This window comes from Zootoca vivipara, chromosome 12 (assembly GCF_965207765.1).
Source record: "Zootoca vivipara chromosome 12, rZooViv2.hap1.1, whole genome shotgun sequence".
In the NCBI taxonomy this organism is placed as follows: Eukaryota; Metazoa; Chordata; class Lepidosauria; order Squamata; family Lacertidae; genus Zootoca; species Zootoca vivipara.
The window spans coordinates 37,595,577-37,871,673 of NC_142595.1; the positions used below are offsets into that span (position 1 = coordinate 37,595,577).

Genomic DNA, 276,097 nt, shown 5'->3' on the forward strand with positions numbered 1-276,097 from the left:
ATGCCATGGACCCCTGAGTGGGTTACATGGACCCCCTGGGGGGTCTGCAGACCACCATTTGGGAACCACTGTGAAGCTCTCCACACACCTCACTGAGGTTATTCAACAGCACATTTTTCCTCTTGTTCCTCCAGTGGGGGTTTTCATAGAGAACTCCACACTAACAAAATGCTAAGTTCACCAAATATGAAGGAAATCCCTTTTCTGAACCAGGCACCTGTGTTTCTCTCCCACTTCCTTTGCTTTCTATTGCACATTTTTTCCACTTTCCAGAGAGTAGAACCACAGCTTCAAGATAACTTTATCCAATGCTGTGGCAAGGGTATTTCAACGGACAACTTCTCCATGTCGCTGACATACATTTATTCCATCATGGAGCCCAAGGCAAAGTACATGTGGTTCTCAGGTAGTCAGCCATCCAGGCACAGACCAGACCCACACCTCCTTAGCTTCAGTAAAGTAGTGCCTTCCTGCATTTTTTCAGCCACACCCTGGGGCTGATGTTTCTATGCCAAATTCTACTGTGACATTTAGTGTACATTTCACAATAATTCTCTCATCCTCACACCAAAACTGAGGGCATCCCATTAATTTTACAAATTGGTAACAAACTGACTCCCAGATAATATACAGCTGAGGATTTGAATCAGTTGCCAACATCCAACTCTTCATACCTTGTTCCAAGCCAGGAATATCCTAATTAGCCACAAATTCACACATTTTTGCAGCAATTATACAAATATGAAAAATTAAAACCACACATTGCTGAGTTTCATTCAAAATGCTTTAATTTAAATCCTCTTAGTAAATTTTTAATTTTTTTACATTTTCCTTTTTAATTTTATTTTTAACACAGAGGAAAAAAACTGGGTGATAAATTACAGGCACAGTGGAAACAGTCCATTAATTACACTGAATAAAGAGGAGACATCCCAAAGGAGCAGAGAACAAACAAAATTCTTGCTCGCACATACGGTGGCAGCTTGAAGCCACAGAGGTGTTGGAGCACACACACAGTCTCTGTCTCAGGAAGCAAAAAAGGAAGTGCAAATGGCTTGCCACCAAACACAGCCCAGCTTCAGAACCTGGAACAGGAAAACATGAAAGAGGGCAGGTGGTGTCCATGGAGGTAAAGAGATGCAAGGAAACCCTGGGATGTGGGAATTTCTTTGGGAGACTATAGGGGATTATTCAGAGGCAGCCAAATGCTGCAGTTCATTCCTCCAGGCTAAGGACTGTTGCAGCAAAAAGGCAACAGGAAGAGAAAAGCTTAAGGTGGTGCCAGTAGCATTTGATGTAAAAAAAAGCAGAAAGGAAGTGGCCAAGAAGCAAGACCACTGCAGCCTGTTCAGCAATCGCCCTCCAGTTCTAGTCTTGCTTCACAGCAAGCTGGAAAGGGGAGTGGAGCAGTGAGATGGCACATGAGGTGGGTAAATCCATTGTCTACACCAGGCACCCCCAAACTGCGGCCCTCCAGATGTTTTGGCCTACAACTCCCATGACCCCTAGCTAACAGGACCAGTGGCCAGGGATGATGGGAATTGTAGTCCAAAACATCTGGAGGGCCAAAGTTTGGGGATGCCTGGCCTACACTAACTTCTTAAGGAGGCAGGCATTGAGGAGACTTCTTGAGCATCCCTGCCCCAAGTTCTAGAGCTGTTAAAACAAGCTTGCAAACACACACACATACCTATGGCAAACACAACTGGCCTCCGAGCAACAAGGCAGGGAAATTTCTGCCAATGTTTATTCAGCCCTTTGGGGCTGCTGACGTGCCACAAATAAGCAGTATGCAGGGGAGTGTTGTGTAAGAAAAATGTGTCACCTAGTAGCTTATTTGCAAGGCTGCAGACACCGTCTCTGATGAGTGCCTTGGCGATCCTATAGGTGTTACTGTACCTGCACAGACAGTCTGAAGCAACATATCCACCACAGCACTTTACCTATGCATGGGGTGTACTCTGTCCCGCTAACCTGCTCCCGCGCTACTCCCACTGGGCAGTCATTTTGCCAGTTCTTAAGATGGAAGCAAATGGAGTGAATTTAATCCAGTTCATCTCTCAGTAGCCTTTAATCAACTGACATATAAACGGGAGCACCTGGTCAGATGATGCTTCCCAAAGAGACGGTGTGCCCAGATAAAAGCATCCCACTTGCCTTACAAAGGCAGAGCTTGCCTTCAGCACTAGAAACTGCGGGAAAGGGTGAAGGGGGCTGACAAGGAAGGCAGAAGAGCCCCAAGGGAGCACAGCAGGAGCTTCCTCAATAACTAGACAGAAATAAGAGACTGGAGGGCTGTCAAAGTGGGTTCAGGCAAAGCCAGGAGGGGGAATCATCGCTTGAAGCAGTCAGCAATGGGCGGAGGGGGCTTGGGTGGGGTAGTGGGCGAGGGTAAGGAATTGCTGGCCACCGCGCCGGGGGCGTCCGTTTTCCGCTTGAAGCGGTAGGTGATGGGCAGGAGGAGTTTGCTTTTCTTGAGCGCCTGGACCTTCTTGAGAGTCTCGTCATCCAGAGCCATGAAGCATCGGCGGGAATACTCCAGCAGGCGCTCCTTGGACGAGTCAAATTCGCCCACCTCCGCCACCTTTTCAGGGGCCACAATGAGGAGCTCAGCGATGGGCGTGGTCAAGGCCACAGTGTTACGGTCCACACGGTGGTGCTCAAAGGCCCGGCTCATGCTTTGCAGCTTCTGGAAAGTGTACAGGATCTTCTTGTAGCGGCACAGCACCCCATCCACATCTTTGACTGCACGGGGGTAGGGGGGTTCAAAGGAGATAGCCCCATAGACAGGAGCGTGGGGGGGGGAGAACAAGAAAAAGGGTTGAGGAGCAGAAAAGGGGAAGCATGGCCACTCGTGTAAACACCCGAGAGTTGCAAGAGGCAGAAATCACAGGAAATGGGAAGGACCGACAGAATAAGGCAGCGATCCAATGGAAGCAAAAATTTGGGGAGGAGAAATTAAAGGTGGGATAAATTAGAGTCAAATATACCAGCACAGGGGAAGGGGGAAAGATAGGGAACAGCCCAGGGACCAAGCAAAACAAAAAAACAAAAAAACCAGTAAGTAAAACAAGCAGGTAACGCAGGTGTTGAACATTCAGGAGCAGCATCCATAGATAAGAAAAGGAGAATATGCAGAGAGAAAGGATGGAAGGTGAGAGAAAGAAGAGGTGGAGGAGAAAAATGGAAGCAAGCGATCACGCGTGGCAGGCCAGCCGGTTGGTTTGCAACAGCAAGTGGGGGGGGGGAGTGGTGGAGGGTTAGGACAACGGGAGAGGAGAGTGGAGAAATGTGAGAATTGAACAAGAAATGAAGAAAAAGAAGGAGATAACATATTATTGCAGCAATTTATCAAGACTTGATGTTTTTGTGAGGGAAAACCTAGAGGGGTGGGTGAGTCACAGGCCAGCATTTCAAGAGGCATTCCTGTTTCTCCAAGGGTCAGGATTCCTCTCCTTACCTCCCTTGGGCTGCCAGAGGAAAAAGATGGGTCAGAAGGCATGGCAGGCCCAGCCAGGCGACTAGTCCATGCAGAACTGCTCCCAGGAGGATCAGCTGGGCCTGGGAGCGGGGACCTAACGCACACTGCCGTTTCCTCGATTTGAAACACAGGGCCTCCCTATTTCTGCCATAGAAGGGGGCGGGGACCCTCCGCCTTCAGCTCTGTAGGCTTTGGAGGCTGAAACGGTGGTCCCTTGCTTTGACAACCCCCCCCCTTGCCACTCACCTCTCTGCCTCTCGCGAACTTTGGGCTTGGCAAAGCGCCGCCTGTTGACCCCTCCTTTCTGCTTCTTGTGCTCCCCGGAGCCTCCTTCCTCGGGGCCGGCACTCATCCAGGAGCCCATACTGTCGTCGTCTGTCACATCCCCGTTCCGGCTGTCGGACACCTCGGATCGCCGTGGGAGCTGTTTGCTGCGGCAGTGCTCATCTAGGGCAGAGGGGAAAGAGGAGGACGCATCAGACAAAGAGGGAGACAGAGGCCTGCCATAGCACAGCCAGAGTCAAGCTCTTCAAATCAGAGAACCCCAAAAAGACACAGCCCTTGACTCTCTAACATAGGGACCTCTGACCAGGGCTTTTTTTAAAAAAAAAACCGTGGAGCTCACCAGAACTCAGCTTAGGCACCTCTCAGGGAGATGCCACTGTCATAGGAATTCATTCATATTTCCCCCCCCCCAAAAAAATATAGTCCGGCCCCCTACAAGGTCTGAGGGACAGTGGACCGGCCCCCTGCTGAAAAAGTTTGCTGCCCCTGTTCTAAGAGAACCAGGGAGGGGTTCATGGTGAATTCCGGCACCTCTTTTTCTAGAAAAATAGCGCTGCCTCCTACCAAGGTGCCGTGGCTGACATTCCCCTGGCCCTTCCTCCTGAGAGAATCCGAAAGGCCTCCCTCCCAGCAAAGCACCAGCCACCCACCCACTCAGCCTCCAGAGAACTCCAGAGTCCTCCAGTTACCAGCATCCAGACGGGCGCAGGAGATGAATTTGTCTAACTGGCAGCGCAGGAAGTCGCGTTCTTCCTCCAGGTCCTCGATTCGCTTCTGCAGCCAGGAGTTCCTCTCCAGGGCCATGTGCAGCTGAGTCCTCATGCTGGTCACCAGGGTCAACGAGGGAGCTGGCATCTCCGGTGTCTCTGAGGTTCAGCCCGGAGGGCAGCACAGTTACGTCACAGCGGAAGTTCGATTTGCTCACAATTACTTGCTTCCCCACTTCTCTTCAAATACTCAAAAGTCCCACACCCAGCTCTGCCCAGAAACCCTTCTCACCCTTCATGTGAGAAGCAAATGAGGGAAGGGAGATTTGCACCTGCCTTATTGAAGCCATAGCCTTCTTTGCATCTAATACTTTCATTTTCAGCAGGAGCAAATTAACACATAATTGATTTTTCTCCCCACCCCAATCATTCTCCTCTAGTCCCATTTAAGCTTCACCTTCTTTAAGAAATTCAAAATGTTTGATTGTAGAAGACAACCGCTGCTGAGCTCCACAATGGGAACTGGGATGCAAGCAAGCGTGTCTATAATAATAATAATAATAATAATAATAATAATAATAATAATAATAATAATTATACCCCGCCCATCTGGCTGGGTTTCCTGCACACACCTACACGCCACAAACACCACTTTTTCTGCTGTGATTTCTGAAATGGCGGCGTCACTTTCTAGAAGTGCCATGATTGTGGAAGTGACAGCAGGTGCATATTTACCCGAGAAATGACAAAAAAACCAGGGTTCTTCGAAATCTAGCACATAGTTAATGGGTATTCGTTCATATATTACTGACAGCAAGCGGGGGTATTTTTTCTCACCATCAAAATTCTGAGGAGGGCTCAGACCATAATACAACTGTTGCTGAGTTTGAGTCTGTGATTCCATTTGGTGCGGCTCGTCCAAAGGTATGGCTATTTTATAAGCTTCATTGTCTTCCTTCACTGTAAATAACAGCAGGGGAATTGCGGGGGGAGGCAAGGAAACAAATGCAAGAGCCTAAGAATTACCCCCCCTTTTTTTTTGTAAGATCAACAGTCTCAAGGCAGACAAAAATATTACCGGACGTGACTTTTAGCTAAGTTCCCATTGAAATCAATGGCACACATGTTCTCACCAACTGAGCTATCCAGGCTGGAACCTAAATCCAATCAATTTGGCCCACTACTAGGAGGGGAGCAGTTTTACCCCCCTCCCACCCTCAGGGCCCTTGGAAGCCACCCACCTCCCATCAGACATACACTGACCTTGCTTTGCTCCCAATCCACGACGTCCCCTAGTAGCCCGTTGGTGATGGTGGTTACTTTCAGTCATTGTCGTCCTCCCTCCCCAGGTGGGACGGATGCTGCTAACCTAGAGAGCAGGACAGGTGATCTAACTGGATCTAACTGCCTTATATTCTATCTCCCCTCGATTTTCCCAATGAGTGAACTCCAAAGCAGCCTTCCCTTGTGCCCTGACAAGAATCCCCAGCCAAGGAGTTCCCTTTTTTGAAAATTTGTGCTCTTTTCTGAGAACATTGAATTACTGTCTTTCAGGTATGTCCTTCCATTCTATAAATGTATAATACCAATAATGCACATTAGCAGCAGGATTTGGGTTGGGGGTTGGGGATAAGGTGTAGCTCTTCCTAAAAATAGCTGGGAATTGCATATTTGAATACCCAGTGCTTTTTTTTCTTAAAAAAATGTTTAGGGGTACTCTCATTTTGACTCAAGAAAACCACCACTTTATAGTCCAAATCAGGGGAAATAAATACAGTGAATGGATGAAAGTATAAAGATTCACAAAAAAGTTTAGGGGCATGTGTACCCCTGCATCCCCCCAGAAAAAAGCACTGTGAATACCTGACAACAAACTAGGGTCTATGTTATGATGGGCAGGTGAAGGTTCCCATCCTGCTGGGTGCTGCCTTACCAAACCCCTCCAGAAGCAGCCCCACACCACACCACACCACAGGCCCATTTTGATAGGTTACTTAGCACGGTAATGACATCAGATGACTGACAGATGGGTGGCCCTGCCCACCTGTCAAAGCTGGCCTATAGGTTGCAGGGATATAAAGATCTGACTTGCCAGGTCAAAAAAGTTCCCAGGTACCCCGTATCTCACACTGTTTCCAAGAGGATATCTACCTGAGCCAGGGTAACACTCGGGGATGCAAGGTCTTCCACACAGCTACCAGCCCACTTAGGAAATAGCTCCAAACACCTGGACAGAGGCAAGACAGGGAAATTAATAGGTTAGGCCAGGAGATCCCACAGCAACAAAAGCAGGCAGGGCCACTGCAGTGGAGCGATGCCCACTATGAAATAGGAGGTGATCTCCAAAGCAGTTACTTCCAGCAGAAAAGGCACAGGGGTTGTAAGGCCAGCTCTCTTGCTCAGATAAACTCAGAGTCCTCTGGTCCAAATGCATTGCTCAGATCCATAGCTACGGGGGGGGGGGGGCAGGGAGGTAGCTAGCTGGGTTTTTTTTGCCCCGGACAAAGCCTCCAGAGGAGCTCCATTGAGGCTCCCAGCCTGTGTGTTTGTGTGTGTTTACGCAAATGCACAGGTGGGTGTTTTTTGGGTTTGTTTGTTTTTTTGCCACTGTGGGTCATCAATCCAGGTGGATAAAGCCTAGTTTCACCCCTGCATTGCTACTTGCAGGCTCCAGTTCTCTATTTCTTGGCTTGGTCACTCCCTTCTTGTCATGCAGACTCTAACATGCTTACCTAAAACCCAAAAAAGCTCAGCTTCTGGAAACCAAAATCTGAAGCAAAAGCCAAGTGACAAGTAACTCAACCAGCGGAGAGAAGGGAAGTCACAATATTCTTTGGGGTGCCAGGGAAGCAACAGTGCAACCAGGGTGTTGTGTCCCTCCTAGCTTCCTCTGAGACATTGCAATGCATTTACCGGTAGGGGCACACCTCTTGAGATTCTGAGGTGCAGCTGTCTTGGGCCACAAACTATTTTGGTCTGAGCCACCTCTTGGAGTCCTCCAGGTGACTATCTCCAGCCCCCACAGTTAACATCAGCATGGTATTTGCCTTCCTTCCCCGCCAGTCATTGACCTTTGCCCACCTACCCATTTCCTCATTGTCATTACTTGGTCCTTCAATGATGCCCAGATTGCTCATCTTCTATCCGAACTCCAAACCAACTGACCACAGCAAGGCCTCTCTCTCCTCTTCCTCCCGTTTCCCTGCATCCTACTAGAATCTCGCTAGTAACCAGATACAAGCTTCTCCCACGCAAACTCCCTGCAGCAGGCCGGCTGGAGACGACGTCAAGGAACTGCCTAGGATGGAGGGGGGGGGTCTGTAACCCTCCCGCTCCGCCCCACCCGCTATCCCCCATCAAATCGGGCCTTTGGCAAAGAAAACCAGAGCCCACCACCACCACTCCAAAATGGCCCCGGCTGCTGCCCTGTGATGAAGGATTCCTCCCTCGCCGTCCCCAAATGTCGGTGGTGGTGACGCCCGCGCCAAGACTTTGGAGACACCAACGGACCCCCGCCCCGTGCGTCCTCGGCGCTGCGCCCCTAGACTTGGAGTGCATTACGCACGGGATGCTTGGGGGTCCAATCTCCAGAGAACCAGCAGCGGGGGTAGCGAAGGGCAAGGATCAAGTCAAGGTGTAGGCAGGGGACCGAGACTGTCTCTCACACCCCCCTGCTCCTGCCAGGACACGCAGCTCTTACCTTACTCTTGCAACCGCATCAACGCCGGAGCGTCCCAAACAACAGCTCCGGGCTGCAGCTGAGCAGGGGAGCGTCTGTAAAGTGCAGCGAGAGGAGGTGGCGAGGAAAAGGGAGGAGGAGGAGCGAGACAGCTTTGAAGTGGGAAGTGGGAAGGGGGGGGGGGGAATCTGGGCAAGGGACGGGCACGTTGCCGGCTGGAGGCAAAAGAAAAATCGAATAATTCAGCTCAATCCCTTCGTTCCTGGAGGGCAGGTTTGAACGTCTAAGTGAGCTATCACGGATCTAGCAGCACAGATGCACGCCGCGGATGTCTCCTAACAAGCGCAATGCTTTGCACGGGAATCTGTTCGAGCTGCTCAGCTTGCCGGAAATCAAGTGAAGCACGTGCACCTGTGAAACATCCTCCGGGATAAAATATTGAGGCTAAGTAGAGGGAATTGTCTCCACAAGGCCCTCCCAACTCTTCTGGCCCTCTAACCAGCAATCTAACACGCAAATCACAATTGGCCTCGCTTGCAAACCCAGTATATATATATTTTTATCTACCACGTGTAGTACTTTCTGTAAGCTTCAGAGGTTGCTCAGTCTCCCATGCTGCCACGGTCCAGCCTTGGAACCAAGGATGACAGGACCTCTAAGCATGTGCCAAGAGCCTTCCCCACACCACAGTCACTGTTACACATGGGTGTAGCCAGGATCTATGTTGGGGGGGACAGGGTTTGTGTTGGGGGGGGCAGAACCTTAGTTACTTAAGGATTTTTATTTATTTACTTGATTTAGGGGAGCAGCTGCCCCTTGCTGTTAGGTAAAGGTAATGAGCCAGATTTTCAGGGAAGAAAGATGTGACTTGCGGGTAGTGCAGCTTGTCCTAAAATTCAGGTCCTGTGACAGGAAGCGGAGCCAGAGAACTAAAGAGTGATGCCTGGCAAATCAGGGGCCTGGTGGGAAAGTACCTAATGGTACTTGGGTGACATCTAAGGCTGCCAGGGCAGAGCCTGCTGAGGCATGAAATTGCTAGAGAGATGTAACATTAAAGTGTTTTACTATATACTCAATTAAAAGTTTTTTTCCGGCGAGTTCTGGGTCATGAGATCACCATCTCTGCTGTAGGTGATACCCCTTCAAATTTCCTGGAGCATTCCCTCCTTCCCTGTCCTTCTATAGTGACCTGTTTGCCACCTGTCTCTTCCTGAATTGAAGCAGGTCTGAGGCCACCTTGAGGTCCACACTAATGCCTCTGAATATCAGCTGCTGGAGGAAATAAACCACAGGTGGAAAGAGTTGCTCTTGTGCTCAGGTCCTGCTCGTGAGCTTCCCCCAGGCATCTGGTTGGCCACTGTGAGAACAGGATGCTAGGCTAGATGGGCCATTGGCGTGATCCATCAGTGCCCTTCTTATGCTCTTTCAAGATATAAAAGGACTAAATAATATTCATAACCTGTGTCTAGCACCTCCTTCCCTCTGATCTATTGATAAAATACAGATCCAGTGCTTGCTAGTACCACAAAAACATTCAGTCAAGGCACAATTCCTCATGATTTTTCCACGTGACTATAAATAACAGAACACATATGTGGTTACAGAGGTGACCTGTGATTTGGTGGTGCTTTTGAGGGGAAATCTCTTGTAAAAAAGTCAAATAAATAAAGATGAAGGTCCATAGCAGTCCTGGAAGGCAGTGAATCTATAGTGGTCATGGTTCAGTCAATGAGGAGAGATATGAACTTTGATTCGATGGTGAGTTGTGGGAGGGTGGAAGGGATCTGTGAGGGGGGGAAATGCAATTTCAGTACCGTAGGAATTGTTTTGCTGGATCCATCTTCTCTCTCTCTCTCTCTCTCTCTCTCCAGGAAAATGAAGTGACTAAGTTTCCATTCACATTTTCTTTCCTTCCACTGTCAGCCCCCTCTCTTCTCCCACCTTCTGTGATGCTCCATTTTCCTCCCCCCCCCCTTCCTGCTTTCTGCTCAGCTGCCAATATGAGTCCTTGAAAAACACATGGAGGTGGAACAAGGAAACAGCATCCCTCTTCCAATTTCCTCCTTCACCTCTATGTGCTTTTAAATTTGGGGGGGGGGAGGAGCAGGGAAGGAAACCACCCCATTACAAAGGGGCCGGTGAGAAGGAGGCACAAAGGCTTTGTGGGCTTCGTGTTGCCAACCCCAGATGGAACTATCACTTATTTATTATTTATTAAATTTGCATACCGCCCTTTGTCCGAAAGTCTCGGGGTGGTTCACAGCATAAAAAAATATAGAATACGCAATAAAAACAAGAACAAAAATAAAATCTACTTAAAGAAACAAAACAAAAATTTACCCCCCCCCCGAAACTCAGTTAAAAGGATGTAAGAACATATTTCTTGACTGATCATGAAATGTGGGCCAGTGTCTCCACTGTCACAAGTTAATTGTCACCAAAATCAAGACCAGCGGTTAGACTTTGAGCATAACTATAATTCATCCACTCTCCCCCACAAAAGAAACCATTCAAGTCACAATTGTACCTCTCAGCATCTAGGTAGTTGGGTGGGCTGAGTACTTTAGCCCATAAAAGGGGTTTTCTAAGCTGGCCTGACCCAATAAAGAGAAATTTGTGAGCAGGAGGATGAAGATGTTGGATGGTTGGCATCTGTCTGCCTCAAGAGACATTGGAGTGCACATCAAGGGGTGAAGTCAAAAGTGACCTCCCTGGGGAACAAGCTGGGCAGTGTGTATGGAGGTCCTGGGTTGCCCAGAGGACAAGATCCTCACCTCAGCCTTGCTGATGTGGTCCAAAGGAAAGCAGGGCAATACATTTGGCATCAGCTTGGCTGCAGGAGTTGCTGGAAGGAGCCATACAAGGTGCCATCTAATTGTCTTAGGGACTCCACTCCGGATTTGTGTAGGGTTTACTCCTTCGACTTTTGTTCTCCTGAAGATATCCTGCAAAGCAGCAGGGGAAGAGGGGACATGTCATAAAGATGGCTGTGGAAGGATGTTGGGGAGTCTGGAGTGAGGGAGAATGCTGCAACATGCCAGAACAGAGCCTAGAATGTGCAGGGACAGGCATGATTTTAACACCAAAACCCATAATTAAGATTAAAAATAGGATCCCAATGCCTGGTCATTATCCTAGTGGGTGGGAGAAGTCATGTGGCAGAGAAAAGCCTCACCCTAAAATACCACTTTATCATCCACCTACTGTCTTGTCTTTGTGTGGAAGTGTGTTGGGGGAGAGTAGCTGTGTACAGTATTTGTTTTACACCAGCGTGTTTCCCTCTACATCTATGCATTTTTGTCAGGGCTATCAGAATAGATGTTTATGTGTAGAATTCACATGAAATTTCTGCAGTTGAACAGTTAGTACAAGCCAACTTTCCCCTGAGTGGTGATCCAGATCTGTTGATGTCCTAACCTGATCTACCAATTTGTGATGCACTTACTTTATGAATATAATTTTATTGTTGATTCTATGCTGTTTGCTGCCATATTTTTTCTTAATGCTGGTCATCTATAAGAAGGATGGAATCAGCCAACATGTCACAAAGTGTGGCAAGATTTTGAGTTCTCCAGAACTCTTTAACAGGCAAGATTTATACAGTACAAAGCAGGGGGTGAGTGAGTTGAGGAAAAAAACCCCGAAATGCAAAAGTTAAGCTGATGGTGTAGCCATGAGGTCAGCAGAATTTTTTGTACTTTGGGGTTTTTAATAAGGTATATTTTTTACTTATTGCATCTATATCCCACTTTTATTTGCTCAAGGAGCAGCCTCAGGGTGGCATATATGATACTCCCCCCCCTCAGTTAACCCCTACAACATTCCTGTGAGGTAGGCTAGGTTGAGAGGTAGTGATTGGCCTAAAGTCACCCAGTGAGCTTCATGGCGGAGTGGTGATTTGAATGGTGATCTCCTAGTGACTATTCCGACACTCTACGTAGCTGATGAAGAGTTCAAGATGATTAGTCTCAATCTTTATTGACCAAAATATCACAAAATGCAGCAAGCTTTCAAGAATCGCTAAATGTGGATTTTGGAGTTTGGTGTGCAATCTCCACCTTGGAATTTTAGTCTACAAACTAATCTGATTTCTGCAACATCCAACTTAATTTCTGTACTTTTCCTTTTCCTAGACCACCCCAATCTCACCTCTGCTTTATGTAATATTTTGCCTAGTGAAGAACTCAAGAACAGTGCTTGCTAGTATTTCTCGACATTTTGGTCAGCTTGAATAAACTTACTGCCCAGTTTCGTCACAATTGTGATGTGCTCCTTCTCCTCCCTGAAGGGGGATGAGATTGGCAGTGTCGGGTTCCTTTCTCAGTGGCCGCTCCAAAACTGTGGAATGATTTACCAACTGAGCTACTTCTTGCCTTAATGTTAAACTCTTTTAGGAGGACAGTGAAGATGTACTTCATGTACACCATGAATAAAGAGGCAGTGATGGGAATGGCTTTCCTTGAGGAATTTCATCATTCCCCATCACACCTTCTCCATTCTCGGAGAAGTTTCACCTGTCGCATCTATGTAAAATCACTGTTCCTCAGCCGCTAGGCTTGACATTTCACCAGGGCAGAAAACACAAAGGAGAAAGCATGTAAGTGGAGAGGACCTAGATAACCCGAAGCAAGTGTACGGGTAGCAGAGACTTTGGGGATCCAGTGGGTTTTAGCAGAAGCTAAACCTATCACTCCTGGGTTCAGTGTGGGGTGGGAGAAGGCAGAGCTGGGGCTAAGACTGGGTGGTGAAGGACCTGGAGGAGAGCAGAAAGAACAGGATTCCGGGGTTCGCTGGACGGGGCTGGCTTAACTTCTTGCAGTCCCTTACTCGCGTCTGTTTTCATGGGAACTGAGCCCCGCTGAAGTCCGTGGATTTAACTTCGTCCCAGCAAAAGCATGCGAAGGGGTTCAGTATAAGCATGGCGTCCTCGGGGAGGACAATCTTCTCCCTTCGCGCCCTGCAGTGCTCTAAGGCTCGCGTGTAGCTGGGGGTCCTGCATACAAGATACATAAATCATACGTATATTTACATATGCATACATTAATTACACCGCTTCCTGCAATGCTTCCCAAATGCTGAGCGCAGATTCAGAGGCTGCAGCAAGTTCTGGAGAGGAGGCGGTGGAGGGAAGGGAGGCGAGGCAGGGTCTCAGTGGGTCGCGGAGGCAAGCGCCCTCGTCTGGGGGGCGGGCAGGATCCCCCTTGGCTCTCCAGAAGGTGCGCGAGAAGCCACCTCCGCGACCCGCTCCCCCTGTGCGCGAGAGGACGAACGTTGATCTGGGAACCTCTTCGGCGTGAGCCGGTGGGAGAAGCCGCCGCGTTTCCGTCAGGACACTTTTCGCTGCGACACTCCTCCTCCTCCTCCTCCTCCTCCTCCTCCCCCACCACCTCCAACCTCCCCCCAGGAAGAGCGAGGTACAAGCCCCCCTCGCTCAGCCCCACCCTGACAGAGACCCTTCCCCCTCCTCAGGGCACCCCCGGGGTCTCCCCCCCCCCGTCCTCAGTTTCCCCTTCTCTCCCCTGAGGAGCCTGGGCTGCTGGTGAGCAGCTGCAGGGGGAGGCAGAGGGGCAAGAAGGCACCTGGCTCTGGATGCCCACGGCTTTGCTTTCTGGGGGGGGGGGGAGCGGAGGGGCACCTGGGGAGGCTTACCTCCCTCTTACCCTAATATCCCTCTCTGCTATCAAGCGGGGCGGCGGGTTGGTGGGTGGAGGCTGTTGCTGCTGCTGTTGCTAAACTGACGTTTGGAACCGGATGCCAACTCCCCGAAACCTGAAGGCTTGGATCCTTTTACCTTTGCCAGAACGTGCGTGCCTGCTGGATAGGTGCCACCGATCCCATATATCGCTTCCTCTGCATCATTGCTGCCGGGCAACTTTGCTGCTTCTTGGGTTGCTACTTCTAGATCCGCCTGCTGTGCCAAGGTGGCATTGCTCAATCCCTTCCTCTTTCTTCATGGTAACTTTGGACCTGGGCCACGTTCTGTTGCCGGCTACGATCCAACATGTGCCCCGTATTGGTGCCGCTAACTGTTTCGCTCGGATCCGTGCCATTCACTGCCAGCTAATACTGCCGCCTTGGATCAGAGACTGGAAGACCCCTCTGTTCTCCACCTGGACATTACAGCTTACTTCGCTCCAGGATGGAAGCAAAGGGCATATTCTGGTGCCTGCCTCACCTTGGCATGAGGTTTTGGTGCAGAAATGAGAGTTGAGATTGAGACTTTGGAACGCCACCCAAGCAGGGTAAGTTTGGATCCAGTTCTGCATATGGAGGAAGGGGGGCTAACTCAGAGAGAAAGTAACCTGGCTGTCTGCAAAGAAAAGCCTTTTGGAATTTTGATGCCAGCCCTTAGGCTGTGTGTAAGTCTGCAAGACTAGGAGTTTAGGAAAGCTGTTGCATAACAGGTGGCCTATATTAGCATGTTGATGGAAGAGCCCCAGAGTTGGGGCTGGAGGCAGCTGATGCCTATAAAAAGTGGAGGTGTTCCAAGTCCCACCCACCCCACCAAAGCTCTCCCACCATATCTTCCCTCACCTCTACCCACCAAAGCCATTCCCATTTATTCCACCCCAGCTTTGACCATAGCTGCCAAGTTATCCCTTTTTTACAGGGATTTTCCCTTATGCTGAATAGGCTTCCTCGCGAGAAAAGTGAAAACTTGGCAGCTATGGCTTTGACCATATGAATGACTATGATGGCTAATTTGATCTTCAGTATCAGTATGCCTCTAAACACCCTGCTTTGTAAGCTTCCCAGAAGCATTTGGCAGAATGTTGGACAAAACCAGAAATGGACGACAGTCAGAGGAGATGTGTGAACCCCAACCCCACCTCTGACCACACATTCCCACTGCAGGACGAATTGCTTGCAATATTTTGGTATAGCTGAGGTGTAATAATATCAGGACTTTCCCCCCAACAGCCTCAGGTCATGGATTCTCACAAATGTCTAGGTGTTAGTGAAGAGGTGTATAGATACTACCGTATAGACGTAGATTCTGGCACTACATTTCCACGTTTACTAAGTTATTTCCATTTTTAGTGGTTCCTTCCCCATGTAACCCATGGGTAGGCAAAGTAAGGCCCGGGAGCCGGATCTGACCCAATCACCTTCTAATCGGGCCCACGCATGGTCCAGGAATCGGCGTGTTTTTACATGAGTAGAATGTGTCCTTTTATTTAAAATGCATCTCTGGGTTACTTGTGGGGCATAGGAATTGGTTCATTTTCCCCCCCCAATATTGTCCAGCCCCCCACAAGGTCTGAGGGACAGTGGACTGGCCCCCTGCTGAAAAAGTTTGCTGACCCCTGATGTAACCTCTCCTCCCTCCTTGCCTGAGTCGAGGATGAAATCTTATCACATCTTCCTACTGTGGCATTTCTTTAGATCAGGCATAGGCAAACTCGGCCCTCCAGATGTTTTGGGACTACAACTCCCTTCATCCCTAGCTAACAGGACCAGTGGTCAGGGATGATGGGAGTTGTAGTCCCAAAACATCTGCCTATGCCTGCTTTAGATAGATCCTCTGTCATCTAACTCTGCTGTAATGGTTGATGGTATTATATCTCCGAAAATATGCCATACTCCGAAAATAAGCCATACTCCGAAAATAAGCCATACCCCGAAAATAAGTCATAGTGATAGGCAGTACCATACTTAATTTTAAAAAATAAGACATCTCCTGAAAATAAGACACCGTGTTTTTCTGGGAGGAAAAATGAATATAAGACATTGTCTTATTTTTGGAGAAACACGGTATATACAGCACCTGCTATAGATGGGGTAGGCAGGGTTTTTCCCCCCTGTTGAGGACCACATTCCTTCAGGAGTCATCTTTCAGGGTGGCCAAATGTTAGCAGTAGATGGAGCCAGAATTGATGGGAAGAGCCACAGACATATTTGTTCTGGCTTAACTAATCTGGAATAAACATCACTCTGCTTCTATTTTCACCACTTTTACTTCAGATTAAACTACCAGCTCTATTCAGGTCTACTCAGAAACAAGCATCACTGGGTTTGATCGGGTTATTCTCAAATTAGTATACAAATGCTTTTTTAAAAAAAAGTACAGTACTGTACAACAAACCAATACAATTAATGTTCTGGAGTGGAAAGCACACCCCTACTAATTTGTTTTCAGTCAACTGGGCGGGAGGGTGGACTCCATTTCCGCAAACTGGACACTGAATACTGTTCCTGTCATACTAGAACATTGGATAAAAGTATGCTTTTAATTGCAATTACTTTTAGAATGTTTTAATCTGTTTCTACTTTGTTTTTGTTTTTAAATTGTATATCTGTTTGCTGCCCTGGGCTCATTCGGGAGGAAGGGTGGGATATACGGTAAATTCAGGAAGTGATTATGATGGTGATGATGATGATGGGACAGCCAGAAAAAAAAAATCAGTTTATATGTATCATTCAAAATCTTTCCCCTTTTAGTTGTTCAGAAACTACATAGAAAGGGGAGGAGGGAGAGAGAGAGGGAGAGAGACAAAAGATGGAAAAAATAAGGAAGAAGCCAACAGGAAGGAGGAACTCAGGGTGGGGGGGGGATGGAAGTATGAGGCAGGTTCAGGGGGAGCTGGAAGCCCCATAAAACCATGTTGGGAGCTTTAGAATCACCCGCTTGTAGCCTACAGCTCAGTAAGATCTGGTTCTTTCCCCAGATGGAAAAAAAACAAAGGTTGCATTCACATGCTACTTTGTATGTATCTTTAGGAGGTTTTGCTAGGAAGCTTCCTTGGAACTCAACATGTGTGAAATTTCCAAATCTAGGGAAGGTGCAGCCCAGGCAAGTGTGAAGTCAGACCCGCAATGCCCAATAGGAACGATACTTAATTAAATGTGTGTAGGATTGCAGGGTTAGTAGCTTTATCTGCTGGAGCTGTAAGCTTCATAAATGAACCAGCTAAAATTTTGCAGTCCAGTCCTGTGCTTGTTTGCCAAATTCAAGTAGATTTACTGCCAAATAAGTGTGCTTAGGATTGCAGCCTTAGACTCGAGCAGCATCGAACAAAGTCTTGTTTCCATGTAAGCATGTGTGGGATTGGGCTGTCCATTGAGTAATCAGTAGACACCAAAGTTGTTGGGTAGTGTTGTACAATAAGGACGCAGTGACTAATTATGTGCAGGTATTGTGGTTCTGATATTGGTGTACCAAGTGTGAATAAGAAAACATTCAAAATGCCTCTTATTCTAAACAATGAGCAGTAGCTGTTTATTACACTGCTAGCTATATTTGGCTTCTCTAAAGGGCTATATTAGTCTCTCTAAAAGGCATCTATATTGAGGGTTGGTTATATGCTAATTTTATTTACATTTATTAATGGAATTGTTTCTTTAAAAAAAGGCAAGTGGGTGATAAATCAATTGCACTACAGCTCTTTTAATTGGCTGGTAGCTAGGGCTGGGCGATACATTGATGTATCATCCAAAACCGGTTGAAGTCCATATCATGATAACTGTTTCATAATTTTTGATCCGGCAATATATCACAAATCCTGTGTGTGCGCGCGCTATGCAAAAATCACGATGCGGGGAAAACCGTTATGCCAGCCAGTGCCTCTACATAGCTCCATCCTTATTTCAGACATCGTAATATATCAGTATATTTTGTGCTGTTTAGCTGGTGATATATCATGATGTTGAAAATCGGATATCACCCAGCCCTACCGGCAGCCCTACATAACTGCAGCTCTAAAAGTTGTGTGACCCATATGATTCCCCCCTCACACTTTTCCCAATTAATGTGCTTTCTTTCTTATTGCAGACTTGGCATTCCAACCCAAGGGAATACACATAAGGAGATACTTAATGGAGCTGGAGAGACATTCCAAGTCTATAGGAGACCCCCAAAGACCACCAGAAACCTTGGAACCCCTCAATTCACAAGAGCCTCCAAGCCATGTGGGACAACCCATCAAGCTGGAGCTGGGGGGTGAGGGAGGGGGTGTCCAAACATTGCCTCCTAAACTCTCTCGCCCGCCATTGCCTTCTCCTGGTAGCGCCCTCCTTCAGGGATTGAATGGGCTGCCAGGAGCAGGGAGGCGGGCACTTGTTCCTGGAGGGACAGGAGGCACAGAACAAGGGGAACCCTCTCGATTGGGGCGCTACTTGCTGATTGACAGCCAGGGGCTGCCATACACAGTGCTGGTGGAAGAGGGGGTGGGAGCGGCAGGGGACCCGGAAGGGGGCGGGAGTGGAGGGTCCTTGCGCAAGGTGTACAGCTGCCCCGTGTGCTCACGGACATTTGAGTACCTGTCTTACCTGCAGCGCCACAGCATCACCCACTCGGAGAGCAAGCCCCATGTCTGCCGGGCATGCGGCAAGGCCTTCAAGCGCACATCCCACTTGGAGCGCCACAAGTACACCCACTCGGGCCGGAAGCCCCACCAGTGCCCCATCTGCCAGCGCAGCTTCCGTGACTCGGGGGAGCTCTCGCACCACCAGCGGGTGCACACGGGGGAGCGGCCCTACCAGTGCGAGGCCTGCCACATGCGCTTTGGGGAGCGCAACACCCTCCAGAGGCACATCCGCCGGAAGCACCGCCTGCAGCTCCTCCCGACGCCGTAAAGGCCGGCCTTTTCGAGACTGAAGTTGTGCCACGAGAGGATCGGCACGAGAACCTCGCTGCCCACCCAGGCCTTAGACATCTACCACCTGGGCACATCTAGGACCTACCCATGCTATGGCATCCCTGGCCTGCAAATGCCTCCCTGTGTCTTTACGGACCTTATACTTCTCCATTTGCTAGCCCAATGACTAGCTGTTGTGTGGGGGAAATGAGAATGGAGAACCTCGCCCACCTATGCCACAAACTATCCGGCATGCGGATAGCCAGCTTGCAAAATCCCAGCTTAGGTCCCTCCTGCCTTCTCATGCCGCAAGGACTTGGTATGGACACACTGGCCTACCTACCACCTTTTGTAGAACCTTGTCTAGGCTGTCCGTCTGTGTTCCTTGCAACCTGGCAGGGGAACTCTTTGCCTCCTGCTTTCTCTCCCCCCCCCCCGAGTTCCCACTGCCCCCGTAGGTCACTCACATCCAGCATGGATTCACGGGCCGAGCTCTGCAACACAGAGCATTGCCTGCTAGCATCTTTCTGCCACAGTGTCGTAGGGAGAAGTTCTTGTGGCATATTGGGGATACGTGGAGGGAGGAATCCAGCAGACCCTGCCTAGAACCTGCATTATGGCACAGACACTGTCCCCTCTGCATACGCCTGAAGGGTATGCTATCATGCAGAATGGTAATGCATGCCTGTTTAAAAAAAACCCTCATCTGCAGACTTGGCCTTCGAATCTACTAGGGGCTAGCCCTCTCATGTATGCATTGCGACCCACAGACACAGTACAGAGACCTCAGGAAAACTAGTGCATGCCTATTTTAGGAAGATGTGCTTTGCTTTCATGCAGAATTTGGTTCCAGATTAAGAGCAGATGGTGGGCAGCCATGAAGAGAGCTCTCCTTACTCTACAATAGCCATGCAGGGCTTCAAATTGAATATAGTGACAGGTTCAAATCAAATCTGGCTAATTTTGGTTTTTTATTTTGAGTCCCCTGCAAGTGTCTCATACAGCTGCATGGCTACTCGATGTACGATGGAGGCTGTGGCCTTGAATCCTGACATTCCACCTCAAGAACGCTTGGGCCCAAATTTCTCCCCCTCCTTCCCTTACAATAAAGAGCCTATTGAAGGAGCATAAGCAAGAGGCTAGAGAAGGCTGAGTGGAACATCAGCTGAATTCCATGTGCAGGAAGAAAGTCACTTTTTCTTTAAGGCAGTGCCCAAATTACAGGGGAGCCAGAGAGGGCCTGGCACCCTTTACCTGTTGCAGCAGCGCCCTTAGCTACTGCTTTTTGAAGGCTACAGGGGACCGTAATTTGGCTAAAATTGGAAGGAGTCTGGGGTTGGGTTTTTTTTTTGCATTTCCTTAAGGCTCCTCCTAACCTGCCCTTCCATCTATAAAGCACTGCTTTAATGAATTCTGGCTCTGAATTATTATTTTATTTTAAAAATGGGGAGTATGGGTGTTGAAGGATGGAATATGGGACATTCCCCAACTTGCCAGCCTTAACAGTCTCTTATTTCCAAACCCTCCAGATTTTTCCAGGGAAACAGAGTTGGTGATTCTACATTCCTTCCAGCGGCTGCTGCTGCTGCTACTGGTAGTCCAGCCTCCAGATCAGATCCATGTGTGGACCCATCAACTCTGGTCAGGCCTTGTTTTCTTCTGCTCCCTAATTAGAACCATTTCAACCAGCTTCCCAAATAGTTGCAGGCCACTGTCTATATACTTATGGGGTGGGTGGGTTTCAACCCCAGGTATGCGGCAACAGAAAATGTTGGTCTTCATCCCAGACTTACTGCCTGTGGGATGTATGTGATAAGACTGCTGTGGTTTCCTACAATAATTAACAAACATAGAATCTCTGTTTCCTCGACAGGGAGAAACAATCAGGAGACATCGATATACAGGCATGTGTTCCAAGGTATCGGCTAGCCTGGTACCTCCAAAGCTTGCCAGGGAGATTCTTGGATCATGTTTCCTCTGCTTCATATTTAGTGTGGAATTTTTAAACTGTGTGTGTCCTCCTCCTTTTTTTTTTAATTAAAAACGTTCCTCTGGGGTTTTGGTTCATCTTTGTGTGCTAAACGAATAAAGTTATGCTGTGTTACTTCCATCTTGTTGAGAGGATGTAGATCCGTTGGCAATAATTTAGCCCTTTGCTGTGATTGAGAAGAGTGCCTTTGGGCTGTGTAACTTCTAGACATTTGCAAAAGGTCTTTTCTCAAGATGTGGAGAGTCAGTTGATTTCCTTGAACATATAAAGGGGAGTGGGTGCTATAGCTCAGGGGTAGAGCAGCTGCTCTCCATTGCAGATGGTCCTAGGTTCAATCCCTGAGGTCTCCAGGTAGGACTTAGAACAGGCATCCCCAAACTGCGGCCCTCCAGATGTTTTGGCCTACAACTCCCATGAGGACCAGTGGTCAGGGATGATGGGAATTGTAGTCCAAAAATCTGGAGGGCCGAAGTTTGGGGATGCCTGACTTAGAGAAACTCCACTCTGAAACCATGGATTGCTGCTGCCTGGCATTGTGGAGTGGACAAAACAGATGGCTCAGTGGTCTGCCTCGGCTTTCTCTAAAGAGGTTTTGTTGAAGGAGGAAGTGTGGGATGCACACTGAACGTAGCATCCTTTTATAAACTCTTTTTTTAAAAAAAACCAAATATGCGTCAATAATCTGCCAGCTGAGTACTCAAAATATGTAAATCAATAAAATGTAAGTATATCACTTGATTTGCATAAGCTTTCTCAGCAACTTGCTTTATTATGATCCCAACATTTGCATTTCCAGAGAATTTTGAATGCTTATTATTTTAGTTTTAAAAGCTGGGTATGTTAGCCTACCAGGATAAAGCGGTACAGGAACATGAGCACAGAGGTCAAATAAGGAATAGAGTAAATGCTCGTTTTCCCAGCTTGACCCATACATTGGCCACACAGTCCAGAACCTTGCTTTGGGGGAGGGGAGGTGGAATGAAAGCAGGTGTGCTTGGAAATGCAAATTCTGCTTTGAAAAACTGCATACAGAATTGTTCAAAGCAAACTGACATCAGTGCAGAATATGTTTTAGGGTGTACATACTGGTTCGATGACATCCTGCTCCCCAGTCTAGAGAGAAAAGATAAAAGTTGTTACAGCTGAGATTCTGGTATGATAGTATATGTTAGAAATATATTTCTAAACCTGCTTTTTGATGAGGAAGTTGTATGGGATTGTGTGTGTGGTGGGGGAAGTGGACAGGGAGGAAAAACCTCTCAGGGCCATCCTGAGAATGTTAGAAGATTCCAGAAAGGCAAACGTGCCTGGTTCAACTGTGGAATTTGCTCCCACAGTATGAAGTGCTAGCCACCAACCCAGACAGACAAATTCATGGAGGATGAGACTACAGATAGCTACTGATCTCAATGGCTGTGTTCTACTTCTGCAGTGTGCCTCTGAATACCAGTCACAAAAGGGGAGAGGGCTGTTTCATTCATGCCTTGCTTGTGGTCTTCCCTTTGGCATCTGGTTCACCACTGAAATAACAGGATATGGACTAGGTGGGAGGGTCTTCTTATGCTCTCGTGAAGATGCAAACGCGATTTTCAACTGCAACACGAGCACTTGGAACCACAAAAAGTGCTTTGCAGCACAGAACCCTAATCTAAAAGAAGTGTGCATGCACACGAAAGCTCATACCAAAATAAAAACTTAGTTGGTCTTTAAGTTGGTACTGAAATAATTTTCCAATTCATCCTGGTTTATTACACCGCGGATAAAGCATATTTGAACTAAGCTAAATTACAGAACCACCCTCTGATTCTCCCCACTTTGCAAGCGGGGCGGCTGTGTCTTTAAACCAGGGGAAGGAGGTGGGGCGGGCGAAAAGAGTGGTCATGTATTGCTTGTATTTCTGACTGCAGACAAAAAGCGAGGGCCATCTCACAGTTCCCTTTAATTTCCTTTTTGGTTGCATTTAAAGGGGAGGTGCGCATTCGGGATGGGGAGGAGGGAAAAGGGGGAGGGGAGTTTTCCCAACTGTTTCTTCCCCCTGAAGGAGGCGGAAAGTTGCACAGGGACGGCGGCGGCGCTGCAGAATCTCCCCGGTACCAGCCTGGATGGAGCAGGTACAGGTGAGGGATTCCTTTCTGGAGGAGGAGGAGGGGATACCAGCGGCCAGGAGCGGCTGCCGGGTGCAATGCCAAGGATGAGTAGGGGACTCGCGTGCCAATGGGGGGGCAGGCGGAGGTGGGGGGAGAGGGAGTAACAAAGGGACCCCGAAGTCAACCCAGAGGCGCGGGGCGGAGGGCTTGCAGCACGAACAGCGTCGATGGCGCTCCCCGCGGCCCCCTGCAGCCTGGCCAGCAGCGGGTCCCCTGCCCTCCACCTCTGGCCATGCTCTCCCAGCTCCGGGCTATTGTTCTTTCGCCTCGGGTTCCGCCAAGAAGCCGGACTCGTTCAGGGAGGAGGACGAGCGGGATCTGTTGGGAGATCGCAGCTAGACGGGGTTGGGACGCTTTTGGCTGGCAGCCAGGATGCCCGGGAGGGAGGGGGCCGGTGAAATTTGGAGGGCAGGCGGCTGGGTGCCAGGCTTGGAGGGAGTGGGGCTGGTAAAGAGCCCGGGAGGGGAACTCGGGAGCCGGGACGCTGGGCTGGGCTTTTTGATTGGTTCAGAGGCTCCATCGAAAGGGGCCTAGGAGGTAAGAAAGCAAGATTTGGGGCAGGTGGGGGGTGCTAGGGTAAAGGATGGCATTTTCTGGGCCAGGCCGACGCCGAAAGCTCATCCAGCCAGAGGCGCTCACAAGCAGGGCTGGGTAAAGATGATGGTGGCCCTCCCGTTTCTTGTTTACTTCCCACCCACCCCCCACCCGCATCTCTGATTCAGAGGTAAACAGCCTTTTCACATGGAGTTTCCCTGCAGTGATCCTGGGTTGTCTGGGAAGGGAGCAGCAGACTTGGAGTTGGGATGCCTCGGATGAGCATTGAAAACATTGAAGTCCTGCCAGTCACCTTGGTGGTCAGGACGCCTGGGTGGGCGAGGGGTCTTTTGCGGGATGGGGTCTCTGAAGGAGAAGTTTCCTTGGAGAAATGGTGGGGGGCTGGGAACAGACAATCTAAACCAGGGAAAGATTTGGGTTAGAGCTAAGAGCTGAACAAGTTATCTGGGAAATTCAGGACACACTGGATGTGGGGGAGACGCCTGCATTCTTGGGTCTGATTTAAGTTTGGGTTACCAGACACACTTGTTTATTCATTTAAAGCAGGCACCCCCAAACTGCGGCCCTCCAGATGTTTTGGCCTACAACTCCCATGATTCCTATCTAAGAGGACCAGTGGTCAGGGATGATGGGAATTGTAGTCCAAAACATCTGGAGGGCCGAAGTCTGGGGATGTCTGATTTAAAGTATTTGTACCCAACTCAAGCACATTCAAGCACATTGTAAAGGCTTCCTAGTAAGTTCTGCTTCTAGCTGAAATTCAATGGGAACTACCGGTATGCTAGAGAATTCTGGGAGATGATACATACAGAATTTTAAAAGATCCTTAAGATAACCTTTCCCAAAAGACCTGAGGCCTTTCAATTAGGATATCCCGAAAAAGGCACTCAATCTCTTTTTAAACTCAACCACCACAGCTAAAGTGGTATATGCGAAAAAATGGAAAGAAAAAGAGATACCCACGAAAGAAATATGGCAGAATAAATTGATAGAATACACAGAATTAGTAACTATGACTGTGAAACTAGGAAATAAGGATGAGTCACGGATAAGAGATGAGTGGAAGTGTTTTGAAAAGTATCTTAGAGGGTATAATAGTCAGTTTAACCTACAAGTAGGAATGAACATAAGTACAACAGATAACATAAATTTGAGATTTGAGACATAAATGGGTGGAATAATAGATTATGCAGTCGACAAAAGACTACCTAGAACACCATGGAGAGTTAGACTGGGAAGTCCAAGGATAAGAAATAATGATGAATATTTTATGGTTTATATGTACCGTAAGTGGTAAAAACGCATAAACAAACAAACAAAGAAATTCAATGGGATCACACAAGAGTGAATCTTTCTGTGGACACATGGAGTCTGGGGAATTGTCTGCCCAAGGAGACCCTTCTGGTGTTTCCTCTGATATTTTTTTGCCATCAGTTTTAAGACAGGTCAATTCCAGCTGACATTTGTTTAATTGGAGGATTTTTATTTCCTTCACTATTTTGACTGCTGCTGTCTTGTTTTCATATTGTTCTCAACTGACCAGCTTAATTTGGTTACATTGATGTTGCTTTTATATTTTGCTTTTAATCTCATTGGGCATTCTTAGGTAGAAAGGTTGAGTAGAAATTTACTTGAATGAAACCAGCATGTGTGCTTGGGTTAGGGAAGGGAGGTGAATTACATTCACAACCCCCCATTCCCTGATTCCTTCAAGATTTAGCCAAATCATCTCATTCCTCTTCAGCCTTCTAAAAGCAATAGGTAAGGAAACCAGGCCTCTACTGCTCCCTGTGTAATTCAAGCTCTGGCTATTTGATCTGCCCACCCTACCCACTCTGTTTACATCTCTGCCTTTCCTGCTATTTCCAGGGGAAGATGCTGTGAAGCAGGCATTCTGCTGGTGTGGACTCGCTAATGGAAATCCAGCTGGTTAGAGTGAAAGAAGAGGCAACTCCAGGATTGCCCCCCGTCTGCCCGCTGTGCCAGGAGGAGCTGCCGAGTCTTGCTGGGCCCAAAGGGCAGGCTCCACAATGCCAGGGCTGCAAAAGTCTCTTGATCGAGCCCCGGGCATGGTTGCCTGGCAACCAAGAGGCCCTGTCCTTCCCTGCCGAGAGGCCGTACAGCTGCTCCTTCTGCCCCAAGCGCTTCAAGAGGGCCTCAGACCGACGCGACCATGAGCGGGTGCATACAGGCGAAAGGCCGTATGGCTGTGGCATCTGTGGCAAGCGTTTTACTCAGAGCTCGGTGCTCTCTGGCCACATGCGCATTCATACCGGTGAGCGGCCCTTCCGCTGCGGCATCTGCTTTAAGTCGTTCAACAACGGCTCCAACTTCCGCAAGCACCAGCGCATCCACGGGCAGCCGTTTGGCTACGGCGACAAGGCAGGCGATGGGAAGGACTGTGTCTTCCTACCTGAGAAGAAGTTGAGCCAGCTGGCGGAAAGGCAAGGTGGCTACAGTATAAGCCCTGGCCTGCCACCCAGACAAAATGGCTGCCAGGTCGTCAAAGAACTGAGGGAAGTCGAGAACAAGAGAGGCCATGACCCAAACAGCCCTTATGTGAACAGCTTTAGCCAGGATAACAGCCTGAGGCAACCTGGTGATGATCTGGACCATTTCAAGCGAATGAGACTAAGGGAAGATAATGCTAGTTGTGGCCCTAACCGTGAACTGAGGCAAAGTAGCCATTCTAAGGCTTTAAGGCAGGCAAGCGATAGCAAAGGTGGATTGGGGGGAAATGGTGTCACGGGCCAGGGACCGATGCAAAATGGCCACAGTTTCAGACGCCAAAAGTACATTGGTGGTGAAAATCCCACTATAGGCCTGAGGCAAAATAGAGCAGAGGGAAGCCACACTCAGGGAGAACAGAAGCATAATGTCGGCAGCCACAATGGCAAGCTACAGTTAGGCAACAGCAGTTGTGGGAAAGGCCTTTTGGAAGCTGGTAGCCACAAACTGAGTCAAGAGAGTGGAGTTGTGGGCTGTTTAGTAAGGAGAACAAATGAAGACTACCTCAAGGGCCCAAAGCATAGTAGTGGGGAGAGCATTGGTGCCCACATAAAGCAGAATGGCAGAGGGGAATGCCCTGTCAGCGCACTGAATCCAAGCAGGCGCCTCAGCACCTCAGCGCCAAGACAAAATGGCCACCATGGAATCGCTGCCCATGACCTCAGACAAAATGGTGCTGGCCACTTCAGATTGCTGAGGCAAGATGGCAGCAGCAACAAGCAGAAAGAGGTGGCATTTCAAGCCCCAGGGAAGATGAATGCTCTCACAGCAGCAAAAGTGTCTGTCTGGTCCTGTCCTGATTGGGAAGAGACCGATTTGGAGACAAGAAGCGAAAGGGGGGGATTTGAAGGATGCTCTCCCTTAGACATGCCTGCTGGTGTATCTCCCTGGGAACTGGAGAGCCCTGAGCCATGTTCTCTGCCTTACGATATTTCCACATCTCCTGGTCATGGCTCCTTACAAGAGGAGTTTAGAATCACCGCTCAGCACTGGGAAGAGGGGGGCTCTGCACCTTGCTTTCCTTTCCAAGATCCCGAGCCTTATGATCAGCCCTCCCAGTCAGCATTCGATTCCAAGCCTTTCCTCTGCTTTGCATGCCCCAAGCAGTTCCGCCGTGCCACAGATCTGAAGGAGCACCTGAGGGTGCACACGGGCGAACGGCCCTTTGGGTGTGCTGTCTGTGGCAAGAGATTCACACAGAGCTCAGCCCTGGCCACTCACCGGAGACTGCACACTGGGGAGAAGCCCTTTGAATGTGCCGTGTGCTGCCGGCGCTTCAATAACTCTTCCAATTTTGCCAAGCATCGCCGGCTTCATGGGCAGGAGGGTGCTGGGCCTGGTGGTAAAGGGGTGCCGAAAGACCAATGGAGTGCCAAGTCACAGTGACTCTTGAGGAAGAAGTTCTCCATGGGGAGATGGCACACTAGTCGTTGGCAGAGCTATGCGTACTTCTGCACCATTGAAATCAGTGGGTGCTGATTTCAGCGTCTTTGAGAATCTCATTTTTAACTTTGCAGAAAACAGCAAGCTTCTAGCCCTACAGGTGTGTTTTGGATAGAATGCCAAACTATGGTTATACGTTTCATGAGCAAGCCTTGGGTGCGAGTTACTTACCCCCTCTTCTTGTTCTTTCTGGTTCTTGGCAATTAAGAGATTTCCTGCAAACTAGACCTAGAGATTATAATCAAACCATGGTTTCTCATTCTGGCTTGCAAGTAAAATATGGTTGTTTTAATCCAAGTTAACAAAGAACAAAGTACAGGAGGAAATTGGAGCAAGGGGGAGGGGAAGGAGGGAGCAGTCAGTAGTGCAGTTACTCAGGAAAGGGTATTTTATGCAGCAACACTCTCTATGTGGAACTCTCCCCCATGGGATATTTGTTTGGTCCCTACAGGAGAAATCTTTTAACATAAATTGAAAATACTTTTATTTACCCAGGCTTTGGGGTCAAACTTGAGTTTTTGCAATTCACAAGGTAGTATGCTGCTGCTGCTGCTGCTGGCAGCAATATTTGTTTTATTTGCAGCTTTAGGCCACCCTGTGCTCCTATTGGTGTATTAATAAGTCTAAAGGCTTACGATTATGTAAAGCGTGGTTTGGCATTCCATCTTAATGTAGCCATAGGCTTGAGGGCTAGGATCTTGCAGCTCTTTTTGTTTGTTTGTTTGCAATTACCTCTGAACCAAATCTTACTACTTTTCTTGGTTTGGGCATTACATCTGAACCAAACTAATGAAGAGAGAGGCCTGAAGTGTATGGCTAATGGTTGGTCACATTTCTGAAATTGGGGCAAGTAGTAGCTGAGCACTTCTAGAAACCAGTGCCTTGTACAGGTGTCTGCCTCTGTCTTCCCACTGCTAGCAGAAGAAAAATGGTATTATATGAAATAAGCAAGTTATCATTTACTTAATTTGTGTACACAATTCCTGGAGTGCAGATGGTTTGGGCTGCAGTCCTATAGCAATTTTCTTGGAAGAAAGCCCAATGAACTCATTAGACTTACTTCCGAGTAGACATAGGACTGTACTATTAGATACCAACACTAGGTATACTGATGCAGTATTGAGTTGTCGCTTTTTTAAAAAAACAGATGCATGGTCCTGCTCATAACGATCATAACCCACAATTTCTAATGTGTGCTTTTACCCTCAGGAGGGCAAATCTGAAACGATTTTTAAAAATGCATTTGAAAAGAGCTGTAAGTAAATAAAGAAGATGAAAACCAAGATTTGTTCATGTTACAAGAAGTTGGGGGAAAGGTCTTTAGAAGAAAGGTCCCCGTGTCTTGTAAAAATTGTAAGCAAAAATCCAAAGGTAGAAATAAAATATTCTGAAAAGTTGTTTTAGCCACGTTTGAACCAAATTATTCTTGACATTTTGCTTTGCAAGCACTACCCAGTTAAAAATATTTTGTTAAACATAATTGAATTTTCATATAAACCTAATGAAAAAATTTAGGTAGAAAAATTTGTTGAACCAACCTCTCAGGCTACTTGCTGTTACCAAAGATAGTTCCACCAAACAGCTATCTTAAATATCCATTCCAAATATTATCATCAATTTAGACCTCTCAGTCGCAGATCAAACACTTTATGAACTCTTGTTTTCTAGCTTTTCCCTGAGACTAGGCACTCTCAGTTCTGCATTTCTCATTGCGGATCTTGCAGCGTAAACATTTAAAGTTTACGTGGTCGTCTCCAAGGGTGGGTTTTGACAGCCATTTCCTATATGCAGCACTCTTGCTTCATTGGCTGAGGTGGGTGCATTGTGCCAATCTCACAAGAGAAAAAAATTCCATGTTGAAAGTATTACTTACCTCCAGTTTAAATTGTCAATGTTTTCCATAGTGCTTAGACTCCATTTGTGACATAGCAGATATATTTTAAGTATCTCCTTCAAAATGGAACACCACAGAAATGTGTCACACAAGATCATGTGTTAATCCAGGTTCCTCCCACATACATAATAGGAAAAGAAAAAAGGAAGCAAGAGCCAAACAGTCTTCTGTGCCAGATGCTCTCCAGCTTTTCCAACTTGCCCATTCTCTTAGGGATGTGCCAAAATTGAACCTAGCTCAAGTGGTAGAGCAGAGACTTTGCACAGAGGTCCCAGGTTCAGTTACTGACATCTTAATGTAAAAGGATTGGATAGCAAGTGAGGAAAGTCTTTTCGCCTGAGGGTTCTAGAAAACCGCTGCTAGTTAAAGGAGACAACACAGGCTACATCAGGGTGGTCAAATGCACAACCGTCAATACCTTTTTTGGCGGCCCTCAGCAACATTTGATGCCCGCCCACCATATATTGCACTGCCTTCTCAAAGTTTGTGGCCCATGGGTTCCGTGTCCAAGTACTCCTGTGGCCTACTTGGCTTGAAAAGTTGGGCCGCCCTGGGCTACATGAACAAACACCTTGATCTAGCATTAGGCAGTTCCCCTGTGAAGTTAAGAAGGAAGGAGGAAAGGTTTTTCAAAAACAAAGTTTAACATTCTGATTTAAATTCACCCTGTTCCTAGATACTATCGGAATGCTCTGTTCCTGAAGTGCAAAAAGAGGGAGAAAACTTGGTATGCAGATACTTGTTAATGCCTTAGGACTTAACAATTTCAATAGCAACATTTGAATGTGTGTAAAATTGCAATGTTGAAATTTTCCTGCATTTTTTGAATGCCAGCAAGTTTGCTTCCAAGGATCACCCGAGCCTTCTCCATCTCCAGTAGCCTATATGAAACTGGCAGAGAAGAGAGTTGGAAGTGCTGGTACTCAACAGTTTGCTTCCGAATGTTCAATTTCTAGGGATGACCTCAACATTATTTTTAAATGTCAGTGAGATTCCACCTCCTCTAGCTTGCCCACTTCTTCATACCAGCTTGTTGGAGAGCTGTGGCTCATGTAGCTGAGGCACTTCACTTAGAATAAGAAAGCCCTACCCACTGCCCTGATTGGCTGAAGGAGGAAAGGTGGGACCCCAGGAGGGCAGAAAACAACCTTCCAGTAGAAGGCTGTGCAAGATTTCTGGCAAACCCACCTTGATCTTCCTCCTGTGGCTGGGTATAGGATTCTGCCTTACCGTACACACAGCCCAGCTTGTCTCAAAAGTTTCAAGCTCTGATAACCTGATACTAGCCACTGTGGGTATCAATCTCCTTTTTTGCTGCAGTTCTTAGGGATCTACAAGCACTCGTGTTCTTCTGCCCTTTACATGGCCCCAACACTTCAGGAAGCCCTGTCCAGTGGTCTGGCTACTTGGGATTCTTAAAGTGAAGCTCCCTCCACACCAACAGTTGGCAAAACAAGCAAATCTGGAGCCCTCTCAATGCATGGGACATATGCTTTCCAATTCTTATTTTTTTAATGTTTGTTTAGTCTGTACATCGTAAATCAGACACTTTTAAAACAATAGCTTGGTTTAAAACACAAACACACGCTCCCATTCCCCTAACCCCGACTGAGAAAAACACACGCTGTACAGTTCCCAAAGGGGCACCACCAAGGAGGACGGGACAGGTTATATCGGTCCAGGCCCATCAGCTGCATGGACAACGAGGGGGTCCTATACATATTGTATTTTAGTACACGTTATCATAAGGGACTTGAATCTTGGCACCAAAAGTACTGCACTTCCTATGGCCAATGGGAGAAAGGGGTTGTTAGAAAAAGAAGTATTTATATATAAACGTATGTAATTATAGATCTGTATTAATATAAAAAGACATCTTGCTAACATGATTGCAATGGGTTGGATCCTATCTGTGGCACGACTCTTTCAGTCACTGCTCTGGGAATGTTCGAGTCCTGTCTCAAAAATGTCCATCTCCCAGTTTGGGGTGAGTGGGGAGCGTGGGAAAACATCGCCCGCTGTCAGAACCAGAGAATCCATGTTCCCCAATAAACTGGAGGGTTGATGGAAGTTCAGATGATTGTGTGTCTTGCGGCATCTTAAAATGTCAGGTCCGATGCTAGGAAAAGACAGGAGGATCTTCACAATTCCCGTTCACAGCAGGCAAGGCATCAGGGGTGATGAGAATCTGTAGGACAGCCAGCATCCTAGTGATGCACACACTTTAGAGCTAAGAATCCATTTGGATATAGTTATATAATAGGCAGAGCAGTGAAGCGGGAAGGTTAGTTGGCAAGTCTTGATCGCATACTCCAACTGGGTCTTCAAAAGTATCCCATTGCCCAACCAGAATTAAAACCTGGAACACCTGTCTTTGACCTTAGTCCCTACAGAACTTTCCCACGGAATTCAAGCCAAAGAATGCCGTCTTCTGGGCGCCTTACTCTCCAATCCTCTGACCCCTCTACTTTATAGAGGAAAGTTGGAAGTGCTGTTCAGCTCTTTTTTTAATAGCATCTTTCACATGAGAGGCATGGCAATTTCACATCGCACCAACTATCCAAACCAAACTACAACGGAGAACAGGGAAACATACTTGGAAAAATCAAACCACTCCTAGAATGAAGTGTGGGCACAACCTTCATTTCTTAAGCAAACCTGATCTTACAAGTGACAGCAGGCAGATAAGCAGAGTGCCTGTTCTCTGGCATTAGAATTTCGGTTGGAAACAAAGATAGCCATTTTGCCCTCAGCTCCCTCTCTTCACCTGTAAATAAAAGAATTAAAAGGGTGAGTGGGGAGGCGAACTCTCTCTTGCCACTTTCTAACACTGTGAACACAGGAGGTGATTAAGGGGTGTTAAGATGGAGTAATTGCTCTTGTAAGGTCAGAAAACGTTAAAACCTTTTTTTCTTTTCTTTTTTAAAGAAGAAAACTTTTTAAAACTTAGGATGAAAGTCAAGACTACATTTTGTCAACTGTAGGAAACAACACGATTCTCATAGACAAGGCCTGGATGAATATATTAGCGTACTTTTTGTGATTGAAACAGGAATTCCATAGTTTTATGGAAATTTGTCTTCTATATTTTAGGCCTGTAAATTATTCTGAAGGGGGAATAAATCCATTGGAATCCTGTTATGTGTGAGCCAATGTTATGCTGTAGTTTCGAAACATAGTATTTTTGTCTTGGGTCACCTGGGAATGCATAAGACTTGCTTCTCCCTGTCATGTTCCATCGTCCATTTGAGAACCTACACTTAAAACAATTTGTCAGACAAATCATCTACTAGATTAGTTGTTGTGAACTCGCTTGTTATTCCTGGGTAATAAAGTGGATGGTATAAACAACAGCCTTTAGTATGAGAACATGTCATCAGTTTAGGGGTTACCACGTCTTTCCGTGGGGTTTCCGTGGAAACCATGCTCAACTCAATGCAGAAGCAGCTCTTCCTATGAAGCAGGTATGGTACAAACAAGATACACTTGTATTCATAAGGAGGGAGGAGAATCTAATATTAAACTCAGCTCTATTGGCAAATTACAAAGTCAGGGAGGGAAAATTCTATATGGAAAGTTTCCATGTAAGGCAGGGAGAGGTATATCCACCACCATAGGGAGAATCCACTGAATTTCAGCTACAAGTTCAGGCCTTAAAACTTTAGTATAAAGATAAAACAAGAAAGAGAACATCCAGTATCAGCTACTTTTGGAGGCAGGACATTAGTCAGTAGTATTTCAGTCTGTCAGAGACATTAAGATAACTGGGCCTGACTCAACATGGACAAAGAGTTTTCCCCTGGAGTTGACCCAACATGGGAAATGTGGAACCGAGGCTGGAAAATAACAGGCTGAACCCTCTTCCCATCTCCTTTTTGTTCTTCACACTCTTCGTCAGATAGACACTGGGTCACCAAATGCTGCGAGGTTTCCTTTAAGGAACGCCCCCGCCCCCCAGCCGAGTCCATTTCTATCATAATTCTCTATCCCCAGGCAACTCTGCAACTTTGGCAACATCCCCCCTTTCCCTCTTCTTCCAGGCACTGGGCAACCACACTGGAATAATAAAAGCATCTTTGGGTCCTCATATCCTTGGAACTGTCCATCTCGCCAAAGTAGGAACTGTGGATGCAGATGCAGGGATGTAGACCAGAAATGGCAAGGAGGCACCTTTGGTACTGCCACCTGAAAAAAAGAGTCTTCATGCTCTGAACGCTCCAGCATGGAAAAGCAATAACGTTTCCCCATCACAACTGTCTTATTAGATGTGGAAGGTCAACTTGGATCACGAGGGAGAGGGAAAGGCGAAACCACCTGGTGTCCACCGTCCACAAGGGGGCGTGCTCTTAGAACTCTTTGGTTGCATGTAGTAAGTCAGCTTCCTCTTCTGCCTGTTCAGAACCAGAGGGTGGTGAGTGGCACAGAGAGAGGGAGCTGGGGAGCCACGCCAGGGAGCTAGAGAGTTTGGAAGAGTCTTTTTGACCATACCTGACCAATATTCCTGTTTGGGTGGGGGGAAAGAAGGTCCATGATTTAAGACTGAAGATGAAAATTCCCCGTGGGGTACTCCAGCCACAAACTAGTTAAGTCTGCCATTTATCTGATGTGAGGGCAGCAAAAGTGTTGCCAAGAAGAGGGTGGGATTATGGGAGTGGAAGAACGGTGGGTGAAGCACTGGATGTGCTGGGCAAACCAAGGCAACATCTCTCACTGTGGTCTGGGATGCAGAGCCACCAGGTACGTTTGCTTTCCTCTCTCTCGGCTTCATACGCAACCACAACCATTTGAGGTTCTGGTAGGAGGGGAAGGCAGCAAACACTAGCTAACTGGTGTGTCAATTTGAAAATTCTGAAAAAGACCACATGGTACAGTCTTTCTGGGCCTACACCACTTCATACATAGGGGGGAAATGACAAATCTGAATGCTCTTTCATATTCAATACTGTACTCTCTGCATGTGGAAAGCTAGCTATCAGGGAGAAGGCTAGGCGAGAACCCTCCCTCCAGACTCATTTGTTTCCTATGAGTGTTTTGTTTTTAATGTGAGGGAGCATGCAGGTTTATAATCCTCCAGCTGCATCATGAAGTGGTAACTGTCCTGGAGGTGGGAGGACAGGTAGATTTTTTTATGGTGTGGCAGCATCTAGATAATATTGTACGATATGCAAAGTTCAAAGTTCAAGCAAGCTCCTCTAATTTCCTACACAGGTAAATTTGGGGGGGGACAGACTATCTTCTGTTTGCAACCAGGTCCCATGGGCAACTAAGGTATTTGAAAGAGGACAAGCAGCCCATTGTCAGAGGTAAAGCACCCAGATCAATGTCTTTCCTCCAGAAAGGAAGCAAGACCTACACGGCATAGATCAGGTGGCTGGGTTAACAGTAAAATTTGGCAAGCGCTCCTGAAGGACTGTACCATGTCCTGCCCTTCACTGAAATTTATGAATTGGCTCTTAAAGGGAGGAAAGGAAGCTGCAAATGGGAACCTAGACTGGTTTCTTCTCTCGTTCAGTATCTAGGCTTATTGTTCCATAAGAACACCATTCCTCTGCTCCCACTTCCTGGAAAAGGTAATAAATGTCCATCCATTCTTGGTAAGAAAGGGTAATTTCTACAACAGCCACCCTCTCCTATCATGTTTAGACTAGGAAATCCAGGATGGACAGGGCAACAGCTATTTGTTTGGGGAAAACCAAGATCCAGGGCGGCTACCTACTACATAAACCAATCCTGCGTTCCATCCCTGGTTCTCCATGGATTGCTCCATGCAATTGTGACTTGAGGACTCTCCCATATCCTTCCCCAAACATAGCATCTTACTACAGGGAAAAGCCTGCCCTTGTGGCTTGCAACAGACAGGAACTAGCTTCATCTTCCCACCCTCAAGTACCAGGATAAAGGACTGCCCATGTTTTCTTCCCCTGCCCCCAGCGCTAGGCTTGCTCCTTGTGGCCTCCCATGGCAGCAAAGCGCTCCATCTTGTGGATGTGGCGGTGTTTCTTGAGGCCGTAGGTGTTGGAGAAGGCTTCTCCGCAGGTGCTGCACTTGAATGGCCGCCCTCCCTGGTGGGCCTGGAGGTGTTTGCTGAAGTACTTGGGGTCTTTGAAGAGCTTGAGGCAGGCCCCACATCGCAGCTCGCGCTTGGCATCGTGGGAGCGCTGGTGGCGCAGGATAGAGGACAGGTAGAAGAAGCTCTTGGAGCAGCGGTCGCAGCGGTAGACTTTCTCACCCAGGTGTACCCGCTGGTGCTCCAGAAGGTTGCTGCGGTAGCGGAAGGTCTTGCCGCAGGTGGGGCAGCGCTGGGGCCGAGCCACCACGTGGAGGCGCTGATGCTCGGCCAGGCTGGACGACTGGGCAAAGCGCTTGTTGCAGAGGGCACACTTGTAGGCCCGCTCGCCGGTGTGCACCACTTTGTGCTGGCGCAGGTACCACGAGCGCAGGAAGCCGCGCCCGCAGACCGTGCAGCGGTAAGGGCGCTCCTCGGTGTGGCAGCGCTGATGGCGCATCAGGAGGGCGGCCTCCCAGAACCGTTTGCCGCACACCGGGCAGGAGAAGTGCCGCTTCTGCAGGTGGGTGCGGCGGTGCAGCAGCAGGTCGTAGGCCCCCGCAAAGCTCTGCCCGCAGACTGAACAGGCCAGCGTGCGCCGCACCAGGTGAACGTACTTGTGGGTCACGAGGCCCAGGAAATGCTTGAAGGTCTGGCCACAGATGGAGCAGGAGAAGCGCTCCCCGCTGGGCAAGGTGGGGTGGTGGTCTTCAAATGACGTCATGTTGTCGCCGCTGGCCAACCCATTCTCCAGAGGCGCCACCGCCGCTGCCGTCTCGTCCGGTGGCAGGAGCCGCTCGGGGGCAGCCTGGTGGACCAGCTTGTGCCACATGAGATTCTCAATGAAGCCAAAGCACTTGCCACAGACATCGCACGGGTACGGCTTCTCGGCCACGTGAACCTCCTTGTGGCTCATGACGTGGAAGAGATCGGGGAAGCGCTCTCCGCAGTCGGAGCAGCCGTAGGTCAGCCCTTCGGGAGGCGGCGGCAGCGAAGGACCCATGGGTGCCAGCGAGGGCCCCATGGGTGGCAAAGAGCAAGGCAGCTGCAGCCGGTGGATCTGCTTGTGGCGGGTCAAGCTCTGCGGGTAGCCAAACACCTTCCCGCAGATCTCGCACTTGTAGGGCCTCTCCCGCGTGTGCACCACGTGGTGTTTGCTGAGGTGGAACGACTCGCGGAAGCGCTTCCCGCACACGGCACACTGGTGAGGCTTCTCCCCGGTGTGGATCCGCTCGTGGCGCTTCAGTGTCTCCCGGCGCCCGAAGCCGCGGCCGCAGATCCCGCAGCAGAAGTTCTTGCCCGCTGCCGTCCCCACCAGCAGCGGGTGACCCAAGAGCCCATAGGATGTGGGCTTGGTGTCACCGTCAGAACCGGTAGCCTGCGGGTCTTGTGGGAGGAGATAAGCTCCTGGCGGCAGGTAGGACAGGGCATTGGTGCCATCCTTGGGCAGCTGGGCTCCCCCGTGCTGCAGCTGCCGATGGCGCAGGAGGTTCTGGGGAGCCACATAGCCCTTGCCACAGATGTCGCACTTGTACTCGGGGCGTGGCGGCAAGGTTCCGGGTGGCGCGTGGGTAGCCTGATGCTTCAGAAGGTAGGAAGCATCCCGGAACTCCTTGCCGCAAACCCCACACTGCACTCGCAGGAGATCCGAATGGGTCCGCACATGTCGCTTCAGGCTCTCGCGTCGGTTGAAGCTCTTCTGGCAGACGGAGCATGAGAACGGCTTCTCGCCCGTGTGGATGATCTGGTGCTGGTGCAGGTGGCTTGGCTTCTTGAACACCTTCCAGCAGAGAGAGCAGGTGAACGGGCCTTCCGCCTGAGCTATGGCAGCACTGAGGGCGGACGCGGCTGCCGTCCCAGCAGATGCGGGAACCACCTGAGGGTTGCCGCTCTGAGTAGGTGGCTGAGCTACTCCCTCGGCACCAGAAGCAGCTGTTGTGTTGGTGGCAACGGCTGCAGCAGCAGCAGCAGCTGCGGCAGCGTTGGCAGCCGCTGCGTTGGCAGCCGCCGTGGCATCCTCGGTGTCCTTGTGGCAGCGGCGGTGCCGGATGAGGCTGGAAATGTGGTTGTAGGTGCGACCACAGGTGGTGCACTCGTAGGGCCGCTCGCCTGTATGTACCAACATGTGTTGCACAAGGTGGGACGACTGCTTGAAGGATTTCTGGCACACGCCGCACGGGAAACGACGGTCGATGAAATATTTTAAGCGCCGGAAGTAGTTCTTGTCGTCTTTGCCCACCTGGCTGTCAGTGGCAACAGTGGCTGTAGCTGGGGGAGGGGCCTGCCCACGTTTCAGGCTGCTGAAGAGGTGCTGGTGGCCAGAAAGGTCCACAATGCCCCACTGAGGAGTGTTGTAGGCAGCAGCAGCGGCTGCAGCCGCAGCTGTACTATCGAAGAGAGGCTGGCCTGTCGCTGGCACCACTGCTGGACCAGTATAAGGTGGTTGCTGCTGCTGCTGCTGCGGTTGCTGCTGCGGTTGCTGCTGTGGTGGTGCAGGAGCCCCCGGTTCAGCTTTCTTGACTTGAACGTTGGCAGAAGAGGCAGCTGAGGAAGAGGAGGATGGGCCTTCGGCTTTGGGCTTGGAGGTGCCAACGGCGGTGGGGACACGGTCAAAGTGGGCAGGTGGGGCAGCAGCGGGCGGCTGGGTGTAGTCGTACTGTGGCTGCGGGCAGGGAAGGGCGGCGACTGCTTTGGCGTGCTCGTGGTTGTAGGCCTCCATAGGTTCAAAGCGTTGGTGGTTCAGGAATTCCAAGAAGTCGAAGGGGTAGCTCTGGAAATGCACACCCTCGTCGCTTGCTGCATTGGCTTCCATCTCCACCCGGGAGGGGGCACTGCCTAGACAAAGGAGAGAAACGGGATACCAATGTAGACACACACCAGACATATCCAGGACACTGGCACTCTGCTGTGGTGGCCCCATGGTTGTTAGAACCATGGTGCTGCCTTATATTCATTTAACTTGTTCACCAAACCCAATATTGTCTACTTTTGACTGGCTATGTCTCTCCAGGGTCTTAGGTATAAGAACAAGAACCTCGCTGCATCAGATTAAAGGCCAAATAGTCCAGCATATAGTCTCTGTGGTGGCTGTTCAGAAACATCTGTGGAGCTCACAAACAGGACCTGAAGGCAATACCTGTCTCCCCTGCTGTTGTCCATCAGAGACTGGCATACAGAGGCATGCCGTCTCCGATCCCAGAAGTAGTATAATAGTATATAGCCATCATGACAACTACCCACGGAGAGCTTTATTCTCTGTGAATTTGTCTTAATCTAATTTTAAAGTCACCTTAATCGGTGGCCATCACTACGGTAAGTAAATCCCATAGAAAACGTGGGGTGAAGGAGAACTTCCTTTTGTCTGTCCTAAATCTCCTACCCTTCTGTTTCATTTGAAGACCCTGGGTTATAGTATTATGCTGGCATCGTTCTATACACCTCAATTGTGTCCTTAATTGCTTTCAAACGGGCCCAAACATTGTAACTTTTCTTCATAGGGTGTTTCTCTAGCCCCATGAACCTTTTTTGGATGGCATTTACCTGTTCTAACATTATTAAAATAAACCAGGATGTCTCAAACTATCTGTGCTGCCTCTAAGCTTTAGTTCCTCCTCTCAGCGAGGGCGCATGTGACTCACTCTACTAAGCTTGACAATCCCCCAGTTTTTGAGTGGAAAGCAGGGTTTATATCCATTCAGTACTAGTTGGCTCCAATGCAGCTAAAGCATTATTTCTTTGAATATTTATGGAGTCCTGGTATTAAGCAGAGGTTAAAAAACAAAACTCTCAGAGGTCACAGGTACAAATCATTCCAAGGCCAGGCTCGCTTTGGGGAGTTCAGAAGCCCATGCTTGTCCCTGTAGTTTGGGGTTTGCGTATTTAAAATAAACTCATCTGCAAAGTGTCATTCCTTGTTTGAACATGCTAGGCTCTGACAATGTAGGTTAGCGTAGATTACCAGGGCTAAAAGCTAGTGTGGAAAGTTTGAACATGGAAAACTCCATCTTCCCACTCAGCTAAAAAGGTTTCTCATGCCGCCTGAAACCAGCCACTCTTAATTCTGCCTGACCTACCTCACGGGATTGTTATAGAATACATGCCCCTCTGGGCATCCATACATACATGGGGCTGTCACATTTTATAACAGGCATGGGGGGAACTCCACCCAGCCCTTGGAATTCTACCCAAGCCACATCCCGTTCCCTGGGACCACACCCTTTCCCCCAGCCCTTATTTGCATCTTCCTCAAGGGTTTTTGCTTGGCTGAAAGGTGTTCTGCAATAATAATAATAATAATAATAATAATAATAATTATTATTATTATTTATACCCTCCCATCTGGCTGGGTTTCCCCAGCCACTCTGGGCAGCTTCCAACAGAAGTATTAAAATACAATAATTTATTAAACATTAAAAGCTTCCCTAAACAGGGCTGCCTTCAGATGTCCTCTAAAAGTCTGGTAGTTGTTTTTCTCTTTGACATCTGGTGGGAGGGCGTTCCACAGGGCGGGTGCCACTACCGAGAAGGCCCTCTGCCTGGTTCCCTGTAACTTGGCTTCTTGCCACTGTGGTAATGTCTCAATTGCCTAGATGCAGAGATGGGTGGATGTGCATAGAAACCTCTGGCTTTTGCATGGCTGGTATATAGCCAATTGTTTGAAGATAAGAGGCACACCTATGGCACTTTTACCTGCCCCCCCCCTTGAGGGAGCATGACTCTTAAGCTGAAGAGAGTTCTCCCACCTGTTTTATGGCAACCCAGTAAAATAAGGTAGGCTGAGGGGGCGTGACAGTATACAAACGTGACTAAAATGTGTATAGGGTTGAAGCGTCCAAGATTCTACCTCAAGGAAGTGGGCTTCTCATCCCTTCTGGCTGAATGCTTTCCTACTTGCCCATCTTAGCTAGAACAGTGTGTGCCTTAATAATAAAATATAAACTATTCTGCATTCAAGATCCTCCCGTATTCTGCACCCAAAACTGCAGAATTCTGCAACCTGTGTGGCTTATGGAAATTCATCCAATTGTGCATATTTTATATTTCATAACGGCAATCTGTTTCTGATAAGACAAGGGGAAGGTAAGTAAATGTAAGTACAGTGGTATCTCAGTTTTCGTGGCTTCTGTATTGAGTTTTCTGTATTGGGTTTTCAGTTTTCGAACGTTTTCGAACTCGAACTGTCTTCCGGAATGGATTACGTTTGAAAACCGAGGTACTACTGTAAAAGGTCCATTTGAATATCCATATGCAACATCTTATTTGTCTATCTCTGGCTATCGCGTGTCTCTCCAAACAGAAAAGCCTTGCACTGCTGTCAATATTGGCTCCAGTTTGGTATCTGGTAACTTTACAAAGGAAGGGAGTTCCATAAAGGTGCAGTTTGATGACAGGACTCTACAGGACTCTTTGGGGAAGCCATATGCTTTAAATGTATGGCATGGATGTTACCATCCTCTTCCAATGCTGGGGAGCACAGTGGGATACAGAAAACCAGGTAGCCTCTGGAGGATATAGGGGCCAAGCCACGTAGGGCTTTAGAGCACTGCATTGGCTGACTTACTCTTGGGGGGAGGGCATCTCAAGGACTGCCTTGCACATTAGGCTGGAAGACACTTCTGTTTAGGAAGCAGGAAACCTGATGTAAATCATCACATATGATGATCACATACGCATGTGTTTTGTTTTGTACAGACACAGCAGGAAACCATAGCCTCCAGTATAATGATCACATATATATGCATCTCTGTGTACACACCCTGGAATGCTATGGCCTTCGAGTGTGTGTACAACCAACAATTAATGTGATATGCAAGATCACCACATCTGATTATACGCACACAAGTTTCACGGTTTCTCTTCCGAATATGCACTTTCCACAAAGGAATAGTCAAATGTGAGACCCCTGCAAGAAAAAAGGGGGAGGGGTGGGGAGTCAGCCACTTCAGAAAGGAAAAAATAAAAACCTTCTTGTGGGTTCTTCAATTTGCCTCATTTTTAGTCGTTACTTTCAATGCCTCTTCCATTTACCAACTTTCTGCATATATACTTACACACAGAGAGAAAACTTTCACAGTTTCAAAGTATCAGGAAATACTTAGATAAGAATCCCAAATACGCACCCTTTCTCCACCTCCCTTAATTCCATGCAAGACAAAGATAAGAAGTTGTGTAGTACACAGCTCTGCTATCATCACCCATTTCCAGCCCAACCCCCTCCATTAACAAACTGCCCTAGATTCAAAAGAAAACTGGTCTAATTCAGCAAATGGCAATGTGGTGGGCTATAACGCAACAGATGCAAGATTTAGAAGCCAGGGGTTGGAGGCAGACTATGTTAGCTGAACCTCCTTAGGTCTCACTGAGATCAATGGGAGAAGACAGTCATGGTTAATTCCCTCTGAAAACAATGGAACTTAAGTTCAACTAACTTTGGCTGGATCCAACCTCAGGTCTCCACGTTTCTCATACATGAGTGGAATGCACTGCAACAAGAAACGATGGAAGCCAAGTTCTCTGAAAGGAGGCAGAATATTCTACTACAGCCCCTTTTATTTAATGCCAACCACGTGCCTGGAGCTGTACTGAATACAGGCATATCCCAATGCCTATCGCTGAGGTGATATTAAAAAATACAGATATTAGTAACAGTGCAGTGTCTGCCTTATTTGCATCTACCTTAGATGGGACAATGAAGCAGAGGTCTGGGAACAATGGAATACCAAGGACGAGGTAAAGAAAAGGAGGCAGCAATGGAGGCATTGATAAAGTGAGACCAGGATCATCTAGGAGAGGGCTGCGAAATCCTTGGTGGATTTCAGCGGTGTGGATTGGGCTGAAAGAATGACAACAATGGAGGAATATAGCAGCAGGACAAGAAACCAAGGAGATTGAGGGTGGAGGGCTGTGAACTAGGGCTCCTCTGTCCCTGAGAAAGCAAATGGGAGTCCTGTGCATCAATTTAAGCCTACAGCACTAGGAGGCAGAACTCCTGGGTTATGTGACTAAGCTTGCTAAGATACTTGGTAGCCAAGTTCCATTATACATCTGGAAATGTCAGGGATCTACCTCTTTTTTTGGGGGGGGCGTCCCATTAAACCCCACATGTAGAAGGCATTTTAAAGATACACCATAACTCCAAGAAAGCCCCCTCCCATTTTTATCCCCCTCCCCTGAACACTTTCCAAGTCAGGAATTGCCTGTTAATTCTCCACAAAGGGTCAATTCAAACACACATAACTGAGGCAAAGCAGTTGTGCTGCAGGGACAGAGACACCTGAAAGTTTTGCAAGTGGTGGCACAGGGAAAAGAATGAATGAGGAATATTTCAATTAGCTACATTCCCAGGTGATAATTGTACCCACCCTGTATGAAAAACATACAAATCAGGGAGGAGGCAGATGTAGTTAAGATGTTTGGGCTACACCCAGTGACATAACCAGAGAGAGAGAAATAGAGGATCAAGCAAAAATTTCAATATCAAGCCTGCAATGTTTTGTATAGATCCTTATCACTCCTCATCACTAGCAGAACAGATAAGTCATAAAAAGATGCACAGATAAGGAATTTTGCTTAATCCCTATGGGGCACAAGCTAGAACTCCTTGTGCAGCAATTTTTTTGGTGTGTGTGTGTGTGTGTGTGTGTGCAAAATACATCATCTCCCATTACAGAAGGATCTGGTTAAGCAGACCTGAGAATGACCTTTTATTCATAACCTGAAGAGCTTCTGCCAGTTTACAATTTAGGGCAGCAAAGTACTGCATAACCCTGGGCATGGAATGGGTGGGAGGCAGCAGAGAGGGCTCTAACTGAAACTGTGGAAGTCCAGTCATTCCTCACACTGATGAGGAAGGGTACGAGATGCATCTGGGCCTGCATTGGGGCGGGAGAATTATATAACATATTTACCAATCAGTGGTGGGTAAGAATAGTGTGTTGAGGTTCAAGAGTAGCACTGGGAGGGTTACGTATACCTCTGCAATCTGTGGATACAGCCAAAAATAAATCTGTTTGGGAAGGTGGCTATCACTCAGGTTTCAGTAACATCATTTTTTTAAAAACAGCATCCGAAGAGGTCATGGCTCAGACACAGAAAACATACTTTGCATCGCAAGGGTTGGACAAGATGACCCTTGAGGTCCCTTCCAACTCTACAATTCTATGAAAAAGTCCCAGGATCAACGTATTCCATATTCAGGTAGGTCTGGAAAAGACCCATCTGAATCCCTGAGCAGTTGCAGCAAACCACTACTGTGACCTAAATGGACTAAGAGTCTGAAATGGTCCTAGGCATTAATAAAACAGCATGGGGGAGAAGCAGGACAAGAAAAAAGTGTGAGGGAAGGTGCTTGCAACAGGCAGCAGGGTTGCAAGCCTGCAATAAGTAGAAGAGCTCAGCTTTAGAATACATCTATATTGGGGTTGATCTACATTACTAATGTCGAGTTGACCACCAAGGTAAAATGCAGGATGAGGTGGGGATCTGACTACAGCTACGGGGAAAGCAGCGGATACACTAGAGGCTCGAAGACAACAGAAATCCGTGCGAGGTTTACAAGGTTAAAGATAAAAGTCAGTACATATGGGATGACAATTCGAGCTTGAGGTTGGATGTGCATGAATTGGCGGGGAGGGGAGAGAAGGGAGAAAAGTGACATAACGCAAGTTTCTGGTTGGGGGCCAGATGTTAGGATACTGGATGCAGGAGAAGAGGGAGGGGGCGGATCGCGCAGGGGAGGGGGCGGGAGGGGGGCGAACCGAGTTCGCAGTGTGGCCGGTCGGGCGGAGGGCCGCTAATCAAGGGACGGGGCGGAAATTAATCCAAGCGAGGGAGCGGGGATGGGCTGGCGGGGAGGCCCTGGGGCCCAACCTATGCGGCCGAGGGGGGGGGGCGGCGAGCAGGGCTGGCTCCAGGACGGCGCACTCACCGGTGTGTGGCGCTGCCCCAGCCTCCTCCGCGCCCCCGGCAGGGGCTGTTCCTTGTGCGGCAGGATTGGTGCTGGGGGGAAGCCCCCTGGCCCGCGCCTTGCCCCCAGCGGACACGGGGGGCGTTTCTGGTCCCACTGGGGTGGGGGGGTAGAGGGGGCACTGCCAGGCTGCAACTCACACAGGCCCGGCCGGAACCGGAAACCTCCCTCCCCAAGGAAGAAGGCCGTTTCCTGCCCTCCTCTCGTACCCACAATCCTCTCCGCATTCTGACCTCCCCTCCCTCCGTTCCGTGTCCCAGCGGCCTTTGCGCGCGAGCTGGCTTCGGCTCCCTGCTCCCTGTTCCCTCCCTCCTCCGCTGCCGCTACTGCGGCAGCGTCGTATCCTGCCGCCTCCCCGCTCGTGTCCCTTTGCTGCTGCAATTCAATGCCATGCAGAAATAGTGCCGCGTAAGGCGCTTCTCAGCGCGTGGCACGACCCCGCAGTAGCTGTTTGCAGCCCGGTTGGGGTTGCCAGCTTGCGTGTTGGTGTGCGAGTTTTCTGGCATAGCCTCGCCGCCTTTAGCAGGTTGCTTGACAGGCAGAAAACATCAGTAGGAAAAAGCTTTTCCAGACATGGAGGTGAAGCGCTGAGAAGCCGCGTATTTGCCATATATCTATCTGCCTGCCAGGCAACCGGCAAATGGCACAGGAATTGGGGTGAGCGACAGGAAGGATGGATAATGGGGTTGCAGTTTTAATTTGCTGTTGTCTTGCTGAGTTATATTATTATGTTTATTTCTTGGAGTTTTTTAATTGTATGTTGCCCGTGAATTAGTTTTATTCACACTGCTGGACACCATCCTGCAATTTTTTTGATTTAGCTACAGATATTTTAAGTAAATGAATATTGTGGGGCATGACTGGCTCTAAAGTAAATGTCTGTGTATGGCATGTTACTTTCTAAATAGAAACTTATCAGGCGGTAAGCCCCATTGGATTCAATCTGACTGACTTCTGAGAACACGTGGTTAGGAAGGTGTTGCAAATTACTAAGAGCACTTAATGGAAAACAACAGCAAAAGGACCTGTGGCACCCTAAGAGCTTTTCCGACAACAAATGACGTGAAATAACATTTCAACAGGCACACAATGAACCAGTGTGATACATCCAGCAGATTTTTCATTCTGAAACATCAACTCCACTTCAGTTTGATGAGTACTGCCAAGTGTGGACTGTAAATGTGCACAGAGCAGGACCAAGGAGGAGCAGACTGTTTCCCCACCCTCAGAAAAGCAGACTTAATCACATAGAACAGCAAATTTCATTCTACTTTACTCTCCTCACCTTAAGAGGTGCCACTGTGTGCTAGAATGGGAGAAGGGCTCACAATGCTAAACGTTTTGAAGTTTTGGCCCTTAAAGTTGTTAAATAGATTTCCATTGGAGACCCCACAAAGGTTTGTAAAGTTCCAGAAACTTACACTTCACATTTATGTATGATACAGATATAGCCCACCTTATCAGTTAGCCTCAAGCTGGGTAATCTCTGTCACTGTATCCTCTGAACTATTCCCTGAATTGTGTCCATTATCTCGGGTTAGGAGAGATGCCCAATTTTCTGCTCAAAAATACTGGCACTACTGATAGCACTTGGAGCATGTGGAAATTGTAAGGAGGTGCTTTTAAAAAATGCATTGATGCTTGTGAGGGGAAGCATCCCTTCTCTGAAAGATAACTATCTAAAAAAGTAGCAGGGAGATAAAACCCCGAAGAAAAATTATAGTTATATAGCCTACTCTTACATAATTTTGGCCCAGTGAAATTCTGTCTGCTTGTAAACCATCTGCAGGCATGGCATCCAGCAAAGAGCCCTGACCCCACTATTTTTAGATTAAATATGTGTATTACCAACACTCAGTCTTCCATATCCAGAAACACAGGAAACCTGAGGGGAAATTTATTTAGTCTGTTTATTTAAGGGTTATTTTTTTTTTATCCCACCGTTCAGTCCCCAAACTGGGCCCCCAAGGCAGCTTACATAATTTCATAAATAAAAATACAGTTATAAATACAATAAATGTATAAGAAGGGACAGAACAGAACCTTTAGGTTTTAAAGACCTCTAATTTGAATGGTTCTCTTTGGATTTTGTTGTGCGTGTGGTTGGAGGAGGGGCACAGAGAGAGTAAAAAAGGTACAGATAACCTCACCTACAGCTCTTAAGACTCTTTTCTCTTTAAGGCGTGGTTGACACATGTCAATATTTATCATTTGAGCACTGGAGCATCAACTCTGCATGTGTGTGAATCAGTGAGCCAAACCACCACAGACAGAACTTCCATATCACTTTACCTCAAACACAGCGCCATTAAATAAGATAGTAGGCTGGGGTGTTTGTGAACAAACCTCCTCCCAAGCAGCCCCGCCAGCCTGCCATTTTGAGCAACAATGTTGTATGGATAAATGTCCTCGTGGTGTCAGTTCCATCCTCACAGGGAACACTGGAGGGCCATTTGTCTATCTTTTAAATGTGGCATTAGCTTCCCAAAACAAAAAACCCCAAAGAATCCAAACCAGCACCAACCATGTGGCGTGGACTGGACCAGTGGTTTAACAGATATCTCGGGCTATCTCCCATGGGGGAGGAAAACCCAGCTGGCGTAAACATAACACTGACATGGCGTATTACACTGAGAGAATCCCAAATCCCGTCTTCCATAATTTTGTTTCTCTTTTTTAAGAGCTTCATATCCCTGTGGCTAAAAAGGAAAACAGGGATGCGATAGTGTGTTTCCATTTAATCCTTCTGCAGACAGCCAAGGCCTTGAGGCCCTTCTTAACAAAGATTCTGCTTGTAACAACCCAACTGTGCGCTCAAGGTGGTCTCCATGGCAACAAAGATAACTTGGAGGCCTGGGCATACAAGACAGCCCTGGAGGTAGTTCAAGGCAAAAGCTTGGCTCCATTCCTCCAGCTCACATGCAGTTTGGGGAGGGAGGGAGAGGGAGAGCCTTTGATGGGAAGAGAGGCAATCTTGTTGGATGGGCAGCAAGGCCTCCACGAAACGGCGCCATATTTTACAATGCTAGTCAGGTTTCAGACCTAGAACACACTGTCTTCATCTCTGGTGGTGCTAGAGGGAGGAAATTAGCTGTGGGAAAGGGCTTTAAGTGGGTGGGCTCTCATATGTTTCAGGGGGCAAAATGGAAAACAAAGTTTGCTTGATTATCCACCAGCTGCAATTTTGAGTGGCCTCATCAGTGGAAGGGAGGACGAGATTATTATTATTGTCAGGGCGGGTGTTTGCACATTCTTCCCCCGTCTCTTGTAGTGTTGTCTATAGAAAATAGAAACGACCTTGATAACAGCACAGCTAGCATGAGCAAGATTTTAAATATTGGCTTCCCTTTTTAAAGCTTAAAAAGGCGTGACTAATAGAGTAGGGATGGTCACATTGCTAGTTTTAATTTGCCATTCTGCTGAAAAAAGGAACTCTCACACATACATGCACCATCTCTTCCACTCATTTCATAGAATTATAGAATTGTAGGGCTGGAAGGGACCACAAGGACCATCTAGTCCAACCCCCTGCAATGCAGGAATCTTTTGCCCAACATGGAGCTCGAACCCATGACCCTGAGATTATCTACTGATTGAGTTATCCCAGCTTCTGTCTTCTCTCTCTCTCTCTCTCTGACACACACACACACACACACACACAAACACTTGTAATGAAGCCTTCTCTGCTCCCTGTTTGGCTTTTGATACAGGAAATTAGGCTGCAAGAGAAATTCTGGAGGTGCAAGCAGTGGTATCTATAAAAATGAATTTCTGAGTGCTCTCGTATCTCCTTATCTCATGCAGACTGTTCAACCCATGTCACCTCTTATCATCTGCAATTTAGAAAGGTGGGGGTCCAAATCATTTTCAGAAGCATGGAGCGACTACAACCAACCCTGGTTTCTCCAACTGCCATGAGGATGTTCATAAAGTTCTCATTTAGAATCAGCTTGGACAGACACCTTATTAGACACACCACTTGAAACTGAATCCGTAAGGGAATTGCTTTATGTCATTAACAGTGAGCAGTGGCTCACCTTGCAGACTGGACCTCCACTCTTGTTTTCTCTCTGAGCTGCTGTAAACCACTGGTGGGAATATTTTGCAGTGCCATGAAGAAAACCACTTGATAGTGGCAGATCCATATGGGGAGCCACTGTGCATTCATAGGTTGTGACTTAGCAGCCAACAATTTCTCCACACTGCTGCTCCCACACTGCTTGTTACTTGTGTAATAAGAACTTTGCTTAGGAAAGGGATTGCAAGAAAGCAGCATGTTCAAGGCAAGGCCATAAATGAAATGGGAGACCCAATCTGCAGTTATGATTGTGAGAAAGGAAAAAAGGGAATGTTAGCTATTTTCATATTGACGTAACACAGAGTACGAGGATGTGACCTTGTAAGCAGGTCATTGAATGCTTGTGCAATCACGCACCTGGGCAAATCTCAGTTCAGATCAAGTGCAACAGCATAAAGACAGGAGAAGATATCCAACCCTCATTGGCATGATGTATCCCATGTCAAATATATGCAAAATAATTATAAAACTCTGGGTCACAGTAATATTACAGTGTGGTCTCAATTCTGCACATTGTGGTCTCAATTCTGCACATTGCCGCTTTTTGGATTCTAACCATTTCTTGTATCAAAAGCCTACACCTTTTAACAGAAATAATGGAGAATCACCGTGCTGATTTCTCTCTATCTGCAGCATGCTCTCTCACACTCTTCCTCCTATGTGTTCTGCCCTGTAAGGGATGCCTTGTGTTTGGTTAGGGAAGTTACCTTCAAAATGTAAGACAGACATTGCCAAAGCTCAAATTCCCCCTTTGCTTCCCTCCAAATATATCCTGATTGGGACACTGTCCAACCCAAGGCAATTTGCTGCCAGAGGTGAAGGACAAGATGGCGCCTCCTCTCATTCCATGTGCAGAAACTAAGAGGACTGGCAACTAACGGGACAGCAGCCTCCACAATGCTAGAGGTCAGCAGGCTAGTTTAGAAGGTGCAGAGCAGGTTGTATGCCACACACAGATGTGACCTCCAACACTTCACTGCCACTCCATCCCCCCATAATCTGCTGCTGCACTCTGCCTAATGGTAGGGCTAGCTCCGTTTGAGACCTTTTAAAACAGCCAGTGGCGACTGTTGCACCCTGGAACTGGTGCAGCAGAAAGCAGAGAGCCCAAAAGTAGATGGAGCCAGAGCCAATGAGAGACAGAGCCAAATAATTCTAATTTAGTCCCTATTCCTTTCCCCTGGTGAGTTCTACAAGGGGCAACACAGAGACTAAGGAGGAGGAAGCTCCTATAGGCACAGCCACCCCAGGCTGCTTGTATGTAAGAAGGCAGGCAGCTGGCAGCTGGTTGGAAGTAAACTAAGGTTGGTGGGGCCTCTGCTGAAAGATGCCATGTTCTTTCCTAAAGAGAACATTGTGAGTTTATGTAATCTTGCTGCCTCCCGCTTCTTTTAATTTGCTAGGGGGGAAATTGTAGATGAGAAGCTGACTCTATTGCTCTGATGACCACACCATTGCTTGTTTGGCTTTGAGAACCCTTTGGTTATTGGGAAGCCTTTTGCTAGAGACAAAAAACCAGATTAATTCACATGGCTCAACTACAAGTAGTGGGAAATGTAGTTCTGTGAAGGGGTTTGAGATTCCTCACAGAATTTTCAGCACTTTTCACAAAACATTGATGTTTCAAGACTTTATCCAGAGAAAGCACGAGTTAACTTTTGTGGTACAGTGGTAAGCACCGGCACATATGCCCTGCTCATTCTTTGTCAAGATCTTGCTTCATGTGGCACTCTGGACCAGATGGTGGCCTAACACCTCAGCCCTAAACACATTTATTTAAAAGTAATTCTGGCTGATTTGAATGCAATTTACTTGTAAGTATATGTGCTTAGGACTGAGGTATTAAGCGCACATCATCTCTGGATGTTGAGAGGGAGAAACAGGAGAGAAAGCTGCACAGTGTAGAAGGGAGGGATTGGTGCCTGTTGTCCTTCCCCTTGTCCTTCCTTTCAGTCCTTCACTTCCAGACACGTATTCAAATTGGATCTCTGCCTACACATTAGGATTTTGCCTCACACCTATTGAGAAGTGCACACACATATACACAAAGACATAGAACTCCACATGTACCCAGATTTTCCCATTCCCTCAAACTCTAGACTCAAGCACGCACATTATGGGCTGAGGGAGAGATCTCCAAACCTTAGATCACACTTTTCAGAAAGATTGGGGCAGGGGAAGAAAGGGGAAGGGTGGGAAAGGAGACAACTGCTCTTTTGCATATGTTAATTCATTGAAGAGTTTGCAAACTTGAAAATGCCCCACTGCATGGAGGAGCCAAGAAAGCAACTCAGAATGGGGGCAAATAATCTTACAGAGGACCAACGTGTATTGGCATTTTGTTTGGTACAACCGGGAGAGGAGCACACATCACCTAGTGGCCATTCCTCTGGGAAACAACAAGAAACAGCAAATCCCCCAGTTTCATTTGCTCTACTCTGCTACAGAGTTTAACACATAACACTGTTTCTCCAATCCCTCAACAGCTCCAGATGTCATGATAGGAGGGGACAGTCATGTTTCCCTGCCCACCAGTAGCATTCTCCAGTCTTTGGTGATGCCCACCCATTGATACTTCAAAGGCCATCATATTATAGGAAACGGTCCTATCCTCAGTCTCATGCCCTCGCTTGAGGGGGCGGGAAAAGTCTCAATGCAGTTACAGAGGTTTAAATCCTTTTAGACAGTTGCAGGACAGAGTTCATGTCCCAGTCCCTGGTGCCCCCAAGTCTTTGCATATTTATGGGGGCTGGATCCCAGGCTTGTCTTTGTCCTTGCTGTGTTCTGTCTCTGGTATCTGTGACATAGCTACCGGAGTGCTTCCTGCCCCACCTTCTGCAGCTTCTCCCCAGTGGCTCCCATCCCCGACCCAGTCCTCCACCGATTCATTGGTCCAGCCACTCCCAAGTTCCTCCGGCCCCCAGTCACTGCTTCCTGCCACCACTTCCGATTCCCAGTCTCCTGCCGTCGTCCAGCTGCCGCCTCCCTCCTCGACGGAGCGCTGGTAGTAGGTCTCACGGGCATGCTTGCGCTTGGCATGTCGGCGGAGGGTGTTACGCTCCGTGAAGCGCAACCGGCAGATCTGGCACTGGTACGGCTTCTCCCCGGTGTGGACTCGCTGGTGGCGCAGGAGCTCCCCGGATTCCCGGAAGCCCTTGCGGCAGACTGGGCAACTGAAGGGCCGTTCGCCAGTGTGTATGTGCTTATGCCTCTGAAGGTGCGAGGAGCGCTTGAAAGCCTTGCCGCACTCGCGGCACACGTACGGCTTGCTCTCTGAGTGGGTGATGCTGTGGCGCTCCAGGTCCGACTGGTACAGGAACGTCCGTAGGCAAATGGGGCAGAAGTACAGCTGCCGGGGTGGAGGGGCGGAGGCCAACAGCTCGGGCTCAGAGGATTGCATCTGTCCAGCCTGCTCCACCTCTTGGCGTGACACAGTGTGAGGCACCCCTTCAGCATCAATCAAGACCATGGACCCTTCGTCTGCGGCGTCTCCCTCTCCTGGTGGATCCAGATGCTTGGAGACCGGAGGGGAGGCCTGTGCATTGGACCGCCCCCCTCTGTGCTTGGTCAGCGCCGAATGCAGTTTGGGCCCCCACAGGGCAATGCTGTAGATCTCAGGATGAGAAGGCCTGTCCTCTAAGGCCATGTGGTTCTGGGGGCCGTCATTGCTGAGTGGGGTCTGCATATAGTGAGCCCAAGGAACTGGGGGGCAGGTTTCTATCACCTGGTTTTCAAGCCCGACGCTGCCATGGTTTTCCGCTCTTGGCCAATTACTCCCGCCTGGCACCAGCACCCGAGCCTTTGCCTGCAGCTCCGCTGGATGCCCATCACCCCTGTCGACATGCCACCTGTGAGATGGCTCCATTGGGCACCAGGAACAAGAGCGCGTTCAGCTACAGGGACATCGCTGCAGAGACGGGAGAACAGTGAGAACCACAGAGAAGCCCACCAGGAAGACCCCGCCACCCCAGCAATGCATTTGGTCTTCTGCAAAAGTATAAGCGCCATTACCATCTTTGCATTTCAGACCCCGAGAATACATCCAAGTATTCATTCCGAAAGACATGGGGTGATAGCCAACTGAGCCACACTCAGCGTAGCCCACTGATTTCTGTGGGTCTACTCGGAGTATGACTTCGTTGGCTAGTACCCTAGGCGCCTTAAATTATAGTGGCAAAAAGCACTGGGGCACCTTGGAGATCAAGAGTGCAACATTTACAGAAGTAATTCTTTTTGAACTCAGCAGGGTTAACCCTCAAGTTAACATGCACAGGCTAGGGCTGCAAATGGTGTCTTACATAAACTATGAATGAGATTCCAATTCCCCAGCCTCCTCACCAGTTAATGCCTCCTCCAAAGTGCGCTGAAATTTAGAGCATTTAAAAGAAACCGTAAGTGTATATGTGCACTCTGTGCACACTTACCTGAATCTCTAACTGTGTGTACGGTTCTTTAAAAATATACACTGAATTATGGGTGTGACTACGCACTCGAGCATGGATATAATGGTGCACAGTGTCTGCACATGTACACAGTCTAAATTGGTCTTAAGAGAGTCTTGCAGATAATATCTTCCCTTGTGGATGGGAATGCAAACGTGCATATGTCTACAAGGTATCTGTGAGCAAAAATATATACACAAAGACATGCATTTTACATCTGTGAATAACTGTGTGTACAGTTATTCCCTGTACATTAATGACATTTGCATGCGAGTGCACCCTAACTTCATATATGAACATGCACTGCATCAGCAAGAGGGTCTGCGCTACTCATGCTTAAGATCTGTTAACACCAATAATCTAATTTTAACTATCCTGCCATACCCAGAACCCAGGACTGATCAAGCGAGCAGTTTTCCTCCAGCTTTCAATATGCACTCATGAGTGAAGTGGGAATTCTAAACTGAATTAGCCATTCCAAGGATGCAGATTGGGTAGCTATTCCAGATAATTGAGAAGAAACAAAGTTTGATCATGCATAGGAGGTGGGGGCTTTGTCTCTCAGGCAAGGATAGAAAGAAGGAGATTGCAATTGTATATGTGACCCTTGCCTTATATCCCTTATTGCAATTCTGCAATGTGCATCACACTTTTGCAAGTAGAGCAGACTGGTTTACAGATGTTACGGAGGAACGCTTAGGACATTTGAATATGTACCCTAAACATAGTTCGCACAAACTATGCAATTCCCAGGGCTCCTTGGGGGTTGTCATCTATCCCCAAGATACAGTAGATGTCAGCTGCAAAAACTCACTTGCTTATCTGCTGGGAATGAACTCTTGCCATTATTTAGATGTAGATCTGTATTACCAGGAGACAAACCTAGCAGGTATCTCTTGGCACAGCTATAATGCAGGACTCAGAGTTGAGTCTGTTCTGCTCTGGAACCCATTTCCAAACAGCCCTAGAAAACAGCCTAAGCAGAATATTAATACATTTTAAACTGGTATCTGCTGATAAAGAACAGTCTCCCAGCCTCTCTGCAAATACTTTCTCCAGATGCTGCTCGTCCAGTTCTACAGAAATATGTTGAAATACAAAATAGAACCGACTAGAACGGCAATTACATTTTGCACAGATCTGAAGCTTGGCAATGTTTCAGTGGATTGTGTTTGAATTCTGACCATTTTCTAACCCTACTTTCAAAATTTAACTTTGAGAAATACTTTTAAAAAACAACCCTGGTTGATTCATTTTAAAGCTATCATGCTATGCATCAAGTTGCCAAACCCAGCTCTTTTGCACTTTTCTAAACAAACAAACAAATGCTAAAGTCCAACAGCATCCACTACTGGAAATGTTAAGGGGGGAAAGAAAAGATGAATAGGGAGAGTATAAATTCACCATGTTGCTGTCAATTTGAATTAGGAAAAGAGATTTCCCCATCAGCAACATCCAATTCATTTCATTTCCACAATCCACCAATCCTACAGATTGTTAACACTGGATAAAAGGGAGTCATGCACAATCTTTCAGCTAAATTCCTGTGACCAAGTCCCTGTAACAGCCATAACATAAGAACCAGCTTCGTTGCTTAATCTGAACTGAGACTTTGGCAGCCTTGGGCCAATGAATCTTCCAGAATCTAGCGACAGATTCTAGAACGATCCTGAGTGCCCCCCTCTTTTGTGTTTTGTTTTTGGGCTGATTTTGCTCGACTATAGGGAAGAGGGCACCTCTGGGCATGTGCTGAGTGCCCTTCCCTCACTCCCATCACGAGCCAGCCCGAAGGCATTTGGGATTCTAAAAGAAGACAGGCGTTTTTTAAAAAACAAAATAATAATAAATAAACAGAAGGGGCTTCTAGGGGAGCTGGATTCCCTTTGGATAGGGGACGGTAAGAGGGGGAGGAATGCATTAGAAGAACCATTTGCGTTAAAATCATCATCATCACAATAATCCCCGGCTCGACCCCGATCCCTTAAACGCAAACAAGTCTCGCTTAAAGGGAGCAGACCCGTTGCAATGCAAACCATCTCTCGTCCACCTCGCAGATCGAGGGTCTTGCTCCCTCCCTTCCTCCTTGCGCCCCCAGCCTGCAGAGAAGCGCCCGGAGCTGCAAAGCTTTCCCCGCCCGCCCCATCTGTGATCTAGGCTGGGCAGGAAGGGGGAGCGGGGGGCGAGTGAAAGAGCTACCCACCCAAACCAGGAGGCACAGGCAGCGGCTATTACCTGTTTTGCATTGTGATCTGCGGCAACTGAAGGTTTCAATGGGCCGGCGGTGGGTGGGGAGATGAGCGTCCGGTGGGAAACCTCTCGCCGCCCGGCCGCTGCAGAACAAAAGAGCCGAGCTGGTCGGAGCCGGGCATCCGGGAGGCGCACGGACCCAGCAGATGGACCCGGCGCAGAAGGCGAGCGCGCCAGTCGGAAGCGTCTCCTGGGTCCCAGCGCCGACACGCGAGTGCAAAGAACCCCCCCGGGAAGGTTGGAAAGACTCGGGAGAGCCCAAACCAGGGTTGCCTGCTCAGTGCAGGGGGGGTGTTGAGTCGTCGTCGTCATCCTGTTCCTTTAAGAGTTGCAGAGAACTGAGATTCCCCCCCCTCCCCGACGTGGCTTTTCCCACCACGGCGCTGCAGTGCTGGGAGAAACAGCGTCTGACAGAATGCTCCCTTCTATGCAACTCTTTTAAAGGGACAGGGGATGCGTGCTTGCCAATTCCAGTTTGACGCCTCTTTGGGAGGAGGATTCACGCATCGGAGGAGCTGTGGTCTTCTTTCATGACAGATAGCGCCACACTAAAGCAGCTGGTCTTTATGGTGTCAAGGGACTCTTTGTCGTGGAAATCCAAGACTTCCTGTTTCTCCTCGTCGCTTGGCCGCCTGCGCTGATGATGTTAATGGCAGATTCCCCTTTTCTACGCTGGGAAAAGCTTTGCTTGGAACTCTGTTTAGAGTTCTGGTCTCCACAACTCAGACAAGATGTTGTAGAGCTTGAAAAGTCCCGCCCCCCCCCAAAAAAGTGCTTTGAGCTTCTTGGTAAGATGAAAGGGCATTTGGTGCGGGGAGCATGGTAGAAATATATAAACATATGCATCTTGCGAACCAGGACAGCGATAAGTTTGTCTCCCGATCTCAAACAGTAGGTCCATGTGAAGCTGGAAGATTCGGGGCAAACAAAAGGCTAGCTCAGTTAGTAGAGCCTGAGGTTCTTAATCTTAGGGTTGTGGGTCCCAGCCCCGCATTGGGGAAGAGACTCCTGCATCACAGGGGCTTACACAAGATGACCCTCGGGGTCCCTTGCAACTCTAGGATTCTATGATACTTCTGGAACAAAGCATAAAAAAGGGGCCCCTGACCATCAGGTCCAGTCGTGTCCGACTCTGGGGTTGCGGCGCTCATCTCGCTCTATAGGCCGAGGGAGCCGGCGTTTGTCCGCAGACAGCTTCCGGGTCATGTGGCCAGCATGACAAAGCTGCTTCTGGCGAACCAGAGCAGCACACGGAAACGCCGTTTACCTTCCCGCCGGAGCGGTCCCTATTTATCTACTTGCACTTTGATGTGCTTTCGAACTGCTAGGTTGGCAGGAGCTGGGACCGAGCAACGGGCGCTCACCCCGTTGCAGGGATTTGAACCGCCGACCTTCTGATCAGCAAGCCCTAGACTCTGTGCTTTAACCCACAGCGCCACCTGGGTCCCTTGACCCTGGGCATTCACTCCCACAGGAGAACACCAAACTGGATGGCTTTAAAAGTGAGTCGGACAAATCCATGGAGGAGCATGCTATTAGTGGCTAATGTTCTACGGGCTCTGCTTCCCTGCTTCCCACAGGCATCTGGTTGGCCACTGCGAGTACAGGATGCTGGGTTGCCATATATCCTCTTTTTCCAGGACAGGTCCTCTTTTTCATGATGAGAGCCACCATAAAGATCCATAGTTAAAAGTAGAAGCTAGCAAATGTGTCCTCTTTTTTTGCTCTTCAGAGTATGGCAATCCAAAGACTCTGGCTCAGTCCATAAGCAGGGCTCATCTTTATGGTCTCTCGAAATATCAGTTGCCAGGGAGCAGAAATGGGGAGAGGGCCTTTGTGCTTATGTTCTATATAGGCATCTGGTTGGCCACTGTGGGAACAGGAGGCTGGATTAAATGGCCCTTTAGTCTGATCCAGCAGGGCTTCTTCTTCATTCTGTCTGTTGGGCAGTTGTTACAAGAACAAAGACACGTCTCTGTTAAAAAAGAAAGAAAAACGTGGCACCTTAGCCTGTTGTTTGCTACAGGAAACATTTGTTGGGAGGAATTAAAATAGCTTTTCAAATTATTCAGTACTGAAATATCAACACTTCCCAGTGGGGTAGCAGAATAGGTAAAGGGACCCTGGACCATTAAGGTCCAGTCATGAAGACTCTGGGGTTGCGGCGCTCATCTCGTGTTATTGGCCGAGGGAGCCGGCGTACAGCTTCCTGGTCATGTGGCCAGCATGACAAAGCTGCTTCTGGCGAACCAGAGCAGCACACAGAAACGCCGTTTACCTTCCCGCTGGAGCGGTACCTATTTATCTATTTGCACTTCATGCTTTCAAACTGCTAGGTTGGCAGGAGCTGGGACCGAGCAACAGGAGCTCACCCCGTCGTGGGGATTCGAACCACCGACCTTCTGATCGGCAAGCCCTAGGGCTCTGTGGTTTAACCCACAGCGCCACCTGCATCCCAGGGGTAGCAGAATATGTTGCTGCAAAACAACAGAGTCTTGTGGTACTTGGAAAACCAATACATTTATTGTGGCATAAGCTTTCATGGACTAGGACCCACTTCATCAGATGTATGACATGTAAACCTCACTTAAACTTCACACACCCACACACACGTAAGTGGTGGTGGGGAGAGAAAGAGTTATAAGCAGTGGAGTTAAAGGGAATTCTACAATTCTATGACTTCACTCAGAGGACTCATGCAATGCTGAAACGAAGCGAGGAAGAAGACAGAGCCTCACAAAACATGCATTGTGGGCCTCAGCAGAAAGTTCTTCCAGCACCAGCTTCTGGGAAACAGTCTTTCAGCAGGTAGGATGAGAATGACTGTAGCTAAGTTGCTTCAGTTCCCATCCTGAACAGCTAGGCTAGAGAAAGCTACTGTGGTTGTGATTCTGAAATCTGCAGAGAGGCTTAAGAAAACTGACTGGATCACACTTGTCTGCATGTCTTCTCTCAGTGCTGGTCATTCAGCAGGGTGATCAAGGTGTTTTCAGCATGGAACCTAGTATTGAACCCATATTAAAATGGATCTAGATCGGGACAGCAAACCCACAACCTGCCTAAATATTTTATTTTAGTTCCCTCCCTCAATTTAAAAAATAAATATTACTGCCTGCTTCCTTGCTTTGATACTGCGAGACCAAACATTTTTTCTGGCACTCCAAACACCCCCATTTGTCTATTAATTTTAAAAACTTAATAATGTTTTCTTCCACCTTACTGCTTCACTGAGATGCCAAACATTTTCTGAGGCCCCCTAATTTGTCCATTTTAAAAATGCTTTTAATTTATTTTTAGATGTATATTTTTAAACTGACTACTCCTGCATTCCCCTCGATACTATTGTTATGTGAAAATGTTTTTGTGGTCCCCAAGTGTTTGTGCCCTCTTAAAAAAAGAAAAGATGATTTAGATAATCAGTCCAATCGAAAAATGTATGGAGTAGTACAGCTGCCTACCCCTTCAGCACTTTCTCTCCCCTTGAGTCTTGTGCTGTGATCCTCACCACTCTGTTGCCCTTTTTTGCTGCCTGTTACAAAAGGGAAAGAGGAAAAATAGGGATGGGAATGTTAAGTCATCTGCAAACACCTGCCACTTGCCACTGCCTCCTCCTCCTCCTCTCTCATCTTTTGTGGTGGCAGCAGCAGCGTCATGGACTCATGTTGTGGGTGGGTGTTGTGCAAACACACACATCCCATTCCAGACATTTCTTCCAATAAAAATACCATATTGGACCAGCAGTGTCTCCAGCCCTCTTTCCCAAGATGCCTAGTGCAACCAAGCTCATTAGTGCAAATGGGGCACAGCTCTACCACCCCGATTCTGTCCTTAAGCAGCCCCCACCTGCCTGCCTACCTGCAGACCCTCCAAGTGTCCCTATTTTCCAGGGGCATCCCTAATTTAGAGAAGCCGTTCTGGTTTCTGATTTGATTCCAGAATCTCCTGCTTTTCCTTTGGATGTCCCTATTTTCACTGGAGAAATGTTGGAGGATATGGAGTGATCAGTTATCCAACCCCCAAGCTGTCTGAAGGCAATCCTATAGGGAAGTTTTTAAATGTTTAACGTTTTATTATGTTTTTATACAGTATATGTTGGAAGCTGCCCAGAGTGCTGGGGCAACCCAATAAGATGTGTGGGGTATAAATAGTCAAATTATCATTATGGAATGGGGCATCCCTATTTCCATCAGAGAAATGTTGGAGGGTATGTACTTGCTTAAAATCCAGGCCAGGCAGGTTGCAGCAACTTCCTGATAGTGTCCTTCCCTCCCCCCATGTTGCTTCATAGCTGCAAACCTATTGGGGTCAGGGACAGGTCATTTTCTTATTTATTATGTGTCGGCACACAGATAATAAAATTGGAAAGGGCCTCAAAGGTCTCTAGTCAAACCCCCTGCCGATGCAGGTCGGAGGCACACTCCATTGTCTGTTGAGACAGACAGATGCCAACCAGTATTACAGTGCCTGTGCCAGAGTCAACCCATTAATTACAGCACGCATACCTAATATATGAAAAGGTAAAGGCCCATAGGGGTTTCTTGAACCATATATTGTTAAAAAAATCATTATACAAGGTGTGGACCAAATATAAATGGATGTTAGAACCAAAGATTCCCCTTTGGACCTCTCCAACGGAAGCTCTGGCGGTAAAAAAGAAAAACATGCAAAGCGACTGGGCTGAATATAGGATTTTATTAGAAGAAGAAAATAATAATGTTAAACTCAAGGAATACAATCAAATAAGTAAACATCTATCAGGCTGGCTGCAATACTTTCAAGTAAATAAGAGGTTAAAATTAGATTTAAAAAGAGGCTATAGCTAAGAAAACCTCAAAATTCGAAAAAGAAATAATACAAGCCAAAGGAAAATACATCTCGAAAATATATAACACACTACTGGAATGGGAGGTAAAGGAGGAAACAGTAAAGGGTGCGATGAGAAAATGGGCCCAGGACCTAGGATATAACATCTATTTAGAGCAGTGGGAAAGGTTGTGGAAAGAAGATATAAAATTCACAGCTTGTTGTAATTTAAGAGAGAATATAATGAAGATGCAATATAGGTGGCACCTCACCCCGGAAAAAAACTAGCAAAAATGTATAAAAATCAATCACCCGAGTGCTGGAGGTGTAAAAGCGGAAGAGGATCCTATATACATATGTGGTGGGAATGCCAGGTAATAAAGGAATACTAGGATAAGATATATGACGAATTAAAAAAACTATTTAGACTCTCATTTAAGAAAAACCAGAAATTTTTCTTTTAGGAATATTACCCTTAGAAATCAGAAAAGAGATTAGACCATTATTCATGTATGCAACTGTTGCAGCCAAAATCCTGACTGCAAGGAATTGGAAGAGCAACATTATCCCAACTATAAAGAATTGGCAGGCCTTACTAATAGAGTATTTATAAATGGCAGTATTGACAGGGAGAATTAGAGGTTATTCCAACCAAAAGGTGCAAAAAGAGTGGAAAATATTTCAGGAATATTTAGAGCAACATTATAAAATTAAACATCCCCTGGTAGAAATAATGTGAATCTTGCAAAACAGAGAAAAAATATTTTTAAAATTGGATGAAAATAATGATTACAACTCAGAAAGTTGATCCGTGTGTTATAAAAAGAAAAACAAGGACACAAAGGGCATATGCGGAAGTTGATTGTGTTTATTTTAAGTTATGTCTTTTGTTAGTTGGTTAGTTTATTTATTTATTCTTGCTATCTTTATTTTTTTTAATCAACTTTTCTTCTGTATTATTTCCTTTGGCATCTTCTATTTTCTTTTGCGGTCTTTATGATGAACTGTGGTCTTCTGAGAAAATGGGAAATGAGAAAAGGTAAAATACAAATATGTTTGTATTTAGATATTGTTGTTGTTTAGTCGTTTAGTCGTGTCCGACTCTTCATGACCCCATGGACCAGAGCACGCCAGGCACTCCTGTCTTCCACTGCCTCCCGCAGTTTGGTCAAACTCATGTTTGTAGCTTCGAGAACACTGTCCAGCAATCTCGTCCTCTGTCGTCCCTTTCTCCTTGTGTCCTCCATCTTTCCCAACATCAGGGTCTTTTCCAGGCAGTCTTCTCTTCTCATGAGGTGGCCAAAGTATTGGAGCCTCAGCTTCAGGATCTGTCCTTCCAGTGAGCACTCCGGGCTGATTTCCTTCAGAATGGATAGGCTTGATCTTCTTGCAGTCCATGGGACTCTCAAGAGTCTCCTCCAGCACCATAATTCAAAAGCATAAATTCTTCGGCGATCAGCCTTGTTTATGGTCCAGCTCTCACTTCCATACATCACTACTGGGAATTTAGATATTATATATATATACACATTTCATACAGGTATACAGTGGAACCTCGGTTTATGAACACCTCGGTTTACGAATTTTCGGTTTATGAACGAAGCCTACCCATCTGGAACGGATTAATTCACTTTCCATTACTTTCAATGGGAAAGTTCGCTTCAGTTTATGAACGCTTCAGTTTATGAACAGACTTCCGGAACCAATTACACCCATGCTTCGGGTTAAGTACGCTTCAGGTTGAGTACTCCGCGGACCCGTCTGGAACGGATTAATCCACTTTCCATTACTTTCAATGGGAAAGTTCGCTTCAGTTTATGAACGCTTCAGTTTAAGTACTCCGCAGACTGTCTGGAACAGATTAATCCACTTTCCATTACTTTCAATGGGAAAGTTCGCTTCAGTTTATGAACGCTTCAGTTTATGAACAGACTTCCGGAACCAATTGTGTTCATAAACCGAGGTACCACTGTACTTAATTTCAGGAAATCAGGAAGTATCCAAATTGAAAGTAGAAGTGCCTTTTTTGTTATCAATATGGATACTAATATTGTTATTGTTGTTACTATTGTAAATATTATATGTATTCTTTCTTTTTTTATGTACTCTTTATGTTTTGTGTAAATATGGAAATATGAATAAAGGTTTTTTTAAAAAAATTTTTAAAAAATTATAATAATAATAATACAACACTCAGGTGGGAACATAAAGACATAGCTCAGTGGTAAGGCAACTGCTTCACAAGTACCTGTAGAAGGTCCCAAGTTCAATCCCTGGTTCTCCAGCTAGAGTTGAAAGAAAGGCCCTCTGTTTAAGGAGAAGGGCAAAGGGCCTTATCTTACACATCCTGGCTTGTTCGCCTCCAGTCTCATGTCTAGCCTATTTTTTTCCACCAATGAAGCAAGACTGCAGCACTATTGGTTTCTGTTCTTCGACTTGCAAGCTGAGAAATGAAACTTTTAACTTCTGCAGAATAAAATGCATGTGGACTAAGTTTACCTTTACAGCAGTTTGCTTTAACACTAGAGAAATGAGAAACTAAGTTCTGTGAGGGTCTTGGGCTTGTCCTATTTAATTTGCATAGCCCACATGCATAGTCCTCAAAAAACACCAATCGTGATGCTTCCCCCCTGTAAATTTGGTATTTCCTGATACCATGGGTGTAGCCAGACCTTTTGTTTGGGGGGGGGCAGGTCTCTTGTGGGGGGGGGAGAGGCAGAACCTGTTACCTATGTATTTTTATTGATTTTTTATTTATTTAGGGGGGGCAGCTGCCCCTCCCTGCCCCCCCTGCTATGCCCAGGCCTGATATGGTGATTATTTGGTATTTTGGGGGAACATCAAGGCTCCTAAGCACTCCACTCAGGGTCTGTGAACCAATTGTCGTTTTCTTCTTCTCTCTTTTCCATTCCTACGCACTCCTCAAAGCTTTCATTTCTGTTTTGGCTGTGCTTCTAAAAATTTCTGATGTGCTCAGGAAGGGAGGAATATCCCCCACTTTTTATCTCTCCTGATTTGCTCAAAACCAGGGAACTGCGAATTCACAATTGCCAAACTGTGTGCTTTTGCACACTTCTTGGTGGGGAGGGGTTGTTAAAAACAAAACAAAACACCAAGTTGCAGGCACAGCAATCTGCACCTGTCTGTACTTAATAGCCATAACAGAACCAACAGATTAGAAGGCAGAGACTAAAGGAAAGATCAAAGTTGCTTCTCATATGACAGCCATTTTGAATTACCTTAAGGGCTGTCACGCGGAAGATGGAGCAAGCTTGTTTTCTCCTGCTCTGGAGGGTAGAACTCAAACCAATGGCTTCAAGTTACAAGAAAGGAGATTCCGACTAAATATCAGGAAGAACCTTCTGACAGTAAGAGCTGTTCAACAGTGGAACAGTCTCCCTCGAGAGGTTGTGGACTCTCCTTCCTTGGAGTTTTTAAAGCAGAAGTTGGGTGGCCCTCTGTCATGAATGCTTTAGTTGAGATTCCTGCATTGCCAGGGGTTGGATTCAATGACCCTTGGGGTTTAAGTGTGCTGGGAATTGTAGTTCGTAAGGGGTAAGCAACAATTCCCAGTATTCTTGGAGAGGGAATGTGCTTTAAATGAATGGTTCCACACCAAATTTTAAGGACTGCTTGCTTGTACTACTTTCAAATCATCTTTATTGATTTTCAGATGTGCACCCAGTCATCTCCATTGATTTTCAGACATGCATCCAAACATCTATCGACCAACTCAAATGGCACAACAGAAATAAACAAGTGAATTACAGATCCAAACAGAAAAGGCATCAGTACGCCTCATATTATCTGTTGTGATTTTTTGTTGTTGTTTAGTCGTTTAGTGGTGTCTGACTCTTCGTCACCCCATAGACCAGAGCACGCCAGGGACTCCTGTATTCCACTGCCTCCCGCAGTTTGGTCAAACTCATGTTGGTGGCTTCAAGAACACTGCCAACCATCTTGTCCTCTGTTGTCCCCTTCTTGTGCCCTCAATTTTTCCCAACATCAGGGTCTTTTCCAGGGAGTCTTCTCTTCTCATGAGGTGGCCAAAGTATTGGAGCCTCAGCTTCAGGATCTGTCCTTCCAGTGAGCACTCAGGGCTGATTTCCTTCAGAATGGATAGGCTTGATCTTCTTGCAGTCCATGGGACTCTCAAGAGCAGGGGTCAGCAAACTTTTTCAGCAGGGGGCCAGTCCACTGTCCCTCAGACCTTGTGGGGGGCCGGACTATATTTTGGGGAAAAAATATGAACGAATTCCTATGTCCCACAAATAACCCAGAGATGCATTTTAAATAAAAGGACACATTCTACTCATGTAAAAACACCAGGCAGGCCCCACAAATAACCCAGAGATGCATTTTAAATACTGTAAAAGGACACATTCTACTCAGCGGGCAAGATTTAGAAGGGCCTTAGTTTGGGGACCCCTGCTCAAGAGTCTCCTCCAGCACCATAATTCAAAAGCATAAATTCTTTGAAGATCAGCCTTCTTTATGGTCCAGCTCTCACTTCCATACAGCACTACTGGGAAAACCCATGTTGTTGTTGTTTAGCCGTTTAGTCATGTCCGACTCTTCGTGACCCCATGGACCATAGCACGCCAGGCACTCCTGTCTTCCACGGGAAAACCCATAGCTTTAACTATACAGTACGGACCTTTGCCAGACAGGTGATGTCTCTGTCACGGTCGAGTCAGAGGGATGTAGCAGCCCTGACTAAGGATGTCAGGACTGGGGGCAAGATGGTGGTGTGGAAGCAGGAACGAGAATCCAGGTGGCGCGGGGGCTGAGGGTCAAGCAGCAGGGAGTCGCGAAGTCAAGGAACCGAAGGTCGGGAAGCAGGGTGTCACGAAGGTGAGGGTCCGAGCAGGGCAGGCTCTAGGTATAGTCCCGGTGGCGCGGGGCGCCAGGGCGGTAGGTGGGGTGTTGCGCAGCAAAGCCGCGTGGAAGCCATGCTGCGCACTGCGAGGACGGGGGCGCAGGAGCAATCTCCGCACCTCAGCGCCAGGGCGCCCGACCTGCTCAAGACTGCCCTGGGTCTGAGGGTCGAGACAAGGCGTCACAAAGGTGAGGGTCGAGGAGCAAGGAGCAAGAGGCCAGACACAACAAGGCAAGGGTTGCATTGCTGTGGCAAAGAGCCGAAGGGAAATGCTGAGCTTATCCCTCCCCGGCTCTTGCCACCAGGTGCAGTGAGTTACCAAGTGGCCTCACCTGAGCAGCCATACCTTGCTTCTCCAGAAGAAGTTGCGGAGGGCCCCAGTCTTGCAAAGCCATACAGGTCCCAGGGCCTGACTCCTACCCATACTCCTGATAGTCTAAATTTTTAAGATGCTGTCTAGGTTTGTCATTGCTCTTCTTCCAAGAAGCATGTATCTTTTAATTTTGTGACTGCTGTCACCATCTGCAGTGATCATGGAACCCAGGAAAGTAAAATCTCTCACTGCTATGATAGCGAGGATCAAACCCAATGGGTTGGTTGTGCTTCTTTGGAAAAGAACAGGAGTACGTGAGAATCAGTACTGTATTAAGAGTTGGTAGGGACCTCAAAGTCCACCCTACTGCAGACAGCTTTACACCACTTTTAATAGTTATTGCGTCCCCTAATCCTGGGAACTATATTCTTCCTCTTTCAGAGCTACAATGTCCAGCACCTCTTACACACTATGGTTCCCAGGATTCTTTGTGGGGGAAGGCATATGATTTCAATGCACCATATGTGCCAAAGTAACCCACAGGCTTGGGCTACAATCCTAACACCACCTTGTCTGGCAGTAAGCTCTGTTGAATTCAGTGGGACTTCCTTGTGAGAGCTGCTGCTATAGTTACTATGCAATTTCACTGGGGCAGCAGGGGGAAGGGCATTTCCATATCTGGAGCTAGCCGTAACTTAGGGATCTTAGATACCGGTAATAGGGATCATAGAATTGAAGAGTTGGAAGGGATCCCCAAGGGTCATCTAGTCCAACCCCTGCAAGACAGGAATCCTGCCAACTACAGCTGTCTCTGGGTGGGCTCGATCTTGGCCACTCCTGTCTATAGTGTATCAGATACCGACTGTTTCACCTCTCCGCCTTTGTGACTGAATGCCCACCGTCTTTGCCCCACATCCCCCTCTAAAAGTGCCCGCCCCACTCCTCAGCTCCGAGACATTCCCCGCCTCTTTCCCAAACGGAGCGAAATCGCTTTCGATTTCCATTTCGCCGGAATCGAAAGTGACTGGCGTCTTTAAAGCGCAGCAGCCGCGGCTTCCCCCGTCATCCGCCTTAAGGTGTGGTAGGGCGGCGGACCTTTTTTGCGCTTTAGTCATCGTGGGCCGGGAAGCTGCGCGGGGATCTTCGCACCTGCATCTTCCAAGAGACGCGGTGAGTAATAACGGACCGCAGGTGATGGAGACCGATTCAGCAGGACTCCTGGGTTCTTTGGGAGGGGTAACGGGGTTTAAACGGGCTTAGAAAAAGTACGAGCGTCTCTGGAAACAGAGCGAAATGCTCCGGTCCTAAACAAATTTGCTTAGTTAATACTGTACAGACCTCCAAGGAATGCAAGGTGCCTCGTTCGCATTTTATCCTCCCAACAGCCCTGGGAAGTGGCTTAGCCGCCCCTGAGCCATCGCTTTTGAGGTTTCCCTCACCTAGCAATTTTCCCGCAAGTAAAAAGCTAATACCTCAGCCGGGGAAAAAAATAGCTCAGCCTTGTTCCTATCGCGCTAATTTCTACTTGCAGGGAACCTGCCTTTTCTTTTTATAAAACTTGGAGGGGAAGTTAAAACGCGTTCCCTGCCTTGTCGACTAAAACGGTGCAGTTCTGGGCTCTTAGACCTTATTCTCCTAGTGTAGACTTGGCTTATAGTGTGACTGCAGTAGAAGTACAGTACAAATATGGCTATATTCTAAATTGTACTGCGTGAAATAATTTTTCATCCTGGAGAACCTCCTGTGTCTAGTGGCCTGGCTGATAGGCATGCAAAAGGCGAAACTTTCCCTACTGTCTGGATGCAGTGATAATGGGGAAAGGCTTTGTTACTTGAATGAATTTTGTTTCCCTGCATATAGCAATTAAAAGAAAGGCTGAAGAATGTGAGGTGGCAAGTGAGCAGCCCCACTGTTCTGGTACCCAAGCAATTCCTATAAAACTGCAGTTGGGAACCTACAAATGTACCCCCCCTTGCTTTCTGTCCAGTCCATGACACTCACCCCAGACACCATCCGGGCTCTGCATCCTCCTCCATTGTTTTTGGCTGGCTTGGAACGTGTCCTTGAACATTTTTTTATAATGCCTTTTGTTTGCATAGATAAAGAAGTTTGTGTCCATCTAGAAACCTAGCTTGGCATTTGCTGGGATATTCCCTTATTGATTAAGGTAAGAGGCACACTCATTTCACTGTCCCCTTTTTCCTTCTTGCCATGCCCACCACAGGCATGTGATGCCCAGAATGTGGTCTTTGGGCTGAAAAAAAGGCTTGTCGGAGCACACCCCCTCTTATCAACCCTTGGTAGAAAACACAAACATTTCTCCAGAAATAATGATTCTGCCAGTTTTAACAGATCATGTGCTTCTGTTGTGTTCTGGCTCTGCAAATGTGTTGTTTGTTGTGTTTGGCTGCCTCGATGGCCGAAAAGGAGTGAACCAAATAACCTCAGTGGCCTGTGATGACCAGGGGATGTGTCACTTCCCCTTATGTGTTTGTGAGCCATTCTTCCAAAGTGCTCCCTTCAAAGTTTGCAGTTGGGTCTGTAGTTTGAAATGATGCAGGGATATTTGATAAATTATTAGTAGGGTCCACTCTACTAGGTTATGCAAAATGCAGCTGGACTGAGAAACACGAGAAAAGACAGGAATATTAGGAGGTGAACAGTGGAAAGCATTGGGAGGAAAGTTCCCATACAATAATAGGTAAAGGTAAAGGGGCCCCTGACCATCAGGTCCAATTGTGTCCGACTCTGGGGCTGCGGCGCTCATCTCGCTCTATAGGCCAAGGGAGCCGGCGTTTGTCTGCAGACAGCTTCCGGGTCATGTGGCCATGACAAAGCTGCTTCTGGCGAACCAGAGCAGCGCACAGAAATGCCGTTTACCTTCCTGCCGGAGCGGTCCCTATTTATCTACTTGCACTTTTTGATGTGCTAGGTGGGCAGGAGCTGGGACCGAGCAACGGGAACTCACCCCATTGCAGGGATTCGAACCGCCGACCTTCTGATCAGCAAGCCCTAGACTCTGTGGTTTAACCCACAGCGCCATCTGGGTCCCTCATACAATAATACTTCAGCACAATTTAGGGAAACATCACTTTAAAATATGTAGAAGTGATATTTAACACCTTTAAGGTGGTAACAATTTATAAAAAATATTCTTAAAAGTTTTGTTGGAGGGGCTGTTGGGTAGTTGGATCTTATATGTGATGCGATTGTAAGTATGTTGTCAAATTTTGGGAAAAGATTTTTAATGAAACCTCAGCAGTAATTGTTGGGGGGGGGGGTCCCCAAAACACCTGAAATGGATCTGATATTACAGGGGGAAATAAGAACAGCTTACATAAACAAGTTCTTGGTGGGGCTGCAAGAATCTCAGTGGCAAGATTTGGGAGGGGCACTTATAAGAGTTAATCACAGCAAAATAGTACAACACAACATGGGAAATAATGTTAATTGACACGAGAGTTTTAAAAAAGAGACATTTTTGGTGGCCTTTTATTACATACACAAGAAAGGCGGTGTGAAACCTATGCCATTGGTCTTTAGAAATATCTGGATTATGTAACTTTTATTTGTTCAGAGGCAACATACTCTCAGGTGTGATTCTTTGTTTATTGTTGGTTTATTTTATTTTGTAATCTTTGGACCGTTTTTGGTGTCAAAGGTTTTAATTTAATAAACAAAACCTGTAATAAATAGTAAAAAGGTTGTATGCCTGCAGAAGAAAATGAATAAAAAATGAACTGACACAGGACAAGAACTGGGAGTTGTCAAGAGTTCAAGGAACTTGATAAAGGTGCTGAGAGTTGTTAGGACACCCCTGTTCCCTTCACAGAGCTACAAATTTCAAGAGTGATTTAACAATAAATCCCTCTTCCCAGGGAACTCTGGCATTGTCTTCCTGTGAGGGGAATTAGAGGTTCCTAACAAACCTCAGCACCCTTAACAAACTACAGTTTCCAGGAAACTTTGGGGGAAGCCATGACTGTTAAAATGGTATAATAGTGGTTTAAATAAATATCAGCCACCTTTCCTGTCTACCTCATGGAATTGTTGCACATTCTGTTGGCTACAGAAGCACATTCCATATTACAGTTAATCTTAAGTAAGCTTACTCTAAAGTGAGTTGGCGCCAATGATTTAAAAGGACTTAATTTTAAAATGTGTTTGGGGGGGTTATTGGGTTGTTTTTGTTTTTTGTTTTGATTGTGTATTTTGTGTTTTTATATTGTGATTTTATCCTATGAACTGCCCTGAGACCTGTAGGTATAGAGCGGCATACAAATTTAATAATTTACAGTAATAATAATTTAGTAAACGTGTTTTAGGTCGGAAGCAGATGACAGAGAAAGATGCCACACTGCTTGTGGCAGGCTTGGACTGTTTGCTTTTGCCTTTTGTAACAGAAGTCACATCCTTACCATACATTTAAAGCACCTGGTTTTCCCCAAAGAATCATTGGAACTGTAGTTTCTTCCTCACAGAAGCTACAGCTTCCAGCACACATAACAAACGGCAGCCTGGCAGGATTTTCTATTGTTCCAAAATCCATTTGATGAGAGATTATTGGTTGTGTGTGGGGGGGAGTGTTTGTAACATCATATGGTGATTCCTCTTGTCTGTTTTGTTAAAAAATGTCCATTTACAGAAAGAAAAATAGTTTATGAGGTTTTTTTTTGTTCAGTGAGGACCAATGTGCAAATCGTATTGGTGAGATTATACACTCATCTTTCCCATTTTCTCTTAACTTTTGCAGGTATCAACATGTCTCAGGTGCAGAAGAAGAGGTGAGAAATGCTGTGCGTGTGTATCCATGGGATTTCTCATGGACAAAAAAATGCCAGTGAGACTGTGTTAGATGTGCTGATCATAGAACTGTAGAGTTGAAAGGGACCTAAAGGGGCATCTAGTCCAACCCCCTGCCATGCAGGGATCTCAGCTAAGGCATCCATGACAGGTGGCCATCCAACCTCTGATTAAAAACCTTCAAGGAAGGAGAGTCCACCACCTCCCAAGGGAGACTGTTCCAATGTCAAACAGCTCTTAACACCAGAAAGTTCTTCCTGATGTTTACTCAGAACCAAAACTATATGGGATCTGATAACACCTCTCTCAAGCCTCCCTCGATCTGTTGCTAGCTGACTCTTCCTCCAAGGAGCTCAGAGTTAGACCGAGTGTGTGAAGAACTGGCCCAAGGTCACCCAGTGAACTCTGTGGCTCTGAGGGTTGGGCGGTGGGCAGCAGACTGTGGTGAGAGCTTGTAGTGAGAACCAAAAGTTAAATGAGGAGGCAGGATGAAGAAGCAAGTTGGGAACAAAAGGCTACAGACCTCTGGGTATAGGGTAGTATATAAATTCAGTTAACAACAACAAAAAACAACAATGCTAGAGACGTCAGGGAGACAAGGCTTGAGCAAGTCTTATCTGGAACAAGAAGTTCACTTACAGTTTTTCCTGGCCAGTAGGATCCAATAGCCAAGCTGGGTCAGTAGTGGCAGCCCAGGGTCCTTTGAATACTACCATAAATTGTCCAGGCAGATACCACAACAATACAATGAATTGGCTTGTCACTCAGGAGGGAAACCTGCACACAGACCCAACAGCAGAGTGAGGATTTAAACTAGGAGTTAGGAACCTTTGAACCAGGGGTAGGCAACCTATCGCCTTCTCAATCCGGCCCATGGATGGTCTGGGAATCAGCATGTTTTTACACGAGTATAAATAAATAAATAACGTGTCCTTTTATTTAAAATGCACCTCTGGGTTATTTGTGGGGCATAGGAATTTGTTCATCCTGCCCCCCAAGTATAGCCTGGCACACCACATGGTCTGAGGGACGGTGGACCGGCCCACGGCTGAAAAAGGTTGCTGACTCCTGCGTATAGTGTTCCTCATCCCTGCTAAATTAGGGTTGCAAAGGCCTTCTGTTGTAGCCAATAGTAAGCTTTTCCCCAAGCTCAATTGGGTTGTGTTGTTTTTAGGGTGGTGAGTTTGCAGTTGGGTCCAGAAGCATGATTAACCCTTGTCTCTCCCCACTTGCAAACCCTCCACAGAGGGATGATCTTCTGGGAGAGTGCAGTTTGAGATTCCAGGAAGCTCTGTCTGTCTGTCTGTCTGTCTCTCTTTCTCCTGGCAGTTAAGCTTGCTAAAAGTTAGAAGGCTTTTTTCAACCCCCGTTGCTGTGCATGTTAATACATCTCTCTGTCTGTCTCTCTCTCTATATGCATGTACACCTGTGTATGCTTGTAATATTGTGCATTTGGTGGCCACACATACTACTGGGAATGTGGCTCTCTCACAGAGGTGGAGCTAGCTGCTCTGGCACCAGGAGCTTGCACACATGCTGTGCATTCGGAGGCGGGGCAAACGTCCCAGGGGGGCACTGCCCACACTGAGCATCCCAGGGGGCGAGACGCCCAGGGGGGGCGGAGCAAGCCACCCATGGCGGGCTGCTTTCTGGGTGTGGGGGGGAGGGAGCCATGCCGCTTTGCCCAGCAGCCTTCCTCCCTTCCCTCTTCCTTTTGACAGCTCAGGAGAGGCTCCCCGCCCCCAGGAAGCAGCCCAGGAAGGGGGGGAACGGCGCACCTCCCACCCACGTCTCTCAAGCCTCCCTCGATCTGTCAAAATGAAGGGGGAAGGGGGGAAGACCTCCGGCAAGGCGGCGCAGCTCTGCCCTTTCCGACGGCTTGGGGGTAGGCTTGGGAGTTGCGGGCAGGCTGTGTGCCGAACATCAACCCCCTCAGTGATGACACCCAGGGTGGACCGCCCCTACCAGACGCCCTTCCTCCGCCCCTGGGCTCTCAGGCCAAAAAAGGTTCCCTACTTCAGACCGAAATCTAGGAGTGACTGGTGTGGACAACCCCTCTTGCTACACGATTGCTACAGTTTACTTGGGCAGTGCAAGGCTTGGGCAGGTTGGCAGTGAGGTCAAGGTTGCCCAGGTGCACCACCCCAGCCCACAGCCTGGTCCTGTTTAGATTGAAGTATCTCTGTTTCTATTAATATAGTCTAACTACTATAACCGCCTGGCTTTCTTTCAGGAAGGGCTTTCGACAAAAGTCACCTCCTGTCCTCAAATACTTGCAGGGTATCCTCCGCAAGTACCCAGATGGGGGTCAGATCTTAAAAGTAAGTTTTTAAGGATTGGGCCAGGGCTTTTTGCATTTGCAGTTTTTGAGCGTGAAGCCATTTCACATGGATTGCATTTTAAGTAGGGCTTGAACAATTTGCATGTTCACAGAGAGGAGGCAGCCAAACACCCGGATTTGGGGGGAAGAGAAGTAAGACTGCAAGTTTAAAGCAGGAAGTGCAAGCCCAAAGAACGGCTTGTGGGAGTGGTTGGGTGCAGGAGTACCAAAGAAGGATGTCAAAAACATCAGAATGGCCAGTTCTAGTGCATTATTAAAGAATGTGCAGATTTGTAGCAAAGAAGCCTGCCAGGTCTCCCAGCCTTTACAGAAGTGGGACAGACACAGCAGCAAGGAGATGGCTTGCCCTCACTTTTCTAAATAGGTGAAGTTTGAAAGGGGTGATATTGACGACCCCTGTATATGTCTAGCAGTTTATGGAATGTGGGACTGGCTTCCATGTAGCAATTTACGCAGTCTGTTTGTGTTGACCCCTGGCATTTATTCCTACTCTTTCTTTTCTTCTTCCTGAAGGAGCTGATCCAAAATGCAGATGATGCGGGGGCTGAAGAGGTGATCTTGCTCTACGATACACGGAGTTTTGGAACACAGAGCCTTTTCTCAGAGGGGCTGGCAAGCACCCAAGGTATGGATTAGACACCTCTCAATGGTGGGTGCTCTGGGGGGCCCAGCAGAGAAATCGCAATGTCTCCTATAGGCAGGAAGTTGGCTGGATGAAATTCATAATCATTTTTCAGGGATGCTTTCAAGGGTCAAAGGCTTCCTTTTTAGCAGTGAGTAACCAAGGCTTCTTTGAGTTCTCCTTATATTGACGCCAGAATGATTCTTTGTGCCTGGGAAAGCAGCAGTGAACTTCCTCTACTTTGGGGCCATTTCGTCCCACAATGCATCCAAGGAAAGTTGGCATGATGCAGTGTCCTTCCGGGTAACTTGTGGGAGGGAAATACGGCTGGCCCGCTGTACAGTAGTTTCCCACGTTCTCATTTCTGTACTACAATATCCATTTGGGGATAAATGGAAAACACTGGCCATATATGCTTTCACAGTGACTGTTAAAGTCGTATAAAGTGCTTTAGACAAATAGTGTGGGTGCCTGAGAGTGCGCCTCCAGTATTCCAGTATCACATCATGGTTTGCAGAAATCTTAATCTAAAAAAGGTATTGGGGGGGGGAGCTGTGGCTCTCCAGATATAGTTGAACTCCAACTCCCATCAGTCCCAGTGACTATAGCCAATGGTCAGCGATGGTGGCAGAGCTCTCCAGCCCTTGTTTATAGGACCTGGTCTGCTTCTGATAGCAATCAGGTTTATTAGCTTGCTCCCATCGCTCTGGTGCCGCAGCCTCTGGAGGTGGCTGTTACCATGGTTTACTAAATTAGACAGGATCTTGTGCCACAAAACGTTCACTCATGATTTGTTTTGGTTTGCTGGCTGATCACAAACCATAGTTTGCAATTCAGACATTGTGCCATGTCAAATTTGGCTTGGGAGTGATACCTGAATCGAACCATCATCAAGGCACCTGGGTAAAAATTGCATGACCACATTTCTCTCTTTCAGGCCCTGCGCTTCTTGCCTACAACAACGGTCTATTCTCTGAGGCTGACTGGGAAGGGATCCAGAGTCCAGGCATCAGTCACAAGGAGGATGACCCTTCTACAGTTGGACGCTTTGGCTTGGGCTTCAATTCAGTTTACCATATCACAGGTGAGAAGTTATGCCTGGCTCATAACTTGAAAACCAGATGTCTTTGGAAGGAAAAAGGCCTAGAAGACAGCTCAGGACCCCAATAGCTCAGGGACCACTTCTCTCTCCTCACACTGGCATACCTGGACCCTGCAATCATCCTCAGAGGCCTTTCTCTGTGTACTTCTTCTGACGGGTGGGGGGTGGGAACGGGAGAATGGGCTTTCTCAACAGTGGCTCCCCATTTGTAGAATGCTGTCCCCAGCGAAATATGGCTAATGCCATCATTGAGATGGGGGAAATTGAGAGAGATAAAGATGAATTGAAATAGGAGCATGAAGGGGGAAAAGGAACCAAGACTGGGCCACCCACATTTTAATGGCTGAATTCCTTCCCTTCGCTCTGTTTAGATTTCCCATCTATACTTTCTGATGAATGTTTGGGGGTGCTGGACCCACAGCTGATGGCATTACACGACGGGGGTCAGCTCTGGGAGGTGAGTGAATGGGAAGAGGCATCCGACCAGTTCCAACCATTCTGGGCAGCACTGAAGTCTCTGGGCCAGCCTTGCCCAACTGCGGAGGGCCGCTTTCCAGGCACCCTGTTTCGCTTCCCGCTACGACAGAGTCCCTCAAAGATATCAGAAAATCTCTACAGTCCAGAACGGGTGCAGAAACTGCTGCTTTCGTTCGTGAATGATGCCCCCATTAGTTTGCTGTTCCTCAGGAATATCAAGAAACTGACATTGGGTCTCATTGGGTCCGATGGTGCTATCCGTGAGCTGTTGAAGGCAGAGGCCACCACTCACCCATTTAATGGGTTGGGCATGAGCCAGGGTGTGCTGGAAGTTGCAGTATGCAGTAGTGGAAAGGGAAACCTTGTTGATGCTATGGGCACTAAACTGGACATGAGTGCCCACATCAAAACACTTGCCCTATTTGGCACTGGGATTGGACAGGCCAGCAAGTGCAACTGGCTTGTGTTGTCTGCTGAAGCGAAAAAGGATGCCTTCCCAGAGCTCTGGGATCTCGCAGTGAAGGTCAGCTCTAAGCCTGTGTTGTCCTTGGCTTACTGTTTGCAAGACAAGTGTATGGGGCGCCTCAGCTGCGTCTTGCCACTCCCGGCCACAGAGGAAAACGCCACTGGATTGCCACTGCACATCAGTGCCCCTTTCCAGCTGACAGATGACCGAAGACACGTGCAGTGGTCTGAAGAGGGGTCCCAGGCGAGGGGAGCCGACGGTCGTTGGAACCACTTGCTTATGGAGGAGATGCTGCCTATTGCTTATTGCCAAATGGTACTGCTGGCATCTACCTGTCCTGACAACCCATACGGGGCGTGGCCAGACCCAGACCAAAGCCAACAACTCCGATACAAGGCCTTAGTGGTTCAGATATGCCAGACACTGATGGACATGAAACTCTTGGTACGAGTCGGGGATGGGGAACCTCGTCTGCTCCATCCCCGTGAAGCCGTGATCTTGCCAGAGGTAGTGAGTGGTAAACCAGTAGGTCAGGCCCTGGAGAAGACCCTCATTTTGGCAGGATCACCGCTTGCAGCTGCTCCTCTCCATGTGCGCCGAGCTTTGGTGTGGGGTGCCAAAGGCAGGGCAGCGGTGCAAGAGGCCACACCAAAGTTTGTCAGGGAGACCCTGCGACGGACTACCAATGTTTGGCATGGGATATCCTTGACAGAGAAACAGTTGCTGTTGGAGTACTTGGTTGGAGATGGGTGTTACCAGGAGCTGAAGAATCTGCCGCTGCTGCCAACAGCCAATGGAAACTTTACCTGCTTTGGAGATTCTGGAGAGACAGTCTTTCTCGAGAACCACAACTTCCCCAGGTGAGCAGTCTCACCACATATGATCCCCAGGGTAAAACCTGTATTGTCCTTTTCACCCTACCACAGTTAAATGTCCTCTCCCTATTAGATGTTCCAGTTAATGGACTTGCATAACGGTGAGCACACGCATGTGCACATGCACACATATGCACCTTGCAAGGCAGTTCACAAATGTCTTCACTATGGCTTATTTCAGACATTGCACCAAACCAAGAGACAGGGGTTCTTACACACTTTTTTCAATTGCATAGTTCGGTTCAGTGTGTCCCCTAGCACCATGTGTATCCCTAGAAATACTGCCTTACAGTATACAGAGGTCCATGCTGCATTTCTTTGATCCCCTAAAATGGTTAGCCCCATAAATAAACCAGCGGCATTAACTGGGTGCTTGTCCCATAGTGATCCCCATTTCACTGTCACCCTGCCTTTGTCCTTCCTAACTGACTTGTGGTTTCTTTCTGCTGATTTTGCAGGATCCTGTTGCCTGGCCTGGCTCACCAGTTCTTGCCCAAGGATCTAAACCCTGAGCTGCTGAAGCATCTGCAAACAATTGCAGAAAAGGGTGAGATGTTCCTGGGTGCACCATGATCAGCTTCTGGTGTTTTATGGGTTCTTCGCCCTGGTGTCCTTGAGATGCTGTTAGACTACAACTCCCATTGTCACTGGCCATGCTAGACTCTGTCTTCCTTCAGCGTCAGCCAGCATGGCCAATGATCAGCGATTATGGGGATGGTAAACCACAGCATCCGCAGGGCACCAGGCTGGCTGCCGCTAGTGTAAATGTTCTAATCTACCATGTACATACATGCTTTTTACACACAGGCACCATTTTCTCCTCCCAGCAACACTGTGAAATAGATTAGGTGGAAAGATAGCGAGCATGACACCAAAATAGCAGTAGAGTGGCTGTCTCCAAGTAAACAAATTAACTTCCCAGCTAGTTTGGGAATTCGAACCCTTAAGCACAGGGTTGGGGAGTATTTTTCCCTAGCCATCAGTCAAAGGTGATTGCTTGCTGTGGATTCCCCCACCCTTCCATCTTTCTCTACTGGGTCCTCCTCCACCACCTGCATGAAATTAGAGCAAGGGCTGATGGTTGTCCCCCTTTGCCTTAGTCTGATTTTCTAATCCAGGGGCAGGCGACATTTGGCCCTCCTGGTGTTGACGAACTACAACTTTCTCCAGCTCCCTTAATCATGGTCAATGGCCTGGGATGATGGGAGTTGTAGTTCAGCAACATCTGATGGGCCACAGTTTGCATCTGCCTGCTGTAATCGCTACACCATGTTGGTTCTCGGTACGCTGATCAGTATCAGGCTCACTTTGCTTCAGCAATGCTGCAGCGCATCATTGTGATACCAAATCATTCACAGACCTATACAGATTGGAGTTCAGTTGCATCCAAAGTAGTCTTCAGTTCTGGGCATAGCAGTAGTGTATACATAACCACTTTGCTCCCAACAGGAAATACAAATGCACACAAATGGTGGTTGCTGATTTCTCTCTCTCTCTCTCTCTCTCTCACTCACTCACTCACTCACTCTTGCATTTTCAGGGTTATTCAGGAACTTTGTCTCCTTGGATCAAAATGTCATTGAGCAGAACGTTCGTAGATCTCTTCCTAAGGACTGGGTCAGCAGCAATTCTGCTCCTGTATCTTGGTGCCCAAAGGAGTACCCAAAACAGCCCCCTCTTGAGTGGCTTTCTGCTTTCTGGAGTTTCCTGAGTCTCCACGCTCCCTCCCTGGCACCCTTCAAGGATTGCCCCCTGATACCGCTGACTCCTCTACAGAACTCCCACAGTGGAATCCAATTGGCACGGCTGCTGCCTCAGCCTACTCTGCTGTTCCAGAGCCACGAGGGGCATTGTCTGCCGGATGAAGTGGCTGGCATTCTGGAGAGACTGGGATGCACTGTGGTCCGGAGCTGGCAGCCAGAATGGTGCCACCGCCAGCTGAGAGAGTATGTCCTAGAACCCACACCTGGGAGTGTCTTGCAGGTCTTTGCCCATTTAGGGGTGGCATCGGTAGCTGGCCAAGTTGCATCTCTGCTCACCTGCCAGATCAAGAGCCTGAGTGCTTTTTTCTCCACGGCTGCGTCACTTTCCTCCAAAGAAGCCAAAGTCCTGACTGAGTTGCCGCTCTTCTTCAAGATGCCCTCCGTCCTTCCACCCACCAGGTCTGGTTTGGTGCCAGCCCAGCACCACCTGGCTTTAGAGAAGAACCTGGTCCCACCAGTGCCCTCGGATCTTCTAACTCCAGAGCCTGTGCTGTTGTGTCATAATGAAGCTGAACGCCACCTGCTCTTGCTAATCGGGCAGAAGCTCCTGGGGACACCTGATCTGTGCCTTCTGTGCATCAAGGCAATGAAGAAGGGGGCATATGCCAGTTGGGCACAGGAAGCCAAGCAGCTCATGCTGTGGGTGCTGCACAATGGGGACTCCCTCTTCAGCCAAAGCCGAGAGCTGCAAACTTTGTGTTGTGAGCTGCCATTCTTGGATTGCGGATCAGGAAGGTTGGGCAGGCCCAGTGACCTCTATGATCCAGAGAACCGCACTTTGCAGGACTTATTAAGACCTTGCCACTTCCCCAAGGGGCCCTTCCGGGAGCCAGCAGCATTGCGAACCCTTCGTGTTCTGGGCCTGAAATCTGATCTCAGTGCTGTCTGTCCAGCAGATGCATTGATGGCTGCGGAGGAAGTTGGTCAACTGCAAGAGGCTGCAGATGGCAGCGCCAAATCACGGGCACTCATCCGGGTCTGCAATGAGACTCCTCTACTCTCACGCTTCTCCTCACAGGAGCTGAAGCGGCTGCGGTCCCTGCCTTGGGTGCCTGCCACCAACGCTTCCACATTGGCGGCAGCTGGAGATTTCTTGGCACCTGAATTGCTTCGCTCGGAGAGGCACGCTGCTCTTGTCGGGCTGGTCATGGGACTGACTAATGCTTTTCGGCCAGAAGCTGCAGAAAAACTGGGTCTGGAGAACTCTCCTCCACCAGAGAAAGTGATGGAGAATCTAGCTGTCTTGGCACAGGGATGTCACCCTGAGGAGACCTTTGTGTTAACTACAAAGCTGCACAGCATCTATCGGCACATGCAACAGCACCTGAGGGACTTCCAGAAGCCACCTGTGGGACCTGTGGTGTGGAATGGGACTGGCTTCTCATTGGCTGCAGATGTGGTGCTGGCCTACCCTGATGGCTTAGACCTTACAGCCCTGATGTCACGAGTGCCTCTGGACTTCCAAGGTTACAGCCAGCTGTTTGAAGCATGGGGGGTCCGTAAGTTACCAAAAGAGGAGGAAGTGTGCCAAGCAGTGCAGAAGTTGGCAGATCAAATCAATGCCCGACCGCAAGGTGGCATGCATGCTGAACTGCTCCTCGTGATAGCTGTCCTGGACTGGCTGTGCACTCGTGGCTACCATGGAGAAAGCGAAATGCCAGTGCCTGTGCGGATTCAAGGACTGTCTGGTTTTGTTCTATGCCCTACCAGTTCAGTGCTGTACTGTGACATGGATCGGGCCCACCTTGCTGAGCTGGATGGCGACCCACCTACTTTGGTGCATGAATCTGTTTCCTCTGCCACCGCTACCTTCCATGGTGTGGAAATGCTGAGCACACGGTTTTCAGGCTTGGAACTGTTGGAAGCTCAGGCATGGGGTCCTTCGGAGCCAATCACCCTCCGGATCCGTAACATCCTTCGTGAATACAGCCAGGATGCAGATGTGTTCCTGGAACTGCTGCAGAATGCTGAGGATGCTGGTGCCCAAACTTGTCGCTTCCTAGTCGATCTCCGTGAACATAATGGTACCACTGAAGGACTCCTGGACCCTGGCATGGCTGCCTGCCAGGGCCCCGCGCTTTGGGCCCAGAACGATGCATTCTTCACCGAGACAGATTTCTCCAACATCATCCGTCTAGGTGCAGCTACCAAGGAACGGCAGGATGACAAGATTGGTCGCTTTGGGCTGGGCTTCTGCACTGTCTACCACATCACTGATGTGCCCTCTCTTCTCAGTGGCCACACCATGCTCATCTTTGACCCAAACATCACCCACCTTCGGAAGCATATCCGTAACTCAGGCCAACCAGGCATGCGTCTCAAATTGAACCGAAAAGTCGCTGCTGGATTTCCTGAACAATTTCGATCGTTCAGAGGAATCTTTGGCTGTCAACCTGGAGATGATTACCAAGGCACGCTCCTCCGCCTGCCCTTCCGCACTGAGGAGGAGGCACAGGACTCTCAGATCTGCTGTGATCCGTTTGGACCCAGTCGAATCAAATCCTTGCAAACTGGTTTCCGGGAGATGTACAAGTACCTTCTTATCTTCCTGGGAAAAGTGCAGGAGGTGTCACTAACCCACCTTCCTCGTGGTTCCAGTTCCCCAGAAGCCACCCAGCCATTAGCCACAGTGAGCAGGAAAGCACTTGTCAGGATGGGTACGTCCACTATCGTGCAGTTGACCGCAACATGGAAGTCAAGTGTGGTCACCAGCCATTACCTACTACACTCATGCTCCGCTCAAGGAGAAGCCCTTCAGTTCTTCAAACAGGGAAAAGAAAAGGGTGTCCATTTCTCACCTCCTGTTGCTAGCGTTGCTTTGCCCCTCTGTCCCGCCACTGATGCTGGAAAATGGGTTCCAGATGTAGATGGTTTTAAGGGCCGTGCCTTCTGCTTTCTACCTCTTCCTATTGAAACTGGACTCCCGTTGCATCTCACGGCAGTCTTTGCTGTGCAGAGTAATCGCAAAGGACTCTGGGAAGCTACTGAGAAGGGGAAATGGAACAAGGCGCTCTTACGGGATTCCGTGTTGGGTGCCTGGCTTGGAGCACTGTCCCTGCTCCGGGACATGTATGAGGAAGGATTGCTGGAGGACTATGAGTACCATGCTTTCTGGCCTGACGTGCGCAGTGCCAAGCACCCATTCAGTGAAACAGTCAAGGCCTTCTACCAAGCCTTAGTCAATGGTGTTGATGGGGAACAGCCAGTTCTCTTTTCTGATGGACAGCGATGGTGCCCAGCCCGGGATGCCTGTATCCTCAATTCTGACATTATCTGTCAGGAGCATCTAGAACCTATAGCTTTCAGGGTCTTCTCTTTACTTTTGCCAGAGCCAAAGATGGCAGTGTCAGTTCCAGATTGGGTGAAGATGAACTTCAGAGCTTGCATCCAGGGGGACGTCCTGTTGCCAAACACCTACAATTGGGCACGATTCCTCTGTGAGCTTGTTTTGCCCAATCTTGCTCAGCTGGCAGAGCCTGATCGTGATGTCCTTATTCTTCATGCTCTGGATATGAATGATGCTGGCGTGAATAAGATCCTGACATCCCGGCCTTGCATTCCGACTGTCCCCAATAATCTGCTGAGAAACATTAAAGAACTTGTACACCCAAGCGGCTGCGCTGCACCTCTCTACGCTCCTGAAGATGGCCGTTTCCCCACGGGCACAGGGTTTCTGGAACCAGAGAGGCTGTTGCGCTTGGAGTGTCTTGGCATGGCCAAAGATTGTGTGGAAATGGAGGAACTGATAGCCCGAGCCAGAACTGTGGCAGCCTTGTGGCGTCATGACCCAGTCAAGGCCTGCCAGCGTGCCCGCTGCATCCTAGAGCTCCTTGAGGAGCACCTGCAGGAAAGCTACAGCAACACTACCCAGGTTACTTTCAGAGACATTCCCTTCTTGCCGGCAGTACTACCTGCTAACCAACACAAACTCTGCTGCCCCAAAGAGGTTTACTACCATAAGCTGCACCCCCTGGTAGGCTTGACTGAGCCTGTCCTGGACAAGACAGCCCTTGGTAAAGGCTTGAAGCTCTCCATGGAGCTAAAGGAATTCCTAGGACTGAATCGCCAGCCACCAATTTCTACGGTGCTGAAGCAACTGGAGGAAGCATCACGTGGTTCCAACGCCCTGTCCAGAACAAAGCTGGAAAACATGGCACAAATCTGCTATGCCTTCCTGAATGAAATGGTGCAGAAGAATCCTCTGTCCAAGGTAGAGGTGTCCCAAAGGGCAAGGACATTCCCCTTTGTTTTCATGGGTTCTGGCTTTGTGTCAGTGTGCAGTGTGGCCCATTGCCTGTTCTTTGATGCTGCTCCATACCTCTTCCAGCTGCCTCAGGAGTACCAGAAGCACAAGATGCTGTGGGAGTGTGTTGGGTTGCCTGAGACTTTTAAAGTGAATGACTACGCCACTGTGTTGCAGACTTTGGCCAAGAAGGGAGCTGGACAGTCTCTTTCCAAAGGGCATCTGGCCCTAGTTGTCCGGTTGATCACTGTAGGGCTGGCTGAGGCCCTGCCAGAGGGTCAACAGTTGGGTCCTTATGAAGCCCAGAGTGTATTTTTCCCAGACAAACACAAAGTCCTTCGTCCATTGCCCAAACTCCTCTTTGATGACACGCCATGGCTTCAGCATGATAAAGGGACCCTGCTCTGCAATGCCATGATTCCGCGGGAAATTGCTATGCGCTGTGGTATTCAGACCACAAAAGGTCGTGTCTTGTCACGCCAGAGGATTCAGGGTCTCTCTTCCTGGGCTACAGATTTTGGAGCCAAGGAAGACATCTGTACACGGCTGGCCAACATCCTCCGTGACTACTCCTCTTCACAGGATGTGCTAAAGGAGCTTCTGCAGAATGCAGACGATGCTGGTGCAAATCTTGTCCACTTTGTCTGGGATCGGCGACAGCACCCGACAGATCGCGTCTTCAGCAAGGAGTGGAATGAACTTCAAGGCCCAGCGCTTTGCATCTACAATGACCGGACCTTCCAGATGAGCGACATAGAAGGGATCCAGCGCTTGGGCTCTGGTGGCAAAGGTGGGAGGAAAGATGCTACCGGCAAATATGGACTAGGTTTCAATACAGTTTATCACTTGACTGACTGCCCTGCTTTTGTGACGGGGGACAGTGCTCTCTGTGTCTTTGACCCCATGTTGCACTACCTCCCTGATTCTGATGAGATCTCACCTGGTGGAATGTACAACCTTGCTAAAGAAGTCAAAGACACCATCCGTGATGTTTATAATACCTTTTTACCTGATGTGTTTAACTTGGAACAAGGCACGGTTTTCCGGTTACCCTTACGTACTCCTGGTGGTGCGGCCTCATCTCGTATCTGCCAGAGCTCTGTGTCCGAGGAAGACATGAGGAAAATTGTGGTGGCTCTCATTAAAGAAGCCGACAGCCTTGTGATGTTCCTCAACCACGTTCGCTGCGTGGTCTTCTCCATAATAAGTGAGAAGGGAGGGACACCAAAGGAGGTGCTGCGGGTAGAGGCTGAAGGTGGTGAGCCTGAAAGACAGGAATACCAGAAGCGCCTCCAACAGGCTGCTGCAGCAGGTGGAATGGATGATGGCGAGCCAATGAGAGTCTTCTACAGAATGAAGGTGAAGAATAGTATCTCCAAGGCTTCCAGCAACTGGCTGATAGGTAGGCAGATTGGGCTTGAGAATGACAATACCGTGCAAGGCATGGACTTGGCATGTGGGGGTGTGGCAGCTTGTTTTGACGGACCACCACCTGGTAGGGCCTTCTGCACACTGCCACTTCTGGAAGAAACAGGCCTTCCCATCCACGTCAATGGGAACTTTGTTGTGGACTCGGCTCGCCGTGGCTTGCGAAAGAATGATGGTGAAGGCGGTGCCAATATGTCCTGGAATAACTTGCTGCTGCAGTGTCTCGTTGCCCCATTGTACTGTCACTTGCTTTATGAGCTGTGCCGAGCGCTGAGTGATACACCACTGCAGTTCCACTCCCTGACTGCATGCCAGAGGTGGCTGGAATCAAACTATTTGCAGTATTTCCCATTTGTGACAAGCGATGTCCCCCCAGCATGGCAACAGCTGATTACCCGTGTGTATGAACTGGCATACATGGAGCAGCTTCCCTTGATCCCTGTGTACCAGAAGAAGATTAATTTCAAGCATGAATTTAAGTGGGAAGAAGTGAGTGTGCACTGGAGTGCACCCAGACTGGGCCACCCAACCAGTGATCCCTATTTCCTGCAGTCTGAGATAAGTGAGGTTCTTGAGCTTACTCTCCAGAGTCTGGGCATGAAGTTTGTCCCTGCCTTCCAACATCTTCAGCTGGTACGTGACCATTTTGTCAAGGCAGGAGTTGATATCCTAACCCTCGATTCTCCTTCTCTCTGCTGCTTCCTCAAGAACCTGCCCAACTTTCGCCTGCCCTGCCCACTTTCTCTGACACCTGTGAAGAATAGCTGTTACTGTTCTGCTCTCCTTGAGTTCTGCCTCAGTAAGCTTCTTCCTGATGACAAAAGCTGCCTGGAAGGTCTCCCTTTGCTGGTGACCCAGGATAACATGCTGAGGTGCTTCACTCAGCAGCGTCCTCCATACCATAGCCATGTGCACAATCTTTTCCCACACCATCAGGAATGTTTCTTTGCCTGCATAATTGATGGAAAGGCCAGGCAGCTGTTAGTAAAGATGGGGTTCCTAAAGGATTTTACACTTTCTGATTCTGTGGCCTTCATTAAGGAGATGCTGTCTTTGGAAAACAGGGTCAGTACTGATAAAGGCCAGAAATGGCTCAGTGAATTGTGGGCTTTCTTTGAGAACCAAATCTGCAAGACTGCAAATTCAGACACAATGAAAAAGATGTTTGCAGAGCTAGTTTCCCTCTTCAAAGGTTGTGCCGTGCTCCCTGTGTGTCGTGGCTGCACTAAGTTCTTGGTTCCCCTTGAGTCCCTCAACACGATTATGCCTGGTCAAGCAGACACAGTTTCTAAAATTCTCCGCAAACTGGGCTTTGCCAAGTTGGACTCTTCTCTCTTGCCTCCAAACCTCACCGCACGTTGCATTCTGCCATGTGTGTTGCAGACCGAGAATCCTACAGTAGTGCTGGAGCAACTGGCAACTCATCATGACCTGTGTTGGGATGAGCTCGAAGAGTGGGAGTTTGAAGCGCTGTTGCGGTTCCTAAGCAGCCAACTGGAGACGTTGAAGAATGACCATGGATTGCTAAGCAAGTTGAAATCCTTGCCCGTGTTTAAAACACACCAAGGGAAGCATGTTTCATTGGCTTCATACAGGAATATCTACCTCTTGGAGTCCAAGATTCCAAAGGAGACTAAGAACTTCCAGGAGCTTTACGAGGTAGATGAGAAGACTGTCCTGCTGAGCGATAGCTTGCTGAACCGACGTCTCAGTAAGAGCTTGAGTATTGGTGTAATGAACGATTTGCAGCAGTTTGTACAGCAACTTTTGCCTCAGCTGTCCCATCTCCCTGAAGCCCATGTACTGGAGGCTGTGAAGTTACTCCTCATCATCAAGAGGCATTATCTTACAGAATATCAGGCTGTGAAAGAGACAGTGGTGACAACATTCCAGTCTTTCGCCTTCATCCGGGACAAGCAAGGTGTGATGCGTCCTGTGTCCTACTTTTATGAGGAGAAAATGTGTTTCAAGGAGTTGAGAATGGATTCTCTGTTTGTGCCACACAAATTCTATGACTCAGTGCGGCCAGAGAATATATGGGAGTTGAAAGAGTTCTTACTTGATGTGGGCTTGCGGCAAGAGATCTCTGAGGAATGCTTTCTAGTGTTGGCTACCCAAATTGCAAAAGAAGCATTGAGGGCTGGAGAACTGAAGGATGGTGCCCATGATCTTGGTAAAAGGAGGAGAGCACTCTGGAGCTACTTGCTTTCCAGTGAAACCTTCTCAGAGGCCTTCCTGGAAAAAGTGTCCAAGATCCGTTTTCTATTGCCAAAGAAGATCTCTGAAGATCTGTGTTGCCTTCACTCGCCATATGTGCAATGTAATATTCCTGTGGCACCCCAAGGTTCCTTATTAACTATGAAAGCAGACCTGGTGTGGACTTCAGTGGTCATTCTGCCTTCTGTTGCATGTGTTGGGGAAAATGAAGAAACCATCCTAAAACAACTGGGAGTGCTGCGCACCTTGCCAGCCCACTTAGTCTTGGAGAATCTAAGAAACGTATGCCAGGCACCATGTGACACTCTGAAAGCTAGGAAAACTCGAGAGGATGTGCTAAAGTCAGCTTATGGCTATTTGTCGCAACAGCAAAAGTTAGAGACTGGCTACTTAAAGGGATTCCCTGTGGTACTAGTGGAAGACAGTGAGGTAGCAGAGGCCCAAAATGTGGTGGTCTCATTAAAATGCCCAAAGGACTTCCGGCCGTATCTTTACAAACTACCACCAAAGCTAGCTGTCTATATGGATGTCCTGGAGAAATTGGGAGTTGAAGATGAGGCAAGCATCCATCACTATGCCAGTGTTCTAGCCAGAATTCATGCAGAGACTGTAAGTCAGGCTAAACTGCATCCCAACCTCACCAAAACAGTGCTCAGGGCCACTCAGTTCCTCTTCCAGCTCTTGGATGAAGCAGAGGATCAAATGGATTTCTCAGAGCTGAAAGAACTGCATCTGCCTTGTGCTGATGGGAAGCTATATCCATCAAACAGCCTAATCTTTAGTTTTTACAAGACTGGCCAGGAACCCCAGGGCTTGCAGTGCAAATTTCGCTTTCTGATAGATCTCTCAATATGTGAGCTACCTTACGACAAGTATAAGCAGCAGAGGCTTCTGCATCGGCTGCCTGAAACCTTGCGCCCCAAGAACTTGTCAGATATCACTGAAGAGCAGCTGGAAGAGTCCTCTCTGAAACTCTGTACCTATGGGGAACACTGTGAGTTCCAGAACTGGCTACAAGAACTACTCATGTCTTGCGAGTTCCAGCATGCTCTGGTTGCACTGTTTAAATGGCAGGGTGGGACAAAAGTAGAGGAGGTGGAATGCATGTTTGAAGGATGCTTCTCAGCGGAGCGGCTAGAAGTGGTTTGTTGTGAAAAAATGTGCACAACCATGGTGCACAATTCACAGAGTGTGGAAGGAACCCAGTGTGCCAGGACAGTGTATGTTTCAACAATGCCAGATGGCAAACTGCAGATTTACCTTGCACACCGGGAGAGCAAAGATGCACATTGGGGTGTGGAGTTCTCTTGCAATTTAGCCACAGAACTGAATAGGCTTTTAGGACAAAGATTTAGCCTGCCTTCCCTGACGGTCCTTGCACAGATTTTGGTTTGCCAAAGGCCTAAGGAAATTGCTGAGGTGCTAGAGAAAAACAAAGTGCCCTCGCAGCTGCCCGCAAACCTAAATGCCTATATCCTGCCGCCTCCTGGAGAGGACATCCCTGAGGAATGGTATGACAGCCTGGAAATGAGCATCCTCCACACCTTTCTGCCAGAAGATTACGTGGGTTACCTGGATTCTTCCAAGCCCAGAGAGCATTACCTCTACGCTGTGGTCCTTGAAGCCCTTGGGCCACGGCAGAGCGGTACTGGCCAAGTACACACATACCTTGTTGACCTGGGAGGAGGGCAGCATGCAGAAGTCAGTGCCTATGACCTTTACCATTTCCGGAGGAATAACACTGCATCTGATCTGAGTAAAGCTGTGGTCTTGGCAGAAGGCTCCCCTGGTGCTAGCAGTACTGCCAGACCACTTACAAGTGGCAATTGGTATGAGAGGCCACTGAGTGAGATAAAGAAAGAAGTGGATGCCTGCTTGGCTGAAATTTGGAGCTTGTCAGAGGATGAGAGGAGGAAGGCTTTAAGAAGACTCTATCTGTGCTACCACCCAGATAAAAACATAGGTCAAGAGGATTCTGCCAATGAAATTTTCAAATACCTTAAAGACAAGATCAAGGAGATGGAGAACAATAGAACGCCCAGTGGCTCCAGAGGGGGACCCAAAAGTAGTGGTTCCTACAAGAGGGACTCTGAATTTTGGGGTGAATGGGACCAGCAAGCTCATCAGCATCAAGAGAGGCGTACAGAATTCACCAGGCAAAGATGGGGTGGTGGTGGTGGTGGTGGTGGTGGAGGAGGGTGGGGTGTGGGTGGAGGAGGTGGAGGAGGCCACTGCAACTACAACTACAACTTCTGGTCCTTCCATCAGAAAAGGCCAAAATATTCAAAGGATCAATCAAAACTTCACTGCTTGGAGGAGGCCAGGCGCTGGCTAAGGCAAGCCAAGTGTGATCTGAAGGCAGCAGCCAGTAATGCTGGTCAGGGTAGTACTGAATGGCTGCTTTTCAAGACTTACCGGGCAGTGGAGAAAGCCCTGACAGCAGTTGAATACCACCAGGGAGGTCGCTTTGACAGGGATCTGACTCTTCCAATGCTGGCTGGTAAGGTAGCTTCTTATGGACGGGAGTTGGAAAAGCTGCCTGATCAGATTGAGGAACTTCGCCAGCATGGCGTGGATGACAAGAGAACGCAGTATCCCAGCTACCACAATTCACCCACCATTCCCAATGAGGCTTTTCTTAGATGCAAGGAGGAGGAGGTGCTGCTTTTAGCGGAAGATATCCTAAGCACAGTGAAGAAGTGGATTGGCCTAGAATGAGAGTTGTGAGGATGTTTTTGTTTAAAGTCTTGATTGACAATATATAAACATGAGCATTCTTGTAGCTGAAACATTTGGGATCAAATATTATAAAATGGGAGAGGGGCCTGTTTGGAAAATTGATGTCTCTTCAAACAATTCCTCACTCACTAACACTGTATCATGTGAGAAAACAGGACTAGATAACCATTCTTGAATAGTGACACTTTGTTACCTGTCTTTTGATATAGAGAAAAAATAAAGTTCTTTTTTTAAGACATAAAGAAGCTAAGTTATATGCTTATGCTTATTGGATCCCGAACAACCTTGCGAGTCAAATGTTTTGGCTCCTGAGTGCCACAAACCCAGTAGTGAGTGTTCCGGTTTGCAAACATTCTTTGGAACCCGAACGTCTGATGCAACTTCCAGTTGGCTGCAGGAGCCTCCTACAGCCAATTGGAAGCTGCACCTTGGTTTCCGAACGTTTTGGTAATTGAATGGACTTCTGGAACATATTCTGTTCAACTTCTGAGGTACCACTGCACTGCCTACATTGACTGGTAGTGACTCTCCAGGGTTTCAGACTGGGCTCTCTCCCAGCCCTAACTGGAAATGCTGGGGATTGAACCTGGCACATGCTGCATCCAAAGTAGGTGGTCTTACCACTGGACTACAGCCTTTCCCATGTTGTTTGACTACATGTGCCATCTTTGAGCAATTTGGAGAGCTGCAGGTTCCCTGTTTTTGTCCTGTGAGAAGCAAAATAATCTTGAGTATTTTTTATTAAAGGGAGACTGTTGCCTATAATCCCTTCCTCAGCCCCACAAGTAAGCCTGTGCTCTTCTCAGATGACCCAGGATTTAATACTATCCCTTATCCAACCCCATCCTTGTTCTCAATTTGTAATGCCTCCCCTTTAAAGTTTGGGTGAGCAGAACCATCAAGAACAGGGCTCCTGCCTTTTCAAATGGTTGTGTAGATTTGGACAGGTTAACTTGGCTTGTCAAGGTTCTGCAGGGGTCAGAAACTGCATTTGTAAAATACAGTACCCTTTCAGGGCTCAATTTAAATATCCATATGGAATATTCACTTAACACAACCACTATTTACTTTTATTATTAATGAATTCCTACCCCAGTTTTTAAAAACAAAACCCAAAGTACACAAGGCTACACTCCTCAAAACCAACATAGTACAAAATACAATGAAAATTCAACCTTAAAAAGTAAAAATAATACAGTCGAACCTCATTCTGCGTCCGCCTCCGCTTGGGCAAATGCACCGGAAAAAGACCACGTTTGATAAGTTTTAAAAAATGGTTTACTTACAAACTCTCCAAATGTCAGATTAATGTACTTTTCCACACAGCATTCAGAAAAAGTTGCGGAGGCAGCAAAACTTGAATTACTTACAATGGTGAAAATCCTAAATTATTGGTATAGGAACTCAAGAGTAGCTTGTAAGAGCCATAAGCTACAGCAACCAACTCAGATCTCACACACTCAGTTCATCAGGTAGACGAGGTTGAACCATATGCTTGATTACCCAGTCCCTCCCAAGGTTAAGGACAGCTTGCTTTATGATCTCAATCCTTTTGTGTATTAATTAGTCTTGGTTGTATGAGGCTGGTTATCTCACAAATATCATGTACAGATCTAGCAGCCACCATTCATTTCTTTGTGATGTGGCTACAAATGACATGTTGGCTTGACCTTGGAGACTATTGAACTAACAGGAGGAAGTTACCAGAAAAAAATGCACCAATTTCCAAATTCTGCAAAAGGCCTCCAGCCACAATTCAAGATGCTAAATAGCTTAGGTACAATAGAGTTTAGAGAACACCTAAGAATTTAGGAAACTGTTTTATGTCAAGTCAGACTACCATGCATTGTCCACACTGACTGACAGCAGCTATGCAAGGTTTCACATGGGACATTTTCATGCCTGCACGAGGACTGAAATGGGACCTTCTGCATGCAAAGGGGATACATTACCACTGAGCTACTATAGCCCTTCCCCTCTTGCACCTGTCCCACCAAGATACCTTAAGATCGACTGAGAGTGCATGCACTCATAAGACAATCCATGGAACTGAACTGCCTTCAAGACTCACCTGACAAAGCATGTTTGTTTGTGCGCTTTAAAAAGCAACATAAATAGAAGCTGTGAGGGGGTTGGAGTGGAGACACAATAAAGCAAGGTGGTACTTTGGTTCCTAAACGGCTTAGTTGCCAAACAAATCGGCTCTCAAACGCCACAAACCCAGAAGTAAGTGTTCCGGTTTGCAAACGTTTTTCAGAAGCTGAACGTCCGACGCAGCTTCTGCTTGAGTGCAGGAAGCTCCTGCAGCCAATCGGAAGCCACGCCTTGGTTTTTGAATGGTTTTGGGAGTCAAACAGACTCCCAGAAAGGATTACGTTCGAGAATAAAGGTAAAGGTACCCCTGACCATTAGGTCCAGTCGCGGACGACTCTGGGGTTGCAGCGTTCATTTCGCTTTATTGGTCGAGGGATCCGGCGTACAGCTTCCGGGACATGTGGCCAGCATGACATGCTTTTGAATGCTAGGTGGGCAGGAGCTGGGACCGAACAACAGGAGCTCACTCTGTTGCGGGGATTTGAACCGCCGACCTGATTGGCAAGCCCCAGGTTTAGACCACAGCGCCACTGTATAAATTTTACTTAACAGTGTTTAGAAATTTTCTTAATTGCTTTATATGCAAAAGAAACACAAAGTGATATACAAAACAGATCAAGATAATAGTATATATTAATAACAAAATGAAAACATGTAAAAATTACATTATACCATTTAAAATTCAACACTGACTGGGCAGTGATTGCTTTTTTTTTTTAATGAGGCTTTTTCACTTTCAGCCATTCTAAGTTGCCAGGATAAATTGTGCTGTAAATTAAAATAAATTAAAATATTAATAGATTAGAACAGAACTTTCCCCCTGTTTTAAACATATTTTCATTGTTCTGACATACAAGTTGCTTCAGCAGAGCATTGATTGATTTATTGTATTTATATTCCACCTTTTTCTCGAAGGAAATCAAGGTGGAGACCCGGGATTGAAGTTTCTGGCAGTAGCCATGCAATCTCTGTTCTCCCTTCCACCTTAATTAATCCCCACAACAACCTTGTTAGGTAGACTGGGCTGAGAGGCAGTGACTGGCCCAAGGGCAGCTTCATGGCTGAGTGAGGATTTGAACCCTGATCTCCCAGGCCCTAGTGGCTGACACTAACCACACTGGCTCTCCATTTGAGAACCTCATTAGTAAAGTGAAAATTATGTATAAATGGATGCTGACTGGAAAAGCCTGGCCCTTATTGCAATAATTTCCTGCTCCGATATTAACCTAGGTAAGGTGAATTCACTTAATTTCCCTGCCCCACTATGACTGGCAGAAATTGCCTCACATAATTATAATGGCATGAAGAGCCTCACCTGTTGAGTTTCTGTCAGCCCAGGAGGCGACCAATTATGGCTCTTTCCGCTGTTGAAGCCTCATAAATCTGTGAGTGATGCAGAAACACTGCAATTACTTTCCATTTGAGTTTTTCAAGGGACTAAAATATGGGATCCTCTCAGCCCTCCTCCTTCCTTTTACCTCATTACTGATGGATTCCTGCTCTTACTTTCCCCCTCAGAATAAATGATGGTGTTTCTCTGACCACGCGAACGATAAACCTGTTTTGGTTTTGTTTGTTTTGGTTTATGCATTTCAAAACGAAAAATTGGCGCCTCCCTGAGTGTCAAAAATGACCTTTAATCTTCTTTGCCCACATCAAATATGGCGGCTGCATTGGAGGGTGCGAGGAAGTTGCCGTAGTAACAACAAAGACTTGTCCCTTCGTTCAGCTCTTCGCTTGCTGCCCTGTGCAAACATGGCGGCCTCGTTGCCAGTAAGAAAGATGGGTGCTTTCCATCGTTTTCGCGCTCCCCCTCCCTTCTAACCAATAATAATAAACCCGTTTCCTATACTAAAAATACCAATACTCTTGTTAGTACTGTATGGCCCTGAGATTTTGCAGAACGATGCTGTAAATATCCGTAAATATCACACCTTTGAGCCGGCTGCCCACATCAAAAATGTCGCTTCACTGAGCCTCCAGTCCCTCATTGCGTGCCCACAGTAAAGATGGCGAAGATGCGACCGTTGTTACTCCTCCCTCCTTGCCCACAGAAAAGATGGGGGCGTAGTGGGGGGTGGGGTGTCCTGTGAACTTCCATAGGGGTTGGATTTGAGGGTGGAGAGGACAGGCTATCGCAAGAGGTCAACACCCCACAACCAGCCTGACTGCTTGCTGCTATGGGAGGTTTGGGGGCGAGGGAGAGGCTCTGTCCCCTTCCTCCGAAGAAGTGGCTCCCCCCGCCATAAATGTCGGCACCTATAATAAGTTGTGAGTACCGGGGAGGTGGGTGGGGAGCAGAAGGGGAACGGGGAGGGATTCCCCTTAGACTTGGGGGGGGGGGAGAAACAGGGACAAACAGACCCGCCCTTCGCCCACCCCGTGGTGACACCTTGGCACTCACCGCCTCTGTGCCTGAGCCAAGTGGGTCATGCAGGTGGGATAGAGGCCAAGAAGGAGACACGAGGAAGGGCGCCTGGGTTCTTTAGGGAGGGGGCAGACAGAGTTAGGGTGGGGGGGTCATTGCTGGGAGCCAGAACTCATGGATTCTGTAAGGGTGCCTATTCAAGATCACTTAAGGCAGGTTAGTTCTCCGCAACACCTTATTTCAAGTACAAATCCCCAGGGATCAGCTTTTTTTATTGTTCATTAAACTATGCAAAGGAGAGCATTGTAACATCATATCTGGACCCAAATTCTTTACATTTCTGTCAGCTACTGGAATGTTATGTGCCTGAGCTGAACTGAACCCAATTAGAGAACAAGTCAATAATACAAAATTGCCAGTGATTTTAAATTACAGTAAAAGGAAGGATTTAATTAAATTATAATTAAGTAGGATTCAGTAATCTGATACATAGTAGGAAGTTATGAACATTAGGCAGCAGTATGAGCTATAGAATGTTGTGATAAAGTAATAGTAAGCAAGTAGTATGGGGGCTTGTTTTAAGATAGGTATGAATGAGCATTAGTGTTGACTGCAGTACATATTTAAAAGATAAAGCTGTATGTTTACGTATAGATAGACTTTTTCATGTACAACTGTGTATTATTAGTGTGATACATGGCTGTAATGGTTATTATGTTGTTCTATCTATCAAGTGCTTTTTATATGGATTATGTATTTATAGAAATAATTATAAGAAGGAAATAAAACAAGTTATCCTTAACGTCTTTCCCCCTCTACTTGTAGTCAGTCAGGATAAATGGGTTAATGTCTTCCACAATGTACAACTGATGTGGGAGTACACTCCTTAGCTACTTGGATTTTTGGAACCTGAGCAGTAGTAGTTATTCTGAATTAATTAACAGAATGCATAAGCATGTGGTCTTGTTATGCAGCCAAGGTGGGAAAGTGGAATCCGTGATGCTTGGTCTTTTGGGTTCTCTAGCAGGGGACACTTGCTTCCAAGAGGGAAGACATGGCTTACTGGTAACTTCCTTCTGTCTTTTCTGCTACCTCAAGCAAGATCACTTCACAACTGGCAGCATCGCAGTAGCAATTAAGCTTTCACCTAAATATTACTTTAAGTGCAAATTTAAATCCACCTACAATTTTGGGACAAATTTCTGTGAGACCCTGAGTTGGCTGTTGGGTTGCTGGCCATGCATATTAACATCTTTTGTGCCAAGTGTGGTTGAAGGTCAGGACTTTGGGGTTGGGGTGGGGGGAAGCTAGGAGTTTAGGACAGAATGGCTTCGCACAGATTTGGGGGACTTCCGGGTACTTTGGAAAGGGATGGCTTCACTTCTAGTCTCTAACCTTTTAAACACAATCCTAGGTCTCACCGACCACCCTAAAAAAACTAGACCCCCCCTCATTTCATTCAAGAAATTCAAGGGGTGCATGTTTCCGAGTGTGCTACATTCCTCTGCTGCAGAAAATAGTGAGTGGGCTTATTTTTATTAATCCTGTCCAGTATCTTTAGGTGCAATCCTATACATGTTTTCCTGGGAGTAAGATTTATTGGACTTAATGGGACTTCCATCTGCAGAGTGATCTTTACAGTTGTGGCATTTATCCTCATCTTATTTATGCGCATATCAGCTCAGTGAGACCAATTCGGTGGAGAGCCCAGACCGTGATTCCCCACCCACCCACCCAAGGTCAGCTTAGCCATTGTCACCACTAGCTGGGCTCAGATCCAGATCTGGAACATTTCCCACATCCAAACCCAGTACAGTGGTACCTCGGGTTACAGATGCTTTGGGTTACACATTTTCAGGTTGCGTACCGCGGGAAACCCGGAAGTACCAGAAACGGTTACTTCCGGGTTTTGCCACTTGCGCAGAAGCGCCAAATTGCATCACACGCGTGCACAGACGTGGTGCTGTGGGATACGAACGCTGCGGTTTGCGGATGTGCCTCCATCACAGATTATCCACAACCTAAGTTTTTGAACATAATCCGTTCCAGAAGTCCGTTTGACTTCCATAACATTCAAAAACCGAGAAAGGGCTGTCAGGAAGTTCAATGGGGAAAATTGACAAATGTGACTCAGAAGGTGTTCGACTTCAGAGACACGTTCAAAAATGGAAGCAGTTACTTCCAGGTTGTCGGTGTTTGGCTTCCGAAACATTTGGCAGCTGAGACGTTTGACAACCATGGTTGACTGTACTGTCTGCCACCCTCTTTCATCTTGTGCGATTGAAAAGTTTTGAGAAGCCCCCAAATCCTTTGACTCACTTACTTTTTCTGGAAGCAAAAGCTATAAGTTGAACCTTATTTGAACCAAGCGATGGTGCATTGTGTATTATCCACTGATTACATGAAGAGCCATTTTCACATGTGTGCAGATTCCAAAGATTCCTGCCTTGGCATCTTGGAGAGGTGTGTGCTCTGGAGGCACCTTCTGTGCTAGGCTTGATTGATTGATTGCATTTATATGCCACCTCTCCTCCAATGTGCTCAAGGCGGCATGCATGGTTCACTTCCTCCCCATTTTATCCACACAGCAACCCTTTGAGGTAGGTTCAGCTGAGAAACAGCCACTGGCCCAAGGTAACCTAGTGAGTTTCATAGCTGAGTGGGGATTTGAACCCTGGTCCCTCACAGTTCCTGGTCCAACACTCTAACCACTACTCCACATTGGCTTCCTGTTCTGGATAGCGTGGTTTAATCAGGGGGAGGGAATGCTTTTATACTGGGAGGGCTCGGTGGCCATGGGGTCCCACTCTGATTCTTTCGCTGTCCTTCCTCTGTCCCGTAGAGGCACCGTTGGGTAGATGGAGAACTGCGATGAAGAGTGGCCAGAGGGCCAACACTCCCTTCAGGCCCCAGGTGGGGTCCGGGCTGCCACCGGAACTGTGGAAGAGTGTGCCACTCTCTACTCGGACACGGAGGACGACCCATCGCTCCTAACAGACCATGGGCTGGGTGCCCGGGCCCCTTTCCACTGCTCCGAGTGCGACAAGAGCTTCCGTTACCGCTCGGACCTGCGCCGCCATTTTGCCCGGCACACCGAGCTCAAGCCTTTCCAGTGCCCTCACTGCGTCAAGAGCTTCAAGCATTCCTTTAACCTGGTGAACCACATCCGGAGCCACACCGGGGAGCGCCCCTACCGCTGCACCATGTGCCCCAAAGGCTTCCGAGACTCCACGGGGCTCCTCCACCACCAGGTGGTGCACACAGGGGAGAAACCCTACTGCTGCCACGTCTGCGAGCTCCGCTTCTCCTCCCGCAGCAGCTTGGGGCGCCACCTCAAGCGGCAGCACCGCGCTTCTCCCGCCGCCGCGGCCCCTCAGACGCCCGCCCCCCGCTGCCTGGCCTGTGGGAAAGAGCAAAGTCCCCTGGGGCACCTCTGCAGCGCCGGGCGAGGCCGGGCCGCGCCCTTTGGCTGCGGGGCCTGTGGGCGCCATTTCCAGTTGGCATCCGAACTGCGCCGCCATTGGCTCGCCCACACTGACATCAAGCCCTTCAAGTGCCCCGACTGTGAGCGGGACTTCAACGCTGCAGCGCTGTTGGAGCGCCACAAGCTCACGCATGCCAAGGAGAGGCCCCCGCCCTGCCCAGTGTGCTCTGGGAAGGTTCCACCAAGCGATGGGATGCTGGAATTGCGGGGCCTGGAAGAAGAGCCGAGAGATGGGGGGCCAGAGGCCCAGCAGCACAGCAGGGGCTGCCCCACCTGCCACCCTCCGGACATGCGGCCCCCTGAAACGCTGTACCAGTGTGAATGCGGGACCTTTTTTGCCAATGGCAACACCTTGGCGGCTCACTTGACTGCTCACGGCAGCGAGCCCTCCTTCAGCTGCGGGATATGTGGCCAGCCCTTTGTGAACTTGCAGACACTGGAGGAGCACCAGTTGAGCCATGCCGTGGCTGCTTCTCCGATGTCAGGCCCCGGCAGTGAGCTGGAACGCCACCTGTTGCCGCAGCTGGACCTCCGCGCGTTCCCCGCCCGGCCCAGCAAGAAACTCTACAAATGCAGCGAGTGCGAAAAGTACTTCCGCAGCCCGCGGGACCTGGACCGCCACGTCTTGGTGCACACTGGCGAGAAGCCCTACCAGTGCACCGAGTGCGGCAAGTTCTTCCGGCACGAGTGCTACCTGAAACGGCACCGGTTGCTGCACAGTGGCGAGCGCCCTTTCAAGTGCACTGTCTGCCACAAAGGGTTCATCACCTTGAGCAACCTGTCCCGCCATCTCAAGCTGCACCGTGGAATTGACTAGACGGGGAGTCCCCTTCTCAGAATAAGCACCCTCCCAACGCTGCTTTCCTCTACCTCCATCCTGCCAGAGACGATCTGGTTTCGGAGGTGTCACTCTGCCCGATGCGTCTAGAACTTTGATTTCCCTGTCCTCCTTGTAGGGCAGGAATTTACAATTGTGAGCTGATAGAAAAGTATTATTGTTGTTGTTATTATTATTATTATTATTTTACTAATGTTCCACTACTGTTGGTAGAGTACATTGCACTTGCTTGACCGTTATAACGTCTTCAGTGGGTTGGGGGTAGGATACCTGGCTAGTTGTACCTAGAAAGGTAAATGAACATTTTGTGATCCAGACCCCTAATATTCCCAGGCATAATCAAGACGTGCCAGGAAATGCAGCTCTTGGGCCAAGGCTTCCCCTCCCCCCGGAGATACTTATGTCCAAGTGAGCTTGACCAAGCTGAGATGACATTGCCTCACTTAGCTGTAGTGCTCTGTGGTTCCCAGGAATGTAAAGGAGGGACTGCCTAGTTGTCATGGGAGAGGTGCACTCAGACATTCTACCAAGATGCAGATTTATTGACTTGCTGCAGGGCAGGACGTCTTACCTTTTGGATGAACAGACAGCCTTGTTGGGCAATAGAGTGTGCAGGAACCTTGCATCATACTGTTGTATGACTTGGTTGGTTCCCTTTCCCTCTGATCTCTCTGCCCCTGGAGAAGAGTCGCCAGTTAGGGGACGTTTCTGCCTTTGCCTTTCAAGTTGGAAGGCATGTTGTCCTTGCCAAAGCCAATGGGCTTAAATTCCAGAACTGCAGCTCACCAAAGAAGTTTAGGCATTGTATTTCTATATGGCATGGAGGTGATGGTGGATTAAGACCAGAGAGTTCTCAGCAACCTCACAAAACTATGGTTTCCAAGTCTTCCTTGGAGGGAAGTGTGGGGAAAGTATAATCAAACCATTAAAAATCAATTTAAGCTTGAAGGAGAACTGCACCTGTTGTATTTTATAGGGATGCCCAGAAAGGTTTTAGTTTATTTAGGAAAGCTCAGTATTATCATTAGTATCCCTGATATTTCTGACTTCATTTGCTAAAAAACAACCCAACCCAAACAAACAAGAATCATGTCCTTAAATACCTTGCTTGAAAATGGCAAAGTTTCACAACAAAACAGGTTCTTCTACTTGCCCTTTTGTTTTCTTAGCATTGGTTCAAAAACTGCCACTTTTATTTCCAGAATTTTTCTTTGCAATCATGAGGACTATGGATTTAATTTTTTTAAAGATGTCCATATTATCATGTTTGGCTCAGCATTGGATAGAACAAAATTGTCTTGAAGGCAATGTGCTGCTTGCAGGTGGTAGAGCAGTAGCCACCTCTGAGATGAACTGAAGGCTTGTGTGCTTGCATGACTTTATCTGTAGCCTCAGACCATAAAACCAAGCATTCTTTATTATAGTGGAGCCAGCAGGTTTCTTCTTAGACCCGCTCATTTTTTGACCACCCCTTTCTTCTGCCCTCATGATGCTATACCATTTCCCCTGGTTTTAATTTGCCAGCCGTTAAGTGTGGTTTATTTCTAGCAAATGTTCTTTTCTGAAAACTGGTTGAATGCTTAAAAGGGATGCATCTGCTTTCATGGAAAGGTTCAGCCCTCAGAAAGAGTTTGATCTTCAGGAGAAGGCAACATTTCACGAAATATTTCCGCAAACATGATTTGGATTTCATAAAAAATATTTTGGGGAGCTGGAGAAATGTACCCTTATGTTTGACTTATACGGGGGCTGGAGGGAGGAGGCTCAGGAGTTGGCCTAGGCTTGTGTGTCTTTGTGTTTAAATGTGGTCTTCAAGAATGATGCGTTTGATAGATCCTGGGAGCCCAGAACCTGCATTGACTTTGCCCATAGTCAAATAAGCTACTGGAGAACACACTGGAGAGGAAAAACCCTCTTTCATAAGCCGAAAAAAGTAAGATGAGAGCTAGGGTTGTCAGTTTTCCTATTTTATTTTATTTTTTAATCCAAAGTCCTGTTGCCCTCGCTCCATTCTTCTTTGCCTGCTTGTGCCCATTCTAGTGCCCTCCTGGCAGGACAGATTGGTTCCTATGTGCCGTGTTAAGTCAGATTCCAGTGCCGAGAGCAGTATCTGCCCTCTCCCCTGTGGAATTATTTACTGGCAAGTATTTGAGTCTTATTTTCTCTCTCTCTCTCTCTCTCTCTCTCTCTCTCTCTCTCTCTCTCAGCCCTTGGTAGGTCCTTGAAAATAGCCTAATAAAACCCTGCTCATGACCAAATTCCAGTTCCTTATCTTCTGTGGAATGTAAGCCTTCTAACTGGGCATTTCTCCGGTGTGCGTGTCTGCATATCTTTCCATGCCTGTATGTTTTGGAGAGTAAGGTTATCCTAAGGTTCATGGGTGTCGGGGGGCAGGCAGAGCTGGGCACCTGCCAACGGCCGCCTGCCCCAGGGGGCCCAGTGTCACTCTTGTGCCTCCTGGCCCTTTTGCTCTTCCTGCTTGCAATTGCCACCTGACCTGTCCTCTCCAAGCATACAAGCAATGACAAGAGCAAGGAGACAGAGCAGCTTTCTCTAGGAACATGACCTTCTCTTCCCACTCCTGCCACCCCATCAAAGAGGCATGTGGGTGGGCAGCAATGCCTTGGAAAGAGGAGGGGGCCCCTTCAAAGGCATTTTGCCCAAGGGTCTTTCATCCAGAACCTGGATTGAACACTGGGGACAGGTGTCAAGGATCTGGCCGTTTTTAGGCTTGTTCAAATTTTTGTATTGAATCGGTCTGCAAAGCAGATCTAAAACCTACACTGAATTGGAGCCAGGAGTTGGACTAGATGCCCCTTGGGATCCCTTCCAGCCTTACAATTCTATGGAAGCCCTCCTTGCTCCAAACCCCTGACTGAAGCTGCCTCGCACTGACTTCCTCCGTCGCTCCCCTATAGATCTATTCTACAGTTTTATAGTTAGGAAAAACCAAAACTTCGCTTGTGCGTTTGCACTGCTGGCCTGCAACTTGATTGTAGCACCGGAGTTGCAGGCAGACACCGCGCGCAGGTAGACGCGCGCGTTATTACACCGAGGAGGAAGCGTGTGTACACTCAGCGACCATCGCGATTATGCTGTCCTGTTTGGACGCCAACAAACGCTGAAGGCACGTGGAGGGACACGGGGGTGGGGTGGGCATTTACGATCTTCTGGAGAGGGCGTGGCGAAAGCTTTTGCGCACAAGCGGGGGAGTGCAAGTGTATCCGAATTTGATCATTTCTACTACATATTTGCAGGACACCCCCCCCACCGCCCCCTGGGAAGGTGGCAGAGGGAGGGAAGTGGGTGTGTTTCACCGCGGGGGCCACCTGGAGGCGGCCACCCCCCTCGCCGCTCCCGCCTGCAGCCCCGGCGCCTCCCCTCAGGGCAGCAGCGACTGCGGACCCCGGTACAGGCAAGGAAGGGGGATCCCGGCGAACAAGCGAGATGGGGCAGCGGCTGAAGCGTTTCCATTGCAGGAGACAGATCAGGGGAAAGGGATCTCTCGTGCTCTCCACGGAAGGAAACACGTGCTGGAAATAAAGCAGGATGGATAATTGGGGAGGGGCAGAGAGGGGAATCACATACTCACCCCGGATGGAGATGCGCCCCAAGTGCTCGTATCCGGATACACTAGTACAGTAGTCGTCAGCCGCCTTTCTGATTCGATTGCTCAGCTTTGCAAAGCAGGAATTAAACTCTCCTTTCCCTCGCCCTCTCCGATTTTCCCACGCTTTGGGCAGCAGGAGGAGAGTTTAAAGCAGGCATCCCCAAACTGCGGCCCTCCAGATGTTTTGGCCTACAACTCCCATGATCCCTAGCTAACAGGACCAGTGGTCGGGGAAGATGGGAATTGTAGTCCAAAACATCTGGAGGGCCAAAGTTTGGGGATGCCTGGTTTAAAGAAATTGGGGGGGGGAGGAATCCTGAAGCACCTCTCCAAATCTTCTAGATTCTGCTCTTTTATCAGAGCCCTCCAAGTGCCGTGCTCTGCCTCACACCTCTTCAGCTTACGATTCCCCTTACTTAACGAATCCCTTCTTAGCACCCAACTCCTTCCCTCCCTTTTATTTACTTACATCCTGATACTTCTCACCCTTACAACAACCCTGTAAGGTAGCAAAAGCAACAGAGACTCTTGTGGCACGTTAAAGACGAAGGGAGGTCGCAATAGTCCTGTCCTCTGTTGTTTTTGCTAAACAAACAAACCACTTCCGTAACAGTATGTAGCCATGAGGAGGAGCAACTGGCTCATAGCAAATGGATCAGTGGTTCAGCACCTGCTTTGCATGCAAAAGGTCCCGTGTTCAGTCCCCTGCATCTCATAGTATGGAAATAAATATATATTCCCCCACTTCAGTAAGTCAGAGATATCGGATTCTTATCTCATTATACATGATAAGCGATCTTCAGCCATCTCAACCCTTGCTTTTTCATGCAAAACCATTTGCAGTCGTTTGCAGTCATCAACAGCTATCAGTCAGTCAATCACCCATTTCCACCACCCTTCTGAGTGATGCCCCCTCCCCATCCCCACCCCTCCCCATCCCTTCTCTACATAAGTGCCTGGAAACATTTCACTGTATCTGAAGAAGTGTGCATGCACACGAAAGCTCATACCAAAATAAAAACTTAGTTGGTCTTTAAGGTGCTACTGAAGGAATTTTTTTTATCAGGCTGTAATGTACACTTCAGTGTACATTCCCAATCCGCGCATGATGAGATAAACCACATCATTTTTAGACATGGAGCAGAATTAATGGCTGTGACTCTACAGACCATATTGGGATTTTATATTGTGATATGTTTCATATTTTTTGTTGGTAATTTTTTATCTGTGTATTATGATTTTGTATGGCTAGGGACATTTTGTCCTGCCTTGTTGTGTGACAGTTAAAGCACATCTGAAAGAGGAATCCTTGAAGAACCAGCCACAACATGCCTTGCAGGCATCCAAGTGAATAGAGATCCTATCTCTTTGTTAGCAAAGGCTGCCCTTCTTTATCGCACTGGATTCTGCTTTCAGGAATGCTGCTGAGAAAGGAACCTCATTGCCACCAGGTCAATGGCAAAATGGCCTCTTTCCCTCTCGTTCCCCCCCCCTTATTGCCATTTCTACAACAGGACCTACTCTTTCTCTGGCAAGCAGCACAGAATTAATTATGGGGCCTGTTCCTACAGCAGAGGTTTTCAACCTTTTTGAGTCCACGGCTCCCTTGACCAACTACAGTCGTACCTTGGAAAGTTGATAGGATCCATTCCGGAAGTCCGTTTGACTTCCAAAACGTTCGGAAACCAAAGTGTGGCTCCTGCAGCCAATCAGAAGCCGCGGAAGCCCCGTGTTCAGGTTCCAAAGAACATTTGCAAACCGGAACACTCACTTCCGGTTTGCGGCGTTCAGGAGCCAAAATGTCCGAGTACCAAGGCGTTCGAGATCCAAGGTACGACTGTACATTCTTTCTGCAGCACCCAAGGAGCCCAGTTGTGTCACCCTTTGCCTGCAGAGCCGGCAGCCCCTCACCCCATTTCAAACACACACCCTTGTTGTGTCAGCTTCCTCTCCTCTCCCTCACCTTGTGAGTCCTCCAGGCAGCTGCTATTGGCACCCCTGGTCTCCGAGCTACCCCCCCTACCCCAAAGAGAGGTGCCTCCTCACACAGCCCCACAAGGGCATAGGACGCAACCCCTGGCCAGTCCCAGAGGCACCATTTGCCTGGGAAGCTTGCAGCCAGGGCTGCTGCAACTGTGCAAGCCTTTGGGAGGCTGAGACGCAAGAGGGCTTCAGAGGAAGGGAAGGAAAGAGGGACAGAGGCCAGCGTTGCCCACGGCACCCCTGACCATCATTCAAGGCACCCCAGGGTGCCACAGCACACTGGTTGAAAACCACTGTGCTACAGATATCAGGAAATAGGAATGCAATACACAATGTTCCTTTTTAGAGGGTGCTGACATGAGTGAGGGACTCCCTGAAACAGTATATTTAGGAGCCAGGCTTAGAACTCTCTGGTGGGGAAAGAGAATGGACCATTTTGGAAGAGACATCTGAAGCATGCCAGGGAGCAGGGTGTGAAAGGCTACATTGAAGAAAGGACTGCAGGTGTTTGGGGAAGTATGATTTTGGGGTACTGGATGTTTTGAAGAAGAGCCATGGGGACTATGAATTGAAAAGGGAGGTTAGATGTGGGGAACGATGTGGGCATGATTTGGGCACAGGTATAGAAACAATTTGTTTTAGGCATTTGTGTCTGTACAAAAGTAAAGAAGAAATCCACAGCAATGTAATTAAAAAAGAAAAGAAAATATCAATGGTAGTGCTTTTTTATTTGTGCAACACACACACAAGTCTTGGGGCACCTTAAAGCCTACTAACACAACTATTATGGCAATACATTTACTAGTCTTTGAAGTTCCACAAGACTCGTTTTTCTGCAGCCGACTAAACTAATAGATACTTCTCTGGAAATTATTACAAACATAAGTTCTTGTACCGAAGTGTCTTAGCCACTCTAAAAATATATAAGCTCAGAATTTAGAAAATTATAACATGCAATGTGTTTACCACACATTACTTAAACTGAGAGAACTCTGGTTTTGTATTCACAAACCCTAAAGGATTAGATTCCCCAGGGGAGGTTGGGTCAGGCTGAAGTACGATAAATAAAGCACATGCTCTGGAGACGAATGGCCCCAGCTTCAGCTGTTGGCTTCTGCAGGTAGGACTGGAAAACACTCCTGCCCCAAACTCCAGAGCGCTCTTGTCAGGCCTGAGCTTCTGAGTGTTTTGGACAACTCTTACATGCTTTCTGGGCTGATGGGAGTTGTAGTCCAAAGCATGGACTACAGAGGGCACCAAATGGAGAGCTGCTCTAGAATGTTCTGCCCCAAGCAGCCAGTATGGCCAATGGTAGGGAATGCCAGGAGTTGTGGTCCAAAATACAGTATCTGGAACACCCGAGGTTAAGGAAGGCTGGCAATAGCAAACTAGGCTGACCAAAAAAAGCGGTGAAAGCCCTAAGGGTGGGGGAAATAACTTGCAAGTATGTAGAGCAGGCATGTCAAACCTGCGGCCCTCCAGATGTTTTGGACTACAATTCCCATCTTCCCCAACCACTGGTCCTGCTAGCTAGGGATCATGGGAGTTGTAGGCCAAAACATCTGGAGGGCCGCAGGTTTGACATGCCTGATGTAGAGGGAAACAAATTTGCATCCAATAATATACTGTATTAAACCACCATCAGCAATCAGGATTGTGCAACACGCCAAACCGAGTAAGGGAGGCTGGTGTGAGCGAATAAGATTGGGAACAACTGATGAAACGCAGACTAAAATGGCGACTGGGGAACGGTTCCCCTTTGTTAAGGGAGGGCGGTTATACTAGTCTGCCTGGAAGGAAGGGCACAGACAAAATGAATCATGCCGAAGAAACGGTTTCTTAAAAAATAAATAAAAAATCCCGCGTCCTGATGTGATTGGCCATCAGGATCTCTCGGATTCTCTTCCGAATGATCACAGCGCGGGGAGTTTAATATTCAATAAATCTTCACGTAAAATGGGAGACGCTGCTGAGAGCCAGCCACCGTCCGCTATCACTCTTCCGTATGTGTTTACCGCGGTCGCTGCTTTTGTGAGATAAGGTTAATTTAAAAAAACCCACTTTACCCGCTCCTCCCCTTAAGCAAAACGAATTGCTAGTTTTAGAAACACACAGGAGACCATAGGTGCCGGCTCCCTGGGTGTCCAAGCACCCACAAAATTCCCCATGAAGGGGCCCAGACACAAATTTCGGCGCCAGGGCAATGCACGCAGCATGACATCCACGGCCCCAGGCCCCCGCGGTCGCGGGGGCAAGCTAGGACTCCTGCAGCAGGAGACTCATTTCAAATGGAAAGTTTCTGTTTCAGGATCGCTCCCCCGCAAAAATCCCGGCGCCACCGGCCTGTTCGGGGCTGGAGCTTCGTTGCCATGTCATGTTAGCAGGCTTGTATGTCAGACACGTGGGAGAATTAAGCCACGTAGTTTCTTGGAGTTTCCAGGCCGAAGACGAGAAGGTAGGCTCCTCTATCTCTAGGCTGCAATCCTTACCTGACTGTAAACCCCACTGAACACATGCGGTGCAACTGAGCTGTTAAGAAGCACACTGGAGGCTGCATTCGCCCCATTCATTGAGCTGAGCTCCACTTTTGGAATCTAAGCCCGCAATAACCAAGCACGAATAAGTCTTCCCCCTGGCTCGAGCTCATTGGATACTTCTCCACGACGTCTGATTGGACAGCTTCCATGGTTCTCTTGATTGGTTACTGAGAATTCATGGGCGTTTCCACATGCTGGGAACAAGTGGGAGGCGGAGCCTATATAATTCTCGCACAGGTTTCCACTCTGGTCCAATACCAGACTATAAAAGTGCAGGTAGCTTGCCTTTCGCGGTACAGTTTGGTTTCTGCTCTGCTGAGAAGATGTCTGGACGTGGAAAGGGAGGGAAAGGCTTGGGAAAGGGGGGAGCCAAGCGGCACCGCAAAGTGCTTCGCGATAACATCCAGGGCATCACCAAGCCTGCTATCCGCCGCTTGGCTCGCCGTGGAGGCGTGAAGCGTATTTCTGGCTTGATCTACGAAGAGACCCGAGGCGTCCTGAAAGTCTTTCTGGAGAACGTGATTCGCGATGCTGTGACCTACACTGAGCACGCCAAGAGGAAGACCGTGACTGCCATGGACGTCGTCTATGCTCTGAAGCGCCAGGGCCGTACTCTCTACGGTTTTGGTGGCTAAGGGGGTTTCTACGTTCCTGGAAACTTTAAAACAAAACAAAAAAACCCAAAGGCCCTTTTCAGGGCCACCCACTTTTCCTTAAAAAGTGCTGAACCACCTAATCTTGATACATTGATACACCTAGTCTTGATACATTGCATGTGGACATAATCTCTAGTTACTTTGTTACCTTCATTATCGTTTCACAGGTAAATGAAAATGATTTGATAAAAGCGAGTCGAGCGAGTGTTGCAGCCGACCTGATTGACTTCCTTTGTTAAGAGTAACATTCCTATGTTTGACCCTACCACTTTGTTTACTACCTGCGAGTGACTTGTGCCATTGTACTTGCAATTCCACCCTCGAGCGCCTCCTGAGAGTGAAAGCGGTCGCCATTTTCTTTCAGGAAAATAATTGGTGCTTCTGCGCTTGGGGAACATAGCCTCCCCCCCCTCTTTCGTGGTTTTTTTCTGGTTCTTCCTAAGCACTCTCTTCCATCTTCAGCTGTGCTTAAACCTACTTTTACGTAGATAAAAGAACGTGAGATGTGAATCATAGCTGCCAAGTTTTCCCTTTTCTCGCGAGGAAGCCTATTCAGCATAAGGGAATTTCCCTTAAAAAAAGGGAGAACTTGGCAGCTATGATGTGAATGCTGCGCTGGCTTCCGCCATGCTGACCCGAGAACAAAGAAAAGCAGATCGAGGTGGAAGGGTGTGGTTTAATTCCCCGCCACAACTACTCGGCGGCGCGGGAAAGTCAAAATCTCGCATGAGTTAAAATAATGGGGTTTCTGCAATGAGTGTAAACTGCCACATGATGGCAGCAGAAATTGCAAGAAGCTTAATAAAAAAAATCCTTCAGTAGCACCTTAAAGACCAACTAAGTTTTTATTTTGGTATGAGCTTTCGTGTGCATGCACACTTCTTCAGCTCATACCAAAATAAAAACTTAGTTGATCTTTAAGGTGCTGAAGGGATTTTTTTATTTTGCTTCGACTCAGACCAACACGGCTACCTACCTGCAAGAAGCTTGTTTGCTTTCAAACAAACAAACACCCAGAAAGAACTCAGCCACCACCAAGAACGAAAAGGGCTAAATGATGTTATGTAAGAAAAATACTAGCTGATCTTATGTTCTTAAAACTGGAACACAGACGGCTTGATGTGTTTTTTGATTAACAACCATTAATATATTCTTGCCGGGCTGTGTGTTGGTGATCCCAAATTCACGAAACACCCTTTTTTTAAAAAAAACAAAACAAAAAAACCAAACCCAAACAAACTAGATATTGTGTGTTCTTTTGAAAGTTGTAGTTTGTTGGATGTCTTATGTCATGGTCCCTTTGTTATAAAGGTTCTTAACAGTTCAGGTATATTATATATTTGTGTTGTGTGTGTGGTGTCCACTGTGGAGCCATGCTGACCCAGAAAAGCTGATCCTGAGAATTGGGGAATATTCCAGAGTAATTTGGGATATGGCAAAGAGGGACCGCAGAGGAATGGAGGGAGTCAGCAAAAATTGGGTGCCCTGCCACGCTTGACCGAGAAGTTTCCACTTGCCCAGGGGGATATAATTCATCAGCTACATATTAATTTCTCTTTCCTCACAAGAGCCTAGTGAGATAAACAAGCTCCAGTGCACAGCCAAGTAAATGGCTTTTTGGGTGTGTTTTTTTAAAGATAGCCTTGCATTATCTTAAAGACTTTTCACATGACCTATTGCTCTCCTACCCTCCTATCCCTAGAATGACATCCCTAGAATAGCCCTGCTACCCCCTCCTTCTGGAGGTATCACTTGCTAGTTGTTTCTATGGCAACATAGCTGTACAGTGGTACCTTGGTTCTCAAACTTAATCTGTTCCGAAAGTCCGTTCCAAAACCAAGCCGCGCTTTGCCATAGAAAGTAATGCAAAACAGCTCAATCCATTCCAGACTTTTAAAAACATCCCCTAAAACATCAATTTAACATGAATTTTACTATCTAATGAGACTATTGATCCATAAAATGAAAGCAATAATCAATGTACTGCACTATAAAATAAATAAGACAGTATTGTAGATGATGATATTTTTTTTTAATCTTACCTGCATTTATGTTTGGATTTTTTATCCATTTCCACAGTCACACAATCAATCAGTAGCTGAACTGGGTTCCACACAGTCACAAAAACAAATTAACTGAAAAAGCCTCAAAAACAAAAACTCAAAATAAATAGCAAAAACAAAAGCGCCAAACCTGATCCATTCTGGAAGTATGTTTGATTTCCAAAATGTTCGAAAACCAAGGTGCAGCTTCTAATTCGTGAAAGCGCCCTGGAAGCAATAGCTGATAACTGCATCGGACGTTCACCTTCTGACTAACATTCCAAAACCCGGAACACTTACTTCTGGGTTTTCGGCATTTGGGAACCAAGCATTTGAGTACTAAGGTGTTTGAGAACCAAGGTACCACTGTACTTGACTAAGCGGTGCTTAAAAGGTTAAAAGGACTAGCCTGATTGCCTTCTGCTACAGAATCCCACACCACAAATACAAAACTGCATGCTTGGAGGGGACTCAAAGATACCATCCCAAATTGTTATATGGAATATTTAGGTATCTTGGTGCAATTATACCAAAGGAAGGTGTTTAGGGAATCTCCATAAAAAGACCACAGAAGAGCTCTGCTCTTGGAACCATTTAAATTTAAGTTGGTTAGGCCGAATTGCAGCAGTGAAGATGTGAATGCTTCCTAAATGTCTACTTTTCCTTCTGAAACTGCCCATACCTTGTCCTCAATTGGATTGATGGCAACATCTGATTATTAATATTTTTATTTCAGGAGGTAAAAGAAGCAGGGTGAACTGTGTAGCCCTGTATCGACCGAGAACTAAGGGAGTTCTTGGTGCCCCACATCTTAAGCTGCATTATGAGGTTTTGCAAATAAAATTGTTGACACATGTGATTAATAACTCAGCTTTAAATCTATCAGTCAAAATGGAATCCTCACAACCCTCTTTTCATGCCTTATCTTTCCTGAAAACATCATGGGCATTAGCAAAATAGGTAATCTGCTTCTACAGCAGAACTTATGAATACGGTGTGAATGGCAGTTGCACTTAGCTCATTTGCCATCACCTTTAACTCCTTTTTTTTTTTTTGAATTTCACTTTATTTTATTGCGGTTCTTATGATTTTACAAAATGCTCCAAAATATAACAAAGTAAACAAATATAATAAATATAACAAAGTAAACAAAATAAACAGAATAGCAGGATAGTCCACAAAATAATATACAGCCATTGATAAATGAGAATGAAAAAGAACTAATCCAAATACTGCCACTTTATCTCAACCTAATCTCCCCCCCCACCCTATCCCTCCTCCCTTACTAGTCTCTCCCCCCCCTCCTAACTTCCCTAACCCATGCACGATCTCTTTTGATCTGGCATATACCGCAAGTTTTCTGTTGCGTTATATGTGTTATAATTAATACAGTTTCCCTTTCTATTTTACATTTTTCTCCTTGCGAGCATTACTCATTTCTGTTCACACTTATTTAATTTTCTTTTCCATATTTTGCCATATACACTTCTACAACTTTCCATTCTTCCTTCAGTTTTTGAATAGAGCGCCCCCCCCTTCTTATTGCTGTTAATTTTGCCATGCCATGTACTCATACAGCTTAGATCTCCATTCCGATATTTCTGGTAGTAATCCTGTTTTCCAATGACTTGCCACCAATATCCTTGCTGCTGCTGTTCCGTAAAGAAATATATTCTTTTTTCTCCCTTGGGAATGTCCTCTGTTACCAACCCCAGCAAATAGGCTTCTGGTTTTTTATGAATTGTTCTTTTAAAGATTTTTTTGAATTCTTCGTGAATTTTAATCCACAATTGTTTAATTATCTTACATCCCCACCACATGTGGTATAGGGTGCCTACCTCCTCTTTACACCTCCAACATAAATTTGAATATTTTTTTAATTAATCTTCACTAATTTCACAGGCGCAGTGTACCAGCGGTATCCCATCTTCATAATGTTCTCCTTAATTGCGTAGCAAGCTGTGAAATTAATATCTTGGCTCCATAGCTTTCCCCACCTTTCTAAATAGATTGTTTTGCCCAAATCCTGTGACCACTTAATTGTTATTTCTTTTATTACGTCTTCCTTCAATTCCCATTCCAATAATAATTTGTAAAGTCTTGATATGGTCTTTTTATTTGGCTGTGACAGTTCATTTTGCCACTTCGAGGTTCCTTACCTTTAACTCCTATTTTGGATCACCTGGCCTTTGCTTTGATGATAAGTATCGCCAGTATAGAATGTGGCTCATTCATCCCATGGACTGACACTGGTTTGGGAGAGCGACTGAGGTATTTGGATAGAGGAACATGACTGGGAAATGTTGCTGTCCAGAGTCCCATTAAAAACCATGTCTGCAAATATACAAGAAGCCACTCTAAAAAGGCTACTGATGGCATTGGACTCCACTCTGTTTATTTAAAATCAGAAAAGGAGAGGCTGCGATTCTATTGGAACACTACTTCATATGTGCAGGGGGGGGGGGCAAGCCATGGTCGTTCAGGGGCGGGGCCAAGGCATGGGGTGGGAGGGGCCACAAAGTGGGAATGTGGGCGGGACTACAGGGCCAGCGGGCCCGACGACATCGTGGTAGCGGCGGCGGCGGCCACCTTGTGCTTCTGGCAGCATCGGCGGCTACCCTGCTTGGCTGGAGAGGAGGAGAGGGTCGGGCAGGCGAGAGGGGGTGGCAGGGCGAGCGAGGGCGAGGCAAGGCATAATATTTCATCCATGTCATGGGTTCAAGCCCTACCTTAGAAAAAAATTCCTGCATTGCAGGGGGTTGGACTAGATGACCCTCCTGGTCTCTTCCGGCCTGATTCTATTGATATATTACCATAGTATATGCATCATTCTGCTTTCTTGAATTTTCCTACTCCTAGGCATAGCAGCCAACTCTTAGGGGCCTAGGGGCCTCCCCCCCCCCGATTACTGGTAAATGTTGATGGGCTTTCTATGTGGGGCTTATCTGCCCCCCCCCCCCCGGTATTTTATTAAGGATGGAAGAGGGAGGGAAGGAAGGAAGAAATAGAGAGAGGGATAACTCATATTTGTGGGTGCCTCTGGGTGACGCTGGGATGCTGGAACTCTGCAGCAAGAGGAAGATACCGGTACGCCTGTATAGGAGCCTTGTAAGCAGCTTTCTCTCTGCTTGATTCACAGCAGGCACATCCAACAGGTAGATTGTGATCTACCAGTAGATCACTGGATGTCTGTGGTAGATCACTGCTAGATCACTGGCACCCCTAAAAAAAGCTCACCCAAAAATTTCCTACTCCCTAAAAAAAGCTGAACTATGACCTGAAGCCCTAAACAAAAATGGGCCTCCCTCCCTCCTAAAAGAAGCTCAACAAGTTTGACCTAAACCCCAAAAAACAGGGCTTCCCTTCCTTAAAAAAACTCAACAGCTTTGACCTGAACCCCCCAAAAGGGGGTAGATCACTCCCAGTTTTTAACTCTGTGAGTAGATCAGAGTCTCTTGGGAGGTGGCCACCCCTGATTTGCAGTATACAGATGCAGGAGGAGGGGCAGACTGGAACACCACTGCTTTTTATAAACATCACTGTGTCTATCAAAAGCTACAGCCCCCCCTTTCTTATTCACTTCCTTTTAGCCTTGCAGAGCCACGTTAGTCAAATTGAATCCTCTACACCCTCATTAAATTGCCAATAGAACTCTTAATGTGATCCCTGAATGCTCATTAACAACTCCCACTGAAGAACAATAGGGTGAAGTGGTGAGCTATCACATCTTGCCTGGGGATATCTGCTCCATTGTCTTAACTGCTTAACTACTGGTAGCCACTTTGCTTTATTTATTTGATGTGTTTTTGTTACAGCTGTGTTTCCCCCCCCCCCAACAAGCGGAGACTGAGCTGCTCTTGCTAAAGCAAAGCCCTTTCCACTTCAGTTTTTGGAGGGGGAAAGTGCTGGTTATGGTCTGTAAAATAAATTAATTTTTTGCTTCTAGGGGGGCAGCTGCCCCCTCCTGCCCCCTGCCTATGCCCATGCATATGTGGTGGAATCGCTTCATCTGGCACTGATGGCTTCACGCAAGTAATTGTGGGAACTGTGGTTCACCCTCATAGGGCTACAGCTCCAAACGCTCTAAACAAACTACAGTTCCCAGATTCTTTGCAGGGAGCCACGTGCATTAATTTTTTTGCATGTGTGCAGCCTAAAAAACCCCCACAAACTGAGCAGCTCAGGATACTTGGATCTGGCATCAGAACGTGTTGCGTCCACACTCCTGGCAAAATCAAGCCCTAGTCCACTTATTGGCAGAAATCATAGCAAACAGCAGATGATACCTAGTGCTCCACTGAAAACTGATGGAGAACATGTACAAGAATCGATCACCAGTGCTGTTGTTGTTGTTGTTGTTGTTGTTTAGCCGTTTAGTCGTGTCTGACTCTTCGTGACCACATGGACCAGAGCACGCCAGGCACTCCTGTGTTCCACTGCCTCCTGCAGTTTGGTCAAACTCATGTTGGTAGCTTTGAGAACACTGTCCAAACATCTTGTCCTCTTCTCCTTGTGCCCTCAGTCTTTCTCAACATCAAGGTATTTTCCAGGGAGACTTCTCTTCTCATGAGGTGGCCAAAGTATTGGAGCAGGCATCCCCAAACTGCGGGCCTACAGATGTTTTGGCCTACAACTCCCATGATCTGTAGCTAACAGGACCAGTGGTCAGGGATGATGGGAATTGTAGTCCAAAATATCTGGAGGGCCGAAGTTTGGGGATGCCTGTATTGGAGCCTCAGCTTCAGGAACTGTCCTTCCAGGGAGCACTCAGGGCTGATTTCCTTAAGAATGGATAGGTTTGATCTTCTTGCAGTCCATGGGACTCTCAAGAGTCTCCTCCAGCACCATAATTCAAAAGCATCCATTCTTTGGCGATCAGCCTTCTTTATGGTCCAGCTCTCACTTCCATACATCACTACTGGGAAAACCATAGCTTTAACTATACGGACCTTTGTCGGCAAGGTGATGTCTCTGCTTTTTAAGATGCTGTCTAGGTTTTTCATTGCTTTTCTCCCAAGAAGCAGGCGTCTATTAATTTTGTGACTGCTATCACCATCTGCAGTGATCATGGTACCCAATAAAGTAAAATTTCTCACTGCCTCCATTTATTCCTCTTCTATTTGCCAGGAAGTGATGGGAACAGTGGCCGTGATCTTAGTTTTTTTGATGTTGAGGTTCAGACCATATTTTGTGCTCTCCTCTTTCACCTTCATTAAAAGGATCTTTAATTCCTCCTCACTTTCTGCCATCAAGGTTTTGTCATTTGCATATCGGTGGTTGTTGATATTTCTTCCGGCAATCTTAATTCCGGTTTGGGATTCATCCAGTCCAGCCTTTCGCATGATGAATTCTGCATATAAGTTAAATAAGCAGGGAGACAATATACAGCCTTGTCGTACTCCTTTCCTAATTTTGAACCAATCAGTTGTTCCATATCCAGTTCTAACTGTAGCTTCTTGTCCCACATAGAGATTTCTCAGGAGACAGATGAGGTGGTCAGGCACTCCCATTTCTTTAAGAACTTGCCATAGTTTGCTGTGGTTGACACTGTCAAATGCTTTTGCGTAGTCAATGAAGCAGAAGTAGGTGTTTTTCTGGAACTCCTTTCTAGCTTTCTCCATAATCCAGCGCATGTTTGCAATTTAGTCTCTGGTTCCTCTGCCCCTTCGAAATCCAGCCTGCACTTCTGGGAGTTCTCAGTCCACATACTGCTTAAGCCTGCCTTGTAGAATTTTAAGCATAACCTTGCTAGCGTGTGAAATGAGCACAATTGTGCGGTATGCAGACACTACATTTATATGTAGACACTCCTTGAAAAATCAAGCCCTGGTCCATTCATTGGCAGAAATCACAGCAAACAGCAGCTGTTACCTAGTGCTCCACTGAAAACTGACCAGTGGTCTGCTGGGGCATCACATTCCTTTGCTTTATATGACTTTGAAAGTTGGTGTCACAGAGGAGAATTTTGAGATGGAGAAAATGTACGAGCACCCTTCACTAGTGCACTCCTATATACGTTTACTAGCTGGCCGTGCTATGAATTGCTGTGGGTTATTTGTGTGATTTCCCCTACCCTGTGCCGATCCATGATGTATCCCTGTGATTCCCCCACTCCTCACCCCCCCAGCTTATCCCTGTGATTGCCCCCTCATCCCCCTCCCTCATCCCTGTGAATCCCCCAACTCTGTCCTGATCCATGACCTATTATGCCCCCTCTTCCCCCAACCCACCAGCTTATTCCTGTGATTTTCCTCCTCTCCTCCCCCTTACCCCTGTGATTTCCCTCCTCTCCTCCGTCCAACCCCCCCTCCAGGTTATCCCTGTGACCCGTTCATTTTGCACACAATCATTCCCCCAATGCTTATGTTCTGTAAAATTTTGCCCTGTCCCAACCCTGACTCCCCTACCCACGTGTGTTATGTAAAATAACATTTATTCTACCCAAAGGCACGGCCCTGTGCCCATATGCAGTTGATTCTATGCTGCAACCTATTCGGGCCCCCCCACCCAGGCAGCCCCCTAAATCCACTCAGCCTGGTCTGCAAAGCCTAGGCGAGATACTGTGGAGAGGGCAGGTTTCATCCCTGTGTCACCCCCACCCTATCCCTGCCCCCTAATCGGCTCCCCCACCCCCCAGGCAGGCCTCTACCTCCACTTGGAGGCAGCAGTGGGCGACCTGCCTTTCTATTGGATGCTGCTGGAGTCTTCAGAGCTTCTGCTGGTGACGTCTAATTTGGGTGCCACTTTTTGTGTGTGTTTAATCATTATTTTAGGTATGAAAGGTTTGCTTTTGGGGGGAAATTTTTTTTGGAAAAATATTTATGCCAGATCCCTCACTGAAGGGCATGGATTGTTGTGGCCAAATTTGTTACATTACGGTTCAGCGGTTACGGAGAAAGGTTGTGACCTCTGTGCACACAATGCCTACATTTTTATATATATAGATTCAGCACCAAGTCAGGTTGCACCCAATGGGCTTCTTAAAGTATGATGGCAACTTTATAAATTTATAAAGCGATAAGGGGAGAACTGAAAGTGACTCCTTCCAGCCATTTCAGATTGTTCTGCCATTGTTAAAATTTCAAGAGGATTGTATTCAACCACTGAGTTTTGTGAAATCCACACTCTCTTCCTCCTCCAGTGCCCTTTGATCAGGATATGCTCTATTGGCATTTAATAAATTGCTATTGCAATTTCCCAATTACGTATCTGGGTCAGAAATCAGGCTGTCTCATTGCAACCACATTATATACAAATGAAACTTTGCAGAATGGAGTGAAAAGAAGGCATAAGATACTTTCCAGACGGAGAGCCAGTCCGTAGGCACTTAAAAACCTCCAGCACCCATTAGTGTGGCAGGGAGAATGCTAGCGCCATAAAATGCCACGGGTGGTTTCATAACTATATGTTAGGATCAATATATATTGTCAGGCCATGAAAAGGAGTGAGATAATTTAAAAATAAATAAATAAATATTTTTCCTACGCCTAAAACTGAGGGCTTTTCTGTGCGAGGCAACTTCTCTCTGGGCCCAAAGTGAATGAACGAATGTGTTACTTGGCACAACTCGAAGCGCTTTTGCGCTCAAACGGCCACTCCGGAGTCGCCGGGTCCCCCACCAGCGGGGGGCAGACCCCCCCGAGATTGGCCCGGCGCGTTTCTCCGGCCCCCGATCGCCACGAGAAGTTTTTTATTTAGCCGAAAAAGGCCAAGATTTCCAGGCGCCAGGCGCGCCGAGCGAGACTCGGCCGCGCTTCTGCCTGCTTTTCCCTGGCGCGCCGCCTCCCCGGGACCCGAGGCGGCCGGGCTCGGAGAGAGATGCTCCCCCGGGTCCGTTTCGCCCGGGGCCCGGGGCGCCGCGAGGCGGGGACGCGGCGATTTGGGCCATTTTGTGGCACTCAAGAAACACAAAGTTGCAACGGGGACAGGAGCCATTTCTGTCTGCGGAGGAGAGCGCGGGGTCTGCGAGCGCACCAATCAGCGCGCAGCTCCGCCCCTATAAATAGCAGGCAGCTCCGGGGCTGCACTTCAGACTTTACTTTTCGGTTCCGAGAGGTTCTAGCCAGCAGCCCGCCGCTTCCTTCTCCTTCAGCACCAGCACAAGCGGAGAGCGGAGACGATCATGTCGGAGACTGTTCCCGAAGCACCGGCGGCTGCGGCGCCCGCCGCCAAGGCGCCTGCCAAGAAAGCCAAGAAGCCCGCGGGAGCCGCCAAGCCGCGCAAGGCGTCGGGCCCCAGCGTGACGGAGCTGCTGACCAAGGCGGTGGCGGCGTCCAAGGAGCGCAACGGGGTGTCCCTGGCGGCGCTGAAGAAGGCGCTGGCGGCCGCCGGCTACGACGTGGACAAGAACAACAGCCGCATCAAGCTGGGCCTCAAGAGCCTCGTGAGCAAAGGCACCTTGGTGCAGACCAAAGGCACGGGCGCCTCTGGCTCCTTCAAGCTCAACAAGAAGCAGCTGCACGAGACCACCAAGGACAAGGCTGCGACCGGGGCCAAGAAGAAGAAGCCGGCGGCGGCCGCCGTCCGCAGCAAGAAGGTGGCGCCCAAGAAGCCCGCCTCCGGCTCGGCCAAGAAGCCCAAGAAGCCGGCCGCCAAGAAGAGCCCCAAGAAGGCGGCGGGCGCCAAGAAGCCGGCGGCGGGCGCCAAGAAAGCGGCGGCCAAGAGCCCCAAGAAGGCCAAGGCCGCCAAGCCCAAGAAGGCTGCGGCCAAGAGCCCTGCCAAGGCCAAGGCCGTCAAGGCTAAGGCCAAAGCGAAGCCCAAGACGCCCAAGGCCAGAGTGGCCAAGCCCAAGAAGGCTGCGCCCAAGAAGAAGTGAAGAGGCGCCGCGCCCTGCCTGCCTGCCTGCCTCAGCCCTCGCCATCCCAAAGGCTCTTTTAAGAGCCACCCACTTTCTCACCCGGAAAGAGCTGACGTTACGTTGCTCCAGCGTCACCGGAGATTTTCCCTACTTGGCCGTTTGGAAAGTCAGATCAGATAATAATAATAATAATAATAATAATAATAATAAAATTATTTATACCCCGCCCATCTGGCCGGGTTCCCCCCCAACCCCTCCCGCCCACCCGCCCGCTTTTTAATCCTTGCCTGCAATCCTTGCCTGCTCGCACTTGTACTCTAGTTTGCGCCTGCACTTCGGAGCAGCTACGCACATACCGTAGTTGAGTGGTTCGCGTTCGCCTCCTTAGCAGTATGGTTTGGGGTACTTGGTTTTACAGGGCTGTGCCAGACAGCATAAGCGTCACGAAAGGTTTCCCGTACTTGGGGGTTTGGAAAGTCACACCTCGCTCGAACACCTGCTTTTAATACTGTAATGAAAAATAAAGGGACGCTGCAATCCCTGCGCGCACTTACACAGTATAGTCCACCCTAGCAGCTCGCCGCACGTTAAGCCAACTAGCTTCAGGAGTGCCAGCTTTGCCCCTCGACCGTGGGTGCTTGGGGCCCTAGCACCGAAATTGGTGGTTGCCCATTCAGGGAGTTGCCACCTATGTCTGGCACCCTAACAAAGGGCGCCGACATGGGTTCCGGGACTGGCCTTTGGACAGTCTGCCCTCACCCCGACCGCTGTTTAATAGGAACGCAGTCACTGACACTACCATAGTCAGCGCTAGCACTTCTGACAACTATGCTCAGCTTCGTGCCTGTGGCTTTGGGTAAGGTAAAGGTAAAGGGACCCCTGACCAGTCCAGTCCAGTCGTGACCGACTCTGGGGTTGCGCGCTCATCTCGCATTATTGGCCGAGGGAGCCGGCGTATAGCTTCCAGGTCATGTGGCCAGCATGACAAAGCCACTTCTGGCAAACCAGAGCAGCACATAGAAACGCCGTTTACCTTCCCGCTGTAGCGGTTCCTATTTATCTACTTGCATTTTGACGTGCTTTCGGGACCAAGCAACGGGAGCTCACCGTCACAGGGATTCGAACCTCCGGCCTTCTGATCAGCAAGCCCTAGGCTCAGTGGTTTAACCACAGCGCCACCTGGGTCCGTGGCTTTGGGTACTTGAGTGTAAAAGGCAGTGGCTTGTTTGATCGGTTACAGGTAGGTAGCCGTGTTGGTCTGAGTCGAAACAAAATAAAAATGTTGGTAAGAGCTTTCGTGTGTTTGATATCTGATGAAGTGTGCATGCACACGAAAGCTCATACCAAAATAAAAACTTAGTTGGTCTTTAAGGTGCTACTGAAGGAATTTTTTTTATTTTGTTTGATCGGTATTACTGCAGTGCGACCAACTAATCATGCATTTAAAAAAAAGCATTGGAATTATCGGTTCTTAACACGCGGAGGACCCCCGTTTTGTTCCCACCAAATGCCCATCTAAGCCAGCATCATCCTTTAAGAGTGGCCAGACCCGAGTGCAACAAAGATTCGTGTACGAGTTCCAGGGGTGTAGACACACAATTTCTCGCTCAGTGTTTCCCACTCCTTTTAAAAAAGGGATTATGAGGGGGGGGGAGTGTTCGTGATAGATGTTGGGACCAACGTTTGGAGCCGTGCTAAACACTAGCAACTTTACTTGGGTTCATAGAAACGGAAGCGAGTCCCAGCTCTTCCAGGAGAATGTGTTGGCTCTCAAAAGAGCCTTTGGGGTAATGACGAGGTGCAAGCGGGTGCGGGGGGGCAACGAAGTAGCAGGTGCTGCTTCACGCTCTTTCCCCGCGGATGCGCCTGGCGAGCTGGATGTCTTTGGGCATGATGGTGACACGCTTGGCGTGGATGGCGCACAGGTTCGTGTCTTCGAACAGACCCACCAGGTAAGCCTCGCTCGCCTCCTGAAGAGCCATCACCGCAGAGCTCTGGAAGCGCAGGTCCGTCTTGAAGTCCTGAGCGATCTCGCGCACCAGGCGCTGGAAGGGCAGCTTGCGGATCAGAAGCTCAGTAGACTTCTGGTACCGCCGGATCTCGCGCAGCGCCACCGTGCCCGGACGGTAGCGGTGAGGCTTCTTCACGCCACCCGTGGCCGGAGCGCTTTTACGTGCAGCCTTCGTGGCCAGCTGCTTGCGCGGCGCTTTGCCACCGGTGGACTTACGGGCGGTCTGCTTGGTCCGAGCCATTCTCTCGCCAGCAGCAAACAAACAAGACAAACCACGCCTAAGAGTGAAATGAATGAGCAAAGTGAGCGGGATCGCTGATATTTATAGCAACCTCCTCTTGACCTGATTGGTTGAAAGAGCCAAGATACATATTTTTCAAGTTGCTGAGCTACACCATGATTGGGCAAAAGCTGCTCCTCTTCTATTCGTCAGAGGTTTTTTTCGTCATTCATTCTTTTGGAGCTAATGATACTTTGTTTCAATGATCTCGTTTCTGTAGCGAAAATGCATTAGAAGATTGAGCGGCGCTGAGCTTTTTGTAACTTATAACACTTAGGGAACAGGTCGTGAGATCCACATTATGTATCTTTTTAAGCGAGGCTTCCCCGAACTGCTGTGGTGGTGAATATTAATTAAAGAGGGGCTCTGTGTGGCTTCTCCTAGTCAGGAAAGAACGATTAAGGAACATTCGAGCACTTTGGCATCTGTGTGTCTCGATAGAGGAGTGCGCCTCCGGGGTTGTTGGGGTCGGATGTTATTCTGAAGTGAGGGCTGGGAAAAGAAAGCAGTTAATACTAGAACGTCATTTTAATAAATCATTTCCTCCACTCGGCTATTATTTAAAGCGGGAAATTAAAGTGGCACCAACAGATAAATTGCCTCGCCACTTCAGTCTCGCTATTACCCCTGGAGCTGATACCCACTTACCGAGTGGTACGTAAAAAAATTGCCCCTGTTAAACGCAAAATGCACAAGCCTGAATGGAACAATTTTTCTGTATGAATTGCATATAATTTGGCCTGCTAATCGCATCTTTTACTGAGGCTCCAAGCATACCCAAATAACGTGAAATAAGAGAGCTACCGGTATCTGATTAGTCAGATTCAAACCCTCGCGGTTTGATTGGTGAAGAAGCCGAGCTACTATGACGAGTGCGCTGACGGAAAGGGGCGTTGTGAAATCAGAACACGCCCCCTTTGTGCTGGTTTCACTCAGGTCGGGCTCAGTGCTATATATACCCGTGCCGCTGTTCCCGCAGAATCATTCATTTTTTCTTCTTCTGAGGGGCTGAGACTTGCTTAAGCAGAGATGTCTGGTCGCGGAAAGGGTGGCAAAGGCCTTGGAAAGGGGGGAGCCAAGCGGCATCGCAAAGTGCTTCGCGATAACATCCAGGGCATCACCAAGCCTGCTATCCGCCGCTTGGCTCGCCGTGGAGGCGTGAAGCGTATTTCTGGCTTGATCTACGAAGAGACCCGAGGTGTCCTGAAAGTGTTTCTGGAGAACGTGATTCGCGATGCTGTGACCTACACTGAGCACGCCAAGAGGAAGACTGTGACTGCCATGGACGTCGTCTATGCTCTGAAGCGCCAAGGCCGTACTCTGTACGGTTTTGGTGGCTAAATTTTTCGAAACCCTTCATACACTTAAGAACCCAAAAGGCCCTTATAAGGGCCACCCACGCTTTCATAAAAAGAGCTGCGCTCGCTTGGATCTTAAAAAAGCAACGTTGTAATAAAAAATGGATGTGTTGCGAATTTTCGGTAGCAATGTAGCCGTGTGCTTGCCTAAGGAAACATGATTACAGCTTTTGATATTTTCCTGTTACATTCGCGCTACTTTTGTAACGGCCGACTGAGTTTTCCTATTAAAACTAAATGGTGGAGCTTTTGAGCTTCCTATTTTCTGGGTTAATTAAATAAAATCCCCACTCCTGGTTTCCTGCCTTGCTTTGTTTAATTTTAAGCCCCATGTATAACGCTAATAAAGGAGTAATGCTGGTCGCCATTTCCTTTCAAGGCTGCTTTTGTAGCAAATCTCTCAGCTGCTTTCCCCCAGACCTACGCGTCTGCAAATAGGTTTTCCGCTTTCATATAAAGAAGTTCTGCATCCTGCCTCGTGTGTTTCTTAACGCCCCTTTTAACGCGTGATTTAACCGTCGGTTTAGCTATAATGCAAATTGGGGAGTGGGAGGAGCGTTTAAACATCCATGAACAAAGAAACCAGAAGTGACATAGCAAAAAAAGCGGGATTTCTAGTAGCTATCCAATTGCAGAGCAGCGCAGGAAATTTAGACTGGGCCACTCCTACGCGTCACTAATCACGTGACTTCATTCTTATCTCCCCCCCCCTTCCGTGCTGACGGCGCAGGTGCAAAGAGTCGCTTTGTATGCTGGGCGGAGCATATAATAAAGTAATTGAGCTGGCCCCTTAACTCTGGAAAAAAATGTTATAAAATATTGTGGGCAAATAATGTACAGGTAGCTTGTTGGTGTCTTAGGACAGGTGAGAGGTTGCTGAGCAATAACTTTTCATGAATACCAGTTATTGAAATCAGATAGACAAAGCTGTGGAATTCATCAGAACTCTTTATCAATACAAAACTGAAGGAGGGGATGCAGTTGGGGATGATGGGAACCAGCAGAAACACCATCCCTGTGTGCAATAATAGTTTTTCAAGGGAACAGGGATATTATGCACCCAGGCAGATGGGTGTTGTTGTAATAATAATAATAATAATAATAATAATAATAATAATAATAATAATCAACCAGAGATGGGAAATTTGTGGCCCTCCAGATGTTGATGGACTACAACTCACATCATTTTTGGTCAGGCCACCTGGGGCTAATGAGAGTAGAAGCCCAGCAACATCTAGAGCAGGGGTCACCAAACTAAGGCCAGGGGGCCGGATGCGGCCCAATAGCCTTCTAAATCCAGCCCGTGGACGGTTCAGGAATCAGCATGTTTTTACATGAGTAGAATGTGTTCTTTTATTTAAAATGCATCTCTGGTTATTTGTGGGGCATAGGAATTCATATTTTTTTTCCAAAATATAGTCTGTGCCCCCCCAAGGTCTGAGGGACAGTGGACCGGCCCCCTGCTGAAAAAGTTTGCTGACCCCTGATCTAGAGGGCCACAAATTCCCTGTTCCTTTTGTTAGGCCATGCTCAGCATCAAAAGTTTTAAAGGCTGCACTTCCAGCATAGAACGAGCAGAAGTGCTATTCCTTCCAAAAAAAAAAAAAAATTGAAGTCAGCTGTTAACACAGTTTTCTCATGCACACACACACAGAACCTATTAAAGTTAGAGAGCAAAAGTAAAGAGAAATGCCAGTAAATTGTATATTGATTTTTAGCTGGTTACACTAGGACAGGCATCCCCAAACTGCGGCCCTCCAGATGTTTTGGCCTACAAGTCCCATGATCCCTAGCTAACAGGACCAGTGGTCGGGGAAGATGGGAATTGTAGTCCAAAACATCTGGAGGGCCGAAGTTTGGGGATGCCTGCACTAGGACCTAGGTATATAAATATATTTGTTTGTGTATAGTGGTTTGGTTTGAGCAGCAATAAAAATAGTAGCAGAGCCATGCCTGTTTACTTTCACTGCAGATTCTTAGAGATAAGAGAAACAAAATGGACACTTTTTTTTGGTGATGCTTGATTCCAAAATACACCTAATAGATGTTGGTGGGGGGAAATGGAAGTTGATTAGATGTGTTTGTTGTTATTACATCAACAAGCTCTGTTCATGCACCTAGAATAATGTCAGTGAGCATCAAGTGTGTAGAGGAGGAAGCTATGGCTGCATCCCACCAGCAAACTCCCCACCCCTGCTTCCTGAGGATAAAATGGAGAGCAACCCATGCTTGCCACATTGAATTCCTTGGAGGAAAGGTGGGGTAGACAAGAGAATAAAAATAATAATCAATGGTGACAGGGGCTGATGGAACACAACCATTTCTTTGGTGCCGGGGGTTGGGAACATCCCTGCCCCACACAGTTTATATGCCTGTGAAAATCTTATTGATTACATGAGGAGGGCAGCTCACAAAGTACAGTATAAAAGGGCAAGTCTGCCCCTCACACTGCAATGATCGGAGAGCATGTCCCAGCTGTGGTTTCTAGCCCATCAGCCCCAGCTAATGAAGTGACTCAACTATGCAGAGGCAAAATGTTGGCATAACAGGTAAGCACACAACAGAGTTGTAAATCACTTGTGCCACCGAGAAGGTGAGGGGGGAGTGTGCGTTTGGTTAATGTATTAGGTAAAGGTAAAGGGGCCCCTGACCATCAGGTCCAGTCGTGTCCGACTGGGGTTGCAGCGCTCATCTCGCTCCATAGGCCGAGGAAGCCAGCGTTTGTCCGCAGACAGCTTCTGGGTCATGTGGCCAGCATGACAAAGCTGCTTCTGGCGAACTGGACCAGCGCACGGAAACGCCATTTACCTTCCCGCCGGAGCGGTCCCTATTTATCTACTTGCACTTTGATGTGCTTTCGAACTGCTAGGTGGGCAGGAGCTGGGACTGAGCAATGGGAGCTCACCCCGTTGCAGGGATTCGAACCGCCGACCTTCTGATCAGCAAGCCCTAGACTCTGTGGTTTAACCCACAGCGCCACCTGGGTCCCTCCAGGTTAATGTATTACTCATCCTCTAAAGCAGTGGGCAGCACATTTAGCTGTCAGAGGGCCATACTTCTTTGTGGGCAGCCCACTGGGGGACACATGCAAGAGATGGGTTGGGGCAGAATTAAAAATGGAGCAATAGGTGTGGCTTACCTTCTAGGCTACCTTCTAGCCATGCAAATGTCAGAAGATCCTACAAACGCACACACTAACAAGCATCTCCCTCCATGCAAGCAAGTTTTATCCATTCCAACAGGGCAAAAGCACAAAGAGTGTGGGTGGGTAGGGGGCTGCCCTAGTGACCAATGTGGCCTGGGGAGAGTCCCTAGGGTTGGTCGGAGACCTGAAGAGCTGCATTTGACCCCACACCAGTGTAGGAGATTATTAACTTTACATTTTAATTAACAATTTAATGGATTTTAATACATTATATATTGCCTTGTCGAATCATAGAGTTGGAAGGAATGCTGAGGCTCTTTTAGTGCAACCTCCTGCAATGCAGGGCTATGCAGCTCTCGATTACAGGGATAGAATCTGCAACCTTGACATTATCAGCATCACACTTTAACATTGAGATGGTACCGCACCCACCTTTTTTGGCTCTGCTGAAATACCGGTACAGTACTAGGAACTTTAGGCTCCTCTCCAAATTTTTTAATTCCTCCTCTTTACCACAAAATCTTTGTTACTACAGTGCATGATATTGTTTCCCCCTCTTACATCTCCATCTTTTGTGTTCCTTTTCTTAAAACATGGACCACTTTTTTCTGCTGAAAGGTTGAGAAAAAAAATCCTTATTTTTTTGGGGGGGGGGGATATACTCTTGTCAGTTTGATATGAATTACCTCGACGATATAATAGGAATTAAACGTGACACTGACAGGTACTATAATTAGGGAGCAATCCTAGCTCCACTTAACAAGGGAGTAATTTCCATGGAGCTAGTTGGGGTCCGTCCCCCTCTTCTGAGTGTGCTTAGGTTATGCAGCTCTAATAAAATTAATGTTAAGGTTATGCATGTTGAATAACGTGGGAGAATCCTCACCGGAGGGAATTCCTCCTTGTGCTAGGATTCCTCAGCACAACACAGGAGCCGTGAGCGTTCTTTCCGTGTGTACAGTATCTGTGAAAAGTTGCGGGACGTGACAGGGTGTTTACTGCTAGAAAGCGAGAGGCGGCCTGGAGGGCCCTCACTCCGGAGAACAAAGACGTGAGAGAAGGAGGATGAGCCAATCGGAAAGCTTTGCCATCACTGGTCCAACCAGGGCAGAGCCCGGGATATTCAAACTTTTTCAACGGCTGCGTTGCGGACCTCAGCCAATAGGACCACGAGGATTCGGCTATAAATAGCCGCCAGCCCAGCCGCTGCCTTCATAGTTCCGAGCTGCTGCAGAGAGCTTGAGTTTGTTGCTGACTTCCTTGGAGAGATGGCCAGGACCAAGCAGACCGCCCGTAAGTCCACTGGTGGCAAAGCGCCGCGCAAGCAGCTGGCCACGAAGGCTGCGCGTAAAAGCGCTCCGGCCACGGGTGGCGTGAAGAAGCCTCACCGCTACCGTCCGGGCACGGTGGCGCTGCGCGAGATCCGGCGGTACCAGAAGTCTACTGAGCTTCTGATCCGCAAGCTGCCCTTCCAGCGCCTGGTGCGCGAGATTGCGCAGGACTTCAAGACGGACTTGCGCTTCCAGAGCTCTGCGGTGATGGCTCTTCAGGAGGCGAGCGAGGCTTACCTGGTGGGTCTGTTCGAAGACACGAACCTGTGCGCCATCCACGCCAAGCGTGTCACCATCATGCCCAAAGACATCCAGCTCGCCAGGCGCATCCGCGGGGAAAGGGCTTAAAAAAAACTACAGTATTCCAGTTTATTTCGACAAACTCGTAACAACCCAAAGGCTCTTTTAAGAGCCACCCACTCCTTCACTTAAAAGAGCTGGTCGCAGCTGCACCAATTTTATCGAGGAAAAATCTGATGTCTGTTAATACTGTCCAAAATACATAATTTCAAGCTCGTGTGGGGTACCCCTATGCGCGATCATTTTGAGGAAGGACAAAAAGTGGAAAAAGATTGGGGGGGGAGGGAGAGAAATATGGCAAAGGAGGAGAGCTCACTACTGTTGTAAATGTTAAGGTTATATATATATATTGTTCATAAACATGTACATGTACAGGCACATGTCTGAAACAGCACAGGAAGACAAGCCTGACTGACACCATTTTGACTTTGACCAGAATCACACACACATTCGCACATGACTATCAACGGGAGCTCACCCTTTAACGGGGATTCAAACAGCCAACCTTCTGATCACTACCCTAGAGTTTCCTGATTATACGGAGTCAAGGACTGGATTATTGACAATTTCATGCAGGAGATTTCTGCGGAAATTTTAGGATTAGTGCTGAATGGCGCAAGCGCGTACGCGTCGAAACAAACGAACAAAATCCAGTAGCACCTTAAGAGACCAAAGAAAAGGCCAGGGGTGTCTACACCCCTGGAACTCGTACACCAAACTTTACTCGCGAAACTGTTGGCCGCTCTTCTGAACCATTAAAATGCCCCAAATTCAGGCTTAGCTTGCCAACATAGGAATAGGCACAGGAGTAATCCCGCTCACGCAAAGTACAGTAATGCCTTGTAAAACCAAGAACCCCAAACCATACTGCTAAGGAGGCGAACCACTCAACCCTGTGCATAGCTGCTTCGAAGTGCAGGCGCAAACTAGGGTGCGAGCAGGGATTGCAGCGTCCCTTTGTTTTTATTAGTGGGCGGGTGGGCAGGGGGTGGGGCTGATCTGACTTTCCAAACTGCCAAGTAGGGAAAATCTCCGGTGACGCTGGACCAGCGTAACGTCAGCTCTTTCCGGGTGAGAAAGTGGGTGGCTCTTAAAAGAGCCTTTGGGATGGCGAGGGCTGAGGCAGGCAGGCAGGCAGGCAGGGCGCGGCGCCTCTTCACTTCTTCTTGGGCGCAGCCTTCTTGGGCTTGGCCACTCTGGCCTTGGGCGTCTTGGGCTTCGCTTTGGCCTTAGCCTTGACGGCCTTGGCCTTGGCAGGGCTCTTGGCCGCAGCCTTCTTGGGCTTGGCGGCCTTGGCCTTCTTGGGGCTCTTGGCCGCCGCTTTCTTGGCGCCCGCCGCCGGCTTCTTGGCGCCCGCCGCCTTCTTGGGGCTCTTCTTGGCGGCCGGCTTCTTGGGCTTCTTGGCCGAGCCGGAGGCGGGCTTCTTGGGCGCCACCTTCTTGCTGCGGACGGCGGCCGCCGCCGGCTTCTTCTTCTTGGCCCCGGTCGCAGCCTTGTCCTTGGTGGTCTCGTGCAGCTGCTTCTTGTTGAGCTTGAAGGAGCCAGAGGCGCCCGTGCCTTTGGTCTGCACCAAGGTGCCTTTGCTCACGAGGCTCTTGAGGCCCAGCTTGATGCGGCTGTTGTTCTTGTCCACGTCGTAGCCGGCGGCCGCCAGCGCCTTCTTCAGCGCCGCCAGGGACACCCCGTTGCGCTCCTTGGACGCCGCCACCGCCTTGGTCAGCAGCTCCGTCACGCTGGGGCCCGACGCCTTGCGCGGCTTGGCGGCTCCCGCGGGCTTCTTGGCTTTCTTGGCAGGCGCCTTGGCGGCGGGCGCCGCAGCCGCCGGTGCTTCGGGAACAGTCTCCGACATGATCGTCTCCGCTCTCCGCTTGTGCTGGTGCTGAAGGAGAAGGAAGCGGCGGGCTGCTGGCTAGAACCTCTCGGAACCGAAAAGTAAAGTCTGAAGTGCAGCCCCGGAGCTGCCTGCTATTTATAGGGGCGGAGCTGCGCGCTGATTGGTGCGCTCGCAGACCCCGCGCTCTCCTCCGCAGACAGAAATGGCTCCTGTCCCCGTTGCAACTTTGTGTTTCTTGAGTGCCACAAAATGGCCCAAATCGCCGCGTCCCCGCCTCGCGGCGCCCCGGGCCCCGGGCGAAACGGACCCGGGGGAGCATCTCTCTCCGAGCCCGGCCGCCTCGGGTCCCGGGGAGGCGGCGCGCCAGGGAAAAGCAGGCAGAAGCGCGGCCGAGTCCCGCTCGGCGCGCCTGGCGCCTGGAAATCTTGGCCTTTTTCGGCTAAATTAAAAACTTCTCGTGGCGATCAGGGGCCGGAGAAACGCGCCGGGCTAATCTCGGGGGGGTCTGCCCCCCGCTGGCGGGGGACCCGGCGACTCCGGAGTGGCCGTTTGCGCGCAAAAGCGCTTCGAGTTGTGCCAAGTAACACATTCATTCATTCACTTTGGGCCCAGAGAGAAGTTGCCTCGCACAGAAAAGCCCTCAGTTTTAGGGCGTAGAAAATTTCTGAAACATAATTGTCCTTTCCCCTTTTCTTTTCTTTTCTTTATTGTGATCCTTAAGGCCTGGGCCCCTGAGGAATCCACAACATTTTTAAGGTGACCCTTAAGTTCCCCATAAGACACTATTGATTTAGATTGGTTTCGCTTGTCTAACCCTGGAGCAGAAGAAATGTTTTTATTAAAAGCTGTTTTCTCTTTCAACTTCCCCCCTTCCCACATTGTCACATTGTTTGCTATTTGTTTTGTATTTGAAAGAAGATATCATATATAATATGTTAAAGTAGAGAAGGACACTAAATGGCTGTAAAGGGGCCAGTGTATCTGTCCATGGATGAATGGTAAATGAAGGAAGAGCAGAATATTTATTCAGAACTGCAGAACTATGATGCTGCTTTAAAAAAAATATTTTAAAAATCCAGAAATCAGAATACAGATAAGCAATACCTGAAACTTATGTTATTAAACCAACTTTCTAAGTTACCCTCTAATATCATTCAATCCTTCTGCAAATTGGCAATTTCGTCATGCTCCATACATCTTGTCGCAGTCTCTCTCCAGATGTTTTTGGGTTCCTGTTGCCATCAGCCACAGCCAGCATGGTCAATGGCCAACCAAGAGGATGGAAGATTTAGTCCAGCAATATTTGAAGAATCCATGTTGTCTCTCTCTGTTTATGGGTGCCATGCTGCCCAGTGACATTTACATGTTTTGTGACTTGTGGTAATGTTTTAATTCCCTTTCATGGTCCTCATATAATTTTCTAACTTGAGTGGCATTAATGCATTTGTATTCCATTTCAAATAAAATGGATGTTTGTCTGTCTGTTTGTTTTAATAAATGCAGTCCTTTGCCTCCTCTGAAGGAATGCTTAACAAAAATGCCATAGTAACAATAAAAAAGCAAAATAAAGCATTACAAAACACACAGGATCACATCTTGTTTAACTTGTGCATGCAACAAATGTACATAACTCACATCAAGGGATCTTGGAGAGTTACAGCTTAAGCCACAAGATAATTTATTTATGGGATAAAACTTACGTGCTTTCGGGAAATGGGATTTCAGCTTAGTTTTGTTTCCATTCTCCCAGATTTTAAAATTGCCCACTTGTATGATAAACATAGCAGCAGCTGACATAGCTGAAACCAGGGTGTGATATCACAGCCAGAATGTGAAGAATATGAAATTCCTGGGTTCTACTCTTTTGAAATGGTGGCAGTGAGGGAATTTCTCCCTCTCAACCTCATGTACCTTTTGCAGAGTTGTTGTAAATATACATGAATGCATTGCAACTTTAGCATCTGTGCTATACAGGGACACAGAAAATCTCGCCAAAACTATCTCTTTTTAAATCTATCTATATCAAAACCACACCACACACTCACACACAACCTTCCTTGCAAAGCCACTAACTTGCTCTAGAAGCCACTAAAGCCTAGAGCCTGGGGTGTTACTTGCAATACAGGAATGGGGAACCTGTGGCTCACCAGATGATGTTGGACTACAATTCCCATTAGCCACAGCCAGCACAGTCAACACTCAGGGATGATGGGAGTTGTAGTCCAACATCATTTGGAGGACCTAGCAGCAGATGCCATGATGGGGCTGTGTCTCTCGTGGCAGGATGACATGCCACATGGCCCTGGTCCTCACTTAAAGGGATTAAATGTGGGGAATACATGATGCGCAAGATATGGATAATAATCGAACAGTCCACTAGGTGGCAGTAAGAAACAAACATTTAATAGTCACATCGTTGAATCAGGGTACACAAAATTCAGAGAGGGACATTATTAGCAATTTTAGGCAGAGCAATAATTAACTTTCTGCTCTTCTGTTGAATGAGTTAAACAGCCAAGCATAGTTTACATTTACATACCTTGAGCATAAGAAGAAAATACTTGGAGATGAATATAGAAAGCCAACAAATGATTTAATTAAGTTGTTTTGTTCCTCTTTCAGCACTATTGAGTAGCCTAAAGTAGATTACCTGAGAGGAAGGAAAAGAGAGGATTCAAATGGGAAAGAGATGGCTGAGCAGAGAGAAAGGGAAAAAAAAGTTTCCTCTAGACTTTTCCAGTTTCCAAACCCACTCTATGTAGCATTAAATGGACAGCACAGCACAGAGATGTTGAAGTACAGTACTTCTTTAGGAAAGGTGCGTACAAAAATGCAAATATGAATGAATATGATGTACAAGGATACATGGCAATGGGGGAAGTAGCTTGCAAACAGGTGTCCATTAGGCCAAAAAAAAAAAAAAAAAGCACAGATGAGGATAAATGAACACAAACGTGTGTATGAGCCTTCCATCTTGGACCAAACAGGACATTAAGGTGGATGTTAAAACTGGAGGTCAAGTCACCATGCTTCCAGCTCCCAGAAGGGCATGCAGTTGTCATAGTCAGAAACCACCAGAGCCCCTGGATTGGAGGCAGGGATGGGGCATTCAGATGCCCCCGGAAAGCACTTGTCTGAAGCTACTAGGCAAGCTCCACAGGCTGCAGAACCTTCTCTGTGGGACGGCAAGCTGGACGGCACATTATTACATTCCAGCAGGCACGGCCCTAAGGGATTGGGACCACATAGAGATAAGGTGTTGCTTGCCGGTTCCATCTCCTCAATGATGGGCTCAAAAAGTTCCTCTGGTCCTGACATCAGGGCGTCAAGGGAGAGCGCCCAGCAGGGGCTTGGGTCGGGAGCCACAAAGGCTTCCGCTGTGCCCAAAAAGGAGCCAGGAGGTGCCCGGGCTGGGGCTGGGTTGTTGGGCTTGGGAGGACTCGTTTGCTGCGATGCTGCAGGGAGTGTCTGAGCCTCCTGGGAAAGGATGGAGGAGGCCAAGCGGCGAGTAGCAGCCTCAATGTCTGAGAAACTCCTGGGGAAAGAAAAGAAAAGGCTGTGAGTTTCCTTGCAGGCTGCCATGGGTTTACCTGAAGCAGTGCACTATGGAAGACACCCAGCGCAGTTTTTTTCTTTAAAAAAATGTTTAGGGGTACTCTCACATTTTCCTACTCATATTGAAATACTGCCCCTCAATGAGGGCAAACTTAGATTCACAAAATGTTTAGGGGTATGCGTACCCCTGCGTACCCCCATAAAAAAGCACTGGATACATCAGAGTTTCTCACCATGCCTTATAGCACAGTTTGTAAGCATGCCTCCATCTCAGGGATGCGCTGTGGGCTAAACCACTGAACCTAGGGCTTCCTGATCAGAAGGTCGGTGGTTCGAATCCCTGCAATGGGGTGAGCTCCCGTTGCTTGGTCCCAGCTCCTGCCAACCTAGCAGTTCGAAAGCACGTCAAAATGCAAGTAGATAAATAGGAACCGCTCCTGCGGGAAGGTAAACGGCGTTTCCGTGTGCTGCTCTGGTTTGCCAGAAGCGGCTTTGTCATGCTGGCCACATGACCTGGAAGCTATACGCTGGCTCCCTCGGCCAATAATGCGAGATGAGCGCGCAACCCCAGAGTCAGTCACGACTGGACCTAATGGTCAGGGGTCCCTTTACCTTTACCTTTACTACTACTACTAGAATCATGGAGTTTGAAGGGGCTTTCCTTCTTAAAAAAAAAAAGCTCGACAACATCATTGACCTGAATCCCCCAAAATGGGGTAGATCACTGCCAGTTTTTAACTCTGTGAGTAGATCGCAGTCTCTTGGGAGTTGGCCACCCCTGATCTAGCCCAACCTTTTGCAATGCAGGAATATGTAGCTGTCCCTCACGGGGATCAATCCTGCAACCTTGGCGTTATCACCACCATGCTTTAACCAACTGAGCAACCCGGTTGGCTTATCACCCCAAAAGATCTCATATTTTCCCACAACATCCCTCTGAATCTGCTTATAGGCACCGGTTTGGCATTTTGGGGGGAGAGAGCAGAGCCATTGTCAGAGAGAGGAAGGCAACGCCAGGCATTTGCCAAGGCCCCCCTCGCTGTTGCCCTTCCTTTCCCCAAGCCTCCAGGCTCTGTTCCTCTCCCTCCCTCCCCCCCTGTTGTGCTATCACTGCCTGTTCCCCTGCCCTCTCTGAGCATGTGGGAAGTGATCAAGTAAGAAGACAGAGCAGAATCCTTCACTTGCCCTCTGGGTGGTTATATGTATTGAGCCCTGAGGAGGAGGGCAAGTCAATGGGCAGAAGGAACATCAGCAAGGAGGAGATGGACCACTCAGGGCATCTTGCCTGAGACTCCTCTTCTCTTCTCCCAAATAAACTCTAGAGCCAGAATCATGGGGAGAGGAGAACAGGGATGGTAGCTGTTTTAGTTCAGAAGCAGCAATGCTTCTGAATATCTGTGGCTGGAAACCATGGGAGGGGAAAGTGCGGTGTGGCTCACACGCTTCCCCACAGGCCTCTGGTTGTCCACGCATGGTGAGAGCAGCATGGGCCACTGGCCTGATCCAGCAGGGCTTGTCTTATGTCCTTCGGACGTCCTACCTGCAAATCTGGTTCTGTAGGAACCTCCGGTGGTTCACTTTCCTCTTGCCGGGCCGGCTCCTGCAGGGTCTCTGCAAGGTGCGCATGACATGGGATGCTGCTGTTGACACAAAGGTGCACAGATCCCTCCCGCGCTCGTATGAGGTCAGGGGACGTGGAGGCGCCACAGGAGGCTGGGAGACGTGGCTGCCGTGTGGCATTCTCAGTTTTGTTAGGAGTTGATATGAAGCGCCTCCTGCAAAGTCCTGCTTTTGCTATGGTAGCCTGCCCCTGTGAGAGGTGGGGGGAAGAGAGCCCCCATCAGAAGAGCCTAGTCATGGCATGTTTTTGTTCAAGTAAGCTGAGTTGCAACACCTCTTGCTAAGCCCATCCATTGCTGTCTCCACTGTTGTCCTTCCTTATCCCTAATGAAATTTGAAATAGAAACAAGAGAGACCTCTTCTGGAAGCATCAAGTCAAGACAGGATCTCCTAAAATGTCACTCCTTTCTCTCCCCATCTCCTCGCAATCGCTAAGATAGAAGAGCTTCACGAACTACGAACCCCAAAATTTGGGATCCCCTCCAAACCTGTCCCAAAGCTTTGCAAAGCCGTTACATGTGTTTTGCAGAACCCCCCCAAGCAGATACATCAAACTGGGATTCATAGTTAACGCTAAAAAAAATGCAACATGTTGGATCCCAAATTTCGGGGTTCATAGTTAACGAAGCTATAAGAAAAGCCTTAAAGGTCTATTCATCTCTCACACCTGAACAGCAAAACAGAAATGCTGCTGAACAGGGTTTGGCTCTACCCTGGCTACACTGACACTGGCTTGATTTACACCAGCTTCTTGTGCATAGCGTTGCTTCCTTACTTGCGATTAGTCTGCAAATGTACCGCTGGACGTGTGATTTCAGATGGTACAGAATTTATTCCGGGTACAGAGCTGTTCAGACCCCAGGTCCTCTGTATCTGCACCTTAAGGAACCAGGAAAGGACTAGGAACCTATTTTGGCTGAGGGTTTAAAAGTGACTGTTCATTTCTACAGCCATCTACAGGTTTACCACTCCCATCAGCCCATCACCCATTCCCACCCCCCCACCCCCACCCTCTGTATATACATAAGGGACTGACTTCTGTTTCAAGTGTATCTGAAGAAGTGTGCATGCACACGAAAGCTCATACCAAAATAAAAACTTAGTTGGTCTTTAAGGTGCTACTGAAGGAATTTTGTTCATTTCTAGATGAACAAAACACAAATGGGACCTGCAACAAAAAGTGGTGATGGGGTGCAGCATTCAGGATGCCAGCCACTTCGTTCCATTTCACTCTGACCCTCACCTAACAGCCGGCCGGCATTCCTTGCCTTTGAACACACACAGTCTTCACTGGGCAATTTTGGTGGGTTCACCCCAATAGACCTTTTTAATTAAAAGCAATCGCTGTCTTTAAAGGATGGGTCCCCCCCCCCAAGTCTGTGGGTACCTCTCTGGTGCAAAATGCCATTTAGGCTGCATAAGAATTCATGCTCACATCCTGAATATTGGAAACAGAAGGAATGATACAAAATAGTCCTCAGGGGATTTCAGTCCTGAATTCAAGTCCTGGGTAGTTTTTTTTTTTTTGGCTTGGGGTGGAATGGGCACCTTCTTTCCCTCCTCCCCCATCAACCCCCCCCCCCGGCTTCTTGGCAGATTGAGTCATCACAGTTTTTGACAGCATATTAACAGAATAAGAAGCGGTTGCCCCAGTTTAAACGAAGTGCCTTCCAGATGTGTTCCTAATTCCACATACCTGTTCTTAGATGAAGAGATCTGAGAAGCTGAGTTCCAAATAAATGCATCAGCGCTTGGCAATCTTCTCTCTGGCTCCCTGAATGCCTGTTTATCTATCCTTCCATCCACCACCCCAAGACTGCTCCCATCAAACTCCTTTTGTTCCCAACTGCATCTATTTCTTCTCCCTCTTGTCCGAGGACTGCTGCTTTGAGATTGGTACCCAGCACAGAGTGGACTGATGAAGATGCTTAAGAACTCCACCCCTTTCCCTCTCCCTCTCTACCTCCCCCCCCCCACACCCTCACCTTAAGGAAAATCATAGCCACTACAGTAAACAGGAACCAGGTTGAAATTAATTCCTGTAAGGAGTTTATTGGTTGTTAGTAAAGAAAGACACATTTGGTTGGGGGTGGGGTGGGGTGCTAGCTCAGGCGAGACTGCAGGGAACAAGGTTTACTCAGATACAGTGGTACTTTGGTTCTCAAACTTAATCCGTTCCAGAAGTCCGTTCCAAAACCAAGGCGTTCCAAAACCAAGGCCACTTTCCCATAGAAAGTAATGCAAAATGGATTCATCCGTTCCAGGCTTTAAAAAGCAACCCTTTAAACAGCAATTTAACATGAGTTTTACTATCTAACGAGACTGTTGATTCATAAAAAGAAAGCAATAATCAATGCACTGTGCTATAAAATAAATAAAACAGTACTTTAGATGATAAAAAACAAAAATATTTTTTTCTTACCTGCACTGAGGATAGTAAAAACAAATTACCGTAGCTGGGAAAGCCTCAAAAACAAAAACACAAAATAAATAGCAAAAACAAAAGCACCAAACTTAACCTGTTCTGGAAGTCCATTTGACTTCCGAAATGATCTAAAACCAAGGTGCAGCTTCTGATTGGTGCACAATAGCCAACAGCCACATAGGATGCTCGACTTCCGAAAAACATTCGAAAACCGCAACACTTACTTCCAGGTTTTCAGCATTTAGGAACCAAGGAATTTGAGTACAAAGGCATTTGAGAACCAAGGTACCACTCTGCTTATATTTGCCTACAATACCTTGAGTTACAATGCCTTTAACATACATTGTAGAATTGTACAGTAAGACTGCAGCCCTATACACACTTGCCTAAGGAGGAATCCCCATCGAAAGCAATGGGATTTACCTCTCAACTGACATGCATAGCATTGTGCTGTTGAGGGCATCACAACTCAAGGGAGATCATGAACGTTGCTGAGGAACGTAGTTAAGAAATCTGTCAGAGGAAATGGGAAGGTTGGAAACCGTCATCTCAGCATATACATGTCCTTCCAGATTCAAGGCTGAGTGATGTCTGCAACCTTGAAGACCCCGAATCACTTCTGAGGCTGTGTACAAATCATATGTGTAAAGTGCATTCCTACCCCCCCACCCCACCCCACCCCAAGAATTCTTGGAACTGTAGTTTGTTAAGGGTGCTGGGAACTGCAACTCTATTTGGGGCAAGCTACCATTTGTTTGCTAATTAATTATTTAATTAATAAAAATTGTATACTGCTTGATTGTAAAAAAAAGAAAGAAAAGTATTTCAAACTGGTGAAATAAAAAAAAATTAAGGTCACGCATACACACACACACACACACACTAGCTGGCCCAGCCACGCGTTGCTGCAGCTAATCCCTGTGACTTAGGGAACTGTTTTGCAACCTCTCCAGTGCTCCCAGCATCCCCGGCTGTCTGAGTTTTGTGTTCGGGAACAGTAGGTTTTACCTGCTTTACCTGCCATAGGTGTGACATCTATCTATGCAACCTGTATATGGTCACTCGCATATTCGCTTGGGACGTTGTGTACAAATTTGAATGCAATTGGTCAAGCGGTTTCGGAGAAAAGTGGAGACTAACCCAAATGCCCAGTTTACATTTCTATATATATAGATAAATGTTCATAAATGTATCAAGCAAACACGTACAGTACAGGAAAACAGTCCTGAAACCATTTTGACTCTCCCAGGCTGACCAGGCCTTTTTCTGAAAGGAGGGAGGAAATGGAAAAACCTCCCCATTGCCTGTGGCACATTTAAGGTGTGAATGGGGTGAGCTTGGGACCTGTGACCTGGATTCCTGAATTGAGTAGTTATAATGACAAAAGAGTGGGGGTGGTCTTGGGCTACACCCCTTCTGTGATGTATGTATGATGCTTCTGGGTCTTGGACTCCAGGGCAGGCAATTTAAAATGTCTATATAAGGGCAGGCACACCTTTGTTCTAGGTCCTCCTCTTTTCTCCTGCGTGAGAGGGAGCACCCTGTTGCAACAGTTCAATAAAGATCAAGCTTACTAGCTGCTTTGCTTCTCAATATTCTCTGGTTGGCCTCTGTTATTTTCTCCTGCCGATGGAGAACCTACAAAGGACTCTACAAGGGAATAAGGGCAGGTTTTGTTTATTACAGAGGTTTACAAGAAGAAAAAACTTTCCCATGTCTTTCTTTGTTACATGTAAAATAAAAAAAATCCTTCAGTAGCACCTTAAAGACCAACTAAGTTGCACACTTCTTCAGATACACTGAAACAGAGGAGCCAGACCCTTATGTATATTCAGAGGGTGGTATGTATATTCTGTACATTCTGAATATACATAAGGGTCTGGCTCTTCTGTTTCAGTGTATCTGAAGAAGTGTGCATGCACACGAAAGCTCATGCCAAAATAAAAACTTAGTTGGTCTTTAAGGTGCTACTGAAGGAAGTTTTTTTATTTTGCTTCGACTCAGACCAACACGGCTACCTACCTGTAACTAGAACTTTGTTACATGTGTGTGTGTTGCTGCCTTTTTCTATGATTTCCAAAGGCATGCCTAGGGGCTCACCGCTGGTCAGTTCCCCTGGCACTGACCAGACCCAGACCTGCTTAGCATCACTCGTGTTGCCGCCTCGTGCGCCTCCAGATCATGCCCCGGATATGGAAAAGTGTGGTCTGGTAATTTCTTCATGCTGGGCTGCTCTTAAGGACACAGGCCGAAGACTAGGGGAAAATGTTGGCAACCCTAATCTGTACAGAGCCGGGTGCGCTACCTTTTAAAGCATTCAAGTTATGAACAACCTTAAATTACTTATCCTGTAAACCGCCCTGTGATTGTTGGATGAAGGGCAGTATATACCGTAAATCTAATAACTCATCATCATAAAATTATCTACTCATCTGAACTATCTTTTAGGCTTTCCTTCCACTTAAAATCCTCCTGCTCGCACAGCCTCTGTTCTGAGAAATATAAATAAATCTATATCCAATTAAATCTATATCCAATTCTTTTCTGTCACACTCATCACATATATTTTTTGCCTCCCTTTTCTCCTCGTCCTGTTTGTTCTGCCCACTTCCTTTGTCAGATCCAACTCTGAGTCCATCAGCAAGCAGGCTCCCAATTAGCAAATACTTGCTACTGGGATGTGGCTGTTATTGCTGTCTTCACCAATTACAGATGTCACAGGCTTCAATGGTCTCTGAGCACTTGAGGCACCGTGGAGATGCCATCCGTGGTGGGGCGTTTTGAGTTTCCGGGCACAAAAGAATGCAACCGCTTTCCCTCCCCTTCATCTTAACCCTCTGAGCTGGAGTCACCACGATAATACAAGCAATTATAAAGCAATTACAGTACTCATAATAATGGCAAAATGCAGGCCTGAGGCTTGCAAAAATGAAAACGGGAGGATAAGGTAGAGGGGATGTGAGCAAAGGTTGCAGCGCTTTTTAGTTTAGAGAAAAGGTCAGCAAAAAGTGACAAGATAAAAGTTTATTAAAAATTATGCATGGCATGAAGAAAGTGGGTAGCAGACATTTCCCCCACTCTTCCATTGTTGGTGCAAGGAGAAAGAAATATATATCACACGGAATTCCTGGATGCCAAGTTTCAAGTTTGGGGCAACTACACTTTGGTGAGAGAACCCCAGCAGAGATTTAACATCACAAAACAGGTAGCAAAGAAAAGCATGGGAATATAGGCTGTAAAATCTTAAAACGTGCCCAATCAAGTGAGTTCCAAAAGGTTCCTTAAAAAGTTTATTTTCAAAGTTTCCTATGTCCCCTAGCATAGAAAAAGACCACATATTTGCTAAGTTAAAAATGATATACTGGCAAACTCTTCAAGGTCAGATGCAGCCATGGTTCCCCCAAGGAGTGCAGGGAGCTGTAGTTGAGAATTGTGCTGTCCGAAGGAAATCCTGTATAAAGAAGTTTTTAAAAATGTTTAATGTTTTATTATGTTTTTATATATGTTTATATATGTTATATATGTTGGAAGCTGCCCAGAGTGGCTGGGGCAAACCAGTAAGATGTGTGGGGTATAAACAGTGAAATTATACCGTAATTATGGAATGGGACGTCCCTATTTTCATCGGAGATATGCTGGGGGCTATGTGAGAATTGTTAGGAAACCCCTGCTCCCTTCACAGAGCTACAGTTCCCAGAATTCCCTGGGAAGAGGGATGAACTGTTAAACCTCATGGAGCTAATTAATAGCTCTATGAGGGGAATAGGGGGGGTCTCTTAGCAAATCTCAGCGCCCTTAACAAACTGATTCTTTGGAGAAAGCCATGACTCTTTAATGTGATATAATATTGCTCTGACAAGGAGATCTCACAGTTTGTCTTGCAAGGAAGTAAACCCCTCCCCAGCTACCCCCACAAGAGGTTTAACAGGAGTGCGGCTTCAGCAATTTGTCTGCCTCCCTCCCCAGCCCCTCCCAAACACTCACACCATTCCTCTGAATACACATCTGGGTGCCAGCATCTGCCTTCCCCTCCATCCCACCTCGGCCTGTCAGCAAATACTGCTTCCCCTTCTGCCCCCACCAACGTGAAATCAAAGCCGCCTTCCAGACTCCCCTTGCCTCACCTCAAAGCGCTTGTCACACACAGGTGGCAAAACAAACTCTGCCCATGAACAAAGATCCCTCTCATGTTCACAGGCTGGCGAGAGAGGCCGAGGCCTTTTCACAGCGGGTGAGGCCAGCCAGAGCACATTTAATCCAAGACCGGTTCGCTGGCCTGGGTCTGGCCAAGGCGTCTGATTCATGCTGCCGTAAGGGTTTCTCAAGGGTTTGCCTCTTCTGGAGGGACGGGGCATGCAGTTTAATATTTGTATGTGTTGATGTAAATACCTCATCGGCATATATAAATTTAAATTCATCCACTGCCAGTCTGAATGCCAAGCTGGTACAGTGTGGACTCTGATCAGCTGTAGATTTGAGAGTCCCGAGTTCAAAACCATGCCTGTATTTGCAAAACAGGCCTTGGTCAAGTCCTCACTTTGTCACCCAGATCTGCACAGGGCCAGTGCCGGATTTAAATATAAGCTAAACAAGCTATAGATTAGGGCCCCACTCTCCTGCCCCACCCCCAATATACTTCTTCTTAATTGTATTTCACTATTAATATACTTCTTCTTAACTGTAGTTCAGTTCAAAAGTTGTTGTTGTTGTTTAGTCGTTTAGTCGTGTCCGACTCTTCGTGACCCCGTGGACCAGAGCACGCCAGGCACTCCTGTCTTCCACTGCCTCCCACAGTTTGGTCAGACTCATGTTCGTAGCTTCGAGAGCACTGTCCAACCATCTCGTCCTCTGTCGTCCCCTTCTCCTTGTGCCCTCAATCTTTCCCAACATCAGGGTCTTTTCCAGGGAGTCTTCCCTTCTCATGAGGTGGCCAAAGTATTGAAGCCTCCGCTTCGGGATCTGTCCTTCCAGTGAGCACTCAGGGCTGATTTCCTTAAGAATTGATAAATTTGATCTTCTTGCAGTCCATGGGACTCTCAAGAGTCTCCTCCAGCACCACAATTCAAAAGCATCAATTCTTCGGCGATCAGCCTTCTTTATGGTCCAGCTCTCACTTCCCATACATCACTACTGTACTGGGAAAACCATAGCTTTTTAGCTATATGGACCTTTGTCGGCAAGGTGATGTCTCTGCTTTTTAAGATGCTGTCTGGGTTTGTCATTGCTTTTCTCCCAAGAAGCAGGCGTCAAAGTTACTTTGATAAAATGCATATTTTGTTATGTGCAAATGGCTTAAGATACCTATTAGGTGCATAAATGATCACGTAGCATAGATTCAACACACAAAAAACAGCGACAATTTGTTGCTGACAAGGGACAGCTGGACATATAAAGGGCCCCATTACCTTCAGTAGCTTAGGGCACCATCAAACCTATATCTGGCCCTGCACAGGGCTATTGTGTAACACCTTGTATATTAAATATCCTGTAAGGGTGAGAGTGAGAGGGCCACGAATCCAGGAACGTGCTCAGTGGTTGCATGAAAAAGGTCTCAGGATCAATCACTGGGGTGGAATTAGTCACCAAATTCCATGCTAGTCCCACTCAGAGCAGACCTGCTGAAGTTAATACACATGGCTAACTTAGGTTCATTAATTTCAGCGAGTCATCTCTGCGTAGGTGTAGTGTAGCAATTGGAGTGCTTTGGATTAGAACCTGAGAGACCCGGGTTCAAATCCCCACACATCCCCATGAAGCTCGCCAGGTGACCTTGGGCCGGTCGACATCCCTTGGCTTAACCCACCTCGCAGAGTTGTTGTGAGGATAAAGGGGAGAGTGGAGAGCCTTGTACCACTACCCTTAGAGGAAAGGTGGGGCATACTTGACCACATACATGCAACCTCTAGCATTTTCATGTAGGGCTGGGAGAGACTCCCTGCCTGAAATTCTGTGGCGCAAGCTGCCGCCAATACTTGGCCAGCTGGACCAATGGTCTGGTGTTATAAAACATGATGATACCAGGCAGGCAGCTAACTCATCACACACACACACCCAAGGCTGGACCAGTTTGAAATCCAAAATTCCTGGTCTTTCTAAAGCTGAGTATTTGTTAGCGGAGGTGTGGGGCTTCTTGCCCCACATCTGGTGCCGGTGCTGCTGTTCCCTCTCGGTTTATTTTTCCTGTGAGTTGCTGGCGCTGGTGCAGAATTCAGGCATGGTGGCTGGGAGCCCCCCCGCTGTCCTCAGGCTCGAGTTTGGGAAATGGCAGCCAAGGGATGACATGAGCTGTTCCCTAGGCATCCCTCTCTCTGCTCCCCACCCCCCGTCTGCAACTACCCCTGTCTCCCCGCAAAAAAACCCCAAAACCAAAACTGTGTCTGGCTTCCAGGTGGAGAGAGAATAGGCAAGGGAAAAAAGCAGGAAAGTTATCCGTCTCTTCTTCTTTCCTATGGCTCAAACACACCTTCAGGCGCCTGGGCAGGTTTGATATTGGAAAATAACTCACAAGAACAAGGAAGGGGATAACTGGGAATCAGGAGGCACAGTGTGTCCAGTGCTAGTCACCCCCAGAGCAGGCCCACTGCAACTAATGGGCATTACTAATATGGGTCCATTAATTTCAATGGGTTTACTCTGAGTAGAAAGACTGTGTGCACACCACACCTTTCAAGCGCATCCTTTCCCTCGAAGAATTCTGGGCCCTGTAGTTTACCCTCACGGAGTTATCATTCCCAGCGGCCTTTTCTAAACTACAGTGCCCAGAATTCTTTGAGGGGCGTAAATGTACTTCAAATACGCTTTAAAGGTATAGTGTGTACACAGCCAAAGTTAGATGCAACCCCAGGGTCCTAGGTAGGTAAACGAGGGAGCCACACGGTGATTTCAATTCAAGACCATTTTTTTTATTGTCTGTCTGCACTCTGGACAATGAATAAACAAACAAACAAACCCCTGTGTTGCAAAATATGAGTCAGCAATATCAAAAGCAACACGATGGCCAGAAACAATTACAATTGGAAAAACTTTATGGAATTCTTCATTATCCAATTGGTTCAACACTCATAAGTAGAAAGATATGTAATTTCTTCATTGACCAATCTTTTTTCAAATAGATATAATATACATGCGAATGAAAATTACTCTGGAACAGTGCCCATGCGATTATACTAGGTAGTCACTGTTGTCATTGGTTAATGAAGAAATTACATTATCTTTCTACTTACGAGTATTGAACTAATTGGCTGATGAAGAATTCAGCGAAACAGTAGTTGTTATCCAGAAACGCTGTCCAGCAGAGTTCAGAGTTGGACATCAGAATTGGACATTTGCTGATTATACGAAGCTTCACAACATGTTCTCTGCCGGGTATAGTCTGGCACCGTGATCCATTTAAGGACTTTCAGAGACTATCAGAGACTTCAGTTTGTTCGTTTTGATGTTTTGAATCATTCCATTAAAAAATTCACATTGTAATTGTTTCTGGCCATCGTGTTGCTTTTGATATTGCTGCACTCTGAACAAGGCTGATGTCCTGACCAGGGGAGCTGTGGGATGCTCAGATCTCTTGGGGCCGGCCCTACCATTGGCTAGAGAGAGGAAGCTGCTGTACACAGAAAGGCTCTGTCCCTACAATTTTCCATGCTCTTTGTGCAGATGCCAGGTGAAGGGCTGTTTGGTGCGTCTCCACTCCCAGCTCCTGTGTAGAGTTACATGGGAGCTGTAATAATAATAATAATAATAATAATAATAATAATAATAATAATAATATATTATTTCTACCCTGCCCATCTGGCTGGGTTTCCCCAGCCACTCTGGGTGGCTTCCAACAAAAGATTAAAAATACATTAAAACATCAGTCATTAAAAACTTTCCTAAACAGGGCTGTCTTCAAATGTCTTTTAATGTCAGATAGTTGTTTATTTTTTGACATCTGGTGGGAGGGCGTTCTACAGGGCGGGTGCCACTACCGAGAAGGACCTCTGCCTGGTTCCCTGTAACTTTGCTTCTTGCAGTGAGGGAACCGCCAGAAGGCCCTCGGCGCTGGACCTCAGTGTCCGGGCTGAACAATGAGTGTGGAGATGCTCTTTAAGGGAAAGCCTGAAAGGAGCTAAAATGTTGCATTGCAAATTGCTCAAGCCTTCCTCTCTTCCCTTCCATTTTCCATCCCTTGTCCAAAGAAGACATTCAATTTTCTATGGCTGCTGAGCATGCTTGCTCCTTATACAGCTCTTTTGGGGTTGAGTGGGTGGCCTCTTGGGTTTTTTTTTCCTCCCAGATTTTATTTTATTTTTTGGGGGGTACTTTTGCAAACTTTAGGTTTTCTCCAAACATACCCTCTTGTTTCTCAGTGGGTCCACTTTGGCTATAGTCCTCTTGGCACTCGCCAGCTGGGTTCACTGTTAGAAGAGAGTGATTATACAAATGAATGGAGGGTAGATCTTTCTGTGGCTACTGGAAGCTACGTGGTGCATCCATGTTCAGACGCAGGGCCGCTGAATGCCCGTTGCTGAGGAGCAACCAGGGTTTGGAGAGGGCATCCTGGAGGCATTTGGCTGGCCACTGTGGCTTCTGAACGAGAAATACCTTTTGCCTGGCCAAACAGAGCTCTTCTTGTGCTCCAAAGTGTAGCTGACCACCATGCTTAGGGAGGTGTCTACTTGGCTCTATGAATTGAGCAGCCTTTGATGGTTTCCTCCTAGAAGGGCCAAAAAGAGAGAGCTGTAAGCATGAAAAACAACCGAGGAGGATGAATCATGCAAGCAGTCTTCAGGAGCCAGCTGCTTAAACACTCCAAAATGGGGTGTGGGGTTTAAAAATGAAACCTGAGAGACTTAACGTCCATTTTTCTAGCAGGAACCACAAAATAGCAGGTCCCTTAAACGGGCCAACAGGTTTAGCATCATGCCACGTTTTCATTTTAAGAATATGGATCCCTCGGGGCAGGGAGGTGAAGAGCTCATGTCCTGCTTTTGGCCCTCCCATAAGGGCATCTGATTGGCCACTACAAGAACAAAATTCTGGACTAGATGGGCTAGACCCTTCTTGTGTTTTTAAAACTCAATGACCCAGGGGTGGAGCTAGAATTGGGAGCTGACTAGCAGTAAACCTTGCATATTATCATTTACATGTATGGATGCAAATCTGAACACAGTGTGGGACTTACTTCTGTAAAGGCTTGCAGTGTAAGGCTTAGTTTACAATAAAGGAATAAACACTCCACATCTTTCCTTAAAAAACTGCTGGCTGCTGAAGCATTGTAATTCAAGTACTTAAAGTGGAGACTGGTTCCATCTTTCTTCAAAATTATAGGAAGGGCTTCGTATGCCAGCTTCACAGTTTCCTTCATTTGGTGCAGGTATTTTAATTTCAGTATAAACAAGATCTTGTTTTTGTGCTTGCGCATGCACACACACACACACACACACACACACACACAGAGAGAGAGAGAGAGAGAGAGAGAGAGAGAGAGAGAGAGAGAGAGAGAGAGAGAGAGAGAGAGAGGCTCCTATTCCAAAAAGGACAGGAGTGGGGCAGGGGCAGGTCTCCCCACCACTTTTAATTCTTCTCCGAGATGTGGAGGGGGAGGTAAAGGGAAAACTAGGACATTCCAGGATCAAACCCGAAACTGGAATGACTTCTGTAATTCTGGGGCTGTCCCTGGGAAATCGGGACACTGGGAGGGTAGGATAGGGCTCCTGTTGCGATCCACCTTTGATGGAGGGTAGGATAGGGCTGCAACCTGCTAGACCAATGTGCTAAAAGAACTCATGGTGAGTGGGCAAAATGCACTCTGCACAAGCTCAGGCTCTCTTATTACTGCTTGATAGGTTTTTGAGCTGTGACTCAGGCCCTGCCCAGGGCCCAAACTACCTTTTTTGATATGTTCTGCCTGGCTTCTTGCTTGACTCTGTTAGATTCCCCATTTCCCTCCCAGGAAACCTTGCGCATTGGAGGGTCACAAGGTTAGACAAACCCAGCAGCGCCAACCTAGTTTGCTTTGGCTGAGGCTGTGGCTTGCTGGCGAGGAATCCCCCTCCATATGCTTCCCCCCTCCCTCAGTCTAATCCACACAACTCAAGCCAGGAATAACCTCCTTTCAAGCCAAGCTGGTGACCAGCTTAAGACGGGGTTGAGGGTAGGAGAAGGCCGAGACTGACAGCAAGGTGGATGGGGGACATCTGAGGGCAGGGGAAGAAGGGTGGGGCGAGGCTCTGCGGTCAGCATGAATAGAGGAGAGGGCACCGCTCATAAATGGTACAAATATTATATGAAACAGGGATACAGTGGTACATCTACTTACGAATTTTATGCATTCCGAACACACATTTGTAAGTCGAAAAAATTTGTAAGTCGAATCCCATAGGAATGCATTGGGAGAAAAAATTCATTAGTCGAAGCAACCCTATCTAAAAATTCATAAGTAGAAAAAATCCTATCTAAATCACATCCAAGATGGCGGACGGAGCTCCATTTGTAAGTAGAAAAATTCGTAAGTAGAGTTATTCGTAAGTAGAGGTACCACTGTACACTCAAGAGGGGCACATGTCATGATAGCAGTCTATTGAGTCGTGTTCGTTCCATAATAATAATAATAATAATAATAATAATAATAATACATTTGTGAACAGTAGATTCAGACACAGCCCAGCTATAAAGCACACACACATTCAAACCACACAGCCACAAAAGCCTGACAGAATGATGTACAAATACAGCTCGGAAAGGCAACTCGGCAAAGACAACTCAGGTTGCACAAGCATTTCACATGTGTCTAATAGCACGTTCACAAGCGAGAGACATATGCACTGCTCACAGACATTGCCTTGTTAAATATACACAGCGTCTTCATAGGACAAATGAAGTCTTTTGACAGATTAGACCAGAATGCCATGGCACACCAGTTGTTGTTCTTCTTCTTCTTCTTGTTGTTGTTAGAATTTGTATACTGCCCTATACCTGGAGGTCTCAGGGCAGTTCACAGAATAAAATCAAAATATAAAAGCACAGTATATGTAGTAAAAACAACAACTTAATAACACCCCCCCCAAAAAAAGAACCACATTTTAAAAGGGCATAGGATGTCAATCGAATCAATCAAAGGCCTGGTTAAAAAGGAACGTTTTTGCCTGGCGCCTAAAGGTGTATTATGAAGGCACCAGGTGAACTTCCCTGGGAAGGGCATTCCACAGAGGGGGAGCCACTGCAGAGAAGGCCCGTTGTTGGCCACCATTTGGACCTCTCGAGGAGGAGGCACACAAAGAAGGACCTCAGAAGATGAGCTCAGGATCCGGGTAGGCTTATATGGAAAGAGGCGGTCCTTGAGGTTCTTAGCTCTACACTGAACCAAACTCCCAGAATCCTTTGCTGCTATATTTTATAATTCCCACGCCTAGGACGTGAATGTGTGTGTGTGTGATATAACATATATATAGGGTGTAATAACATAGAGGGATATTACTATGAGTATGTCCAAAGTGCTTTGTTATTAGAAGCATAACTCCTCCCAAATTATTATTTTCTGATGGAGACTTCTTGATGTAGCAGGTACAAATTCAACAGGGAGGAGGAGGAGGAGGAGTTTGGATTTGATATCCCGCTTTATCACTACCCGAAGGAGTCTCAAAGTGGCTAACAATCTCCTTACCCTTCCTCCCCCACAACAAACACTCTGTGAGGTGAGTGGGGCTGAGAGACTTCAGAGAAGTATGACTAGCCCAAGGTCACCCAGCAGCTGCATGTGGAGGAGCGGAGACGCGAACCCGGTTCCCCAGATTACGAGTCTACCACTCTTAACCACTACACCACACTGGAGGTGGGGAATCAGCAAATATGTGCTTGTGCACGAGAGCTGGGACTTTCTTTTGCTGTTGCCTTTCCTTTCATCTCAGTGGGATTTTCCCCGAAAATTACTCAGAGCGTTCTTCCAGAGCAGAAGTCCTGGAAGACGTCCGAGTTCAGCCTCTCTTCTCTCCCCAACACCAGTAAACACAGAAGACTTGAATACTGACTCTGCCAGTGGGGGTGCCCGAATGCAGAGAAAGGGCAGCAAAACAGACTGAAAATTCCATGAAAAATCTGTTTAATACTAGGTTGTTAGTCATTGCCTTCCATGGCAAAATTACTATCTGTATTGTCTCCAGTGTAATAAATCCATCCATTAATGCACTGTATGTACCTGAAGATGAAAACACAGTACAAACTGTGGTTTTAACCAAAGTTAAAGACTTTGCGATAGCATTCGATTAAATCTTCTGTTTGCTTCCTCGTTGATAAATACTCTGCAACTGATTGTCCCCATAAATGGATTTTTAATCAGATCGGTATCCTGCCTAAAAGGTCACATGTGGTTGTTAAAAAAACAATTATTGTTCACCTTTCGGTTAAGGTAAATACCCTTTAAGATGATTTCCCATAAAATAAAGAAGAATATCAATCCAGAAGGATATCACAGTGTAGGGATTTCGTACACTGGAGACAATACAGGTGCCATTCTTCAGGGTTCAGCTGCCTCCTCAGAATCTCTAGAAGTTAAATCTCTGAATTTGTTTGGAGTGTGCTTGTGCGTGTGTCTCTTGCCCAGACATCCCCAAACTGCGGCCCTCCAGATGTTTTGGACTGCAACTCCCATGAGCCCTAGCTAACAGGACCAGTGGTCAGGGATGATGGGAATTGTAGTCCAAAACATCTGGAGGGCCGAAGTTTGGGGATGCCTGCTCTTGCCTGTCATGCACAAGCATGTGTATTCCTGCACATGAGCACTAAAGCATCATGCAACATACAGAAAACCTTTTCACACATTGCAACTGTTGAGGTATGTCTATTATATTAGGGAAATAGCTTTGGGGGGAATGTGCATATTAGGCAAAAATGCATATTTGCCTTTGAAATTTCATGAGGACTTAAAAAAACAAAAACACCACAAACTGATGTGGAAGTGTGGAAAATCAAATTTACGACTGGAACAATGAGAAACGGAGAGAAACAGAAATTGACATATTAGCTATATTGCAGACCAGTAACATTTCCCCAGTATATCATTAAACAAAAGGAACCCACACCCTTTTAGTTGAGCACAGCTTAGGTAAAGGCAAAGGGACCCCTGACCATTAGGTCGAGTTGTGGACAACTCTGGGGTTGGGGCGCTCATCTCGCTGTATAGGCTGAGGGAGCCGGCATTTGTCTGCTGACAGCTTCCGGGTCATGTGGCCAGTATGACTAAGCCGCTTCTGGCGAACCAGAGCAGTGCACGGAAATGCTGTTTACCTTCCCACTGGAGCAGTATCTATTTATCTACTTGCACTTGACGTGCTTTCAAACTGCTAGGTGGGCAGGAGCTGGAACCGAACAACAGGAGCTCATCCCGTTGTGAGATTTGAATCGCCATCCTTCCAATTGGCAAGCCCTAGGCTCTGTGATTTTGACCACAGCGCGCCCGCTTATTGCAGAGTAAATGGATATAGCATACATAAGATCAGATGTTGCTAAACTACACCTCCCATCAACCCTAACCAGCCTGGCCGCTTGGGCCAACATTCAGTGTTGTTGAGTGTTGTAAGTCAACACCATCTATTGGGTCAAAGGTTCCCTATGCCTGCATTAAGAGATACAGTCTTTAACAGTCTGCAACAATGTGAAAGAGAGAGAAGCAGAATCAGGCAGTGGTTCTGGGCATAAGAATAGGGCTAATAGATACATGTCCCTGTTTCAGTTAGAGAATATATGCAGCCTCATGAAAGGTCAAATTGCATAAATGTTCAGTGACTAACACACACACACATACACTTATTAAGTATAACTGTTTAATTGTACATTGAAAAGGAAAATAACTGTTATGAGAACAGTGGTACCTCTACTTACAAACGCGATCCATTTCGGGGTGCCATTTGAAAAGTCGGTGAGTAGAGTGCTGCTACTGCACGTGCACGAAGCGTGCAGAGACCGCTTCTGTGCTTGCGGCAAACCCGGAAGTAAACACGTCCGGGTTTGCCGCATTCGTAACCTGAAAAGCCACAACCTGAAGCAAACGTAACACAAGTTATGACTGTATAGCTAAAGGGACCATAGAAAACTCAACTGAAGCTAAATGACACTCTCTGAGTTCCTAATAGAGGGATAATTAACTGAGAATGTATCTCTGCTACTTTCTCATGTGGTGTTTAACTTAGATCACATGAGAGGGGTATTCAGTTGCAAATCACCATTTTGTGTGAGCCAAGTCTTTGTTCTCAAGCCACCAAAGACAAAGAATGTGCCAGTGTTTCTTCTGGAGAGAATACAGTCTCAGGTTGTAATGGAGTCAGTGTGGAGGGAAAGAACTTTGCTTTCAGTTCTGTTTGAAGTTTGAAGTTTATATTTTTAAGATGTTCCGCCTGTGCTTGGACAAGCACATGATTTTAGGCAACTATTTGGATGTATCCTAATCGTTGTAAGTCTGTTTTGGAACAAGTTCTGTTAGTAAAGCTTTGGAACCATATTTTTGTTCTGGACAATTTTTATTCCAAGAGGAATAAGGTTTTAGTCATCCTATTGCTTCCATATGCACTATTTTAATAACCGCAGTACTTACTGCAGCCTTCCTTTTAGGGCAGGCACCCCCAGACTTTGGCCCTCCAGGTGTTTTGGACTACAATCCCCATCATCCCTGACCACTGGTCCTGTTAGCTTGGGATCATGGGAGTCGTAGGCCAAAACATCTGAAGGGCCGCAGTTTGGGGATGCCTGTTTTAGGGCATAACACATACCAGGTGACTTAAAGATAAAGGTAAAGGGGCCCCTGACTGTCAGGTCCAATCGTGTCTGACTCTGGGGTTGCGGTGCTCATCTCGCTCTATTGGCCAAGGGAGCCGGCGTTTGTCCGCAGACAGCTTCCGGGTCATGTGGCCAACGTGACAAAGCTGCTTCTGGCGAACCAGAGCAGCGCACGGAAACACCGTTTACCTTCCCGCTGGAGCGGTCCCTATTTATCCACTTGCACTTTGATGTGCTTCTGAACTGCTAGGTGGGCAGGAGCTGGGACCGAGCAACGGGAGCTCACCCCGTTGCAGGGATTCGAACCGGCGACCTTCTGATCAGCAAGCCCTAGACTCTGTGGTTTAACCCACAGCGCCACAATCATAAATCATGTTACATTAGCAGCCAGAAAATTCAGACCGTAGGTGACATCCAACAGTGTCTATCCACCGGTGGAACAGGCATCTCATGCAACAGGACTTTTCCTTCCTCTCTTCTCTCCTGCAGCCCCATGGGCCCCACTACTTGCTCGTAGGGGTTGCATGACCTTCACCAGGTTGGTGAAGGCTCACTTGGTGGATATTCAGGGATCTAAAAACCACAGCTCATCTTCTAACTTTGACAGCCTTTATGCATGGTGAAGAGTGGGGCTCCTGATAAGTTGAAAGAGAAGTCTGGAATATGTTTAAGTAGCAAATCAATAATAAGGCATTCTACTATGTTGAGGACTTGCTGTTGAAGTTCTTCCTATTTCATGATGGTTAACAAAACACCCTTATTCCAGAAATCCAAACAAAGCGTTTTGGGGAGGAAAGGACAAGAAAGTATGACGTCTATGGCAAAGTAGACCCTGGCTGAATTGCTAATCCCTAAATTCTCTTAAACTAGGCAGGCAAAAAAAGGTCAGAAATATTTATTTTATGGGTGGGACTATGAATTAGGGGTAGAAATGAAAATCCATTGTTAATAATACAGAAAGGCCATCTGTTCCCAGCCTTGATGCAGGAAGAGATCTAATCGCTTTTGGGGAGAGTGACCTTCACCCAACCCTCCATTTTGTATACAGTGGTACTTTGGTTATCAAAAGCCATAAACCTGGAAGTAAATGCTTTGGTTTTTGAACTCACCTCGGAAGTTGAACATGCTTCCGTATTGAGTTTTCCGTATTGAGGCTTCTGTACTGAGTTTTCGGTTTTCAAACATTTTGGAACTTAGACGGTCTTCCGGAAACAATTATATTCGAAAACTGAGGTACCCACTGTGCTATCAAGTTCATTTTTGTGATGGAAATTCTTCCAGCTGTTTAGTACTAAGCTGATAAGTTAGGCTACACCTTTTTGTATTGTTTTATGTAATGTTTTATACCATGTTGCATGGATTTCTGTATTTATAGTCCTATGAATACATATGATCCATATGTATCTGTAGGTACATATGAATTGTATTTATTATCGTTCAATTGGTATGTTGTGAACACAATTTTCTGGAAAAGTGGTCTATATAAATAAACCGATGATGAACAAGAGGTGGGTCTGGTCGCCCCTGTCTTGCCTGCTCATTTTCTTCCTCTCTCTATGTCTCTGCTTTTGCATTTATGAGTTTCTTTTGTCCATTGATCCATACAGTCTCCTTCTGTCTTTCTATCTCTTGGTTATTTTTTTTTCACTCTCTCTCTCCTGGTTGGCATCATTCCATGGAAAGCTGCATGACTATGCCAGCAGGGAGTTGGACCCTGGGTGTCTGCCTGTTTGGTGTGGGGGAGAAAAAGGAGGTGGTGATTCTTACTGTTCCAAACTCCGGACCAATCGGACCCCCGTACGCTGTCCCATCGCCCGCCCCGCAGTCCCTTCTGCTGACACGCCGTCAGAATTCCACCCCAAGGATGAAATAAACAGGTTCCTCAGTTCAGACAGGAGCCGAGAGCTGTGCTCCCCGTGTGGGGCCGGGTCAAGGTTCGACCCCAACATACCGACACTAGCAGGGTGCGAGGAATGCAGGAGAAGAGAATTCTTCGCAGCCCCAGACAGACACTCGGAGATACTCCTCGCACACTCTGGAGACCTTGTGCCACCGCTGAGCTTTGGGCACACTGAGCGGAGGAACAAGGTGAGGAACAAAAAACCCTTCATGTCTGGATGCAGAGCAGAGAAGAGAGGTCTTTGGGGAGCTGAACCCCCACAGAAAAACCTTTGCACACTCAGATCAACTTCTCTCTCTTTCTCGGAGGATCAGAAGTAAGTGGAAGAAAAACAGGTAGACAAATGGACGCAGAGGCAGCCTGGCAGACAGATAGATGTGCAGCTAAAACAATAAGTAGGTAGGTCAGAAAAGAACAAGGTACTGCTGTCTCACTTTCTCTGAAGAACGTTAAGAAGTTCTCCTGGACATCCTACCCTCGGTCATCTCCCCATGGAGCCAGCAACAACCAACCTTTCGTTGTGGGTGCCCCTGGGCAACGGGACTGTGTCGGAGGGAGGCGAGTCAGCCGCAGCCCTGGGAGCTGTGCTGAGCCTGATGTGTGCCACCGGGGTGGCGGGAAACCTCTACGCCTTGGCCGTGGTGCGGGCATCACCCTCAGCTTCCTCGCTCCGTGTCCACTTGGTCAACCTGGCCTTGGCCGACCTGCTGTACCTGTCGACGGCCCCCTTCATTGTCCACAATGGGCTGGTGAAGGACTGGCTTTTTGGCGAGGCCGGCTGCCGGGTCCTCCTCAGCCTGGACCTCGTCACCATGCATGCCAGCATCTTCCTGCTCACCCTGATGAGCTGTGAGCGCTACGCTGCTGTGGCCCACCCCTTCCAGGCCGCAAGGCGTGCGCGGCGCTGCCGGCGACCTCTGGCCCTCGCCATCTGGCTCCTGTCCTTTGCCCTGGCCCTGCCCATGATGGTGATGATCCACCAGGAGGAGCGGGCAGTGGGGGACGGCGTGCCCGTGCGGCGCCTCTGCTCCCCAACCTGGAGTGAGGAGCAGTACAGGGTCTACCTCAGCGTCCTGTTCAGTACCAGCATCGTGGCTCCTGGCATCATCATCGGGTCCCTCTACTGGCGCTTGGCGAGGACTTATTGGGTGTCACAGACGCGCGGCGGGTTGGGCCGCTCTCCAAAGAACCGGGTCTTCCTCCTCATCCTCGTCATTGTCCTGGCCTTTTGGGCTTGCTATTTGCCCTTCTGGGTCTGGCAGCTCCTGCCTCTTTACTGCCAGCAGGCTGCCCGCCTGCCCGTCCACACAGAGATCTCCATCAACCACTTGGTGACTTGCTTGACTTACGGCAACAGCTGCATCAACCCTTTCCTCTACACCTTGCTGACGCGCAACTACCGTGAGTACCTGCGCGCACGCCAAAGGGGGTCGTCGCACACTTCCCTGCGATGCTTCCAGAACAGAGAGAGGCCGCAAGGAGAAGGCCAGGAGGTCATCTGAGCCGAGGCAGGTAAGGAATGAAAAACACAGAGAGCTTCCTTATTGCTGAGTCAGAATGTTGGTCCATCAAGCTCAGGGGTGTCTCCTAGGGATGGGAGAGAAGATTTTGATTTCATTTGCACCAGGGTGGTGCAGTTGTTGGAAGGCAGGACTAGGACCTGGGAGACAGACCAGGGTTCAAATCCCCACTCGGCCAACCTCCCAGGGTTGTTGTGTAGATGGAGAGGGGTTGAACCTTGGAGAAAAAAAGTGGGTTAGAAATGCAATAAACAAAGAAAAGTAAAAGACATTTAAATGTGGATCAATTAAATTTGCACTCTCCAAAACAATATGAGAACCGAAACTCAGCCATCCATCAAATGCCACACTTATCTGAATTTTGCAATGGGGTTCCCCAACCAATGTTTGCAAAAAAATAAAACAAAGAAAAAGAAAAAGCATATGTTATGGGGAAAGTGTGCATTAGAATTGATATATTAGTGAAAACAACACACAATGATTCGTTATATTAGGATAAATTCTAGCAACAACGTATCCATTAGTCAATACAGCATAAAAGTGTGTTTATTAGGATAAATTCACTTTAAAATGCTGAAGAATTTTCATGATTTCTTTTCTTTAAATAAAATACACAAATTGCTGAAGAAATGTGGATAACCGAATTTACGATTGGGAAAAATGAAGAACTGACTAGAACTGACATAGACCAATATCCCTTATTGTCTACAATGGCTGGGAGCAGCTCGTCTGGATTTTAGGCAGCAGCAATTTCCAGCTGTACCTGGAGATGCCAGGAATTGAACCAGGGACCTTCTGCATGCAAGGCAGATGCCCTACCACTCAGCTACATGGAAGGCCAAGATAAATGTTGAGCATTGCCTTTAGGTCTGAAGCCATGCTTCAGAGCACAAAACGTTGGAAACTCAGACGGCCGCGGCTTATTTAGAGTCATATAGGGCCTTGTTTTCTTTTCAACAGAAACTTTGATCCCCAGCATGTGTTAAGAGTTGGGTCACTCACCGAACAACTTCCTTACTAAGCGGAAGGAATGGGGGGGGCGCGGTTTGATGTTAAGTGGGCAGTTGGGAGGCTGTACCGAATTCTTGCTCTGCTCACATCTCCACCCCCTAAATCACCTCCTCAGTCACTTTTCTCCTGGTGGCCATCAGAAGACTCCCCTGCCCCTCTTCCAGAAGCAAAATATGACAGGGGAGAAGGAATTTTGGAGGCTTGGGGGGTGGGGTTCAGCCATACGCTTCCCCGAACCTTGGAGCTCTTTGTAAAGCTGTGCTTGGCGTCTTGCTACTTTCAGAGCATATGAAGTTGAGGGCAAAGGAGACAAAATGTGATCCGCAAGCAGTAGTGGGTTCACACCCCACCCCACCTCACTTTGTGCTGGGCATCCAGATCAGCGTGATTTCAGAAGACCCTGTCGACATCATCCCTCACTCTGGAACTTTGTCGTCCACAAAGTTCGGCTGGCCATCAAGGTGATGGCTTGGAAGAGGTTGGGCTGCCTTCATATTTAGCTACACCTTGAGAATTGCAGGTTCTGTTTAAAACGAACCAAGCTTCTAGCCTTCACCTTGAGAATTGCAGGTTCTCTTTAAAATGAACCAAGCTTCTAGCCTTCACCTTGAGAATTGCAGGTTCTGTTTAAAATGAACCAAGCTCCTAGCCTTCATCATTGGACAACTCGCTGAGTAATTTAGTAATTTGCAGAAATGCGAATTACCTGTTCAGGGAAGTTTTTAATGTGTGACATTTTAATGTATTTTTAATCTTTGTTGGAAGCTGCCCAGAGTGGCTGGGGAAACCCAGCCAGATGGGCAGGGTATAAATATAATAATAATAATAATAATAATAATAATAATAATAATAATAATAATTATTATCCCAAATATGGAAAAGGTGGCAAATGTGGCTTTTACATCTCATGCAAGTTTCACAGCAGAGCAACAGCTAATAACCACACGGTGCTTAGGCATCTTGCTCTACTTTATTCTCAGGCCTCTGGGCGGATTAAGGAGAAAAGAGAGCAGAGAAAAGAGGGGCAGCTATTAGTTGAAAAGCAAAACACAACCTTAAAAGATTTTTTGGGCAAAATCTTCCCCCTCCTGACTGTAAACTGGTAGAGTTTACCTGGGAGTAAATCCCACTGATAGAAGTGGGACTTGTTTCCCAGAAAATGCAGACAGGACAGTCCTGTACATTACTAACCTTTCTTTAGTAGCAAAATCAAACTGAACTGAGGGAAATGAAAATCTAAATCAATAACGATTATATGAAGCCCTGAAACACCTTCTATTACCATTTTTAAAATGCAGTGTACAGGAATGAGTGAGAGGATGCTATTTATTCCACAGAATATGCTTGACTGAGAGCTTAAGAGATAGATCTCCTTTGAACTTAAAAGTATAAAGATATTTAGAATTAGGCAATATTAATAGACAGGTTTTTTCCTGAATTTGCACCATTGCAAAGAGAGATTATATTTTGATCAGCTATATATGCATTTTAAATATATTAGATTCCATGTCTTAAAATATTTTTTTCAGTATTTTGGTTCAATTTGATATGGTTATTGTTTTTAAAGAATCTAATTTAATTAACACTAGTTTTTTGCTCTCTAGTATTTTTTTTTTTTAATTCAATGGATATATTACTATTGTAACTCCTGGACATTCACAGTGAAAACCTACAATGTTTCCTTAAGTCCTGCTGTATTTAATGGAGGTAACTCCCAGGGAAATGCAAAATAGGGTTGTAGCCTAAATTATTAACAGCTGACCGGGATATAATTTTCATATATTTAGTTTAATGTCAGTAACTTAAGCATCACACTATTTTTTCTCTACATTAATCCACAGGAGGCTCCTGTTTGCGTCTCATGGGAGCAGTTTCTACTGTTGGCACGTGGCACCTTGTAAACTTGCTAAGATGTATAATAACTGTTGGAAATGTGGAGAACCTGGTGGGAATACATTACATATATGATGGACATGCAGAGGGATTAAACCATTTTGGAATGATATTCATCTGGAACTAAAAAGAATTTTGAAAGTGAATATTCAAAAACAACAACCACCTGAATCATTCTTATTAGGCATTACCGGTTTGGATATCCCCCCAAAAAACAAGGAAAATCTTTCTGTATGCCACCACACTGTGAGGGTTATAATAGCTACACATTGGAAAAGCAGATATGTACCTACCAGATCTGATCAGATACAAAAACTGTGTAGAGTATGCGGAGTTAGACTACTTATCAGAAAGAATCAATCCAAACAGGAGTTTGTCTCAAACTGGAATTGTTTCAAGGAATAATTGAAGAGTAATTGCTGCAATCTGAAAACGGTAATGGCCTTTGAATAGTTTCTGAATAGTTGAATAGATAACAAATTTAAAAGGAAAATTGATAGATAAGAAAATATTATAAATAAAAAGGCAATGGACCATAGCTGCCAAGTTTTCCCTTTTCTCGCGAGGAAGCCTATTCAGCATAAGGGAATTTCCCTTTAAAAAAGGGAGAACTTGGCAGCTATGCAATGGACAAATATAGGCAATAGGTTTATTAGTACAAAATGGAAGAGACGGAAAGTCATTCATTTATGAGGAACATTATGATTTTAAAATTACATCTTTTTTGTGTACAGTAATACTTGTCGATCTATGATAATAATAATTACGAACATACCGTACTCTGAAAACAAGAATATGTATAATTGTAAGATGTAAAGTTATGATGTAAATATATACTTGTGAGTAATAAAGGAAAAACTAAAATAGAAGAAGAAAAAGAAGAAAAAAAGAATTAGGGAGCAGAGATTCGGTTCAGCTAATTTGCATTTTTCAAAACAATATGCAAAGCAAAACACAGCCCTCCTTCAAAATTCACATTCTCCGAATGGTGTGATGCAGTTCTCCAGCCAAGTAATGTGTACCAAAATGCATGTACTAAAGTATGAATAAAATGCATATATAAAATGCAGTATACCCTGTTTCTCCAAAAATAAGATGTAGCCATAAAATAATCCATAGCAGGATTTTTAAGCATTCAAGGAATATAAGCCATACCCCAAAAATAAGCCATAGTGATAGGTAACCTTGTAGGTTAAAACTGTACCATACTTAATAATAAATAAATAAAAAGACACCCCCTGAAAATAAACCATAGTGGGTTTTGTTTTTTGAAGAAAAATAAATATAAAACGGTGTCTTATTTTCGGAGAAACACGGTACAGTATTAGGGATGTTAATATAAATGTTAAGGGAAATATGCTTTGCAAAAAATGTGCATATTAGGTCAGATTGCACATCAAAACGTTTACACTAAAAGAAATGCACACTAGCATTTTCATGAGGATTAAAAAAGAAAAAAGAAATTTGTAATCTGATGTAGAAATGTGAACTGAATGTCTCATATGGAAAATGAGAAACTGAGGGAGAGAGAAATTGACACACAGCATTTAGCCACCCTGACTTGGAATAGAGGAGATGAATTTCCCCTTTTTAAACTTTTTTTTAAAGTATTGGTCATTGCAACATACTGTACAGGACTGGATCAGTTCTTAGAACCCAGCTGGTCTACTTCTCTATCACAAATCATGTGCAGAATAAAATAACCTCACTTCCAGAGTCAGCTTAATATCATTTGTTGTGCCATGAAGTTGCAATTGTTGTTGTTGTTGTGGTTGTGGTTGTTACCACCTGCCCTGTGCCAGGCGTTATCAAGGCAAATTATAGCAATATAAAATACACCAATAAGAACAGTTTAGTAGTGAATTTAATTTGTTTTAAACTGTTTTTAATGCTGTTTATATCAGGGGTCCCCAGACTTACCGGGCTTTGGGCCGGTTCCCACCGCGCCGATCGCGTGGCGGGCCGGAGGGCGGGGGAGTGCTTACTGGCGTGGCGGCGCACTTCCAGGTCGGAAAAAGCGCCAGAAATCGTTTGTGCGCATGCGTATGGGCCTCCCCCGACCCGGAAGTGCACCAGAAATAACCTCTTCTGGGTCGGGAGAGGCCCATACGCATGCGCACAAAGGATTTTCGGCGCTTTTTTCTGACCTGGAAGATCGCCGCCGCGCTGCGCGCCGTAAGAGCGGGCGGCGGCGAGCGGTGGGGGTCGTCGTGGGCCGGATTGGGAGGCCAATTGGGCCGCATCCGGCCCCCGGGCCGTAGTTTGGGAACCCCTGGTTTATATTATATATCTCTCTCTATGTATTTCCCTTTGGGTGCAGCAAAATTACGGGGAAGAAAAAGGACTTCAAGGAATTAAATTATTTTCCTGTTGCTGCCGTCTTAGACTTCCCTGGAATTATTGAAAAACCAGTCTCTCCCCCCTCTCCCCGCCCAACCAGATAAATAGGAATACTGTACAAGGAGAGCAAACATTTAATATTTCTGGGCCTTTATATTGATTGATTAAATCCACCCTCCCTCGCAAAGGATCCTGGGACTCCTTCCCACTCGCCTACAGAAATGTCCTATTGTAGAAATCGCAAAAAAAAAAAGCAATCTCCGAATTGAGTTTTCACACTACTCCAAATTCAGCTATGTTCCACCCTGACTTTAAAATGAGCAACACATCCAACATTTGCTTTGGAGATAAAACTGAAGTCGTGCAGATTCATTGTAAGCATAAGCTTCTCAAATAATGTAGGCTACCTATTTCCCAAAGCCTCTAAACCCCTAAATTCATTTAATTTGAGATGTGGGGACCATAGCTGCCAAGTTATCCTTTTTTTAAAGGGATTTTCCCTTATGCTGAATAGGCTTCCTCGCGAGAAAAGGGAAAACTTGGCAGCTATGGTGGGGACTGAACCAGAGTCTTTACGCATTCAAAAGCACATGTTCTACCTAGATTGACCGTATGACCTGCTATTATGGGAGGCAGTCCTCTATTTGACGAACTCCTCCATTTAAAGCAGGGGTCAGCAGCCTTTTTCAGCCGTGGGCCGGTCCACCGTCCCTCAGACCATGTGGTGGGCCGGACTATATTTTTTTTGGGGGGGGGGAGAGATGAACAAATTCCTATACCCCACAAATAACCCAGAGATGCATTTTAGAGAAAAGCACACATTCTACTCATGTAAAAACACACTGATTCCCGGACCTACCATGGGCTGGATTGAGAAGGTGATTGGGCCGCATCTGGCCCCCGGGCCTTAGGTTGCCCACCCCTGATTTAAAGGGACCTTGAAAGTGGTGCCCTGCAGCTGCTTTGGACTACAACTCCCATCAGCTCCAGCCAGCAGGCCCAACAGCAGAGCGTCATGGTAGTTGTAGTCAAAAGCGAAGGGATTCTTGGCTAGCCCCCAGTTAGCTGCTGGACTGGACAGGGAGGCACACGGGTCACCTCGTCCGTCTTCTCCATTACGGTGTTGCCTATTTCTATTTCAATTACAATGATTATTAGTGTATGCAATTTTCATGTAAATCGCTTTCCTCTTGCTGCACATTTATGTGTAAGTGTCCACCCTCCCTCTGCTGCCGACCATGGAAAAAAAAACAGGGATTAAGAGTTCCATTTCTGTTTGCAGCTCAGCCACCTCAGCCAGCCAGACCACAGGTTCCCTATCCCTGACTTAAGGACATCAAAGGCTTCCTGGCCTTCTTCTGCTTTCTTTTTCTTTCCCCCACAGGTCTCCAGACTGTTAATCCATTGCAGAAACAGCATGGGCTTCAGAAGAGAAACTGCAACTAGAAAATCCCTTCACAACCCCAGGGCTGCATTTCCAGTCTCCAAACTCTCAGGAGTCGCAAGCGAAGGTTGCCGGGTTGTTGCTGTTTATGCATTGGGTCTCTGTTCGCTGTACAGCAGGCGGAAAACCAACAGGTGTACATTTCTTCAGAAGTGTGATTTCGCTGCCCTTGCAAGGCCTCAGCTCCGCAAGTTCTTCCTATCTGTTGCAAAGGCACATTTGTGTCTACTGCCTCTATTCACATCGAGACAAACTTTTTACATGCTCAGAGGCATGTTTCCCTAAAGAACGATGAATGAAGAGAAGTGTTTCTTGCTGTTCTTTCGCATTTTTGTCTTCAGATTCTTTTTTTTAAAACTTGCCTGTATATTTATGCACAGAACCATCCAATGTGTACATTTATTTGTATATGCCTATATTCCTCGGTTATTCTTTGCAGTTGGCAGCTGTGCTATGCTCCAGTATTCTGAAAATGGGTCCTATTTCATTCCTCCTCTGACTTGCACCTCACAGCCTCATTTGTCTGTTTGTGAACAGGGGGGACGATACCATAGAATCATTGTGGAGTTGGAAGGGACCCTGAGGCTCATCTAGTCCATAGCTGCCAAGTTTTCCCTTTTCTCGCGAGGAAGCCTATTCAGCATAAGGGAAAATCCCTGTAAAAAAGGGATAACTTGGCAGCTATGATCTAGTCCAACCCCCTGCAATGCAGGAATCTTTTGCCCAACATGGGGCTCGAACCCATGACCCTGAGATTCAGTCTCATGCTTTACTGATTGAACTGTCCCAGGCTGTGATGCTTTTACATTTAAACATACAATCATGCAACTTAATATAAATAAATAAATTGTGTTGACAGTGCAGTCCGCAAAAAAAGACCCTAAGAATAAATGTTTGAAAACAACACCTGTGAACTACAGGAAGTGAAGGAAGGAGGGCAGAAGAGATGGAATCTGTCCCTGTGGGTTGTTCCTTGGTAAGATGGAGGAGATGGCAGTACATTAACAGTACTGTACAGTAAATGTACAGTACACGGACACAGGTGGCGCTGTGGGTTAAACCATTGAGCCCAGGCCTTGCCGATCAGAAGGCCGGCGGTTCGAATCCCCGCGACGGGGTGAGCTCCCGTTGCTCGGTCCCAGCTCCTGCCAACCTAGCAGTTCGAAAGCACGTCAAAGTGCAAGTGGATAAATAGGTACCGCTCCAGCGGGAAGGTAAACGGCGTTTCCGTGTGCTGCTCTGGTTCTCCTCTGGTTCTCATGTGCTGGCCACATGACCTGGAAGCTGTACGCCGGCTCCCTCAGCCAATAACGTGAAATGAGCGCCACAACCCCAGAGTCGGTCACGACTGGACCTAATGGCCAGGGGTTGCTTTACCTTCACCTTTACAGTAAATGTACAATTCACAGTACATTTAGGCATGCTTTATGGACCTTGGCAAGGAGTCAGAATAAAGCGAGGAGGAGGAGAGCAGAAGAGGGGGCAAGCTGCCCTATAATTTTGGGGACCAGTGGGGCCTGCTGGGTTGCGGGCAAGGGCCCAGGATCTCTGGTTTCTGTTTGTGGGCCTCCAACAAATTTGCTGCGCCATTTCATTTTGCTGCTAGGAGACATGGCATATTTAAGTTTCCTTCATTCCACCTGTTATTCGGGGAAAGGCTTGCGTTCTGCTTCATCACTAACAAAGCATCCGAAACAGTAACATTTTCAGTCCATTTAAATAAAAAAAACCACACACACACTTCTCTCTCTCTCTCTCTCTCTCTCTCTCTCTCTCTCTCTCTCTCTCACACACACACACACACACACACACACACACACACCACGCTGAATGTTGCTGCATCCCTAAGGTCTTACTTGCTCACAAACTGCTCTTATGTGACTGTTTTGCTTTTCCTTGCCTGCACAACAGACCCACATTCTGCCACGCCAGATGTTAATGTTTCGGTGCCATTTTCCCACAAGGAAAAGGAGGTGAAACAGAAAATGGTGCTGACACTGATGCTATAATAAAAGGGGGGGGGGGAGAGGGAGAGAAAACGGGTCTGGAGAAGATTTGGGCAGTCTGTAGATGGCTGGCATAAGATCACTGCCTATGATTTTATGTTGCAGCTTCCTGGTTTTGAACTCCCAACCCCCACCCCACACTTTGCAGACTGGCGTTCATCTTCCACGGACACAATTTCTCGCGTTGCAACAAAGCTGTCAGTCTTTAAGTTTCCACCGGACTCTTTCATCTTCTTTGCTACGGGGGTTGGTTGGGAATCCTTTTTGGAACAAGCTCCCATTAAAATAATCTTCACCATCATCTTGGCATTTTCCATAGTACAGATGGGTGTTTTGACTTTCATTTCCCGTCAGCATAAAATAAAATACTTGGAGACTTCGTTTGCTTTTACCTAGCAGAAACCGCAACATTTCCCTGCCACGGGATGATTTCCAAGTCAAATTGTTTTTCTCCCGCCACCGAACCTTTGAAGCTGTAGAATTTCCACCCACCCATCAATAACAGCTGCAGGAAAGCGATGTATGTTACAGCTAGTAGGAGAATTATGACTCAGAATCAAGTTTTCGGGTTTGGATTTCGGGTTTTGGATCAATGAAATGTGGGGCCTACAACTGCAGGCCATTTTCCTGTTCCCAAATCCTATTTAAAAGTCAATTTCATTTTAGCTAGTTTGTGGGGGGTGGGGGAATGCAGGTTTACCACTCAAACGACCTTCCTTTCTTTGCATTCATCAAAACTGTGGTTTACTAAAAATATATAATAAAACATAAAAAGTATTGATAAAAGAAGTTTAAAACACGTATTGATCAAAAAGCAACATGGAACATCTGCAGTGAGAGATTTTACTTTCTTGGGTTCCATGATCACTGCAAACGGTTACAGCAGTCATGAAATTAAAAGACGCCTGCTTCTTGGGAGAAAAGCAATGACAAACCTAGAAAGCATCTTAAAAAGCAGAGACATCACCTTGCCGACAAAGGTCCATATAGTTAAAGCTATGGTTTTCCCAGTAGTGATGTATGGAAGTGAGAGCTGGACCATAAAGAAGGCTGATCGCTGAAGAATTGATGCTTTTGAATTATGGTGCTGGAGGAGACTCTTGGGAGTCCCATGGACTGCAAGAAGATCAAACCTATCCATCCTTAAGGAAATCAGCCCTGAGTGCTCACTGGAAGGACAGATCCTGAAGCTGAAGCTCCAATACTTTGGCCACCTCATGAGAAGAGAAGACTCCCTGGAAAAGACCCTGATGCTGGGAAAGATTGAGGGCACTAGGAGAAGGGGACGACAGAGGATGAGATGGTTGGACAGTGTTCTCGAAGCTACGAACATGAGTTTGACCAAACTACGGGAGGCAATGGAAGACAGGGGTGCCTGGCATGCTATTGTCCATGGGGCCACAAAGAGTTGGACACGACTAAATGACTAAACAACAACAACAACATGGAACTTCTGCGTGTCTGATTAGGCTTGCCTAAACCAAAATGTTTTAAGGCTAGGGCTGCCATATGCCTGGATTTTCTCAGACATTAACAGGATTTCAAAGAAGGAATTGGACGTCGGGGGGGGGGGGGAATTTCTGAAAGGCGGCACTTTGTCCTGGATCTTAGGCAAGTCAAGTTTTTGTAAACAACTTTTAGGGTGTCCTGGTTTTTAAAATATTTAAGCAGGCACTGGAAAGAGCGGAACGAGCATTATGCAGCATGTGTAACAATGCCAGTTGTACAGGTTGAAGCAATTGAGTGGGCATATATGGGGTTAGGGCAGGCATCCCCAAACTTCGGCCCTCCAGATGTTTTGGACTACAATACCCATCACCCCTGACCACTGGTCCTGTTAGCTAGGGATCATGGGAGTTGTAGGCCAAAACATCTGGAGGGCCACAGTTTGGGGATGCCTGGGTTAGGGGGTCCTGCAACTAAACTGGTCCCAAGCTGTTAAGGGCTTTGTATACAACCAGTGCAAATCTCTGAGCAGAGGCGTTCTATGCAGGCATATGCAATCTCACTACCTGCCAGCAATGGTGCTACACCGAAGAAAAGGACACCAAGAACTCTGACCAGAAATTTCAATGTTAGGAATAAATCCTGCTCGCGAGTTACAGTCAAATAAGGTATGTATTCTGGTAAGACTAGCAGTCTTGAACAGAACAAATGAATACAAACAAGAAATTAGCTTCAAGTTCACTAGAGTATATGTATCTTGAAATAAATGTTACAACTTAGAATTCACGGTAGTGTGTGTAAATAATAGGACATTACAGTGTAAAGACACAAAAGATATCAACTAATAATATCCGTAAATATCAGTCCGATTCCAAAAGGGTCATTTTACGTAGAGCCGGAATGCCGAGTTGATTCAGTAAAAGAACCCAGGACAGGGCCCTGTTTCGATGTGGACGTCTTCGTCAGCTAATTTATGAGGTCGTGTTGATTTGTGAAATAGAATTCTATGTTTTTTCAAATATCGTGTTTGAGTTTGTGGAGATCAGCACACAGAAACGCATAGAAATATTCAAATACACGCTGATCTCCACAAACTCAAGACATGATATTTGAAAAACATCTGGAGGGCTGAGTTTGCCTATGCCTGTGCTACAGCATTCTCCACTGTGCAGCTTAGAATCATAGAATTGGAAGGGACCCCTGAGGGTCATCTAGTCCAACCCCCTGGAATCTCAACTAAAGGATCCGTGACAGATGGCCATCCAGACTCTGCTTAAAATCAGGATCAAGTGCAAGGGAAGCCCCACACAGAGTGCATTGTAGTAACCCAATCACCTGAATTGCTTATCATCGTATGTACATACATAACAATTTCACATGCTAACATCTGCCTGTCACACAAGATTGGATCCATGGGCCCACCTTCAGAACACACTCCCCACGTACTCCAGTCTGAAGTGCCCCCCCCCAAAAAAACACTATCCTTGTCCATCATTTCCCCAGAGATAGAGGTACTCTGCCTTAAACACCTTTATAGCAGCCATACGGTAAATCCAACAGGTGCAGATGCCCTGCTGGAGAAACAGTGATTAGAAGGAGAATCAGTTCTGACATTGAGAACAGGAACAGCAGGCTACTGCTGCTCTCTGGTGGGCAAAGTGAGTTATAGCAGCAACAGAGCTGTCCTTCCTTTACTGCTTGCGTCTTCCCAGAATAGCATTAATTATTGGACAGCGCCATGTCCACACTATTTGTTGCATTTAAAACGTTTTTTTTTTTAAAAAAAACAATTTAATTTTTTTGAGTCAACTGCTTGCTCACTTTACTGAATATGCATTCATGTACCTGTTGAAGACATAACAATCCCAACCGTGACAACAGCTGGCTCTGCTGCAGTACTCCATATTTGAAGGATGCCCATCTCTCCTGTGGCTGGACTGCACTTCTCCAGTTTGGGAGGAGCTAAAGGGGGAAATAGCCTCTCCTTCCTCCTAGCCCACTGGACCCAAGTGGCGCTGTGGGTTAAACCACTGAGCCTAGGGCTTGCTGATCAGAAGGTCGGCGGTTCAAATCCGTGTGACGGGGTGAGCTCCCATTGCTTGGTCCCAGCTCCTGCCAACCTAGCAGTTCGAAAGCACGTCAAAATGCAAGTAGATAAATAGGAACCGCTACAGCGGGAAGGTAAACGGCGTTTCCGTGCGCTGCTCTGGTTTGCCAGAAGCGGCTTTGTCATGCTGGCCACATGACCTGGAAGTTATACGCCGGCTCCCTCGGCCAATAATGCGAGATGAGCGCGCAACCCCAGAGTCGGTCACGACTGGACCTAATGGTCAGGGGTCCCTTTACCTTTACCTCCTAGCCCACCAGCTGAAGTCCGATGATGTCTGACAGTGTGGAGCAGAATCTTAACTGTTACATCCCTGGCAAGCTGTTATTAGGTCTGTGGTTCAAACCTGCTTACAACCCAATCCGTATTCACTAAAAACAACATACCCTTATATTCAGGCGGTGTATATGTTGCAATTACAGAACAGTAAAAAAAAAAAAAAAGCTGCAGAATTATATTGGCCACGGCATTCAGCTCCCTTCCTTTTCATTCTACCCACCCACCCAACGACCAGGTTTCTTGTGTTTCTAAAGATACGTTTAATCCTGTGTGGGTGGTGAATCCCAGCAACGCAAACAGTTGATGCATAAAATTTATTGCAGTCAGGGGAAAAGGTTCGGTGCTCCTCCTTGCCCTGCCCTGTTCCAAGCGTCACCAGCAAAACAAATGAAGCAAAACAAAGATAAACCATGCACGTTTGCATAATTTTATTCAGGTTGCAGAATCCACCTTTGTGTCGTTGCGGAATTTTCGTCACTTTGGAGCAGAATTATTATCGTTTCTTTTTAAATCATCACAGAAGGGCACACAGATCTGACTACGCCTTTTGTAATCACGGAAGACCATGCACATACAAGCCAAGTACTGTAGCACCCAGCCATTAACTGAAGCATAAAATGGGAGAAGACCCTTTGCTCAGGGGTTGAGCAGAGACTTCAGCAGACAAACGGTCCCCGGTATCTCCAGCTTTAAAAATGGACCTAAGGAAGCCGGGCTGGAAAGGACCATACAGACCAGCCACTGCCATTTAGTGTTGGTAGATGGAAACACAGAAGCTCAAAATGCTACTATTTTGTGCCTTAGCACAGACCAGAGGTGGAGAACCTGTTGCCTTCCAGATGATGCTGTACTCCAGCTCCCATCAGCGCCAGCCAGCATGGCAAAAGGCTACAATGATGAGAACTGTAGTCTCACAACATCTGGAAGGCCATGGGCTCCCCACTTCTGCCATAGCCTAGCCCCTCGGCACCCATACAAGACACTACCTCCTAGTCGCACATGCACACTGGGCACCCACAATGTTGGGTGGAACCCGACACACCCGCATTGAACACTGCGGGGCTCATTTCTGAATAAACACGTGAATTGCAGTGGGGCACCACCGATGGTCTCTCCCTCCTATCTTTTATGATACATATCCCTAAGATAAATATTAGCATTTCCATCTAACTTCATTTCTAATGAACTTTCCACCCTGTTAATAAAAAAAATAAATGAATCTCAGAGGGGTTCCATTTGGGCTTTTTTCTTGGGGTGGGGGTCATTAAAAGGGAGTTCCACTTGTGGGGGAAAACTCCTTTTGACTAAACTGGGAGCAGATACCCAGCACAATACAGTCCTTTATATATATCTTTTTTTTCCTCCAAAGAACATTTTTAAAACTCTTGCCCAGGAAGAATTTTCTTTCCCCACCCCATCTCCAATATCCTGACCCAGACGAGTCCCTCCCCAAACAGCAGTTTCTTTTAAAGGCAATAAAGAAAATATGCCAGCCATCAGCCCCATTCATTTCCTCCACAAATCAGCCTGAGAGGAACAGAAAGTGGAGAAACTAAGAGGAGGTGACGTTTTGCCCCTGTGTGGGAAGAGTTTAGTTTTTCTTGTTTGTTTAAACATCATGCAAACTAGCTATATTTACACTTTCCTTCCTTTCTTTCACTCATTGCCCTTAATAGTTTAGACCAGGAACTAGCGGCCCTCCGTATGTTGATGGACTACAACTCCCATCATCCCTGACAGCTATGTCCCCCGGGGCTGTGGGGAGCTGGACTCCAGCAACATCTGGAAGGCCACAGGTTCTCCATTGCTGGCACGGATCTTGCTTCCTCAGTTGGACCAGCCGCTCACACAAAATGGCCGCCAGGTGTCATTTAACGACTGACCCCTCTTCACAGGGAATTCTGAGAACTGTAGCTCTTCGAAGGGCACAGGGGTTTCCAAACAGCCCTCGGCACCCTTCACAAACTGCAGCTCCCAGAATCCTTTGGGGGAAGCCATGACTGTTTAAAGCGGTATCAGAGTACTTTAAATGTATGGTGTGTATGTGACCTCAGAATAGAGGGGACAATGATGCGAGGACAGAAATGCCAGGCGGTCCTCCTCCAAAAATGCTTCGATGAGGGCAGAAATACTCTCATTCGCCCAGAGACCTGGGCCTCAAAACTCTTTTTAGTAACTTTGGGGGGGGGAACAGCCCAAACCATCTCACATTGACAATAGGGAGGATAAAAGGGTGGGTAACTAACCCCCAAAAGTTTCTTGGAGGGACAGCAGAATAAATGTAACAGAAAAATAAACAAACCTTCTCAAATGTTTTCCCAATTTTTCAAAAGATAGTTTTGACTATCACCGCCCCCGCCCCCCTCACCAAGCTCATGGTGTCCAAGAACAGAAGACCCTGGTACATTTGACAGGCTCCTGCTGGGAACAAAGTAAGGCCTAAAGCCCCGAGTTCAAGTTCAGAGGACAATGGCCAGCTTCCATGTCTGTCCCTTCTCTGTTGGGGTCTCCTTAACATCCGGTAAACAAAACTGGCTCAAGGATGAATTTCAGGCTTTGAAATGGGAGTCTCACACAGGCTAAATATAAAGTTTCAGGTGTTACGTAATTCAGTCAGGGACTGAATTCAGATCGCTGAAACTTTAAGATGAGAATCAGAAGTCTGAAATTAGAAAATTAACCAGGGCATGACGGCAAAGATTAGTGATGCTCAGTGAACGAGACAAGAATCTACGAGGTTTGCTCCCTTGGGGAAATCCCAGAAACAGCACAAAGACCATTTTAGATTTTAGAGAAGGAGATGGAAATTGAAGTTGCGGGACCATCAGTTTGCAAAGGGTGGTTCTGTCAGCACCATTAGAGGTTCAAAATCCGTTTCCTGTTTGCGTGAAGGCCAGGCCTCAGAGTCAGGATGCAGAAGGCTATACAGTGGTACCTCGGTTTATGAACACAATTGGTTCCGGAAGTCTGTTCATAAACTGAAGCGTTCATAAACTGAAGCGAACTTTCCCATTGAAAGTAATGGAAAGTGGATTAATCCGTTCCAGACGGTCCGCGGAGTAACCGTTCATAAACTGAAGCGAACTTTTCCATTGAAAGTAATGGAAAGTGGATTAATCCGTTCCAGACGGGTCCGTGAAGTACTTAAACTGAAGCGTTCATAAACTGAAACATGGGTGTAATTGGTTCCGGAAGTCTGTTCATAAACTGAAGCGTTCATAAACTGAAGCGAACTTTCCCATTAAAAGTAATGGAAAGTGAATTAATCCGTTCCAGATGGGTCCGCGGTGTTCATAAACTGAAAATTCATAAACCGAGGTGTTCATAAACCGAGGTTCCACTGTACAGTGGTACCTCGGGTTACAGACGCTTCAGATTACAGACTCCGCTAACCCAGAAATAGCACCTCGGGTTAAGAACTTTGCTTCAGGATGAGAACAGAAATCGCGCGGCGGCAGCGGGAGGCCCTATTACCTCAGGTTAAGAACAGTTTCAGATTAAGAACGGACCTCCGGAACAAATTATGTTCTTAACCTGAGGTACCACTGTACTCAGGGACAGATTGAAGGGGCAAAATTTGAGATGAAAGGTCAGGATCAGGGCACAGCCCAAGTCCACTGGTCTGTATTCTTAGAAAGGGATCTCCTGTTTAGATGTAGGAAACTGAGAGCAAGCAAGGAAGGCCCGTTGGTGCTCAGAGAAGGCCAAAAATGGGGGGAGGGCTTCCTGCTTCCCCCCTCCCCTTCCTCACAGGGTCAGGGAGCAAGGTGAGTACGCTGGTGTTTGGAGAAAGCGGAACTCCACCGGAACGACTTCCCGCAGGCGCCGCAGACATACGGGCGGGTGCCGGCGTGCTGGTGCTGGTGCTCAGCTAGGTTGCCGCGCTGCCGGAAGCTCTTGCCGCAGACGGGGCAGCGGTACGGCCTCTCGGCTGTATGAACTCGCCGGTGCTTGACCAGGTGCGAGTTCTGGGTGAAAGATTTGCCGCAGGAGGTGCAGGCGTAGGGCCTCTCGCCGGTGTGCGTCCGCTGGTGCTGGATGAGGTTGGAGCTCTGCCGGAAGCCCTTGCCGCACTCGGTGCACCGGAAAGGGCGGGCGCCCGTGTGCGTGGCCTGGTGCTTGGCTAGGTAGGAGCCCAGGGCGAAAGCCTTGCCACAGATCGCGCAGCAGTGCGCCTTGCCCGGGGCGTGCGTGCGGCGGTGCTCCGCCAAGTTGGAGCTTTGGCTAAAGATTTTGCCGCAGTCGGGGCACTTGAACGGCTTCTCGCCGGTGTGCGTCACCTGGTGCCGCAGGAGCTTCGAGCTCTGCGCAAAGCCCTTGCCGCAATCGGGGCATTTGTAGGGGCGCTCCGCCGGGTGGCAGCTGCGGCAGTGCTCGGTGAGTCGGCAGCGCCACACGAAGGTCTCGCCACACTGAGGACACCGGGCCGGAGGGTCGCGTTGGTGTTGCCGCAGCCCCGAAAGCAACACGAAGCCCTTGCCGCACGCTGGGCACCGGAAAGGCCTCTCCTCGCCCAAGTGGCGACGCTGGTGCCTCCCCAGCTTGCCACTGTCTGGAAAACGTTCACCGCACGTCGGGCAGCGGTAGGCATCGTCGTCTGACATGTGGGTGCGCTCGTGCGCCGCCAGCGTGGCAAATAGCGCAAAGGACTTGCCGCACACGGCGCAGGAGTACAGCTTGTCTAAGGCAGCCTCAGTTGTGTGGCTCAGCTGGTGAATCACAAGCTCCGAGTCACTAGGAAACGTTTCGCCACACTGGTGGCAGTAGTGGGATCTTCCATCCGCCCCATGGCTCACTTTATGCTCCAGGAGATCACTACTGTCCAGGAAGCAAGTGCTGCAGATGCTACATTTATAAGGCTTCTCTTCTGCCTCCTCATCTCCTTTGCCAGCATGACTTGCTTGGTGAAGGACCAACTCATCACGATCAAGGAAGGTTTTCCCACACGGGGGGCAGGGAAACGATTCCACTTCCAGGTGGATTCTCTGGTGTGCGGCCAAAGCAGTGGCCTCGGCAAAGTGGGCCCCACACTCTGGACACTCAAAGGGATTCTCCTTCCCATTGCGGGTGCTCTGGGGCTCCTCCAAGCCAGAGCTATCGGGGAAGTTCTCTCCTCCTTGGTGGCAGAAGTGGGATAACTCTCCAAGGTGTAGTCTCTGATGTATCTGGAGGGCAGAGTTTTCAGAGAAGCAAGCATGACAGTCAGGGCATTTGTGTGGCTTCTCCTCCACACTGTGACTTGCCACGTGGGTGCCTAGTTCTGACTGGTCAGGGATGGTTTCTCCACACTGATGGCAGCCATGAGCAACTTCACTCAGATGGATTCTTTGGTGCTGAGTCAGCTCAGAACTCTGCCTGAAGCCTTCCCCACATTCAGAACACATAAAGCTTTTCTCTTCTTCTTCCTCCTCCTCCCCCTCCTCCTCTGCACGGTCATTTTGCTGCCCACCTGCATCTGAGCCCTCAAGCGAAGCTTCTTCATTTTGCTGCCTGCCCCAATCTGCGGCTGGCAGCGGAGTAGAGCAGGGCACTTCTGCAGTGACATTCCCCCAGCCGCTGCCGTTGGCGCGATGGTTGCGCATGTGCTTGGCCAGGTCAGAGCTGACGCCGAAGCAGCGGCCGCACTCCCTGCACAGGTAGGGCTTTTCGCCGGTGTGGGTCCGCCGGTGCGTGACAAGGGTGGACTTGCGCCCGAACCGCTTCCCGCAGTCGGGGCAAGCGTGGGGGCGCTCGCCCGAGTGCGTGCGCAAGTGGTGCGCCAGGGTGGAGCTCTGTGAGAAACGGGCCCCACACTGGTGGCACCGGAAAGGCTTCTCCCCCGTGTGTACCCGCTGGTGCTCCGCGAGCGTAGAGCCCCGGGCGAAGCGCTTCCCGCACTCGCCGCAGGCATGGGGGCGGCGCCCGCCGTGCGCCTTGAGGTGCTCCGCCAGCGAGGAGCTCCAGCTGAAGCCGCGGCCGCATTCGGGGCACCGGAAAGGGCGCTCCCCGGTGTGGATCCTCTGGTGCTTAACCAGGTTTGAGCTCTGGGCAAAGCCCTTGCCACACTCCGAGCAGTGGAACGGCCGGGGGTCTGCGGCGACAGAGGCCTTTGCGTCTTTCTCTCCTGATGCTGCTTGGCCCCAGTCCCAGCTCTCCAGGAAAGTCGAGGCCCCTTGCTCCTCAGCACCCTCCACCACTTCCTCCTCTTCCTCACTTGGTGTGTCAGAGCCTGGCGGGAGAAAGGAAGATCGTGAAGAAATGCGGCGCTGGATCAGGCCTATTGTCACAGGACATGTAGGCAAGTGAGGCTACAGGGAACCAGGCAGAGGGCCTTCTCGGTAGTGGAGCCCTCCCTGTGGAACACCCTCCCTTCAGATGTCAAGGAAATAAACAACTATCTGATTTTTAGAAGACACCTGAAGGCAGCCCTGTTTAGGGAAGTTTTTAATGTTTGATGTTTTATCGTGTTTTTAATACTCTGTTGGGAGCCACCCAGAGTGTATAAATAAATTGTTGTTGTTGTTATCACACAGTTCGAAGTTGGAGTTAATTCTTTATTAGCAAACAGCGACCCTCACAGACTTGGCTGAGTGTCACGTCTAATGGGGATAGCAACTCATCTCCCACCCTGTGGGAGGGGTTTTGTCTCCATGGAGCATTTGCTGAGACTGAAGATCACTGCCTCCCCGTAGCTTCCTAGGTCCCCTCCTCTCCCGGTCTTTCTTTCTAGCAATCAGAAACTGTGCCTGCCTGCAGCCAGCCTCTCCTCCCCACCTTTCATGCCTCGTCTGGTTCTGGGAAACCAGTGAACAGCTGCATATTCCTGCACTGGAGGGGATTTTGGACTAGGCAATCCTCAGGGTTCCTTCTGACTCTACAGCTTTATGGTTCTATGAAAACCAAGCATAGAACAAAATCATCATAGGAAACAGGTATGAAATAGCAAAGCAGGAGACAAAGAGGGGGGCAGAGGTTGGTTAGGGCTGAGAGAAACAGAAAAGTAACACCTGCCCCACACATCTAAAGCGCATGGATTCACCCAAAGAATCCTGGGAACTACAGTTTACCCCCTCCACCCTTAACAAACTACAACTTGCGGGATCCTTTGGGGGAAGCCAAGTGCTTTAAATGTATGGGGTGGATGTGGCCAAAGACCAACCAGCCCAAGGTCACCCCCGTGAGCGTCATGGCCATGTGGGGATGTTGAGCTTGATTCCCCCAAAGTCCTAACCGCTAGACAGCATTGCCCCCTCCGTGCAAGCAAGCCATTGCTCCTTACCTGCTTGGACCACTGTCAGCTCCTGCCTCTCTCCCGGCTCTGGCAGCTGCATCTCCTCCCCGTGCTCCATCCAGGGAAAATATGGTTTGACAACTACGAACCTAAAGGACAAGCCATTTAGACAGGGCAACCTTACAGAACCTTCGTCACACAAATCTCACATGCCCATTAAAAATAAAGAAAAATCCAAGGGTTGGGGTGGCCCAAAAGTCCTTTAGTTTTTTTCACAGTGGATGTTCACACTGAAATATGGGTTCCCTGAGCCAGTGAATCAAAGACCTACATTGACCAGAAGAACACTTGTCATTTTCTCCCAAGTGACTCTCCTTTCTGTATTGCACAAATGATGCCTAGATCAATCACCCCAAACATTGTGATGGGCAGGCGAGGCCTTAGTGGTTGTGTCACCACCGGGCACTGCCTGGTTGACGGTGGGCCCATGACAGGGCCTTTTCGGTGGTGGCCCCGTGTTTGTGGAATGAGGTGAGGTGCCCAGGGAATTGGGAGAAGCCAATATTCCTTGGGCACACAGTTCTGCGACCACCACCACCTGCCAAGGCCAGAGTTCTTGCAAAAGTGCCACATCGAAGTCTCAAGCGCCACATACCAGAGCATATGCAACCCTGGGACTGTTAAGTGTCACACAGCCTGGTCTTGCACGTTTCCCCAGAAGAAAGACCCAGCTGAGTTCACTCACTCCCAGGTAAATGGGCATAGAATTGAGCAGCCCTCATTGGGTTTATAAAGGTAAGGAAAGGAAAAGGAGAAAGAAAGTGGATTGTACTTTGGGACACTGGAATCATCTTCCTCCAGAGGAAAGGGTCCACTGTTTTCAGCATCTACTGGGAAGCCTGGGTAGGGTACCGATTCCATCTGCATGGGAGAGAAGAGAGTGTCAGTAGATGGGGACAAAGCTGGACTGTAGAAGCAGCACCCCTCTCTCCCTCTCTGACACTTACACACACAGGGATGAGAGAGGGAAAGGCAAGCCAGCAGGCAGGCATTTCGCACCCACGCCATAACTTTAAAGCAGCCTTATACCACTGTTAAAAGTCATGGCTTCTCCCACAAAGAATCCTGGGAATTGTAGCTCGGCATAAAGACGAATCAGAGCTCGCCTTTCAGGGTTGTTGTGAGAATGGCGCATGATGTATGCAGAGGGTAAGATAAAACAATGTAAATCACACCTAGAAAAAAAGTATCCAAGTCAGACTCTTTGTCACTCGTGCACCATACCTTTAAACTACTCTATGCATCACTCTTTTTTGGGCTCCCACACACCCCAAAAAAAGAATCATGGGAACTGTAGTTTGTCAAGGCTGCTGGCCTCGCAGAACTACATGTCCCAGCACCCTCGACAAACTACAGTTCCCAGGATTTTCCAAGGTGGTATTGGAGTGTTCTGAATGTATGGCGTGACTCCGGGGGAAATCTTGTGGCGGAACCGAAGCTGGGAAGGAAAACTGAGCCTGCTTCGGTTTACGGTGCCACGCGCATGCCCCAGGGACACGCACATCCCGCAGGTCCGCTCGGGGCCTAAAGGGAGCGACCCCCTCTCTGCAAAGGATCGCGCTTGGGAAGGGTCGGGTCATCGGGGCCACATCCTTACACCATCCTCTTTGCACCTCGGAACCGCAGGTCCTTCCCTATAGGAATCTCGAGGTCTCCGTAGCCTCCTTTTACCTCCCAAGTTCTTGCTTTTCGCTGGGCTCTCTCATCTCCGCATGTCAGGGCAGAGGGAGCGCGCTGCTCTCCATAAACCCAACATCACCCAGCCCCGGACAGAGCGCACAAGCGCAGCAGCTTCGGGGGCGCCTTCCGCGAGGGCCCCCTTTCCCGATCCCCGGGCCTGTAAACCTTAGCCTCGTTGCCAGCCCCCCCCCCCTTTGCCAGGATCTTTGTCCCTTCTCCCGCCCCCGGGACAGCGTACGGCCTGGCCTTTTCCAAGGTCCCTTGGTATTGTGCGCAGCTGGGTGCCTTCCGGCGAAGGCTCCCCCTTTCCTCCCCAGCCCCTCACCCGCGCTGCGCTGCCACCCCTTACCGTCTCCATAGCCCCCCTGCACGGCTCGCAGCACGCGAGGGGTTAAGCCCGGCAGACAATGCACCACCACCAGGCCCAGCTCCGCCTCCTCCTGCCCGCCTGGCCCTCCCGCTTGGCTCCGCTCCCCCCTTCCCTTCTCCGGCGCACCAGGAGCACTAGGAACCAGACTGGAGATCTCTTGCGTGTGCAGCCTTCCGACCTCCCTCCCCCCCCCCACATCTCCCACCAGGCAGGGACAAGAGCTGATGGGGGGGGCGGTTGTCAGGGGTGGAATCACACTCCCCGCCCTAATCCCCATGGCAAAAGCCGAAGGGCTCCGTGGATGAGTCGTGGCGGGCGCGCGGAGACAGCGCGCGTTGTAGTAAAATGACCTTGGGTAATTCATTTCTTCACCCACGCACGCGTTGTTAGCCAGCCAGCCTGGCTGGATCAGATTATGTCCGTAGGGCAGAAATACTGTTTCATTAGTCCCACGAGAATAGAGGACAACGGGGGGGGGGGGAAGGAAACCTACTTGGCATTCCCCAGTGGGGAAAGGGTTAGAAAAATAGATTGCCCCCAAGACACTGTGTATTAGGAAAGGAGTGTCAATTGCTTAATAGGCAATGACTTAATAGGCGCCACCCCAAATATGCTTTCTTATGCTTTCAGTGACAGGAATGACATAGTGCCCCCAGAGCATGTGAAGTCAAGGCGAAATTGTCTTTGAACTCGTGCAGAGGCCCTAAGTAAGCAATCTTTTAAAAATTTAATTCCGGAATTTACTGCCACACGATGTTCCGGGGGGGGGGGAGACTAGCTTAGGTGGTTTACACGCACTCAGAAGTCTCACGGTCCACTTTACCTATCTAATACTGGATGTCATTGTCAAATATCAGATACCATCAGATGTCGCTGAAATTCAGTGTTAGGATGTAGAAAAGAATATTAGGCCTAACATATTTGGCACGAAATTTTGCAGGAGGGGATTTTGAGGTGGATTTGTGCGGCCATTTCCGCCTAGCTCTGGTGACATTTAACATGAAACAAGCTGGAGGAGACTCTTGAGAGTCCCATGGACTGCTAGAAGATCAAACCTATCCATTCTTAAGGAAATCAGCCCTGAGTGCTCCCTGGAAGGACAGATCGTGAAGCTGAGGCTCCAATACTTTGGCCACCTCATGAGAAGAGAAGAATCCTTGGAAAAGACCCTGATGTTGGGAAAGATTGAGGGCACTAGGAGAAGGGGACGACAGAGGACAAGATGGTTGGACAGTGTTCTCGAAGCTACGAACATGAGTTTGACCAAACTGCGGGAGGCAGTGCAAGACAGGAGTGCCTGGCGTGCTATGGTCCATGGGGTCACGAAGAGTCGGACACGACTAAACGACTAAACAACAACAAAGCTTTGTTAGCATATTGCACACCTCATAAGAAAAAAAAATGGAAAAGTGAGTCAGGCCATTGGTCCATCTCGCTCAATACTGTCAACATTGATTGCGGCGATTGGGCCTCCCGGCAGTACCTGAGATGCAATTACTTGAACCTGGTACCGCCCCCCCCCCCCTTGGTAAATAAGACTCCCCACTTCCTTCTCAGCCGGAATTCTGGCTTCCATCCCTAACCGCTTCCTAGAATCCAGTTGCAGATTTTGTCTCCTGGCGGGGCTCCTGTGCTATTTAACAGCTGTAGGGCTATATGACTTTTCTCCGGCCTAGAGAGACAGCGATGCAGCAGTGCAGGGCTGGCTCTGAGCCGGACGCAACCAAGAGGGCTTTTTGCATTGTGACCAGCATCGTTCAGGACCTTTCAGTCCACATTCTGACATTATTACCCCTCGGCGTCGCTGATGCCCCGCCCGAAGCAAAAGGTTAACGACCCTTCCTCGCCCCCCCCCGCCCTTCCCATATTGGAAACCAGGCTGTCCTTTTGTCCAGGGAGGAAAGGGTTACGCAGGCGGGGCACAGGGAAGCTTCCGGTCCCCGCCAGAGCTTCCGGGAGAGCAAAGGGAGCAGCAGCAGCAGCAGCAGCAGCAACATTGGGGTGAGAAGCTGGGGGCTGCAAATGAAAGAGGGGAATGGGGGGGGATCCCGTGGCTGAGCATCGATTGTTTGCAGGCAGTTGCATTATTTGCAGCCGCTTCCTTGGCAAAAGCGTTTGTTAAGCATATGTTAGCAGCGACGCCCAAATTCAGCATAAATTGCAACTCGGGTCCTGCTTTAGGCTTGCATCTGGTTGACCGCTGTGAGAGCAGAGGTGGTAGGGTAACTTAAGTTTTGCTCAGGAGTAGGCCTGTTGAAATGAACGGGCCCTAGCTTCGTCATGCCCATTAATTTCACTGGGTCTGCCTTGAGTAAAACTTACACGACAGATCCACACCATACGTTTAAAGCATGCGGCATCTCCAAAGGACCCCGGGAATTGTAGTTTTTACCCTTGCAAATCTGCAGTTCACAGCACCCTTAGCAAAGCATAACTCTGGGGATTCTTAGGGGTGGGAGCCATGAGCTGTAAACGAGTGTTGCATGTGTTTTACATGCACTGTATGGCGTGTGTATAGGACGAATACCTAGACTAGATGGGCCATTGGCCTGGTCTGTCGTGATCCTACTGCCAGTACATTTCACTGCGTCACCCTGAGTCCTTTTTGTTGTTACCACCCTTCATCTGAGGATCACAGGGCGGTATGGTCTAATATGGGACAGGGATGTGGGAAAACACATATCCACACTATATATCAGGATTGGGGAACCTGTGGCTCTCCAGATATTGCACTCCAGTTCCCTTCAGCCTACAGCCAGTGTGATCAATGGCCAGAGATTATGGTTACAATTCAGCAACCTCTGGAGGTTCCCCATTCTTGCTATACATAATTTTATAAACTGCTATCAAAGCTCTCTAAACTCTTTGGCTATGGCTTCCTCATTCCATTGCCATTCCGGAGAGGAGCTTTGCTATGTATTCCTAGTTTTTTGGAGGTTGTTTATAATATTTTCTGTTACTCTAGTTTACCCCACTGTTACAGAACTGCCTGCCCTTTGTTTGATGCTTTTAATATCTAAAAATAAGAAACTGGCCAGGAAGTCATGCCTTTCAAAATCCCGTTTTTTACCGCTGCTGGAGGGAAATGGTAGCAAAATGGGATTGATTAAAAACTATGTTGGAATGGAAAACTCATGCAATTTCCTTGTAGGAGATTCTTTGAGCAGATGCTGCTAAGAACCCACAGCGAGCCTTCAGCATCATGTGCAGGTGACGGTCCATTTGTGTGTGGGGAGGGGGGAGAGAGATCCTATGTACTTTTGAGCATAATTTCAGGCACCCCTGAAGGTACAAAAACATTGTGCGTGGGTTTAGGGAAAGCAGTACACCCAAGGTGAATACTGTTCCTCTGAATGTGTATCTGAGCCTTTTTAGCATTATGAAATATGGTTACTCACGCTGATCCTGAGAGATAATATTGAGTGGAAATGTCTGTATGTTGTTTGTGTGTGTGTGTGTATTGCAATTGCCTCTTGCATCTTTTCTCCTCCCCAGCTTTTGTCTGCTCAAGCAAGCCCTGCCCGCTCCCTTTGCCATGAAGAAAACCCTACGCAAAAACCAAGGCGAGCGTTACCGCCTGAAATTCCGGCGCCTGCGCCGTGCGGCCAAACTGCTGGTTTACGAGAACGCAGCTCTGTGCGACGAGATTGCCAGGCTCGAGGCAAAATACCTGCGTGTCCGTGAAGAGCGCCGGTTCCTGCTCGCTCGCCTACTGCAAGCGCAAGCCCTGGCGGAAGACGAGCCTCCTTTGCCGGCCACCGCTTCAGCTTCACAGCCCTCGCCGGATGAGCCGGCTGCCCGCAAGCCCCGCCGAGAACGCAAAGGCAAAGAGAATGGCCGGGCCTCCAAGCGCAGGGTGGCCCCCGAGCTTGGTGTCCGCCGGCTGGTTCCGCCACTTCCCTTGGATCCTTCCGGCCGGCCGGTTTTACCCATTGCGTTGGGTCCGCTGACTGTCTACAGCTTGGGGGAAATTGTTTCCGACCGCCCAGGCTTCCACACGGAGACGGCCATCTATCCCGTCGGCTACTGCAGCACCAGGATCTTCGCCAGCACCCGCAGACCAGTCCACCGCTGCCTCTACACCTGCCAGATCAAGGACGGTGGCGGCGGGCCACACTTTGAGATTGCCCCCGAGGACGAGCCGGGCTGCGTGGTCGCTGGCTCCACTCCCGACGCCTGCCACGCCCAGCTTCTCGAGGCTGTGGGAGCAGCGCAACTCGAGCCGGCAGGGGCCGAGTTCTTTGGCCTCTCCCACCCGGCCATTCAGCACCTCATCCAGAGCTGCCCAGGAGCTCGCAAGTGCAGCGGGTACCGCTGGCTGCGCTTTGAGGTGTGCCGCCAAGCGGATGGCCCCCCTCCTGAGGGGTTGCCCTTGGGAAACCCTGGGACTGACTATGAGGCTTTCCAAAGCCAAGGCCTGGCGGGACCTGTGGGCCTGGACTTCCCCACCGCCACCCCTTCCCCACCGAGCGGCAATGGATATGCAGAACTTTTTCTGCCCTGTGGTCCCTCAGGAGGCTCCCCCATCCCCCAAAGCCCAGAGAGTGACACGGACTGAATTGGGCCAGAAGCCACAGGCCAGAGCCGTCCATTATTGCACCCGAGTTTTCTAGTAGCTGCAACTGCGTAGATGTCATAAACTGCTAGTTCTATACAAAGGGTCTGCTTTGAAACTGGTGTTGTCTCTCTTATTCTTCATGGGCATCAGTTTGCATGGAGACACCCTAACAGGGGTAGCCAGTGTGGTGCCCTGCAGATGCAGTTGGACTACAGCTCCCATCAGCCAGAGCTAGTATGGCCAATGATCAGGGATGATGGGAATTGCAGTCTTAACAGCACCCGGAGGGTGCTGTGTTGGCTATTTCTCCCCTGGAGTAGCCATGTATTTACATTCTCACACACTATTGAAACAAGTACTTCAAATGATTGCTTGTCAATTTTCTTCTTTCGGTGTTTCTACTTTAATGAAAATCACTCTCACTAATGGTTGGGGGTTTCTCTGGGTTGAGCCAGAGCAGAATTAGGGCAATATTGGCTGAATCATGTGGGCACACTTAACTCTCCACAAAGAGACATTTGCATCGGAGGACTCATCAGTGAAACCTGTTTGTAATAAAGCTTTTGAAAATTTTCCTCTGCCTGCAGGAATCTTTGAGATCAGGTATGTGAGAACACAGTTCCATTAAAGGATTCTCTCTTGTGGACTTCTCGGTCTCCACAATCTCCCAGGTTTTGGCATAGCTGCCAAGTTTTCCCTTTTCTCACGAGGAAGCCTATTCAGCATAAGGGAAAATCCCTTTAAAAAAGGGATAACTTGGCAGCTATGGGTTTTGGTCAGCTTTTGGTAATAGTTGGGAGGCCTGGATTTTTTCAGGGTAGGAAGCAGTGGGTAGTCTCTTAATGGTACATAAAGGTAAAGGGACCCCTGACCATTAGGTCCAGTCGTGACCGACTCTGGGGTTGTGCGCTCATCTCGCATTATTGGCCGAGGGAGCCGGCGTATAGCTTCCAGGTCATGTGGCCAGCATGACAAAGCCGCTTCTGGCAAACCAGAGCAGCACATGGAAACGCTGTTTACCTTCCCGCTGTAGCGGTTCCTATTTATCTACTTGCATTTTGACGTGCTTTCAAACTGCTAGGTTGGCAGGAGCTGGGACCAAGCAACGGGAGCTCACCCCGTCACAGGGATTCGAACCGCCGACCTTCTGATCAGCAAGCCCTAGGCTCAGTGGTTTAACCACAGCGCCACCTGGGTCCCTTAATGGTACATACTATATAACAAAAACCAGTTTCAGACTAAAATGGCGGATACAGCTTCTGCCAAAAAAAAACCCACTGCCATCCTGAACCAGAGCACATTGATGCAGAAATATGTTCCCACTCTTTGTAGTAAGTTATTCTTTGTAGTTTTGCAGGTGTACTGGGAATTCTGTAGATTCTTCACAAAATGACAGTGTATAGCATAGAGCTATCGTGTAAAAGCCACAGTACATAAACATGCAGAGACTGAAAGGACAGGTACTTGGAAAGAGACGAAGGAGTTAATTTTCACATAGTGAGGCGCTGGTAGACGTCCAGTGAATTCCACACTCTCACATACACCCAATGCAGGCACAGGGAGATGCTTAAAATGCAGGTATCCACCTGTTAATATCACACATTCGTATGCACAGCCACCAAACAAATACCAAAATGGCAGCAGCCTCATGTGCAGAGAGTAACCCACACCTGCTCTCACATGCAGCTACAAAGGCAGGTAGGTGTTCAATTTACATACATCAACAAGGGAACACTCGGCATTCATACACAAATAGTTTTGAAGACACATGTACTAGCTGCCAACATACTCCCAAACACTCGCTCTCTAGCATGAAGGAAGTGTAGAGAGAGTGCATTCAGGCACAAGGCAGAAGTTTCCCTTGGCTAGCTCTCAACTCTTATGGGGATCCCTCCTCTGGACACATAATGAGAAAACAAGCTTGACCCAGTATTTGTGGGAGCCTCCATTGGTGGGGTAATGGCCAATCCTCTTACTCATTTCCTGTCAAAACTCCTTAGTCCCACTTCTACTCTATGCAACAGAACCAGAAGGCTACAGCAAACACAAAACTTTAATTAGCTTTCTCCAAACGGCAGGCAACACTTGGGATAAAGACATGAACCGTGGCTTGTTGAACACACCATTTTCTGCCTCTTTACAACAAATGTCTTCCAAGGCAAAATACATGTGAGCTTTCAGGCTGCTTCCACCACACTTAAAAACATGACACCTGCTTTCAGCCTCGTTCTGCTTTGCAGCCTTCCTCTCTTACAAAATGGACAATGTTATCAAAGGTTTTTGCCCTTGCAGGGCTATTGAGCAACCACACACCTCCAAACAATGCCTGAGAAAACAAAAGTCCCATTTGGGCATTGAGTCAAGTGAGGGGTAGTGAGGCATCCAGTAACTATGCCAGGCATCCCTAAACTGCAGCCCTCCAGATTTTTGGCCTACAACTCCCATGATCCCTAGCTAACAGGACCAGTGGTCAGGGATGATGGGAATTGTAGTCCAAAACATCTGGAGGGCAGAAGTTTGGGGATGCCTGAACTATGCCATTGCTGGCTCATGAATAACCTCAATTCATTGGCCTTTCCTGGGTCATCCATAAGACTAAAAGTCCATGGACCTTGCTTCAGTCCTGGAACTCCAGAGAACGTTGCGGCTTCAAGAAGGAGGCCTTTGTAGTGAACACTCCTTGGATTTTTCCAGCAGAAGAAGTGTGCAAAGCAGGGCCAAAATCCAACCTTGCCAGAGTGCTCACTTGACATCCACAGCTGCTCGAGGGCCCATTAGATTTGCTCACAGTGTGGGCCTGCCTTCAGGCAAGGTACCATTAACTACGAGAGAAAAGTCCAGCAGGGGAGACGAGTGGAAGCCTCCGCAGCACAGTAACCCTCATTCCTGGCTGCCACCCTTAACAGCTCAGAAAAAGCACCTCAGATTTGACCTTGCAGCAAAGTTTCTGACATGGTGCACATCACGCCACAGCTTATAACAGTCTTCTGCCGCTCCCACTGACGCCGAGAGAGGTTCTCCAGGGAGGCTCACCAATCTATGCAATATTGTCGTACACGCGGACGACATCCAGGTTGTTCCGCAGAGCCTCCAGCAGCTGCAACGCCTGACCCATCTGCTCGTCCGATAACTGGGCGCTGAAGGTCGGGATGAACTCAAAGCCGGCAGAGACAGTACAGAGGCCCAGCGAGTTGAGCTTTTCACGGACCTGGTGCAATGTTGGCACAGCGCAAACGAACTGGGCAGAAGGGAGCAAAAGAAGAAAGGCATTCAGCCACAAACGCTTTGCAGACTTGAACACGGTAGTGCAGCTGCATCAGAAACCTGCCTCTCACCTTCAGAAGCATCTTCTCGTTCTCATCCTCCTCCTCTTGGACGTCTTCCGCTCCAGCCTCAATAGCCAGCTCTAGGGCCTGGTCCAAGGTGACGGTGCTGCCGGACCGGTTCTCGCTGCTCACCGCGACGACGCCCTTCTTCACAAAGCTATGTTGAGCCCCGTCAACAAGTTGTCCCCTGCAGGGAACACAAAGTGGGGGGCAGCAATCCGCCCGCCCCAGCACAGACATTAAGTGATAGTGAACCACAAGATCTAAGACTATAATAAGACGTTCTAAACTAGAAGCAGTGTGGGAATACAGTTTGCTGAGAGGCTGCATATAGAACTAATGCCTGACGTGCAGGCCGCAGTCTTGTATCATTATTTAACCATGTTCTTTCCAGAGAAATCAGGTTCCTACAGTCCCACCTCCAACTTACTAGAGTACATTCCTCTCCTCCCAGAGAGAAACTGAAAAAAACCTCAACCAAAACACCCCTTATTGCAGGCTTCCCCAACCCAGAGACTTCAAAGTACTTAATAATAATAATAATAATAATAATAATAATAATAATAATTTATTATTTATACCCCGCCCATCTGGCCGGGTTCCCCCAGCCACTCTGGGCGGCTTCCAACAAAATACTAAAATATAGAAATCCATCAAACATTAAAAGCTTCCCTAAATAGGGCTGCCTTGAGATGCCTTTGGACTACAACTCCCATAAGCCCCCGTCAAAGCAGTCATGCTCGCTGGCAGCAGATGGTAGCTGGAGTACAAAATGTCTCAAGGGCATCAGGTTGGGCAAGGCTGGCATTTTGACACACACTGAACGCCAAAAGCCCCAGTCAATACAGCCAAAGGTCACAGGTGGGAGTTGTGGTCCAACAACAGTAGGAGAGCCATGGCTTCCCCTTCCTTGCTGCAGCCCAATAGGCAGCTGGAAAAACCACATCCTCTGGCCATGTTTGGGTTCTTTTAAAATAAAAATAATAATAATTATTTATAATAATTAGCGGCTTCCAACAGAATATTAAAAGCACAATAAAAAAAAATCAAAATTTTCCCTAAACAGGGCTGCCTTCAGATGTCTTCTAAAAGTCAGATAGTTGTTTATTTCCTTGACATCTGGTGGGAGGGCGTTCCACAGGGCAGACGCCACTACCAAGAAGGTGCTCTGCCTGGTTCCCTGTAGCTTCACATCTCGCAGTGAAGGAACTGCCAGAAGGCCCTTGGAGCTGGACCTCAGTGTTCGGGCCAAATGATGGGGGTGGAGACACTCCTTCAGGTATACTGGGTCGAGGCTGTTTAGAGCTTTAAAGGTCAGCACCAACACTTTGAACTGTGCTCGGAAACGTACTGGGAGCCAATGTAGTTCAACGGCCACTCCCAGTCACCAGTCTAGCTGCCACATTCTGGATTAGTTGCAGTTTCCGGGTCACCTTCAAAGGTAGCCACACGTAGAGCGCATTGCAGTAGTCCAAGCGGGAGATAAGGAGAAGAAGAAGAGAAGAGTTTGGATTTGATATCCCGCTTTATCACTACCCGAAGGAGTCTCAAAGCGGCTAACAATCTCCTTTCCCCTCCTCCCCCACAACAGACACTCTGTGAGGTGGGTGGGGCTGAGAGACTTCAGAGAAGTGTGACTAGCCCAAGGTCACCCAGCAGCTGCATGTGGAGGAGCGGAGACGCAAACCCGGTTCCCCAGATTACGAGTCTGCCGCTCTTAACCACTACACCACACTGATAACCAGAGCATGCAACACTCCAGCAAGACAGTCTGCAGGCAGGTAGAGTCTCAGCCTGCGTACCAGATGGAGCTGGTAAACAGCAGCCCTGGATACAGAAACTTCCTCACATGTTCCCCATCATGTAGAGATGGGGTGGGGAGAGCAAGGATGTGCTGTCCCCACCACCTCTGTCCTGCCCCTGATATCCCAACCCCATGGCCCTCCAAGCACTGGGGTTGAATGTTTGCAGCTGCAACACTGAAATGCATGGGGAGTCTGCCTGAGTAGAAGAGCCATTGGAGGTTGAGCCCCAACAAGTAAGAGGGTGGGACAGTGAGGAACATGGAGGAGAAGGAGCAGCCAACATCTGCTGCCCACCATCGCCGTATGATGGGGAATGCTTGAACTTCTCCAGTCCGAAGGGAATCCAGAAAAGCCACACTGTGACCATCGGGAAGCAAATAATCCAGAACCCTCTCCTCCAACCCAGTAAGACCCTCTCAAGCACTGCAAGCCAGGGGTGGCCCCCACCCCCAGCTGACCACTTAACCCCCATACTAACCCGTGTTTGTTCAGAAGATGCCGGATATCATTAGAGGACCTTTTCGCACTGTCCGTCAGTATCTCAATTAGTAGGGTGCAACCACCAGGGCCTCGCACCCCATACAGCAAGTAGGACGATTTGATTTTTTCCTACCGAAAAAGAAAAGTTGAAAAGAACAGTAAGTTGCGTCTTGAGGGACAGACACACACATACACACAGATGATGGGAGTTGTAGATCAGCGCCATGTGGAGAGTCAAAAGGTATTCCACTACTACTACTACTAATTTAAGTTGTGGGCAAGGGCAGTTTGGGTACACAAAGGATGGTGAGTGACACAGACCAACCAACCCCTTTCCAACCACTACCATTTCCTTGTTACCCCGCCAGACACACACACACACACACAACTTTCTCACAACTTTCTCCGCTCTCACAAAAGAGGTGGCAGAATCCGCATCTGCACCCTGGCTCCAAACAGCTCAGAAACGTACCGCGCAGGTGAGTGCTGCTTCGATGGAGGCCTTGGGCATGCTCTTGCTGCGGCACTGCTCAATAATATTGGCGAGATTCGTGTTCAGTTCCGGGTTGGGTCCACCATCTGGCAAAGACAATGCAGGAAGACAGCAGATTACCCTTAAACGAATGGTTTATCATAAAGAGTTATCTCGCTTCGTAGAATGATGGGAACGCAATAGGGTCTTTGCCCTGAAGCGTTTACAATCGAAAATTCAGCATAAGGAAGAAACACCACGGACAGAATAATTGCCACACACAGGAAGAACAAGGGTGTAGTTTGAGTGCCTCGCTTGTAGTCTATAAATCCTTTAATGTGCCAACACGAATAGAAGTTGTTAATATTGCAGCTGTTGTATAAGGGATTATTATTTTGACTGGAATGTAATTGAAATCAGTAAGATTTTGGAATGCACAAATAAAGAAAACCATCAAACCATCAAATCTAGCACGCGGGCGGCCACCTAAATTATATAATTTGGTATTTGAATGATTGGTATTAGTAATGGTATTATAATTTGGTGTTGTTATAATGAGGCTATTATTGGACTGTAATTGAAAATTTTTAATATCGGGGTGGGGGGGGATAAAAAGAAAACTCAGCATAAGGGAGGGGAATGTAGCCTACTGTATTCTGTATAAATCTTGGGAGCTGGGGAACAGGAACTGCGGGGATGGCCACTGACCAGATTGGCTGCTCCAAGTATGTGGGCAAAGCTGGGTTTCACCATGCTTGCCAGAGACCGGTGGCACACTTGCCACGCAGCAAGCGGAAACATGGGAGCCTAGCTGTGTGCTAGGAATCTCCACTTCCATTGCAGAATAGCAAGAGAAATCCTGCCGCTGTACCTCTTACAGCCAGTCGGAGCAACATGGAAAGCTTCTGGAAGAGACGGGCCCGAGCTTCATCCTTCGGACCCTTAATGTTTTTGACCTTGGACCATTTGTTGTGTCCGGCGAAGGCAGCGCAGGAGGTGTGGATAGCGCGATGTGGGTGGTCCAGAAACATCAGAAGGTGTGGCCGGAAGAGGACCCGCATCCTCAGGAGACTGGAGCCTACAGACATGGCTTGGATGGGACGGAAGAGGTTCTGTCTTGACGTTCAATCTTGGAAACAAATAGGAAATAAAATGACCGTTGTGATATGGAAATGCAGAGCACTGGAAATGCAGTTTTGAAAATGGCTCATTTTGAGGCTGGAAAATAAGAATCCTACAAAAAACACACACCCCACAATCCATCAATATAATCCACTGGAACATTGCTGAATTGCTACGGTAAATTCTGAAACCCACTCAAAAACCATGAAATAAATGGGAACTGGTTCCTAAGGATCAAGAGCAGGGCCAGGAGAGAGAGGGGTCTGTGCGTGTGTGCAAAGTTATTAAGCCTGTTGTACAAAGGAACCATTTGTTTTCATTGCTCCACACAGTTTTGCCTCTGGTCCTGCCTGCCACTTGCATGTGGCTAGAGAAGACTGCCCACAAGGAAATGTGGCCCTCAATCTGAAAAAGGTTCCCCACCTGTGATTTAATGAGTCAAGAAGCTACTCAGAGGAGAATAAAAACACAAAGATCAGCCTTATGGATGGGGGCAAGAACCTCTGTAATATGGAAAAGAAGAAGCGGCTTTCCCCCCTTACACGACAAGGAGATGAATGCAGAGTTCACCGGCTCCCAACAGAACTCAGCAAACACACCTTGTGTCCAAAAAAAAGAGTGCTGGTTTATAACTTTCTCATATTGAGTGTTTTTTAGCTTTCCCTTCCCCACTATTCATACTTAATTTTCCTCCAGATTGTTCAGCATTGGAGAAAACATTCACAGAATTCCGCAGCGAAAAGTGGCCAGTACAGAAGGTTAAACGTGTTAAGGTTACGAGCCTCTTGAAAAGGGCAGACACAAAAATCACACGCATCCATCTTTTATCGGGAATAATCGACGATCTCTGGTTCTATACTCGCAAACACAAAATGTAGATTGCAATTAATTTAATTCATAAGCATTTGCACCGAAAGACAGAAGGAGTGGGATCTACGCTTGATTGTGACTAGTCTAGTGTGTCAGAAGAACTAATCTGCGATTCACTGCTAATGAACCCAGGAGTTCTGGCTTCCATTATGTACTACAGTATATTTTACCCATGAAAGCCCCCCCCCCATTTCCTCTTCCACGCGAGGGTCCCAACTTACAGAGGAATAGCTGCAGCAGCGTCATGGAACTCCCCGGCATTCTTCCTGCAATAGCTCCGCCCACAGAGAGGCGGTACCTGATATTAACTCTTTCCTCTCGAGCCCCTTGGTGGGCAAACGATTCCTGGACTTGCTCGTGGTCCCTTCCAACTACGATTCTATCCTCCCTCAGCCGTGCCTTTATGAGATATTTATTTTTAAATTAGACACAGGCAAGGTCTAAAGGTGTGGATAATAATCTCATGTCTAGTTTGGCCTCAAAGCACTTGGAAATCTGGAAAAATGCAAAACAGAAATAAACTGTCGGATGCATCCAACGGATTAAGCAACTTTTTTGAGTGTTTCAGCAGTGTCCATTACTGGCAAGTATCATTTCTTAAATGGGCTGGAATGTGAAAGTTGTTTGGGACAACCAGTACACATTGTCAGGGGTTCGGGTGACAAGAAGCCCACGAGGGAGAAATGCTATTCAGTTGACATTTAAAGACAAACCGAGGTAATTTGCACTTTCCAAAATGATACGTGAACCAAAACACAGCCATCCTTCAAAATTTGGACTTCTCTGCAGTACATTTATCCAGCCAGGTGTCTGTACAGAAATGCATAAACTAGGGTAAACTGTGAGTAAAAATGCATAGAAGTGTGAAAACGACATACTGTACAAAAAATGCATTCCACATTCCAGAAGTATACACTATGCAGAAGTATGGTGTCCAGATCAAGAAGTAGTACCACTCTATTCTGACTTGGTCAGACCTCACCTGGAAGGAATACTGTGTCCAATTCTGGGCACCACAATTTAAGATGGATATTGACAAGCTGGAACGTGTGCATAGGAGGGCAACCCTCCTTTCCAGGGTCTGGAAACTAAGCCTAATGAGCAGTGGTGTCCAAAAATTTTTCAAAGAGGGACAGATTTGATGAAGTGAAGGGCCTTGAGGGCCGACCAAAGTTGTTAACCTTTTTTTAGGATTGAAGTTGTTGAGAGTAGGACTCGAACCAATGGCTTCAAGTTGCAGAAAAGGAGATTGCGACTAAACATTCAGAAAAGCTTTCTGACAATAAGAGCTGTTTGACAGTGGAACGGACTCATAGGAGAGTTGGTGGACTCTCCTTCCTTGGAGGTTTTTAAACAGAAATTGGATGGCCATCTGTCATGGATGCTTTAGCTGAGATCCCTGCACTGCAGGGGGTGCACTAGATGACCCTCGGGGGCCCGTCCAACTCTAAGATTCCACGATTCCATTTGCAAATATTGCTTTACAAAAACGTGCAGGTGAGGCAAGATTGCACATAGGAACGTTATTAGGAAAATTTCACCCTAAGAATGCTGATGGGTTTTCATAAAGACTTTAAAACAAACAAAGCTGCATGTGGAAATGTGAAGAACTGAACTTCAGGCCGGAAAGCAAGAAACTGAGAGTACCCAAAACAGACACGATTCGCCCATCCTTAGCCAAGTCAACTTCAGCACAGAAGCTGCTAGCCGTATGCGGAAATACTCGAAGGGTTAAAAAATCAAAAACAAAGCCCCTGAGCCTAGAGAGGCTCCGAGAGACCCGAAGAAGGGGATGCAAAATGCTACGGCACTTTCCCGTTCCGCCCAAAGTGGAGAAGGAACTGAAAGTGGCTTTTGGTCCCCCTCGCGCGCCGCCCCGCCCCCCGCCCCTGTCAGAGCAGCAGCAGCAGCAAAGCCAGAGAGGCTGCGCAGTGCGAGCCTCCAGATGTGGGTGGAGAGAAGCTGCCAGGAGGGACGCAAAAGGTAGGAAGAGAATCATTTCCTCCCTCCGAGGGCCACGTGGTCCCCCTTCTGCTCCGGAGTTTTCTGCTCCCTGGTTCGGGCGGGGGGCGAGGAGGGGACCGTGGGGGTTGGGATCACACCTGGACTAGGGCTACCTGCTTGCCCTTGCAAATGCACACATGACACACTCTCTTCCTTGCTGTCTTTGGAAGGCTGCTGAAAGATGACCTGACACGCGTTTGTACACTCCCTTTTCGTAGATCCAGCCTGGACTGTATATCATTCTACACTACAGTATAGATATATATGCTCGCGTGCACACAGAGAGAGAGAGCGAGAGAGAGCGCAGAATGAGGTGGGATCATTTCCTGGCATGGTCCGTCGAGATTTCGCTGTACTACGAAGGACCGGTCGATGGAGTGTGCCCTTTTTTAAACTTGCACGTTGAGTCAAGGGCACCACCTGCTCCCTGCAGATCAAGAAATTGAAGCATCTTAGTTTTTTTGTTTTTTTAGCCTAGCTCACTCTGTCTCGGTTGTACTAGTTTTTGTTTTTTTACTGTAGGAAGTTTCTGAGGCAGCAATGCCTTGACCCACGGGGGTGGGAGGTGGACCTATCACCAGGCTGGCCACTGTGGGAACAGGATGCAGACTAGATGGGACATTGGCCTGATCCAGCAAGGGCCTTCTTGTGTTCTTATCCTATTCCAGCTCCTCTCAGAACAGCTCCCTAACATTGTACTGTATACATTTTGTCGGATCTGACTTTTCTTTCTTTTCTGTAGAAGTGTTTATCCATTTTCACTTCTTTTTTCATTTTCTTGTTCCCTACCACTATAGAATTTTGCATGTTTATCGGTTTATAGATAATAAAAATAAATAAATCAGCAAACAGCCCTTCCACCCAGCTGCATTGAAAGCGAAAGATAAAATACAGTAGTTAGGCCCACTTCATCAGTCTTGAGTCTGTGACCAAGTGCAACTTGGTAGTAGATATTATTTATTGCATTTATATCCCGCCATTTTCTCCAAAGAGCTGTAGATGGTCGCATACATGGTTCTTCCCTTCCTCAATTTCCATGACAACCCTGTGAGTTGGGTTAGGCTGAGAGGCACTGACTGGCTCAAGGTCACCTCACCCAGTGAGGTTTATGACCGAGTGAGAGGATTTGAACCCTGGCCTCTGAAGTCCTAGTCAGACACTCCAGCTACTACACCACACTGGACTAAGCACTTAAATGCATAAAGCATTTTTCTATATGGCTTCCATCTCATTTAAATGCTCTTATCAAGTAACAGTGCATGGATAGTGGTTGTGTCTGCACCAGATGCCAAGATGGCTGACCACCATATATAATAACTAGCAGGTGTTGTTGGAAGGGCAAACATGGTTATCAACTTGTATTTTACTTTATCTGAGGGATCTTGTGGTATTGTCAGCCATGCCAGGGATTGTGGTTCCCCCCCCCTTCCTTGTGCACCTGGGGACAGGAATATTAGATGGGGTGAGAATAAAAATGGAACAATTTTCAGATGATCGGTCCTGGGCTAAGAGTGTTCCACTTTTCATGACAGGACAATGCCTTCGCTGCCTCACCACAGATTATTCTAACCGCAGGCCAAGTCAAGAGATTGAGAGGCCTTTCTCCTCAGCGTGAGAAACTGAAACCAAGAGAAAGCAGCCGCTGCAGCAGCAGTCTCTTGAGAAGCAAAGTGGCCAAACTTCAACGCCCACTCCCAAAATGGCGGCTCCCCAAGGAGAAATGGCAGACCTGGGACTCCCATTGCCGGTTCGAGTCAAAATGGAGGCCCAGAGCCAAGCAGCGAGCGCTTCACCAGAAGGAAATGGGAAATTCTCCAGCGTAAGCCCCGGTGGCGCTGCTGAGGAGCTAGCGAGAGGAGCGTCTGTGCCCAGGGTGAAGCAGGAGCTGGCAGAGGAGCAGCCTCAGAGCTGGGATTGCCAATGGCAGCGGCTGTTGGAGGTGGTGCCCACTCCAGTGGCGTCCTCAGTGCGGGACAACCCACAGTTGCCTCCTCTGTCCCAGGGGGGCAGCACCGAGGCCTACCTGGCCACCTTTGAGCGAGTGGCCGATGCTTCTCAGTGGCCTAGAGAGGAGTGGGTAACTCGACTTGTGCCCGTCCTCAGTGGCCAAGCCCAGCAGGCCTATTTTGGTTTGGATGCGAAAGACAAGGGTGACTATGGGAAGGTGAAGGTGGCCATTTTGAGGCTGGACAGCTACATGGCCACAGAGGCCCATCGCCAAGGCTTTCGGCACTTCTGTTACCAGGACACCGAGGGGCCACGAGGAACGTGCCAGCAGCTCCAGGAGATTTGCCACCGTTGGCTGAGGCCTGAGAGCCAGACCAAGGAGCAGATCTTGGACCTGCTGATCCTGGAGCAGTTCCTTGTCATCCTGCCGCAGGAAATGCAAGACTGGATCAGGGAACGTGGGCCTGAGACCTGCGACCGGGCCGTGGCTCTGGCTGAGGAGTTTTTGCAGGAGCAGCAGGAGACTGAGAGATGGGCCCAACAGGTAAGGGATGTAATCTTCCCTGGTCTTTTCTGGGGGTGCTGAGAAGGTCTCATGGGTTTGCAAACAGGAAATTGAATTCTGCCTAGCAGGAAGGGTGGGGATATTTCACTAAGGGGCTAATCAGCCTTTCATAGTCCAAGAACAGTGTGAAAAATAGGCACGAGGGTGCATGTCATCTTGAGAATTGCCCTGGAAGATTCCATCTTTCCCTGAATACAGTGGAACCTCGGTTGTCGAACGTAATCCGTTCTGGAAGACCGTTTGACTTCCAAAACGTTTGAGAACCGAGGCGCAATGAGCTGTCAGCAAAATCCATTGAAAAAATGGGTAAATGCGCCACAGGAGCCGTTTGACTTCCGAGGTGCGTTCGAAAACGGAAGCATTCACTTCCGGGTTGTTGGCATTCGAAAGCTGAAACGTTAGACTTCCGAAGCATTTGACAACCGAGGTTCCACTGTATATGTACTTTAAAAAAAATACCTACAAAGTAACGAGTAACAGCAGATATTGAATTTTTTGCCTCTAAAAGCAGCGTAGATTGTGTGTGTGTTGGATGCACAGGAGACCAATTATAAATCCGCTGTAGCCCCATGTGGCCAACACAAAGTGGGCTGTGATTTCATCTGAAAGTGGGAAGGTTATGCCTCACCACAGAATTGTGGGGGGGGGGGAGCTTGTCAACAAACTCTGTCCATATACTAGCTGTGGTGATTGCATCACACACTGCCAGCCTCTTGAGGGACAGCGACTGCAGGTCTTTTCTGGTTTCATTCCCGACAAGGCTGTCGCTCCACTTTCCCTCATCCAGTGTTTCTGCTCTGTGTATTCTGTATGCACCCTGGCTGCTAGCTAGCACTTATTTATCCACATCCTTCAGATGATATTATTGTTATTATATATCGTGCCTTTCTCCCAGAACCGTACATGGTGGTCACTGCCAACATTTGTATGGGAAATCTCACTACTTGGGCACAGGGAGTCTTGACCACACTTTCTTTTTTCTTCTGGCGAAACATTTCACTTCAAACCCATGCAATTGAAACTTATCTTTGTGCACCCATAATGGCTAGAAACTTGACTTTGTTAAATACAGAAGCTGAGCTTCTATGGGCGCCACTCGGCATCCGTTTCCGCGCAAGCTAAATTCAACCATTTCCCGTTCTGTTCCTTTCAGATAACGGTGCCGATTGAGATGGTTATTGTAAACTCCCCCATTGTAGACCTGTCGGACTCGACACAGAGACATCTTCGCAGGGAAGCCAAACCAGCTGACGAGGATAACAGCTTGCAAGGTAATTGCAGCAGGGAAGTGCCTCGGAAGGATGGCTTTTCCACTTTTGTAGGATTAGGTTTCTGCAATACAGCGCCCTTTAACAAACTGCAATTCCCAGGAGCTCTGCTTGGCTCTCCTTTCTCAGGACTGAGGCTGAGATCGCCAGCATGCAGAGCATGGCATGTTGGTGCCTCTACCCCAAACGCCCCTCTCTCTTTTCTCCCAACAGAAAGCTACTTTGCAAGCAGAGCTGTGGCCAAGGAGCTGCACCAGCCTGCGGTGGAGGAACCGGGAAGGAGAGCTCCGGGGGGATTCGGGGAGGCTGTTTTCCCAAGAGGCGACCCTAGAAGGCCGCATGGGAGCGAGCGCGGTGTGGGGATGCAGCAGAAGGGGGGCTGCCTCTCGGTCCGGGTCATCAAGGACAGGGGGCTCAGAGGGGTCCTCGCCGACCCAGAAGCGAAGCGCCACCTGTGCAAGGAGTGTGGGAAAAGGTTCCGCAAGAGGTGGGACCTCATTCGGCACGAGAGGATCCACACGGGCGAGAAGCCCTACCAGTGCCCGGAATGCGGGAACAGCTTCAACAGGAACACGACCCTCACGAAGCACCTCCTCGTTCACTCAGGGGAGAAGCCCCACCAGTGCGCTTACTGCGGGAAGAGATTCACACGGAGGTCGCACGTCGTGAACCACCAGAGGCGTCATTCGTGGTAGGAGCTGCCTTCCGTTCCTCTTGTGGGGGTGGCCCACCTTTAGGTGGATGTGTGCCAGTAGAAAGGAAGCATTATTATTATTATTATTATTATTATTATTATTATTATTATTATCTGTAGATTGCAGGGCAGTTCACAACATAAAAGCACAATACAAAAAACACAAAATACGTAATAAAACTAACAACAGCCTAATAATCCCACCCACCCACAATGCCAAAGGCATTGATGTCAATCAGCCAAAGAGTTGGTGGAAGAGGAATGTTTTTGCCTGGCACCTAATAAAGGCACTAGCCGAACCTCTCTGGTGAGAGCATTGCACAAACAGGGAGCCACTGCAGAAAAGGCCCGTTCTTGTGTTGCCACCCTCCGGACTTTCATGGAGGAGACACACGAAAAAGGGCCACAGAAGATGATTTCAGGGTCCTAGTAGGATCATATGGAGAGAGGCAGTGCTTGAGGTATTGCAGTCCTGAGCTGCATGAAGAGGGTGGGCTGAGAAACCTGTTTTGACTGTTGGTTGTTAGGAGAGACCCCTGTTCCCCTCACAGAGCTGCAATCCCCAGAGTGGTGTAACAGTCGCTTCCTCTTCTCAGGGAATTGTAGCCCCATGAGACGAGTAGGCCTTATCTAACAACTCTCAGAAAACCCTTTTAAAAACTACAGTTCCCAGGTTTCTTTTGGGCAAGCCATGTTACTTTATTGGCATGATACTGCTATCAATTGATGGTGCAGATGGGGCCTATGTTCAGCTGTGTGTATGTGCTTGTTTACATGTGGGCGAACATTCCGGCAAGCCACCCCTCCCTTTGTATTCTGAAGTGGTACAACCCAGGAGCGTTGGTTCCACACTTTCTGTGTTCAAACTCAGCCTGAATTAGGGATGGCTCAGTCGGTAGAGCATGAGGTTCTTAATCTCAGGGTTGTGGGTTCGGATCCCATGTTGGGCAAAAGATTCCTGCATTGCAGGGATTTGACCCTTGTGGTTAGGGTTGCCAGACTCAATTGAGGACAGGACTTCTGTGCCTTTAATTGCCCTGCTCTCTTTTGAGCCTGGAAACCTTAAAGAGAAACCAGCAGACCCTTTGCTTGGAAATTAAACAAAGGGTCTGCTGGTTTCTCTTTAAGGTTTCCAGACTCAAAAGAGAGCAGGGCAACTAAAGGCACAGAAGTCCTGTCCTCTATTGAGTCTGGCAACCCTAGCCCAAGGTCATCCAGGGAGCTTCATGGCTGAGTGGGGATTTGAACCCTGGTCTCTCAGGTTTTAGTCTGACGCCAACCGTCACACTGCATTGGCTGTCATTACGGACCAAATTGACAAGAAATGATTTTTTGGTTTCTTACGATAACACACCACCTCCTTTTGTTGCAGCCAAGGAAGGTCTTGACGAAGTCCCCGCTGTCTCCTGTTGGTGCGACAGATTTGAGCAGAGAGCAAGGGAATTTACTCCTGTATCCAGAGGCGAAGAGGCTGCAGCCGAGTGTTTGCGCTGGGAGGCTCGGAAGGCAGGCTATGCTGTTGGCAGAGGGGTGGCTTCTAGAGCATTTGTTGCTTGTGTGCATCTCGCATCTGATGATCAATGGATGTCTGAGGGCAAGCAGCTTCCAGGGGGTGGGGAGGGGTGGGGGAGAAGGGTCTGTACTATCCGTTCTGTCATTTGGCGAAGTCGTGAAACTGTGGGAGCATCTTAAGAGAAAGGAAAACTATCCATTGTCATCGGATCCAGAAAGGCAGCCCTGGGTCAGGTTTCATCTATTTATTTAACGTTATCATGGGATTACTTGCTGGAGCTGAAGGTAGAATATGTATCAGGACATGGGCAGGATTCTGAGCGCAAACCAGAAGATGCCACTGGGAGGACTGCAAATTATGAGCGTCTCACTCAACGTTTTTGTATCCAAGCAAGCTTTGCCAAGTCAGAAGTACACTTTCAGCACTTTGCTGTACCCATGCCTGAAACTGACTGTTCACATTGTGGCAACAGGCTGAAGCTGGAAGGTACAGAAGGGAAGAGTTTCCCATGTGTATCTGGGTGGCCACTGTGAGAACAGGATGCTAGGTGAGAGATTGGCCACTGGCCTGATTTAGTAGGCGCTTGTTTTGTTCTTAAGCATTTAAAAGGCAACCCCAACAAGCAGGAGCATGTTGGGCTCGCAAAAGTGATGCCTGCAATGGAGCCTAGGGGGAAATAGGGTACAGCCTAACTCATGTAAAACTCCAAGCCTTGAGCTGGAAATAGGATTGCCAACTGACCAAGAAAAGCACTGGCCAAATGTGCTCTTGTGCCTTTATTAGTTGCTCTAGGTGCATAAAATCAACCAGTTTCTCAGCATGGGGATAACACTACCAGTTGTGAATACACATCTTGAGGCTGTTAAAGGCTTACAAGTGCAGCAGCTGGTCGAAAATTTGGCAGCCCAGATTGGAAAGGGAGGGCTGGATAGGGAAATAAGAAATGTCCCAGCCTCCCATTCTGGGCAATGGCTCTTGTTGCTGAACGCTTTGCAGGGTCCTGCCGTGATTCCTTGGCACGGCTTACTACTTATGCAGGATAGTGATTGTGCCCCTACAGGTTGAGTAATGCACGGTGTAACTGGCTTGGCTGTCGGTGGTGTATTTTAACTTTTAACTCTTTAGAAATGGAAAATCAATGGCGCTTCTGTTTATTTAATAATTTATTTCCCAGTTTCCCAAAATGTGGTACAAAAACCACTTACAAAAAAAAATTCAAACATTGAAAAACCAAGACATCGGTTCTAATAAAACCTGGCAACAGTTGCTGTTGTTCCCTAAGCAGGATGCCTCTTGCTATTCAAGGCTCTCATGGTCCTGTTCTATCAATGGTTGCAATTCCTAAAAGAGCAGAGCAGAAGCACACAGGGTTTTTTTAAAAAACGTGTTGTTTATGTGTTGGGGGGGAGAGAGAAACTGAGCTTTCCTCTAAGTGCAATATTGGATCTTGTTTAAAATAGCACAAAATAGACGCAGGCGTAAGCATTTGCAGATCTGTTCATGTGGTCATTATGGGTAATTAAGGGTTTTTAAGTTTGTTGGGGGGCTCATTTATATATGCTCTTGGGCTTTATTTTAGCCTCTTTGGGCTTTATTTTAGCCTCTTTAAGATCTAGAACTCTGATTATGCTGGGAGAAGATCACATTTTAATGGAGGATCTACTTGTTCTGAAAACACAAAGCCCATGACTTAGCGCAGATGTGCAAACATGTTGATGTCCAGACCAAAGCCACAGATTTCCTCCCTGGTCATGCCAACTGCTGGGGCTAAGCCATGGTTTGGCTTAGCATTAACATGCGAAGTGGGCCTCTATAAAGCAGCTTTCAAGAATTAGTAAACATACCCTCGACATACTTTAACAGTGGGAAGTCTCTGGCTGAACTTTTCATTTCATTCACTTAGCGGCTTTAGGTGTGCCACTATTCACTGAGTCCTCTCCTTTGCAATATAGGGATAATATTAGCCTAAGGGGCGGAATTGTAAGTGCTTTGAACAGAGGAAAAAAATCATGCAAATATGAAGTACAACTATTGCCTCAAGAACCTACTGTATTTTTTGTATGGTCAAGAAACATGCCATTTCCTTGTTCAGTATGAGCACCCAGTGCAATAGGCATGATATCAAATTGTCCTAATTTTGACCACATTCCAGGGCACTAGTTGGGAGCCTGCTGTTGGACTCCATTGGCCATCAGCCCCAGCCAGCATGGCCAAAGCGCAGAGATGATGGGAGCTGTATTCCAGCAACACGTGAAAGGCCACAGGTTCCCCTCCACTACTCTTTTTCGGGTGCTTTCTCTTGTTGATCTGGCCCCGATTTGCTCTGCTCTGTCCTTTCAATGTTTTGAATGCCAGTGGCACAATTCCCACCATTGTCCCAATGCACTGGAACATCCACCCTCTGTGGTTCCCAGCCAGAAAATCCTGGAGGACGAGAGCTTTCCATTCATCTTGCAAGTCTTGATTTCTCCCACCCCTGCTTTTCTTATTTCATAGACATCCTGCTGAATCCTTCAGTCCTTTTATTTAATCATTTCACTTAAGAGAATTAATTATTTCACTTGTTAGTCGCATGATTCTGGGGCTGGAAGCTTAAAAGAGCCCAGATCCAGCCGGGGAAGAAGCAAACACAGGAGCTGATCCAGGGAAGAGGAAGAGAGCATGCTGGGATTTTCGGAAGGGTCACACAAAGTGTTGGAATTCCTGGGCACTCTTCCGCTGCCCAAGAGGATGAAAGGTCAGCCATGGACAGCTTTTGCAAAAGCACAGGACTCCTCCTTCACAGCTGCAGCTCATTAGTCCAATGCTCCTGCAGCATAAAAGGAAGGAAATGGATTAACATGCAAGGTACAACATAGCAGAGTGGAACAGGTGGGGCTTATGCCAGAGGTGATGTGGCCAAATAAAAGAGGTAGAATTTAAGTAGCACAGGCAGGAGATTAACCCGATTGGAAGGAAAGGGAGCTGGTTGGAGGAGAAAGCCTTATACAGTATGGGACAGGGATGGGCTTAAATTATGACAAGGGTGTACATCTATCTTAGGGTTTCCATGCAGCCGGAATTTCCCGGACGTAACCGGAATACTGCAGTTGGAAGCAGTGTCTGGGGGGGAAATCGCTAAAATGCCTGGTAAAATCCGGACATACGGCAACCCACGCCAGCAGTGTCGCTCTTGGCGATTTTCCTTAAAAATAGCGGACATTTAAAAATGTCCAGATTTTTAACTGTTTGAAATATGGCAACCCCAATCTATCTGCTTGAACACAATATAGTTCCCAGCACAAACTAGTCAAATATAGAAATAGTGTCTAGAGGCCTTTACCTGGGAGGAGGTGGGATCAGCTTCTAGGTTGCCGTAACAGCCTTTATGGTGACGAACCAGGTCCCCCCAGAGCACAAGATTCTTGCAGCTGGGGGAAAGGGGGAGAAAGCAGGATTTTCTCAGTGTGGTAGCTGGGGCAGGCTCAGTGCCAGCTCAGTGCCAGCATTTCAAATTCTGTCAACCTGCTCCAACCTCTTTTAATTCTGCCAGTGCGCAGGAGGAGTTGCTTACCCCGGGCATTGCCCTTCGATTGGCAGGAAGTGAAGTGGCTCTTTCTCTAGGAAAGCCCGAGACAAACAAGTCATATGAGCAGCCATGGTGCAGCCAGGGTGGAAGCAGTGCAAGGGGATGTCATTGTCACCATCCTGCAGAGGGGGATGAAATCCAAAATACAGTCCACAACTCCTTCCAGCTTAATCCCTACTCCAATAACAGACACAGGAGGAAACAGCACCAATTCCTCTCTCATAAAGGCGTACAGCAATGACTGTGTTTCCCCCCTACTGTCGGAGGCAGGGTGCCTCTGGATATCACCTGCAGTGAATCACCAGGGAGGAGAGTAGTGCTGCTGCTCTCAGGCCCTGCTTTCTGGCTTCCCATAGGCACCTGGTTGGCCATTGTGAGAACAGGACTGGACTGCATCAACCTTCGGCTTGATCTAGTAGGGCTTTTGCATTCTCCGACAGCCAGTGTGTCCTGACTTCAAAGTTCCAATTCCCCCAAATTCAAATCTCCCCCAGATGATTTCAGAAGTCTGGCAACCGACTCTCATTCCATAGACCCCACCTCTCAAACCATCCAGGAATGCCGGCTTGTAGCCCTCATTCCCCGCCCCACTCACTCCAATCCATTCTCCTGCTAAAGGAGAGGCGGGGAACCTTTTCAGCCCTGATCTTTCTCTGTCCCCCTACCTCTGCGGCCCAACTTTGACAGGTGTCAGGAGCTGGAGTCAGGGGCAGGCCAGCAATAGAACATCTGGTGCCAATGAAAAAAAAACCCAAAACAAAACAATGCAGGCCTAGTGATCACAGCAGCTCTTCCCAGTAGGTCTTGCCCCAAGGAGGCAATTGTGAGAACTGAAGGTCCCCGCCTCCCCACCACTCTCTAAGGCAGGCATCCCCAAACTGCGGCCCTCCAGATGTTTTGGCCTAAAACTCCCATGATCCCTAGCTAACAGGACCAGTGTTTGGGGAAGATGGGAATTGTAGTCCAAAACATCTGGAGGGCCGAAAACATCTGGAGGGCCGAAGTTTGGGGATGCCTGCTCTAAGGCTTCTACCATAGGTCCTTCCCCAGGAACCTGAGACTCCTTGGTCTAGTCTCTCTTTGCTCCACCCTCTTCATTCCTCTCCCTCTTCTGGGAGACCAGAAGAAAGGAGGAGACTGCCTGGCTTCTTCAGCAGCCTCCCCCCACTCTGCCTCCTGACCCCCCTCTGCTTCTGTGTCTGGACTGCTCTCTGCCACAGCCTCTTCCTGCTCACCAAGCCTTGTTACCTCTTCAGCTTCCGATATCTCCCAGTCTGCTCCCTCTTCTCCCTCTGACCACTCACAGTCATCGCACCACCACTCCCCGGGCTCTGAGCCTTCTTCCCTTCCCCAGCTAGTGCCATTCCTCTGCATCCAGCCAGTCCATGAAGACAGGTGGGTAGGATACCAAATATCCCAGACCCAGTATTACCTGGAATTTTTTCAGACAGATGCTGCAGCGTTTTGGGGTAGCCACATTCACCTCTGAAGCCTTCACCCCCTTGGTCTTGACAGCTCGGACCTGCCCAAAGGCCACCGGCATGTGTAGTGGAGGTTCCAGGCCTGCAGGGAAGTCCCTGCAATATTCCTGCTTGAGCCAGCGAATGGTGAGGGGCAGACGGCACCAAGGAGCAGTTTGGAGCATGTGGGCTAAGACACGCAGGTGGAAGTCAAACTGACGCTCCCGTGAAGTGCGGCGGGTCACGTGAGTGAGGCGGCGGGAGGAGTGCGGATGCTGCCAAGCCCACTCAAACTGCGTGGGAGAGAGAGGAAATCAAAGGAGATTGCTTAGGTTTGTGGGGGACTAGCAGTTGTGGGGAAAGGAACCCCACTGCTAAAAAGGAAAAGGAAGGTGAGCAGAAATTGAGAAGGGCCTTACCCGCAGAGCAGCCACATCAGAAGGGAAACCGTGGATGATCAGCACCATGTCCCTGCAATGAGAAAGGAAGGAAAATTCGATTTCCCAGCATGCACAGCCTAGAAAGTCTAGTTCCCAGTATGCACTGAAGTCTCAAAATGGTTGGCCTAGAAAATGGACATACCGAGATGAAAGACATAGAAAAGGAAATTTTGAAAGTCATAGCTCAGTAGTAGAATACGTGCTTTACAGGCAGAAAATCCCAAGTTCAATTTCTGATATATCGAGTTAAGGCTGGCCTGGGAAAGCTCCCCTCCATCCACCAAGTATAAAACCCTGGAGAGGTGCAGCCAGTCAGTGGTCGACAACTACTGAGCTGGATAGGCCAAATGTCTGACTTTGAACAACGCTGATTCCTTGGCTAATATGCATTACCAAGGACCACGGCCGCTCGTCTTCCAAGCCCCACCGCGTCGCTTCCCGCCATTGTGCTGATTGATGCGTCGCTCGGGATTGACAGTGAAGCCGACGTAGACTCGGCCATGGTAACGAGGGTTGGTGCAGTACAGAAGGTAGACCCCAAAGAAGTTGCACACTTCCACCACCATGGCGGCCACCAAGGGCTCAAGCACGTCTGAGCAGACCTACAAGGAAGGAGAAAGCAAGCGTTAGGCGAAGAGTCCCGCTCTCTTCTAGCGGTACCTGTTGTTCCTCTCTCACCTCTGCTCTTCCTTTGCTCCAACGCCTTCCTGTTTTCCACGCCGCTCAATATAGGGCTGCCGCCTCTTATTCCTTTTCAAGAGATACTTGCAGGGCAGAAATCCAGCATCACTGCCTCTCCATGGACGGAAGACTTGGACATGTTGGGCTGCTGCTTGTCAACACAGTTCTTGGAGGAAGAGTAGCCCAACGAGGGTTCTTTATTGCCATAGAGGGGAGAGATGCACCTATTGAACATCTGCCCTAGCGCTGTATTTCCCCCAAGTATATAGTTCTGGCTTTAGCATTTCCCATCATGCCCTGCGCCTTTCAAACAGAGGTCCCTCCCTTTCCCATCATGCTCCGCCTTAGCCTATCCGCAGTTTCCCATCATGCACTGCACCCCACTTTTCTGTCCCCATCTCGGTCCGCTTGCTACCTGTCAACCTTCCACCTTAGGTCCGGCTAACCGTTTCTTTTGAGTTCGGCCTCGTTTGCATTCTATTGGCTGCGGCGAAGACGTGTCGCGCCCAGGTGGGCAACCTCCCGCGAGAGGAGCGGGTGACGTCACGGGGTCTGCAGGAAGCATAGAGTTACTAAGAAAATCTTTAAGAGACCTAATCAGAACTAGTGTCAAAGAGTAGCCGAAAACATTTTTTAAAAGTCTATAATTCTACATAAAGGCGCTATTTCATAACGTAGTTTTTCATCTTTAAATTGTTTAACAGGGTTGCATTGAGATATATCTTTGTTTACATTTGAGAATATGGCTTGCAACAATTACAAAAAAAACAATAAACACTCAGATAAACGTTTCTGAATATTTTAACGAAGCGGTGTTAAACATGGAGGCGGTTTTATATGTCTCTAGTTCATTCCTCTGCACATCTATACAGAAGTAAGCCCCAATGAGTTCAATGCGTCTGAGTCACAGGCATAGGCTTGCATTACCCTGAGCCTGCGATAGGCTCAGGGTAATGTCACTCTATTCCTTATTTCTTCTCTTTGGCAAAGTAATAATAACGATAATGATAATAATATCGATATATACTTTGCATTCAAATTTAGAAGCGAAAGTTAATTCAATTTGCCCCCCCCAAAGACTGCGGCGGTGGGGCAGCTCTAATTTATTCTTTCTCTATGATATGATAAATTACGCGGAAGTGATGCAGGCACGCACGACTTTTGGACGATGTGATTGGTTAAATGAGACCAGGGGCGGATGTGACGTATGCCATAGGCAGAAGTGGGGCGTTTGGTGGTTCTCTTTCATCTCGGGCGCTTCCCTGGGCAGCATGGAGGCGTCTGGCGCTCTCAGCTGTGAGGCCTTGCGGGAGCGGCTGCTCCAGGGGCTCGAGGCCGAGCATGTGGTAAGCGGGTAGCCCCCCCAAGGACCTTTGACCCGCCCCTCTTTCTCTGAAAAAGAACCAGCCGCCTCCTTTGTTTGTAGAGCCATTCTGTCTCTTTTCCCTGCGTGGCTACTGGACGCTCTTTATTCTCTCCCAGCTCCAGCCTGGTCCGGGTTTGCTCGGAAGGAAGGGCTGCTGTGTTTAGTGAGCTTACTCCGAGGAAAGTGTGCACAGAAATATAGCCTCACCCTAGTTAAGTGTCAGCTGCAAATCTTGGCAATTAAAATATTGGGATTTCAACTGAGGAGTGCAAGGAAAGAGATAAGTAATGCATCTGATAGATATTAAATTTCGTCTAAAATGAGATCAAACCAGAACGACTCTCACCTATATTCTAGGACCTGTGGGATGCCTTTTAGCATTGTCATAAGCGTGTCTGCTAATCCTAAATGTTTTCCACTGAGCTTGCTGGGATTTGCTTTCTATAAGTGTACCTAGGATTGCAGTCTTGAGCAGCCTTGAGTGTTTCTGTACTAAGATTAAGAGAAGTGGGTGTACCCTTCTTAGTAGGGAGTGGACCGTCACTGTTTCTGTTGTACGCCTTGGTGCGCATCATGCACACACCTTGGTACTTGGCTTGACTTGCTTGCTTTGTATTTTCACGACACGCAGGTATCTTACCCTGAAATGAATTTGCAGGGGGGTGGGTGGCCTGCGTTGACTCCTCTTCTAAACTGTGTATAATCAACCTTTTCCTCATCCCATTTACACAAGGAGGTGGAAGACACAACCCCCGGACGCTGTGCCACAAGCTTCAAAGTCCTAGTAGTTTCCCCACGATTCCGAGGAAAAGCCCTGCTGCAGCGGCATCGGTAAGTAGGGAGGGGGTGAGTTAGCATAGCTAGCTCTCTTCTCCTCTCACTGGTTGGCAGTGTCTCTTCAAAGATTCAGAATCTTGAGTCAAAAGACTCCCAAATAAAGTATTCCTTGTATCTCTCACCTGCTTTTGTCAGTGCTACAGCTTCATGTGCCATTCCGGGGAGACCCGGCCAGGTGGGCGGGGTATAAATAATAAATTATTATTATTATATTAGTATCCCTTCCATGATTGTTTTGTTCTTGCATTTACTTATATTTCTATCCCACCTTTGCTACAGGGAGCTCAAGGTGGATCGCATGCCCCCTGCCTGATTTTATATTCACAACAACCATGTTAGGTTGAGAGTGACTGGCCCAAGGTCATTCCATGAGCTTCATGGCACAGCTGATGTCTTATCCTAGTCCAAACTTGGCCCTCCAGCTGTTTTTGGACTACAACTCCCATCATCCCTAGCTAACAGAACCATTGGTCAGGAAGATGGGAATTGTAGTCCCAAAACAGCTGGAAGGCCAGGTTTGGCCATCACTGTCCTAGTCCAACACTCTTAGCTCTTACACCAGGCTCATTACACCCCTGCCTACATCACTTAGCACTTTAACAAAATTCCATTGCGTTCACAATGAAATATGTACATCTCAAAAACACACTCACCAACATTTTCCATATCCTTGGAATTTATTTAATTGATGTTCTGATTTTTCATTAATGTGATCAAAGTGGCTAAATCAAAGCTGCCTAAGGTTTAATTACGTTAAACCAAATAGACTTGGGAAATGTTTTACAAACTTTGTCCATAAAAACAGGCAGTGATTATTTTCTGGAAAACTTGGAATCAGTAAAATGCCTTAAATAGAGGGGGCTCTTATCTGGAGTTGGCTATTTGACTTGTATTTAATAAACAAAACTAAATATGCATGTCATGTTAGGCTTACATGCGGTATAATTGTCTTTCTTCCAAAAGCACTTAAATGATTGTTTGCATTATTGATCCCCCCACAATGTTGCTTGAATGTTTTATTCAAACAGACTGAAAGCTTTACTTGGAAATTTTATTTATTGGAGTACTTGTAAATGTTCAGACATAACAATTCAATAGCATAGACTTCCCTTACATTGTTTAAATTTTAGGGGTGGGGGAAATGAAGGCACTGAAAACTAACATACTAACAGCCCAAAGTGCTGCATATTAGATACAGATGTTTCATTGTATAGTGGTATGAAAAAGTTAATTACGACTTTGAGGCCAACCAATTTGACTAGTATTGTACCCATTCCCCACGTTACTAATCACATCTGCAGCCGTTCATTTTTGGAAATGTCAAAAAATTTCACAGAGAAGAGTGGTGAAACAGTTTCCGCACCACACCATTGACTTCTTGAATTAATCTGTTTGATTGTGTGCGTTAGAAGTTGTTGCTGGTAGCTAAAAATGGCCAGAGTGATACTTTAAAAACTTACGTTACTGACTAAGATGCAGTCTAGAAGCAAGAATGCCCTTGGACTTTTGCCCATTTCCATCTCCTCTCCCTACCTTCCCTAGGCTGGTCAATGAAGTATTAGTGGAGGAGTTGAAGCACATTCACGCCTTTGAGCAGAGAACGCTAACGCCAGAACAGTGGGCGAAAGAACAAGAAGCTAAGTGAGAGAGGAGCTCCTCTGCCCTGGAAAAGAAGGCAGCAGCAGCCCAGAGACCAAAACAAACCCCCAAGGGAATGGGAGAGGCAGCTGTGGAGCAAACATATGCAGGCATGGGACCCACCCAGGTATCTCCAGTGGGAATACTAGGAGGACTTGGAGGAGCATGTAGCAGAAAATAAAATGTAAAACCAGTTTCCTTGTGTGTTATATTAAGCATTCCTACCTGTTGAACTCTGCTCTGAGCATCTCTGAAGCCAAATTCTCTAAACCAGGCATAGGCAACCTTGGCTCTCCAGGTGTGGCTGGATTACAAATCCCATCATCCTTGGCCATTGGGCATTCTGGCAGGAGCTGATGGGAGATGGAGTTCAGCAACCTGAAGGCTCATAGGTTTTCCACTCCTGCTTTGACAATACCTTCCTATCCTGCGTGTTTCAGATTTTTTTGGGGGGGGGGCAAAGGGAATGGGGCACTACGTAATTTCCCCCCTTTATCTATAGGTGAAAAGGTTCCAGCTACATTTTTTTAGTAAGTGTGCAAACTAACACTTTGTTTTTGTTGGTAGGAGATCATTGCTTGAGAGAAACCTCTTCTCTTTCTCTCCCACCCACCTGCCATTGATTGTAAAAAGAAGTCTTGGCCCTTAAAGGAGCAGTAAATGAGGTGGGATTGTTTTTGCAAATATAGAGTAAGATTATAAAGTCCCAGGAGATAGAAGGGACATCTAGTCCAAACCCCTGCAATGCAGGAATCTTTTGCTCAATGTGGGGCTCAAACTCACAACTCTGAGATTAAGAGTCTCATGCTCTACTGACTGAGCTAGGGAGACAGAGAGAGGATGGCATCTGGGTGTAAAGCAGTGGTTCCCAAACTTTCCCGGCCACTTGAAAATTGCTGAGGCTCCTGTAGCAATTGTAATGTGTTGTGCTAGCGGTCCATGGAGGACTGCTGTTTGGGAACCCCTCTTATGCCGCCCTCTAGTGGTGAAACAAAACAACCGTAGAAATACGGCTTGGTGTGACTGGCTATGACGAAAAATGGGAATGGTAGGGTTTTGATTGTGTTTGCTGTCCTCTAGGTACTTAAAAGTTGAGCTTGTATTATCTGATTGCATTCTGGATTGAGGGGACAGGGAGGTCAGGCCACTTGGTATTATTAATTTCTAGCCCACCTTTCTGGAGGAGGTCTCCGTCCGTGATGTTTAAGAAGAGGTTAAAAATAAGTACTAGGCAACCCCTACTAGTACTGCCACACAATATAAGAAAACTTGATTGATCGTTGTGAGTTCATATAAACTTGCATATGACAATACTTCTAAAGAAACAAGCGTACTTTATTAGGTAATGCACACTTGCGGTTGTTGCAGCATACATCTTAAAAAGATATTTCCCTTCTCACACACAGGAGGGAATGTTTTGTCTAAGAGAGCCCTTTCTACCTGCTTTTTAAAAAGAAGTACTTACTCTCCCCACCCCCTGTGAGTTGCTGGCCAATAGAGATGAACCCCGGCCTAAGTTACCCAAAATGTTCAACTGACTGTCAGTGAAACATTGCAGCCCTGGTTAAAACGTGGGGCAAAACCACTGCCCTCAAGAAGCAGGAAGATGGTCCTACAGTACTTCTACAAAAATCCTGAAGGTGGGTTTTCTCAGAGGAGGCAGCAACATGGTGCCATGCATCTAATCTGGGAGCTGGGAGGCAACGCGGAGAAGGGCGTCGGCAGGTCGTGGGGGCAGAGAGGTGACTGGCGTGCAAGAACTTGGCAAGAGGGTGAGCTTAGTGCTGCCCAGGCAGAATCAAGGCAGCAGGTGGAACCTGGCTAGCCAAAAGCAAAGCCCATTTGGAGCTGGCAGGCTGACTTTCTGCCCTGAGTTTGGGGGTGGGTGGTGTTTAATAATGCCCTGAGGATCCACCCATTAAAAAACTGAAGGTTTTAAAAAAGACCAATGAAACAAAGTCCAGTATGACCGATGGAGAACAGCTATTGGTTGGGTGGCAGTGGAAGGGCAGGTGCTATTTCTTCACAATCTGCTCCAGCTCTGAGATGCGCCGTTCCTGTTCTGAGACCGTGGCTTGAAGCCGCTTCAGGTCCTCCGAGAGCTGCTCCAGAGCTGGACTCTGTGGGGAAACACAACACAAGCTTCAATTCTGACCCACAGCAACTGGTTCTTCCAGCTCTGTCCCTTATTCTGATGCCCCTCGGGCCCAGACCCACTGGCTCTGCTCTGGGGGTGGCCCATAATCTAGATCTTGGGCTCTTTCCCCTTCTTACCCCTGGCGCTGTCCCTTCGTGGGAATGTTGGCTTCTTCTGGGCCCTTGAAGGAGGGTCTGGTTGACCTTGAACTCTCTAGTCTTCTGGGGCGTGTAGCCGTCCTTGAGGGAGATGAGAATGGGGCTGGCGTTCTTCCCCGACAGCCACTCTTGGGAGGTCAGGGCAGCATCTGGGCCAGCTGTGTCAGGATACAGGTCCTCTTGGAACAAGTCTGACTGCAGAGAAGGGACACAAAGACACAGGCTGAACAGAAGGGGCAGATCGATCTAAAAGGGACCTCCCACTCTGTTAATGGGAAGAGAGAGCAGCCGTTCCTCTCCCTCAGGGGGACTCCTCCTGGGCCTCTCTGTCCACCCTTCTGTCCAGAAATTCCTGAAAGAGTCCCTCCAAACTTCATTTATTTTTATTTATTTCATGGCATTTACATACCGCTTGAAAGAAAAGAAAAGAAAAACCCAAAAGTGGTTTATGAAAAGTTCAGAAGAACAAATCCAAACTCATACAGGTGAAACTCATAAAATTAGAATATCGTCGAAAAGTGCATTTATTTCAGTAATGCAACTTATTATTTTTTATTTTCCTTTTAATTTGGCAAATGCTTTCTTTTGGAAATTCCACAGTAATAAAACAAATAGTTACAATAATACAAAAATAAACATCGCTATTACATTTAATTGATTACATTCCATTTATAATTGACTCGCCTAACGACAAATAATTACAATTACAACAAATAAAGGTTTGACATATCTTGCTTTGCATGTCCTGCATCTATCTCATATATTGGTTTCACCTTTTAAGTTGCGTTACTGAAATAAATGCACTTTTCGACGATATTCTAATTTTCAAAGTTTCACCTGTATGTCAATGGGGTGAAATGGATGCCTCAATTACATAGAACAAGGCTAGAGAATTATTTAGGGGCCACATTCCCCTCTGGGAAGCCTTTGAGGAGCCACATGCTAGAGGTGGGAGGGACCAGAGACAAAAGTGGGTGGAGCAATAAATGCAAATTTTGCCTTTGAACAGAAGTTGAGTTTCTGCAAAGACACACTGTGGATCTCCCCATCCTCCACGATTTACAGAACCCAAGAATCTCCGCTTACCTTCCGAGGCACAGTCATTGCAATGGGTTCACATTTCCTCTCGTGGAGCTTGTAAAACCTGGGAGAGGCAAGAAACACTTCTGGTAAGGATGAGCCTTGGAGGGGAGGGAGATGAGTGCCCCTAAACCAGGCATCCCCAAACTTCAGCCCTCCAGATGTTTTGGACTACAATTCCCATCTTCCCCGACCACTGGTCCTGTTAGCTAGGGATCATGGGATTGTAGGCCAAAACATCTGGAGGGCCACAGTTTGGGGATGCCTGCTTAAACTAAAGCCCAATAATCCAAGGTGTTTTGTTTTTGCCTTGATCAAGGAGGCAGGGTGGTGCAGTGGTTAGAGAAGCAAATTCGACAGTGGACTTTGCTGCCAAGAAGTGTGGTGGAGTCTCCTCCTTTGGAGGTCTTTAAGCAGAGGCTTGACAGCCATATGTCAATAATGCTTTGATGGTGTTTCCTGCTTGGCAGGGGGTTGGACTGGATGGCCCTTGTGGTCTCTTCCAACTCTATGATTCTATGATTCTATGAAGCATTGACACAACATCAGCTGGGCTGATGGGAGTTGTAGTCCAAAACATCTGTAGGGACGGTGGATCGGTGTTTCAGACCAGGACTAGCAAAATGGGGATTCAAATCCTCACCCAACTATGAAGCTCACTGGGCCAGTTACTATTTCTTAACCCAGGAATGGATAACCTGTGTCCCTGTGGATGTTGTTGGACTGCAGCTCCCATCAGCCCCAAGTCAGCATGGCCGATGATCAGGGATGATGGGAGTTGCAGTCCATCAACAAATAGAAGGCAACGGGGCAGCTAAGTTTACCTGGTAGGGTTGTTGGGAGGATAAAAAGAGGCAGGAGGAAAGGCCCTCCTTTGGGTGCGGGGTGGGAAGAGGAAGAAACACGAACGCATCCACAAAATACCTGGCAATCTCGCACTTGCTGACATCCAAGCCTCGCTTGGGCATCCAGCCTCCTCCTCGCTGCGACTCCTTGGAGGCGAACATGGATAAGTAGTGCACAAAGGGCGCCTCTCCCGTGAGCTCAAAGTAACGGATGCTGCTGTCTCCCTGCAACAACGCAGGTAAATACAAGGGTTTGATTCATCCTCGGCATTCCAGAGCTTTCCCAACTGTAAACCCCCCTCTTCCTCCCTGTGAGCTGAGACGCCCTTTCTAACAATTCCAGTGAAGGATGCGAAATTCTGCCCTCTCTTTAGAAGAAGTTTCTGTTCCCCTCGTCCTCTCTTGAAATGTTGGTTTCAAGCTCCCCCCCTGCTCTCTTCCCTCTAGCAGATCACCACAACCCCCTCAATTAGCATCACAGAAATCGTGAACAGCTCCCTCCTCCGGAGTTCTGCTTCTAAACACCGACAGCCCCATCCATCCAGGGCTCACCTTGCCGGTCAGGTAAACCACGTTGGTGTCTGGATCATAGTAAGGCAGAAGGACTCCACTGCTTGTGTCTAGCTCCTGGAGGGTTAAGGGCTCCTCAGGTTTCCTCTGCAGAGTAAACGTGAGATAGCAAGTTAAATTTAAGTGGATGGGACCAAGAGTCCAAGGAGGAAGAGAGGCTTGAGGACTAGAAAACCCAAGTTGAAGGCAAATCTGCTTCTGCAAGAGAAGTATATACCTGTATTCCCATGTGGTAGGTATCCCCATCGCTGGATGAAGGGGTTCTCGAACCACAAAACATGGGGTTTTATCCAGCAAGGCTCCACTCCAGGGGTAGGCAAACTAAGGCCCGGGGGCCGGATTCAGCCCAATCGCCTTCTGAATCTGGCCCGCGGATGGTCCGGGAATCAGTGTGTTTTTACATGAGTAGAGTGTGCCCTTTTATTTAAAATGCATCTCTGGGTTATTTGTGGGGCATAGTAATTCGTTCATTTCCCCCCCGCAAAATATAGTCCGCCATCCCCCACCCCCAAGGTCTGAGGGACAGTGGACTGGCCCCCGGCTGAAAATGTTTGCTGACACCTTCTCTACTCACTGAGATTAAGGAGCGTAAATTAGCCACATGTATTAACTTCAGTAATCAGTAGGTCTACACTGAGGACGACTAGATTGGAGATGACCCATGGTTGCAAGCTCATAGTACAGTAGCCAAGAGACCTGTAACAAGAGACTCAGGGCTTTTTTCCAGCTAGAACTCGATTCCAACATCTCTCAGTTGGGTGCCATGGCCATTATAAGATAATAAGCATTCATGGTGAATTCTGGCACCTCTTTTTCCAGAAAAATAGCCCTGAAGAGACTGAACTCTCAATTAGGAGACATTTCCAGCAGAAAAAGGCGGTTTTAGGTCAGCAGCCTCAGTACCAACATTCAGTCTGTAATGTGGGCATAACAGCTGGTCTATTTTACAGAGATTTTTGTCAGAACTGCTGACAAAATTAAAGGGAACCACATGCTTTATAAGCAAGCAAAAGTGCAAAATAAATGCTACATTATTCAACAATCTTGTTCAAAAGAAACTAATGAGCACTAACTAGAGTACATGTGATAATGCACACAATTCCCCAAATCGTGTGTGTGTGTGTGTGTGTGTGTGTGTGTGTGTGTGTGTGTATCTGACTGCTAATTTGCTGCTGCATCTGTGGGGACTGCAGTCAACAAAAGCTTAAAGGCCGTTAGTGGCCTTTGAGGTGCCACAAGACACCTCGTCGTTTTCACTGCAACAAACCAACATGCCCACTGCTCTTTTGGAATCTGAAACGTGTACTACTGTACTTGTCTTTTAAAAGGTTTTCTTTGTTTAATTATGTAGAGGAGGAGGGCTCAGGTGACGGTGTAATGCCCCAATAATATAGGTATATCCTTTTATTAGCAAGCCTCCCTTGAAGTAGGGGTGGGTTTCCCCTTCTCCTTTATGGCAACAAAAGATACACATCCTGACAATCGGAGAGGACAACCCTCCTTTCTTCTCACCAGGTCCCACAGCGCCACCTGACGCTCACTCATGCGGCTGAAGCCCGTTGTAAAGAGCTTTCCGTCATTCACAGTAATAGCCCGGACAGGACGTGAGCCCTCGTGTGGGCGGGGCAGCTCCTGTTGGTGGGAAGAAGAGACGCGAGGAAGCATCAGATAAAGCCAACACTTTAGCCACACCTATTCCAGGTAGGGGATGCTGGTGGCGCTGTGGGTTAAACCACAGAGCCTAGGGCTTGCCGATCAGAAGGTCGGCGGTTCGAATCCCCACGATGGGGTGATCTCCCGTTGCTCGGTCCCAGCTCCTGCCAACCTAGCAGTTCGAAAGCACGTCAAAGTGCAAGTAGATAAATAGGTACCGCTCCAGCGGGAAGGTAAACGGCGTTTCCGTGTGCTGCTCTGGTTCGCCAGAAGCGGCTTTGTCATGCTGCCCACATGACCCAGAAAAACTGTCTGCGGACAAATGTCGGCTCCCTTGGCCAGTAAGTCATCTGCGACTGGACCTAATGGTCAGGGGTCCCTTTACCCTTTACCTTTATTCCAGGTAGGCTCCGCCCACACCTATAAAGTGCCACTCTCTAGGGAGACAGGGGATGCCTCATTTCCTCCCTGCCATGCCCGATGGTCGTCCCTTGCTCACAGCTTTACAAATTCAGAGCTCTCTAGTTAAATGGGTTGCCACCAGATACCCAATGAAGCATCTCTCCCTGCTTAATCAACTTACGGCCATTGAAGACGTTGCAACGGCTGCAATCCGAGATGCCCCCCCCCCTTAAAGCATGAGGCAGAGTCATGGGTGATGTTTCTATAGGTGGCCAATAAGCTTTGACAAAGTGGAGCCTTTGAGAAGATGTTGCCACTGGCTTCTAGACCCTCCATCCCATCCCATCCCGGGTTGTCCCAGTCAGCATTCCGTGCCCACTGAGCATGCTCAGTCCTAATTACACTACCTGGGAAGGGGGAGTCTTTCTGATGTATTCCCCTAAAGTGTTGTGTGTTTTTTGTACTTCTGCAAACATTGGGTCCCCCCCCCACTGCTACCTCCCTCTTATGCATGGGTTGGAGTGGCACTGTCAGAAAATCAAGATCACTGTAAGTATTTTATATGATTTTGCATGGGGTTGGACTAGTACCGGTATTGATTTACCGTATTGGCCTGAATATAAGCCTCACTCCCCCCCCCCAATTCTGACCACGAAAAGAATTTAAGTGTGGCTTAAATTCGGCACCTTACAAAAATTGGCTGTTACGATATCACTGCTGAAACAGACATAGGGTAAAATGGAACGGGTGTGAGTACTGCGGAATTTTAAGGGAGTGGCTTATATTTGGGCCAATACAGTATTATTCTTTAGCTTGTTTTGGCTTTGTTATCACTTCTTTTTTGGAAAATTCAATAAAAAGCTGTAAGAACAAAAAAAAAAATTCTGTGTGGGAGTTAAGAAGGAAGTCTGCATATAAACCAGGCTTCCTCAAACTTGGCCCTCCAGATGTTTTGAGGCTACAATTAACATCATCCCTGACCACTGGTCCTGCTAGCTAAGGATCATGGGAGTTGCAGGCCAAAAACATCTGGAGGAGGGCCGAGCGTGAGGAAGCCTGATATAAGCTGTGGGACCTCTGATTCCCAGATCAAGCAACAGGGGGCAGCTAACTTCATCTGGCCCTGCCTTGTGAGATTCTGCTGTTGGCAGATCAAATGCTGGGCCAGAGGGACCTTTAGCTTGTTTTAGTTAGGGAATTATTCACTTGGTCTTGTATATTGATCTAGATTTGCCCCTCCTGCTACTGCAGGACACAGACTTCCCCAGCTCGTACTTACGTTGGCAACGGCGCCTCCCGCTCGCGGGTCGAACACCCGGACGCGTTTGTCCCGGCAGGCCGTGCACAGCAGCGACCCGTCCTGGTTCCAGGCCGCGCTGTAAATGGCATCTGGGTGCATCTCGTCCATGGAGAGGGCCGCCTGCCCGACCCCCACGTCCCAGACCGTCACTGCATTGTCACAGCCTGCAAAAGACAGCAAGGCCATCGATAACAAAGGACCGGCAATGGAAGGGAGAGAGGGTTGCACCCCAGCCACGCCGCCTCCGTGAGCCCGCGCACCTGCTGCTCATTACCTGCGCTCAGCAGGAGGTTCTGCGCCGTCGGGTGCCACGCAACAATCCCCACCCGCTTGGAGTGGCCTTCGAGGGTCACCAGAGGATCGCTCAAGGACCTCACGAGGCCGGTTTCAGGCACTGCCCAGACCTGAAAGCAAGCCACCAAAGAGAATGGAGGACATTGGGAGCAAGAGGCACCCCCCTCCGTCGCTCCCAGCCATGCCTAGCCCATACCTGTATCCCCTCCACTTTTGCCCATCTGCAGGGGCAGCCAGACCCATAAGCAAACCAGGAAATGGCCTGTTGGGGGCTATATGTTTGCCAGTGTGTGTGATCTGGGTGAGAAACACCCCCTGGGGTGTCAGAGAAGCTTTTAAGGCACACCCCTTGAATTATTGCACTGTGCCATTGCTATTTATCTGGGCTTGCAGGGGGTGGGAATAAATCCTAACAAGGGGGACAGCCCTTCTCACCTGCCAGATGAATTCTTTTCTAGGTGACCTTTGGGTTACCTTTGGGTCAACTTTCACTCGGGGAACAGCCGCTGAAATCAATGGATCTAACTTGATTCTGGCCATTGACAGATCCATACATTTCAATGGGTCTACTATGACACAGGTGGCGCTGTGGGTTAAACCACAGAGCCTAGGGCTTGCTGATCAGAAGGTCGGCGGTTCGAATCCCTGTGACGGGGTGAGCTCCCGTTGCTCGGTCCCAGCTCCTGCCAACCTAGCAGTTCGAAAGCACGTCAAAATGCAAGTAGATAAATAGGAACCGCTACAGCGGGAAGGTAAACGGCGTTTCCGTGTGCTGCTCCGGTTTGCCAGAAGCGGCTTTGTCATGCTGGCCACATGACCTGGAAGCTGTACGCCGGCTCCCTCGGCCAATAATGCGAGATGAGCGCCGCAACCCCAGAGTCGGTCACGACTAGACCTAATGGTCAGGGGTCCCTTCACCTTTTACTATGAATAAAAGTTAGTTGAAGACAACACTTTATCTCCCCCTTGAAGACCCACCCCCTTGACTTTTGGAACCCTTTCATGGATAAGGTAAAGGACCCCGACAGTTAAGTCCAGTCGCAGACGACTCTGGGGTTGCGGTGCTCATCTCAGTTCAGGCCGAGGGAGCCAGCGTTTGCCCACAGACAGCTTTCCAGGTCATGTGGCCAGCATGACTAAACTGCTTCTGGCGCAATGGAACACCGTGACGGAAACCAGAGCGCATGAAAACGCCATTTACCTTCCCGCCGCAGCGGTACCTATTTATCTGCTTGTACTGGGTATGCTTTCGAACTGCTAGGTTGGCAGGAGCTGGGACCAAGCAATGGGAGCTCACCCCGTTGTGGGGATTTGAACTGCCAACCTTCTGATCAGCAAGCCCAAGAGGCTCAGTGGTTTAGACCACAGCGCCACCCGCGTCCATATAGTTGGCTATGGTGTGGTGCTGGTAACGCCAAGGTTGCAGGCTCAATCCCCGTAAGGTACAGCTGCATCTTCCTGCATTTCAGGGGGCAGACAATATGGTCCTCAAGGTCCCTTCTGTGATTCTATCATTCTATGTGTTCCACCCTATTCCCTTTGTATCTGCCTACCCATCCCATGCCTTTTCTCCCCAGCTTCCTGAGTGCAGGGGAGGGGTGGAGTGACAAAGGGGAGGGTAAAAAAAAAAACCCTCATCCCCTGTCTGGAAGCATCCTAAGCTCCTCCCCGAACATCTCCCTCTAAGCCCCACCCACTTGTCTCCTTCTACCCTGCTCTTGGCAAAGGAGCCTCGCTGCTCCCACTCACCATAACGCTGCAGTCCTCAGATCCACTGGCAATGATGTGGTCATTGTGGGGGCACCACTCCACATCCAGTACGGGGGCTGTGTGCCCCGAGACCACCGGGGCCGCCTTATCCAGGCGGCCAGTCTGCAAAAAGGAGGAGGGGAGAGAGGGCCAAGTGAGTTTGACTGGATATATTTCAGGGTCAAAAAGCCAATACTTCATTTAAATCTCTTACTTATTGCTAGCAGCTAGACTTGTGATAAGCCTGGGGAAAAACCTGAAAGGGGCACCCATATCTAATTGACTTAATAGAGTTTGGCAGCTGGCCCCAGTAGAGAAAGTGGCTGACAAAGAGATTGAGACATAAAAGACTCATTTACAACAGAAGGGTCCTTTTCTTATGATTACATAAATAATAAAAACAACCCTGAACTTTTGCAGACATCCAGATTTTGGGGGTTGTCCCAGGTCAGTAGTTCTCAAAGGGTGTGGTACTCCACGCAGGAGTGGATGGCAAGGAATATTCAAGGACAATCAAATAAACATTTAAACAATTCAGTAATATAGTATATTGATGAGGCCCTAAGCTACTGAAGGTAATGGGGCCCTTTATATGTCCAGCTGTCCTTTGTCAACAACAAAATGTCACTGTTTTTGTATTGAATATATGCTATATGGTAATTTATGGACCTACAGTGGTACCTCGGTTTATGAACACAATTGGTTCCGGAAATCTGTTAATAAACTGAAGCGTTCATAAACTGAAGCGAACTTTCCCATTGAAACTAATGGAAAGTGGATTAATCTGTTCCAGACGGTCCGCAGAGTATTTAAACTGAAGCGTTCATAAACTGAAGCGAACTTTCCCATTGAAAGTAATGGAAAGTGGATTAATCCGTTCCAGACGGGTCCGTGGAGTACTCAACCTGAAGCATACTTAACCCGAAGCATGGGTGTAATTGGTTCCGGAAGTCTGTTCATAAACTGAAGCGTTCATAAACTGAAGCGAACTTTCCCATTGAAAGTAATGGAAAGTGAATTACGTAATCCGTTTTATTTTTTATTTTTATCATATTTTTGAAATGTACATCCAGGTTTTTTCCCCTTTACATTTTTTTTTGGGGGGGGGGGCTAAGCCATAGCTTGGTTAGCTTATACGTAAATCCGGCACTGAGTATAGCATCAAAATGATTTTTTGGATATACAACCAGAAACAGTATCTTCTTTGGTGCTGCTAATACAGCCGTTTGACTTCACCCTGAGAGGCACACTCCATTGTTTCTCCAGATGGACAGGTGCCAACAACAGCTAGGAGTTGTTTCATTTTGTTTCCGAATGTATTTCTTACTAATAACTTTTTTGTTGTGACACTGAAAGCATGGCCCAGAGGGGGGGGAAAGTTGGAGAACCGATTAATTCACAAAAGGCAGTTAAAATCCCACAAATGAACGGTGTTTATTTCCAGTGCCTCTCAATGAAACTAAAGCACGGCCTCCCCCTCTGGTTATGGGCCTGCGATAAACCACATTACACAAACTACCTGCCTCCCCCCCCCCCAGCTCTAACCGTAGACACGTAGGAGATTCCACAAACCATGCAAAGGTTTGGAAATCCAGAAGGAGCTCGCCGCAACACAAGCATATCTATAACGGCAAAGAAGAACTAGGAGTCCTAGACTCCAACGTTCCCCCAGTGCTGACTTGCCAGCCTAGTTCCCCCTTCTTCCTGGCAGGTCTTGGCTGCCTTCCCTGACTTAACAGCAGGCAGAAATTGTTCTCAACTGCTTTCCAGTGTTGGCAGATGGCACAGGTTCAAGTTTCAAGCAGAGTTGGGGGGGTGCATACCAGGTAAGGTCCCAACTCTGCTGTAACTCATTCCGGTGGTGGCTCTCCAATCCAGATCTGGGTTTCTCAGACTTTAGAGCTGAGATGTAGAACCCTATGTGGCCCTCTTGACAATTCTGGACTACAGTTCCCATTATCCCTGGCAACTTGCCATGCTGACTGGGGCTGATGGGAGTTGGAGTTCGATAACGTCGGGGGCAGGACCTAGGTTCCCTTATCCCCTGCTTGTAGAGATTAAACATATTACAGTACGAAGATTAAGCATATTACTTTTCTGCCATGATGCAGTGCCTGTTCTAGAATTTTGAGGGGTGAGATTTGGCCAACAGATCTTCAGAGTCGCCCCCATTTGCGCGGCCAACTTCTTGCCATTGTCACCACGCTACCCAATCGCTCGCCCTCTCCTTGCGGGACAAACGGCACACCTGTTCCTCGGAACAGCCTTCCGCAAGCTGGTGCCTTCCAGACATATTGGACCACAATTCCCATCAGTCCCAGCTGTGGAACAAACAGGCAAGGCAAGTGGAAGATGCAGTTGGAGTTCCTCACTCTTGGAGGGGAGGGCAAATGAGGATTGAGTAACAGCCGCAAGGAAGAGTGCCAGGGGGGTCTGGGGGTCCACAGCAGTGGTGCCCCCTGACACTGGCCCCACCCTGATTTGCAGGAGTGCAATCACTTTTCAAAAAGCTTAGGAGCCGACAAGATTGTTTCTCTTAAAACCTATCTTTGTTTAAAGTTTTAAGGCTTTTATCTTCAGGGGTTTTTCTAATGGTGATAGCTTGCTGCATATTTGCTTTTAAATGATTTGTGGGTTTTAGCCGTGTTTCGTGTACAATTTTATCTGCATGCTGCTTGGAGAGCTCTTTGACCAAGCACTGAAGAAATAACCTTTTTGCCCCAGGAGCCAGCTAAGAGAAGAGGCGATGGCAGTAGACAAATTGCCGGTTGTCAGGCCCTGTCCTAAGTGCCAATGACTGGGTGGCTGGATTTTTGCAACCCTCCTTGCCAAGTTCTCCTTTTCTACTTCTTTGCCACCCACCCAGCTTCAATACTTCCCTTCCTTCTTTAGCTCCTTTGCATACAAACAGAGAGACATTTGCCACCAATTCTCCTCCCCCCAAAACCACACAACAACACTTTCAGTCTGAAAAAAATTGCAGAGTTGTCAACGTTTCAACCAGCCTCTGCTCCTGCGCCTTGAATGAAAGGTTGATCTGCAGATATCACTGCCACCCTCGGCTATTTTTATCTATTCAATTTTGGCACCGCTTCTTCGCAAGCTGAATCACAGTAGCAAGTGATCACGTTTATCTCCATGCTGTGAAAACCTCCGCTTCCTGGCATCAGCCTGCTATGAAAGGCACAACAGCAGGCCTGGCTGCCTTTAGGAAATCAGCCCTGAATGCTCACCGGAAGGACAGATCCTGAAGCTGAGGCTCCAATACTTTGGCCACCTCATGAGAAGAGAAGACTCCCTGGAAAAGACCCTGATGTTGGGAAAGATGGAGGGCACAAGGAGAAGGGGACAACAGAGGACGAGATGGTTGGACAGTGTTCTTGAAGCTACGAACATGGGTCTGACCAAACTGCGGGAGGCAGTGCAAGACAGCAGTGCCTGGCGTGCTCTGGTCCATGGGGTCACAAAGAGTTGGACACGACTAAACAACTAAACAACAAAAAAACCCACCCATCTTCCTCTTTTAACCTCTGTCTTTCGTTATTTCTTTCTCTATTTCTTCTCCCCCCCTTTATGTTTTATGAGGGGGGGAAGAAGATTTTATGTTTTGGTTTTAAGGGGGGGGATAAATTTTGTATTTTTCTCTATAAACCTTCATAAAATTTATTTTTAAAAAAGGATCTTGCAACCCTGGGCAACGGTCTGTGACCCACAGTTTGGGGAATACAGTGGAACCTCGGTTTACAACTACCTCTGTTTATGAACGCCTCTGTTTACGAATGCTGCGGACCTGGAAGTGTTTACATCTGGGTTCCGTGGTGTTGGTTGAGCAGATCACTTCTGCGAAGCGATCTGCGCAGCTCGCGCATGCTCAGAAGCGATCTGCACAGCGCGTGCGTGCGCAGAAGTGCTCTATCGGTGCTTCGCGCATGCGCAAAAGCGTGTCTTCGGGGACCGAATGCCTCCCATTTACGAACGCTTCCATGGAACAGATTGTGTTCGTAAACCGAGATTCCACTGTACCAAGATTTGACCACAGTGCTGCTTGGTGCCCATTGGGCTTAGCAGGGCAGACGGCAGGGGAGCTGACAGTAGGTGGCGTCAGAGCCAATGGCATGCAGTTCCACCCCCAGTCTGGCTGTCAATAAGAAGGCAGACAAGTGGTGATTGGCTGAGGGCAAACTGAGAAGTTGGTGGAGCTGTGCCCCATTTGCTCTAATGGACCAGCCTCTGTTGTTTGATCAGCCTTATTGGGCTTAAGTTAGCCATTCACACTTGGATTTGTGCCATATGTCCCAAAGGCCTTCTGTGAGCCTTCTGCACGCTGTAAATGCCAGCTCTGCAATCTGTCTCCCTCCCTATCTCTTCTGCTGGAACCGAGTTTCTTCTGCTTGTGACCACCAGGAGATTTGCTTGTCCTGTCCACCCAATAAATGGGCTGGAACCGCAACCTGGGTGGGTGCCCAGCAACCAAATAAGGAACAATGGGCCAACGTCAAGGGCCATTTGCCCCGCTGGAAAGGGGATCAGCCTCACTGGGATCAGCAATGCTCACATGGCTTCCCTCTCGTACTTCCCCTCCTCCCCTCTCCTCCATTTTGTCGCTCTCAGGCGTGTGAATCCGCTCCTCTTTCCCATATCACGCTGGAGTCATGAGACACTTGTGTCCTAGGGGCAAACACAAGATCGTCGCGGAGGAAAGTGTGGAGGGGCAAGGAGGCCCAGCCTCAGCTTTGAGCCTCAACTTAGTGGCCAAATAAAAAATGGAGAAGTGTTTTGTTTTGTTTTGGAGGACGGGTCCTTGAGTGTGTTGTGACCAGACTGAACCACTCAAACCCACACACGTTGAGAAGTACAGGTGCACTGTCAGAAGCATTAACCTACCAAGACCTCAAATGTGACAAAAAGATAGAAAATGCCCCAACCAAACAGGAGGGGATGGGGATCAGACGGAAGCCAGACATCTAACAATGGCAATTGGTTTCACTGGAATAACTGGAAAGCATGTGAGGCTTAGAGAAAAGCTTAATCCATCACTTGTTGGCTTCCATTTCTGGGAAGTAGTGCAGAGGGGAGTGGTGAGAGCCAGGACTCCTGGGTTTTTGGGGTGGCAGTAAAGGGGAGCGAGTTAGGGGGAGCATGGAACTGGGGCACAGAGCAGGCCGAGAGAGCTTCATTAGTTACCAAGCGCTCTCCCGATTTCCTTCCCCTCTCTGCCTGCCCCAAACCCACTTCCTCTTTCTCAAGGCCCCATTTCCGCAGCAGGTTCAAACTTCAGGCCATTTAAGGCAAAACAAAAAACCTGTCGAAAGAGATCTGTCGTTTCGGCAGTTTCACAAGTTCCCCGTCCCTCCTCCTCTGCGCCATCTTCAGAGTACCACCCCGGAAAGACACACGGGGTGGGGTGGGGAGACCTCAGAGTTAAGATTCATGCATGTAGCTGTCGGTTGGGGGTGGCTGGGCTGAAAGGGGTTGAATTGTGGTGGGAGATGAGGGCTGAGGTCCATGGGGGTCGGGAGATTCTAGAAAGGCCATCTTTCCAGAGAGTGGCTCACATACCTTGGACAATGGCAAGACCAGGAAGGCTCCTCCGCCACTAGCTTCCACAACGATGGCCAGGAATTTGGGGTTGACAGAGCAAAAATTCCCATCCCACGTCATCTGGGACACACGGATGTCATCGTAACACTGGTCGGCCTTGACCGGCTGTCCGTAGACATGGCGGAATTTACTGGACCTCACGACTTTACGGCTCATGGTTCCTGCAAAACCAAAAACAAAAAAGAGTTTCACTTGTACACTGTTGGAGGGCATCAAATCACAATGGTCCCAGGGTCAATTTCCTAGTCCCGTAAGCACTGGTGAGAGTCGCCAGACCCCTCAACCCAGTATTTATATCTCAGACAATATAGCAGCCTTGGAGTTAGGAAGTCTGATCTTAGCCATGGCCCCTGATGCCACCGTTTCAAAGTCACACATAATTGAAGGTTGTGCACCCTAGCTCCTTGCCCTGGCAAGCTCCCCCAACCAGCAAAACCACACTTGATGCCCCACAAACACCCCAACCGAAACAGCATTCAGATTCTGGGAAAGATCAGGAGTGGCAGGCAGTTCCACAAGCCCTGTGCAGGCAGCCCTTTCTGGAGATGTCTGCACATTTCAAATGAGTGGTATATGCAGCCCGATCCCATGCCTGTCAGAAATAAGCTCCCGATAAGTCTGTATTTGCTCCCCCAATGAGCATGATTTGGTTTGAAAGGCGCCAAACTCTTTAGATTACCCAAGCAACAAAGCCAAGCAGGAAAGGGAAGGCAATTTTTTTGTACCCGTCGCATTTACGCATTTGTCAGCTCTGCATGCCATTCTTCTTCCAAGGATGATATATATGTGCTTGTATTTTATCCTCACAACAATCCTGTGAGGTGGGTTTGGCTGAGGATAAAAATGTGCCCACAGTCACCGATTTCACTTCATCGGGGGTGGGGGGTGGGAGCGGGAGCATTTGAAACCAGGACTATCTGACCTAAAACCAACACTCAATCTATGGCACCATGCCTGGGCGCAGGGGACAACAGACACATCATACTCCGAGGGTTGCTAGCCAATGTGACCTGCAAAGAAAATTCTAAATACAGCAAAATCCTGAGCACAGATTAATCCACAAGAGTTTTTTTTTTAAGTGTTGGTTTCCCGTGCTTTAAAATGGGAACAGTAAATTTTGTGACCTCCATCACAGGGTCCTGTGAATTAAAGGAGGAACATGCAACATGCAGCCTTTTGCACGTTGAAAAGTGCTTCAGGCATAAAATGATCAATACAAGAGCCCCCCCCCCTCCCCAGTGCTCTGCCAGCAAAAGTCCCCTCCCCAATTCACTGCCATCTCCTCCTCCCAACCGGAAGGTCCTTTCGCTTAGCCCCCCAGCCCCAAACTCACCTGCAGCCTCTTTTGCAGATGCACCACACAATGAATTGGAGATGAAGCTGCTCAGAGCTTTTTAACAGAGCCATCGCCCTGGAACTGTCAGAGCGAGGAGGGCTGGTCTCTTAAAGGGCCAGCGCTCAGTGTGCGTAAAGCAGGGAGCGCAGAGGCTCTGCTTGTCATATCTCGCCCTGCACACAAACAGACACACATACACAGAGCATCCATCTTCAGGTCGCTCGCTCGCTCGCTCCCCCATCTCATTTCCTCTCCGTACATATTCTTCATCCTGAACGTTACAGAGAATTGCTGATACGTTTGCGCTAAACAGAGACACGCAAGATCGCCAAACGGTTTGGAAGGGATGCCTTGTTAAAACAACTATAATTGGAAAGGTTGCAGGCTGCACAGGTCTGTTCGCTCCTGCCTGAAGGAACAGTTCGCCACAGCCCAGCGGCTTTTTGGTAAAATTTTAATCGGATAGCATGTTAGCTGTTAATCGGATAGCTAGCATGTTAGCTGCTACCTGCTTTATCTTTCTAAAAATTTGTGCACATGCCTTTGTATACTTTGCTTCATTGCATATGCTTTAGTAATAAGCAAGGCTGCATCCATGCCCTTGATTCCACAGTAGCCCAAAATGTAGAAGGTTGTACAGGAGCAGAATCCAGTTCCTTAAAAATCAATGCTTTCATTTTTAAATAAATCCCCAAGTTTCTAAGCCTTGTGGCTCTGAAGGCATGTACTGTGAGTTTGTTGGCGAACTCCAGCAAACAGATCTATATCACTACAACATTGTCCCCAAGTGTCACCCGCTGAGAGCCCAAGGTTTTGCAACAAAATAAAATACTAATATTCTTTTATGGCTGGGGGTGGTCCCCTGAATGGGCAATTCACCTAAATTCAGTTCTTGGAAGACTGTAGCAGCAAATCCTACGCACACTTAACTCGTGGAAAGCTCTATATTACACAGTGGGGCTTATTTGTGAGTAAATGTGCCTAGAACTGGTGTGTGTGTGAGGCTATGTACACACCAGGGGCTTATAATGCAGCGAGGCCACACACACACACACACACACACACACACACACACACACACACACACGTACACACTTCCAAGTTGCATTTGCATGTTGTTGTTGTTTAGTCGTTTAGTCATGTCCAACTCTTCGTGACCCCATGGACCAGAGCATGCCAGGCATTCCTGTCTTCTACTGCCTCCCGCAGTTTGGTCAGACTCATGTTGGTAGCTTCAAGAACACTGTCCAACCATCTCGTCCTCTGTCGTCCCCTTCTCCTTGTGCCCTCAATCTTTCCCAGCATCAGGGTCTTTTCCAGGGAGTCTTCTCTGGACTTCTGTCAGGAAGAACTTCCTGACAGTAAGAGCTGTTCGGCAGTGGAATTTGCTACCAAGGAGTGTGGTGGAGTCTCCTTCTTTGGAGGTCTTTAAGCAGAGGCTCTGAGAAGAATGCTTTGATGGTGTTTCCTGCTTGGCAGGGGGTTGGACTGGATGGCCCTTGTGGTCTCTTCCAACTCTATGATTCTATGATTCTCATGAGGTGGCCAAAGTATTGGAGCCTCAGCTTCACGATCTGTCCTTCCAGTGAGCACTCAGGGCTGATTTCCTTCAGAATTGATAGGTTTGATCTTCTTGCAGTCCATGGGACTCTCAGGAGTCTCCTCCAGCACCATAATTCAAAAGCATCAATTCTTCAGTGATCAGCCTTGTTTATGGTCCAGCTCTCAATTCCATACATCACTACTGGGAAAACCATAGCTTGAACTCTATGGACCTTTGTCGGCAAGGTGATGTCTCTGCTTTTTAAGATGCTGTCTAAGTTTGTCCTTGCCTTTCTCCCAAGAAGCAGGCGTCTTTTAATTTCGTGACTGCTGTCACCATCTACAGTGATCATGGAACCAAAGAACGTAAAATCTCTCACTGCCTCCATTTCTTCCCCTTCTATTTGCCAGGAGGTGATGGGACCAGTGGCCATGATCTTAGTTCTTTTTGATGTTGAGCTTCAGACCATATTTTGCACTCTCCTCTTTCACCCTTATTAAAATGTTCTTTAATTCCTCCTCACTTTCTGCCATCAAGGTTGTGTCATCAGCATATCTGAGGTTGTTGATATTTCTTCCGGCAATCTTAATTCCGACTTGGGATTCATCCAGTCCAGCCTTTGGCATGATGAATTCTGCATATAAGTTAAATAAGGAGGGGCATGTTACTGTACACAACTAGAAAGGGGAAGGGGGTATCATAACCCAAAAGACAGGACCTGTTTGGTTTCCCCCGTGTGTGCAACCCCATATCCACTTCACAAGGCTGTCAGCAGTGTGCATGTGCAACAGCTCAAATGTACACACCTCCTTAACTGTGAAGTGAATGTGGCTTAGGTTTTCAAATCAGATGGCAGCTGGTTTGAGAGAAAACACACCAAACCAGAGTTTTTCTCAATAAACTACAGGATGCATGAGAGTTCTAGCTAACACCACATGTAAAGGTAAAGGTACCCCTGACCATTAGGTCCAGTTGTGGACGACTGTGGGGTTGCGGCGCTCATCTTGCTTTATTGGCCAAGGGAGCTGGCGTACAGCTTCCGGGTCATGTGGCCAGCATGACTAAGACGCTTCTGGCAAACCAGAGCAGCGCACGGAAACGCCGTTTACCTTCCCGCCGGAGCAGTACCGATTCATCTACTTGCACTTTGTGCTTTCAAACTGCTAGGTTGGCAGGAGCAGGGACCTAGCAATGGGAGCTCACCCCGTCACGGGGATTTGAACTGCCGACCTTCTGATCGGCAAGCCCTGGGCTCTGTGGTTTAACCCACAGCGCCACCCGCGTCACATGTACTCAGCTTCAAACACTCGCGGCACACTGGAGATGGAGTAAACAGCAATGTGTACACAGCCTGAGGGAGAAACATCCATTTTTGCAGCTGGACTGAGCAGACAGAGGAAAAATTAGAGGTGCAGGGTTTTCTCACAAGGCAGGGGCTATCCAAGTTGCTTTCTGGAGAAATCTGCTGCCTAGTAAGACGGCCTGATGTTTGCTTCCACAGATGCTTGACTAAAGCTACTTTCCCAGAATGCTTTGCTGGGTCACTGGGTGGGGCTGACGGGAGTTGTAGTATGGCACCCATCAGCCATATATAGATATATATGAACCAAATTATCATAGACGCTGCAAGTCTTCATTCTTCAGAGCTCTTTCCTTCAAAGGAAACTCAGCTTGGTAACACTGCTGGAGGAAGAGCGTGCTGTGTAGCAACAGCATTGCTTTTGGGTGCGCAACCTCTGGAGGCAGCTCGAGAATTTGGAAGCCAGAGGAATTCCTGGACAGTATTCCCAATGGTTAGAGGTATTCCAATCCTCAATGTAGCTCCATGCCCACTCTAACTACAAGACATTGGATAAAGCATGCAAAATGTTGACAATTACTGTATAACTCATGCAAATCCAACCCATTTCACTTTTCCTTTTTGGCACAGAATTGTAATTGCCTGGAGGCATAGCTGCCAAGTTATCCCTTTTTTTAAGGGAAATTCCCTTATGCTGAATAGGCTTCCTCGTGAGAAAAGGGAAAACTTGGCAGCTATGCCTGGAGGCCAGGCTTTTATTTATTTAAGCATGGCCTCACTGATAGGCAGATAAATGTTTTTTAGGCGTTCCTTCCCGATGAGTCACCAGGTCAAGTCTGTTGCTGCCAGAAAGCCAGGAGTTCTGTGGCACCTCAGAGACTAATGCATTTATTGTGACGTGATCTTGCATCCTAGCTAAGAGTAGGGTCCTCTTCAGCAGATGGCATCAGACAAAAGAGAGCTCTTGCATACTGGACATGTGATGCTAGGATACATTTGTTTAAGATGCCAAGGCCTCTTTTTGTTTGGGGTTTTGTTTTGCCGGGAGGGGACGGCTAAGGGATTGTGTGGGTGATGGTGGATCAGGGAACAGAAGACGACAGTGCGGAGAAAGGAACTAAGCAACCCTTTTAAATCTAGTGATGCTCTCTCTACTCACCCATTCCAGCTGCTTGTTTCAGACAAATCCAAAGACGTCCGTTTTGTCATTAAAGTATATAAGTGCTTGTGATCAACTGAGAGCACAGATTTCTCTACTGCTGTAGGTTTTTAAGTTAGCAAAGCAAAGAACAGGAAAGGAGTGTTGTTCCCTACAGATGCTGTTGTGGGTAGATGGTGTGCCAATTCTTTTTCATAGATTTGAATTTTATGTAGAAATGTCACTGACTACAACTGGCACTTACGCTGCAGTCCTATATGCCCTCAACATGAGAGTAAGGCCCATTGAACTCAACGGGGCTTATTTCTGAGTAGGCACGTGTAGCTCTGCACATCGCATTGCCTTTTCACCCAACCTTCTATAATTTCTCGTATGTAAATAATCTGCCAGGATAATGCCACATCTTTATCATATATTTTTTTATTCCGTTCCTTCAAGAAGCTCAGGGAAGAATGGATGGCTTTCCTTCTGATTTCTGCAACAAGCAGGTGTGTGAGCAAGACTGCCTTAAAGTTTATGAGTACCGGTTGCTGCAAATCACAGGAAGGGAAGCCTTTGTTTCACATCGAGTTTGAAATTCTCCCACAGGCATCTAGTGGGCCACTGTGAGAACAGGATGCTGGATTAGATGAGCCATTGATGTGATCCTACAGTGCTTTTTTTAAAATTCACCCAATACACTTTGTGATTAGCAGGTAGGGTTGCCAGACTCAATAGAGAACAGGACTTCTGTGCCTTTAATTGCCCTGCTCTCTTTTGAGTCTGGAAACCTTAAAGAGAAACCAGCAGACCCTTTGTTTAATTTCCAAGCAAAGGGTCTGCTGGTTTCTCTTTAAGGTTTCCAGACTCAAAAGAGAGCAGGGCAATTAAAGGCACAGAAGTCCTGTCCTCTATTAGTCTGGCAACCCTATTAGCAGGGTCTTTAACCTGCCCTGCCTAGCATTCTCAACACTACCCCGGCTAGTCTACGAAAACTTAAACTACTACAATAAAGCTGAAATCTTAGTAAATGCCATTGAACTCAATGGGACTGACTTCTGAGTAGACACATACATTTTACTTGGAGCGGACTTGCTGAAATTAATGAACCTTGGCCATTCATTTCAATGGGTCAGCTCTGAGTAGGACTACCACTGGACAAAACTCTTAGCCTTTCAAGCAGGTATGGAGAATCTTTCCCAGACTGAGGACCACATGGCAGCGGCGAGAAGGCAAAAGCGGTCACAGCAATGAATGCAAAATGTACTTCTGTGTGGCAGGTTTGTTTCTACACACCCCTTTCTTATCCTCCACCCAGGAAACCAAGCGGCAGGATCAAAGTGCAAAGATGCATTGCAGCCAGAACAAAAATGCCAGAGTAGTGTAGTTGGGATGGTGAGGGGTGTGGCTGAGGAGGGGATATGGCATCTGAGGGCAGGGGTGCCAACTTGAATACCGGTAAAATTCTGTGGGGCCCAGGAAAGCCCCACCCCACATAATTGATCACATGATGCAGTGCACACACGCCAAATATTTCATTGTGGGGGCTGAAGCCCCCATGGCCCCTAGGAGTTGGCTCCTATGTCTGAGAGAATCCCAAGGGCCAGATTGAGAGGCCCCCACTTTACACAATACTTTTTGCATCAACTTTTTTCTCTTAACAAACATGTCCTTAAACAGGTGAATTAGTGCTTTACAAGAAAAAGATGGCTAAATTTTTCCAGCATCATAGTATCTCCTCATCTAAAACACAGGAGGCGGTAATTAAGAGTACATAAAAAAACCCTGCCATGTCCACAACAGAGAGCTTTAGAATGGCATAAGGGAGATAAAGCAAGACAATCAAGTGGTCATTTTATCCATCTCTGTGCTTTGTGATAGCCAGAATTTCCCAGGAGTTTCAAACTGTCACATTTATGTTCCTTTCTCACAAGACCAAAGCTCCCCAAAAGATCTGGAGCACCACAGAATCAAAGAATTGGAAGGGATCCTGTGTGTCATCTAGTCTACCCCCCTGCAATGCAGGGATATGCAGCTGTCCCATAAGGGGATCAAACCTGCAACCTTGGCGTTATCAGTGCCACCACCCTTTAACCAACTGACTTATCCAGGCATTCTCCAAGAGTTTGCTTTTTTACCTTTTCCTGCCAAATATTTCGCCATTTATTCCATGTCTTTCAGGTTTACATGCCTGAACGCATTTATTACTGATTGCTTTAACTCACTCTGGGGATTGCTCTTTTGGCTGAAAAGCAAATGTTTTTAAACAAACAAACAAATCAGGGGCAGCCTTTGATAAATCTTTTGTTAATACGGCCCTGTGTGAGGTCAAGTGGTCTGTCAGTAGAGCATGAGACTCTGAATCTCAGGGTCATGGTTTCGAGCTCCACCTTGGGCCTCGGTCCAGTATACCTGAAGGAGCGTCTCCACCCCCATCGTTCTGCCCAGACACTGAGGTCCAGTACCGAGGGCCTTCTGGCGGTTCCTTTGTTGCAAGAAGCCAAGTTGCAGGGAACCAGGCAGAGGGCCTTCTCGGTTGTGGCGCCTGCCCTGTGGAATGCCCTCCCATCAGATGTCAAAGAGAAAAACAGCTACCAGATTTTTAGAAGACATCTGAAGGCAGCCCTGTTTAGGGAGGCTTTTAATGTTTGTTTTATTTCATTTTTCTGTTGTAAGCCGCCCAGAGTGGCTGGGGAAACCCAGCCAGATGGGCGGGGTATAAATAATAATAAATTATTATTATTATTATTGGGCATAAGATTCCGGCACTGCAAGGGGTTGGACTAGATGACCCTCATGGTCCCTTCCAACTAAAATTCTCAGATTCTATAACCCCCAATAATTAAGGTTTGCCCAACAAAGTCCTGCTCTGACTATAGCTTGGGAACCCCTGGACTATACTTTTTGTCCATATGTATCTAGATTTATTTTTAAGCCCAAGTTGCTTTGTTTTTCTTGTAAAGTTTCTTTGGAGCCCTTTACACCATAGGGAGTAAATAAAGGAAGACAGAGCTCCTGCCACCGCACAGCTGCATAAATCCAACCACTGTGGACTATAAATCTAAATTCAAATGAATACAAAGAAGCCCGCAAGTGTATGCAGTATATATCCTCACTGGGGATTCGAACACGCGACTACAGGGAAAAGGGCGGGCCTTGAAACAAGAGCAAGCGCGTGGCGTCGGGAACTGGATTGGTGGCGAGCTGAGCCAAGAGGCGTGGCCCAATCAGATTCAAAGGGCGTGGCCCAACGGGACTGAAGCTTGCGCGCGCGAGAGGGTGGAGCATCGCTTTGAGTGGAATGTTATGGGTGCGGCGCTTCCGGGTCGAGTTCTTGACGTCCCAATCCAAGCCAGGCGCGTTGTGGCCCGCAAAACGCTATGAGGCAGGCTCGGCGCATGCGCTCTGAGAGGAACCTCAAGCCGCAGCTTCTGCCAAGCGCATGGGCAGTAGCGGTCTCTCCGTTTCCTCGGCGAGCGCATGCGCGGTGCTGTCGGGCGGTGTCGGTTCCGGGTAAAGCAGCGATAGGAGCGGCTGCAGGAGATTCTTGACCAGGTCGGCCATGGCGGCAGCAGCGGCGACAGCAGCCCCAGGCGGGGCGGGGGTTGTGCCGGGACCGGGAGCGCCGAAGCTGGGAGTGGAGACGGTGAAAGGGCAACTGTTCGACGTGGGGCCGCGCTACACGGACCTGCAGTACATCGGCGAGGGGGCTTACGGCATGGTCTGGTGAGTGAGCGCGAACCGCGCGGAATGGCCCTGTCCGGGCGCCGTACCCGGGCAAGAAGCCTGAGGCTTGGCTGGCTGACCCGCCGAAAGCGGCCCTCCCGGCCGCCGTAGCCTTTCCGACAGGCTTCCGCCATGTTGCTTCTTAGTTACTGAACCCCGACAGAGGCGCCTGCCGTGCTCTCGACGTTGCTTTCCCCGCCCCGCCCCGACCCTTCTTTCCGCATCGGCTCCCGTTGCTCCTCCGCTCCAAGGCTCGCCGCTGCCCGTTGCACGCGCAGGGCTCTCCTCTCGGCTGCAGCCTTTTTCTGCAGATGCTCTTCTCCCAAACTGCCCTGTGAACTAGGAACGCACAGAAGAAGCACTCCCTAGCCCCGCCAAGTCATTGTTGTGCTCCGAGCCCCTCCCAGGGACTGGCCCTTGCCGGTCCGCTATCTCCTTGTGCCAATATTTGCCAGCTTCCTTGCTAATGCCTCCATTGTTCGGAGGCTGGCTGGTGCCTGTCTGCTGCTTTCCAAGGGCGCTTCTGTGCATTTTTATACCAAGGTGGCAAGAAGCTTGGTGGTCACAGCCCTGGTGCCCCCTTACCACTGCAGCACTTTGGTGGAGAAGTTGCATCTGACAAACTTCTTCTTGCACGACTGTTCGCACCAGAGACAAGTCTTGCAAGTCGGAGGCTGGCTAACCTGCCTTCTTGGCAAACCTCTCATTGCCATGTAGTTAAGTAATGGGGGAATGCTTAATGTGATGTCAGCCCCAATCCATGCTTCCACTTTTTACACCACTACGGTATTCCTGTAGGCTCGATAGTTTTGCCAGCCTTGCTAAATGCCATATTGAGACTCTTAGTGTGTGCTCTTTTCTAGACTTGGATCAACACTAGGCCTATAGTTTTTATATTAGTGGTAGGCTATTCCGATCTCTGAACCTTCAGAACTGTTGTACAGTATATGCTTCATTTGTGCCTCCAAAAGTTACCCAAGATAGGGTATTCTTTGCAATATCCTATTGTACCAAACCTAGCCACCATATTACACCCAACAGTTTGGGTCTGGTACATAAGCTGCCAGTACCTGTAGTAGTCAAACTGCGTAACCCCTTTTATTCTGAAGTATTCATTATCTCGCTAAGCATCTGATCTTCTAGGCTTCTGTGCTTACACTCCATGTCTTGAGAGCTTTACGGTAGGTATAGGAAACATTTGGCGCTGCAGATGTTGCTGAACTACAATTCCCATCAGCCCCAGCAAGCATAGTCAGTGGCCAGGATGATAGGAGTTGTAGTTCAGCAACATCTGCAGGGCCAGAGCTTCCCTGTACCCTGCCACCTAGTGTCGACTTTTTAGGTCTCATTCTGTCAACTCTTGCCAGCTGCCAGTACTTGTGCCAAGTGGTGATAATGGAGCCAAACAGTTGGGTTTTCCTAAATAATTGTATCATGCTATTTGTATTGCTATGTCTGCTATTTCCTCCTCCTGTTATCTTTCTGTCCTTGTATTGATCCTATTGACATAAGATCCAAAACCTTGGTGTACATTTGGGGATTTCTGATTGGCTTGCATGGAGGCAGTTCCCCTTGTCAGTTGTTCTTGTGGATCTCCAGACTGTTTTCTTTCAGTGGGGGAGAGGAGAGGGGGGAAAGGCATTTGGCAATTTGGAGAAAGAATGTATGCAAGCTTTTATACTGAGGAGACAGTCTATGTATGTGCAGACCCAGAGGTTGCCATCTGCATGTGTCTTTTGTCTTCCTTTCCCCACAGCTCTGCCTACGATCATGTCAACAAGATCCGGGCTGCCATAAAGAAGATTAGTCCCTTTGAGCACCAGACGTACTGCCAGCGCACACTGCGAGAGATCAAGATCCTTTTGCGCTTCAAGCATGAGAATGTCATCGGCATCAATGACATCCTGCGTGCACCTACCATCGACCAGATGCGTGATGTGTATCCTTGCAGACCACTGTTGTCCCTCCCAAGCCTGGAAGGGCACCTACATGAAAAAATGTTTTGATGTCCAGAGGCTGTGGGAGTCATACTGTGATCTGCATAGAGTCCTTGAATCAAATATGCAGCTCTGAGTCTTTGGCTGGCACACAACATAATGCTGTGCTGTGGAATTGCTGGGAAGATTGTGCCAGCATCTGCATTGGCTTCCTGTTGTCTTCTGAGCATGGCTCTGGGTGTTGTGCTTTTAATGGGTTAGGGCTAAAATGATCACTTAGATCAAGAATGCTCTTTCAGTACCATGCCTCTGAATAGGTTTACATCACAAGCATGTGAAGAGGCAGTGTTATTAGCAGCATCATTATCAGCGATACATTCTGCTTGGCAGTCACTGAAAGTGTTAGCAACATTCAGTATCTGGCTGGACCACAGCTATGAAAATCCAACTCAGCCTGAGGGACAAATCGTGGGCGGCTCAACAAGGGGTGTGTGCACTTTATGGTTCCCCCTTCCCCTCCCAAGATGCTCCTTTACGTACAGTACTACTATTAAAGTTGTTTTTCTTGACTGTTGCTCTTGCTCCCTCTTTCCTGGAGGGGGCACCATTTCTCCCTCTGCAGCTATATAGTTCAGGATTTGATGGAAACTGATCTCTATAAGCTGCTGAAGACCCAGCAGCTCAGCAATGACCACATCTGCTACTTTCTCTACCAGATTCTCCGAGGGCTGAAATACATCCATTCTGCCAATGTGCTTCATCGGGACCTGAAGCCCAGCAACCTTCTCATCAACACCACGTGTGACCTGAAGGTGGCATTCAGCAACTTTTGCTAAACTCTTTGCTTCCCTCTCCAGCTGACACCAGCCTTCTCCCACCCCCACTCTGCATTTTGCAACCTTAGATTTCTGCTCGTCCTGTGTTTGCTACTCATGCCCATCCCATTCAGGGTTTTTTTCCCCCTCTCTCTCTTTCCTTACAGATCTGTGACTTTGGCCTGGCTCGGATCGCAGACCCGGACCATGACCACACAGGTTTCTTGACGGAGTACGTTGCTACTCGCTGGTATCGAGCTCCTGAAATCATGCTTAATTCCAAGGTAAGTTAGTCGGAGTGAAGACAAGTGATGCAAAGTTCAGTTGGAAGTGATGTCTCTCAACTTCTCGGGGAGGGCGGGGATTAACATAGCCATGAAAGCAATATGAAGACATTTTCTTAAGTTAATAACACTTAGCTCACACCCACGAGATGGGTCTTTATTTTTTCAGTAAATCTGAAAAACACTATCAAAACATCAGCAGCAAAACATACAAAATGCTAATTTCTGCCCCTTCCTTGCCCCCTTAGTACCCACCTGTTCCCCATTGCTGTTCCCCACCCTCCTTAAATTTCCTGTGCTGCCACCTTTCCATCCATTATCTGTGATGGCATTAAAGGACCTCTCTCTTGTATTTCATGCCCATGTAGCCAAGCTGGGGAAAGAGAGATGTCTTCCTGAATCCTGTACTTTTGCTGGGGCCATAGTTTCAGGCTTTCGATGCCTCATAAAGAAGGGAACCTTAGTTTTCATTCTGCCAGATAGTCACTGTGCAAGGAGAAAGCAGTCTCCTCATGAACCGTAGGCTGTTTATGCATGGCCAGGAAGCCCAGAGCCTGGTTCTCTTTCCATGTCTTTTACCCCCTTCTCAGGGCTACACCAAGTCTATTGACATATGGTCTGTGGGCTGCATCCTGGCTGAGATGCTGTCAAACCGACCCATCTTTCCTGGCAAGCACTACCTGGACCAGCTGAACCACATCCTGGGTAAGGGGAAAGTATCAGGGAGTAAAGCATTTAGTATTGGAGGGGAGAGGTTTTTTGCACTCACCATTGAATGGCCAACTCTGCCGCCTTCTTGGTCTCTTTTCAGTGCCCGAGGCCTTGCTTGTTACAGAACTTGAAAACTATTTTCCCTCTAGGATTTTCCCTGTCCAATATATCCAACAAAGTTCTATCTGCCATCTCTACAGGTATTCTGGGTTCCCCATCTCAAGACGACTTGAACTGCATCATCAACATGAAGGCTCGCAACTATCTCCAGTCGCTGCCCCAAAAGCCCAAGGTTCCCTGGGCCAAACTGTTCCCTAAGGCTGATCTCAAAGGTAAGGGAGGAAGAAGGCAAAGGGTGTTCAGCTACTTCTGTGTCCCAGCATGCATTGCTCATTGTTGTCCATTCTCACATTCCAGTGTTTCCCCTACTATTTGCCTAATTATACTTATCAATATAACCTAAGCCAGAAGTCTTTAAACTCTTCTGTTTCATGCTCACCAGTAACTGCTGAAAGAGAAGGGTCTCATTAGCCTGTGAAGGTTGCAGTTTCCCCCTCACTGTTCAAATATAAATGTTGCTCAGCCACCTGCATTTTCACCCAGTGTGACCAGGACTTTTGTGTGTCTCATCACTCTTGCCATGTAGGGGTATGAAAATTAGCATGTGCTAAAATTTCCTTTTGATGCAGCTATTAATGATATAAGAGCTGTGGTCTTGTTTCTAACTAATACATAAACACACAGCCACACCCTAGACAAAGCAATGGGACAGGCTATACTTGAATCCAAAGGAACTGCTGGGACTTCAAATAAAAAACAACACAGAGCAGCTTTATGCAGACTTCTAGAGGAAAGCTGGCCAACTGAGAAGCATCTGATTTGAAATAACTCATTCCCTGATAGGGGATGTTCATAATGTTCTGTGCCCTCAAAACTGAGGATAGGATAAAAGTTCTTAATTAGCATTCAGAGGTAATGCCAATCAAATTGTCAGCTACCAATAAAGGTGGACAAAACATAGTGTTGATGCTAATGTTAGACCCCTTGAAGCCTAGACAATTGAGATTGTTGCATTATTGTTAAGCTTTGTGCAGCTTACAGTTCCCCAAACAAATTATAATTCATCCACAAAAAGATAAAACATATTAAAGGTATTTGGAGCTGTTTATGGTGGTTCCTTCTGCTCTCTGCCAGATGGTAGACTTCCGCCAGAGGAGGAAGGGCAGAGGGAAGGAAGGGAACAGAGAGAGTTGCTGATTAGGGGCTGGCTGATGGTAAATGTTGCAACTCGGAGAAGCTGCCCTTACCATGATCTGTCAAATTGTTGTAGCCCAATCATGTACATGTTTCACTTGGAAGCAACTCCCACAAAGTTTAGTGAGACTTACTCCCTCTAACTTGAAAAGCAAATAACTTGAGAATTAAAACAGGCAGCAAGCAATTTAACCAGCCAGAGTGGCATTTGGATGTTCTTAGAATACAAAAGTGTGAAAAGACTGTTGAAAGGAGGACAGGTGATAGCTGAGAAGCTAAATGAATTGTCCGTGTTGAGGACATATGTGGTATATGAGAGCTCTCCTCTATAACAGTGTTTGGAATACAGAGCACTTAGGAGCTATGTTAAATCAAGATGATACACAGTGAAGATTTCTAGGAGCTAATTGATAAGTTTCAAATTCCAATTGGGGACAGGTTGCATTTACCTTAGAGTCCTTCAGGGCCGGCCGTACGGCCAGGCTGGGTGGCGCAGGGCACCACGGCGCCGGCCCGCTGGCCGGCCGGTCTGCTGCGCCTGTGGCAGCCGCGCTGCGCCCACCCGCCCACCATGCTGGGAAACGGGGCGGGAGGGCGCCAGAGAGATCGCACTGTGCCTGCCCGCCCCCCGCGCTGGGAAACGGGGCGGGAGGGCGCCAGAGAGATCGCGCTGTGCCCGCCTGCCCGCCACGCGGCAACACCTGTGGCAGCCGCACTGCGCCCACCTGCCCACCGTGCTGGAAAACAGGGCGGGAGGGCGCCGGAGAGATCCGGCGCACCACGGCGCCAGGGGCGCTTAAGTCGACCCTGGAGTCCTTAAAGACCTTAGATGTTAAAAGCTCAACAACTTCACAAGTATGTGCGACTTGTCAGCGTAAGGCCAATTTCAAAGAAAGGATTCGGGGGGGGGCAATTGCAAATGGCACACCTTACTGTTAAAGGTCTTGCTGTTACAGGTCAAATGGTAAAATCATTATGAAAGCCATAGTTATTAAGCACATAGAGATTCTGGGGTTATGGTGAGCAGCTCTCTGAAAACATCAACTCAGTTGTATCATTGCTGTGAAAAAAAGGCAAGGTAGTCAAGTGTGGTGAAGCATCTTCCCGAGGAGGAAAGAGCAAAGCGTAGATCACATAAAAAGGGGTTAGACGCATTTGCATGGTGCGATTGTGATGTCGGCAGCTGCCCATATTCACAACAGAGAAAAGGAATGTCTGCTTCAAAAACAAATACACCTGTGAATAGTGGGCACAAAATGGGGAGAACTGTTGCTGCACAAGCAGGGCATGGAAGAACCTACATGGCCATCATTGGAAACGGGATGCTGGGCTAGATGAGCCCCCCCCCCCCTCCTGATCCAGGAGGGCTCTTGCTATGGGATGCTGTCAGTGATGCCACACAGCCTTCATTGCTCTCTGCTGCCATCTGTGGCCAGATTCCAGCCCTGCAACTATTTGTTGGCACAATTGTGTTTGTGTGTGTGTGCACGCGTTTTCTTCCTGTTGCCATCTGCTGTCTGGCTGCTGATACTGCATCCTATTTTCTCCCTCCCCCCTTTCCTTTTTCAGCTCTGGACCTGTTGGATAAAATGTTGACCTTTAACCCTAATAAGCGCATCACGGTGGAGGAGTCCCTTGCCCATCCTTACCTAGAGCAGTACTACGACCCCTCAGATGAGGTACTGGACGCTTTGGTTCTTGGGGTTTGACTACCGTTCAAGGGGATTTGGGAGCGCAGGGCGAGGAACAAGAAGGCGGGAGTGCAATGGGCTAGGATGGGCAGACTTGTGAAACGAAGGATTTGGGGGACCAGGATTCCTGGATTTTTACATCTCTCCCTTTCCTCCACGCTTAGCCGGTGGCAGAGGAGCCTTTCACCTTTGACATGGAGCTGGATGACCTGCCCAAAGAGAAGCTGAAAGAGCTGATATTTGAGGAGACGGCACGGTTCCAGCCTGGCTACCAAGGGCCCTGAGGGGCTGTTCGGACCACTGGTAAGTCAAACAGCACTGTGGGTCAAAAGGTGGGTTTAGAAAAGCTGCCTGACCTTAGGAAGGCCAGCTGCGGGGCAGAAATACGTTGGTCCAAGTTACACTCACATGATCGGTGTTGAATGCGGTGGTTCTGAAGTGGCTTGTTCACACCACCTTGTGATGCTGAACTTGTGACATCCCCTTGGTGGAGATTCCACTTCCTGGTACCTACAGTTCCGTGAATGGACCGGGGATGTCCAACGAGGTGGAGCAGATCCTTGCTGCAAGCCGCTTAAGTTATGAAATGCACATGTAAAGGAACCTGGAGAGAGTTTTATCTGAACTTTGCATGTGTATGTGGCCAGAGAAGTTTTATGTTGCCTGATCATTGCCTGCAAATACTTAAAGCATATACACACACACATACACCATCCAGTTGTGAGGCATTATCGATACTTGTTAGGTAGACATTTTTGCTACTACAAATTTCAGAAATGTGTGTATTTGCTATGTGGATGGTTTTGTTTGTTTGTTTGTTTCCCCGCTGCAGCTAAGCGATTTAAATGTTGCTGCATCTTGTGATTTGTAGACAAGACTCCCGAGTATCAGCATCTGTAATCTTCATAGGATCTCTTTTTGTTCCAGGTCTCTGCTTCACCAGGAGATGATTTGGGACTGTACCCAGCTCCCCTACTGGATTTTAGAGGGGAGCACAGGATTCAGGGGGTACCAATTTGGGGGTGCCCCTGTCGACTTGCTGTACAACTGCGCTTTGCTACGTGGCTGTGAACCCTGGTAACCCATCTCTGGACCCCCTTAATGTGATGTGTCAGGGTGAGACCCTGGTGCCCAGGTTGGGGAAGGGGAGGGAAGTACCCTCCCCTACAGGAGGGAAAGGAAATCGGTTTCCCCTGTCCTTTAACCCCTCCCTCAAAGAAATTGAAGGGAGCGGAGTGTCATCTCCTTTTTTTGGCATTTTATTGTCTTTGTTAACGAGTTAATAAACTAATGCTGATTTTTTTAGCAGGGCCATTTTCTGATCCCTTGGGCATTATTAACAAAGGGAGTTGAACCTAAATCCTAGCTCCTGGACTCTCCCTCTTGTAATCCACAGAACCACATGACTGTTCCAGAACTGGGAACAGAGCCCAAGGGTTCTGACTCCTTCCCCCCCACTACACTCCTTGAGAACTCACAGGAGTCCTGGTTCCTCCCTGCGCAAATGGAGGGCATGTATGTGCTGGTTTTTTGTCTGCTGGTTAGTGCCATTTTTCAAACACCTTCCATGCACATCTCTAACCTTAACTCGTCACTGTGGGCAGCTGTTGTGCAGTGCAAGATGATCTTTACAAAGCTTGAAAGGTGTGCCTGGTCGGAAGAGGGACAAAATGTCTCCCCCTTCTGCTTCTGTGGCTGTGCAGATGAAAAGGAAGGCTTTCAACTTCATTTGCTTCCTCTCTTAAGGCGAGGTTTGTGGTTGTCTGCCTCTCCCCCCCCCCTTTCCATTTCGCATCTTGATAAATTGGGCAGTTGGGGTATGTGAACCCTTTAACATCCCTCAAGAAACCAATTGGCCTCTGCAACGGCACTGCACTTTTGTCTTCTTGCTGCTACAAACTAACATGGCTGCCCTCTTAATTCCCCCTCCCTCCACTTTCATCAATGATGTTCTTAAACAATGTGTGCAGAATTTTTAAACCCCCCCCCCAATTTGCCTTGGTCAGATCAAAGTCCAAAAATGATCAGGGGCCTGCAGCTATGGGCAAACATGAATTTTACAAGGGAGGGGAAAGGCTGGGAAGATGACGGACGATCACATCTTGTGTGTCCTGAGGGGACAACCCAGTTGCCCCGTAACAACCAAACTCTCGAGGGGAGGAGGTATTTTGGATATGCGAGCACTAAACCAGGAACAAGCGGCTAGACTGGTGTCTGCTGAAAGTATTGGGAATGAAGCAACCTTGGTTGAAGGCAAAGCTTTTGGGAGTGAGCACTACTTTTTAGATGGACTAACTTCTGGATTTTAAGCCCTCCCATCTCTGTGTGTGCCATTTTGGGGAGGGGGGTATCAGTTTGGATGAGGAAGAACTGCCAGAACCTTCGGGTTCCCAAAGACAGAAATTTTGCAAGCAGAAAAACAGGAATGTGGATTTTGTCTGTTTGTTTGTTTCCTTAGCTATCTAGTTGAGTGAGGAGGAAGTCTCTGTTCAGACAATGTTGCCTGTTTGTCCATCCACGATGGCATGCTAATTGGGCTTCCTCCTGGGGCGTGTAATACTATGAGGGAACTTGGATTGAAGGGAAATAATGCCTCCCCCTCCTGCTTTGAATTGTATAAAAAGACCCTGAAATAAATCATTCCTTTATTCCTTCAATGCCTAATTTTGTCTTGTTTTGGAGGGAAAACATAAGTTCTCAGTCAGCTAAAAATACATGCACCTAAGTTGTTTTTCCCCCAGGAGGGTGTGGGGTGTCGAGAGAAAAAAGAAGCTTCGGGCAGACATCTACCCCTACTAAACATCAAGAATGAAAACTGGCCCAGAAGGAAGACTTGGCTGCAGGACTAGTTTTTCAGTTAGAAGTTTAGTCCGCACAAAAGCACAATGAAGATTCAACAGAAGTACTTGCATATCCATTGTACAAGGGGTAGTGCTGCCTTGAGTTCAGTATCTTAATAGACATGACTGTAACAGGAAGGAAGTGGCCTGTGGTGAGAGGGTGCAAAAGGAGTGTTAGGACAGGATATGCTGACAGCAGGGACGGCTGCACGGCTGCAAAATCCTCACCTTTGCCGTCACTGCTTCCAGTCTTGGATCTTGCAGGCTGTAAACAGATCTGTGTGTTTCTTGAGGTTTTACAACGGTGACCAAGGGGCATAGTAAACTTGCCCATAAAAAAACCTAGGTATTTCCAGGATTACAAAAAAACACCAGAAAGCAATTCCATATTTGATAGTCAGAATTCAAAGCCAGAAGAAGCTGCTACAGCCTCCCATTCCAAGCTCTCCCCTGGAAGTTGCTGCCTTGCAGCCTGCATTGCAGGATGACCCTTGGTGTAACCCGCGTAGGGGGCGGGGCACTCCGGGTTCCACTCTGGGGGAGGGTGGCACTCGGCACCCCCCACGACGCCCAAGCCGAGCCCCGGCACCCGGTAAAAAGCGCACGCCGACAGCTTGCTCGCAAACCTGCTCGGCTGGAGCGGAGGCAAGGGGCGGGCCAGGGAGGAGCATCAGTGTTGTTCCGTAGCGCACATGCGTCGGGATGTGCGGCACATGCGTGCTACGAAGCACTGCTGCGGCAAACCCCACGAGCAAGCCGCAGAGCGAGGCAGCCTTTGGGTTTGCTGCCCCGGGGGCCAAGCGGCTCTGTCTGCCAGTGGGTGTACCTTCTAAGTCTACAGTGCTATGATTCTATGCTGGCATGAGTTATCCTCCTTACCTGATGTAGATTGCTACTCATTCAATGATTTTTGTCATGGGATAACGGGGAGTTAGCATCATTCCAAGCCACAAGGGGGAAGTAGGAAGGAGACAGCTGGAGCTGCTGCTTTTCCTCGTCTGCTCTCTGTGATGGGTTGCTGTTGTCCCAAGTGGAGATGGCAGCACATCAAGCCTGCACATGTTGGAGTTGGCAAGTGGCACCAGCTTGTATGCCATAAAGTTGCTGTCAGCTGAGGTATAAGGGACAGCAGGCTTGTGGCAGGAGGGGGGAGTTCAGGAATGAGACAATCCCTGTCCCATTCAGAAGTTATTGAAACTGGCCAAAATTTAAATTTTTGAGAGCTAGCTCTTTCAATCTAAATTTTATTTCCTGTCCCTCATATTTGTTGAATAGTAGCAGATTCCATTAAAGTATTTTTAAAAATAGGATCATTTAAAAACTTGAGGAAGGAGAGAATGTTAAACTGAGCACATGGCCTCTTCCATGGAATAAAATATTAATGTGTACAAGACATTTGCAATAAGCTATTCAAACACAGTTGTACTGTACTATTCTCTGTGCTAGGGCTGGGGCGGGGGGAGCTTGCCTTGTTGGCCCTTCGGTGGAGACCCCAACTTAACTAACGAATAAAATGCACATTTTAAAGCACAGTGGCAATAAGTCACCCCAGTAACAATATTAAAAGCAGCAGGCAGTTATCATGGCCAATGGAACACGCATTTGTGGAGCATAGGAAGCGATTTGATAGGGTTTCAGATTAGGGTCTTTCCAACCCCACCTAGAAATTTCAGGGTCTGAACTGGGACCTCTTGAGTGTGAAGCATTTGCCCTATTACTAAGCTATGGCATGAACAAAGTTTTGAACGGGTTTCCAAAAGCAGATGATGGGCTACCCAAATTTATTGAGGCAAGATGTTCCATAGTGTGAGTGCCATGACAGAAGTCCCTGTTCCATTTTAGGGTTGACTGGGAGTTGGTGTCATACACAAGAGGCCGCCTCCTTGTGAGATCTGTAACGAGTGCACTTGTTGATACGACTGAACCTTGCAAGGCTGGGTCTCCCACGCTGCAACAACCAATATGCCAGTGGCTCCGAAACCATGCAAAGTTTTGTGTCTGTGAGTTGGTGGGGGAAATACATTCCCTTGCAATCTGCATGACAGGCTTGAGCTGGAAAAAAGCAGGTGCTTATAAACCACATCATTACGGCACTTGGCAGGGTTCCTCCTCTCCCACTAAAGCACCCACAAAGGAATGTATTTTGATTATGGAAGATGGTTTACCAGGTTGCGAATGCAGGAAATGTTTTGTGGTGATCCCTTTGCAGGGCTTTGCCTGCAATTTAATCATTAGCGCATCTCAGATGCCTTCTGGAACACTCTTGACCTGTCTGCCTGCTATTGTGCAATTACCGTCCAAGAGGTATCCAGTACGTATATCACAAAATGGGTAATATAAATACATCATCAATCCCTTCAGCCTTGGGGGGTGTGTGTGAGTTAATCAGCGATACAGGAGTCTGCATTTGAGTCATGCTCTTTCTCCCACCCACCTCTCACCGTCATACCTATCTCATATTCATTGCCAAACTCCAGGAGTTTGTCCTTGCATAACAAAAATAGAAATTTCTCCACCTGTTTCTTTCTTAACCCAGTGTGTTGACACCAGGAAAACTAACCATTGGGGCATGGGCTTCCAGCTGAGCTGACAAACTTCCTCTCTCAGTCTGACTGTACCACAGAGGTCTCTGGGGTCTGTGTTGACCTGGGGGTAGGCAAAGAGAGACTGTATTGGGCAATTGGTGACTGAAGCTGTCAGCGAGTGTTTGAAAGGAAGTGGCATGTAATTGAAATATATTCAAAGTCCTTATTGCTAGGAGTGGTGGGGTTTTTCCCTGAGGCTTTTGTGTACACCTGTAGGAGAACAAAATGGTACAATGAACTGTCAGTTTAGACTGGTGGTGGTGGGGGTTACCATATTTTAAGTCTGCTTGTTATTTAGAAAGGAGTCACTGCAAGTAAAAAGCTAGCATATCAGGGAGAGAGGTTGTAGCTCAGCCTGATCGGCTTGTTTTCTACTTGCAGGAAGGTGTTTTTTTTCAGACAGAGGGAATTTTATGGAACTGCAGGTTATAAATACATAAGCAAACATCTGGAGGGCCAAAGGTTCACCACACCTGAGCTTGGTATTACCCCCCCCCACCTGACATCTGGAGTAATGCAGCATATTCTATCACCACCTATGCTTCATTCAGCTGTATATTGAGAGCAGTCCTCTGTGTTCAGTTGGAGAGCACTTCTTAGTCTTGGCTGGGGAGTCTGGTGACTAGAATAAAATTATTTAGAAGAGCAGGCCAAAAGACCACTTCTGTGGTTATAGGGCCAGGCCTTCTTCCATAACTTCACCGAAGCCTGAGCCTCTTAGGGAAGATTTCCATTTGGGCCTGGCTTTCAGCAGCTGAGGTTAAAATCCCCCCCCCCACATACCACCGTTAATTTTTAATGTGCACAAATATTTTATTGGCACTTGCCCCAAGTCTTCAAGTGGGGGGTGGGGCTATAAATATAAATAGGCATCCTATTTAGCACATGGTCCATTATGGCAAGAAAGCATTACAATTAGAGGAAATCAAGACAGTTTTTTTTTGTAAGGCATCTGAAATGGCAGCTTGAAGTTGCATGACTCACTTTGGGAAGGGGGGGGGGAGGAAATAAAAGAAAAAGGCTGTGCCTGTCTGTCTGCACAAGTGCACCAATATAGGTTTGTATTTTGCACATACTTGGCAGCAGGAGTGAGTGTGCCTCTTGAGGTTTACAGCTAGAAGCAAGCCTACCCAAGGGTCTCTCTGCTTTCTTGGTTTTTCTGAGAAATATTTAGAGAGCTGCCACTTTCTGTTGCTTAAGAAAAGCTGAGGGTTGGTAGAGTGTGCTGCATAGCGACTGCTGGGATGTAACTGCTTCAAAAAAAAACAAAAAAAACCCCCACAGCTATGAACCAGTGCAGTAGCCTTAGGCAAGCGACTCACTCTTCTCTCAGCCCCTACAGTTCCAGTATGAAGGTGGTAACTCTGGAGAATGGCTGGAGCTCAGTGGGAGAGCAGATATTTCGAATGCAAAAGCAGCTATGGCAGCTCCCGGCAGGGCTTCTCAAACACCCTCCTAAAGAGCAGGTGCCAGGGAAGAGCAGTCAATGTTGAGCTCAGGATTGGGGAACCTTCGACTCTCCAGGCATTTACACATTTATAATGGGCAGTTTCATAAAAATGTATCAAGGCAATATGCAATTATAATAATAAATATCAGCAAAAGGTATCCATTAAAAAAAACAAAAAATACTGGTTGATTAAAGAAAAGGGAATGCATCTTGCAAAGGCCTTCCTAAACATTTCCAGTAGATGTCTGGAAGAAGGGTGGTTCCTCCCAAACTCCTACTGGCAAGGAGTTCCACAGGGCAAGGCCTGTCATACGAAAGCCTCAGACCCAGGCAAAGGCCACCTGAACCTCAGGGGTTTTGGGGAAAACACCAGAAGTGCCCGCAGATAATCTCAGTGATCAAGGCAGAGCATAAGGAATCTCATAATCTTTCAGGTACTTTACTTTGTAAGACAAGCACCTTGAAAGTGTTGCTGAACTACAACTCTCTTGAGCCCCAGCAAACATGGTCAATGGCCATGGATGCTGGGAGTTGTAGTCCAGGAACATCTGGCATGTCAGAGGTCCCTCACTCCTGACTGAGTGAGATGAGCCAATGGTCCAATTAAGGTGCTTTCCTATGACCAACCTCACAGGATCGTGGCAGGGATAATTGGGATATGTAAAGTGCTCTGAAGCGCCCTAAAGCACTCTGTTCTGGCAGAAGTGAAGAAGGTGATGCTAACCAAATTAAGGACAATTCTAAAGCATGCTTAGAGATTTGCATCTCCCTCAGAGGAAATTGGAACGGGCTGCGTCAGATGTCTTCCTCTAGCATGCGTACAGCTGACATTATCCAAAATATCTAAAAGTCACCAGTGAATAGGGAAAAGTGAGCAGGGACTGACTCGCATGAAAGCAGGAGAGTGGAGAGGAAGTATGTTAAAAAAAAAGAAAAAATGTTAAGCAGCTGGGTGCACATCAAGAAAATGTTTTATGTTTGGAGATTTTAATCTAGACTCATGCAAAGGTCTTGGTTAGGCAACCATGTCTGTCAAAGCAGGCTGAAATTGATGCAGGGAAAAGCATTTTGGGGGAAAACTCCCACGCTGCTGGTTTATTTTATTTTATTTTATTGAAAACAAAACCCACACTTTTTGAGAAAGGAAACTCCCTTTAAATTATTTCACCTCTGACTGATTATTTCCATTTATAGATCTGTTTTTGAAAGCCTCTTATCCAGGAATGTCTATTCTGAGCGGCAGCCCAGGGCAAGCAGACTTGGGCAAATCCATGGAGGGGCAGGGCTAGTTGGAGATGCCAAGGCCTGAAGTGTCTTCTGGCCCTCCCGGAAAATATTCTTCATTCTCAATGTGTAGGGGGTGCTCTAAATAGTTATATACCAAAATTTATATCCTGTTCTCTTCATAAGGATTAAACAGGAGGGGTTCCCAGTGGGTCCCCTAATTCCAGACACTACCAGACCCACATGTGCCTCTAGACCAGAAGGAGTGGGGAAGCTGTGTCCCTTCCACTTATTAATGGATACCCACCATCCGTGATTGCCAGCTATGCTGGCTGGGGCTGCTGCCAGAGGCCTGGGGGTTCCCCACCAATAATGCCTCTCTCTGCCTCCATGCTCTTACCGTAAGAATGTGTACAGGATGAACAGGCAAGAGACGCCACTTCTATGCTCCAGCTCAATAAGTAAAGCCCATAATATAATCAGCATCTGCAGAAGTGCATTCAAGGAGGGAGAGGAGAGCGAAAACACCATTTTGCCGCACTGGAAGTATAGCAGGGGTGAGTTATCTTGAATACCTTTCGACAAAACAAAAACATGGAATGAGGAAGTCTCTTAAGTGTGCATATCAAATAATGTAAACAGGGCCAGACCAGACCAAAGCTCCATTGAGCCCAGCTAGATGGACTTCCACAGTGGTCAGGTAGACATACCATTGGTGCAAAATGGGGATAGTCATTTGATTGGCAGCTGTCAGTTGAAATTAATATTAAGTGCAAAATCTGACCAACGCTACCAGACAACCGCAACTCAGGGCTCATCCAGACTTCTGCCTGTCCTGCTGTTTTCCCATGGGAAAACTCAATTTTTACTGATGAATTGGAGCAAGTTCAATTGAGTTTTCCGCAGACTGGCCTTTGCTCCAATTCAGAGGTAAAGAGTGGGTTTTCCCAGGGAAAACAGTGGGGCAAATGGAAAACCACTTGGACCCATGTCTAGGAAGCATGGGGCAAGCAGAAAACTGCTCAGAGCTGTGCTTTATAGGCACAGGACAAACGAAAGTGTGGGGTACTGTGTCCCTACATCTCCCTTCCCTGTGGAACTTAATTGCTGCACTGGAAATTTGGCGTTAGTGTCTTAGAGGCTGACTTGTGAGTCATGCAGTTCTCAGCTCAAAATCTTCTCTTTGCCTCAGCACAGTCGGGAGGCGTAATATTCTCTCAGCCCTACTCAGCCTAGTCTAGTCATCTACATTATGGGGATGATAAAATATTGATCTGCTTTACAGCTTGTTTGTGAGAATTACAACAACATAGAAAGCACTTTGGAAGCTGAGGCTCTGCTCGATTCAAAGTATCATTTTGTGATTGTGAGCACAAGTTGCAATGATCACCACTAACTAGTTTCACTAGGTAAGAATGTAGCATCATATTCAAAGGCAGTCTACCTTTGATTACTAGAGGCTAGAGCAGGGGTCAGCAAACTTTTTCAGGTCCACTGCCCCTCAAACCTTGTGAGGGGCCGGACTATATTTTGAAAAAAATATAGGAACGAATTCCTATGCCCCACAAATAACCCAGAGATGCATTTTAAATAAAAGCACACATTCTACTCATGTAAAAACACCAGGCAGGTCCCACAAATAACCCAAAGATGCATTTTAAATAAAAGGACACATTCTACTCATGTAAAAACACACTGATTCCCGGACCTTCCGTGGGTCGGATTTAGAAGGCGATTGGGGCTGATCCGGCCCCCAGGCTTTAGTTTGCCTACCTATGGGCTAGAGCAGGCACCCCCAAACTTCGGCCCTCCAGATGTTTTGGACTACAATTCCCATCTTCCCCAACCACTGGTCCTGTTAGCTAGGGATCATGGGATTGAAGGCCAAAACATCTGGAGGGCCGCAGTTTGGGGATGCCTGGGCTAGAGCAAAACAACACAGGTGTGGCAAGGTGTTTCCCAGGGGTTTCTGGCTGTTGGGAGACAAGGGCGCTGGATTTAAAGGGCCTTTGGTGTGATCAAGGCAATTCTCCTGAGCACCAAAATATTATTTTCCGATCGCACGAATCTGAAACGGGCTTCAGAATCAAACACCCAAAACCACGCTGGCACTTCAAGGTTACAAAAGCCCTCTCTTAAGATGATGGCACTGTAACCAAGTAACACATGGAAAAATCACAGCAACAAGGTATCTAGCGACTCTTAACCTTCACACTTCATTTCTTCAGTCTCTTATTATAGGTTGCTTGACAAAGCAAGCAACAAAGAAGAAGCACCAATCTCACTCTCTCTCTAACACAAACAGACATTAGAGACTGTCTATTTGGGCAGATGGGCCATTTATTCCCAGTGCCTCTGTTGCTGGCGTCTTCCCCAACAGCACCAAACACCGCTGGCACTCTGGGCCCAGCCAGCTATTTTGTCAGGTTGGGGGGACGAGGACAGGGTGCCCCACAGTTGCTAGGCAACTGCAATTGGGGACTGCATCTGCTGGGTTCCCCTGGCAACCCAAGCCTTTGCCGTCATCCCTGTAGGCTTGCTCATTCAGCCAATCGGGCTGGGAAGAAGCCGCATGAGAGATAGTGCTGCAGGTGCAAAGGTTGAACATGTTTGGGGGAAGGTACAAAGGAGATCAGGAGGTAGCAAAACAAAAACAAGAAAACAGACGAGCCTGCAGATGGAGGCAGAGCTGAGATTTTTCATTAGCTGGGCACAGCCTGGAATATGAGTTTGAGGAAGAGTTTCTTTCTTTCCCATGTTTCAGTTGGATACAAAGGAGACATTAAAAACGAAGTCCCATTTGTTATAAGCAATGGAACCTAACCAACTGAGTGATACCTACCCCTCAAGGTAAAGGTAAAGGGACTCCTGACCATTAGGTTCAGTCATGACCGACTCTGGGGTTGCGCGCTCATCTCACATTATTGGCCGAGGGAGCCGGCGTACAGCTTCCAGGTCATGTGGGTAGCATGACAAAGCCGCTTCTGGCGAACCAGAGCAGCACATGGAAACAGCGTTTACCTTCCCGCTGTAGCAGTCCCTATTTATCTACTTGCACTTTGACGTGCTTTCGAACTGCTAGGTTGGCAGGAGCTGGGACCGAGCAACGGGAACTCATCCCGTTGCAGGGATTCAAACCGCCGACCTTCTGATCAGCAAGCCCTAGGCTCTGTGGTTTAACCCACAGCGCCACCTGCGTCCCCCCCTCAAGAGGGACCCCTCAAGAGGGAGACACATTTTCAAAGCTCCAATAGAACAAAATATATTTTTACATATCGCTGAAAAGAAGCAAATGTCGGGGCAAAAACAGACATCTTGGAGGAGGATATTCCACAGTATAAGGACAGAAACTTGACAAGGTCCAGCTTCTTGTGGGTGCCAACCTTTCATTCACAAAAGATCCTAAGCAACTTTGTTGTGCTAAACAGTCTCAAAGGGCAGCTCAACACAGAGCACATTGTAACAGTCTAACCTGGAAGTAACTAAGACGAACTAAGCTAAGACTGCATACAAGCCATACCTTTGAAGCGCACTCCCAAAGGATCCTGGGAACTGTAGTTTGTTAATGGTGCTGAGAATGGTAGGTCTGTAAGGGTGTAAACTACAGTTCCCAGGATTCCTTGGGGCAGTGTGTGTGCTTTGAATGTGTTTTAAAGGCACGGTGTATACCCAGCATAAATGTCTGTATTTCAGTAGTGGGCACAGCTGGATAATCAGATGAAAAATTAAAAAAGGCATTCTGGAGCCTTTGGGATTCCAGAAGCAAAGCTGTGTGTCTGAGAGTACCTCCTGACTGGAGACCTTCTCCTTCAGGGACTGTGCAATCCCATCTGAAAACAGGCATTTCCCCAGCCATCTGGTGCCCTGAATTCGCTGCCATCATCTCCATTTCCAACCTGGATTGAATTCCTTCTGTCCTTTATCAAATCCAGGCAACTTTTCAGGGACTTCACCACTTTACCTGGAACTCAAGGAGGTGGTAGGCAGGAAAAGAACCAGGCTGGGTGTCGTCAACATACAGATGACACCATTCAGCATCACTCATGGCAACATCACCCTGGAAAGAGGAACTTCCAAGGGCAATTCCTACAAGTCTCCCAGAAATCACCTAATACAGTACCTGTCATCAAGCTTCCTCCTATCCATGGTACCAATGGATGCTCTACCACTGGCACCAACAACCTGGTTCATCCATAATAAAACCATGCCAAACCATGACTGGATAGTGCATGAGCAGGCTGGCCAGGTGTGCATCTCCAAGACCTGGGTGGGGGAGCTGAGTGGGACAGATGTGGCTCAGCTCTGCCCACCCAGGTACTCAGTCAAACATCAGCCCAGACTGGAGGAGGTGGGGAGGGGGAAGATAATAATAATAAGAACAATAATAATTTATTACAGTCAAAGACTAGCTCGCATAACACAATAGTGACAGCATTCATAAAGATAAAATATACAATTAGAGTAGATTGCAGCAATAGCTCATGAGTTAAAATTGAGATATATACATACATCCGTACGGCTGAGATTTGGGCTACCATAAAAATTAATCCTGAGGTGCCCCGAGTAAGCTATTTTATTTCCCTAGTAAGCTATTTTATTCTAGGGGATGGTCGGTGCCTACAGATCTGGCCACAGAATCTGGCTACCAGCCAGGTCGTCTTGTGATCCTTGCCTAAGAGGAGAGAATTAAGTTTAGACTTGTCTGGCTGATCAGTGAGCCTCTTCAGCAAAGGGTCAATGGTTTCTCTACGAATCTCAGTATAAAAAGGACATCTAAAAATATATATGTTTGGGGCTTCCTATTTGTTTGCTGTTTTTGGTTGAGTTGGCCTCGTCTCTGATGTGTTAAAGAGGTAGGGTTTTAGGCGTTGAAGCAAGTGCTCATATTAGGGGATCTTCCAGATGGGAGGAGGAGATAGCTGATGGTGTAAAACAAGGATCAACAGTCACACTCCTTCTTGTCTTCTGGTAGGAGTTGTCAAGTGGGCTTTTTTAATGGTGTTGCCCTGTCTATGGAATTCCCCATTCCTTTGGCACCAGACAAAGACCTTTTGCTTCTTCCAGGCCTTTTAAGTTTTGATCCAAAGTTTGTAATCCTATACACATTTACCTGTGTATAGCCCCATTGAACTCGGTAGACATGCGTACAATTGCAGACTTTACCATTTTAACTTGCTGCTTTTAAGTGCTGCTTGTCTTGTTTTTTATTGTCTGTTTTAATACTTATTTTGCATTGTTTTCATTATTATATATCTTATTGTGAACCACCCTGGGAACTCCCTTGACTGAAAGGTGGCACAGTCGTATCTTGGAAGTCAAATGGAATCCATTCCGGAAGTCCACTCAACTTCCAAAATGTTCAGAAACCAAATCCGTGGATGTTCGGCATCCAAAAATAATTCGCAAACCGGAACAGTCACTTCCGGGTTTATGGCATTCGGGAGCCAAAATGTTCAAGAACTAAGGTGTTTGAAAACCAAGGTACGACTGTGTGTGTGTGTGTGTGTGTGTGTGTGTGTGTGTGTATATATGGGTAAAGGTAAAGGTAAGGGACCCCTGACCATTAGGTCCAGTCGTGACCGACTCTGGTGTTGCGCGCTCATCTCGCATTATTGGCCGAGGGAGCCGGCGTATAGCTTCCAGGTCATGTGGCCAGCATGACAAAGCCGCTTCTGGCAAACCAGAGCAGCACATGGAAACGCCGTTTACCTTCCCGCTGTAGCGGTTCCTATTTATCTACTTGCATCGACACTTCTGTTTCTAGTGTATCTGAAGAAGTGTGCATGCACACGAAAGCTCATACCAAAATATAAACTTAGTTGGTCTTTAAGGTGCTACTGAAGGAATTTTTTTATTTTACTTGCATTTTGACGTGCTTTCGAACTGCTAGGTTGGCAGGAGCTGGGACCAAGCAACGGGAGCTCACCCCGTCGCAGGGATTCGAACCGCCGACCTTCTGATCGGCAAGTCCTAGGCTCAGTGGTTTAACCACAGCGCCACCTGGGTCCCTATATATATATATATATATATATATATATATATATATATATGCATAAAATAAATAAAACAGCCAAATAAACCAGGGCCACTGAAGCAGCATCTGTCTCCCAACCAGGCCTGAAACCAGACTGGAATAAAAAAACAAGAATTGTGACACCTTAAAGACTACCAAATTCAATGGAGTACGTATGTGTATGCCACAATAAACTTGTATGTCTTTAAGGTGCCACAAGTCTCTTGTTTTTGCTGCAAGAGTGACTTACAGCATCATCCTAACCATGTGTCCTACTCAGAAGTAAGTCCTATGGAATTCAGTGGGGCTTAGTCCCAGATTAAATGGGTTTAGGTCTTAAAAATGTAACCCACTGCAGATCAGAATAATTAGCTTCGCCCCAAGAGTTGTTGTCCTGCTGCTGCTAGCCCTTCAAGCATCTTCCTCACACACACATACCCAAACCTGGTCCAACTGTAAATTAGAGACCAGCCTATACAGTCAGGAAAGTTGTAATGATGATTTATTTAAAGGTAAAGGTAAAGGTAAAGGTACCCCTGACTGTAAGGTCCAGTCGCGGACGACTCTGGGGTTGCAGAGCTCATCTCGCTCTATAGGCCGAGGGAGCCGGCGTTTGTCCGCAGACAGCTTCCGGGTCATGTGGCCAGCATGAGTAAGCCATTTCTGGCAAACCAGAGCAGCGCACGGAAACACCGTTTACCTTCCCGCCAGAGTGGTACCTATTTATCTACTTGCACTTTGACATGCATTCAAACTGCTAGGTTGGCAGGAGCTGGGACCGAGCAACGGGAGATCACCCTGTCGTGGGGATTTGAACCGTCGACCTTCTGATCGACAAGCCCTAGGCTCTGTGGGTTAACCCAAAGCGCCACCCGCGTCCTTTATGATTTATTTAAGAGGAGTCAAAACACCACTTCCTTTAAGGAAGCAGGAACACGTTCCTCTGGCAATGATGCATCAGTCACTGGACTGACCAAACCAGACAGTCCTCCTAGGCAACCTGTTCCCGGTCAGGAAAGCCAAGTGAGCACATTTTGGGAGTTTTAACTGCATCCTGAGGTGCAGTTAACTGAAATGCAACCAGTAGCAAGAGGTCAAGGGATTCCCCACTGCAGGACTTTACAAGCTTCCAAGCTGGTTTCTTATTCTACACGATGATAAGGCAAACTGTCGGGGAAAACAACAACATGGTGAAATAAATGCTTTCCCCAAGAATGACACTGAGCTGCTGTTTAGAGGAGGAGGATGAAATTAATTTCAAGCAGCTTGAGGAGACATAACCTTAAGTGGAAAAGTCTGAACCCTTCATCCCAATATAACTAGTTCAAAGACTTGAAAGTAGAAACCCTGAAAAGCAAGAAAACCTGGCCCATCAGTTCTCTCACAACTTGAACACTCTCCCTTTTCCCCATGAGATAAGCTGGTAGTGAAATTCATCTTATCTCAACCACAGTTAAATATTTATTAGGCTTCTCCTGCCAGAAAGGTGGCACAAGATACAGACCGGAAGGGAGATCCGTCTCTTTCCACAAACAGCAGCTGATATTAAATGTTGCCTGTGTCTTTGCATTTAAAGGGCAGGGTTGTTGTTGTTGTTGTTGTTTTAAATGTAAGTTGCATTGGGGGAAGGAGAGAGGGAGAGCTGATAGATCAAGGTAGACTCGGAGGAGGAAATTAACCCCTTAATCCTCTTTTGCTGCTATCCTGAGGGGAATCCCCTTTCAGGAGTTAGTTGCTGCACTGAGAGGAATCCCGAACCTGTAAAAAAAATGCATTTCATTTCACATCCAGAAAAGGCCCTTCTTTATTTAATTTTAGGAATGAGACCTGCTGCCATGGTGGGAGGGAAGGGCTCTAGCAACCTCTTCTTGAAGCAAAGGAGAAAGGAATGAGGTCAAGTGGCCCAAAGCAGGAAGGACGAGAGCACCTTCTCTCCTGACTGGTAGCTGCCAAGAAAATTGCTCTTTACCCCAAGGGAGTGGCGGTCTATAAAATGTGCTGGTTGGCATTAAGAGGGGAGGGTACAGGAGCATGACGTGTGTGTGTGTGTGTGTGTGTGTGACGCTATATATGCATATGTACAGTCATTCAAGCAGGTGAACAGGTGCAAGATTAGAGAGGTCTTGACAGGCAAAGAGGAGGAGTAAGTTTCTGTCTTATCCACACCTCATTTTTGTTTCCTTCCTCCTCCAGTGCCTCAAAAAATCACATCAACCTGCTTATCCAGCCACTCCCGGCCAGGATAGTCCTGCTCTCTACACTTATCACACATTGCACTTGATCAAGAAGATCCCAGGAGTTCAGGGCTCCCAACCCACCTGATTTCACTCCATTTCCAGAGGACCTGAAGAACTCCCTCCTCCCTCCGCTCTGCTCCTAATCCATGAGCCTCATTCACTTTCCAGAGACTTCAGTGGCCCTGGCTGAGCCTGACGTCTCTCTCCTGCCTTAACCCACCAAGCCAAGGAGTCTTAGCCACTTTCCACCACTGCCATGGGATTCCAGTTACTCCTCTTTGGGCTGCCTGCCCTTGGGATCTATGCACTGACATCCCACTGCCTGAGGAAGAAGCCACATCTGCTCCACAAGCCACGCAGGTTCCCTGTTCGATGCCGGCACGTCTCCCACCGGGGCGGTGAGTTCTGCAGGGGTGTTCGCTCGGAGGGGAGGGGTGGCATGCTGCAGCAAGCCAGGGCTGAAAGAGTGAAGCCATAATTCCGAACAGCTAGGCCACCCACTCTCCCAGTTGTGACAGGTGCAGATGTCTTTGTTTCTGCTCCAGTTCTCCAGACCTGCAATGCTGCATTCCTAGATCACAGAAAGAACAGGCACTTAGTGACCCTGGAAGGGGAATGGGGTAATACCATGCCAGCCTTTCGGAAGCCGAGTGCCTGCCTTCTGTCAACATCTCCGTTTTCTTCTCAGGTGCTGGAGAAGAGATTGAGAACACTTTAGGAGCCTTTAGCCAGTGAGTGTTGCCCCCCCCCTTACATCCCATCCTGCCTTGCACTGATGTTGCTGCTACAGCCACCCAGCCTCCCATGCTGATCTTTCTCTCTGCCCTTCCAGCGCACTGACCCAGAGGACAAACCTCTTGGAGCTTGACTGCCACTTGACAAGAGATGGGGTTGTGGTTGTGTCCCATGACAACAACCTGGAACGCCAGACAGGGCATAACATCAAGATCAGCGAGACAGACTATAAGGTTTGCGACGTACCCTGCCCCTATTTATTACTATCTGTGATATTTATTACAGTTGCGTCCCTCTTTTTGTCTGTGGTAGTAGAACACAAGGCAGCACCTGTGCTTTGGAACTCCCTGCCTCTTGAGAACTAGGCAGGTGCTCATACTATATTGCTTTGAATGCCCACTGAAAACTTTATTTCATCAAGCCTATCCACCCAGAGAACTTACTTAACCCATACTCATTTTAAACATTTTTTTCCCCTGATCATATCTGTGTATTTGCTTATTAATATCGTGAATTTTAGCTATGGTTTATCTACAATTTTATTATGTACCCCACAGAGAGCTCTTTGATTCAGCAGTTTGTACATAATTCTAAACAAAGGAAGCAAGGAAGATGAGGTAGTGAATGTGGAGTTCCCAGGTGGTCTCCCCTCCAGCCGCTGACCAGGCCCTAAGTTACTTAGCTCCGGCGAGGTGGCTGAATAATTTTTTTATATATAATTTTTAAATTAAATTTTCTGTTTTACAATTTAAAGTTTACCTTCATACATCCTTAAGATATCAATGACTTCCCTTCTTCTCTTTCCGTGGTTCATTTTACATATCACCAATTCTTGCATATTTTACAAAAACTAAACCATTCAGTATTCCATTACAGTCATACCTCGTGTTGCGTCCACTGCAGGTTGCCTGTCTTCGTGTTACGAACACGGCGGACCCGGAAGTGCTTACTTCCAGGTTTCGCCATGCGCGCATGCACAGAAGTGTTTGCGAGCTTTGCACATGTGCAGAAGCGCTCTATCACGCTTTCACGCTTGCGCGAAAGCGCCGCTCGGGTTGCGGACTTTCCGGGGTGCGAACGGCACCCCGGAACGGATAGGGTCCGCAACCCGAGGTACCACTGCTTACAGCCATCAAAACTTATTTACACTGTTGAAGTTATCTAAATGCTGCCAGTGCTTTCAGCTGTACACAGTTATTTCCCATATATTCAATAATCGTTTTCTAATCTTCTCTAAACGTAAGCTCTTCTTGTTCTCTTATAAGTTAAGTCAGCAAGCTAGGCATATTCTGTCAACTTAAGTTGCCATTCTTCTTTGGTTGGGACCTCACTCATTTTCCATTTTTGGGCTAACAAAACATGGGCTGCAGTAGTGGCATACATAAAGAACATTTTCTGACACCTGGGAATTTCAGTCTGAATTACCCCCAACAGAAAAGACTCTAGTTTTTTTTGGGGGGAAGTACTTTTAAACATCCCCCCAATTCATTATGGATCATTTCCCAATACTCTTTTACCCTTTTACAAGTCCACCGCATGTGCCTAGAGGCCATTTGCTGGAGGGCAATGGCTCTAGCCCCAGGACCTGCCCCCATCCCAAAGAACCCAGGGGTCCTTACCCCAAGCTATGTTCTAAGCCCCCCAATCCCACATCTCCCCAAGAAAACCCAGGTGTCCTCCTGGCTCCTTAGTCCTTACCCTAATTGTGTCCCATAGGATCTGCCACCCTATAAGGATTCTCTGGAGGTGACCTTTTCCCCAGGTGAGTAGGAGGAGTAGAGCTGCTTTGGGTTGAGGGGTGCTGTGCTCGGGGTGTGGTGGGGTTGTGCACCAGCAAAGTATGCTCCACCTGCTGCATAAGCCACCCTTTCCAACAGGATCCTACTCCCATGGCAAAGACCACCGGATTCCACGCTTGGAGGAGGTTTTCCAGAAATTCCCTGGAGTACCCATCAATCTAGAAATCAAAGAGGATAGCGACGAACTCATACGAAAGGTATGGGGGCAACAAGCTACTCATGGTTCTTTACTTTCCAACATCTTCATTCTAGGTCAGGACCCAGATTTTTGCTAATCTCCCCTTTCAATATTCAGACCTCACCCTACTCCCAATCACGGACGCAGCTCCTCACACCTTATAGTGGGTTATGCTAACCTAGGCAACATCAGTGCTGCTTTCCTATCTCCATATTTTCACTCTCCCACTCATAAAAAGGAGTCTCGTTGCACCTTAAGGACAAAGATGAATTTATTATAGCACAAACCTCTGGGGACTAGGCACTCCGCTTCATCAGACGCATCCTTGGATGAAGTGGGCTCTAGTCCACAAAAAAACTCACATCACAATAAATTGCTAGCGATTAAGGTGCTACACAAGGCTCAGTTTTTGTTTTTGCTCTAACAGACCTAACATGGATACTACTCTCCCTGGGATTTCCCTCCCATTCATATAACTCAGCCACATTTGTAAGGATGCTGATCTTTGTAGTCAACTACCAAGTTGAAATTAATTCAAACTTCTGAAGGGCTGGACTGTGTAGAATAGACTGCCCTGGTCCAGACACCTAGCTCACACCAATGATTAGTAACTAGAGAGACCACCTGTGCCTTCCCACAACAATCTTCCATTCAGTTTCCATGACTTAAAGGTAAAGGGACCCCTGACCATTAGGTCCAGTCGCGGACGACTCTGGGGTTGCGGCGCTCATCTCGCTTTACTGGCCAAGGGAGCCGGCGTGCAGCTTCTGGGTCATGTGGCCAGCATGACTAAGCTGCTTTCGAACTGCTAGGTTGGCAGGAGCAGGGACTGAGCAACGGGAGCTCACCCTGTCATGGGGATTCAAACTGCCGACCTTCCAATCGGCAAGGCCTAGGCTCTGTGGTTTAACCCACAGTGCCACTTGCGTCCCTTGACTTAGGCAACTACAAAAAAGCCAGTGATTTTGAGAAAAACCTGTTAACTGAATCCATGTTACTCTGCCTTCTTCTTCTTGCGCACAGGTGGCAGATCTTGTCCGAGAATACAGTCGCTCCCACATCACCATCTGGGCCTCCTTTGAAGGGAAAGTACTCAAGAAATGCTGCGCAGCTGTAAGTTATTGATAGTTTTTCATCCACCTTCACAGCTATTGGGCTCTCAGTAACTGATGTGCTGGCACCATTAAACAAGGCAATGCCTTTGATTGGTCCAGGTTTCTGATTATAGAACAGTATGCAGGTTTTCAGGCTATACAGGACTCTTTCATATAGCCCCCCCCCAAAAAAAAATGAGGCATGGGTCAAAAGTACATGCCATAATAAATCAATAAGGCCATGGCTAGGAGACAGCTTCCTGCTTTCTCTGTTTGCTTTTTTACCCACACTGTTCCAACTTGTTAAGCTGTCAGGTTCCTCTGACCTTGGGGGATGTACATCTGTGCAAGGTATCAGGAGCTCCCAAAGGGAATTCTTACAACCCTACAACTCATAGGCTTGCTTGTGGGAAGATACATGTCCAAACCAGTTCAAATGTGCAGTGCAGATGTATGATACCCAGCAACTGATGAGCTAAAGGAATCAGTGGGGGTGATGACGAAAGGTTCCTTATTTCTTCCCAGCTATTAAGCCTAGAAACCACAAAAACCCCACCTCATTTTCTCCTCTTTACCCATCCCCCAGAACACAGAGATGCCCTACATCTTCTCCATTAAACGTGGCATCATGATCCTTCTCCTGTACTACATAGGGCTCCTGCCGTTTGTGCCGCTGAAAGAAACCTTCCTTGAATTTCCATTGCCCTCCATTATGAACAGGTGACAGAAGCTTGGCGAGGTGTGTGTGTGTGTGTGTGTGTGTGTGTGTGTGTGTGTGTGTGTGAAAAGAAATGTAAGGGTTCTGAGGGATAGTTTTCCTGTATCAGCAACTGGAAGTCTTTTTCCAAGACTTTTTGTCCAGCCGCAAATCTCAGGGCTCCACAAGCCTGTTGATACATACGTGTGTGTGTGTGTGTGTGTGTGTGTGTGTGTGTGTGTGTGTGTTGCTATGTTGGCCGCATACACACCGGCACTCACACCTTAACATCAAGAACAGAGGGAATGATGGCTAAATGGAATGCCCACGTTGGAAGGCACAATATCTCTGAGTACCATTCACTGTTTCCCTCACGTCCTGCTTGTGGGCTCCTCAGAGGAATTTTGCTGATCCTCTTGGAAGGCAAGGTGCTGGACTAGGTGGACCTTTGGCCTGATCCAGTTAGGACTCTACTTGTGTAATTTAGACTATTTGACAGAGCTGGATTATCCACTGGACTCTCAGTAACTGATATGCAGGCACTGATATCCATTGGTTTTTTGGATGTTGGTGGTCATGCACATTCATAACTTCTATCTCTAAATCTGGAACCAGAAAGAGTGGGAAAGGAAATGATTATTACTGACTCTGGAAGGGAAGTAAGGTCCAACCAAATGAGGTACCTCTGGAAGGAAAGCCAGGTCCAAGTGAGTTCACACAGGGGGTGAGGTACTGAGAACCAGTTGTACCAGCTGCTTGTTAGGAGCAGCATGAGCAATGAAGTGACATGGTTCTAAAAAACTAGATTAAGCAGCTGAGCTTGCATGATGGGATGCTTCTTCATAAAACAACAGAATCTGAACAACAACAACAACAACAACAACAACAACAACAACAACAACAACAACAACAGCCTAGCATGCCCCTTCGTAAACTTTAAAAGACCCCGGCAAAGTATTCCTGCCACTGCCAAGCTAGATTTTGCTCTGCACTGGAGGTTCGCCAAAGTCCCATCTGTTTCACGTGGCCTTGATATGTCCTGAGAATCTGCAATTATGCAAAAATTAACCAAACAACTTTTGGTGGCCAGAGGTACAAAAAAGAGAGAATACTACTTCTTGAAACCTAACTACCATTTGCCTCCTTTGCTGAGGAACGTAATAATACTATGCCCAAACTAGAATAGGCATGAGGCTTCTCTTCTTATCAAAACATTTTTTATTCCTCTATAGCTGTTTTTTGGTTGCACAGTTAATACCGTTATATTTATTAGGATGAAGGAAAGGGAAGTGAAAACTAAGTGTGATGTATAATTCTTTCACAATGGTTTGCAAGCTGGGCTGTCCAGATCCCTCCTGCTTTCTGTATCCTATAATTTACTTGTAATTTTGTATATATTGTAATGGAAAACCTATTAATAAAAACCCAGGCTGTTTTTAACAAATAGAAAGTAACCTAATATATTGGGGGAAAGTTTGTAGCTAGCCATTTCCTTAGTATTCCAAGTTTTATTTTGGACTGGAGGAGCATTCAGTCATTTGAGCCCCTGCTTGCAGCCTGAGGTTGTATAGTTCAGACTCAGGTTTACCAAGCAACTGAGAGTGAGACTCAAGTTCAGCTGGACATGACAGGCTTTCCCTGGCACCCTTAGGCCTTCCCCATGCCATATTTAATGTTTTACAAGCTTAGCTTTAGGGAAAGAAGTATAACAGGTGAGTTAAGTTAATTTAAATGCCGTGCTCATGGAGAAAAAGTGTGGGTGAGAGTGAGTGAGTGAGTGTGTGACTCTTGGGTTTTATGAAACTGTGTTGGAACAGATAGCTTACAAGAGAAATGGCAGGAAATGAGGACTTCTCAGTGATCTGTTAACTCTCTTGCCTTTTTGTTTTCCTTTAATTGCAGGACATATTTTCCAGTAAAAAAGGGCTGCTTTGGAGCACTGCTGGCTAAATTTACCCACAAGTGAGTGAGAGCAAGCAATGTTTACCTGCTCAGTTCTTAAGAAGCCTGTTCGCCACCAAACCTGGCCCATTTCATCACCTGCTGCTTCCCTCTTCTGTATCTCTAATCTAGAGAACTGACTGATGCTCAAAACTATTAGGATAGGGACGTCCACATGACCTACCCACCTGATTTCCCCTCTCTCCACTTTTAGCTGCTGTTCTTTTTCTATTAAAAAAAAGGTCATAGTGGGTCATGGTTTTGTTAAGGGGGCTATCACAAAAGGTAAAGGGGCAGTTTCTCTTGTTCTCTCTCCCTCCCCCAAATTTTACCACTTGATCTGCCATGATCTACCCCACCCCTCCATATTTTCCTTTCTTTTATAGGGTGACCATGCGGAGAAAGCTTTTCAAGCATCTGGAAGACAGAGGGATACAGGTAAATTAACTTGGAGGAATCAGGATTTGGGGAGAGATTATAGTCCCTCCTTAGCAGAAACTGCTGAAGGCTGAGCTAGAAAGCCTTAGCCGGTATTTCAGTATTTTGCAATAGGTGGCAAGGGGAAGAGGGATATTTGACTTCTTAATATCACTATTAGCTATATTTACATATAGTGCTGACCCTTCACCTGAGAGTCACAGAGTCATATTAATAGAGTATTATTGTGTGTTCAGGAAAAAGAGCTGCATAGTTCATGTTTATATGTGTAACAACCCTGGGTGGTAGGTTAAGCTGAGAGAGGTGTGCCCAGCGCTTTCACCTACCTCAGCAAGTATCGTGGCTTTCACTGTTTTAGGATTTGAGAGTGTGCTTATAAATTGTTGTGTCCCTTTCCTAGGAAGCAAGGGGTGTCTAAATCAGGTTGTTGTTTTTTAATGGATTATATCCTCCTCCTAAGAATACTATGGTATCTTAAAGACCTGACTTTGGCTGCATTGCTTGCCATCTGTTTAAATCACATTACTCCCTCCCAAAGAATCCTGGGAACTGTAGTTTGTTAGGACATTAATAGCTCTGTGGGGATAAACTACAGTTCCTTCCCAGGATTCTTTTAGGGAAGTCATGTGTTTTAAATGCATGCGTGGTGCGAATATGCAGACTCTGTGTGTGTGTGTGTGTTTGCTTTACTGCAACAGATTAATTCAGCTCTCCTCCTTCACTGTAGTTGCAACTACAGCCTTGTGAAAGTACTGCAGCTCATTATTAATACTCCCACATTGCAGGTAGGGAGCTGAGATGTAGAAACAGTAGCATATTTAAGACACATGTTGCCAGATTTTTGTCATGTGTACTTGAAAGCTTACTGGTGCTTATGGCATGCGGCGGAATGCCGCTTTAACAAGTTCATAACTGAGATGAAATCTCAATCAGGAACTTCCTACCTCAGAGCTCACACAACCTGGTGTAGCGGTTAAGAGCGGTAGACTCGTAATCTGGTGAACTGGGTTCGCGTCCCCGCTCCTCCACATGCAGCTGCTGGGTGACCTTGATCTAGTCACACTTCTCTGAAGTCTCTCAGCCCCACTCACCTCACAGAGTGTTTGTTGTGGGGAAGGAAGGGAAAGGAGAATGTTAGCCGCTTTGAGACTCCTTCGGGTAGTGATAAAGCGGGATATCAAATCCAAACTCTTCTTCTTCTTCTATATTGGTTTTCAGATGCATGTGGCATTAGTGCAACCATCTTGTGTTTTCCAATCAGTAAAACCATCCTCATGATTTTTCCTTATCAGGAAGTTTCTTCTTCTTCTTCTAAAAAAGAGCATCTTGCTGATTGCAGGGAAGTTATAGTGGCTTTTCCTCCACCACCAACATCATGTTTGCAGGGGAAATGTTGACTGAATTAATAGCTGCATGAGTAAGTGATCAGCTAGAACAACTCAGGGCTCCACACTCAAACCCGTCATCTCTTCTTCTTTGTTTCCGTATAGGTTCTTCTTTGGGTCTTGAATGAGGATAAGTATTTTGAGGAAGCCTTTAGCTATGGAGTCTCCGGAGTCATGACCGATTATCCCACCCGCCTCCGGAAGTATCTAGACACTCACCCGCCCCTTCTCAACGAATGATCCGCAGTGTGGGAGAATAGCTCCCAACTAGAAAATGGAGGTCAGAAGAGAAGGAAAGACATTTTGTTGGGGGTGGGGGTAAAATAAGAAACAAATAAACTTTACTGTTACTAATAGTGTGTTGTGTTTTCATTGCCTGAGCAAGGTATGTGCAGAGTATCTAGGATTTTATCTGGCCACAGTTGTGCTAAAGCACACTATTTGCTACAGCCCTGCTTGCAGAAGCCTGAAAATCTCAATTTGTATATTGCGCTTCTAGTCTTTCTTGTTTGTAGCAACAAGATCCCAAAAGAAGAAGAAATGGGCGAGGGGCCATTAGTAACCTGGCTGCCACCGAGATGATGCCTACGCCTGTTATCCTACTGAAGGAAGGCACAGACGCTTCCCAGGGGATCCCTCAGCTTGTGAGCAACATCAATGCCTGCCAAGTCATTGCAAAGGCCATCCAGACCTCTTGGCCCTCGGGGCATGGACAAGCTCATTGATTATGACAGAGGCTAGGCTAACCATTTCTAATGATGGGGCCACCATCCTGAAGCTTCTCGGTGTGGGACACCCTGATGCAAAGACACTTGTGGACATTGCCAAATCACGGGATGCGGAGGTTGGTGAGGGCACCACTTCAGTTACACTTCCAGCTGGTGGGTGGGGCTGAGAGTGTGAATAGCCCAAGGTCACCCAGCAGCTGCATGTGGAGGAGCGGTGACATGAACCTGGTTCACCAGATTACAAGTCTACCGCTCCTAACCACTACACCACACTGGCTCTCTGCCAAGCCAGAGACTTGGAATTCAGCTGGCAGTTCCCCTACTCTCAAGGCGACCACCATAAGGCAGTGGAAATCTTGCACCCTTGGCCCTAGGTGATGCTTAGGTGGGTGGTAACAGCAGAGAGAAAAGGACTAAGTGGGGGTTCACCAGGGCTACTAGCCTACCCTACAGGGTTGGTGCTGGAAGCGGGGCAGTTCTTATCAATGCTAAGCAAATAAAAGGCATCTCACGAAGTCTTTTAGTAGTCAGGGAAGTGTTACATCTTCACTTAGCAATTATATCTCTGTGGTGCTATACAGCTGATGAAAAATACCAACAACTCTCCCAGACTTCTCCCAGTCCATGGCAAAACACAAATTAGAATTCCAACTCCCCTCCAAAAAAAACCCTGAATAATATGCAACACAAAGAAACACACCTGAAGACAGTCGTCTGCAAGTATGTGTAACTATTTTAATGCAGGACTTCAAACTCTTCTCCAATATTGTGTATAGGAAAAGTTTTAGGAAAAGCTAGTGAAATGAATGAGATTTTTCCCTATTCTTATGCTGTGAGAGACAAGGCAGGAATTGTATGCTTTGGGCAATAAATAGATGGGTCTGGCAGAGCTCAGGCAGCTTACGCTATTTTCTTTCTTAAGACAAGCTTTCGTTTTCCTCTGTGCTTTTTGGTGTCAGCAGAGGCTGAGCGGAGCTGAGAGGCAAGCCAACATGTTTTCCCAGGTGGGTGTGTTGCTTGTTGCCACCAGTCCCCAGTCCCCACCCTCCCTGGGCACATTCCTGGCACTACCAACAAGCAGCAAGTGACAATACAAGTTTTCAGCCATGGCTTCTACTTTGCATTTGCTGATACTGAACTCTTCCCCAGAACTGCTGATATGTACACAGTAAGGAGGTTTGAGTTTGGTTTCCAATCAACACATGTACATAAGCAGCTTGAGTAAGGAACTTACGTTCGCACATCCTTGTTTCACACAATGAGCTTTTAAACTATCCCAACTCAAGGGAGACAAGTTTTGGAACTCAAGTTCCAAAAGGACTGGAGTAAATTTGTGGATTTTATGGAAAAGAACTGTAGAAGTTTAAAAACACTTGCAGAACTGAAATAAATCCTACGAAATGACTTTAAATAAGGAATAAGGAACTGCGAGATAAGAGTTGGAAAGAAAACCAAATGAGGGGAGGGAGGGAAGTCAAAGCTCGGCAGAGCATTGGGAATTAGAGATTTGGGGAGAATTGTTAAAAAGATAATTGTGTGTGTTGTATTTGTTTTTGAATGTTTGTTTTGTTTAATGTGTTTGATGTGTTTATTTGGAAAATTTAATAAATTGCCTTTTTTTTAAAAATAAACTATCTCAGCTCACACATCTGCCATCAGAAGCCCAGGGAGCATTCAGCTGTCCAGGCTAAAACTACTTTTTGTGCTCAAGCATGATGTCCTCGTGCCAATACACCAGTGACCCAGGAGTCAGTATTTTGCTATACCGGGAAGTTTAGGTGTGTGCAATTAAAGTGGATTAAAGGGCTCTGTCACCGGAGAACAACACATCCACTTTAAAATAAACACTTTCTGTAGCTATTAAGGTGACAGGGAAATGCACTGACAAGTGTGTCATGAATGAATGGCTTATGCAGGAAGATGTATAAATGCTTGCAAGCAAATAAAGATAAATGCCCAATAAATAGATGATTGGGAGGAGTCCTACACACTGTGACTGGAGAGGTTTTCACACCCCAAATTATGAGAATGCACGATGTGTGGGGCTGCCTTTGAAGAATGTTCAGAAGCTACAATTGGTACAAAAATACAGTGGCCTGATTGCTACCTGGAACCAGGCAAACAGGGCCAGCCCACAGCAGACAGGTTACTGGCTCAGGTTCCATATAGATAACTTACAACCCCTGCTTTTAAACAGCTGCATTAGTTGCCAAGTTTATTTCTAGCCCAATCAAATCAGGGCTTGTCCATACTTTTGTCCTGTGCTTAGAAAGCACAGGTCAGAGTGGTTTTGCCTTTGCCCTTCCTCCTTCCCCTGCAAAAACTTGCTCTTTAGAGATGAATTGGAACAAACAGCAATTCGCAGAAAACCTGGTTGCCATTTGCTCCCCAGGAAAGCAACAGGAGAAAATGGAAGTGTGGGTTTAAATACCTAAATGACTTAGGTCCCAAATGTCTGAAAAACTGCCTCCTTTCCTACAGATGCTCTAGTCTTGGGCGTTAAGATCAGCAGAGGGAGCCCTCTTGGTAGTTTCGCCACACTCAGAGAGGCTCAGGGGTGGGGGTTCGAGAGAGACCGTTCGCTGTGGCAGCTCCTAGGTTGTGGGGTTCCCTCCCCACAGAGGTACATCTGGCACCTTCATTGTAAAGTTTCTGTTGCATGCTGAAGACACACCGTTGCCCTGGCCCTTGACACCTGAGATATAATTTTTCAGGACCCACCCTGTTTGTTTTGAAGGTTTTTAATACTGTGTTTTGGGTCACTGTGGAACACCCTGGGACCTTAGGGTGCGGGGCAGCTAAGAAATCAAAATAGCAGCAGCAGCAACAACAGCAGCACTTAAACTAAGTTACAAGTGGAGGGTGAGGACTAAAGAATTGTGTTAGTTATCGGGGGGAAATTGTTGGCTTTGAGAAGGCAGTGGAAGGAAGGAAGGAAGGAAGGAAGGAAGGAAGGAAGGAAGGAAGGAAGGAAGGAAGGAAGGAAAGAAAGAGGGGAGATAACACACAAATATATAAGAAGTATATACAAGTATATAAGAAAAGTCAGAGTCAGCCTCACTTGAATACATGCCCCTCTACTAGACTCTAGGGAAGGAAACGCTGGCCAGGAATTATGCCTTCTTACATCCACTCAATTTGGAAAGTGATTTGAAGCTTTTTAGTCCAAAAGTGTACAAAAGGTGGACTTCACAGCCCACTTCTTGTTCTTTTGCTAGGTACCGCTCTTGCTGCAAACCACTCTTGCTGCCAAGCACAACGTGGCGCCTGACTCAGTTATTTTCCTGTGCTTTCCCTTCACTTGGTCCTCTTCACTTGTTGCAGCAGCTTCAAAAGTTCTTTTTGGGCACCGTCAATTATTTTAATTGACTTACTTCTTCTTGCATCTATGCCATGTCCATGTGTGTTGGTTTAGTCATGGTTAGAATTAATTAGCTAATTCTCTCTAACCAAATAAAGGTGTACATTTTGTTCCCCATCTGCCATAACAGATATGCATTATTTCCTGAGTTATCCCCCGCTGAAGTGTTAAATTTGTATATTTTGATTCACTGTATGTATCTTCAATAAGCACCCTCGGGTTAAGGCCCATGTGAGTATACCTTACTGGATAAATCTGCCAAGACACTCTGTTGCCAATGTCCAAAGAGCCAAATTCACAAGACTCTTAGAGTGTGTGCATGAGAAACCTGGGTCTAGCTTGCTAATGATAAGGGGCTGGAACCAGGAACCAATTTCAACCTCATCTCCGGCCTACTACTTCCTGAAATTTCATCCACCCATCCTACATGTCACACTTCCTTGCTCTCTCATGCCCCAACACTCTTATACGATCTTTAAAGTCACAAAGAGATGATAAAAACCAATCGCCACAGGCGCGATATAGCATTTAATCACGCAAAGATTCATAATTAAGGAAAGTTAAATGACTGCGTTAACAACACTTACTAATGCTAAAACAGAAATGGACCTAAATCACCTTAGCAAAGCTGGAGTTAGGACTGGTCAGAGCAGACTCAATCCATGCTTAAGTGCCTTCTCCCAGACATGAAGATTCCACCTAAACATTAGGAAGAACTTCCTGACAGTAAGAGCTGTTCAGCAGTGGAATTTGCTACCAAGGAGTGTGATGGAGTCTCCTTCTTTGGAGGTCTTTAAGCAGAGGCTTGACAGGCATATGTCAAGAATGCTTTGATGGTGTTTCCTGCTTGGCAGGGGGTTGGACTGGATGACCCTTGTGGTCTCTTCCAACTCTATGATTCTGTGATTCTGTGATTCTATGACACAGGAATACGACTGCTGCCTTAATTTCATATCTAGCCAAAGCCACCATTTCCTGCCTCCTGCCCTGAGCTGAGTCAACCTCAGTGCTCGGATTCTATAGCGGTCCAGGGCTGAAGTCAACTTAGCCATTTGAACTGGAAGCCCCAAGTCCTAGTCCCGGACGTTCGGGGTTCAGCTACTGCGTGGCAATGCAGTTTGCACATGCTCAGAGGCATCCATTAACAGCTTGCATGTCTCAGTGCTGAACCCCAACCTTTTCAAAACAGGTTTCTCTAGCTGAGCCCTGATTCAGATTAACCCCGTCCTAAAGGCTGGGTTGCCCCACATCTACCACTATCATTATTCACTATTACCTTACACATCCCTGCCCTTAATCCGCTGGACAATGCTGTCTCTTTAGCTACTCCTCCTTTGCCATCCTGAACGCTTCAGTGATGCTTTGTTGCCCTGAGAAGTTAATGCATAAGAAGTGGCCAGTGCACACAAACATAAACAGTCCGAGAAAGGGAGAAAGAACAACATAGGCACCCTCTGCTATGAATGGTTGGGGGAGGCAAGATTCTGTGGCGGTGCTGCTGTCACAGAATTGCTGCCTAATTTCCGAGTCATGGTAGAGAGACTCTTGGGGCTGAAGAAAATCCAGTGGTCATCCGTTCCAATCCCTGGGCTCTAATACAGTATCTTCAGCACATCAGTCCCATTATAGATTAAGTCACATAATCCTAACTATAGAGCATGCCACCAGAAGTAACAAAAAAAATTGTAAGATAGCCCATGTAGAGCTGCCTTTCTTATCTAGTCCTTCCTCCAAGGAGCTTAGGATAGGGTGCTTGATTCCCACCTCACAACAACCCCGTGAGGTAGGATTAGGTTGAGAGATAGGGCTTGGGCTCCATGTTTGCAAAGTGCGCTTTATGGCTCAGTAGGATTTGAACATAGGTCTCTCCAACATTAGTCACCACCTCAGAGTAAATACTCACTGCAAGTAAACTTCAGCTATGCAAATTAAACAGTACTGTACAAGAGAAGGCAAAATAAAAACGTGAAATGACACTGGAGAGCCACAACCAGACCAGAGCAGACAACTGGGTTGCACATATGAATGGTCTCGCTCAGTACAGGACAGCTCCCTATGCTCAAACTTACGCTTGGACAGCAATATGACAAAGCCACCATCCTCTCTCCACTGCCACTAAGTGGGTTCTCCTTTGCCTACAGAAGGTTTTGCCCCAAGAAATAAGCTAGGCTTCAAGGTGCCTAAGAACTCTCAAGCCTTTTTTTGTTGTTGCTGCGATTAACAACAGAACTACAACATCAATGAGAAGCAGGAAAGCAATGTAATCAGAATTTTGACAGTGTGGAATTTGGGTCTCAGCAAATCCTGAAAAGGAGAAGTTCATTGCACAAACTAATTGTTCCTCTTGTTGGAATCCCCGCCCCCTCTGTAAATTATACACAGTCAGGGGTGCATATAAACTTTCCCATGTGCCAGTAGTTACTTCATGCACCTGACAAAGAGGACTGTGCCTCATCAGAGCATATGCCACAATAAATATATTCAAGCAGTTTATATATAACTTGACTACAATAGTCTCTAAGCAGTTTACAAAGATACAATACAAAAATTAAATATCCGTTCAAACCATTATGTCAAACTTCAATTAAAATGCTTGTTGCAATGGAAAAAGTACTCAGTATGCACTGGAAGAAGGACAATAGGAAAGTTTACTAACTTATTAAGGTTATACGAGAAGGCACAAGCTGTTTTTGCTGCAACAGACTTAACATGGCTACCTCTCTCTGGCAGAAAACATTTGTGCCTATTTGCAAAAACATGTTGAGGACTTTAGAAGTACAACAGATTCAAGCTCCACTCAGTCACAAATATTGCTGGGTTATACTGTGTGTCAGTATAGCCACTAGCTCAAGTTGTTGTGAGTGTATAAAGCTGCACCTTATACCAAATGAGCAATTGTACTTTATTCTAGTTTAATTTATGCGAGGCCTGTTTTACACCACCTTCTTGTGTACAGGGTTACTCCCTTTGTGTAATACCTATTCTGTCTGGTATTGTCTTCTCTGACTGGCAGTGACTCTTTGGGGTCTCAGAAAGCAGAGATATTTCCCATCACCTGCAGACTGATCTTTTTTTTAAAAAAAACTGGAGATGTCAGGGACTAAGCCTGGAATGTTCCAGATGCAAAGCTGGCTTTCCCATTCCCCTCCTCCTGAGAAATCCACACGGAAAAGTCTATTACTGGTATTAAATACCATATCCATATATATGCTGTGATATTTTATCTGTGCCAAGAGGCAACTTTCCAAAAAACAAAAACACACAGCTGCCTGACAGTCACTTCCTGATCTGAAACCTTCTAAGCTCCTGTTCCCCGCGATGAGGGAAAAGCACTCTGCACAGGCTCAGGGGCACTCACTATTACAAAAGCCCCACGCAGAGCAAGGCCCGCCCCGCCCCCAGCATACGTGCCAGATTATGTGCTTTCTCTACTCACTTCCCCTCCCCTTCTAAAAATTCTGCAGTTCATTTGCATACTCTCCCCTCATTGGCTGAGCCGAAAGAGGAAGGAGCACAGGGGGAAAGCCCGCAGAGAGGAGGAGGGAGAGGAAAAAAGGGGAGGAGACACCTTTGTTTCTCGGCTTTGGTTTGTAAACAAGAGGAAGTCTAGACTTCCAGCTGGAGCTTTTTCTGGGGGTCCACAGATCTCTCTGTGGGGTGTCTCCCCCCACCCAAAATCTGCACCAGCACCCTCGCCCTGACCTAGACGGGCCTCGGGAAAGCCAAGGGGCTCCATCAAAGACGGGCTTCTTCGGCATTTCTCTTCTGCCAGGTGAGATTGGTGGAGGGTGGTTTATGTAGTGGGCTCTGCTCCTTGGAAGCAATATGCCACAATAAATCTGCTAGTCCTTAAAGTGCCAAGAATCCCGGTTTTTGTGGGCGCTGGGGAGTATTTACCTCTAATGGGAAATAAGGTATTAGGGTAAGTGACAGCAGTGGGAGATTGTAAACACCTAATCGCGGTGCAATAATACGACCGATCCAAATAGGTTTGGTAAATAACAAGGGATGGAAGACATTCCAGCGGGTAATTAATTATTTTGCTCCAACTTACAACAGGCATCTGTAATATGTTTCCCCGCATTGTTTTAGCAATGCCTGCCTGCACTTTGACCCACTACATAAATGATCTAGAATATGTTAGAAACAAAAGAGGGCATTTTTCCTAATGTAAAAGTATGCCCCCTGCTTGTACTGGATTTCAAAAGAGCTGTTACATACTATTTTTTAAAAAGCCTCTACTGGGAAGTAAACTAGACAAAGGCTCTTAATTTTCGAGATCTTCTCATTCAGGATAAAATGGCACCCTTGATGTCTTGAGCAGTATGTTGTTGTTGGTCCCTAGAATACACTGCCAACACAATATTGATTAGGGGCACGGTGCCAAATTGAATCCTGTCTATGAGAACATGTAATTCACTGTATTTCCCAGGAGCCAGGATGATGAGCTAGAGCCAAATAAAGGAAATTTCCCCTTTTTCAAGTTTGAAATTTTGATATCTGACAAGTTTTCAATTTGAATAGATTCCCCCTCATCACTACTTAGCCTTGAAATTAAATTAAGTACTTGGGATTTTGACATCTTTCATATTGAGAGACATAAAGGTATTTGATACACACACACACACACACACACACACACACACACACCATCACATTTTTATTTTATCATATTCATATGTTCATCATTGCAGGTAATAGGAAAACATTTTGGCTGATTGGGTCAAATAGGGAAGTTTTCCTAAAACTGGCAAATTTAGCAACAGTTGCCTACTTCTAACCTACTGAATAAAAATCGCATTATTTCCATTTGTCAGAAAATCCAAATAGAAATTTCACTTAATGAGTATTCAAGCCTTATGTTTATAAACTGTTATCAGACACCCCGCTCTTTCCACCTTCCCTCCTTTTGCATGCACATTACATGTTTTGTATTTAATGGATAAGGTTATTATTAAATATAAATTTTGTACATTAGTAATATTTTGTAATAGATTTTTTTTGGGGGGGGGACACCTAGGCAGCTATCCTATACACACTTACCCGGAAATAAGCCCCACTGAACTTAATGTGGCTTCCTCCAAGTAAACAGGCACAGAACGGGTATTGTAATATCTAACTTGGTTTACCCTCTCAGTCATGGCCCCTCCCTCTTTCCCGAGAGGCTCCTCCCCAGTATTCTATTAACCCCTCCCTCCCTTCTTCTTGAACCACATACAGTATAGTGTTTTCACAAGAAACAGATAGCTTAAATATTGTATCCTATCCACATTCATGTCTTACTTTTCATTACTATAGAAAATATGAATACAAGGTTTAAGGCCAAGCCCAAATTTAATGTGGAAACTGCCATCTTTGCCCTAAAAAGGAAGAGACCAAGGTCAAGACAGACCCTGGGATTGAATATACCTATTTACAAGGCTTCCATATTAAAGCACCTTAAGAAACTCCTCCTTTGCATTGTACTACGTTTGCATGTAGTGGTCCATTGTTTTCTACCATGTGAAAGCAAGCCCCCATTGTTTGATGAGGTCAATGTGTAAAGTGCATTATTATGGAAAGTGAACCCTTTCAAAGTGGAACTTCTCGATTATTATAATTTGTATCTACCGGTAGCAGATGGTCAACCACACATTTATCTGCTAAATAAAATGCCTAACTGTTAGCTAGTGTTTTTCACTGACCATGGGGCAATGCTGTATTTTGCACAGAAGAGGATCTAAATCACAGACTGCCCCTTTACCAACCATATGTTCTCCAGTAATGAGATAAACATTTTTGTTTAGAATTTCTCTACAGTTTGGGGAAAAAATTTCACAGAGAATTGGGGGGGGGTCCCTACTGAGGTTGTATCCCAGATGTAAAATAAAACCCCTTTCTTTTACCTCCCTCTTTTCATTCCTTTCTGTTTTACCTCTACCTCCTCTCCTCTCTTTACCATTTCCTCTTCCAGTTGTTTGATCTCTGCACACACACCTTGTTCCCCTGAGCCACTATTGTAGCACTTTTTTCTCTCCTTTTACCCCACCCCCTAAACAAGGAAAAACACGGAATGCCTACTTGTACAGGAGGTAGAGACCAGAGCAATACAGTAGTTTTCAAAAAGAGCAAAGAGATGGGAAATCTGGAGGACGCCGGGTCTTTTGCATCATAGAGTGACCCTAAATGTTGCTTCCCTTCCAAAAAAACAACCTCCTCAATTCAACTCCCCGTATTATTTGTTTGCAAAGATGTGGAGCTACAGCCTCCATTTTCCCCAGCTCAGCATTCCCTTGCCTGGTTTTGTTTCCTTTCAAGGAACCGCCTCTCTTTCCCTCCCACTCTCCAGACTACCCCCCCCCTTCCTGCCCCAGCCACTTCCCTTTGCAAAGCAAGCATCCCTCCCTCCCTTGCAAAGGGCTCTTCCTCCCCTGCAGCATTTGTTTAAGGCACTTTATTTCTGCTGGCCTCTCCTCTCCCCCTCCGTTCCCTCCATCCCATTTATTCACAGGCTGCTTTGTTTCTATATCTCTTCCTTCCATATTCAGCTGAAATTTTCTGTTTCCTCTGCCCTCGGTTCTGCACCCATCTGCCTCTTCTACACCATTCCTCCACACTGCACTTAAGCACCTCCATCATGCTTATCTGTTGCTTCCATCCTTCCGGTTTGCATTTTTTGGCAGCTCTTTCCCCCCCATCCCGTCTGCCTTGCCTCCTCACTGTCTGCATTCCTTAACAGCAATTTCTGTAGGTTCCTTAAACACTCATCCACCGCCTGCATCTTACCCACCCCTCACTCACACCATCTTTTCACATCCACACAATTTCTTGCATCTTTTGATCGGTTCCGCCCCCCCCCCCAACAATGATTCCTTTTGTACATTTTTGCCTCCTCGTCTATCTACCCTTATTTCATCCCCACCTCCAAGATCTTCGTAAAATTAATCGTTTCAAGTCCAGTCTGCTTGGGGAGACATAAAGCAACCGACCAGGGCAGGTGGTAGACATCTCTAAAAAACAGGGACCTAGGTACACACAACCCAAAGGGAAAGCGGAACACGTAGAGAGATGGTGAATTTGTTTAAATTCTTGAAAATGTGCCAGAAGCTCCCAGATCTCTTGGTGAAGGGTGGTAGGAATGAAGAGAATGGAAAGCCAGGGATTCCTGAGTCCTGGTAGTTGCACCCATGGTTCCAGAGATTTTAGAAAGAGGAGAGGCCACAAAACTGAAGGCTCTTTGGAGAGGCACTGCTTGGAAGAGCTAGGACACCTGGGTTCTATTCCTGGTCATGCTGCTTCATCACGAGATGATCAGAGTTGACCTACATCCTGGGGTTAATTACAGGCTGAGCCTCCAGGAAGCTGCCTAGGGAGGGGAAGCACGTGGTACTGTTTTTGTTTAGACACCAGACCGGTTAGACAGAACTTGGCTGGCTCCCAGGGCTAAGAAGAGAAGCAGGTCCCAGGCACCCTGACTCCTGTGCTGTTTCCCCCCTCCACTCACTAGCCTGTCCATTCCTTGGTAACCCTTTTCTCATTGCTCCCTCTCTTTTAGGGCTTTCGGGGGGCTTCCTCCCGCTACCGCCCACACAGATTCCCCTCTAGGGACTATCTGGTTCTTCACAACTCTCCTGAAGCTTCTCCCCACTTGCGTGACCCCACCACAATGGTGAGGCTGTCCAAACCCAAAACTTTCCAAGCCTACCTGGACAACTGTCACCGACGCTACAGCTGCGTGCATTGCCGGGCACACCTGGCCAACCACGACGATCTCATCTCCAAGGTACAAAGGGGAAGCCCCTGGCACACTGTTATAGCGGGGGGGGGGGGTGCAGCTCTCGGCACCAGAGGGGTTGTTTTTCCTCAGTCAATTGGCTGAAAAAAAAGGAGGAAGGAAGAATAGATAACATAAAAGTTGGGGGGAAAGGGTCAGGAAACTAAAGGGAGTCCTACTCTGATTTGCTGGTATTAGCCCCATCTCAATAATCAGTCGGTGATCATGTATCTAGCATTTTTAGTGTGCCTTTACGATCTTTTATCTTTGCTTGTCCTCCCAGCAACTGTGAGGGAGGTCACTTGACAACAAAATCAAGGAACTGGGAAAAAACACATTAACACAAGGAAGCATTCACATTTTGCAGTTGTCCGGGACAGTGTGGAATACCCAAGGCCATGTGCAGACTGTGGCAGGCACAGGATTTGAACTCTAATCCCTTGGATTGAACATTTTACTTACTGCCACAGCTGCAGCATGAGAAATCTCAGTCGAAACCCACAGCGCTGTACGCAGCATCCCTTCCACTGCCTAGAGCCCTGGAATTGGGCCAGGTTATTCTGGGGAAATCACCAAGGCTCACCTCCCAAGTGGGCCAGGCTATAGGCCTAGAAGCTTTCCCTTGGTGAGCAATTTATAAATGCTCAGTAAGGAAGGGGAGGGATTAGAACACTTGCCAATTGCTAGATCATATCCTAGGGAGCTACAATTAGCAAACAGGGACTATTTTAGACTTCCCCATTGCTCAAAAGTAGAGGGCCACTGATCGGAAGTGGAGAATGAAGGCAGAGAACAGGGAGAATTTAGGTGGGCAGCTTACAGGGAGTGGAGGGGGGGTATTGTATTTCCCAAGCCTAACATTCACAGGGGGGGAGGTCATTTCTTGTTCTGCCATCTCCACCCTCCTGTGCTTGAGATACTGCAATGTCAACAAGTTTGAGCTGCTAGCTTATTAATCATTACACAGAATCCAGTGTGGAGAGATAGGGTGTGCCTGAAAACAAGCCAGAAAACAAATAAGGAAATGCAGAAGGGAGCTGAGAAACCAGAGCTGAGGCTAAGGACCATCAGTGGACAGAGGAGGGGGAGGGAGGTATGCAGCTGGAACAGAAGGCTGCTAGTTAGGGCTGCTAACACCACAAGAATTCTGTTTATCTTTAAGGTGCCACCCGGGACTCCTTTGGTGTTTGCTGTAATTTGTTTGCCGTAACTAACATCATGTCTATCCCTCTGGATATGTTTTCTCTCTTTTTTTTAACCTGTTTTTTGTGTCTCTTGTCATTACAGTCTTTCCAAGGAAGTCAAGGTCGGGCATATTTATTCAACTCTGTGTGAGTATCACAGGAGGGGAGCAGCAGATTTAAGGCATAAAAACATAAAAGACAACTACATACCAGGTTGAAGCAGCCAGCAACAACCAACCCTAAACCTTTATGTGGTCTTAAAAGTGGCTGGGGAAACCCAGCCACATGGGCAGAGTATAAATAAAAAATTATTATTATTATTATTATTATTATTATTATTATTAATTTATAATGTTTGGTCTACAAGCTTGTGCTCTCAGGTGATGCTTTTCAGTGGAAGGGTGTCCTTTTCCTTGTCTGGGGAGCATTTCCTTGTGTGTAAAGGTAAAGGGACCCCTGACCATTAGGTCCAGTCGTGACCAACTCTGGGGTTGCGCGCTCATCTCGCATTATTGGCCGAGGGAGCCGGCGTACAGCTTCCAGGTCATGTGACCAGCATGACAAAGCCGCTTCTGGCAAACCAGAGCAGCACATGGAAACGCCGTTTACCTTCCCGCTGTAGCGGTTCCTATTTATCTACTTGCATTTTGACGTGCTTTCGAACTGCTAGGTTGGCAGGAGCTGGGACCAAGCAACGGGAGCTCACCCCGTCACAGGGATTCGAACCGCCGACCTTCTGATCAGCAAGCCCTAGGCTCAGTGGTTTAACCACAGCGCCACTTGTGTGAGTTCCCACCTATAGCTTGAAAAGCTGCAGCCCAAGAGACAGGTTTATGACTGTCCTCTCGTTTCGCCATACATAGCGTGGGCTTGTTCACTGGAAGCGCCCCAGAAGCACAGGGCACAAAGTGGGGATAATACACTCACTTCCCCAACTCTTAAGGTCAGGAAGGCGGCTGGGTTTATTCCAGTGCTCATCAGAGGGGGCAGTTCATGGCAAGCAGAACTGTGGGCGCTGGCCAATACCTGCCTAGATTGAGGCCTGTCACTGATCTAAAGACAAGGTGAAACTCAGACTTGGAAAGCACCAGGGGCTGGTAGGGGCTGTCAAGAGCCAAGTGAAGCTGTGCTCCAACACCCTCTCTCTTCCCCCCCCCCTTTGCAGGGTAAATGTTGGATGTGGCCCAGCAGAGGAACGGGTGCTGCTGACAGGCCTGCATGCTGTGGCTGACATCTACTGCGAGAACTGCAAGACCACGCTTGGATGGAAATATGTGAGTCTCCCTTGGCATCCCCCCCACTCCCTTCTCCCCTAAAGACTCACACGCTGCCTTAAAGGAAACTCACGCTTCCGTTCTCTCGTTCTGTGCAGGAGCAAGCCTTCGAGACAAGCCAGAAGTACAAGGAGGGCAAGTACATCATTGAACTCAACCACATGATCAAGGATAACGGCTGGGATTGAAGAAAAAAACACAAAGGAAAACAAAACGGAACAAACGCTGCCACCTTTGGACAGCTACATATGTAAGGGGCGGAGCGCCAGAAATGACAATTTCCACAAGACATGCCTCTGCCTTCCTAACCAATGGGCTGCCATCCAAACCACCTTCAGGTGCATCAAAGCTGTGAAGGAGGAGGAAGCAGCGCTTCCGCCAGGAGGACATACTCCGGATATGTCGCCATCGTGTGGCAAGAAGTGGCAGCACGCCAGGAGTCACCTAGGCCAGGGGCAGTGTGCAAGCAGGGATTTTGGGGTGGGGTGGGGGAGGAACAGGGTTGGGTTTGTTGTACAGGGGGAGTCTGCATTAAATCACACAGGCGGGGGGTGGGGATGTACAGTGGGGCAGGGAAGGGGTGGGTTGTACAGTATTTGTGAGTTTCTGTGAGTATGTATTATATAAATAAAAGCATTGAAGTGAT

The 276,097-nt window shown here is 47.5% G+C and overlaps 25 protein-coding genes and 2 long non-coding RNA genes across 49 annotated transcripts; 15 read left to right on the forward strand and 12 right to left on the reverse strand.

Annotated features, from left to right (window-relative positions):
• Positions 1-766: 766 nt before the first annotated feature.
• On the reverse strand, positions 767-14,068 carry CCDC106 (coiled-coil domain containing 106). Of its 7 annotated transcripts, none has more exons than XM_060281654.2 (10): positions 13,944-14,068; positions 12,906-13,145; positions 10,927-11,097; positions 8,174-8,367; positions 6,625-6,700; positions 5,737-5,842; positions 5,311-5,433; positions 4,456-4,632; positions 3,728-3,928; positions 767-2,745 (listed from the first exon to the last, which is right to left on the reverse strand). In XM_060281654.2, the coding sequence occupies exons 2-10, from the start codon at positions 12,993-12,995 to the stop codon at positions 2,333-2,335; spliced, it is 1,551 nt and encodes a 516-aa protein (XP_060137637.2). In that variant the 5' UTR covers positions 12,996-13,145; positions 13,944-14,068; the 3' UTR covers positions 767-2,332. The 7 variants fall into 7 exon arrangements, with proteins under 7 accessions (XP_060137637.2, XP_088512274.1, XP_060137638.2 ...); XM_088656148.1 differs by having other exon boundaries at positions 12,980-13,145; positions 13,813-13,948; XM_060281655.2 differs by having other exon boundaries at positions 13,813-13,948.
• A 186-nt stretch (positions 14,069-14,254) lies between these two features.
• LOC118095384 (uncharacterized) lies at positions 14,255-20,839 on the forward strand. 4 transcript variants are annotated; one of them, XR_004693819.3, is made up of 4 exons: positions 14,255-14,394; positions 17,925-19,048; positions 20,259-20,370; positions 20,603-20,839. XR_004693819.3 is itself a non-coding variant. In XM_035136602.3 (2 exons), exon 2 carries the CDS (start codon positions 17,969-17,971, stop codon positions 18,725-18,727), a length of 759 nt encoding a protein of 252 aa, XP_034992493.1. In that variant the 5' UTR covers positions 14,255-14,394; positions 17,925-17,968; the 3' UTR covers positions 18,728-20,839. The 4 variants fall into 4 exon arrangements, 1 of the variants encoding a protein (XP_034992493.1); XR_004693817.3 differs by having other exon boundaries at positions 20,259-20,839; XR_015946687.1 differs by lacking the exon at positions 20,259-20,370.
• A 1,840-nt stretch (positions 20,840-22,679) lies between these two features.
• On the forward strand, positions 22,680-28,769 carry ZNF784 (zinc finger protein 784). 2 transcript variants are annotated; one of them, XM_035137196.3, is made up of 2 exons: positions 22,680-22,830; positions 25,291-28,769. In XM_035137196.3, the coding sequence occupies exon 2, from the start codon at positions 25,336-25,338 to the stop codon at positions 27,313-27,315; it is 1,980 nt and encodes a 659-aa protein (XP_034993087.3). In that variant the 5' UTR covers positions 22,680-22,830; positions 25,291-25,335; the 3' UTR covers positions 27,316-28,769. The 2 variants fall into 2 exon arrangements, with proteins under 2 accessions (XP_034993087.3, XP_034993086.3); XM_035137195.3 differs by having other exon boundaries at positions 22,688-22,836.
• Positions 28,770-30,759: 1,990 nt separating this feature from the next.
• Positions 30,760-55,163, reverse strand: ZNF865 (zinc finger protein 865). Of its 5 annotated transcripts, XM_088656145.1 has the most exons (4): positions 44,239-44,501; positions 43,220-43,293; positions 41,150-41,214; positions 30,760-38,147 (listed from the first exon to the last, which is right to left on the reverse strand). In XM_088656145.1, exon 4 carries the CDS (start codon positions 38,122-38,124, stop codon positions 35,200-35,202), a length of 2,925 nt encoding a protein of 974 aa, XP_088512271.1. In that variant the 5' UTR covers positions 38,125-38,147; positions 41,150-41,214; positions 43,220-43,293; positions 44,239-44,501; the 3' UTR covers positions 30,760-35,199. The 5 variants fall into 5 exon arrangements, with proteins under 5 accessions (XP_088512271.1, XP_034993082.3, XP_088512272.1 ...); XM_035137191.3 differs by lacking the exon at positions 43,220-43,293; XM_088656146.1 differs by lacking the exon at positions 41,150-41,214.
• Positions 46,170-55,171, reverse strand: LOC118095886 (uncharacterized). The gene is made up of 2 exons (XM_035137201.3): positions 55,030-55,171; positions 46,170-52,262 (listed from the first exon to the last, which is right to left on the reverse strand). Exon 2 carries the CDS (start codon positions 52,218-52,220, stop codon positions 51,096-51,098), a length of 1,125 nt encoding a protein of 374 aa, XP_034993092.1. The 5' UTR covers positions 52,221-52,262; positions 55,030-55,171; the 3' UTR covers positions 46,170-51,095.
• A 10,889-nt stretch (positions 55,172-66,060) lies between these two features.
• Positions 66,061-88,360, forward strand: LOC118095881 (sacsin-like). 2 transcript variants are annotated; one of them, XM_035137188.3, is made up of 9 exons: positions 66,061-66,209; positions 67,139-67,206; positions 69,793-69,823; positions 72,076-72,163; positions 72,697-72,808; positions 73,743-73,889; positions 74,279-75,710; positions 76,184-76,272; positions 77,266-88,360. In XM_035137188.3, exons 3-9 carry the CDS (start codon positions 69,801-69,803, stop codon positions 88,092-88,094), a joined length of 12,720 nt encoding a protein of 4,239 aa, XP_034993079.3. In that variant the 5' UTR covers positions 66,061-66,209; positions 67,139-67,206; positions 69,793-69,800; the 3' UTR covers positions 88,095-88,360. The 2 variants fall into 2 exon arrangements, with proteins under 2 accessions (XP_034993079.3, XP_034993081.3); XM_035137190.3 differs by lacking the exon at positions 67,139-67,206 and having other exon boundaries at positions 66,118-66,209.
• A 2,411-nt stretch (positions 88,361-90,771) lies between these two features.
• On the reverse strand, positions 90,772-92,116 carry LOC148683986 (uncharacterized). The gene is made up of 3 exons (XR_015946700.1): positions 91,688-92,116; positions 91,525-91,592; positions 90,772-90,977 (listed from the first exon to the last, which is right to left on the reverse strand). It is a non-coding gene; the product is annotated as an uncharacterized LOC148683986 (long non-coding RNA).
• Positions 92,117-92,339: 223 nt separating this feature from the next.
• FIZ1 (FLT3 interacting zinc finger 1) lies at positions 92,340-97,847 on the forward strand. 3 transcript variants are annotated; one of them, XM_035137199.3, is made up of 3 exons: positions 92,341-92,480; positions 93,992-94,096; positions 95,420-97,847. In XM_035137199.3, exon 3 carries the CDS (start codon positions 95,436-95,438, stop codon positions 96,876-96,878), a length of 1,443 nt encoding a protein of 480 aa, XP_034993090.1. In that variant the 5' UTR covers positions 92,341-92,480; positions 93,992-94,096; positions 95,420-95,435; the 3' UTR covers positions 96,879-97,847. The 3 variants fall into 3 exon arrangements, with proteins under 3 accessions (XP_034993089.1, XP_034993090.1, XP_088512380.1); XM_088656254.1 differs by lacking the exon at positions 92,341-92,480 and adding an exon at positions 92,775-92,793; XM_035137198.3 differs by lacking the exon at positions 93,992-94,096 and having other exon boundaries at positions 92,340-92,480.
• A 7,451-nt stretch (positions 97,848-105,298) lies between these two features.
• On the forward strand, positions 105,299-105,838 carry LOC148683987 (histone H4). The gene has a single exon (XM_088656255.1). The coding sequence runs from the start codon at positions 105,353-105,355 to the stop codon at positions 105,662-105,664; it is 312 nt and encodes a 103-aa protein (XP_088512381.1). The 5' UTR covers positions 105,299-105,352; the 3' UTR covers positions 105,665-105,838.
• A 9,900-nt stretch (positions 105,839-115,738) lies between these two features.
• On the forward strand, positions 115,739-116,695 carry LOC118094422 (histone H1.2-like). The gene has a single exon (XM_035134809.3). The coding sequence runs from the start codon at positions 115,850-115,852 to the stop codon at positions 116,540-116,542; it is 693 nt and encodes a 230-aa protein (XP_034990700.2). The 5' UTR covers positions 115,739-115,849; the 3' UTR covers positions 116,543-116,695.
• Positions 116,696-118,295: 1,600 nt separating this feature from the next.
• Positions 118,296-118,853, reverse strand: LOC118077862 (histone H3). Its single transcript, XM_060281249.2, has one exon. It carries the CDS (start codon positions 118,774-118,776, stop codon positions 118,366-118,368), a length of 411 nt encoding a protein of 136 aa, XP_060137232.2. The 5' UTR covers positions 118,777-118,853; the 3' UTR covers positions 118,296-118,365.
• Positions 118,854-119,793: 940 nt separating this feature from the next.
• On the forward strand, positions 119,794-120,472 carry LOC118095511 (histone H4). The gene has a single exon (XM_035136761.3). It carries the CDS (start codon positions 119,845-119,847, stop codon positions 120,154-120,156), a length of 312 nt encoding a protein of 103 aa, XP_034992652.2. The 5' UTR covers positions 119,794-119,844; the 3' UTR covers positions 120,157-120,472.
• A 1,429-nt stretch (positions 120,473-121,901) lies between these two features.
• On the forward strand, positions 121,902-125,150 carry LOC118077861 (histone H3). Its single transcript, XM_088655038.1, has one exon. It carries the CDS (start codon positions 124,587-124,589, stop codon positions 124,995-124,997), a length of 411 nt encoding a protein of 136 aa, XP_088511164.1. The 5' UTR covers positions 121,902-124,586; the 3' UTR covers positions 124,998-125,150.
• Positions 125,151-126,014: 864 nt separating this feature from the next.
• LOC118094421 (histone H1.2-like) lies at positions 126,015-127,139 on the reverse strand. Its single transcript, XM_035134808.3, has one exon. It carries the CDS (start codon positions 126,796-126,798, stop codon positions 126,106-126,108), a length of 693 nt encoding a protein of 230 aa, XP_034990699.2. The 5' UTR covers positions 126,799-127,139; the 3' UTR covers positions 126,015-126,105.
• A 2,559-nt stretch (positions 127,140-129,698) lies between these two features.
• C12H19orf85 (chromosome 12 C19orf85 homolog) lies at positions 129,699-132,078 on the reverse strand. The gene is made up of 2 exons (XM_035136762.2): positions 131,879-132,078; positions 129,699-130,318 (listed from the first exon to the last, which is right to left on the reverse strand). Exons 1-2 carry the CDS (start codon positions 132,076-132,078, stop codon positions 129,805-129,807), a joined length of 714 nt encoding a protein of 237 aa, XP_034992653.1. The 3' UTR covers positions 129,699-129,804.
• A 19,408-nt stretch (positions 132,079-151,486) lies between these two features.
• Positions 151,487-152,533, forward strand: LOC118095357 (urotensin-2 receptor-like). Its single transcript, XM_035136561.3, has one exon. The coding sequence runs from the start codon at positions 151,523-151,525 to the stop codon at positions 152,531-152,533; it is 1,011 nt and encodes a 336-aa protein (XP_034992452.1). The 5' UTR covers positions 151,487-151,522.
• A 12,950-nt stretch (positions 152,534-165,483) lies between these two features.
• Positions 165,484-174,490, reverse strand: LOC118095337 (uncharacterized). 3 transcript variants are annotated; one of them, XM_035136510.3, is made up of 4 exons: positions 174,377-174,490; positions 173,120-173,208; positions 172,336-172,436; positions 165,484-171,285 (listed from the first exon to the last, which is right to left on the reverse strand). In XM_035136510.3, exons 1-4 carry the CDS (start codon positions 174,383-174,385, stop codon positions 168,833-168,835), a joined length of 2,652 nt encoding a protein of 883 aa, XP_034992401.3. In that variant the 5' UTR covers positions 174,386-174,490; the 3' UTR covers positions 165,484-168,832. The 3 variants fall into 3 exon arrangements, with proteins under 3 accessions (XP_034992401.3, XP_034992402.3, XP_034992400.3); XM_035136511.3 differs by lacking the exon at positions 174,377-174,490 and adding an exon at positions 174,019-174,157; XM_035136509.3 differs by lacking the exon at positions 174,377-174,490 and adding an exon at positions 173,295-173,522.
• A 1,852-nt stretch (positions 174,491-176,342) lies between these two features.
• On the forward strand, positions 176,343-179,529 carry TBRG1 (transforming growth factor beta regulator 1). 2 transcript variants are annotated; one of them, XM_088655520.1, is made up of 2 exons: positions 176,343-177,607; positions 177,893-179,529. In XM_088655520.1, the coding sequence occupies exons 1-2, from the start codon at positions 177,600-177,602 to the stop codon at positions 178,953-178,955; spliced, it is 1,071 nt and encodes a 356-aa protein (XP_088511646.1). In that variant the 5' UTR covers positions 176,343-177,599; the 3' UTR covers positions 178,956-179,529. The 2 variants fall into 2 exon arrangements, with proteins under 2 accessions (XP_088511646.1, XP_034992405.1); XM_035136514.3 differs by having other exon boundaries at positions 176,343-176,398.
• A 1,461-nt stretch (positions 179,530-180,990) lies between these two features.
• On the reverse strand, positions 180,991-187,326 carry TACO1 (translational activator of cytochrome c oxidase I). Its single transcript, XM_035137090.3, has 6 exons — positions 187,252-187,326; positions 185,910-186,167; positions 185,039-185,145; positions 184,565-184,695; positions 182,291-182,468; positions 180,991-182,193 (listed from the first exon to the last, which is right to left on the reverse strand). Exons 2-6 carry the CDS (start codon positions 186,124-186,126, stop codon positions 181,993-181,995), a joined length of 834 nt encoding a protein of 277 aa, XP_034992981.2. The 5' UTR covers positions 186,127-186,167; positions 187,252-187,326; the 3' UTR covers positions 180,991-181,992.
• Positions 187,327-188,874: 1,548 nt separating this feature from the next.
• LOC118094505 (zinc finger and SCAN domain-containing protein 12) lies at positions 188,875-196,302 on the forward strand. Of its 2 annotated transcripts, none has more exons than XM_035135013.3 (5): positions 188,875-189,013; positions 190,610-191,525; positions 192,700-192,817; positions 193,028-193,505; positions 194,881-196,302. In XM_035135013.3, the coding sequence occupies exons 2-5, from the start codon at positions 190,734-190,736 to the stop codon at positions 194,894-194,896; spliced, it is 1,404 nt and encodes a 467-aa protein (XP_034990904.2). In that variant the 5' UTR covers positions 188,875-189,013; positions 190,610-190,733; the 3' UTR covers positions 194,897-196,302. The 2 variants fall into 2 exon arrangements, with proteins under 2 accessions (XP_034990904.2, XP_034990903.2); XM_035135012.3 differs by having other exon boundaries at positions 188,882-189,013; positions 190,567-191,525.
• SLX1A (structure-specific endonuclease subunit SLX1A) lies at positions 196,167-201,705 on the reverse strand. 2 transcript variants are annotated; one of them, XM_035135018.3, is made up of 8 exons: positions 201,586-201,705; positions 201,168-201,365; positions 200,883-201,091; positions 200,469-200,520; positions 200,022-200,342; positions 198,575-198,708; positions 198,344-198,431; positions 196,167-197,830 (listed from the first exon to the last, which is right to left on the reverse strand). In XM_035135018.3, the coding sequence occupies exons 3-8, from the start codon at positions 201,053-201,055 to the stop codon at positions 197,801-197,803; spliced, it is 798 nt and encodes a 265-aa protein (XP_034990909.1). In that variant the 5' UTR covers positions 201,056-201,091; positions 201,168-201,365; positions 201,586-201,705; the 3' UTR covers positions 196,167-197,800. The 2 variants fall into 2 exon arrangements, with proteins under 2 accessions (XP_034990909.1, XP_034990908.1); XM_035135017.3 differs by lacking the exon at positions 201,586-201,705 and having other exon boundaries at positions 201,168-201,478.
• A 720-nt stretch (positions 201,706-202,425) lies between these two features.
• On the forward strand, positions 202,426-205,205 carry BOLA2B (bolA family member 2B). The gene is made up of 3 exons (XM_035135020.3): positions 202,426-202,516; positions 203,270-203,367; positions 204,916-205,205. Exons 1-3 carry the CDS (start codon positions 202,442-202,444, stop codon positions 205,016-205,018), a joined length of 276 nt encoding a protein of 91 aa, XP_034990911.1. The 5' UTR covers positions 202,426-202,441; the 3' UTR covers positions 205,019-205,205.
• On the reverse strand, positions 204,411-222,372 carry CORO1A (coronin 1A). Its single transcript, XM_035135016.3, has 11 exons — positions 222,134-222,372; positions 220,759-220,961; positions 215,200-215,322; positions 213,431-213,560; positions 213,136-213,320; positions 211,314-211,433; positions 209,784-209,888; positions 209,311-209,456; positions 208,393-208,450; positions 207,286-207,501; positions 204,411-207,131 (listed from the first exon to the last, which is right to left on the reverse strand). The coding sequence occupies exons 2-11, from the start codon at positions 220,954-220,956 to the stop codon at positions 207,027-207,029; spliced, it is 1,386 nt and encodes a 461-aa protein (XP_034990907.3). The 5' UTR covers positions 220,957-220,961; positions 222,134-222,372; the 3' UTR covers positions 204,411-207,026.
• A 7,234-nt stretch (positions 222,373-229,606) lies between these two features.
• Positions 229,607-239,192, forward strand: MAPK3 (mitogen-activated protein kinase 3). The gene is made up of 9 exons (XM_035135470.3): positions 229,607-229,843; positions 231,600-231,782; positions 232,403-232,592; positions 232,763-232,879; positions 233,470-233,584; positions 233,791-233,922; positions 236,414-236,523; positions 236,700-236,838; positions 237,463-239,192. The coding sequence occupies exons 1-8, from the start codon at positions 229,680-229,682 to the stop codon at positions 236,817-236,819; spliced, it is 1,131 nt and encodes a 376-aa protein (XP_034991361.1). The 5' UTR covers positions 229,607-229,679; the 3' UTR covers positions 236,820-236,838; positions 237,463-239,192.
• A 1,933-nt stretch (positions 239,193-241,125) lies between these two features.
• On the reverse strand, positions 241,126-245,209 carry LOC148683988 (uncharacterized). Its single transcript, XR_015946608.1, has 2 exons — positions 245,035-245,209; positions 241,126-241,427 (listed from the first exon to the last, which is right to left on the reverse strand). It is a non-coding gene; the product is annotated as an uncharacterized LOC148683988 (long non-coding RNA).
• Positions 245,210-252,229: 7,020 nt separating this feature from the next.
• Positions 252,230-261,507, forward strand: GDPD3 (glycerophosphodiester phosphodiesterase domain containing 3). The gene is made up of 10 exons (XM_035136471.3): positions 252,230-253,282; positions 253,573-253,615; positions 253,717-253,852; positions 255,336-255,381; positions 255,497-255,615; positions 256,620-256,709; positions 257,277-257,410; positions 259,290-259,349; positions 259,715-259,766; positions 261,257-261,507. Exons 1-10 carry the CDS (start codon positions 253,141-253,143, stop codon positions 261,389-261,391), a joined length of 957 nt encoding a protein of 318 aa, XP_034992362.1. The 5' UTR covers positions 252,230-253,140; the 3' UTR covers positions 261,392-261,507.
• A 7,263-nt stretch (positions 261,508-268,770) lies between these two features.
• On the forward strand, positions 268,771-276,096 carry YPEL3 (yippee like 3). The gene is made up of 5 exons (XM_035136499.3): positions 268,771-269,012; positions 272,775-273,002; positions 274,281-274,324; positions 275,343-275,451; positions 275,550-276,096. The coding sequence occupies exons 2-5, from the start codon at positions 272,886-272,888 to the stop codon at positions 275,637-275,639; spliced, it is 360 nt and encodes a 119-aa protein (XP_034992390.1). The 5' UTR covers positions 268,771-269,012; positions 272,775-272,885; the 3' UTR covers positions 275,640-276,096.
• Position 276,097: the final 1 nt, after the last annotated feature.

What these genes read in the sequence shown, in the direction of transcription:
- CCDC106 (XM_060281654.2), bottom strand. Translation starts at nt 12,995, where the DNA reads ATGAAAACAGACGCGAGTAAGGGACTGCAAGAAGTTAAGCCAGCCCCG. An exon ending in TTCTTTCTGCTCTCCTCCAG is followed by an intron (nt 11,098 to 12,905) that starts GTCCTTCACCAC and finishes GCTGCTTTGCAG; the next exon opens with GATATCTTCAGGAGAACAAA. An exon ending in GATGCGGTTGCAAGAGTAAG is followed by an intron (nt 6,701 to 8,173) that starts GTAAGAGCTGCG and finishes GCCTCTGTCCAG; the next exon opens with GTGTTTGGAGCTATTTCCTA.
- LOC118095384 (XM_035136602.3), top strand. Translation starts at nt 17,969, where the DNA reads ATGGAGCTGGAGAGACATTCCAAGTCTATAGGAGACCCCCAAAGACCA.
- ZNF784 (XM_035137196.3), top strand. Translation starts at nt 25,336, where the DNA reads ATGGAAATCCAGCTGGTTAGAGTGAAAGAAGAGGCAACTCCAGGATTG.
- ZNF865 (XM_035137194.3), bottom strand. Translation starts at nt 38,124, where the DNA reads ATGGAAGCCAATGCAGCAAGCGACGAGGGTGTGCATTTCCAGAGCTAC.
- LOC118095886 (XM_035137201.3), bottom strand. Translation starts at nt 52,220, where the DNA reads ATGGAGCCATCTCACAGGTGGCATGTCGACAGGGGTGATGGGCATCCA.
- LOC118095881 (XM_035137188.3), top strand. Translation starts at nt 69,801, where the DNA reads ATGTCTCAGGTGCAGAAGAAGAG. An exon ending in TCTCAGGTGCAGAAGAAGAG is followed by an intron (nt 69,824 to 72,075) that starts GTGAGAAATGCT and finishes GCTTTCTTTCAG; the next exon opens with GAAGGGCTTTCGACAAAAGT. An exon ending in GAGAACCACAACTTCCCCAG is followed by an intron (nt 75,711 to 76,183) that starts GTGAGCAGTCTC and finishes CTGATTTTGCAG; the next exon opens with GATCCTGTTGCCTGGCCTGG.
- FIZ1 (XM_035137198.3), top strand. Translation starts at nt 95,436, where the DNA reads ATGGAGAACTGCGATGAAGAGTGGCCAGAGGGCCAACACTCCCTTCAG.
- LOC148683987 (XM_088656255.1), top strand. Translation starts at nt 105,353, where the DNA reads ATGTCTGGACGTGGAAAGGGAGGGAAAGGCTTGGGAAAGGGGGGAGCC.
- LOC118094422 (XM_035134809.3), top strand. Translation starts at nt 115,850, where the DNA reads ATGTCGGAGACTGTTCCCGAAGCACCGGCGGCTGCGGCGCCCGCCGCC.
- LOC118077862 (XM_060281249.2), bottom strand. Translation starts at nt 118,776, where the DNA reads ATGGCTCGGACCAAGCAGACCGCCCGTAAGTCCACCGGTGGCAAAGCG.
- LOC118095511 (XM_035136761.3), top strand. Translation starts at nt 119,845, where the DNA reads ATGTCTGGTCGCGGAAAGGGTGGCAAAGGCCTTGGAAAGGGGGGAGCC.
- LOC118077861 (XM_088655038.1), top strand. Translation starts at nt 124,587, where the DNA reads ATGGCCAGGACCAAGCAGACCGCCCGTAAGTCCACTGGTGGCAAAGCG.
- LOC118094421 (XM_035134808.3), bottom strand. Translation starts at nt 126,798, where the DNA reads ATGTCGGAGACTGTTCCCGAAGCACCGGCGGCTGCGGCGCCCGCCGCC.
- C12H19orf85 (XM_035136762.2), bottom strand. Translation starts at nt 132,078, where the DNA reads ATGCCACACGGCAGCCACGTCTCCCAGCCTCCTGTGGCGCCTCCACGT. An exon ending in CTACAGAACCAGATTTGCAG is followed by an intron (nt 130,319 to 131,878) that starts GTAGGACGTCCG and finishes TTCTTTCCCCAG; the next exon opens with GAGTTTCTCAGACATTGAGG.
- LOC118095357 (XM_035136561.3), top strand. Translation starts at nt 151,523, where the DNA reads ATGGAGCCAGCAACAACCAACCTTTCGTTGTGGGTGCCCCTGGGCAAC.
- LOC118095337 (XM_035136509.3), bottom strand. Translation starts at nt 173,339, where the DNA reads ATGCCTGCCTGCTGGCTTGCCTTTCCCTCTCTCATCCCTGTGTGT. An exon ending in CCTCTCTCATCCCTGTGTGT is followed by an intron (nt 173,209 to 173,294) that starts GTAAGTGTCAGA and finishes TCTCCCATGCAG; the next exon opens with ATGGAATCGGTACCCTACCC. An exon ending in GCTGACAGTGGTCCAAGCAG is followed by an intron (nt 171,286 to 172,335) that starts GTAAGGAGCAAT and finishes TTCTCCCGCCAG; the next exon opens with GCTCTGACACACCAAGTGAG.
- TACO1 (XM_035137090.3), bottom strand. Translation starts at nt 186,126, where the DNA reads ATGTCTGTAGGCTCCAGTCTCCTGAGGATGCGGGTCCTCTTCCGGCCA. An exon ending in AAGCAGCACTCACCTGCGCG is followed by an intron (nt 184,696 to 185,038) that starts GTACGTTTCTGA and finishes CTTTTTCGGTAG; the next exon opens with GAAAAAATCAAATCGTCCTA. An exon ending in CATCTTCTGAACAAACACGG is followed by an intron (nt 182,469 to 184,564) that starts GTTAGTATGGGG and finishes TGTTCCCTGCAG; the next exon opens with GGGACAACTTGTTGACGGGG.
- LOC118094505 (XM_035135013.3), top strand. Translation starts at nt 190,734, where the DNA reads ATGGCGGCTCCCCAAGGAGAAATGGCAGACCTGGGACTCCCATTGCCG. An exon ending in CTGAGAGATGGGCCCAACAG is followed by an intron (nt 191,526 to 192,699) that starts GTAAGGGATGTA and finishes TGTTCCTTTCAG; the next exon opens with ATAACGGTGCCGATTGAGAT. An exon ending in CGAGGATAACAGCTTGCAAG is followed by an intron (nt 192,818 to 193,027) that starts GTAATTGCAGCA and finishes TTCTCCCAACAG; the next exon opens with AAAGCTACTTTGCAAGCAGA.
- SLX1A (XM_035135018.3), bottom strand. Translation starts at nt 201,055, where the DNA reads ATGGTGGTGGAAGTGTGCAACTTCTTTGGGGTCTACCTTCTGTACTGC. An exon ending in TCTGTCTGAAAAAATTCCAG is followed by an intron (nt 198,709 to 200,021) that starts GTAATACTGGGT and finishes CCCCCTCTGCAG; the next exon opens with GATGGTGACAATGACATCCC. An exon ending in CTGATCCCACCTCCTCCCAG is followed by an intron (nt 197,831 to 198,343) that starts GTAAAGGCCTCT and finishes TTTATGCTGCAG; the next exon opens with GAGCATTGGACTAATGAGCT.
- BOLA2B (XM_035135020.3), top strand. Translation starts at nt 202,442, where the DNA reads ATGGAGGCGTCTGGCGCTCTCAGCTGTGAGGCCTTGCGGGAGCGGCTG. An exon ending in GGCTCGAGGCCGAGCATGTG is followed by an intron (nt 202,517 to 203,269) that starts GTAAGCGGGTAG and finishes CATTTACACAAG; the next exon opens with GAGGTGGAAGACACAACCCC. An exon ending in GCCCTGCTGCAGCGGCATCG is followed by an intron (nt 203,368 to 204,915) that starts GTAAGTAGGGAG and finishes TACCTTCCCTAG; the next exon opens with GCTGGTCAATGAAGTATTAG.
- CORO1A (XM_035135016.3), bottom strand. Translation starts at nt 220,956, where the DNA reads ATGAGCCGTAAAGTCGTGAGGTCCAGTAAATTCCGCCATGTCTACGGA. An exon ending in TGGTCTTGCCATTGTCCAAG is followed by an intron (nt 215,323 to 220,758) that starts GTATGTGAGCCA and finishes TCCTTTTTGCAG; the next exon opens with ACTGGCCGCCTGGATAAGGC. An exon ending in AGCAAGTGCGAGATTGCCAG is followed by an intron (nt 208,451 to 209,310) that starts GTATTTTGTGGA and finishes TGCCTCTCCCAG; the next exon opens with GTTTTACAAGCTCCACGAGA.
- MAPK3 (XM_035135470.3), top strand. Translation starts at nt 229,680, where the DNA reads ATGGCGGCAGCAGCGGCGACAGCAGCCCCAGGCGGGGCGGGGGTTGTG. An exon ending in GGGGCTTACGGCATGGTCTG is followed by an intron (nt 229,844 to 231,599) that starts GTGAGTGAGCGC and finishes CTTTCCCCACAG; the next exon opens with CTCTGCCTACGATCATGTCA. An exon ending in ATCGACCAGATGCGTGATGT is followed by an intron (nt 231,783 to 232,402) that starts GTATCCTTGCAG and finishes CTCCCTCTGCAG; the next exon opens with CTATATAGTTCAGGATTTGA.
- GDPD3 (XM_035136471.3), top strand. Translation starts at nt 253,141, where the DNA reads ATGGGATTCCAGTTACTCCTCTTTGGGCTGCCTGCCCTTGGGATCTAT. An exon ending in TCAGCGAGACAGACTATAAG is followed by an intron (nt 253,853 to 255,335) that starts GTTTGCGACGTA and finishes TGTGTCCCATAG; the next exon opens with GATCTGCCACCCTATAAGGA. An exon ending in TGGAAGACAGAGGGATACAG is followed by an intron (nt 259,767 to 261,256) that starts GTAAATTAACTT and finishes GTTTCCGTATAG; the next exon opens with GTTCTTCTTTGGGTCTTGAA.
- YPEL3 (XM_035136499.3), top strand. Translation starts at nt 272,886, where the DNA reads ATGGTGAGGCTGTCCAAACCCAAAACTTTCCAAGCCTACCTGGACAAC. An exon ending in GCATATTTATTCAACTCTGT is followed by an intron (nt 274,325 to 275,342) that starts GTGAGTATCACA and finishes CCCCCTTTGCAG; the next exon opens with GGTAAATGTTGGATGTGGCC. An exon ending in CCACGCTTGGATGGAAATAT is followed by an intron (nt 275,452 to 275,549) that starts GTGAGTCTCCCT and finishes CGTTCTGTGCAG; the next exon opens with GAGCAAGCCTTCGAGACAAG.